This window comes from Lemur catta, chromosome 6 (genome assembly GCF_020740605.2).
Source record: "Lemur catta isolate mLemCat1 chromosome 6, mLemCat1.pri, whole genome shotgun sequence".
In the NCBI taxonomy this organism is placed as follows: Eukaryota; Metazoa; Chordata; class Mammalia; order Primates; family Lemuridae; genus Lemur; species Lemur catta.
Window position 1 is genome coordinate 43,186,141 of NC_059133.1, and position 288,358 is coordinate 43,474,498.

The window sequence follows — 288,358 nt, forward strand, 5'->3', positions numbered from 1 at the left end:
CAACTTTGAAAAATATTTTAGCAGTTTCTTACAAGGTTAAAAACACACTTGTCATACAACCTAGCCACTTTAATTTTTAGACTATGAAGGTATATGTCCATATAAAGATTTACCCATAAATATTTATAGTATCTTTGTTTATAGTAGCGAAAACCTAAAAACAATCTAAATGTTCACCAACAAGTGGATGTATAAAAGAATTGTTCTAAATTCATACACTGGAATACCACACTAATAAAAAGGAAATGAATTACTGATACATGTAACAACATAGATAAATCTCAAAAGCATTATGCTAAGTGAAAAAAGCAGACATAAAAGACTACACACTATATGATTTCATTTACATGAAATTTTGGAAAAGACAAAACTAGAGTGATAGAAAGCAAATCAGTAGTTTCCAAGGGCTGGGTGATGAGGGAGCGAATTGACTATTAAAGGGTATAAGGAAAATTTTGAGGGTAATAGAAAGGTTCTATACCTTGATTGTAGTAGTCGTTAAACAGGTATATGCATTTGTCAAAATTCATTGAGTTGTCCATTTAAAATTGGCAAGTTTAACCGTATGTAAGTTATTTCTTAAAAAAAGTAAGTTATATGGTTGAAAAGACTCAGTAAGTCATTAAAAATGGCTGTCAAAATTGGTTACTGATGAGACAAAGATAAAAGATCAGTAAATATAAAAATCTGGGGAAAACTTATGCTTATTTCCTTTTACAAGAACCTTTAAATTCTCAACACAATTTAGAGAAATCAGAACTGGAAATCATAGATACTGCAATATGGGTAGGAGATAGAAGAAAAATTATTGTGAACTCTATTTAATGTACTAATGAAAAAAAAAGGCCTTGGCCTTACATTATAAAATTTGGTGAGCAAGTATCTATTCAAGTGTTTTAAATTCATAAAATATTTAACATGTCCTATTTTTTATAATTCTCTACCTCCTCCCCTCTTTTGATTAACTGACCAGCTATTAGTCCACATTACAGCAGCTATGGGACTTCTCCTGAACCATTTTTCTCTCAGGCTGTATAGTCCTCTTCTCCCCTCTACCTGGGCCACGTGACTGCCACCCGTGGTGGTCCCAGCCTTGTTAAGGTTTCTACCACAGGCAGACAGGCAGAAAAGATAGAGAAACTGCAACCCAACCCTTAAGGATGCTGTAATGTGGCTTATTACATCTTCCTGGCTTTGTCAGGGATTGAAGTAGAAAACATAAAATAAAACAAACCCCCACCACAACCATTACTCCAATTAGTTCAAGTTACGAGTTGATCAGAAGGGTATAGGGAATTGCTAGAAGTACAGCCAGGCCTCAAGAGAACAGAGAAGTAGTCTATACAATCAGGCCACCTGAGAACTCATCAGACAGCTTCTCCCTCCACCTCTCATTCTCTCTGAGTCCATGTGGTATCTTGATTCTTCATGTTCTCATGTAATGCTGCTACATTCTCCAACTTTCCTTAAAACTGGCTTTTTCTGCTTATGGAACTACATGCACATGGTTGAAAATGCCACCAACTTTAAAGCCACATTAGCTTAGAGCTCAGCGCCCATCCCTATCTAACTAAATTTCTGTCTCTTAGATCCAGTTCTCCAAAGAGAATCTAATTGACCTGCCTTGGGTCAGCTGGGTCTGGAGAACAGGGTTCACTGTGTAAACGGGGCTGCTGGGCAGGTCGGGCTTCACGGCCATGTGTTCTGTGCAGTTGCACAGGGCCTGGGGTTCAGAAGGGATCTGCACACTCAGTTTAATAATCCATTATCACTGTCATGAAATTCTTAATTTTTGAACAACAGGCACTACATTTTCACTTTGCACAGGGCCCTGTAAATTTGCAGACTGGTAGTGCGCAGCAGCACAGCAGGAGGTGAGTGGAGGAGAGGGAGTGAAGCTTCATCTGTATTTATAGCTGCTCCCCATCACTCACCATTCCCTCACTCCTGCCCGTGGAAAAATTGTCTTCCATAAAACCGGTCTCTGGTGCCAAACAGGTTGGGAACCACTGCTGTAAATTACATAGCTGATTGATCCTGCTGCTGGGCCTAGATGTGGGGTAAAACTCAGTGGTGTAGGTAGATTCTAAGGAGACGTTGGCAGGTAGTGCATATTTGGTGTATTCATGGCCTTGGTTTTCATAACTAGGCTTCTCCCTTTTTGGTATTCACATCCCTGCTTAGTACCTCATTCATCTAATTGGCAAATTAAAAGCAAATTGTCTCCTAATAGGTGCTAAAGTCTGTGCTAGGCATTGGAAATATTTCGTGTACAAGACAGATATTGTTCCTTCCGTCATGGAACTTAGTGTCAAGCCAAACTCAGTCCTAGTTCCTTGCTCAGTTCCTTCTCAAGGAACCCCTGACCCTTCTTTCCTGAAGCTTCCTGTTTGCTCTAGTTATTACTCAGGCAAGTGTAATTAAAAATCATTCTGAGACCTTAGAGGCAGAGACTGATAGGAAAAGGAGGCCAGTAATAGGATTAGTGGATTTGCCAGGCTGAAGTCTCCTTTTTTGCCTCACTTTACGCCCACTGAGTCCCAATAGATGGATAGTCAGCAGTCTAATATGGCAAATCCAAAAGGCATAGTAAGCTTGCTTCCAGCTGGCTTTAATACCTAAGTTAGTTTTATCTGATAGGAAGTAGGAGTGCAAAACCAGGGAGTAGTAAAATTCAGGCGGGCAGCAACATTGTGGATTTAGGTCCTGGATTTATTTTTTAGGAAGACCCCTAGCCAGCAGCTGAACATAAAAGGAAACAAGGCCCAGCTTTCTAATGGAGAGTGCTGGAAGACCTAGGGAGGAGGTTGTGACATTAGTTAAGTATATAGTGCTCAGGAGTGAATGAAGATCTCATAGGGAAGCCACTGCAGAATACATTGTGAAGGCCTTAGGACAAGGCTGAGATCCCTGGAGTCCCCTCAAATTATGGTCAACACAACACTATGACTAGTAGCAGACCCAACCAGGTCTGATGCTGATGCTTCAGAAGTGGCTCAGGAAAAAAGTGTGAGTGAATCTGCAGATTGCAGACATCAAGATCCATAACTAATAAATGTTTAAATGCATAGATTTGTGAATATTGTTAGCTCTGGAATTATTATTCTTTGCTAAACTTTAATCACCTTGCAAGATCCTTATCTACTTTGTGGTATACCTCTCTTATTCTGACAACTTCACTGGAGCGTGCTTGATGATCGGTTTGCTTCAATAAAACTAGCTTACTATGGCAGAGACTGCTAACCTCTCTTTTAGTAAGAGAACCCCTGAGTTTTGGCTGGTAACATGGCTGCCCAACTTTATTTCTTGCTGCAAGGGATGCAGCAAGATGTGGCTAATAGAAGACTTGTGTTTTGCCAGCGGGGTGAGAGTGGAAATTATGTGTGCAACTTCAAATGTCATCTCCTTAAGGATAAAGGTGCTTGCTTGGGATTACCTCTTTCCTTCTTTTAATAGCTAGATAATGGCTACAACTGCAGTGGCATCCTTGACCCACATAATGGCAGAAGAAACAATCTGGGTCCCAGGGTGATCTCACCAAATAGAGCCTATCCACAAACCATTAAGTGAAAGAAAAACAACTGCCATTTGACCCACTGTGTTTTGGTCTCTGTTATAGCTGTGTAGCCTATACTCTCATTCACCCATTTGTTGAGTATCTACTTTGCACTAGGCACTGTGCTATAAGTACTTTGTACTTATCACCTCATTCTGTTCTCTCAATCACACTGTCAAGACAATACCAAAATCCCTATTTTATAGATTGATAAATTGATATTCAGAGAGGCTAAGTAACTAACTCAAGATTTCACAGCTAATAAATAGGGATGGGCAGGACATGGGCAGTATATATAACCTGAACTTTTGTACCCCCATAATAAGCTGAAATAAAAAAATAAAAAATAAATTTAAAAAAAGATTCAAATTCAGGGCTATTTGACTACATAGTCCTTGCTGTATCTCTCACATTTTGCTACTGAGCCGTATAGGAATTTTGTTTCACCTACTGGTGTGGCCTTGAAGAAAGTTGTACGTGGTAAAACATTCTCCTCTCCATATCCCCCTGTCCTAATGAAAAAAAGTAGAGAGTTTACATACATTATTATTAAAGGATAAAACAAGTAGGATGGGCCATTTCCAGGGTTAACTCCTTTGATTTTGTCTGTATTTTCTTCTTGTAGCACTTTTAATGATGTTATTACTCTATGTATCCAAGGAGTCATTTTCTGTAATAAGTTTCCTACTCTGATATATAACTGAGAGGAAGCTTTGAGGCTGTCAGAAGAATTAACCTTTCAACTATATAAGATTCTTACTGCTTGTAAATATTTTTAATTATAAGAAAATGTCATTAGAATATATAAATAGTCTCTACCCACATGCACAACATAATAGTGAATATATTGCTTTGTTTATCTGTGGAAGCCTCAGTAGCAGGAAGGGTACAAGTTAGAGAACTGAGCTCTAGTAAAGTCTTACCTTACTTTATAATCTAGAATCAGAAAGTTATGAGAGTCCATCAATATCTTGAAGAAGCATTTGTGAGGGTGTGGGATTTGGAGAGATGATGTGACCTAAGTTCTATACATAACAAATATTTGAGTCCGCTAATCAGCAGGCACTATAGACACAGGTTTCATGTACAAAATGTTCTGGTTTTGTTTTTTAAATTTGAGTTATTATAGCTTTTATTCCTTCGGTTTTCTATATTGTAGCCTATAGGAAATAGGGTATAGTCTGAAAAAAAAAAAAAAAAGAACTTTGAGAGAGAATAATGTCCTGAACTGAAACTAGCTCATTCTTCATTGTTACCATTATTCAAAATTACATTTTCGCTTGGATTATTCAGAGAAAATAGTGAAAAGGGACATAGGATTAGGAGAAAGAAATGAATAGAACTTGGGGTATGTTCAGGCAGGAGGTAAGCATTTGCTTTAGAATATAGCATGAAATAGGGTCTGAATCTGAAAATCTGGGTATGACTATTGTTGCTATAACAAATTATCATAAATCTGGTGCCTTCAAACAACACACATTTATTATGTTATAGTTCAGGAGGTCAGAAGTTTAAAATGGGTTCGCAGGACTACGTTCCTTCTGGAAACTCTAGAAGAACTTCTTTCCTTGATTTTTTTCAGCTTCTAGAATCTGTCGATATTCTTTGACTCATGATCCTGCATCACTCCTACCTGTTTCATTGTCACAATTACTTCTCTCATTCTGATCCTCCAGTCTCTCTCCTCTAAAGACCCTGTAGATTAAATTGTTTTTTACCCAGATAACTCAGGCTAATCTCCCTGTTCAAAAATCCTTAAATTAATCACATCTGCAAAGTTCCTTTTGCTATGTAAGGTAATATATTCACATGTTCTGGGTATTCACATGTAGACATCTTTGGGGGCCATAATCACATACATAATATTTTACAACATCTCAATCATAGTTTTTACTCCATCAAAAAGGTAAATAAACATTAGGTGTTTAGTAGGGTTCTAGGGAATCAGATTTCTCCAGAATTATTTCCCAGTTTGTTTTTTCCTTCATGCTTCTCCAGATACTAACTTTAGTGTAAAACAGAGAATTTATTAATACATTTTCCAACTCTATGAGTCTTCAGATTACTAGACTGTTATTCCTCTTGGATAATATGCATAAAAAGCCTGTTGAGCAAAGATGTATGTGCTTTTCTCCCTGTTTCCTATTAAGCTAACAGTTGTCACCCTTTTAGAGGAATTTACTTGAGGCCACAAAGTAATGCCAACACATTTTCTAACATCCAGGCTTTTCCTTCCAAGCCTCTGAATGTTGCAGCATCATTAAGCACAATATTTGAAGCCAAAAATTCAGTCAGTGCAGTAGCTCACACCTATAATCCCAGCACTTTGGGAGGCTGCGGTGGGAGGATCACTTGGGGCCAGCAGTTCTAGACCAGCCTGGACAACATAGCATGGACCCTGTCTCTACAAAAAATTTTTTAAAAAATTATAGGCTGGGCGTTGTGGCTCACGCCTGTAATCCCAGCACTATGGGAGGCTGAGGCGGGTGGATCGTTTGAGCTCAGGAGTTCGAGACCAGCCTGAGTAAGAGCGAGACCCCGTCTCTACTAAAAATAGAAAGAAATGATTTGCACAGCTAAAAATACATATAGAAAAAATTAGCCGGGCATGGTGGCTCATGCCTGTAGTCCCAGCTACTCAGGAGGCTGAGGCAGGAGGATTGCTCGAGCCCAGGAGTTTGAGGTTGCTGTGAGCAAGGCTGATGCCACGGCACTCACTCTAGCCCGGGCAACAGAGTGAGACTCTGTCTCAAAAAAAAAAAAAAAAAAATTAGCTGGGCATGGTGGTGAGTACCTGTAGTTCCAGCTACTCAAGAGGCTGAGGCAGGAGGATTGATTGAGCCCAAGAGTTTGAGGCTTCAGTGAGCTATTGATTATTATACTGATTATTGCAATTGCCAACTATGTGTGTCCAGTGGGATTTTGAGGTAGGGTACTAGTGAAAAAAAAGATTTATTTTGGATCTTAAAATGTGGGTGGGATTAGATTGTGTGTGGGAAAGTAGTGGACATCTTTTATTTTTATCTGTTCAGCATTTATTTGATCTTCTTTTGATAGTAGTGTTTTTATTTTCCCTTGAGGAACTTCTTTTCCCATATCTTCAGTCTATGTGGTTTGTGTGAAGGTGACCTACCCTCAGCTCTAGGGAATGGTAAATGACTAGATTTAGTACTATGGTGTACTCAGTGTACACCATAGTCTTGGTCACCATGCTAATTCCATGATGTATAGCAAAGAATTTAATGGTTCCATGTTGATTTAATGAGATTCAATCATGGAGTTTTTATAGGACCAATTGAAAATAAAATTGCTTTTTCCTCTATGGTTGTCATGCTGGCAGAGACGTCACCTTTGGAGCTTCTGGTGGCCATCTTGGTATCATAAGTGGAAAGTCTGCCTGAGACAAAAATCAACAAGAAAAAAACAGAGCCATGAGTTGGAAAGATGGAGAGATTAAGTTCTAATGACACAATGACAATTGTTAAGCTTCTTGATCTAGTTATGGCTAAAGCCCACTTTACTTTTCAATTATGTGAGATAATAAATTCCTTTTTTTTTTCTTAAGCTAGTTGGTCTTAGTTTTCTTCACAAGCTAGGAATATGTAGTAAGATAAGAATTTGAAAATTTTCCTGAGATAACTTGAAACTCACATCTAAATCTCTTATCTTTGTAATTGTAGGGAAGGAAGGACTTTTCCTTTACTCTCCTAGGTTCTGTTCCTGAAGCTTGTGAATTGGACTGACAAAAGATAGATTAACAGGAGAAAAAGTATACAGGTTTTATTTGATATTAATATTTTTATGTGGCACAGGGGACTTCATAGAAAAAAGAGAAAATTCCAAGGAGGTGGTTAGACCCAAGGTCTAAATATCATTCTAAGAAAGAGTGACAAATTATGGAGACACGAAAAAAAAAAAACAAAGGAAAAGGGGATTTGAGCTAGGGATATTAAATTGTAGGAAAGTTATCAGGAAATATATGGAGAAACTAATGGAAGATAAGGGCTATTTTAGTAAGGTTTATTTGTACAGACTTATCTTGGTGTAAACTCCTGCCTTTGGTGATAAGAATGTTCTCTTTCTGGTACAGGGAGGTCACCTTTCTCATGGGAAATTTATGCCCTGCTTTAAGGTGGAAAGGGGGAGGGCAGAGAGACTTTCCTGTATATGCTGTTTCTCAGTGGCCTTAAGCTCAAAATAATCAAAATGCCAAAGTGGCAGTTTTGGGGGCCGTATGTTCTGGTCCCCGTCACAGACTGTCTCCTCTTTTCTCAAAAGAAGCAGTAGAAAACATACAGTATTGCTCCCTAATGCTAGTTTCTTTTAGATGTTTATTTACGCACATCACAGAATGAAAGATTGCAGTGGAAATTGGGTGACTATGACTTTTTAACAGAGAAAAATAAAGTCATCTAGACTCTTCAAAATTCCTGTTCACTTCACAGTACATTAGTTTTTGTTAAATACACACAAAACATGCACACACATTAAAGAAGAAAATTAAAATATTCCACAGATAGTTTTAATAGTATGATCAAATCCAAGTCCATTTACTAGTCAATCCTCTTTCATGTACATAATTACTTCTAAGGACAAAAAAAAAACAAAAAACAAAAAACAAACTCTCGTTAGAAACATTTGTATGTTTACCATGTAATCCTCCTGCTGGATTTACTTTGGATTTATTTCTCAAAGATAGGCTCTAAGTCTTTAACTGAAGCTTAAAAAACAAATAGACTTTAGATATCCAGGCCTTTATTCTGAATTCTACGGAGATGCCTCCTGACTATATTTTTTAAAATTTTAACAAGAGCTATTTCATCTTCCAAATCCATTTTAAAAGCTATTTTCCATACTCTTTCTGACTGTTATCTGCTTGCAAAACGTGTGTTATTTGCAAACGAGTGACTTCCTGGGGCTGTCAGTAAATTTACTGTCTCCCTCCCCTAAATCCCAGGATAATCCCCTCTGAAGACCTGATAGATTTATAGAATTATTATAACATTCAGAGGGTTCTTAGGGCTTTGACCACAGAAAGTATTTTTTCAATATTATAATTTACTTGTGATCTTTTTACTGCTCTATCCTCTGAAATACTCAGGAAGGCAAAGTTACCATGGCCTGTTCTTAGGTACTTTTTGTTTTGTTCTGGCAACTTGAGAGGTGGATAATACTGCGTTCACAGTTTCCACTCTGTATCATTTATAATGAGAGACACAAAAAGATTAGTGGCTTTAGACATACATAGTTTGGCTGGTCCTTTGTCACTCTCACAGCAACATTTACCCATTTCCCAATATTTGGAGCTCCCATACCTGGGTGTATTAGTCAGGGAAGCCATCACACTAGGTTTGGTAGAGCTGGCTCTTAGCTCTGAGTTTGGCCCTGGATTCACTCTACTACCCTGCAGCCTCTCCGGTCTGGCATTACCAGGGAAGGTGGGATGTGTGAAGAGGCCCATGGAGCAGTGAGAAGAACTCTAGACAGCTCTCAGAGAGTTGCCCTCTGAAAGCAGGCCCATCGAGAGTCATCACTAATCATTAGCAAGTTAGCAAGGAATTGCTTTATTCCAGATTAACACCTCAGATGTGAGCACTACAGAAATAGAATTTTGATGTGGAAGAGGCAGGAAGTGTCATTCTGATGCCCTGGGCGCTGCCAAGTCTATGTGGAACACTACGAAAGCAGTGCTGGCCACCATCGGGAATATGGATTGCAAGGGAAGAGGAGAGGGGAGAGGGGCACAAAGAGGTAGAAGGGCATTGAAGTCGTGTCAGTTTATTGTTCTCATCATTTTGCTAAACAGTGGCTCTGTTTCTGAGCTAAATCCTTCAGAAAAGGATTAGAGAAAAATACTCTTGAGTTTCTTTCCCTCCCCACTTTGATATCTGTTTTGAAAATTTTTTCCTTGTGTTCACATCTGAGTTTGTCCAACTCCTATATGCACAGAAGCAGATTTATGCGAAGAGTTATTATAAAGTAGATCAGTGAATAAAAAGTAATCCAAAATGTTCACACTTTAGGTCAAAACATTTATATTGTTCTAATGAAGAAACCTGGTAATTTTCTCATTATTTAAATGAAACCTACGCCTATAGGACATTCCAAGAAACAGCCTTCCTTATAGCTATAGATAAGGATTTCTCTGACTGCTAGCTCTCTACTAGACCTCTATTAGTAGGACACAAAGTCATTATAATTGTCTGATTGGCTGGTATTATTTGGAAAAAATAATTATCCGAAAAAAGAGAACATGCAGACAAACTGATTTAATAATTTGCATATCGCTTTGCCCTTTGGTGTTATTAACATATAAATTAACTTATGACATATATTCTAAACAGTGCATAAACTCTGGAACAATTAGATAAAATAAAACTAGGCTCATAAAGTCTTTCTTCACACAGTAGGCTTTCCCGTAATACAAAAGGAGAAAGAACTCAAGATTCTGAAAATATGTAAGACTACCTCACTGTGCCATAGAATTTTGAGTTATTTCCAATAAAAGCCTTTCTTTAATGTTTGGGCAAAGATCCCTTGCCAAACAGGTCAGCAGATGACAGAAATTGCAAGCTTTGGGTGATCTGCCTACAGGTCTGGGCATGCGAAGTCTGTTCAGTTGCTTAATATCCCTGTTCCACTTGGAGCTTCAAAGACCAGGGTGTGGATTCTGAAAAAAAAGCCACTTGTGAATATAGTATTCAATCCACTAGAATAAAACTCAGGAATCATTGTAGTACTTTATGTCATCTAGTCTCAAATGCTTCTGAAACCCAGGAAGTGAATCATGCCTAAAAGGCTCAGGATAGGGTATTTAAGGATAATGTAGTATTTCTAAAAGTATTTATAAATGGTCATGAACATTAGATGATAATTGTTTCAGTAATCAGTGAAGATATTAATATTTTTCATAAGATCCTTTTTTTCAGATTAATGAACTCCTTCCCTGAATTTACATTTGAGGAGGGAGGTCCCAAAATATAGAAAATGTAATGAATATCTATGATAAATACTCATCACAAATATGAACAAATGTTAACATTTATTCCTTCAGATGTTTTTTCTTTTAAAAAATTTGTATGTTTTCTTTACCAGGCACTTTCTTTTCCCTTTCCCCAAAGATCAACATTATCTGGTATATGTATCCCAATTATATTTTTGTATTTATTATTTTTTTTATTTTATGCACTTTAACATAGTTTTGTGATATTCTCCATAAGTGTCTTGACCAAATTTTTAAAAAATTATAGTATATATTCTAATCATTATTGCTATTATTTAAGTATAGTGGTGTTTTTTGTCTATTGATCTTAGATTGGGTAATCTTCTGAATTCTCTTAATGTTACAAGTTATCTAAAGGTTCTTTAGATTTTTCTAGGGAGCTAATTATATAGTCTATTACAGTCTACAAATGAAAGTTTTGTTTCTTCCTTTCCAATCCTTACACATCTATTTTTCTTGTATTATTCCTTTGGTTAGGAACTTTAGTACAATGTTGAATAGTAAAATGATTGCAGGTGTCTTTGTCTATTTCCTACTTTAATGGAAATGCTTCTAAAGTTTCACCATTTAAATTAATATTTGCTGTCAGTTTTTAGTACATTCACTTAATTAGGTAGGAGAAGTGTATAGGTTGGGTACTATACACTTGTTTTGAGTTGATTTTTTTTTTCTGCTTTGTTGAGAACAGCATATGGCATTTCTGTGTCAACCTCTTAATATAGTAAGATTATTTAATTTTATAGATTTTTCGGATGTTAAATCATCCTAGCCTTCCTAGTATTAATCCATTTGGTCATGACTCACACACACACATATAAATTTAATTCAATATGACAATTTTGGGACTATTTCATTCATTCATTTAACAAGTACTCAATGACTAATTCATGTGTGCCAGGCATTTAGGCAATAGAAATACCATAGTGAACAAAACAAATTTTTAAAAAACTTTGCCTTCATAGATTATATTGAAGGAAGCAGTTAAAAAGCATGATTGATAAGTAAAATATATAGTATGTTAGTGATCACTGTTAAAGAAAAGAACAACAAAAGAAGGATAGAAAATCTGTGAGAATGGTTCAAGTTTTTTTTTCTTTTTTTGAGATAGGATCTCTCCCTGTCACCCTGGCTGGAGTGCAGTGGCACAATCATAGCTCACGGTAGCCTCAAGCTTCTATGTGCTCAAGTGATCCCCTTCCCAGTAGCTGGGACTACAGGAACATGCTACCATACCTGCCTAATTTTTCTTATTTTTTGTAGAGATCTGGTCTTTCTATGTTGCTCAGGCTTGTCTCAAACTCGTGGTCTGCCTTGGCCTCTCAAAGTGCTGGGATTACAGGTGTAAGCCGTGGCACCTGGCCAATGGTTCAAACTTAAATTGAGTGGCCAGGGAAGTCCTCACAAAAATACAAATTTGAAGAAAGGCCTGTAGGAAGTGAGGGAGTTAGCTATTCAGCTATCTAGGTAAAGAATATTCTGGGCAGAGGAAATAGAAGTTAACCAACCCTGAGGTTGGAACATTTCCTACATGTTTGAAGAGTAATTTGGTAATTTCTTTATAGAAAATTTCCCAGTTCATTGAAATTTTCAAATTTATTGGCATAAAATTACCTATAATGCTTAATTATTTATTTAAAAATTTATTGTATTTACAATCCCTAATAGTGCTGTTTTGCCACCTTTTGTTTTGGTCAGTCTACCTAGAAGTTCGTCTATTTTGTTATTATTCTTAATATTATTATTACCAAATATCCTCTGTAGATTGGAGTTGACAATTTACACACTGCTTCTTAGATACTCAAAAAAAGTCACTTGATATTTCTTTTCTATGCCAGGTGACATCCTTCCTCTTACCCTCACAGAGGACACTAATAAACCTCTGGAACTCTTCCATGTCAAACAGGAGCTGATGAGAATTTGGAATGTTAGCTGAGACACTCTCTCTGCCTAAACACACCATGCTGCCATTTTGACTCTATTGCGGCTGAGTGCTGTTGGTATGAAGACATTCTGCAAGGTAACCCTAGTGATTTGAGAAGGGCATGAGCTGTCCTCTCACTGCCCTTACTGTCAACCCCTTTGCTAACCACCTGTACAAGCTTGGGATTGTATAGGAGTTGTAAATAAAACTTTAAGAATCATCAGTACAAAGGAGAACAGTGATTGGCACCTAGTCAGCCAGGGAAAAGGCTGAGCTCTCCTGAAGCTTGCTTGTCCCTTAGATTGTTTGTGTCAATCTAAGGGATTGTGAGTTCCAGACACTTCAAGAGTAGAAATAGTAAGGACCAAGGACAATGTCAGAAACAAATGGGATGAGACACTTCAACTACAGTGCATTGATCATGTTTTTTATTTCCTATGTGTTATGATGTTTTGACATCTTGGGGCCTTATTTACTGGAAAGAGTCTGTCCCTCCCAAGGTTAGCTGATTCTTAGAGATAGCAAACACTTGCCTATGAGAGTGTACTCTTCAAATGCAAATGAACCAATCCAGAGCCTATACCCTCAACCACCTCCTCTGTGGGGCCAAGCCACTGTACCCTTTCTGTAGTGATCCCAGGGCCAGGTATCAGACAACTAGGGGCAGTCCCAATGTCCCAAAAATTATTCAAAGTACCCAGTCTTGAACCTGTCTACCCTGCTTACCCAGCCTCATCCTTTCCTTCTCATGCAAACAACCATAAAGGCTCTTGCCCATACATTCCTCTCACTCCTTCTGCTTCCTGACTGACCCTTGTGCTTCCCCACGTGGCCCTGCATGGTGCACCATGCCTCCTGTTTCTAGGGATCTATGAGTATAAACTTCTTCCTTCATAACAGCCATTTCCATATCTGGATGTCTTGCCATACCTGATTAAAACAGATCCCAGGATCATTTTAAAACACAAAAAATCACATACAGAATATAGATCTGTGTGTTCAATGCCATTAGAATTTGTAAAATTCCCTTGCAACCAGATACCATCCAAAGAAGAGGGAAAGTGGGGAGAGGGGTTAGAGTCCTTGAATGGAGATTTAAGCAATTTACACATCCTAATCTCAAAGATAATGAATTCATTGCTGTTCTTGGTGGAAAAATATTTTTGGTCAAGCTTTACCTTCCCAAGGACAGTGGCAACTGATTATGGATGATACTCCTCTAGCTGCTTAGCCCTGACATTTAGCACCATTGAATGGCTTCTGAATTTAGTTCTTTGAGTTTGGAATTTCTGCTTAAATGTCAGTGCTTTAAGCTGCTTGCAAAGATCAGAGAGGTAGCATCATATTTTGCTAATATTTATCATCTATTTAGCAGAAGAGTATAGGGCAGTATGGTGAGACTGCCTGAGTTTGAATCTAGGCTCTGTCACATAAGCTGTGTGACTTTGGACAAATTACTTAACCTTTCTTTATCCTATTTTCTTCACCTATAAAATGAAAATAATAATGGCACTACTTCCTAAGATGGTTGTGAGGAATAGTTCAGATAATCCATAGAAGTTATTAGCATACTGTCTGGTACTTGTTGAATGCTCAATAAATGTCAATCATGATAATAATTAGAATGATTATTAGCATGTCTTTGTGCCATGTACTGTGCTAAGTGATCCCTTGTTTCTTCTACTCTCCCAGCCTCCTGGGTGGTAGTATTATCACATAGGAATGGTGGTGTTGTGCTTGAGCCCATGCTCTTAATCACCATCCGCCTGTGACTGGAGGTTTAATAGAGGCTGAATCAAAAATATAGCTCAGGAATTCTGGCATCATTCTACCATACCAGGTATGAAAGAATGGAAAACAAGAGAACTTACCATACCCTGTGACATTGTTTATGTTGTCACTGATGTTACTGGTGTTTAGAACCCTCCATCCAAGTTGCAGTCTAAGACATGCCACAAATTTCCCTGAAAAAACTTCATGAAATTCATGCTTTTTAAATTTTCCACAAAAAAGCAGATATTATTGAAACATTTCATATTTCCTGAAAAAAGACATTCTTTGGCATTGAACTATCTAGCATGAGGATATTTTATGGAACATTAAACAATCGTTGATAGCTAACTATGCTGGTTTTGCTTAAGTGACAGCCAGCGTAAAGCAACCAAATTGTCACATCTAGCCAAGAACAATGACACTCATTAAGTTGTGGGGACATCAGTATCAAAGGGAAAGACTTTTTCAGCAAGCACTTAACCTGAACATTAATCTCTTTTTTTTTTAAAGGTTTGATTGAGAGATAGTGGGGACAGTAAGGAAGAAAGAGAGAGGAGGTGTAAAGGAAGTTCTGGTTATTTGGTATTCACAGAACATGGACTACTATCCAAACAGACTACACCAAGGGCTATCATTTCATGACTAGTAAATTAAAAGCAACACAGGTTAGAGCTATAAATTGATTTGATAGCAATTTTGTAATTAAAGTTTGAACTCTGAGCTATTGTGTTAATATAAGTAGCAATGTGTAAACCCCACTCCAATAGGGAGAGGGGAGCTCCAAAAGGATCACCAGGCAAAGATGAAGGAGGCACATAAACAAGAGGATTTAAATAAAGCAAGGGCAGGGACTTCCCTTTTGGTCCTCCTAGCTCAAGGTTTACCTATCCCTTAACAATGAAGGATTAGAATGAACACTGGAAGCATTTCATTATTATTTGTAGTCTGTCATGTTATGAGTGGTTGCTCGGATTGAAAGTGGAGTAACAATATGCAATATAGCATTTATCTTCTTTTTATTATCAGTATAAAGTCCTGAGTGAAAGACCTCCTTCAGGTATAGTTAATGGAACTGGGGGAATTCAGTTGATAATTGCAGTGTATGCTTGTTACCCTTGCAAACAAAAAGCAGACAGACAGAGAGAGAGAGAGAGAGAGAGAGAGAGAGAGAGAGAGAGAGAGAGAGAGAGAGAGAAGGAGAAAGAGAAAGAGAAGAAATAAGCTTTAATGCCCTAAGGCATCTATTGCACATAATGAATTAATTTCTCTCCTTTGCATCTAGAATGGTATTACTCATGTGCCATCCCCTTTGGAAGAAATGAGAACATAATACTCAAATCATTTTTTGGTAGAGTTTCATTTTTTTATGGAACCCCTGTTGAGAAAGGCTACTAGGAAAATCTTCAAAGCGGACCTTGTCTCATCTGGATGTGTCCTAGATTTTACTGATATATTGGGATGTGTTAAGCTATTGTTTCTTGATACTGACACTTTACCCAATGGCATCAAAATAGACTTTAAGGCACTGACATTGAAGCCTAAAAGGTACACGTTCAAATTCTGGTTCTGCCACCTCCACGCTGTCTGATGTAGGGAAAGTTACTTATCCTCCACCTGTGACATGTATAATATATATGACATAATAATTGTGCCTACCTTGCAGGGTTGTGGTGACGATTTTGTGAGATAATGCATGTAAAACAAACCTCAGCACACTATGAACTCTGAATAAATGTTATTATTAACCACTAGATATGACAATTTTGAGTACCCACTCCACAGCTTTCCTCTTGGGGAGATTGAGAACAACACAGAATCATTAGACCTTTCTCCTACTGAGCCATCTGGTATTGATTTTTCAGCTGCGTATCCTGGGGACTCACTAGGGCCATAAAATAGAGGAAGTAATAATTCTCCTCTGACCACTCAACTGCTAAAATAAAGGGACCTGGAATTTTACACCCTCTAGGATAACACAGAGAAAGCCTTATAATAGGGTACCTGTTGCTTGTTTCAAGACTGTTAGCTAAGCAGGAAGGAGTATTTGGTATGCCAGAGGGCTTTACATTATCCATTAGCATTGTGGTCTCTTTGAGTTCTTGTCATAATGCGTGGTGGTATTTTATGAAAGAATTAACCCCAAGGAGCTTTTGCAGTAATAAAATAATATGCCGTGGAAGGCTTGCTCATTTTCTACATGTATTTTATTGCTATGTAAGACACGGGGAGTGAGAAGATGGGAGAGAGGAGTGGCAGAGAGAAGATGTGCAAAGAGAAGAGGGAGAAGTATGTGCTGATCCTATTCTTTTTTACTTCAACTAAGTATGTATTTTCTTTTTCAGACTGCAAAAAAAAAAAAAAATTTAAAAGTAGGGCCAAGTCTTAATCTTTTGTTTTAAATTAAAGAACATGTACTGTTTTCTTCTGATTATAAAGTAATACATCTTCATTATAGAAAATATGAAAAGTATATTGAAGAAAACATTTTAAATTCCCTATAACATATTAACCAGATATAAATATTCATAATATTTTGGTACATTTCCTTCTATTATAATATGTTTTCAATGTATATATTTGGAGATCATATTGAACATATAATTTTTTTTGAATTATCATTACTAGGTACATTTCTCCACATAATTGAAAATTCTTTTAAAGATAAAATTTGAATAATTCATCATACTTCAGAAGAATATACTCCAAATGAATCACAAATCTAAATATTAAAAATTGACCTATATAATACTAGTGGAAAACATGGATGATTTTCTCTATAGCCTGGATGAAGGAAATGCTATCTAAATATGACTTAGAATTCAGATGCAATAAAAAAGTTGATACATTTTACTACATTAAACCTTTTGCACGGCCAGAAAAAAAAAAAAACATCACAAGCAAAGTCAAGGACAAACAACAAATTGAGAATAAATATTTGCAACATATATCATAAAGTACTAATTTCTCTAATATATAAAGAACTTTAAAGGTTAAAGAAAAAAGACCAAAAATCCTATAGAAAAAAGTGAATATAAGATATGAGCAGATTATATATGATGTCTATCCAGAAAGTATCCAGCCATGTAATATGAAAAATAGAGACATTTACTGACAAATCTACAAGCAATGTACACGTTCAACATTCTCAGGTGTTCTGCTTGTTGCAGGCCTTCCAGAACTTGGAACACTTTCAACAGCTTCTCAACCATCTTTGAAGTGTTTGGTGCCATACATTTACTAGTGCTGCACGCAGTACCTCGTTACCGAAAGCCTTCTGAATCATCCAAATAGTTTCCACGGAAGAATGTTTAACCTTGATGCAAAATTTGATGCACATATGTTGCTCTACTTGCTCAGTCATTTTGAGTGTGATGGGCATACGGTGTACACACGCACACAGACTCAAGGTGTCTAGCGCCCCACTGGCTAGTACAGTGAAGTCGTCATTGTTCACGCATGTGCATTACAGCCCACTCTCCTTGGCTGCCAGGTTACATCCATGTCGTGCAAACTGTTCTCATTATGTTAACAATGGCTGAATACCTTTTGGACAGACCTCTTATATATCCTAAACATAAAGAGATGTCATTTTATTTATAATAAGAGAAATACTAAGTGAAAGAAAACCAAGATACTGTATCTAATATGTTAGATTGGCTAAAATTAATGGTGTGTAAGCATTCCTTTTTCACCACATCTGCTCCGTTATCTATTGTTGTTTGACTTTTTAATAGTGGCCATTATGACAGGGGTATGGTGGTATCTCACTGTGACTTTAATTTGCAGTTCCCTGATGGTTTGTGATGTTGAGAATTTTTTCATATGCTTTTTGGCCATTTGTATGTCTTCTTTTGAAAAAATAATTTGTTCATGTTTTTTGCTCACCTTTTAATTGGGTTATTTGTTTTTTTCTTGCTGATTTTGTCTGAGTTCTTTATCAATTCTAAATGCTAGTCCTTTGTCAGATGTATAGTTTGCAAATACTTTCTCCCAGTCTATAGGTTGTCTATTTACTCTGTTGATTATTTCCTTTGCTGTGTAGAACGTTTTTAGTTTAAGTCCCATTTATTTATTTTTACTGTTGCTTTATTTGTTTGCGGGGTTTTAGTTATAAATTCTTTGCCTAGACCAATGTCCACAAGAGTCTTTTTTTAACATTTTCTTCTAGAATTTTTATGGTATCAGGTCTTACATTTAAGTCTTTAATCCATATTGAGTTAATTTTTGTATGGGGAAAGATAGGGATCCAGTTTCCTTCTTCTGGATGTGGCTATCGAATTTTCCCAGTACTATTTATTGAATGGGGTATCCTTTCCCCAGTGCATGTTAAATTCCACCTTCCATAAAGTCCTCCCATGGCCACAATTCAGCCAAATTCTTTGCTACGTTATAACCAGCTTTTACTCCAATTTTCAATACCTTGTTCCTCATTTCCATCTGAGACCTTGTCAGAATGGCCTTTACTGTCTATATTTCTATCAACATTTAGTCATGACCACGTAAGTAAATTCTAAGAAATTCCAGACTTTCCCTGGTCTTCTCTTCTTAGCCCTCATCAGAATCATCCGTAGTGCTCCACTTATGGCAATATAGGCTTTTTCTAGCTTGTTCCTTCAAACTCTTCCAGTCTCTATTATCACCCAGGTCCAAAGCTGTTTCCACATTTTTAGGTACCTGTTATAGCAACAACCCCACTTCTTAATACCAATTTTCTGTCTTCGTCTGTTTGTTTGTTTTTTTTTTTTTCTGTGATAGAATACCACTGACTGGGTAATTTATAATGAACAGATATTTATTTAGCTCATGGTTCTGGAGGCTGGGAAGCCCAATATCAAGGGCCTGGCATATGATGAGAGCCTTCAGGCGATGTCATCCCATGGAGGAAGAGTGGGAGGGTGAAAGGGCAAGCAAGCATGTGCAAAGGAGAAAAGTACAAGGAGCCGGGCTCACTTTATAACAGCCCACTCCCAAGGTAACTAACCCACTGCCATAATACTGACATTAATCCATTCATGTGGGTGGAGCCCTTATGACCTAAACACCTCTCATTCAGCCCCACCTCCTAACTCTGTTGCACTGGGGATTAAATTTCAATATGAGTTTTGGAGGGAACATTCAAACCATAGAAGATCCCAAGATTCCCACCCCCTGGTGTATAAACCCTGTAAAATCCTCTCCCTTTGAGAATTGTAGGAACCCATAAATATGATGGGATATTTTCCACCTTGTGAAGTTATGTTATACGAGCAAGGTGATAGGATACTTGTTCCCATCATTATATTACGTTGCATAAGACCTCATCAAAGCAAACTAGAAGGATTCTCCTGCTGGTCTTGAAGGAGCAAACTGCCATGTTGTGGAGAGGGCCATTTGGCTGGGAATAGCATGTGGCTTCTGGGTAAACTGAAAACACACACCCCCACTCCCTGGCAACCAGTCAGAAAGTAGATCTTTGTTGTGCCTACAACTGCATGGAACTGAATGCAGCCGAAAACCTAAATGTGCTAGGAAGAGGACCCCAAGCTCCAGATGAGAACCATAGCATGGAGGACATCTTGACTTAAACCTTGTGAGACCATGAGCAGAGAACCCAGATGCTCTGTGTTCAGATTTCTAACCTAAAGAACTGTGAAATAGTAAATGGATGTTTTAAACTACTAAATGTAAAATAATTTGTTATGCAGCATTAGAAAACTAGTACAAATACCCTCAGTATGAAGAAGAAAACACTGCTAGTATTAAATTCTTATTAGTAGGCTTATTTTTCATCATCATACAGGTATAGCAAATCTCAAACTTTTACATGTATTGTAGGTTTGACCAAATGAGTAAAGGATTGATGTTGGAAGCCAAAGCGTTAGCTGTGGAAGAAGGGAGATACAAGAATGGACTGGGGGAAGGCAAAGAACAACACTGTGGGATTAAACTGGAATAGGAGATTTTACGATAAACTTGTGGTTTCTAAAATATGTACATCAGAGCTAGGATTTCTGACATATACAAAGTATAAAACATCTAATATAATTCTGCTTGCTGAAAGGGCCTAGAAGCAATGCTATCCCAACAGCAATGAACATGTTAGTATTCAGCATCCAGATCTTGATTTCTAAATAGCCTTACCTTCCAAAAGGAGCCAGGGCTCCATGAAGAAATGGTTGATTCTGGGAGTTGGAACAGAGAAGGTATAAGATGAACCTGGAACATCTTGTGCTATAAATTAAGGAAATACTAAAAACAATTGATAGGGGCATTTCAAAAAGACACAGGAGTCATCTTAAGCATTAAAATAAACAAGGACACTAATAGATCATAACCTATTCAGAAAATAAGAATCTATGAGTTTAAACTGGTGGGGAAGACAGAGGGAGAAAGGGGAGGGGAGGGAGAGAAGAGAAAAATTGTATAAGGGAAAAGGGAAAGATCTTTCTTACAGGAGAAGGCAGAAAGAATGAAAGAATAAGTATAGAAAGTAATACAGTAAGTATAGTAAGTATAGAAAGTAAGTAAGTATAGAAAGAATGAAAGCATGGTGGAGTTAGAAAATCACAATTTACAACTATAATAATAAAAACTGATTCAGGCAAGCATCATTAACAGATCCCAAATTCAAGGGGAAAAGTTTTGATGATAAACAAGAAGTGTACAACATCTCAAAGTGTCTCCTTACAAATTACTTATTAATTCTATAGGGAAAAAAGTAAATACAGTAGAGAACCTGGGTAACTTTAATTAAATAATCAAAATTAATGTCGGCAATAATGAACAATTTCCCAAGAAGAATACACCAACACTAATGTGATAATTCAGCCAAAAGGGCACAATATGAATCTAATCAGGAGGAAGCATTGGATAAACACAAATTGAGAGTCATTCAATAAAATAATGTCCTGTATTCCTCAGAAATATCAATGTCATAAAATACAAAGAAAGACTAAAGAACTCTTCCAGATTAAAAAAGTCTAAAGAGACATGACAGCTAAATATATTATTTGATTCTAGACTGAATCCTAAACTAGGGGGAAAAATTGATATAAAGGACTATGATAACTACTGTAGATTAGATAAAAGTAATGTACCAATGTTAAATTTCCTGAATTTCATAAGTGTACTGTGGTTATGTAGGAGAATGTCCTTGGTCTTAGGAAAGACACACTGAAGTATTAAGGGGTAAAGAGGTATGATGAGTGCACCCTACTCTCAAATTGTTCTGGTGGGAAAAAGATATATTTTACACACACACACACACACACACACACACACACACACACACACACAGAATAATAAAGACAAAATGTTAAAATTTTTAGATCTGGGTAAAAAGTTTATGAGTGTTCTGGCACTATTGTTACTTTTCTAAAAATTAAAAATTACCTCAAAATGAAACATAAAATAAGAGTTTTCAAACTAAAAATTCTTTTCATATGCCATTTATATTGGTTGCAGAATATTCCACTTTATAGATGTAATATAATTTAGTAACTATTTTGTGATTTCCAGCTTATTTTTAATTTTTAACCATTATAAATAATACTGTGATGAATATCTTGTTCATGAGTCTTTGTATCTCTGATTATGTTATACATTCCTAGAAACTGAATTACTGGAACAAAGAGTTAAAAACTTTTTTAAAAAATTTTATTTTTTAGAGACAGGGTCTTGCTCTGTCACCCAGGCAATCATAGCTCACTGTAATCCCAAACTCCTGGGCTCAAGCAATCCCCCTGCTTCAGCTCCCCTAGTAGCAGGGTGCATACCACCATGCCCAGCTAATTTTTAAAAATGTTTTTGTAAAGATGGGGTCATGTTATGTGGCCCAAGCTGGTCTTGAATTTCTGAGCTCAAGCAATCCTCTTGCCTTGACCTCCCAAAGTGCTGGGATTACAAGTGTGAGCCACCACACCCGGCTAGGTTAAAACTTTTTAAAGTCAAAAGGCTACATATTATCAAAAAGTTTTAGGAATCTTATATACATTCATTCAGTTATTTATTTATTCATGGCAATTTATAGTGTCTTACATGCTCATCTCCCTTCCCAACACTGAAAATAACTTTTCTTAATATATTCTAAATGTATAGGCAATCTTATTACATTTTTGTTATACATTATATTAAGATTGGACATTTTTATATGCTTGCTAGCCATTTGTCTTTGTTCTAGGAATTTTCTACCCATATTTTCTGCCCAGTTTTAGGCATGTCATAAATTTTTTTATTGATGAGTATTATTTATTTATATAGAAGATATATTAATACTTTGCTGCATTTATTGCAAAAGAGGATGAGTAGCTCAGCTGTTTGGCTTTTAACTACACAGCACCAGCCTAACATGCAAGCTCAGGCTGAGCAGAGAAGAGGCTGGTGGTCTACAGGAGTCATAGCAAGCAGGGCCGACTGAGTGAAGGGTTAGATTATGGGAAAAAGGGAACATTTAAACTAACATGAGGATTAGGGGAAAACTTCCTTAGGAGGTATAGTTCACAGGCCTAATTAATTCTGTGGCCACAGGCAGTGGCAGCAGCCCCTGGCATATGGGGCTGAAAATGCACCATGACAGAGAGAAAAGATCGTGGTGAATTGTTCACTGGCTTTTATAGCTTCCACCTGGAAGTGACACACACCACCTCTGCTTGCATCTCATTCACCGAGAAAGCTTCCCTCCAAAGAAGGTGGGAAAATGTGGTACTATCATGTGCCTAAGTAGAAAAGAACCAGAATAGTTGTCAACAGCCCTATAACCTCCACAAACTATTTATGGAAAACCCACCTCCTAATATGCAAAACACGATTTCTGTTTCCTCACACCTTATTTCTGCCCTGTTACATTCAAGAAATTCAATTTCTGAATAGGTGTGGAAAGTTGTGCACAAATAGGGATGGGAGAATGGTGAATTGTAATCTGGACACTTCAAAAACCAGCGCCTATGGCTGTGTACCTTTGTTATGGAGACAGGCCGTGAGGGAGAGAAGTGTCTTCTCACCTTCATTCAGGCCAATAATTTCCTCTGTTTCAGAAAGGAACACATTTATAGACCACTGAAAATGTTTTCTCAACCTAGTTCCATCAATTTGCGGTTTATGTGTATACTAGACTTTGAAAAAAGTTCGATTGTCAATCTTTCATATTAGTATTAGTGTGATTTTCACTTTCTTTTGCATTGTTTCTAATTATTTTAATGGAGAATTGGTAAAAATTGCATCAGAAGCCACTTGAATATTTTATCATATTTTTTATTGCAGTGTTCTATAAAATCCCATGAGGGATTTGAATGTCATTTACATTCTTCATTTTTAGTCACTTCTCGTCTGGATAAACTGTTTACCTCCTTTGATTTTGATTGCTGAATATAATTTTCTAAATGAGTGAAAATTAATAAGTATAAAAATAAGAATCTCCAAGCTAAACATTTCAGAAAAGGCCTAGTTCTCTTCGTTTACTATGTTAGTTTTCTAGGGCTACCATAACAAAGTACCATAAATTGAATGGCTCAGCCAACAGAAATTTATTGTCTCACAGTTCTGGAAGCTGGAAGTACGAAATCCAGCTGTCAGCAAGGTTGATTCTTTCTGAGGCTGTAAGAGAGAGTCTGTTCCATGCTTCTTAACCTCGCTTCTGGCAATCCTTGGGTTGTAGAAGCATCATCCTAATCTCTGCATTTATCTTCACGTTGCATTCTCCCTGTGTGCATGTTTGTGTCCAGATTTCCCCTTTTTATAAGGATACTAGACATATTGGATTATTGGCCCAAACTCCTCCAGTATGAACTCATCTTAACTAATTACATTTGCAGCAACCCTTTTTCCAAATAAGGTCACATTCTGAGGTACTGAGTGTTAGGACTTCAACACATAAATTTAACCCATAACATTTACTATGTAGTAGATAGATCTCAAGAATAAAAATACCCACACCTCCACACACACCACATACACCCACCTTGTGGCCACCTTTCTAATGTGAAGGGAATTGGAAAGGACAAATAGGAGGCAGAGGTAAGAAAAAGAACTTTCACTGAACTCTTGTCATTTGTCAATTGCTATTTAGGCATTTGAAGCATATGATATAATTTAATCTGATATCGATTGTATCATGGAGGTAGACACAAATGATAAAAACTGAGGTGCATAGTGATTATGTTACTTTCCAAGGATCAATTAGGAACTGATTTCAGATGTAGATTAAGCCTGACTGCAAAGCCCGGGGACTTTCCTTGCCTTTCTGCATAGGCAAAATATTAATAATAATGATAATGATGATAATAATAACAACAATGCATAGAAATGTTTCATTGAAGCAATTGCCTCTTCTAGCATAAAGCAAAAAACAGCAAACAGATTAAAACAATCAGTGGTGTTTCTGACAGAGTGATACACTCAAAGCTTCAATTCTGCCGAAACATTCACAGTAGGATTTTCCTTGCTACAGTTGAACAGAGGCTAATTAATTTCTAAGAGATGAAGGGCAAAAAAGAAACAAAAGGACACAATTTATACATTTATCGATGTCAAAAATTAAAAACCTTTTTTTTATATTTGATTTGAAATCTTAAGCCTGGTGATCTGGACAATATTGTCCTGAGACTTTCATAACAGCAGTAGCTAACAGTTATTGCAACCTCCTGTGTGCCAAGAACTGTGCCAGAAGCTTGTCCTGTATTATTAAAAACTCATTCAAACTTCACAACAATCCTGTGGGTTAAGGGTAGAATTAGCTCCATTTTACAGATGATGAAACAGAGAAACACAGTCCAGCTTCAAAGCCTGGCTCTCAAACACTATGCCCAGCTGTTTCTCACTGAATAGAAAAGGTAAATCACCAGAGGAGAGTTCTGTGTGATCAAAATCATGTTTTGTAGCTAATTCTTTTCAAATGGAGAAATTATAGTGATTAGAGCAAGGAGGTTGGAGTCAGACAGACCTGAATTTGAATCCTGGATCCACCCCTTATTAACTCCATCACGTTAGGCAAGTTATTTAGTCATCTTGGGCCTCATTTATCACTTTCAAAATTGGGGTAATAATACTTTCCCACAGGGTTTTTATGAAAATTAAAAAGCAAAGCACAATCACTAGAGCATAGAAAATAGGTATTAAATTCATTATTATTATACAACAGATATAACATTCTTTTGAATTATATTCAGATACATTATAAATCTTGTTACCTGGCAACTTCTCACTCTATAAAAAAGATGGTTCAAGTGCTTCAGGAGAAGGATAGATACTTGTTAGAACAAGAAGATTACTGCTTGTCTTTTTGTTTGAGATTGAAGTAAGACAATAAGCTTAAAAGTCAAGCTTTTGTAAGAAAGAAATTATTTTTAAAATTTCCTTTTACTTCTAATAGCATACAAAGAATTAGGCCTGAATGTTTAAAATGTAAATTTCTTCCTTTGAGTAGGGAAGACACTCCTCTGAAGTCTCTCTTGGCTGGTTTTCTGTCTAGGTTGTAATGAGGACATAACATAGAGGAAGTAGGCGCTAGGGGAAGAAGCAAAGCCAAAGGAGATTAGAGAAGTCAGATAGCAGAGTCCCTGTACTAACCCTTTCTCCTCTGGATTGGGAGCACCAGGAAGAACCTCAAAAAAGCAGGTAGAAGGAAGCACTTTCAGAACACCCAGAGAGATAGAAAACATCCAAAAACATCAAAGCTAATGATCAGCTTACATGGCCTTTTACATCAGCTTACATAATGTGGGGAGGCTGCAGGCCTCTGGGAAAAGCCTAGTTTTAGGCTAACTGCTACATCCATACAGCATGGGAGCAAGAGCATGTGGGTGGTGGCTGCAGAAGGCTAAGTCAGTGAGCCTTAGCAGTGCTCTTGGTTTCCTGGAGCTCAGAAAAGTAAGCAGAGACACTGAAGAGGCCAGAGATCAGCTGAAGCCTAGAGTTAGAGCAAAGAACAGTGACTCCCACTCAAGAAACCAGTAGTAGAAAACACAGACACCAGTAATGGGTGTTTGTATATCTCCTTCCAATCTGTGACAGTTCTAGCCACACCTCGGTGCCCACTAGGCCACTGAGCAATCCAAATCAGCAACTGCAAAGCAGAGATTAGCAGGGATCTGACAACTGTTCTCTGTTTTTTCTCATAGTCTAAAGGTAAGCCTGTAGACCTTTCCTTCCTTTCTTTCTTTCTTCATTATTATCATTATTATTATTATTATTTAGAGACAGGGTTTTGTTTGCTTCCCAGGCTACTGTGTAATGGCATGATCATAGCTCATTGCAGCCTTGAACTCCTGGGTTCAGGTAATCCTCCTGCCTCAACCTCCCAAGCAGCTGGGACAACAGGGACACACCACCATGCCCAGCTAATTTTTAAAAATCTTTTAAAAATTTTACTGACATAGGGCCTTGCTCTGTTGTCCAGGCTGGAGTGCAGTGACCTCATCATAGCTCACTGCAACCTCAAACTCCTGAGGGCAAGTGATCCTCCCACCTCAGCATCCTGAGTAGCTGGGACTAAGGCATGGGCCACCACGCCCAGCCAATATTTTTTTTTTGTAGAGACGAGATCTTGCTATACTGCCCAGGCTGGCCTCAAACTCCCAAACTCAAGTGACCCTCCCACCTCAGTCTCCCAAAGTGCTAGGATTATAGGTGCATGAGCCACCATGCCTGGCCCTTCCCTTTCCTTTAGGAGCAGGGAAAGAGAGCAGAACTCTGAAAAACAAAATTTACCTGAGGCATCTAGGCAGAAATTGCAGAGATGAAACCATATATCAGGCTGGCATTATTGGACTGTAACAAAATATAGCGTAGTATATTTTCTGCTACCTGATGGGTTGGGTTTCCTGGGGTAGAACAGATATCATATAAGGGCCTGTGTGGGATAATTAGAAATCAGTGTATAGCAAGTATTTACACCAAAAGCTGGTTACAACTCTGACTAAAACCAGAATACAAAGTTGTCTTGAGGGCAGAACCATGAGACTATGAGAAAAAAAAAGAGGGTGGAGTTAAGACTGTCATACAGAAATGCAGAAAGAAAGAAACAGTATATGGCTTCTGTCATTCAAAATAGGCTTTTTAAAAATAACACAGATAACACAATATTTTATTATAGGAATGTTCTATGTTCCTATATAGCCTTAATAATTTTAATTCTTATTAGTTATACAAAATTCCATGAATTTCATGTTACTGTAATTTATTTGGTCATTCTCCTATTGTTGGACATTTATGTTCATTTCAATGCTTACTGTTATAAATAACACCACCATGGATGTTGTCATGCCTGAGTATTTTTCTAATTTTATTGAACAAAAATGTTTCTTATTTCCTTATGATAAATCATTAAGTTTTTGAACATTTGTACAATTATTTTTAAATGTATTGTCAAATTACCCTACAAAAGACTAAAAATGAGCTCTGTTGATAGTCACGCATAAGAAAATATTTCACAACATTCACATCAGCATTGGGTTAACATTCATAGTGATTTTTTTTAATTTTTATTCTTAATTGTTATGAGTACATAATAGTCATCTATATTTATAGGGTACATGTGATGTTTTGATATGGGCATAAAATGTGAAAATTGGCTTTTTGAATAGGTAAAAAGATAATAGATTTGAAGGTCAGACTTTTTTGAGAAAGAAAAAGATTTCCCAAAATTTAACACCTAACTTTATCTTATCAAGAGAGAGACTTGGTGAATCAGATCATAGAGTTTTACTCTGTGTCCAGGATGGAGAAGAGAAGGAGATAATGAAAAGCCAAAAGGCTACCCCTGATTTGAGGGATTTTGTGAATAATAAGAGAGAGAGGTAGAAACCAAGGAGGTGAGAGACCAGTCCTCATCCTGTCATCCTTCAACAGAGGCTTTGAGTAGAGGTTAGGGGCTGTCTTTAGAAGTATCCAGACAGGAATGAAAGACCAAGAGCACTGGGGCTAGTGCCATACATCCTTTGTACACAGGAAGACTGAGAGCCTTTGGGAAGAGCCTGCAAAGTTAGTTCTCCACGATGTACAGGGATGGCATGAGGCAGCAACAGAAGGCAGGTAAATAGATGAGTGTTGTGAGTTGGCGTCTCTGGAAGTAGATACTGAGACAAGAGTTTGGGGTGCAAGATATATATTAGGGATCAGTATCTGTGAAAAAAAGGAGGGAAGAAGCAGCATTGGGCAGAGGAAGAAGTTGAACTGTGATACAATCCAACAAAGCCTCACCTAACCTGAAGGAGAACACTGGAGTGAGACTGGCCCATCAGTATTGTTTTGAAATCTGCTGAAGTGGTCAGGCCTTTATACCCCTACCCCACTCAGTCACCAGAGGAGGATTTCCCTGCCGCTGTTCCAGTCACTGTAGATGTGAGGCCGTGAGGATTCAGAGTCCTGCACAGATTTGAGGACCCCCATCTTGCCATGTAAACCACACCTATACTACTCCCCATACCCAGACACTATCTTGGAGAGGAGCAAAAAAAAGCACTGAAGCATTTGGCATTTACCTGAGTTAACTGATCAGAGATTGAATTGCCTAAAGAGATTTTAAATGATTAGACCAGACTAAGTAAGGGTCAATACTCAGCCTAAAACTTGGTTTTTAATTTCCTGTTATCTAGCAGGTTAAGGGATTATCAGGGAGAGAACATCAGTTAAGAGGTATTCAAGGAAACCACATTTGCTTTGCACATTTGTGTGGAGTGTAAGGGACATTTTGCACTTGCTACATTACCAAAAAACACAAGCACTGAAAGTTAATTTAAAAAAGAATACCAGATTCAGAGGACAAAAATGAGATTGGAGGAAGGGTCAGGATTATGTTCTCCGAGAAGATGCATCATGCAATTGCTAGGTTTGGTTGGTGGACGGAGTGAGTTTTCATTCTGGCTTACTTCTTATGTGAAATTCTGAAATATTAGGACCTTACTCACTCTCAGTGGCCATAAAAATTACATGTTAAACAAAGCCCAAGATTTAGTAACCTACAAATCACTCTGACTTCCTGCTACTGTGAAAACCTACATGCAGCAAAAAAATGGTTAGAGTTGATCTAGCTTCCTACAAATATTACAAACACTAAAATCTTTGGCAGCTAGAGACAGAAGAAAATTAAATCCACATAAATCTCTTCATCATCAAGTAGAATCCAAAACCAACACAATTGAACCTCTGGGATCAAAAGATGGCGAGATGTGAGAGGCAGGCCATCTACTGACAGAAACCCCAGGCTCAGCTCAGAATCCAAGGACAGAGCTTTAGATGAGAGAGTTCTGGAACATCGGGGCTGTGCCAGTTCTTTGGGAGGGAAGTGACAGACGGCAAGGTCAAAGCCTGGGAGCACTGCGGTGCTAATTCAGTTAAAACTTACCCAGGCCCTTCTCTATGTGAAGAAGGATCATGTTTACCACACTACGAATGTCTAACTCTGGCAGAAGTTGTAGCTGCATTTCTGAAATAATTTTTCTGTGAACAATGGAATGGAACTTCAAGGATTTATTGTGCAATATTATTGTATGTGCTCATAGTTATGCAAACATCTTTCTAACCTCCTTAAATTATCTGTAAATGAGCCCCGTTTCCTTTTTCTGTCTCCCCTAGAGCTCCATCATGTTGCAGATGAGATTGGTTTTTATAGTAATAATAATAATATTATTACTAACAGTTATTGAACATTCATTACATGCCAGGCACTGTACTGATTTACAGTCATTTTGTTTTTTTAATCCCTCCAACCCTTCACAAAATAGGCATCATTATTATATTATCTTGAAGAATATGAGGCTCAGAGACATTAAGTAACTTTCCCAAAGTCACACATTTAAGATATAACTGAGAACTCAGAAAGGATTCCCAAATGAGGAAAAACTACCAAAGATGGTGAAATTGGCATAAATTTACCTATGGAATTCTGTGGCATTGTCTTAGCCTGGGTTACCCAGAAAGCAGAGCCTGAGGCAATACACTTCTGGTACTGCTACTTTATTAGGGAATGCAATTCCAGGTGTGAGAGACAAGGGAGGAGAAACAGAAAAGAGGGGCCAATATGAGACCACTTTGTCACATTTGCAACTGCTAACTGAGACCCACTGCTCAAATCCACAGTATCATCCACCAAGAAGTCACATAAACTGCATCTTTAAAAAGTCCATCTAGAGGGAGAAAACGGGAAGAACATATGTATTGGCTGTCCTTTATCAAAGGTTTGCCTCATGAAGCATTAACTGCCTGCACTTCAGAGTTTTGCATGTGTGGGTCACAGGCAGCATCTTGTGGCATCGTGCTTCTAAGCATTAACACCTCCCCGGGGTGGGAGGCACATGGTGCAGCTTGAGGGAAGGCACTGTCAGGACAGCCCTACATGAAGTCAGCAGGAGCCATCCAAGACCTGTTGCCTTCAGCGATAAGGAAACAAGAGATAGGTTAGGCTGAGAAGTTCTGGAGTGTTGCCTCAGAAGAGTCTGAGACATATGTGTCTTTTTCTGCAGGACAAAAAGAAGCAACTCAGTTTTAGAATGTTACAAGTGGCTGGCATGCCTGTTAAAGACTAAATTAAAGAAATCTAGTTTGTAATCCCACATAGGCACTGAAGTTAATTCTCATGTCCCAGTCCAGAAAGCAGAGTCTCCAGGCATCTTGGATGAACAGCAGTTGTAAAGCACAAAGTACAGGTGATGAATATGAAAATGTTCACTTAGTCACTAATTCTTCCAAGAAAGATAACCAGAAGGTTCGGTCTGTTCCTAAAGGTTCCCAGGAAGTATACCTTCTTTCCTAGAGCAGGAGGCATAATCAGCTGTGGTGTGATTTCATCTGGGTTAAGTCCACTGAACTGCATAGAATGACATAAAATGCCATTGCCTACCTCCCTAAATGTCTTGCTTCTATGCAATGGCTTCAGAAAACAAAACCCCCTTTGTTTTGGACTCAACAATATAGTATCAGCCACAAGCCCACCTGGAGTTTTTGGCAGTCAAAATTAGTTTCAGTTAAAATTAAAATTCAGGGCTTCAGTTAAAATTAGTGATAAAAGCCCTTGATGGGTAACTCTTCATAGACCTGGAAATAATCCCTATAGTCCTATGGAAAGTGGACCCTGATAAGGAAGGTACTTCTGATTGTTAGGTCATCTATACACCTGCTGCAAGGGCAGCTGGAAAAGTATCCGTCATTTTCAACCAATATAGTGAGTGGCAATCTCTGCCTCATAACAGAAAAATTACCCAAACATGGGAAGAGAATTCAAATTCTAGGTGGCCAAAAAGAATGTCAGATGTCCATTTTTGCCCCCACATCCTTTTGTGTTAATTGATTTCTTGCCTAGTATCAATATTATTCTTGTAGTTAGGCTCCTGATATCTACTGCTAGACTTCCCAGATAGTCAGCAAGGTCAAAAGAACAGTTGTGCTAGATATAACCTGGCAAGTCTATACAACACACCCTGCCTGCCCTTCCTTGGTTTTCTTTGTCCAATCGTTGCCGAAGCCCAAAATATCATGCTCTGCATGACAAATCTGCAAACAAACCTGCCACATGGAATATGAACATTGAAGCCATTACTAGAAACAGCCACATTTCACATCATAATTCAACTCCCCAGTAGAGTGTAATGCTGAATTTATTGTAATATGGGACACATGGGTTATAGTCCTTGCTCTCACATTAACCAGATGTGTGACCTTATGGAAGTGACTTAACCACTTTGTATTTGGTTTCCTAATTTATAAAAAAATAAAATTTTAAAAAACAAAAGAAAAAGCCATTGGACTCAATGTAGAGGAAAAAAAACAACGAACATTTGGAGTACTGATAATATACAAGGAGTTTTACTTTCAGTCTTTGCAGCAAACCTCTAAGACAGTATCCTCCTTTTGTTAATGAAGAAACTGAGACAGAGGGGTCATGTCTTCCCAAAAATCACAGTGTTAACAAGTTGCTGAGGTCAGGATTTGGGCCAGTTTTATCCAGCCTCAAAAACCCTTACTCTTTGTTTCTTTTTAGAAAACAAATTTGGAATTACACAAACAGTAAGAGTATTCCTTGTAAAAAATTAAAATGTTTCTGAGAAGGCTAATTTTTCCTTTGGAATACTGCCTCCCTCTGCCCTGACCAACCTTATGTGACAATAAATAACCACTTACCATTTTAGTGTATATCCTTCCAGAGTTTTTCTACATATCTATACCCCATACATGTAAACATAGAAAGCATATAATATTGTTTATAAATGTGTGTATATATTTTTCTACCAAGAATGATAGTATCATTCTCAAAATATCTCTATGCAGCCTGCTTTTTCATTCAATAACAGGCCTTGAAGATCTAGCTATGTTAGTACATAGAGAGTGATCTCATTCCTTTTAGTTGGTGCACAGTATTCACAGCATAGAGATGTAAGTTTATTTAGACATTCCCCTACTGATGGATATTCAGTTTGTTTGCTATTAGTGTATGTTCCTATTCCAACATTTCACTCTTTTCCTAGATTCCATAGTTGAGTTCTATAACTTATTTTAGCTCAAAAATTTTATGGCATGAAGGAAATGAAGTAGACATAAGTCTGAAGAAGTAATAATTCACTCCAAACTACTCATTTATTAGGCAGTGAAATAGCACCAAATTGTGAAATATGCATACCACCATTAAAAACACGGTACTAAAGAAACCAGACAAAAGGATCCAAACAGGTCCAGGCAGGCTAAATGTCTCTCTGGCAACTACAGACAAACCAGACTCTAGTTTGTGTTCACTTAAGTATGTGACTCAAGGCTTTGTGTGGATATCCTTGATTGGTTTAGTCAATAAATTGATTAAAAATTAATTAAAAATTAAATTGATTATAGCAATTTATTCTATAACAGTTATTAAGGTTTAACGTGGTACCAAGCAATATGCTCATACTACCCATATTATATTATTTAACCAGAATGATAATCCTTTAGAGCAGATACTAATATCTTTTTTTTTCCTAAAACAACTGAGGTTTAGAGAGGCTAAGTGATTTCGCCTCAGGTCACAAACTAGTGACATGACCAAGTTTCAAACCTGAGTTTTCTGACTCTAAAGTCTGTCTTCTTTTCGCTGTCTATCATTAATTAATTTTAACCTGAGTTAGTTCAGAGGACTTGATGATAAAGAACAGATTCTCACCTGATGTAAAACCTGTCAACACCCAGTTTCCTGCTCACTTCTCCAGTTCATCTCCTACTCCCTTCCTTGCCCTGAACTTGGCCCTAAATTACTTATAATTCCCCAGTGACACGTTGCTATGAGCTTTTGCACATGCTGTTTCCTTTTTCTGGAACATTCTTCTGTTCTTTGTCTGGGCACTTCCTACTCATCTTTTAGCTCAAGCATCATTTCCTCCAGGAAGCCTTTCCTGTACCATCTCCACCCTTACACCTGCCTAAGATTGGGTCAGGGATCACCCGTGTTTTCCAATAGTGCTTTGTGTTTACTTTTCCTAAAGCACTAGACAGAGCGAATTATAAATATTTGTTACTTGCCTGTTTCCCTGTACTACACAGTGAGCTCCTTCAGAATAGGGACCACAGCTTATTCGTAATCGCATCGAGCCCTAGCATAGTGTGTAACGCACAGTAGACATTTGATAAATATTTGATGAATGAATAAATCTTGGATTAATGGTAAAAATGAACCTGGAAGTGGACTCTTTATCTCCACACATGGTGATTGCTCAAGAGAGTCACCTTAGTCACCCCATTGTCAACCTGTTGCCCTCCTAACTGCTCACTTTCTGAGGTGGCAGGAATTTTTCTCTGCATGATAACATGGGGCGATTGTGGCAGATGAGGTCAGGAAATCTGACTTTACGAGAGTCTGGAAATTTCAAGGGACAAAGTCTGTAAATACAAAACCGTCCTTCTTTATGTGGAGATTTTTTTTATCTGTGAAAGATGGGGCATTCCTGAATCTACTCCACAGGAGGCAGCTAGAATAAAATGCTAAGAAAGAATAGGGAGCTGAATTGTATTGAGAAAAAAATAAATTGATTGTAGGATAAAAATAGTGAAGATCCCCTAGGAAATGTCAAGGAAAATGTATCATTCAGTAGTTTGAAAGAACAAAAATCAAAAGATCCAAACCAGAATGTGTGAAACATAAACAGATTTTGCAGATGATGAATTGCTCTACCATACACATTTTCTCTTTTCAGTTAACAGATCATTTGATGAAACAAATTTGTTTATTCCAAGTTTATCAAAAGTTTTTGTTTTGACAGTTCATGGAATATATCAACTTTCACCTAATGGCCTTTGAATCCTCAAGATATAGACATTTGGTATTCTAGACAATGTTTAAAAAGTGTTTATGGAACTACATCATACAACTTGGATTTACTAAATAGTAGGAAGAAAAAAATAGAAAACAACATCAGAAAGAAATTAATATATACACTTCAGAAAGGGCTAACATCTCTCTGATTATCTGATTACAGTACTATTAAAAATAATAGGTAGTAATTATAGTTACTATTTACTGGGTGTTAGACACTCACTATATGCTAGACACTGTGCTAGATTCTGAAAATGCAGTAGAAAGCAAAACAGATATACTTTGCTCATGGATAAGCAGACATTGAACAGATAATTAGGAGACATGTAGTGATTAAGGTTATTAAGTATAAAATGTCCAATTCCCTTAAGTATTGTTTGACAGTTGATATCTCTGACATGTCACTTTGACACTGCTTGTTTTATTTTTATTGTGAAGGTACATCCTCATTCTTTCAAATGCACGTTTTGGCTTGTGATTATCTTTCAAAGTACTTTTTAGAGTAATTTTTGTGAAACTGTGGATAAGTCAAAAAAGCGTGTTATTTTCAAATGTGAGTTCCAGACAACTCGAAATATCAACAAAGTGTTGGGGAAGGATGTGACTAATGAACGCACAGTACGTTGGTTTGAGAAGTTCTGTTCTGGTGATTTTAATCTAGAAAATAAGCCATGTGAGTGACCTGAGACCAAGGTGGATAATGATAAGCTAAAAGCTGTAGTGGAAGTGAATCCATCTCAACCTACATGTGAATGAACAGCAAGGTTTGACATTACTATTCCAACAATATTGGACCGTTTGAAACAAATGGGCAAGGTAAAGAAGTTGGATAGATGGGTATTGCATGAATTAAACAAGTGTCAAAAGAGAAATCGTCTTGAAGCTTGACTTTCTTTGTTGTCACGACATAAAATTGAACCATTTCTACACCGTATTGTAACGTGTGATGAAAAATGCGTTCTTTTTGATAATTGCAAGTGTTTGGCACAATGATTGGACAAAGATGAAGTGCTGAAACACAGTCCCAAATCAAATATTCACTGGTATTATCTAGCACTGGTATTATCCACTACAGCTTCAAGAAACCTGGTCAATCAATTACAGTGGACGTCTACTGCAACCAATTGGACGAAATGATGAAGATGCTTGTGATTAAGCAGCCAAGATTTGTCAATAGAGACAAGCCAACCCTCTTGCAAGACCACATGTTGCAAAAAACAACTCTGCTCAAACCATAGAAGCTGGACTTAGAAACTCTCTTTCATCCACCAGACCTTGCACTAACTGACTACCACTTCTTTCAGGCTTTAGAGCACTTCTTGCAAGGAAAAATATTCAATTCTCAACAAGCTTTGAAAAATGCCTTTTGTGATTTCATGGGTACTCACTCTCCAGGCTTCTTCGCAGCTGGCATAAACAAGCTACCATTAAGATGGCAAAACTGTGTCAATAGTTTAGGTGCATACTTTGATGAATTGCACTGCTTCTTGTTTGACATCTAATAAACTACACGTCTGATTTGAAATCGGATGTTTCATATTTAATGACCTAATACTTGTAAAGATTTTTAAGAAGAGAGGGTTTTAAAGAAAAAATAATCAGGAAGACTTATTTTACATACATAGGGAAGTCCTCTTCGAGGAAGTGATAGTTAAACTGGAATCTGAAGAATGATAAAGTAGCAGCCAAGTGAACAATGGTGGGAGAAGAATTATAGGCAGAGGACACAGAATATGTAAATATCCTGACATTGCAGAGAACTGGGCCTTTTCAAGGAACTGAAAAGAAGGCCTGTCTATCAGCGGTCCTCCTGTTGGGCCTCAGATCCATGCCTGCCCCTGCCCTTGGGGGGTTGGTATTACTGGGGCCTGACTCTTGCACGATGAATCAGGCCATCAAAAGAAGGTCCTGGTAGGAAATTTGGAAGGTGGGCAAAAGGAAGAAGCTAGACTATCGCCCAGTTTTCTTTCTGGCTTAGAAGAGCCTCTCCAGCAGTGATGATCTCTCTCCTGTGGCTTTAGAGTTTTTTGGCTTTGGGGGAAACATGGTGATAAATCCCCTCCTTTATTTTGGGCCTAGGATAATTGGCTGGGGACACATTTTTTTACAGTTTAATAACACCTCCATGTATCACAGGGGTGTGATCGTGGTTACAATTCATGTGGTCTCTTTCTTCTAGAAGATCATAAATTAATAAGAAACAGAGAGGCTAACAAACTGTAGCACTCACACATAAAATACCCATCCTTCTATTTTCCCGCTAAGGGAGGAAAAAAAAATTTTTTAAATACTGTGACCCGTTTTTGGAATAGCTTGTAAAACTATCCGAGTTTTGATCAGGGCAGCCAAGGTTTTTAACAGTGACTCACAGGATCAGAAATCCACATGGAAGCAGCTGCCTGAATTTTTTTTTGATGGCTAATGGTTGTGAGTGGAGAAGTCTACTTGATGTGTAGGAAAGTTGCACATGACCTAGAGTCAGCTGAGTGTTTGTTACTGATACATTTATAGTAATAGTTACATTAATTGGGCACTAATTCTATTCCAGCTTCTGTACTAGATACTTTACATTAAATATTAAATTTTCATGATAAAAATTACCTTCAAAATTGTTAATATTATTGTCTCCATTCTGTAGAAAAGAAACTGAGGTTTGAGATATTACAAAACTTACTTAAAGTCAAAGAGATTGTAAGTTGATACAAATTTCCTTCTGTCTGAATTTAAAATCCACAATACCGTACTGCAAAATAATATCTTCCTTTTGTCAGTAATCTCATAATAGCTCAGTTTTATAGTGGAATTAAGCATTGTAAAACTATGATTTGAATCATATTCAGCTCTAAATATCATCAGAATTTGAGCCAAAACTGCTAATATGTGGCTGGTAGCAAGGAGGTAGGAATAAGAAGGCCATTAGATTTGGGTCTCTGCATTTATTGGGGAAGCAAAATGGATCTTCAAATTTTTTTAATTGTTGTTGTTTTGTAAGTTATAATTTTAGATGTGTCGCACTGACCTCCAGTCAGTGCTGGGTGCCCATGATCCATCCTCTTTGAGGTCCATGAACAATGCAACAATGCATTCTTTATCATGGAAGGCACACGTGAGGGTATTTGGTGCTAACTCCAACTAACTGCAGTGGTTCTCTGGAGTGCTGTGCATGGAAATCTTCTGGGGTGAATCAGCAGAAAAGAGTGCCTTGGCATCTACCATGACACTGGGAGTACGATGGATGCATGAGGAGCGTTAGGCTCGCCATCCCTGCCTCAGCAACCCATTGCTGGTACCACAAAATCCCTTAATGCTTTGAGTTTCCTTCTTTTACTGGACTTCCCAGGCCAGTTCTTCAAATCCCCACAAAACAAGTCATTATTATATATTATCCTGAATGTATGGTTAGGGAAAAAATTCTTTTTTCCCCTCTCTTTTTGTTCTTGAAATATAAGCTAGGAAGAAGAAAAGAGGGGGTGTTGATCATATCTGCTGATGGACCACACACAGAATGTATGGCCTGACACCTCACACACTAGATCTGGAACAATATTTATTGACAGAATCTTACAGAGGCAGGAAGAGGAGCAGGTGTATAGTTCTTCCTTTGCCTGTTGCTTTCTGGGACAATACAAAGCGATCTAGCAGTTTGCAGTCCAAACTCTGTGGGCTAACAAGCTGCATGCTTAGGGAAGCATCAGCATCTCCTCTGGTGTGGTGACAGTCTGGGGTCCCAGGCTTGTTGGACGTCCCCTGGTCTGCCATTCCAGTATTCACACACAGGAGATTCTGACTGCTGTGAATAGGAGCTCAGGCTCAAGTCTTGCAGTTTCAGGTGCATGACATGTAGAACTTTGGCCTTCAATCTTGTTCCTCCACCTCGATATTCTCTCAGAATGTTTGCCAAATGGTACCACCCTGCAGGAAGCCAACTCACTCTGGGAGGACTGCCAGAGGTTAGTCTCAGATAAATTAACCTTTACTTCTCACTGCAGCATAAACCTGAAGGCCTCTGAAGATAGCTAGAATAGACAATATCTTGCCAAACAAAGTGTGTTTGGCTGGGTCTTTGCCAACACAACAACTATCTTGGCCTACAGTACTTACATGGTTAGCCTATTGATCAAATAAATCCATCAAAGCCCTTCATTTTGTAGCTCAGAGTCATTCTCTCCAACAATTCTCCTGTCTTAATTCTTGGTAGTTTCATTATACTATGCAAATATGATTCTTCCAAGAGCCTGATCTCTCAGTTCCTTTGAATTTCCTTTTTCCAAGGATTTTGTCTTCTACTCTACCTCAGCCACTCACTCCTATGCTCATCTTGTAATCTTGGTATTTATGACCAATAGTTGCCACTCCTTTGTTATCTTAATTTCACTCCCCTACCTCTTGTCTTTCCCCACTAATGTTCAACTTCAATAGTCCTTTGACCTCATCAGGACTTCTAGCCCATCTATCCTAGTATTTTTTTTTCCTGTCCCTCATCCCCCTGTCACTTCTTGCCTTTCCCAGCTTAAAATCTGTGACAATCTCTATCATTTCTGTTCATGTACTCTTAATTCTTTTGCCTGTCTCTCACTTTGTATTGACTTGGCAAAACACAACCGTGGTTAAATCTAACTCTCCACCTACTCTGCACCGTATCTGGCTGAAGGAAAGCATATCACCTTCTGATTAGTCCCACTTTAAATTCATGACCATAAACATCAAATGGCCTGAATGCTGCCTGGCAATCTCACCGTATTTCCCTGGCCCATTCCCCATTCTACTTTCCTAAACAACTGCTTTCCACCTTCTCTCTCCTAAAACCCTCAGGAAAACTTCTCCATCCTTGTCTTCAGACAATGACCTTCCTTCCTGCTTCCTTAAGAAGATTGAAGCACTCAGAAGAGCACTTCAGAGCCCCACTACACACGCACCCCATAGCAGCATCTGCCCCCATACATACTGCCTTTCTCCTCTTACTAGAGATGAACTATCCATGCACCTATCTAAGGCCGATGCCTCCACATGTGTATTGATCCCAATCCCTTTCACACATATGCAGACATCACACCAGTAAATTCCTTTTCCTTCTCCTATAGCATTATTTATAGCATTATTTTTTTCCTTACTGGACTATTCCCATAAGTCCCTAAATATTATATTATTTCTCCCATTAAAAACAAACAACTCTGGTCCCAGTCCTTCCTACATCTACTGTCTCATTTCTTTGGTACTTTTAGCAGCAAAATTCCTCAAAAGAGTTGGCTATGCTTGCTCTCTCCAATTCCTCTCCTCCCATTGTGTCTTAAATCATGCACTGCAGTCAGGCTGTTGCCCCCATGACCCCGCTGGAACTGCTCTTAGCAACTTCGCCAGTGACTTTTACATCATTCAATTCAGTGGTCAATTCTCAGGAGCATTTGACATGGTTGTTCTCACCCTTCTCTCTGATATACCTTCTTCATTTAACTCCTAGGACATGACACACTCTTGATTTTCTTCATACCTCAATAATTGCCTCTTACTTTCCTACTAACTCCATCTTTTCTGCCAGACTGCTTAATATAGGAGGCTCTGGTCAAACTTTGGAGCTTTTTTCTATCTACACTCCGCTACCTGGGTGATCTCATCTAGTCTATAAGCTTTGCGAGGTTGAGTCTGGATTGACCTATGCTCTAGGGCTAGTTTAGTCCTTAAGGAGTGGGTAATCTGGAGTCTTGACTGAATTCTCCAGGTGCCCAGTCTGCCTCTACACACAGGTTAATTGGAACTTGAGTATTTCCTGGCCCAGTACTAGCTCCAATAATTGTTCAGTTTATTCTCCAGTATTTAGGGTTGCCCGATAAAACACAGTTGAGACATACTGACACTAAAAAATTATATTAATACATGTTTATCTGAAATTCAAATTTAAATGGTTTTCTTTTGCGTCAGTAAATTGGTGTTACAGTAGTATCTATCTCATAAAGTTGTGAAGACTATATGAGATAAATAATCCATAAATAGAACTTAATGGAGTACCAGACACATGGTAGGTTCTTGATATATTTTTACCTTTACTATTATTTCTCTTGTCTAATTGTTCTTAGTTATAGAACACAAAATAATAGTAATGATAGTAAACTGCCCCTAAATATAGTAGAATTAGGGTTTTTAGAAATATACTTATCTCAGCTGGGCGCAGTTGCTCACGCCTGTAATCCTATCACTTTGGGAGACTGAGGGGGAGGATCACTTGAGGTCAGGAGTTTGAGACCAGCCTGAGCAAGAACGAGACCCCATCTCTACAAAAATATAGAAAAAACTTAGAAAAAACTTAGCCTAGTGTAGTGAAGCACACCTGTAGTCCTAGCTACCTGGGAGGCTGAGGCAGGAGGATCGCTTGAGGTTTGAGATTGCAGTGAGCTGTGATGACACCACTGCATTCTAGCCAGAGCAACAGAGTGAGACTCTGTCTCAAAAAAAAAAGAAAAAAAAAACTGCTTATCTCAAAAACACATTTTTCATACACTTTCTTTTAAAAATAGTAAGTTCTCAAAACACATGATCCTTGAACTGGCCTAATTTGTGATGTATCTGGGAGATTTCAGAGCTCTGAAGCTTACTTACAATTTACCCACGTGAAAAATATAGTTATCTATGAATGCTGGTGAGGATGTGAAGAAAGGGAACCTTCGTACACTATCAGTGGGAATGTAAATTAGTACAGCCACTATGGAGAGCAGTATGGAGGTTTTTCCAAAAACCAAAGATAGAACTACCATATGATCTAGCAATCCCACTCTGGGTATATATCCAAATGATATAAAATCAGTGTGTCGAAGGATAGCTGCGCTCCCATTTTCACTGCAGCATTATTCACAATAGCCAAAATATACCATCAACCTAAGTGTCTATCAACAGATGAATGGATAAAGAAAATGTGGTACATATACATAACAGAATATTATTCAGCTATAAAAAAGAATGAAATCCTGTCATTTTCAACAACATGGAAGGAACTGGAGGACATTATGTTAAGTTAAATAAGCTAGCCACAGAGGGACAAATTTAACATGTTCTCACTCATATGTGGGAACTAAATATTTAAAAAATTGAACTTATGCAGATAGATAGCAGATTGATAGTTATCAGAGGCAGGGAAGGGTAGCAAGGAGGGAAGATAAAGTCTGGATAGTTAATTGGTGCAAAAATACAGTTAGATAGAATGACTAAAATCTAGTTTTTCATAGCACAATAGAGTGACTATAGTTAACAATAATTTGTTATATATTTTAATACACTACAACTAAACAAGTGAAATTGGAATGTTCCTAACACGAAGAAATGATAAGTGCTTGAGGTAATGGATAGCCCAGTTACCCTGATTTGATCATTATGCAGTGTATACCTGTATCAAAACATCACATGTACCCCATAATTACATACACTATTATGTACACATAATAATTAAAAATAAAAATTTTAAAAATATAAAGTTATCACAAAATTAATCTGAAAGGGGAGATTTTTAGAAGCAGGACTTTCTGCATTTTGACAGCCACAGAACTGGCTACAGAGTTTATTTTTTGTTCCAAGTGTTTCATAAATCTTCTCTTGTTGTACAGACCTTTCTTCCTCGACAATTTTGCCTGCTGTTTCACTTCGTCCACTTTCCAACTCAAACTGCCAGTGCCAGCCTACTCATCTTATGAAAGCATTAATGCTAATGGGATTAATGTTTATTGTATATAGAGGATATTGAAATTTCTTCTTGTTTATTCGTGTTCTGGCTGCTGTGGCCCTTAAAAGAAGCAATTCAAAGAATCACATTTTCACTAACTCCCAATCTTTAGTCTAACAAAAAGATTTTCCCCCAAATTTGTGTATTTATTTATATGAAAAGTCTCATACAAGTATAAATATCAAATCATGTTATTGGACTTTTAATAAATTACTTTTCTAAAAAGAATAAATTACATGAAATTAGGGCTATCAAGGGAAATTACCAGTCCTCTAACTTAAGTTTGAAATGTGCTCTTTGAATTAATTTCTGATTTAACTTCCATTTATAAATTGGCCTTTTATACTTTCAACTACATTAAAAATGTTTATATGCTATGAATATAAGTATTTCCCAGTATCCTTGGATTTAGGATTCCAAAGATCATTCTTTTTTCCCATATCTTCTCTTACATTTATGAGTTTTTTCACCTGGATGCAGTGAATGTTGATCTCTCTTTGCCTATACCTTCCTGGTTCTTTAAATGTGCATTCCAGGACCCAACGCTATTGATTTCCCATATTGCTACAGCCAGAGTTCCAAACCTGTTAGGTGATAACTCTGAAGGCCAGTGTATTATTTCACCAGAACCCCACATTCTGTGACTGTTACTACCTCTCTGCCGGTAGCATTGTCTGAACCTGACAGTGTTTTCTCCTCACTGGTATCTCCAGCTAATCAAAAGCTGCACTCCAGATAGCAGCGATAAAAGCTGGATGGTTTATTGGCTTGTATATCTGCTTTGTAAGTGTTCTCTAGTGCCACGTATCTTGGCCAGTTATTTTCAAACATTTATTTGTTAAGGTAGTATAAGACTATCTTTAAATATAATCTGAAATGGTAGCCCCAAAAGTAAACTAGATGAAAGGTTGTTGCTCTGGTTGACGCAGGAGTGGGGACTGGAGCCCTAGCTGCTCCATGTTCCTCATCCCTTGCTCCTTTACCTGCAACAGCACTGCAGGGTCTTAGTGGAAGCCCCAGTGTGAAAGTCTCCAGAGAGCAGAGTCGCAGATGGTAGACTTCAGGTTAAATGATTCTGTTAACATTATTTCGTTTGGCCTGCACAGTGTCATCCTTTACTGTATATTTTCCCCAACAGTTTTATTTTCAAAATAATCACAATGAACTCTTCCAGCTGCTTAACTTGATATTTACCTCCATATTTCTAAATATTATGTGCTTACTGCCATTTTGGATTTGTTGGTATTAGACGTTCTCTACTAACTTTCTACCACAGAAGACGAAAGTTAAATTCTTTTCCTTTTTCTCCCCAACTCCTCCTTCTATCTTCACAGTATAATGATATTAAAAATTTTAAATTTAACCAATATTTAATGTTTTTCTTATTTTGGGAATGTAAATATTGTTCACACTGAGTCAAATAGTATATTAATTTTGGTATGACTTTTAATTTTTCTGAAAGTTAAAAAATGTCTTATAAATTCATTTGCTTAGTTTTTTTGTACCTTGATTTTTTTCCCACACATTCAAGCATCTGCTATATCTTTGAACATATAATTTTTTACATGCCCAGACATATCAGAAAATATCAGTTCCATTCAAATTTTTCCTTCTTCTGCTTGTCTGCACTACCTGCTCTTCAGCTCTGCTGTCTAGCTAATGTCATGGCCTCGTACTCTTCCACTTGGCATTCTTGTGTTGCTGGGTACCAAGTTTTCTTATTTCTTAGTTTATTTCCTCTTTTTGCTGGAGCATATGCTCTGATCAGCCACCTGCAAAATGATGTATGGAAGGTAAATACTGAATCTTTGCTGTCTGAAAATGCCTTATCATACCCTCATACCAGATTGAATATAGGATTCTAGCTTGGAAATAATTTTTTATTTTATTTTACTTTTTTAATTTCAGAATATTATGGGGGTACAAATGTTTTGGTTACAAGAATTGTTTTTGTGCAGTTTGAGTCAAAGTTACAAGTGTGGTCCTCATCCATATAGTGTGCATTGTACTCGTTAGGTGTGAATTTATCCATCCCTTCCTCCCCGCTCCCACCTGCTTGATTTCCAGTGAATTTTACTACCATATGTGCACGTGAGTGTAATTTTCAATCAGTAATTTTAAGACATTCTTCTGCTGTCTTCTAGCTTTATCTCTTTATAAGGATGAATATTGCTGTGTGTCCTTTTACATTTCTTGCACTGGGTGTTCAGTTGGCCCTTTTGATCTGAAAACTTGAGTTCCTTCAGTTCTTGGAAATGTTCTTGTAGTCTATACTGTATTTTTATAGTAAGACTTTTTTTTAAGAATTAATTGATTAAAAAAGAATCAATTGAATGCCATAGAGGAACACTGACTTAGGACATAGACAAATTGTCTATGGATAACAACAATGATGACTATGAATAGGTAGGATCAGCAAGCTAAAATATTAATAAATTTCCTGAAGAGGTCCAAACTTCAAATGTTTTCTAAAAGACTCCATCTGTGGAACTATATACTGCACTATTAGGGGCTAACCAACTCACTCCTGTTCTAGTTTTTCCATGTGGAGAACATCTGTTAGAATAATAATCTTGGCCTCTCTTCTCACTCCTTATTTGTCCCTTCTCTTAGAAGGAAATTTGATTATGTGATCAGTGAATCTTATGAGAAAGAACTGAGCATGCTCAGCTCTGCCCATTCTGGCATCTCTCTTTATTTGCCCTCAGTCTGTCCACAAGACGAATGCATTCCAGTTTTTTTTCTGCCATGTATGTAAGAGCTTGTCCCTGTGAGGAGGCCTACAGTTGTCCATCCTGCTTGTGACTAGGTGTGCACATTGTCTAATTAAGGGGAATATATTAGGAAGTCACTGTAACCACACGCATACCCTGACTGTGTTTCCCAACATCTGTTCAATAATAAAGGTAACATTTGGTCTCCCTCTAAGTGACTTTCATGTCTACCTCTCAATTGGCCCTGAAATCAGGAAAGAAAAGAAATGTTATTATCCCCTAAAATCCCAGCATCTATGTTACTGTGCACAGCATGCATTTATGTGCATGTGTGTGTTTGTGTGTGTAATGGTAGCAGATTATTACACAAAACAATGGGTGGTTTAAGGAGTTCAAGAGCAATTTTGCTACTGCTTGGTTTTCCCTTTCTTACTGACTTTGAAACCCAGTGCCCACATCACTTGTAAAACTACCACATATTGTTTCCAGCAACAATTGAGAATAGTGAACCTCACGTTTGCCAGTGTGTTCTCACAGCCTTGCTGACTGGGTCCTGTTGAAGGCAAAAGTGACCTTTTTCATTAGTAACATAGGGAACAGCTGAAGAGGTTCGCACTATAATGAATTCCCATAGGATTCAGTTTAATGAAGACATTTGCCTCAGTGCACTTGTGTGGCAGTCACATATTTCTAAAATTATAGCTGAGTCCCCACTACCAATCCAAACAGGATTCAGGTTTACCAGCCTTTTAAAATCTCATGTTTGTTAAAAGGGTTTATGACTCCCTTACCTTTTCAGTTTGACAACCTTTCCCCTATAATAAATATAATAAATAGATAGTCCCAGCTCTTGTAGATACACTACATAAACAGATCATAAAATAGAAAAATGCTGTCACATTTTTTCCAATATATAAAAATTCTTTTCATTATTCATTTAATATATAAATTAATTAATCGATTCACTCAACAGATATTGTGGGTTTATTTTGTGTCATTATAATGTGCAATTATAAGCATTATGCTATATACTTAGAAAACAAAAAAAAAAGGTCATTATGGAGAAGGTTGACATAGAAAATAATTATAGTAATATAGTATAATATACATTACATATAAAGATATGTGCGTGCTTTGGGAACTCAGAGGAGGGGGTGATTTTCTTTGGTCAGAGGACCCAGGGACGGTTTCCCAAAAAGGCAAATTTCTATATCCTCTTGAGCTTAGCAATCTCACAATTAAATTTCCATATTAATTGATTTTGATCAAGAGACAACAATATGAACAGATATGCTACTGATTTGTATAAGCCTTTGATCGTGTTAAGGTTGTTTATATTAAATATCCTGGAAAATGTAATAAATAAAAGGAGTTACCAAAAAACAGACAGGAACAGGACTAAGGCTGTGTGTTTTGTTCCATTTAGTATGATGTTTGGTCCCCACAAATGTGACTTGGAAAAGACACACAGAGAAAGGTGGAAATTACTTATTTTCTGGTAATAAAAAAAAAAATCTGGTCTGGAAACAATTTTTTTTAGGACTCCAAGTCTAATTTACATATTTTAGTAGCAAAATTAGTTGGTGGGTCATTCTGTTTGGAAATAATGATTCATTAATTAGTTCTCATAACATTTATTGAACACTATATACTACATGTGAAAGAATGTACTAGATTCATGAAGTCGTAGAAAAATAAAATTCCCACAGAGATGAAGCTGATAATATAAGTGAATAGATCAGGTTGGCTGTAATACAATGGAGAGTGATGCAGCCTATGATAGAGTGCAGAATGTATTCTATTTATTAAACAATTATAATATTTTTTATCATTTTTCTAATTTCTAGAGTTCCTAATTCATTTGCTTTTATTCTGTCTTGATTGATAATGTAAATGATTAGGTCAATCAGTTCTTGTTAGCATAAATTTGGCTACATCATTATAATTTTTTCCACATAGTATCTTTCTCATCACTATTTGCTAGATATCCTGTAGTTTATTCCTTTAGTTTTTTTATTTTTCAAATGAAAATAGCTTAATTTTATCTGATTTTATAAATAATATGGAAAAATACACCCCAAAATTAAAAGACTAAATGAATAAGAAAGTCAAGTTACTATTCATCCCAACATCCTGATATAATCACTATTAATCTTTTGGTGATATTTTTGTATATATATTTATGTACATACAAACAATAAAATATAATTTCTATAAATAACACTGTCAGTTTTTATCATGTATATATATTTAGCGTATTGGGATGAGAGGAGCTTACCTCTTCCCTCTTTATGCTTCCCTTTTCCAATCCTTGGCTAACAAATACTAACAGATTAGGACCACAATATCCAAGCTATGCTCTGAGGTCCCCAGAGTGCTGCAGCAAACTCACAGGAGTGCCATGGGATGTTTTAACATTTAAAGGGTAGCACAGCAATACGGAACATCTGTTTGGTACTACCCAAACTACTACCTCAAGGGCATTCAGTTTCAACATTCAGTTATGCAGAATGTAATATTATATTTATTTCTATGACATTCTTGATTCTTTTGACCTAACTACTTGTTTGGAACTAACCATTGTTTGGGCTTAACTAAGAAATGAAACTGTTAGTTTTTTAAATGGGGTGTCATAAAAAATTACTATGACACAAATGGCACCGAACCCTTTTATGAAATCTATGTACAACCTTTTATACATTATAATTATTTTTCCTAATCAATCACTTTCTGTAATGCTTTGCCACACATTTGCCACACTTACATCATGAAGACTATTTTTTTCTTGCTCCAAGTAACATGATTAGAGAATAATTACTGGCCTCAGTGGTAATAACGGAATTTCTATATAAGAGGAATGTAAGAGCAGTGATGTAGGAGAAATGTGGACCAAATTTCTACTAAATGTGGAAGCCCAAATCCTTTTGTGAGATTTTACATTCATTTTGGATGACTTTGAAGGTGCAGAGGGAGATTATGATAAAGCTTCCTGACGCTACCTTTCCTTTTCCAAACTAACCTGCAGGGGTGGGGAACCTGCAGCCTTCTGATTTCAAGATTCTTCTTTTTTAAGCACCAAAGGAGGCAAGAAAAGCTTCATATTTCTCTGCTGCACCCCTTTTAATAAAAAGATTTGTTCTGCTAACAAGGATAATTTGACTTCTTCCTTTCCAATTTGGATGCCCTTTATTTCTTTCGTTTGCCTAATTATTGTAACTAGAACTTCCAGTATTATGTTGAATAACAGTGGTGAAAGTGGGCATCCTTGTCTTGTTCCAAATCTTAAAAGAAAGGCTTTCGATTTTTCCTCATTCAGTATGATACTAGCTGTGGGCTTGTCATATATGGCTTTTATCATGTTGAGGTAAGTTCCTTCTATACCCAGTTTTTTGAGAGTTTTTATCATGAAAGAATGTTGAGTTTTATCAAGTGCTTTTTGAGCATCAATTGAAATGATCGTATAATTTTTGTCCTTTGTTCTGTTGATATGATGTATTACATTGATTGATTTGCATATGTTGAACCATTCTTGCATCCCTGGGATGAATCTCACATGATCATAATGAATAATCTTTTCAATGTGTTGTGGAATTTGGTTTGCTAGTATTTTGCTGAGGATTTTTGCATCTATGTTGATCAGAGATATTGGCCTATAGTCTTCTTTTTTTGTTGTTTCTTTTTCTGGTTTTGGTATCAGGGTGATACAGGCCTTATAGAATGAGTTTGGGAGTATCCCTTTCACCTCAATTTTCTGGAATAGTTTAAGTAGGATTGGTATTAGTTCTTTGAGTGCTTAGTAGAATTCAGCAGTGAAGCTATCGGTCCTTGGCTTTTCTTTGATGGCAGACTTATCATTGCTGCTTGTATCTCAGTACTTGTTACTGATTTACTCAGGTTTTGGATTTCTTCCTAGTTCAATCTTGGTAGGTTGTATGTGTCTAGAAATGTATCCTTTTTTTCTAGGTTTTCCAGTTTATTGGAATATAGTTGCTCATAGTAGTCTCTAACAATCCTTTGAATTTCTGCAGTATCAGTTGTAAGGTCTCCTTTTTCATCTCAGATTTTATTTATTTAGGTCTTCTCTCTTTTTTTCTTAGTGTGGATAAAGGTCTGCCTATTTTGTTTATTTCTTCAGAAAATCAACTTTTTGTTTTGTTGATCTTTTGTATTTTTTTTGTTTCAATTTTATTTATTTCTACTCTGATCTTTATTATTTCTTTTCTTCTACTAATTTTGGGTTTGGTTTGGTCTTGTTTTTCTAGTTCTTTGAGATCCACCATTAGGTTGTTTATTTGAAGCTTTTCTACTCTTTTGATAGAGGCACTTACTTCTATAAATGTTCCTCTTATTACTGCTTTTGCTGTATCCCATAGGTTTTTATATGTCGTGTTTCATTTTCATTTGTTTCAAGAAATTTTTAAATTTTCTTCTTAATCTCTTAATTGAACCACTGGTCATTCAGGAGCATATTGTTTAATTTCCATGTGTTTGTATATATTCCAATGTTACTCTTGTTATTGATTTCTAGTTTTATTCTATTGTGGTCAGAGAACATACTTGGTATGATTTCAATTTTTTTGAATTTTTTGAGACTTGTTTTGTGGCCTAACATATGGTCTATCCTTGAGAACAATCCATGAGCTGAGGAGAAGAATGTGAATTCTGCAGCTGTTGCATAAAACATTCTGTACATATCTGTTAGGTCCATTTGGTCTACAATGCAGATTAAGTCCAACGTTTAATTGTTGATTTTCTGTCTGGATGATCTGTCCAATGCTGAAAGTGGAGAGTTGAGGTCTCCAGTGATTATTGTATTGGGATCCACCTCTCTCTTTAGCTCTGATAATATTTGTTTATATATCTGGGTACTCCAATGTTGAGTGCATATATATTTAGAATTGTTATATCCTCTTGCTAAATTGACCACTTTATCATTATATAATGACCTTCTTTGTCTCTTGTTACAGTTTTTGTCTTGAAATCTATTTTATATGATAGAAGTATAGCTACTCCTGATCTTTTTTTGGTTACCATTTGCCAGGAATGTCTTTTTCCATCTTTTTATTTTCAGTCTATTTGTATCTTTATAAGTGAAGTGTATTTCTTGCAGACAACATGTAGTTGACTCTTGTTTTTTTATCCATTCAGCCACTCTAAGTCTTTTGATTGGAGGGTTTAGTCCATTCACATTCAATGTTATTATTGATAGGTAAGGACTTACTACTGCTATGTTGTTATTTGATTTCTGGTTGTTTTGTGCTCCTCTCTTCCTTTCTTCCTTCCTTCCTGTCTTTCTTTGTTAAAAGTGATTTTCTCTTCTAATGGGTTTTAATTTCTTATTTTTCATTTTTTGTGTATCTGTTACAGGTTTTTTGATTTGATGTCACCATGAGGCTTGCAAAAAACATTTTATAACCAATTATTTTAAACATATGACAACTCTGCTTACAAACAAACAAGCAAAGAGAAATCTAACGGAAATTCTAACCTTTAACTCCATCCCCCCCACCACTTTTTAACTTTATGTTGTTTCCATCCCTTTTATGCTATCTCTCAAAAAGTTGCTATTTTTGATAGGTTTGTCTTTTAGTCTTCCTACTCAAGATAAAAGTGGTTTATACACCACACTTACAGCAATATTCTGTATTTGTGTCCTTACTGTTACCAGTGAGTTATATACCTTCAGATGATTTCTTATTGTTCATTAACATCCTTTTCTTTCAGAGTGAGAACTCCTTTTAGCATTTTTTGTAGGACAGGTCTGGTGTTGAAGAAATCCCTCAGCTTTTGTTTGTCTGAAAAAGTCTTTGTTTTTTCTTCATGTTTGAAGGATATTTTTGCAAGATATAATATTCTAGGGTTAAGGGGTTTTTTTCCTCCAGTACTTTGAATATATTATGCCACTCTTTCCTGGCCTGTAATGTTTCCACTAAGAAGTCTACTGCCAGATATATTGGAGTTCCTTTATATGTTATTTTTTCTTTTTGCTTGCTTCCTTTTAGGACCTTTTCTCTATCTGTGACATTTGGGAGCTTGATTGTTAAATGCTATGAGATAGACTTGGTTGTGTTAAATCTGCTTGGTGTTCTAGGACATTCTTGTATCTGAATATTGATATCTTTCCCTAGATTTGGAAAGTTCTCTTGTCATTATTTCTTTGAATAAACTTTCTACCCCAATCTCTCTCTCTACCTCCTCTTTAAGGCCAATAACTCTTGGATTTATTCTTTTGAGGCTATTTTCTGGATCTTATAGGAATGCTTCATCATTACTTATTCTTTTTTGTTTTTTCTCCTCTGGCTGTGTATTTTCAAATAGCCTGTTTTCAAATTTCACTAATTCTTTCTTCTACTTAGCCAATGCTGCTGTTGAGAGACTCTGATGCATTTCTCATTTTGTCAATTAAATCCATAAGCTCTAGAATTTCTGCTTGATTTTTTATATTATTTCAATCTCTTTGTTAAATTTCTCTGATAGGCTTCTGAATTTCTTCTCTGTGTTGTCTTGAAGTTCATTGGGCTTCTTTAGGGCAGCTAGTTCGAATTCTTTGCCTGAAAGTTCACCTATTTCCATCACTCCAGGATAGGTCACTGGTACCTCATTTAGTTTGTTTGGTGGGGTCATGGCTTCCTGGATGTCCCTGATGCTTGTGGATGTTTATAGATGTCTGGGCATTGAAGAGTTAGGTATTTATTTTAATTTTCACAGTCTGGGCTTGTTTGAACCAGTCCTTCTTGAGAAGGCTTTCCAGATATTCAAATGGAACTGAGTGTTATAGTCTAAGTCTCTGGTCACTGCAGCTGTATCAGCACTTGGGGTGCCCCAAGCCCATTGATGCTGTGTCTTTTGCAGACTCCTGGTGGTACTGCCTTGGTGAGCTTGGGCAAGACATAAGTGAATTCCCTGGATTACCAGGTAAATTCTCTCACTCTCTTCCCTCACTTTCTGTCCTGGGCTGCTAGAGTTGAGGGAGGAATGATGTGGGAAGTCCCAGGGCACCCAGTGCCAGGTCACACCTAAGGCCATCCTGGTCTCACCCAAAGCCAGAGGGGACTGTTGCCTGGCTACCTTTGATGTTTATTCAAAGTCCAAAGGCTCCACAGTCAGCAGGTGGTGAATCCTGCCAGGACTTCGTCCTTCCCTTCAAGGCAGCATGTTTCCTTCTGGCCCAGGGTGGATCCAGAAATGCTGTCCAGATACTAAGGCCTGGATTCAGGGCCTCAGGAGTCTGCTTGGTACTTTATTTCACTGTGTCTGAGCTGGTACCCAAGTTGTAAAACAAAGTCCTCTGAGCTCTTCCCTTTCGTTTCCTCAAGTGACAGAAGACTCTCCCTGAGCCATGCTACCTGTAGTTGGGGGAGGGGTGACACAGGCACTGGCTTAGCCACAGCTGCCTGTGTCTCACTGGGTCACATGCACCCCAAGTCTACTGGGTCTGAGGAAGCACAACCACAAGAATTGCCCAAGTACTGTGGACCTTGTGGCCCAACTGTCTTATAAATTTAGTCCAGGCCCCAGGCTGCTCTTTTTCTGCCAGTGATGGTGCTAGTGGCAACTCAGGCTTTGGAGCAGAGGATTTCCCTCTGGCCGAGCTGGTCAAAATGCTCCCTCCTTGGGAACTGGCAGAATTCTGCCCTGTGCTGTGTTCCCATGTCAGGGCAGCCCTGAATTTCAATGCAAATCCCCACAATCATTTCACTCTCCCTCCCCTGGGCACACAGATTCTGCCTCCACTCCAGGTTGTTGCAGGGCACTGCCAGGGGATGGGGGAGGGACGGCATAGACAATTCAGGATTGCCTTTTCCGCCCTCTGTCTTCAGTGCCTCTTTCTTTGATACTGATATAATGTTCAAACCAGGTAGTATGATTGATCACCTAATTTTTCATTTTTCTTAAGGTGCTTGCTTGAGTAGATAGCTCTTGAATTAGGTGCAGCTGTTGAATTAGCTGCAGCGGGAAGATTGCTGCAGGTTTCTATTCAGCCATCTTGCTCCACCCCATTATGCTAATTAGAATATAGATATTTAGCTTTTTAAATACTCCCACAAATATTTCTGAGATGTGAAATCTTGTAGAGGCCTTGAGGCTCTCTCACCCTAAGCACTCGCTCCATGGACAGCCTGGGGTTCCAACTCCCTCTCTTAGTCACTCCTTTTCCATACCCCTACCATGCTTCCTCCTCTAGGGCTCCTGAACTGCCTTCCAGAGGGGATGTGTATACCACACTCAGTTTAGTAACAGCAGCTACCAATCAACTTACTCAGGTTGCTCCTCCTGGAAGAATGATATAATGGCTCCTAAATATTGGACTGAATTTTTACTTTGGAGCATTGTGGAATTATTCAACTGGCAAAACTAGCAGTAAAAGAAAAGTTAAATAACTTTCTCACCTATACCTAGACTCTAGCCTCTAGAGGAGGAGGGCTAGTGTGGCTTCCAGAAAAGAGGCAGAGGGAGAGAAAACTAGAACCCCGGGTTGTTTGTGGAGTGAAAAGCTAGGGTGAAAAATCTAGGCCCCTGAGAAAGTCTATGCCCCCCAAATTTGGGGGAGTATTACAAAGTTAATATACACATTCTAGGTAACGAGTAGGAACCCAGCTGGACTATGTGGGTTGTGAAAATGGCCTGGGACAGCTGTAGGTGGGAAAAGAAAAATAATAATAGTTGAACTTGAAAGAAGAGCTATTAAACATTAAGTGATAAGAACAGTAAACAAGCAAATAGCCAGTCTCTTTGTTTTCTTAATTTTAAAGTGGAAAGTGAAGTCAGGCAATGTATGTGCTAGCCTTCTCAGAGGCTCTTTTTATAAAAAATGAAAAAATGCCAAAACAGGATTTTTAATAGTGTGGCATATTTTGATGTTGATATTTAACAAATTAATTATTTTAATATCAGAAATGGGACAACATAATTGTGTTCTTTACAAGAAACTTCTTGGTTTCTGTTTTTAAAAAATTAATATCTATGATGTAGTTTTCTCAGCTTAAAGTATGAGTAGACCCTTCTTTCAGACACTATAGCCTTCAGATTAAATATATAACCTTAATAGGGAATGGAGGACTTTTTCGTGAGAAGCTTGGGCCAGAGAGGAACTCCTCCCATCCACCTGGTCTTGCAGGTAATGTGTTGAACAAGGTGAGCCTGCTCCTCCTCACTGTTATTCTTGCAGGAACTTGTTCTAACTGTGCTTCCCTCCTTAGGCAAATCAGCTGCCTGTGGGAGGCCTAGTATATGAGTGAATAAAACTATGGAACTTGCCTGCCCCTTCAAACCTGTTTTCAGGCTGGTTATGTGACAGGTAATGGAAAAGTAGTTGGAATCAAGGAAAAAAATATTTTTCTGTGGGCTGGAAATGAGGCCTAGGTACCTAACAAGCTGAGGGAAGGAGTCCTCTGGTCTATGGCTGGGCCTGTGCCGCAGAGACGGGTACACAGTCGTGTGCATGTGGTGTGTCTACAGGCTTGTATGGCAGCTGTTTCTCTGTCCCTGTTGTGCCTTCTGCTTCTTATCTCTGTTCCACAGGATGTCACAACAGCTGGCCTCTCTGCCTAGCCCAGCCCACTTTCTGGACCCCTTCCCATTCTCCCATCTTGTTTCTGCTAATGGGTTTGGTTATGTGATCAAGGAGCTCTGAAAAAAATCCTTTTCTTTATCTACCAACCCCCAAATTTCCTCAGAGGCAATCTCTCTTCCTCACTGTGAGGGCCTCTTTAGCGTCTTACGTCTCTGTCTTCGGTCTTATCAAACCTGCTGTCAGAAGATCTGATAAGCCTGTCTGCACTGAGGAGGCACAACTGCTCCTTTCCCATCCCAAAGCCTTTGCATCTTAAGAAGCGAAAACTCTAATTGTGCAATTTCAGGCATCAGTAGAAAGACTCTCTTTGGAGGAGATGGGTGTTTCTCTGTGTGTTTGGCATTTTAATTTAATAAATAAACCATTATTTTCTTAATCTATAAAATACAGATTTTAATAATACCTACACACAAAACAATTTTCAGGCTTAAAGTGAGATAGTGCATATACCTAGCCCAGTGCCACATACAGTTTTTGATAAATATCATCTGCTGCTCTGTGGCTGTTGGTATGGAGCTTCGCCTCTCCGCGGGGGCCGGGTGAGGCAGTGAGGAGAACACTGGATGCAATAACAATAAAACAATTTTCCAGACCTTCAGGAGCTCAGCCTGAAGAGAAATAACTTGTATTTTGATAGCTTAGTCCACTCCCTCACAAAATGTTGTCTCGTATATTAAATCACTCAACTCTCTCATTCTCCACCCCCCTCCCAATCTTTTCCGCATTTTCTTAGTCTCCAAGAGACTAGGAGAGCCCAAATACCTGCCAAAGGTCCACATCCAGATCGAAACAGCTGTTTTTAAAGTGGATGTGACTCAACTGTATGTATATCACAGCAAAATACACTCAAAACAAATCCTCTTCACCAAATTACTGAATTCAATAATTTGAGGAGAGGAGGACCAAAGAAACCAAAAGAAAATTCCTCAAATTTTTTTATTTGAAGCATGAGTTGAGTTTGGATTCAGAAAATATGATCACTGTAAATGTAATATAATAGAAAGTCATCAAAAATGCTTCTTAAAACTGAGCTTTTGTTCATACTGTCATGTTGGTGGAGCCATATGTCTGTATCTGTGTGTGTGTGTGTGTGTGTGTGTGTGTGTGTGTGTTTTAGTGGGGTGGAGGTTAGAGGGATGTTCAGCATGAGTAGTTAGACAGTAAAATAAGCCCTATATTGCAGTACATCCTCCATAAAAGAGAGCACTTCATTAATTCAAGAGCACACCTGTCATTTTAATTACGATTCTGTCAATGAATTTTAGTGCCTGTAAGAGGTGCTGAAGTGGAATTGCATTTCACCTTCCCTGGCACAACAACAAAGGACGACAAACTGCTGTCACTGACTCTACCTCTCTCTGCCTCCATATGGGACCTGGATACCAGAAGCCAGTATTCTAATTAAATTAAGTGGTCTATTCCTACTTATTTCATAGTTTTTGTTGCCACTGTGTATGAGATCTATTTTTCCATTTAATGGTTAACTGGTTATTGCTAATATATCACTACATTTCCATGGCTCATTTAGGCAACCCAAGATTTAATCTTCATTCTAAGATTACTCTATTGCTTTGTCCCCTTGAGGATAGAAAGGTGACCATGATGGTGACAATAAAGCCAGAGAAGAAGGTCGCTGGGGGGAAAGCAATTTTCTAGCAAGTGTGGGCCACAGACAACTGCATTCTTCGGTGTGACAGTGGAGAAACTCTGTGAGTTCAGCCCCACTGGGAGTGGGAAGCAGTGACAGGGGGGTCTTCACTACAGAGAGCCCTTCCACCTGTCCACCCTCCACCCCAAACATACACACAAATTGTGCAGTTGCCCATTGTTCCTGGCTGCGTGGCTTCAGGCTCCAGTTCTCCTGCCCTCCCACAAAGTCTGTGGACCGGCTAACATAATTTAATATGTTCCTTTTTTGTTTAAAACAATACTAGTCCATGACTTGGTCTCTATAAATTGCTATGTAGCAATTAAAAAGAAAGTAATATGTTATACACACTGACATGGGATGTCCAAAACATTATTATGCAATAAAAACAAAATGCAGAATCACAAAACAAAATGCCATATTTCTTCATGTACATATGTTTGTAAATGCATAGAGAACTTCTGAGAGAAGACAAATTTAATAACAGCAGCAGCCTCTGGCAGGGGAGTGGGATTAGAGGATGGGGTGGGGGAAATACGTGTGGACTTGTGCCTTTCACTCTGTATATTTCTGCCTGAGTTTTTACAAGGAGAATGCTTCAAGTATTGCTTATGTACTCAATATAACAAAGCAAACAGAAAAAAGAAAATCAGTGAGCTAGGGTGTAGCAAACAGAGAACTGGAGTCTCCAGCTCATTATCACACCACCTGCGTATGAATATAGCCTAGACAAGGCAAAGAAGAGCCCCACCGCTCTCAGTGGACTGGACAAGCAGATACGCAAACAGATGAATACCACATAGTGTTGTAAATGGAAAGATAGCAACACAAAGAGGTTTTACGAGGAGCCCTGCAAAGGGTCCTCCTAACCCACCCCAGGAAGAACAGGGGGCACCACAGAGACTTCCTTGAGGTGCTGACACAATAGTCCAAGTCTTAAAGAATAAGGTAAAAGAAGGGAAGGAAGGATTCAGGGTGTGTGTGAGGTGTTCCATGAAGTGTGAGCAGCGTTGTAATTCCTCTCTAGCTCACATCAACAAAGCTGTTATTACCCACTGCATGCACAAGGCAGCCATAAAGCAGGCCATGTCAGAAGGAGCTATGAAAAACGGGGGGCACATTAAGACATTCAAGCTGAGCCTAACAGCCACAGAGAGGCACAGGCAGGTCCCAGTGCCGACTTGACAGCAGCCTCCCTCACTGGGGACAATGCAGAAACCAAGAGGCTTCCTTGGAAAATTCACCTTCTGGGATACTGAAAATTAAGATATTTGATCACTTTTTGACATTCCTTATGTCACATAGGCTTTGCTCATTCTTTTTTCTTTGTTTTTGTCGGATTGGGTGATTTCAAAAGACCTGTCTTCAAGTTCTGAAATTACTTCTTCATGATCTAGTCTATTGTTGAAGCTTTGAAATATATTTTATGTTTCATTCAATGAATTCTTCAGAGCCAAGATTCCTGCTTGGTTATTTTCTTATGGTATCTATTTCTTTGGTAAATTTATCATTCATAGCCTGAATTATTTTTATGATTTCTTCCTATTTTTTATATATGTTCTCTTTTATCTTGCTCAGCTTCTTTAATATCATTATTTTGAATTCTTTTTCTGGAATTTTATAAATTTCTTTTTCTATTGCTGTAGAATTATTGAGTTCCTTTGAAGATGACATATTTTGTTACTTTTTTTTGTATTTCTATGTCTTTACATTGATATCTGTGCTTTGGGTGTAATAGTGGCTTCTTCCAATTTGTCAAATTTGCTTCCATAAGGAAGGACTTTTTCCTGAAGATGTATCTGTGGTGTTGGTTGGGCACGGCACTTTGGCTTTGATTCTGGGTGCGTGCACTAGTGGAGTCTCTGTATAATTTCTTCAGATGTAAACAGGATCAGTGGTGTCTGTGATTTCTTCAGTAGCTTAGGGTGCAGTTGTTAGTGGAGATTGTGGTGAAGTTTTACTGGGGATGAGGATGCCACTTGGGCCAGTCCTTGGGCCCCAGTGGCGGGCAGCAGTGGACTGAGTGTGCCTGTCCTTCAGCCCCAGGATGATGTACACTGGAATTGGTGTTAGTAGTAGTGGGTTTAGACAGGCCAATTCTTGGCTCTCCAGGTGGCTTGCTCAAGTGCCAGTAGTGGCAGCAGTGGGTCAGGTGGGTGTGTGGGTCCTCAGGCCCTTGGGCAAAGAGCACAGCATGGGAGATGGCAGTAGCAGTGATAGGACAACCTTCAGGCTCCCAGGTGGTCTGTGCTGGTGCTGACAGTGGCTGCAACAGGCTGGGCAGGACAGTCTCCAAGCCTACAGGTGGTGCATGCCAGTGGGTGCTGTGGTGGTAGCAGCATGTTGAGTAGGCTCATCCTCAGGCCCCTGGGAGGAGTGCTCAGGTGCCACTAGTAGGGGATGGGGCAGGGCAATCCCTAGGCCACTGATGGCATGCTCGGGCACTGGGGGAAAGCGGAGCCAGGCCAAGTGGGCCTGTCTTCAGGAACCCAGTGGTGCAAGCTGGTACTGGCTATGGTAGGCAGGGGTGGTGAGATCCCCACATCCCCAGCAGCCCTGCTGGCAGGAAGGTTGGGGTTGTTTCCAGTGGGAGCAGCTGTAGGCAGGGAGCTAGGGAGTGTGTGCTTTAGCCCCAGGTGATGGCTGTAGGTGGGGGAGCCTATCAGGGTGCTTATAAATGTGTGGCAGCCCCATTGCTGGGGGTGGCAGGGTCACTGCTAATGCCCGAGCAGCCAGCAGGGGCAGTAGTTGTGGGTGGTGGAGTCTGTCCTTAAGGTGCATGAAAATGCACAGTGGCCTTGCTGCTGGGCACAGTGGGGACATTGTCAACGGCTCAAATATTGGCCCTGGCAGCAGCCAGCAGTGGTGGTGGCTGCATGCAGAGGTTTTCAGCGGGACTCCAGAGATGTGAAGATGCAGGGGCTGTTGTGCCTCAGGACAGGAAGCGGTTTGGTGGGGACTGGGCTCTCAAAATGGTGCTGTGCTATAGCTGCTTAGGCTCAAGGGGTGTGTGGGACCCAGCGTGAGTTGACTCTTTAGAGATGTGCTGTCATGCAGTCTCCAAGCAGTTTCTTATGTTAGTCTCAGAGCCCACCAGGGTCGAGGGGCTCTCCTGTGGCTAGGATTGCAGGAGTCCATGGTGGGAATGTGGACTTCTAGGAGTCACTCACTTATCCTTTCCCCACCTCTCCAGGATCCCAGCTGATCCTGCCCAAGCAGGCTGCCTCACTTCCTTCGCTTCCTCGCCTTAAGTCTTTCTGTCACTTTGCTGTTGAATTCCAGTGTTCTTTCTTAGATGATCTATTCAAAATGTCAAGAGATTCATATTTTAACCAAGTTTCCAGGGAGAACAATCTCTTACCCCAAACAGGGACATCAATATGAGGAAAATTTAATCACATTATCCTTCCCCCAGCCACCCTGATCAGAATTAGTCACCTGGGCTGCACACCTGCCATCGTAGGTTATCCTCTTGTCCAGCCAGTTAGGCATCTGTGTCTGTCTCCCCTCTATGTATGAGCTCCGTGAGGCCAGTGCTCAGCCTGGACCCTCTGGCAGTGGAGCTCAAGGGAAGTCAGCTTAAATTCACTCATCCAACAAATCTTTACTGAACTCCAATTGTGATCAAGACATTGCTAGTTCTGGGGACACAAAGGGAACTTTAAACTATCCTGCTTTGAAAGAGCCTGTCCACTGTGTGCAAAATTGTTCTGCTTCCTGCTTTTGAAGAGTTTACATCCAGTGAGATAGAAGAGACGGTCTAGGCGTAAATAAACCCACTGCAAAGCCAGACACATGTAAATATCAATGCTTCCCACAGCACAGCCACAGCTCAGCTGCGTAAAACATGGACAGGTTCCAGGTCCCTGGTATTGGAAGGAGAACCGTCTTATATTTGAATAGAAAGGATTTGGATTTTTTTTTCCTCTTAGCTTCCTATTTTATTATGAAACATTTTGAACAGTAAGGAAAAGAATAAAGCGAGCATCCTTATTTACACCACCTGGATCCAGTGATTGTTAAACATTTTTGCATGTTTACTTCATTTCTGTTCTTAATAAGGAAATAGAGACTATTGATAGAGTAGATCCTTTGAAATCTCTTCCTAATTCTATTCCCCTGCCTCTTTCCCAGAGATCACCCCTCTTCTAAATTTGCTCTGTCTCCTTCCCACTTGTATTTTAAATACTTTTGCTTTATGTGCTCCACTAAATATATATAGTATTGGTGGTGTGTTTTTAGAATTTACATGAATGCATTCATACTGTGGATGTTTTTTGTTTTTGCAAAATGCTTTTTTTTTTAGTCAACATTTTAACTGCCTTATGGTATTGATTTGCTTAATAAATCTCCATTTATTCTGAGATTTAAGTATAAATATAACCTTCTGAGACTCCATCTGAGGGAGAACTCTTGCTCAGATCTGGCTAGAGCCCCACTTTGGTAGTTCAGTAGCACTTCTTTGGAGATTATTTATAACATTTAAATACCTTGTCAGGGACCATGATTATTAGGGACCATCATGCCCATGAACTGTCTGTTTATGTATCCAGGAGGGACACGGGGATTTATTTCTCTTTGACCTCGAGTGTCTAGCCTAGAGCCTGGCATATAGAAGGAAGTCCATAAATATTTAATGCATTAAGCTAAATTCCTTTTTAAAAAATATGTTTATGTGTGCTTATTTGAGTCTCTGTGCCTATATCTGGAAGTCAGGGTCTGAGGACTCCAGCAGCCATGCTGCTCACCCTTTATTTTAGATAGAGTTCTAATAAGCTCACCTGTTTTCCTGCTTACAGTAAGAACAACAAGAACAAAAAGGGAGGGAATGTAGTCTGCTTCTCGAAGAGACCATTTATAGCAGCAATAATGAAAACCTAGCAGAGACAAGGGAAAGAAAACCAGAAAAAGCGTAAGAATCTGGAGATATTTGCTGTAATTGATGTTTATAAGTACAGTGCTGACTCATCAAAAGGTGATTGGATTGTACTCCATATACCATGGTTACGAAGGCAGAAAAATATATAATGTATTTTAAAGTTAAAAAAAAGGTCACGGGGCATGTAAATTTGGTTTTTTGGACATCTCATCTCTGTCTAAAATTTAATAGACGAGGAATAGCTATATGCGTTTTTCACTGATTATTGTTTTTGCTCAACATTCATATAATCCCTGCTTTTAATTTTAAAGCAGATGAATTAGAACACTTTGTATTTCTTCCTTCCCAAAAGATCCCACCAAAAAAATAAAATAAAATAAATTACTTTCCTGGCCATCAACCAAGTTTTGGTCAGAAATAAAACACGACTTTCCTCGGGCACCTTCTCAATCCCCCTGAGAAGTGAAGAGAGCTGTCCTTTTTGCCCTGCCCTGACGTGCTGCAGCAGGTGCGTGGCAGAGGTGAGTCAGACACAGAGTGTCGGCCCCGCGGCCCTCTTCCCACACCACTGGCTCCCAGCCTGCCCACCTCCTGAGGAGTGACATTCTGGGCACAAGCAGCTTTTGTCAGCCTTCACTGTCACAGGAAATTGGCACTGGGGACTCACTGGGGGAACAGGCACAGAAGGCTAACACATGGCCTGCAGCACTTCATCAAAACAGCTTCGCAGAGGCCCTCGGTTGGAGCATCTGACTGGATTCCCAGGGCAGCCACCATGAAGTCCTTGGTGATGCCTAACTTTTCCAAGCTGAGCTCGGAAAAAAGCTGTCCTGGCCGCACAGTTCCTAACTGCTTTGGCTGGAGTCCCTACGCAGCACTCCCTGCCTCTGGCATCCGAGGCCTCCAACCTTTCAAGGATCAGGTACTGCAGCCTCTCTGGTGTCCCCCAGCTCAGCCACCCCTCTGAGTGGCTTTACTGTCCTTCCCTCAGCTCTCAGAGTGCCCCCTGGAGAAATTGGGGTGTTAGCAAGCTCCTTGGGCTCCTCCCTGTTTCTCAGCTCTTGGCCCAACTCTGAGGAATTCAACCTCATCCTTCCCAGCAAATCCACCCTCTCTCCTTTGCCAGAACTCTGCGCACGGCAGCTGAGGGAGCTGCCGGACTATTGCTCAGGGCTTGAGAACAGACTGTGTCAATGAAGGCCCTGATGAGAAGAGAGAACAGGAAAATCTAATGTGCCCCCAAGGGAGACGCCCTCTGAGTCCAAGCAGCTCTTTAGGATTAGAAACGTAATTGTGTCTTGTTCATTTACTTTTTTGGATGCTTCTGAGAACTAAGAACTGTGTGACTAGACACTTAGGTCCTAACTCTTGCCCATTAATAACTGCTTTTTAAAATAAATCATTGAGACTATTTAAGCACGTCACAATTCTCTATAGAGTTTTAGAAACCTGGGGCATTTAATTTTTCATATTACTTAACTCAGTGACTAAGGGAAAATATGTTCTTTTTTTTTTTTTTACTTGAGCTTGGCTGTTGCAAGGAAAATATGTTCATTAGAGGTCCATCATCTGTTTAACTGGAAAAGAGCTCATAGAAAAGGCAGAATGGCAGACATAAGACATAAGAAGAGAAAAGAAATGGGCAGAAATGGGATATGATGTTTCTGATACTAAAATTTGAATTGACAAAGAATTCCCCAATGTGTAGCAATTTTCTTATCTCTCTACACTTCTTTCCTGTCCAGTGCCGCCACTTGGAACCTTCTTCAAAATGCAGTCAGTTACTAGGCAGGTGTAGTATCAGTATTGTGTGGACGGTTCATGGTGAAGGCCTACTACATAAGCCAATCTTGAAATTACTAGATTACCATGACTGGCCACCAGCAGTCCTGTGTGTATGATGGTACCCCTAAGTTTCCTGAAAGAAATGGTGAAGGAGACAGTGGATTTGCTATGTGGGCTTTGGTGATGCTGGAATTAACATTTCAGATAAACAGAAGAGACCAAGGCTGCCCCAATATCTGGGGGATAGAGAGTTATCCAGAAGGGAAGAGACTTGGCTTGAGACACTCATAGACTCTCAATAAGAGCACTGCTTTTGAGTGTGACTCCCCAGGGTACTTGTAAAGATGAAAATCATGGGTGCCAGATGACACCATGCTCACTATCCGGAGGACACTTGATAGCAGTAGGAGAGAATGAAGCCAATGAGTAAAAACCAAGGTGAGAGGCTGACATGGGGGCAACCCCCCTGGTGATCTTATTGGAGGCCCTGAATCTACTCATGGCTGCCAGTTCTACTCCCAGACTTCTAAGTTATATAACCCTTTTTGGTTAAGCAGAACTGAGTTGGTTTTCTGTCACATACAACAAGGAAGAAGTGACAAACTCGGTATTATTTAGACATTATGTATTTCATCAGCACTTAGGTGAACAGAGATCCACAGAAAGGAGACCTCATAACTCAACAAGTCTAGAGAACAGTAATCTAGAATATAGGAAAACAGAATGAAAACATTTTGGGAGTGAAGACCATTGTTTCCATGATATAATTTCTGTTATGAATAATAATGATAGTTAATTACAACTCTTACAAGCGATACACTTTTCTGAATGCCTTTGTGTATTAATTCACTTAATCCTCCCAAAAAGCCAATGAGGTTGATGCTAATATTATTGTTCTAATTTGGAAGATGAGGAAAAGCAAAGCATAGAGAAGGAGCAAATTGCCTGATGCTACCCAGCTAGAAAATGGAAGACCTGGGGTGCAAACTCAAGGTAGGCTGGTTCCCCAGCCTTAATCACTACACATTCGGTCACTCTTTAAACAGAAAGGAATTTGTTATTTACAACTGGTGTGTTGTAAATCCTACATGGAAGAACTGTTACAAATACTGTGCTTCCTTCAGTGTATTGCTTTTGTCTCTTAATGACTGATTCCCTTGGAGAAGCTAACCACATAGGAAAATCAGAGGCCAATAAGCAAAATCCTAATGAATTAGATTTTATTTGTCTACACTTTAAGACAGAGAACTATGAACTATTTAATTCATTCACACATAAAATTTTAAGAACACAGGTTGTGAAACTTGTCAAAAAAGGAAACATAAACAGAACCTTGACTTAGTTTTACATTTTGGCCAATTGAGAAAAATATGAAAACTTAAAACTAGGTAACATGAGAGGAGAAAAGGACCAAGGGAGATTAAAAGTTATGAAGAGAGTGAGATAGCAAGCAGAGATGGGCAGACATGAAATAACTGAAAGAGAGAAATACACAACTGCAGTTGAGACACACTGACAAAAAAAGAAAGCTAGGCATGGTGACTCACACCTATAATTCCAGCTACTTGGGAGGCTGAGGTGGGAGGATCACTTGAGGCCAGGAGTTTGAGACCAGTCTGGGCAACATAGTGAGACCCTGCCTCTTAAAAAAAAAAGAGAGAGAGAGAGAGAAAGAAATTCAGAGCAGGGGTTGGAGGGAGGAGTGGGCCACACAAAAACAAAGTACTACCCACAGAAAAGTAAAATACTATTCTAGAGAAATAGATAGAGATGGATTGTCAGTCTCTGAGGACAAACACAATGTCTATTTTGCTGTTATTTTCCCCAGAGCAAGCACAGTGCCTGACACAGAGTAGACACTCAAGAAATAGCTATCGGCTGAATCAATGAAATAGATAAGAAACACATAAAGGACAACAGATAGGAAAGAAGTCTGTGTATTATTAATTGTATAGAGTATGGAATCAGGTGGACCTGGGTTGAGATCTTGGCTTTGTGTCTTCAGATCCATGTGATCTTGGGTAATGCACTCACCACTTTTATGATTTTTATATCTCAGTTTCTTCATATGTAAAAATAAGGGTATGTTCCAGATATTTAGCTATTTTTCTCTTATCTCCAAACCACTCTTCTTCTGTTCTCTGCTTTGTGATAATTGGGCAACTCTGCAGACCATAGTTCAGCTTTGCCAGTGGCTACCCAGCCCTGCCAATACAGGTCCTAGAGGGAGACGGAAAGGCTAAGAAGGAAGAGACTTGTTTTTCCCTATCTGCTTCCTGTTCCTGAAAGCCTCATTTCCAAAAAGCTTCTACACCACAGCAGCAACATTTCTTTTCTGTAGCAGCAACTGAACCAGATTTATAGTTTTTCCGACACTGCAGAGCCAGCTTCACCGTGCCTCCCTCAGAGACACCGGCCCCAGCCGAGGTCCGAGGTCCGGCACTGGAGCTCCCTTCCTCCACATTTCTAAGTTTTAATAACTCCAGCCTCTTCCTTTTGTTCCCCCAGCCATAGCAGTGGTAGATGCTTCCTACAGCTGCTGCCTCTTTGATACCTGAGAGTCCTCTTTTTACCCTTTTAGTGACCTAGTTATCAACTCCCTACCTAGTTACCAATTCTTTCTATTCAATGTTCTCTGTTCAAATAACTAGTGTGGTTTCTGTCTCCAGACTGGACCCTGATTGAAACAGGGTAATAGCACCTAGATGTGTAAAGTGCTTAGAATATTGTCTGGCTGTAGTAAGAATATAATAAATGTTAGCTATATAACATACAGAGGCACAGAAGAACATTTAGACACCAATACTGGAGGTGACACAGACGGGCTTTCATAGAGCAATACCTTGACTTTTTGACCTTTGAAGACTTTGACAAGTGTTCTCTGCCTTTCCAGCTGTAGGCACATATAAAATATCCAAGTCTGATATCACCTGTCACTGGATCTAAGACCATTGATTGTCACACACACATCATTAATTTTGTGTACCTCTAAGAAAACAAAAAATCACTACCAGTTAGACTATGGCATGTTATAGATTATGAGGCTCATCCTGATATTAGATATTAAAATGTGGAAAAAATATATCTTAGAGTTGATGAAATAAGGTATCTACACTGAATTATGGTGAATGCAAGGTAACCCTTGGATGGATCTATAGGGCTGCAGGCATTCTTTGTCCCTTGCTCTATGGTATCAGCATTGGTGATGCATGTGCATGCACACGTGCATGTACACACACACACACACACACACACACACACACACATGCATGTTAGGAAAGGGAAATAAGAAGAAAGGCATTTCCTGGCCCTGTGTGGACTCTTATTCAAGGGTCATTGAGAAAGCAATAATTGGAAATTGGCCCCAAAGAAATAAATCCTAGGTTTGGTTTAGTCTGCCTGTTTTAACCAAGTGCTTACCTCCCTCACCTAGCAAAGCCTTCCAGTTTTCTGAGCGAAATAACCTAGCACACAAACCGCAGGCAAATCAGAAGTTTGCTTTCCTCTCAAACTGAGAAGGAATGGGAACTCACAGTGGAAAATTTCCTTGCTTGTTATAGTGACTGGTGGTCTGACCTAAAATTACACTGTGTTCGAAGCACTCCGTGGGCTTTTGTGCACCATGTTTAAGCTTCAATCCAAGTATGTTTCTGGAATATGGTTACAGTCAGAAAAACAAGGAATATAAAAATAACACTTTATGAGTCAATATGTTTCCCGCCCAAAATAGGTTCTTACTATGGCTGGTCTTGAATAGCCTGATCACCTTGGGAAAACAGCCCAGAATTGACTCCACATCATGCAGATGCAAGACCACCTGGCTCTGTATCAAGTCATGGACCACAAAATTGGTGAATTGAGGGGCAGGGAGAAGCAGGGAGGAAGGAAGAGAGAGGAATGAATGTGAGCCTGATTAACAATTGATTTGGAGAAGAAAGGAAAGAAGACTAAATGAACACTCTTCAGAAGATTTTCAACGACCAGGGTTGATTTTCTTTAATTTTTAGACACTGGTCAAATGGGGGGAACTACAGTCTGTCTCTTTTCCCCCCTCTCCCTCCTCTAGCTTGATTTGAATGTGGGAAAGCACAGCTGTTCCTCTTCTAAAGCTCTGTGCACTCTGCTGGCAACACTTGTTTAAAAACCCTGCTATACTTCTGTGTCTTAACTTTCAAACTTTTCCCCAGGATATATGAAGGGGAAAAGTCAGTTCCAACATGTAAAAATGAAGAGAGAAAGGATGTCAGCTGCAAAAGGACTTGGTGGGACGCTGGAAATGCTTGCTTCATGGAGACAAGATTCTTTCTCAGAATCTCTAAACAAATTGCTAGAAAGAACACACATAGGAGGCATGGTGAGGAAATTAGACTAATCAGGTGTTGTATGTTGTATGTCCTGCTTATTGCACACTTACTATGTGACTAGTACTGTGCTAGGCACGGGAGGTGCAAAGACAAATAAGAGAGTTCTAGCTGCTAGGAACTCACCAGTCTAACCAACATGTAAACAATCAACCCAATACTTCCCAAATTTAAAACCAGTGTTGAATGGTCAGGGCCCATATGAAGCACAGAGGAAGGAGTGAAGAAAGAGGTGACTGCCCCAGGACCTTTGCACTTGCTATTCTCCCTGGCTAGAACTTCTGCCTTGAGATATTCTTGTGGCTCACTGTCTTAGCCATGCTCAGAAAAGGACCAGCATTAGGGGGACAAGGGTAAGATGGGGATAAATCTGTAGGATCTGTGGCATCTTTCAATCAAAAACTATACCAGATCTTTTACCATATTGCTCAAACTTTTTTGCTCACTGCTCCTTCCCATGTGTGTCAGCTTTCCTCTGAGTTAAATCTCTCATATGTGATGAATATTTCTGAAAAAAATGTATTCTGAGATAAGCACCTCACAGAAATTTAAATCATACCCCACTCTTTGGTGACTCAGTAACCAGTTACTCCCCCTGGATAGTACAGACATGTCCCCAAAAGCTCTAGTAAGCAAAGCAATGGTGGGGCTAACAGTAGAGGTCAAGGGCAATAGTGTGCTGGAGCTGGCTGGCATGGTCACAAGTAGCAATAGTTAAAGTCATAAGAATTTTTCTAGCTAGGTGACGTCATGTTGGTAAGCTTGAAATTAATCATGGCAGAAATATTCAAAACACAGAAATCAGCCAACATTACACATCAGAGCTTCTTTTTCTTCCATAAACCTTGTTATTAAGCATTAACTAGAACCCCATTGTCAAGGATGATCCTTCTGTATTGCAGGGAACAGCTTAACCAAATTATTCCTTTAGCAAAAACTAGACAAAGCATATGGAAGGGGACAGAGAACAGCACTGTCTCTGATCCTGAGCAAGGAAAGGGCACCTCATGTTTGCACCATGCTGAACAACTCCCTAAAACAGGAGTCTTCAAACCTTCTGTAAAGGGCCAGATAGTTAATATTTTTGGCTTTGCAGGCCATCTGGTCACTGTTGCTACTATTCAATGCTGCCTTTGTAGCACAAAAACAACCATCATCAATACGTAAATAATGAGCATGGCTGTGTTCCAACAGAATGTTATTTATGGACACTGAAATTTGAATTTTATGTCACTTGCATATTTTATGTCACTTGCATACAAAATATTATTCTTCTTTGATCTTTCGACCATTTATAAATGTAAAAACCATAGGCTATACAAAATCAGGCATTGGACTGTATTTGATCCATAGGCTGCAGTTTACCTATGGCTGCCTTGAAGTATAGTATATTGAGTAATGTCAAAAAAGGGAAGGTGATTCCCATGTTTCAATTAATAGCAATAACAACTCTCATTATTGAGTAGTGTATCCAACAAGTGCTGTACTAAGAGCTTTATATACATTAGCTCATCAAATCCTTAAAAATGATCATAAGATAAACCCTAATATCGAGGCTTAGGAGAAGAAAAATAATGTGGTCAAGGTAACTCAGAATGTGGCAGAGCTAGTTGGGGTTTGGACTCATTTTTGTCTACTTTGAAAGTCAGAACTCTTACCTTATGCTCCCTACTCTGAAATCCTGGATGTTTATAGGAAATAATCTTGTGCATTTAATATCAACTTACATGTTTATTGTCCTTCAGTCATTGCTTGCAGCCAGCCCCTCTTTCCCTACTTCCTCTGCGGGGTGAGGCAGTCAGGATCTCCTGATTGACAGGCCCTACAAGCCATCCAGCAAACTTACCCCAGAAGAACAAGGAGATGGGCAAAGTCACCTTTGCAACTTTATCATTTTAAAATAACTCCATAAAATATGGAAGTAGGTTGAGTAGTATTTGCAATTTATTTCCAAAAATCAGGCTAAAAAGAGACACCTGTGTCACATGAGGATTCGTACAGTCTCGAGACTGGACTTTGTCCTTGACTGACGCAAGGGTGAGTCTGAGCTAATAAACTGCTTCTCCATCTCCACAGCTGGCAGGACAAAGCTAAGAGCTCTACTTCTCAACATTTTTTTAATAAGGGACAGAATTTTAATCCTTGGGAGGACAAATGATTCTTGGCAGGAAAAAAAATATTCGGATTTTATGTGTGTTTGTGTGTCTGTATTTGTAGAAGTTAACATCAAGGATATTCAGAAATGAAAAAACATAAATTATATGATTAAATTATTCCTAGGAGGTCAAGTGCCATAATTTCTGTAACTATTTTACAACTACTTTAGTAAAAAAAAATTGAGGAAGCAAATACAAAATGTTAATATTATTAGATATAAGTGAGATGATTCATCAGTAACAAAAATTTTTAAATGCCTAAAACATAGTATGATTGAAAAAAATAGATTTTTTAAAAGAGCATGAATAATTTGTTTAGCTTGAATTCTAAGATAAGTCAGAGGGATGGTGACCTGGGTGGAATTCAGTGGTGTCCTGACAATGATTTTCCAGTTCAGGTGAGCCCCGACCACCAATGATCCTTCACTTAGCCATTCATTTTACTGAGCTTTGAAATAAGTTTGATCTATCCTTGCCAGTTAAACTCAGAAATGCAAGCACATATTTAAAGGAAAGTTTAGTTCAACCTTGAAGACCAGGAAAACATTTCACTGGCATATGAAGAAAGCTGATTTACTCCCTTCAAGTGGGAAGCCAGCTCTTTACATAACAAGGTGCCATGTCTGCTTAACCTCAAAAAAGCTACTGGGACTGGAGTTCAGGCTTCAGAAGGAGAACCAGATGTCAGAATGGGAATGATCAAGAAGAGTGACGTTATCTAGTACTGATGAGGGTTTGGGGAAGCTGGCACAGGCATGCTCTTTGGGTGGGAATGTAAATTGGTACAACCTTCCTGGAAGAAAATGTGGAAACATGTAGAAAAGCCTTTTTTAAAAGTCTGTGACTTAGAAATCCCACCCCTAGGAATTTACCCTAAGCAAATAGTTGGATAAATGTACTAAGATGAGCCAATAGGGTACTAAATACTGTAGGTTTTACAGCACTGATAAATTTGAAAGGACTTGAGTAATTAGCAATAGGAATTCAGTTAAATAATTCTGGCATATTGACACAATGAAAACCATAAGGCCATTAACTAGTATGATATAGATCTATTTTTATAAATATGGAAAGATATACGTTTACATTTTGCTAAGTGGGGAAAAAAAACTGTGTGTCCTCTGATTCTGCTTGTAGGGGTGGGGGAGGAGTGCACGTCGGTGTCCCTTACCATAGGCTCCTCAGAGGTTGAAATATTCAGACCATTTCCATTTTTTGAGGCTTTTAGCAGATAGATAGATACGGATATAAATATAGATGAGAAATGGCAAAACAGGGTTGTAGTCTATTATAACTGTTTATGTTTAACAAATTAATGCTTTTATCATCAAAAAACATTCTATATAACAAATAGGATTTATGGGGAAATTTTTATTTGCAGTGTACTATAGACTGTGTTGTCCTATAATGGACCACAAATTTAAAATGGTATGATAAAGTTCTTCCTCTTGCAACCCTATCAGAGTATCTCTGGGCCTGGCTGTATACTCCTTTAGATATAACATTGGAAATCAAAATATCAAAAATCAAAATTTGCGTCCCTTTGGGAATGTGTGTCTAGAGTCCTATGGCCTTCCTGACACTTTGGTAATAGGCTTAATCTCTGTCCCAAGCTGGAATAGTTTAGTACAATGGCATACTCCATTCCATCCAGCCCCCACACTTCCCTCATTCTGCCTTTACCAGACTATACTCTGGCTCTCTGGTGTTTTACAGTTCCTAAAATATATCTGGATGCTCCCTAAGCTATTGTAACCCAGTGACTTTTACATTGGAGAGTCCAGTGTCTATCAACGCCCACGTGAGAAGTGTGGTTGCCTGTTGCAGTACAGTAAGCACCTAACACCACGTCATGGTTATGTTGATTCTTTGTGGCAGCTTGTTGTCTGGAGAGCCAAAGATCTGGAAGCAGTGACTTGGGAGGTATGAAATGACAACAGTGTCAATAAGGGGGAATCACAGTGCTAGGGGTGGATGAACCAAGGAGCATGATGCCTGCCTGGGTTCAGGAAACTCCAGATACAAAGGCCACAGCTATACTAATGCAGCATCAAGCTCCAGACTAAAAGCAGAAGTCATGTCAACATTTCTATGTGACTGGGAGACCAGGGCCTGCCCCAGATGCCACATTTAAATTATTGAGCAGGCTACGCTTCAGCATCCATAGCAAGGCAGAGACAGATCATACACAGGGATTTCCTGGAGCAGAACCAGCTGTGCCAACCACAGTGATGCTCCTTGTTTTGACAAATTCCCTTTTCAGCTGGACAGGAGCAGACACTGGGAACTCAGAGCTCTCAAGCAGCTGCCACAGGAAAAACAGAACAAGGGTGACCATTACAGAAGAAGAAACAAATTTATGATACTCCACAGCACCTGTGCAAGCTATGCAGCCTAAAGGTAGCAACAGGGAGTGGACATAACAGACAGAAAAGTCTGGTAAGTGGTGTCACAAACAGAGTATTTGCTCTGGAAAACATGTTTTGTTTGTTTGCTTTTGAACCTTCTGTTTAGTGACATCATTGGTCTATACAAGGCCCCTCCCTTACTTTACTTATAAATTAATTTAAATTAATTTCCATTTATCCCCATAACCACCCTCATTCTCCTTGCACCATAGACAATCATTTTAATGTGTTTAGTGTGGATCTTTTTATTTGCCTATGTTTTTGAAAAACATGTAATGTTTTATGTGCATGCATTTTTAACTTACATAATGGTTATGTTAAACATCTCCTTCTGTTTTCTACTTATTCCACTAAGCATTAGTGTGGCTATATGTTGCTAGGTTCCATATCATTGTATGTATAACTGATCCATTTTTCCTAATTGCTACTTAATACCGGATCATGTGCTCCCACAACATTCTACTCATCTGCTTTCCCAGTGATGGAAGACACCCACAAGTAATATTGCAATTATAATAACATCCTTGTATAGGTCCGTCCTCTTATGCACCTGTGTGAGAATATCCCTGGGATATATACCCAGGAGCTACATTGTTGTAGCACTGGTTGTATGCATACTTAATTTGACTAAATTCTGCAAGATTGCTTACCAGAATCTCTGTACCAGTCTATACTCCCATTAGCGGTATGCAAAGATTCCTGTTTCCACATCCCTGGGGTAGAAACCATTTACAAGAGGCAGGTCACAATATGGAGCCCTTCCCTTTTAGACTATGGACCTTCTGCATCTAGCTCCAAGGCTGGCTGCCTGAGTTCACAGCACCTGAGGAAGTCCTGGGAGTTGGTACAGAGAATGCTCATTGCTAGGGCTCCCTAGAAGAAAGATGAATGAATGTGCCCCACTGCTAGTCAGTTATTCAACAAATATTTATTGAGTGTCTATTAAGTGCAAAGCTCTATGTTAATGGAGAAAATTTCACACGATCTGTGCCTTCTTTGTATTTAGAAATGAGTGAGGAAGAATGATATTAATTCAAATTCTTACAAATAACCACAAGCATGCAATGTTGTGAGCAAGAATTTCAGGAGGCCATGGGAAAACTTACCTAAGCAAGAATGAAAGCACCATGGGGCCAGGGAGTTTTGTCTGCTTTGTTCAATACTGTACTCTAGCTTCTAGAATAGTACCTGACACATATTAGGCCCTCTTTAAATATTTGCTGAATAAATGACTAAAAGAATAGAACATCAGCATTTAGGGAACAGCTACACAAGACATGGTGTTTGAACCAAGCCCTGGAAGATGAGCAAGGATTAGTCAGGTCAAGGTGGTGGTGGTGGTGGTGGTCCCAGAAGCTCCTTCAGATAAGGAGTTAGGGATGGGCACATAATGACAACAACAGTTAAACCCATCTGTGGAAATACTTTCAAATGCCATCTCAAGCACATGTGCCCCAGAATGCCAACCCCTCTTCTCAACGAAGCTGTTGGGCACCAAATTTAGATCGGTAAAGCAAGGTCATAGACATTACTGCAGCCACAGGGTAAAAGGCAATGTTTCTATATAATGAATTGGTCATTTTTCTGGCAACATAGTAAAAAGAGAATAAGTTTGGAATTACAAAGACCTGAATTTGAATCCTCCTGCTCTCTTAGCAACTAAGCAAATACATGCAAGTTACTTAACCTTTTTAGTTTTCTCATGAGTAAAACATAGGGATGATGATCCTAATTTTATAGGGGTTTTGAAAAAATTAAATAAGATATAGATAAGGTGTATTATATAATAATAAAATATATTTACAATGACAATAGCTGTTACTGAACACTTATTTGCTAAGCACTTTACTTGAATTCTCTCTTTTATCCCTAGTACTTACCTCATAGGGTTGATGTGGGCACATAAGCACTTAGAGCAGTGCCTGGCACAAAAGGTACTCAAAAAGCGTTAGCTATTATCATATGAGCATCCCTATTTTACAGATATGGAAATTGGGGCTTAGAGGGGTTAAATAACTTGCCCAAATACACATCAAACACAACTTCACCCTCCATGTTCTATGCCCAGGGTAGTTCCTGGCACACAGCAGCCCTCAAAATACGACAGCCTCTGCTCTCCTCACACTCATACCTCCTCCCACCCACACCCCATCTCTTCCACTTTCCTCCACTGGGAGTAGTTAGCAATGAAGAGCTCCATAAAGGCCTTCAAGCGTGGACAGAACTGTTAGTGAGAGAAGAAGGCATCTAAGTGTTCCTCTGTACACACCACACACACACACACACACACACACACACACACCTTACAGATATTTCTGTCAAATGTGGAGGGCAGCCATAAATATCATTACTGGTCTTAAACTGACACAACAGACTGCATCCAGGTTATTCCAAACCTTTATGACAACTAGCAGTGGGTTTCAGAAGCCTCATTTAAAAGGGATGTAATTTACATGAAAAGATACTGAGTCCCTTCCTTACTTTTCTTTGAAGTAATGGGAAAACTCCATTATAGTGCCTGACAATACTACCTATTTAATCCAAAATTGGGCAGTATCTAGGTTGCCGAATTATGGGTAGTCACTGGAATGTTATTTTAAACAAAATAAACCCAAGGAATAAAGAAGCTTAAGTATTCTGGGGAGATGATAAATCATTTGAAATAGACATATAGGAGCTTGAAACATTTTTTTTCCTCTCTCTCTGTGCAATTTTTTTCCCAAGGAAGATTTCACTCAGATGGAGTAATCTGTTTCCTGAGAGAGTCCAGGAATTCTCCTGGGGTCTCTTGAGGATCTGGCTGAAGGTACAGTGATTAAGTAACTCAGCCCAGATGAAGAGCCAAAAGTTTTCTATCCACTTTTCCCAGGCTCTGTTCCCCGTCTCCTCCCTTCCCCTAGATCTTCAAATTTCTAATACTAGCACATGGATTTTCAGGGAGTATACTAACCAGAGATGGAAAGGATTTATATTACAAGATAGTTTAAAGATCTTGGGCTTTCAGCCAGGCACAGAAAAGACTTCTGAAAAGTGTGGAAACATGCAGACCCAGGCAAGAAAGAGAAATCCTCAGACACAGTGTGGAGTGATTCCTGACTAGATTTATGGAGACTTCACCCATGCTCTCAGAAAAGGGTTGGAATCTCTAACAAAGACTAATGCTAAAAGGAAATTGCTGAGGACACACACACACACACACACACACAGGGAACAGGAGAAAAGAAAATGGAGGGGGAAAAATGGAGATGGTTGAGATTGGATGTAGTTCATATTAATGAGATATATACTAGGCAAGACTTGAAGGAATTGCATGACAAGTTATAGAAATAAATCTAAAATAAAATAAATCTGAAAGAAAATACACTCTATTTTTCAGTGTGGGTATAAAAACTCAGCTGGGGACAATTATTTAGAACAATTTATAAAATGAATCCTTTCTATCTCTGATTAAGACACTCTCTTTTCTCCTAAATTGGAGCTCCAGAAACAATGAAGGGTGTGTATGAGCGTGTGTGTGTGTGTGTGTGTGTGTGTGTACATGTGTGTTTGTGTTGAATTACTATCTAGATAAATGTGTACTACGTGTCATATTGATTTTCTGGTAATTCAACACTAATTCCTGGCAAAACATCCTGGGAAATTCCAGACTTATGAATGCCTCTTTGGAAGGTTGCAATCAAGATGTGCAGAAATCCAACGGTATTTCAAACAATTCCTGGATTCCTTTTTAAATCGGGAAACAGAGCTTCTGCATTGCTTTTTCTAATCTTTGAGCAAGTACCTTTCATTAAATTGCTAGTATTTTAGGAATTTGACCTAATCCTCAAAATACTTCAAGCAGGAAATGTGACAAGTGTTACCACTACGATTCTCCAGAGGTTAAAGAGAATGCACTCAATAGATCAGTGGTGAAAATGAACATAAATACTGAATCTCATGACTCGTGGTTTAGTGAGAGTCCATTACACGTGATCATTTTCTTGCCTCTAGAAATCAGAAATAAACTGTGCTTCACTTAACTTTAAAGGCTGGTTTTTTTTAACAATAATAAAAGGATGTTGTACTATCAGATTTTTTTCACACAGCACCAAATTATTTAGTCAATTCAGTGAAGAAAAAAGAGACAATCTAATTCAGCTGGCATTAAATAAGCAAAAATACGCTAAATTTGGATCAGTTAGCTGTAATGCACGAAGGAAGGTACTTTTTCACCTGAGTACTCTCCCCCATTTCCTTAATTCCATGCATTTTATTTTTGATCATTGTAAGCTACAGCTAATGGATATGAGTAATACCAATACTACTGCTAAGAAGTAACAATAGTAAACATGAGCATGTGCCCATCCAGGCTCTTTGCCTATAGCAATGGGTATTATTATAATTCTCATTTTACAGATGAGGAAATGGAGTGTGTTAAGGAACTTGCCCAATGTCACAACACTGCTGGTATAAGTGGAAGAGGAGGGTTCCAAGTTCAAATCTTTATGGTAGGCTCAAAGGTGACTACTTGCTAACCCTTCGCTCTAATTAAAGAGTTTATTGTAGTATGAAGCCTCTCATGCTTATCTGCATTTCAATAAGTACTTCATCAGCGTGCAAATTCCATGAGGGTAAGGGCTTGGTCTATTTTGTTCATAATTGCATCCCAGTGCTTAGAAGGTAGTAGATGCTCCATCACCAGGGCGGGCTTCACACAGGACCCCCACTCAAAGGTTACACACTTAGATTTAATGCTCTGCAGTCGCTGTCTTGAGATTCTTAATAATGCTACCTTTGAAGTTGTGTTTAGTAGATGAAGTCTGATGGAGCAGTGGAGCACAGCTTGGCACTCGGAGCCTCCGCTCACGTGGGTTCCCCCCTCCCCTGCCACTTCACTCCCCACCCCTCGTGACCTGGATGGCAACCAGGTCACGTGGACAGGGGGCGGGACGCTGACTCTGGCCAGAGTCTGGGCGTGGAAGAGGGAAGGGTTGCGGCTGGGTGCGGGAGTCGGGTGGCGTCTTGGGGAGGGGCGTGGCAGCGGCTGGCCAACCCTGGGTCGGCAGCGCCACAGCGCCTCCAGTGGGCAGCTCCCCAGGTGCAAGCCTCTCACCCCTGCCCCATCCAGCTGCGGGGTGCATCTTGGTGCGGAAGTTGCGGTGCCTTGGAGGATTTTCTCGTCCCTGGCCTGGGCAGGACGCGTGAGGTATGGTAAAAGTTTTCTATTTTAGTACCCAAACAGCACTTTTCCCCCTGCTTTTTGTATGGAGGCCACATATTTTCATTTTGCAAAGGGCTCCACCAATTATGTAGCTGGTCCTGTCAATAATTATGTATTAGATTATTAATTTGTATTCTTGGAGATCAAAACTTTCAGGTCTCAAAGGACCAAGGCACTGAGATGCAGAAACAGTAGAATGTTGGACTGGGAAGTTTGCCTTCAAATAAATAATATTCCTAAGGGAAGATGGAGAAGAAAGTATTCTATCCTCAAGGACTTCTTGCCCATTAGCACTGGAACGGGCCTCTTAAGGCACACCGAGGACAAATCTCCCACAGGAGAACCGCCATTTGCATGGACAGAGTTGGCCCATAGACATTTATTGTTTAGCCAATAAAGTTTTCAAAAGAATCAGTTGGTTGCTTTTGGTATAAATGTGCTGCTTTCTAGTTGGGCCCACTTCCTAGAACCCCCTATTGTCTCCGTTTGGCTGCTTCTCAGGTTGCTTCCGCTTGGCAGTGGGAAGCCTGGCGCCTGGAACGTTTGTGTTCTACTCCTGTTAGATCTGTCAGCTCCCTTTTAGGGCTATGGTCCTATGAATATGGTAATAAAGAGAGGTCACAAATACCATGATGTCTGTGAGAGGAGTAACTATTATAACTGTCATGGGGTGTGATATTTTTACATTCCTTTCTCCCCTAACAGACTGTGAACTTTTTTTTCTTTTAAGACACATATATTAGTCATGGTAGTCTAACTGCTGAAACAACAAGTCTCAACTCTCAGTGGCTTAACCCAATAAAGGGTTGGGATTTTTTTTGCTGTTGTTTGTTTTTGTTTAGTTTTGGTTTGGTTTTTGCACACATGTCATAGTCCAATGGGAGTGTCAGTCTGGGGTGATTTATTCCACACAATCATTCAGGGATTCAGGCTCTTCTATCCTGAGAATTCCTCATCCCTGAGGGCCTTGGAGTCTTGCACTGGTTCATCAGCAATTGGCTGGCAGATGAGGAAAAAGAGAGCCCATGCAGGACTGTGAGAGAGGTGTTTATATGTCAGGACTGGAAATTACACACACCATCTCTACCCACATTCTACTGGCCCAGACTCCATCGTAGGACCCAACATAATTACAGGGGAGGTTACCAGCCCTCATCAACTTTACTTTCTAGTGAAGTCCTTACTACAATACAGATCGACACAGGATTTATATAGGCAATGTCAGCTGATGGTCTGCTTTTGAGCTTAACCATCTACATTTGAACTTTGTTCTGTCATAAGTTGAATCCTGCCCTGCAACTTTACTGGCTGTGTGACCCTGGGCAACTTAACCTTCTCTTAGCCTGTTTCTATCTAGCTGTGTGCCTAAAAAGAAGAGGAAACAGCGTTTGGTACTACGCTAATATTGTCTCTGTTACATTAAAGATCATCTGCTGTTTTCTTTGTATATGGGATGGCTGCCACCTAGGAAGTACTCAATAGATATTTGCCAAATGAATAAAATAAATGAGGTGAATTAAATAGGATGTGCTGTATTCCTGTAGTAAAAGGAAAGTTCTGATCGGGGTAGATTTAAAATAAGAGGAGTGTTAAATGGAGAAAATGAGAACAAGAAGTGACTAGAATTGTTGATTTGTCCTTTTTCCAGTGACTAAGTGGATGTATCTTCTCTAACTCAATTACTTTTCCCCTTTTAGTAAATTGCTTCTTTCCCTATTAGATTCCTTTCTGCTTATATTTGTCCGTTCTCCAAAGGATGTACTAAAGGTTTTCCAAATTCCGATCCTGCTTTTTTGGTGGTGTTATTAATTGCCTTAAAAACACGTCTACCCTGAAAGTCATTATGGCTTAGCAGAGCATAACAGACTTCAGTTTGGCTTTGCAATGAAACAAATGCCACACAGACATACACTTCAATGACACGTCTTCCATAAAATAAGCAGTCCTCTAAACAGAGAGAATACAAATGCAATACCCATTAGTATAGTAGCAGATATTCATCTCCATCCCCAAACCTCAGTGTGCCAGAATTATTCCCTTTGCATTTCCTCATTTCCTTTAAATCAACTTTATGTTTTCTTTCAGCTCCTGTTCCACCCGGCTGGTGGGAAGTTTCTTTTTAGTCCTCACTGATGCCTGCACCTGCTCCCAGGATAAGACCAGAAAGTAAGAGAATTCTTAGGACCCAGAACCAGGAAAAGGGTCTCTAATCTCTAGTTTGTCCTAGTTCCCCCTGAGTTTCATATCATCCCAACCTAAATCCAGAGGCTCTCAGCTTTCCTGCCATGCCTGTGGGTAGGGAGTCTTTGCCTGCACTCAGTACTTAAGAGGTCCAGCCTACCAAAGATACTACATGGCCACCCCATATGAGGTCTTGCCTTACACGGAGGTGTTTAGGGAGCTAAGTTTGGGAGTTATTTGGTGGTGAAGAATATAATTAATGACTACTAGTAAAGTTTGGTGCCACTGCCTTGGTTCGTGTTCCAACACCATCAGTTTTACACAGATTGCTTTGACGATGTCAGTGTGAATGTCAACATGCTATCCACAGGTGAACCCCAGCTAAATTAATCTTGCCGAGGGATACTTTAGGAAGACAAATTTGATAGCAACTAAGAATCTAAGTTCACACCATGGTGAGAAGGAGTCTGAGTAAAAGCTATATAATGTTAAAGCAGGGAAGCCCAATGCTGATTAGAATGGGGTGAGCTCAAGCTCAATATACAACAAGCCTAAAGAACCTTTAACCCAACACCCAAACTGGGATTCCTCCAGTTCAGTACTCCCACTTGCTTTTCTACTTGCTTTTATGCTCTATTTCGTTCGTCTGCTGTAACTATTATATTTATGTATTTACATTACATTATTGTTACCTAATCTAATTATAGTTGTCAGCTCTAAACATGAAAGTAGCATGAACAGACTAGAAATTCAGACCTTACTTTAACCCACAAAATAAATGTGGCCAATTCATAAAGAATTAAACTTGGATTTCTCAACAACATTGTGTTTTAATCTTAACCACATGTTGTATAAAAGTCTCACTAAGAAAGATTTCACACACCATCACTCGATAATAATAACAATAATAATACCTTATCTATGTAGCAAAGCAACTATACACCAGCCAGTTGGTCATCATCACAGCTCAGTGTAATAGAGGTAGAGTAGATTATTGTTAATCCCATTTTGCAGAAGGGAACACTGAGAAATTATGTGATTTTCCCATGGCTACATATTTACGAAGAGGCAAAAATGGAATCATAACCCAGGCCATTGTCTAAAACCTTTAATCCTTTCTATTTTCTGCTTATGCATCTTGACTCTATTAAATTACATTGGTTTATTTTCCCACTTGCTCAAGGATAACATCTTAAATGAACATCTGGATACAATATTCTTTCCATAAACTCCTCAGAATTTGTTTATTTAAATGAAAAATTTTTGTCAACAGTTAACCCTTTGGACCACCTCTCAGCAAAGAAAAGGCAGGGTAGTAACAGGTTTGGAAGAGACATTTTTAGTAGCTAGGGAATAGGAGTTATTTTATGTCGTTCTACAAAATGAGTCATTTGCAAGATTCAGGATAAACCACTGGAACAACCTTAATCTGTCTTCAAGCACCAGCCAGTTCCAGAATCCAGAAAGGAGATGGAGTCAGCCACTGAGGCTGTATATTTATTTCATAACCCTGATCAGGCATCCACAGATTGGAGAAGATCCAAGAAGTCTAGGATTCCAACGTATCTGCAGGGCCAGGCAAAGACCTGGTCTGAGCACAGGAGGGAGGCCAAGGGCTTATCAGTCCTCTGAAGGAGCGGAGGGCAGGGGGCCAATGTAGGAATCTACAAGTAGGTCTAAAAACAGGCTGTGTTCATAGAGGATGGGACAACTGGATACCAGGATGAGTGGCACAACAGGAAAATGGCTCAAGCCGAGATCTTTGTCTTGAGCTCTTTATATTCTATTAGGAAACATATGACATGGCTAGCAGGTGTAGTAGCCAGGACTGCACCTTAGGCAGTCTGGCTCCAGGGTTCCCAGGCATTTAGAGCCCAAGGCATAATTGACAAGGGCCTTAAGTGAGGTCCCAACTGAGTGGTACATGGGGCCTGAGGGAGGGAGGGAGAGAGGCAGACGTCATTTTTCTGGGAGAGAATAAGGAAAGCTTTAGGGAATAAGTAAGGCTTCACAGAGAGGTACGTTTGAACTAGACTTGGAGATTGGGTAAATTTTTAATATATGGAGAATAAAACATGAATGACAGAAAAAAAAAACACATCCAAAATGGTTAAGGCAAAATGGAAATATTTTGGCTTATATGGCTGAAAAAATCTAGGAGGGTAGGTGTGACTTGAGGTGACCTTGATCAGGGCTCTCTGACTGCATCTTCCGGACCTGGTTTCAAATTCTCTCTTAGCCCTGCTTTTGGCCATGTTGGCTCCTCCTTCCGGCCACTCCTTTCCTCCTGGCAGCAAGATGGCTGCAGCAGGCCAGGGGCTGGGCAGAGGGTCCTCAGAACATTTTCAAGCATTGCACCAGACTTCCTCCTAGGCAAAGGAGCTGACACTGAATCTTGAGAGAAGGAGTTTTTGTGTAGAAGTCATAAAGCAATTGCATGTATGTTTCTGTACCTCAATATTAAAATATCTATATTCTGTAGTCTGAATTTACCTCCATACTTGCCCCAATCTCAAACTACTATGGCCTGTATGGGTATATGGGTTAGTGGGAACTGAACTTTTTAACCAGGCAACAAGCTACACATGGTACATCAACTCCAAATGATTTCAGAAACCCCTCTGCCAAGAGAAAACACATTTAGAGCCATTCAATGGGAAACCAGGGATCCGTCAGTGAACTCCGGAGCGGCTGTATTAACAAGGCAAATAAAGTAATCTGGACTTGTGCTAAATCTGCAGGTGAAACAATAGAGCCAGTTGCTTGAGAATTTAGATTTGATGAGGCAAAAAAATAAAATAAAACAAAACCTCTGCAAGGTAGGATTCTGTAGTTTCTACTTGCTTATTTTTTTTTGAGACAGAGTCTCGCTCTGTTGCCCGGGCTAGAGTGAGTGCCGTGGTGTCAGCCTAGCTCACAGCAACCTCAAACTCCTGGGCTTAAGCGATCCTACTGCCTCAGCCTCCCGAGTAGCTGGGACTACAGACATGCGCCATCATGCCCGGCTAATTTTTTCTATATATATAGCTTTTGTTGGCCAGATAATTTCTTTCTATTTTTAGTAGAGACGGGGTCTCGCTCTTGCTCAGGCTGGTCTCGAACTCCTGACCTCGAGTGATCCACCCGCCTCAGCCTCCCAGAGTGCTAGGATTACAGACGTGAGCCACCACGCCCGGCCTACTTGCTTATTTTTAATACACTGCTTACTTAATAAAACCAAATTAGTCAACCTTAAGGTTTTTCTTGGCCCTAATTGTTTTTCTTCAGTTGTGTAGTAGCTTTTGTTTCATCTACAGAGAGGAGCAACCAATCTACCAAAATTTATTTATTCCACAAATAGGGAGTCACATAAATGCATGAGGACTCTGCCAAGTGCTGAAGACACAGTCCCTGACCTCTGGTGGGAATAAACAAAGGAGGAAAGACTAACTGGTCACTGTGGAACCACAGTTAAGAGCAACTTCAGAAGCTTAATTTAGAATTTCAGAGCATGCCTTTCTCCTTACTGTAATAAGAGCCTGTCATCTGGCACTATATGACTAATTTTTTTAAATGGCGACCAAACGAATCCAGGACCCATTCCTGAACAAACTGGTATTCCCTTTAGTGTATCAGTTAGAACTGGAATTTATTTGTAATCCTGGCTATTTCAGGATCTCGGCTACCATTTTGTTCTTGAAGAGTTTCAGGGAGGGTGATGGCTGAGAATCTGGCTCTGGACTCAAGAGGCCCGGATTTGAGTCCCAGCTCCACTACGGTTGTATAAACATAGCAAGTGCCTTACCACTCTGAGCCTCAGTTTATCCAAATATGAAATATTTGGATACTATAAATAGTATCCAATTTATAGGGTATTTTGGGAGGGTTATTAAATAATATGGAGGATATTGGGATATGTCACCTCAAAATCTGCCACTTTGGCAAAAGATTATTTTAAGTATAAGGCAATTAAGAAATAGTAGACAAAGAAAAAAGCTCTCTACACTCCCCCTATTTGTCTAAAAGTGGGGAATAAATTTCCCTTCATGATGGTGTGCCCCGCTTCCCCTCTCTCATACCTGGAAGGGCAGAATGACTCAATAGCCAGATAACTCTGGACTCCTGCCAGTTCAGAGACAGAGGAATCTGCATGACAAAACTTACTATTAATAAAACCCTTCTCTTCCATTAATTTCCCCCACACATTTACCTTCCCCAAATGTACTGCTCATCGAAGTGCAAACTCCTTAGCCACCTCCTTGTCACATCTCCACAATTTATCTTTTTTTGTTAAAATGATATATAAGCCTCCAAGCCTGACTGCCTCTTGGGGAATTTCGCCTCATTTCTGTGAGGACTTCCCATATGCATATGAAATAATGCTTTTTCTCCTGTTAATTTGTATTTTGTCAGTTTATTTTGCAGGGCCTCAGTCACTAAACACAATGGTAGAGGAAAAAGCTTCTCCCCAACCCCAGTCGCAATAAGTATCACATATGCAAAAAGTTTTGCTTATATCTTTGCATAGTACATGTTCAATAAATGTTGATGATTTCTTCATGCTCAAGAAATACAAAATATTGGAAGGTACAAACATTATCCTACATTTATTTCGGGCTAATGCTACTTTTTCCTAAAGATGGCCTCTAAATTATCTTCATCTGCCTGTGAAGAAAATTATTATTATCTTTTTCATAATATTATTCACACTTAACATGTATTGGGAAATTAGTGTATGCCAAGCCACTAGTGTGTGGTAGGCACTATTATAATCCCTGTTTTACAGATGAAGAAACCAAAACTCAGAAATGTAAAATAACTTCCCCAAGGTTACACAGCTTGTGTTGTTACCATGATGTTATACTACCTCCCTGGTGATGGAGTTGAAGACTAGGTGTAGAAGAAAAGATAAGAAAAGAAGTAAAGGAAAATAATTCATAGACATAGTCTCTTAATAAACAATATCTTGCATTTAGCAGGTATTTAAATATTTGCTGAATGAATGATTGATATAAAATAAAATTGAACAGCCAAGGAGGCCAGTTCTTCCCCTGCCCACACCTCTTTAGTCATTTCAATATTATCAGAAAAGGCCAACCTTTCATCTCACCCAGAACTTTGCAAATATTGATTTCCCATCCATTTAACTTTAAGGCATTTGCAATCAGGGAATCACACGAAATTGTTCTGTGTCACGTTATGTTTTACGTTTTTCTCTTCCTCCTCCCCCTGTGTAACCTAAATGCTAGACCAGCTGGCTGAGTAGATTAAAATCTTTTTCTGCTCCACAGTTAATGCAGTTCTGTGGCTTTGTTCTACAAGCAAGGCCGGATGGAGTGTTTGCGCAGTGAAATCTCTTGAAACAAAATGTGATTGCTCTTGCAACCATTTTGCCCCAAAGCACATTCATAAGTAACTAAATTCCACTTTGTTCCTTTCAAATTCTTGTCTCCATCAGCCAAGCACAGAGCTCTGGAAGATTAGATTATTTTAAAACTATTTGAATGTCATTTGCTGACACTATATGCTGATTTTCCTAGGTCAAAGGGTTCAGGTTCATTCAGATTAAGGACTTCCATTAACAGCTAAGTAAAGTCTTTTCTGTCTTTGACCCTGTAATTAAGGCAAATGAGGCTGTGACCCTCAACTGCAATCTGAGGAACCTATATAAATGTCACTAAAAGGCCCCAAAGGAACTTTCAGTTCTCTGGAGAGTTATTTCAAACAAGAAACTACTTTACTTATGGTCTACAGGCTTCAGTCAGATCCCCCTTAGACCATAGTTTGGTAAAATGAATTTTGTTAGAAATTATTGCAGTTTTAGATAGCTGAGATAGGTCATCCCAAAAGGCAAGGTGGTCACTCCTGCATGTCCTTGGAGTGGGGAAAGGATGATCCCATGGGCAGTGTCACTATTAGAACTGGGCAACTAAGTCCCTTGCTCTGGGCCTCACTCTGGCTCTGCTGTGGCCAAATCCCTCTCCACAGGGTGAGAAGTCCATAAAACCATGGAGATCTGTTCACCCTGAGGTCAACTCCTCACCCTCAGACCATCTTCAGCAAATGGCCTGTAGCAAGTGCCAGGTCCCACTTGGTCCTCCTTGGATGTGCCTTCCCAAGAGCAGCCATTGCCATATGTGCATCCTGAGAGCTGACAGATGGCCAAGGGTGGCTGTTGGGCAGGCAGGGACTGGGACATACCTTGGACTTGGTGGCTGGGGGCCTTCATGCATGCCCACATAGCCCTTGTTGTGAAGGTTCAAGCCATCGATGGAAAGAGAAGGGGAGTAAGACACAAGTCTGAGCCGTCCATTTGTCCTTTTGCCCTGGGCTTTGCAAATGCCAGGAACAGTCCTGCAAGGAGAAAGGGGAATAAGTTAGTTCAATTACCTCAGATTTGAAGACTAATTAATTTGATTTTGTTAGTGTACCAGGACATGCTATCTCTCTGTTGGTCAGGCTCATGCAAACCCACCTCTCAAGTAAGTGATGCACAAACCAAAGCCAGGTCATTTGCAGTGAGAACAAAAGCTGCCAGGCCGACCCATATGTTCATGTCAGTTGATCAAATGCTTTCTCCCTATAGGAAACTCTGTATGGAAAGCCAGATTACAATGTGAAGTTTTCTTGGCAAATACGGATTCACAGCAAGGGGAGTGAGAGCAAGCTCCGTGCATCAGGTTGGTATGTGGAGATAGCCATCTCCAGGTGTATAGATACTTCTGCCGAGAGTTACCCAATGCTTATAAAGGCCAGCTTACTATCATCTTCTCCTAAGAACAATGATAAACACTCACTGACAATTATTTGATCTTTGGATCCTCTGTAGACAATTCCAATTTGGCTTATGGATCACAAATTCTATCTTCAAATGATGAGTCAAACATTTCTTCTTTCATTTAGATAAGATTTGAATGCACTTCTGCTTTATTTTTTCTGCTTGAAAATCATGCCTTTTAAGATGAAAAGTTGCAGAAAGAAAATCCTAATTCATGCTCTATAGGACTAAATATTAATATTAATATCAGTAAGAAAGCAGGAAGAAACCTAGGAGTCTCCATTGGCCATGAGAAGCCTAACAACTCTGAAAATCTTTTGCATGTTATTCCCATCCTTAGTAGGAGCATAAAACAGGAAAACTGAAACAGGGAAATGTTCGGTTTTTATTAAAATTACGTACCAGCATTTTTCTATTAATGTTCTTCACTTATGATCTGGAGTAACTCACATTGAATATGGTAGATGATGTTTTTTTCTATATCCAGGGTTTGATAGTGAAAATGAAACAGGGGTGGTCTTCTTCAAGCTTCTCATCCCTTCCCTGCCAATTCTTCTATCCTTTGTTACCTTTTCTATTTCTCTAGCCACAAGGAAACAGAAGATAGATTCTGGAGTGGTTCTCCTCCTCATAGGAGTTAAAAATAAAGTTTGGCAAATAACATTTATCAAGCGATATCTTCTTATACATCCCCATCTCAAAGTTTAAAATGTGTTCTGGTGTGTATAGTCAAGGCCTTGATAGAATCAGGGATGGTTAAATAAAAGTCCAGAGAAGACCAATGTGTGTGTGTGTGTGTGTGTGTGTGTGTGTGTGTGTGTGTGTACATGCTTTGACTGCCTTTGTGCTTGGTACTTCCGTGTGTACCTGTGTGTTTGCATATGCTTTGATTCCCTTTGTGCTCAGTTCTTCTGAGGATCTGTGATAGAGGCTGGACTGCAACTGCGGACAGGTGCTTGACTTTACTCAAATAGTGACAAGAAAATGAGGAGAAGGAGGACACAGCCAAAAGGCAGCCTCATGGCTGCAAGTTTTGTGGGTCAAATAGTATGTTTCTGAATGAAATAAATTTTTTAGTTTGTACAAATGTGTATGGCATATTTATGAAGAAAACAGAAAACCCCAACGATGATGCTAAAGCTACCACCTGACTTGGTGTCCACATCCACACTATGGTAAGATTCAATAGCACACAGCGTCTGAAGATCTCAGAAAACTCTAGATAATCCCATGCTCAAGCTTGCATCTTGCCTGTATGTATGTTCTCTCTTCTTTCCGTCTCTAAATCCTACTTATGAATCTTGGGCTATGGTGAGGCCCTCACATTTTGCTGCTCAATGAGGCTGAGCAGAAGCCAGAGGAAATCGATGTAGATGAATATGATTCCAGAGGAGGTGCGGGTAGTGGAGATGCCCATTGACCACGGTGCCTGACAAATTCTGGTCATTAGCCTAAAGAAATAAGTAGTTGTGCCTGATGGAAAAAGTCCCAAAAGATGCAGGAAACAGAGCCCAGAAAACAACAATAATAACAGACACTTATAAAAAATATAATCATAATTCTAGGCTACACTATGAATCATATTGATACAGTCAGAATAACAAAAACACAAAATTCAAATTGTTACAAAATTTTGATATAAACATATTGGAGAATGGGGTGGGAGGTAGGAAAGCTAAAGTCCTCCTCTACTTTAATGTCTAAAATTGATGAATGATAGCAGCATGTGGATATTATTTATAAAAATAGATCCAGTACAAGAATAAAGAGCTACAACAATAGAAAATAATTGTCTCTGGAGAGTGGAAGGGTGTGCATGAGAGAACTGTAGTTTCAGTGATAAGCTTACTAGTCCTATTCAACTTTGGAAACCATGTACATGTATTGCTCTGATAAAACAACATTTTTTTATTGAACTTTGTCTAGCTCCATAAATCAATACATTGGGAAGTCAGTATTATTAATTTCTTATTTCCTGTCTAAAGGCAAGGAACCCTAGTATCTTCCACCTTGCACACCTTGCAACTTGGAGCCCTTTATCCCATGTAATCCAAAAACGTTGTATCTGGGGCAGTGAATTCCTCTGGGTTATGGAGAGTATGAAGGTTTATTCTCAACATTTCTGGGTTTTCTGCACACACAGGCTTCACACACAGGAGGTATTGTGGATGGTATTGTTTAAGGAGGAATTTGTGTAATAACATTGAAATAATTTGCAGTAAGAGACAAACATTTGCAATAAGAAGCTTAGTTTTTAAGGGAATATACTCCTTAAATTACCACCGATGACCATAACTTTGTGTTCTAAATGAAGATGAAAATACAAAGTAGTGAAAATGTTAAACAACTCTTGGTTTTTAAAGATAGAGAATAGCCCCTTGAGAGTTTATACAATTCCTCTCTCAAATTCATTTGTGCTTCTTTATTGTTTATCTGCACATACTTGGCTTCACGTAAGTAATGAAAGATTTTTATTTCTCTGTGTGCTTATCCCTTAGTTACACACCAGATGCCTTACCTGAAACTTGAAGAACAAGAAGAGGTTGCTCCAAACTAAAGTACCAAAGCTCAGAGCCAGAGCCTTCTCTGAAAACAATGGCTTCTACATCTAGTTGAAATAGAGAACTGCATAACACAGCAGGAGAGCCAGCAGCTGAGTGTGCCCCACCCGCTGGGCCCAGGGCAATCAAATTCCTCACCATCCTTGGGGACAGAAATGCGGGCAGCACTAACTTCAGCCAGGTAAACCATGCTGATTTTAAAACCAACAAGCTCTGTGTGGGGCTGGAAACTCAAACCTGGGGCCAGCCACACCAGGCACTTGAGGCTTTAAGAGCCCTCCTGCCCTGCATGGCGTACCCAGGCGCCTCTTTAACTGGTCCTACAGCACCTCTGGCTCAGCTTTAGGTGCCTTCTCTTTCATTCCACACTCCCAGGCTTCTCCTGGGACAAATGGGAGAAGATAAAATTTGGTGGCCACTAAGAGTCAATAGAGTCAAATGGAACACTGCCCATGGAACTGTCAGAAAGATCCAAGAACTATTACAGACCTGGAGTGGCAGTGAGTGTGACGACAACACTCATAGGATGGAATAGAAATCAGAGGGTCTGCGTTCAGTTATCAGCTCTACCATTTCCCAGCCTATAACATCAGTCTAACCACAGACTAGCAAATATCTGTTACATAGTGAAAGCTCCATAATTGTTTGTTAATGAATGTTGAAAGCATTTAAGCTTTTTGGGCCTCAGTAGCTATATATTTTTAAATAAGGAGGTTGGAATATATGATTGGTAATAATGCTAGTCACTAATATTTATTGAACAATTAATATGTGCTGGGCACTGTTGTGAATTAATTAAATCTATTAATTGTCATAAAACTCATATTATATATATGTATTTTGCACTCCTCACAAAACCCATATTATCTCTTTTTAACATATAAGGAAATCAAAGCACAAAGAGGTTAAGTAACTGGCCCAAAGTCACACATCTGGTAAGAGGCAGAACCAGGGTTCAAAACCCCAAAGTCCATGTGTTTTCTCACCATGTTTTTGTCAACTTCTAGCTTATACTATAATAATTATTCACATTTGTTTACTGTCGCTATCAACAAGAAGATGCTTAATCTCTTACTCTAATTCTATATATACTCCCGGTATTACTTGTTCTAAGATTGGTCCTCTATGTATCCACCAATATTTGAGCCTCCAAACATCACTGAAAAGCTTGTATTTACAATTCAAATAAGAGAAACCAGAAATTTTATACCTCCTTGCAGATGGTATAAAGTGGAGAGGGTTAGCAAACATGTTGGCTGAAAAAAATCACCGCTCTAAACATGTAACAAGCAACAGAAAGGAACAGATGTAACAAGATACAAGGAACAGGAATAAATCCAGTGGTACACTTACGAACAAGCTCTCTGAAAACAAAAGCCCTGCTGTGTAGCATTTCCCTGAGAAACGTCATGGTCCAAGATGGATGTAGAGGAGGCCACAGTTGTGTGGGAGAAAAAACACAGGACTTGGATTCAGATGACTTGTGAGGGTTGAATGGGATGACATGGGAAATGCTTGGCAAACTCTAAAGTCTTGCTCCTCCACAGTGGGCCCGTGGGCCAGGATCCTCATCATCCAGGAGTTTGTTCGAAAGGCAAATTCTCAGGTCCCAGCACGGATCTACTGACATAGAGTCTGCATTTCAACAAGATCCGTAGGTGAGTTGTATGCGCATTAACGTGTGAGAGGCCCTGTTCTAAGAAACTCAGCAAATGTAATTTTGGACCCTGTTTCCTTTCATATTCTGCCAAGGAAATGTAACATGGCCAAATTTAAAGAACTCGGCCCCTCTCGGCGGTTTCCATAATCCTCCTTCCCTGGGTCCTAATGAGCTCCCCAGGTGTGGGGGAACAGATGCCAGCCATGTGACTGAGTGAGTTATTCCTGGAGAGCAGTTCCCTTTGCTCGGGGAAGGACGGCTTGAGAAAGGCCTTGCCTTATAAAATCCCTTGTCATTCTTGAGGGAGGAGAACCAATAAAATGCAAATCTACATGTACAAAACTGTTTCGGCCTTGGGAGAGGTTGTTAAATTTGAGACTGAAAGTAAGTGAATTTTAATCATTCCTGGGAACAACAGCTAAAGGAGGCAACTCGGAGTGGGAGGGTTCCTTATCATAAATTTGTCTTTTATTAGATCCCTATTATGTATGAAGGACACATAATAGGTGCTTCACAAATACCTGTTAAACTGAGTTGAACACCAGCAGCTTCCTAACTACCAATAGGTCTTTAACGTAATTAAGAGCCTATTAAGGCACCAGGAGGTGGATAGATAGAATGTAAGAACTCCTTCACTTTTGGCTAGCCTAACTTCATTTTATGTGCATAGACACACAAACACACACACACACACACACACACACACACTATTGTTCCCTTTTTTTCACCATAATTATCATTTTCTCCACTTCCCATTCCCCTGATCAAAAATTAATCACGCGAACACATATATTTTTGTAACCTGTCGAAGTGTCATAACAGAAATGGAATGATTCCATTTGTAAATCACTATTTACAAAAAAAAAATTCTTTGCATTTCCAAAGTGTCCTAAATAGATGTCCTAAATTTGGTTTAAGAAACAGTCTGTTCCAGAAAGTCTATGACTGAGACATGAGTGCAAAACTAAAACTTATTAATGAATTATTAGCACACAGACCTAAATAATTGTGCATTGTTCTGAAATTTCAAAGGTCAGAGATCTGTACTGAGAAGACGTGGGTCAGGGGAGAGAAAAATCTTCCAGTTGGAGATGGTGCAACTGGAAAATATTCCAGTTGGGTTTGTGTGTTCCTCAGGAGTACTGGTATTTTAAGTTTTTTGTTTGTTTGTTTGGTTGGTTGGTTGGTTTGGCTCTTGCTACGAAAGAGAAAAGAAGCAAGCATGTTAGAAGGGTATAGCACTCTCTTTTTGAGAATTAGCTGCTGAGCACCAGCTGTCTGGGTGTAAGATATAGACTTGCCTGGATCACCAATATCCGCAAAGCCCAGAAACCTGGGAGCTCAGGTAGAGCTATGTGTGTCCCAGGATACATCTGCTTTTCCAAAAGGTCTAATAGGAGTAGCTTTTACTCTCCCTCAGAGGTATGATTATGTAAAGAACTATTTGATAACATTGGAAAATTTGTCAGAAGGTGCCCATACATTCACATGTACTTGTTCATATTTTGTTCTAAAATCTATATTCGCCTAGGATTCAAGCATATCTGGCCATGGGGTGAGTTTCCAGGGTCTTTTTACATGAAAGATCAAAGGGATCATCCTAGGGGAGGCAAAAAAGGTCCATGACTTGGCTCCAGGACAAAAACAGCTTCTGGGAAGGAGATATTTATAATATGGTAGAGTCCAACTTTCAGACCATCCCCCGATCCAAGCAGCATGAATTCAATCAAGGCTGAATCCTAGGAAGAGGAGGCTGCCCACAGAGAGCTGCCTTAACACACAGGCCCCGTGGAGGATGTGGCACTGACACCTCACGTGCAGGTGGTGGCAGGTGGAGCCCTCAGCACAGGCTTGGCAGAGGCCGCCAAGTCGTGGACACTGATGGCCAGTAACAGGAGGACGCTGGGCAGCTATCTGTGACATTTTTGGTAAGTGTCAATGAGTGAGCCACCAAGTGTGGCAGTGGTGGTGACCAAAGATAACTTCCTAAGGAGCCACAGAAGAGAGAAAGAGAAGAAGGCAACTGTCACATCACAATCAGTGACAGACTCTCAGGGACGCTCAGAATTACTTTAGGTAGGATTTGAGAGCTGTGGGCTGAGAGGGGAGGATGAGTCCTACAGAGCAGGTCACAACAGAGACAAATTTTGCAACTTGAACTTTACAATTCTGTGATTGTATTAATGAATTTTTGCTTTCCTCTCCCCACCCTAAGTCTGGTGTAATGTGGGAGAAAAAGGATAGAATAGAAAAGCCTACATTTGTGGGAGCATGAGCTATAAATCTGGCATTCAGCTGTCCATACTTACAGAAGACCCAAACAGGACACTTTATAACAAGAACCAACATTCCGTTGGCAGCATTTAGTACTCAAACCTCAATTAGGACTCGAAGTTGCAGCCGTCCTAACTACTGCCGAAACCTCTGCAGGGGCCAGGGAGCCACACAGCTGCCCCGGGCACAGGATCACCATTCTCCAACTGCGTCTTCCTTTGACCTTTTCCTCACAGAATTTTCACTCTTGCTGGCATCTTCATTAACGGATAGCAAGTGCATCATCCAAGATCTGCAGTTCAGATTTTCTTCCCTGACATTCTCTTTCTGGATCACCACTAATGTTTTCTTTAAAATAATCAGTTAGTGCTATTAGAACAAATCCTTGAAAGCCAAGACTAGATCTATTTGTGAAGCTCAAGAAGGTGAGACTATATCATTCCACAGCAGACGGAATAGCGCTGAGGAAATCACTTGAGATGTGCAGTGAAAAGTCTTGGGTTTAAGACCTTACAATTGTCACCTCCTAGCTGCACAGCCTCACACAAGCCACTTACCCTAAGTCTTTGTGAAATGTAGGCAATAATTTCTGCCTCTCAGAAATATGAAGCTCAAATGAGATAAAGAGACTGTACTGAAGGTGCTTATAATTTTCTTCCCTCCCCTACTCCCTACTTAGAGGACCTATCCACCACCACAGCCTGAACGGGGCAGCCCGACAGACTGCATGACCCTTTCACCCAGCAACAGCTGATTAAACCCCAGATGGGTAGCTGAGCTAGGCTAAACTAGTCAGATTCTCTTTCCCGTGAATTTAAAATTTGAAAGACTGAGTCATTTAGCCCTGGCGAACCAAGCTGGATCCAAGATGGAGTTTTGAGGTAGCCATAATGCATGCAAGAAAAGTTTGTCTGAAGAAAGAAGAATGAAGCAGCCTTGCAAAGAGAAGCAGGCAAGATGCCATGTGGTCCCCTAAAGCTGTGGTCTCCAACCCCCAGGCTGAGGACCGGTCCCTGTCTGTGGCCTGTGTAGGAACCAGGCTGCACAGCAGGAGGCGAGCAGCAGGCAAGTGAGTGAAGCTTCATCTGTATTTACGGCCACTCCCCATTGTTCGCATCACCACATAAGCTAGTGTCAGATCTGCAGCGGCATTAGATTCTCATAGGAGTGCGAACCCTACTGTAAACTGCACATGTGCGGGATCTAGGTTGCCTGCTTCTTATGAGAATCTGATGTCTGATGATCTGAGGTGGAGCTGAGGTGGTGATGCTAGACCTGGGGAGTGGCCACAAATACAGATTATCATTAGCAGAGAGGTTTGACTGCACAATAAATATAATGCGCTTGTATCATCCCAAAACCATCCCCACCCCTGTTCTGTGGAAAAATTGTCTTCCGTGAAACCTGTCCCTGGTGCCAAAATGGTTGGGGACCACTGCCCTAAGGAGAAAGAGAGATGGGATTCAGCTATGGTGACTATCTGTTTCCCATAACGTTTGGTTATACCTCCCACATTTGGTGTGTAACTCTTCTATATTCTTATATAATAAGGCTACTGTTCATTAATTACTTTGAGTTTTTGTTCCTTGCAAAAAAAAAAATCAAAAGAGAGAAATAATTGTAAAATTGTAAAATGGAAAGCACCATACAAATAGGACATTAGTTTTGTCTTTGATTTTCACTTAGGATTTAGAAGCTATTAGGGAAAGGAGGACGAGGTAAACAGCCTGGCCTTCCGGGCAAGTGCAGCTCCATGTGCCACCGCCCAAACCCTGAATAATAACCAACACCCTCATAAACAAGGTATCAGGATCTGGAATTGCTCAATTGGGCATCCTGTGTGGAAAGTGTTTAAAGAGTCTCGATAAGGGCTAATAGTCATCAGAATTATTTTGGCTATGTGGTAAAATCCAAATTCAATCTAGCTAAAGCAAAATAGAAATGCATTAGTCCACCTAATTGCCCATGGGGACATATCTGGCTTAGAAACCTGTCCTTCTCACATCTCAGCTCTGCTTTACTTCACGTTGGCTTCATTCTCTGGCAGGTAGTTCACCATGGTGGTAAGCGGGTCCCCAGAAGCCCCAGGCTTATTCCTACCAGCTTAATAATTCCCACAGAGAGCCCCTCTTGGCTTATAGTTTCAGTCAGACTCCCAGGGCTGGTTCTGATTGGCCTAACTTGGGTCATATGCTTACCCCTAAACCAATCACCGTTGCCAACGGCATGGCTCAGCCATGCGTTCTGCAGAGTGAGGGGAAGCTATCAGCCTCACTTGATTCATAGAGATTGAGAGCTAGAGTGTGATAGTTCACTGAAAGAAAAATCAGGATGCCGCTACCAAGAAAGGGGGAAGGAATGTTGAGAGGACTTTTCTCCTAGCCCTTCCCACCACGAGCACCTGAGACTTAAAAATGAGAAACTTTCTTTTGAAAGGAAAACCTTTTACTACACTTGATCTTAGCCAAAAGGCCAAGAAGCGATAGGAAAACCTTTTATATTTGAAAATGGGCAGGGTGACCAAAAGACTTGTGGCCCTTGCTCAATACACAAATGTTTTCTCTACGGCAGCACAAAGAGAGAGCAGTACCTGTTGATGAATCAGTCACTGTCCTGAGGCTCAGCCTCCCCACCCACAGGCTCACTGCCAGCTCACTGAGTCATCCCGGGCCCCACCCAACTGTTTTGCTTTTCCCACAGTTTCCTTGACTCTCCTGGGACAGATGGCTGCTGGCTCTTGGAGCTGAGGAAAGGAACTGGTGTCTTTCCGAAACAAGAATACTTCTCCTGTAAGAAGGTCAGCTCGCAGCGGAGCTGGCTAAGGTGGGCGGGGGTGGGAATTACTCACTTTGCAATTCCTGGTGAACTTAAAATCAAATTCTTTCTCACAAAAAAACTGATTCATATGTAACTTATACCTTTATCCTTTTCTCAGTTTAACAAAAACCCCAAAACCCTTATCATCCTTTTTGACCTAGACAGCCCAGATGTCTCTTTCTGCTTAAAGCCTCCCCTTTCCTGCCTTCCATCCTCTTTCTCACTTACCTGAGAGGCAGCATTTATCACCTCTTCCCTGTACTCTCACAGCACAGTCATTGCCACGGTTACAGGCTGTTGTGTGATGGCTGACGGCATGGCGGTCTGGCTAGTCCTCGATGTCTCAGAAAGGCCAGGAAGGACGCCACGCTTCTTTTGTACCCAGCACCATATACAGTGGCTCATAGAAAGTTCTCCACAAATGTTTGTTAAGTAAGTAAAAATGAACAAACTGTTACAGAGCTCAGGGGCTGAATATGTGAAGGACCATTTACATTGGATTGTGGGGGGTTTTTTTGTTTGTTTGGTTGGTTGGACTTTTTAAATACCTCCAGGAAGTGACTAAGAGCCTTTTTCTTTTTAACATAATCTTGAGTAGCTTCTCTGTAGGTAATTCCAGATAATTCTAGAGGCCTCAAGGCCACGTGGGGGCCTCCAGATTCCTGAATGTGGCCCCTCAACCGAATCCAAACTTCATAAAACAAATCCAGGGATTTGTTCTGTAAAATTTCGATTCAGTCAAAAGGCTACATTCAAGGATCTAGAAGGCCACATGTGGCCCCAAGGCCGCAGCTTCCCCATCCTGGAAAGAATGTCCACACTTAAAAGGAAAGGTTTTTTAGTAATGGAATAGGATGTCTGGCCTGAGAGCTTACAACTCACATCAGGGGAAATACTGCAGCAGCCTAATTACGGACATAATGCATTCAATGTTTGGAGATAATATGAAACATTCATTACATGCCTTACAACTAATCTGCAATTAATTTAAATACTTATGCAGTTGTGCTGAACAGAATTAAATGCAGCAGTATAAATATAAATAATGAATAATAAACTGTAGCTATCAGCATTCTGGAATCCTCTAACAGAAAGACAATAGGCCATTTGATTTTCTAGTTTCTATGGGAAGTCATTTAGAGGTGTTTTAAATGTGCTTGGGAAAGAGGATAATAACCTATTATTCCAAATAATAATAATACAATAATTATCCTATTATTCCAAATAGTAGCAATAAAAAAATATCACAGTGAGAGAGGAATTCAAGTCTGTTTCAGTGTGCCATCTTGCCACACTCCATATTGCATGGTACTTTCCATGTTATAATTTTACAAGGAAAATGTTTCTATTTACCCACCTTTCACTTAATAAATGTTAATTGAACCTAAATTAATAAAATCAAACTAAATTTAAATGCATCAATAAAACATTATTCTGCACTTGGCAAAAACAAAAAAATAAATAAATATTAATTGATCATCTATTATATGCCAGGCAACGTGTTTTCCAGGTAAAGAAGATGGTAGATAGAATTGTAATTAACTTACCCTAGGCATAATGGACTGAAACTCATTAAATGAAGAGAATTTCTGATTACTCATTCAAAATAATGTCTTCCTAGAGACCATTCTTAATGATTCCTGTATTCATACAGCATCTTCCACTTTACAAAGAGGTTTCACATAAATATCTTGTTTAGTGTTCACAAAAACCCTTAGTGATGGTCAGGACTATTATGAAGCCAATATTTCTATTGGGAAAATGAAACCCATAGGTGTTAAGTCAATTATTTGAGACCACAACACTGACAAGTTATTGAGCCAGGACTAGACTAAGTCTCCTGGCCCTGAGTTTAGTTCTCTTCCCAGTTATTTTCGCATTTAAACAGTAGGTCAGACTGGTGCAGCTAAAAATGGCTTGAGAACTCAGCTCTGGCGAAGATGTATGATCAGAATGTTTTTAAAATATGATCTCATTTTATATTTCTGTGGAGCCATAAAGAAATTGAAGGATTGAGACTGCGATCTTTGGCACCCATCCCTTCTCCAATTATGTGTCTTAAGAACTGACAACCACTTTCCCATTCACAGAATCCAACCAAAAAGAGATGGAGTTGCATGCTTAACACCATGGGTAAATTGGAAGTCTCTGAAGCTGCGCTTCTATGAGCTTTAAACAACCGCTGATCAAAAATGATTCTAAATCCTTAGATGCTTCTTCAGAGCTCAACTGGCTCTTTAGAATCACACACAAAAATCAATGACACATGCCCTTGAAGAAATGGAAGCCAAAACACCTTTAGCTTTGCCAAGTAAAGATTTCACCGAAGTGTTTTTCAGCGTGAGGTTGATATTCGGCATTCTTGAGTGAGCTGTTAAGCTCTGGCACGATATAAGATGTAACTTAATGGCTGGGGACAGGAGATTCCACTCATCTGTGTCCCTCTGCCCTCCCCTTATTTTGTGTTATGACTAAATGGCCCCTAATAAATCCTATCAGCTTAAGAAGCCTGAAGAAATATCACTATCAGAGCCATTAGTGTGTTAGTGCCTTCTCCGTGGGTCGATAGCACAGTCGTCTCACGAACTCCAAAGAGTCAAGAAGAATGGAAACGGTTCTCAAAGGGTAAGGGAAGCAGTGCAGCAGAAAGGGATGAAATTTAGCACCAGAAAACCTGGCTCACCTCTTGTCCTTGCTTAACCTTTCCATGCCTCAGTTTCCTTATCTGTGTAATGGGGAAATATGAATAATTTCCCTCACTCCTAACATCACAGGGTTGCTGTGAGAATCAAATGAGAGGTCTGTGAAAGTGCTTAAACTGCCAACAGAATTCTTTTTTTGCTTTTCTTTTGACTCACAATGTATTGTTAGGAATCTGTCAGTAAAGTTGAAATCCAAAAATTGTATAGGAAAAATAAACTAAAATAAAAATAGTAAAAGAGGTAGGTTATGAGCACTATAGCATACTTTTGTTTAAAAAAATGCTGAAAGATTGAACACATGCCAATTGTTTGCTGTAAGTGAATTTTTACAGTTCAGTTGTTTAAAAAAAAAAATCTTTTTTTTTACAAAACAGGGTCATGCTGTGTCACCCAGGCTGGAGTGCAGTGACTTGATCATAGCTCACTGTAATCTCGAACTCCTGGGCTCAAGTGATCCTCCTGCCTCAGCCTCCCAAAGTGCTGGGATTACAGGTGTGAGCTACTGTGCCCGGCTCTCGAAATCTTGTTTGAATAACTTTATTAGAACTATGTCAAACCTAGTAGCTTTTCAGATAAAACAAAGAACTCATGAAAAAATTATTGTAATTCTATTTGTGTATGTTGTATGATGATTTTATAATACTCTACAATATTTGAGGGATAATTAAATTGGTGTAGAGAATCTGACCTTAAATAATTGGCAAAGTAGGGAACTAAGATATTTCAAATGACCTGAAGTTAAAAAATGATACATGGATGAGCTTGAACTTATGTAATCACAAATGGCATTGGGCGGGAGCATGTAACGTTTCAGCCCAGCTCCTGTGGACATTTTTTATGACTTTTAAAAAAATAAGCTTTTTAATGTAGAGCAGTTTTAGATTTACAGAAAAATTGCAAACATAGTAGTACACAGAGTTCCCATAAACCTCATACCCAGTTTCCCCTATTATTAACATCTTATATTAGTATGGTATATTTATCACAATTAATGAACTAATACTGATACATAATTATTAACTAAAGTCGATACTCCATACTTTAGTTAATACTTTATTCAGATTTCCTTGGTTTTTACCTAAACGTCCTTTTTGGTTCCAGGGTCCCATCCAGGATACCACATTACATTTAGTCAACATGTCTCTTTAAGCTCCTCTTGGTCGTGACAGTTTCTGAGACTTTGTTTTTGATGACTTTGATAGTTGAGAGGAGTACTGGTCAGGTATTTTGTAGCACGTCTTGCAGATGGGATTTGTCTGATATTTTTCTCGTGATTAGACTGAGGTTATGAGTTTTGGGAGGAGATATTTACAGACGTTTAAATTTACTTGAGTTTGGGGATGTTCCAGTGGAAAGTCATAAAATTCTCTGGCATAAGGAGAAGACTTTTGGCCTGAAACAGCATGGTCAACAGTTGACATCTCACAACTGGGAAAGTGCTGCAAATACAAAGAGAGTCTTCCAGCAAAGTCTATTCTCCCAATAGGCTTAACTAATCCCAGCATGCCACAGATGCCATAGGTCTGTTCACTATCTTAACTCTTTTCTTTCTGAAGGCTCTCAACACTGTCTCCTGTAGATTTTTCTGTGGGAAAAATACTTCCATTTTCTTAATGGAATTTAATGGGAAAACAGTACTCATTTTATAGAAATCTCCTCATAGGCAATATTACTGAACTATTAATATATTAGAGATCTGAAACTACCGTATTACCATGAATATAGATGCATCAAAAAGAACATGGGATGTATGTGCTGAAAAGAAGTCTTGTATCTCTGCTGCTGACAAATATTTCTTTATTTGGAGAAAAGTCAAATCAGGAGACTCTCTTCCACACCAACAGCCTGTGATCCTATTTAAAACTGGGGTAAAACTACAGTATCTAGACCTAAATCATGCTGGGACAGGCTAATCCGACAACTCAGGAAAACCAATTTGAATTTAAATCTAAGAAACTGGAGGAATACTGAAATACTCCTCCTACGAATTAACTACTTTATTCCATTTTCTACAAAGATTATGCCATTAGTAAAAGGGAAAATGATTTTCAAATATAGAAAAAATATAAACCGTACATGATGCACATGCATATGCTCTATCTGCAGTTTGATTTTTCATATTTGATGAAAATGCTTCAATGTAAATGTATTTAGTTACTCAATCCCTTTATAATCCCACTTCAATCTTTATAATGATTCTGTTCTATCCAAATATAACAATAATGACTCATATTTATTTAGAACCTGTCTGTGCTTTACATAGTTTATCTCATTTAATCCTGTCTGTTGTAGATACTCACTGTCCTATTATATAAATTGAGGCTTAGGGAAGTTAAATAACCTGCCTGAGGATACACAGATAAAGTCAGGATTTGAACTCAGCACTAAGTCTGGCACTGTCTGAGTCTCAGCTCCTAATTACTGGGTTAAACTCCCTTCATGTTAATATGTTTATTTTAAGATCCCTTCTGTAAGAGCAAGGGCAATATTTTTTCTTTTATTAATTGTTGGAATCTGATAATTAATTTTCATCCACATGCATATATTTAGTAGTATCTGAAAATAAGGAAGAGGAAGATATGATATTACTGCTGATTACCACTGTGAAGGTAAAAAAATCAAATAGTCTCATCCTAATTGACCCAGGGAACAACAGTAAGATAAGGGAAGGCCAGCCATTCATCAGCCCTGTTACATGGGACTAGAGTGAGTGTGGCTTGGCTCTCCATGTTCTAAAATGTAGTGTATCAATAGAAAATTTGAGGTATAGCCAGACCAACAAATCAGGAGATGATTGGTATCAAAAAGATAGTTTGCTACTCACAGTTCCCAAACAGAGGGGCATGACACACCCCAGGGGACCGCATGGAACAACACCAGGGTCAATCAGAAGGCAGGAGAGAAAGAACTGTGGACGAGAGCCTTTATTATGGTGTCGGAGGGAAGGAACCAGCAAGGCCATGTAAGCAGGCCTGGGATTGGCTAGTTTGAATCATTTCAGTGGGCTCTGAGTCATAGGAGTTTCCGTCTTCCCAAGGCGGTATATCCTAACCACAGAGAGTTTAATGTCCATCAAGCATTGCAAACCAGAATTGAAACTATTTCTTTCTTTTTTTTTTAAATCCATTTCATTGGCAAGATACATTCTATACTCTAGTGTATTGTGTATGTAATAGACAAGCACGCACACACACACACACACACACACAACTCCCCTACACACCACATCACACATTCTTGACAGTCTATGTTTAATAGGTCCAAGTTGATATGACCTTTTTGTTTTTTCTCAAAAGCTTTTAAACACATTAATACAAAATAGAGCTAGACTTGCTTATTTTGACCTCATAGCTTCCTAGTACCAGAAGCAGTATCTTCAAATCCAACAGTGCTGTTTACTCTAGGAAATGTTTTCTTCATAGTCACGGGCAAAATCAAATACCACATTATTTCAGGTTTCAAGAAACACTTTATTCTCCTCATTAATGTCTCAAAACTGTTGAAAGCCAAAGCCTGAAAAAGTCCTTCAGCAATAAATGTGAATATTTTATGAAGAAGTAGTTGCAAGAGGATATCAGTTTCCATTAACTGTATTTTTGAGTATTTTTCTGTGGTAAAGTCCCCAAACTTGAATAAATTAGGCACAATGTCGATAGAAGTAAAAGAAGTAATCTGTGAAGAATATCCCAGCAAAATAAGGATCCATTGAACAGTCGGCTACACCCTGTCAGAACAAGAGAAAAAAGAAAGATTAACATAAAAATTAACTGCAGTTAAAATGATTGATCGATTGGTCCATTTCTTTCTTGCTGAAAAGAAAAAGAAAAAAGCAAGCTTACCGGTGCAGCTACACGGAAATGGTATGCACTGTCAGAGAACCGGGCTACAGGGAGGCTCCAAACGTGCTGAAATCCCTAAATAATGAATGAAACAGAGATCCATTTCATAACCACATTTTACACTCAGTTGGAAAGAGTACAGGCTGAGAAAGCATTTCCTCAATGACTGCAGGAGAGGTATCTGGGATAACAGCTTTTAAAAGGTGTCACTAGAACAGTCTGCAGCTTCTTAGGGACACAAGGAAGATGCTGAGGCCAGCGCTGTGACCAGGGCCAGTCAGCAAGCGGAAATGCAGGCATTTAGCTCGTGCATCCCTCTCTGGGTAGGGAACAGAAGCCACAGTTCCAAACACAATTCTACTGGAATAATGCTGAGGAGCCAGAAAGCATTACCTGTGTCATCTCCTGGGAGACTTCTTTGTAGCTCTGGATCCCTTTGGGTTGCCCCTTATGATAGAAACATATATTTCCAAGGATGAATTTGCACTGGAAGACTATTAATGGCTCTGTTGTGCTTCAAGAGACAAAGGAAAGAAAGGGCAAGTGGAAAAGCAGTTAGCAACTTCTGCTAGGCCACACCTTGGCAAGAACAAGAACTGATGGGAATGGAACTTGGAAATCCATTCAAAGTTCACAATAGGCATTTTATTACATAAAGCTCACTGACGCCAGTAGGCTAGCTCACATCTCATTATTACAAAAAGAAACCCAATCTCAGATGACTAATGAAATAGCATATGATGGTTTCTAAAACCTAATCTCATGACTTAAATCATCTCTCATTAGAACTTCTTATCTCCATAGATTTTAAATAATTTTTGGATATATACCTTCTCTTTTGACCGGCAGCTGAATTTTCATTTATAGATATGGTTTGAAACAACAAAGCAAATAAATACAGGTAGGAGTTTAGGAGCGAGTTCCATGAGATATCACCAGCTATCAGAGTAGAAGGCCTGCAAGAAAGGATACTGCTGCTTCTCTGGAGGTTGACTCAATAATTATTATCAAGAGGATGAGGTCCATCTGCCTTTGGAAACAATCCTTTTCCACAAGTGGGGACAACCTACAATCTCAGTTGAGTGTATGTGTTATTTTTAAATCACCCATATGAGAAAAATGAATTGTAAACTAAAAGGTCTGATTTAGTGGCTCATCCCCCTGAAGGTGATCTTTTGTCACTACAGGGGATATAGCATATAATCTTATTTCCTTCCATTGAAAGCTAGGAATGGATAAGAAAATATTTTTCCAGGTTACTCATGGAGTGCTAGAGAATAGTATGTTTGGCTCGTAAGAGTGGTACATTTAGAGGCCAAAGTGGTGACTCATGCCTGTTATCCCAGCACTCCGGGAAGCTGAGGCAGGAGGTTTGCTTAAGCTCAGGAGTTCAAGACCAGCCTGAGCAAGAGTGAGACATGTCTCTACGAAATTTAGAAAAATTAGCCGGGCGTGGTGGTGCATGCCTGTAGTCCCAGCTACTCGAGAGGCTGAGGCAGGAGGATCTCTTGAGCCCAGGAGTTTGAGGTTGCAGTGAGCTATCATGGTGCCAGGGCAACAGGGCGAGACTCTGTCTCAGAAAAAAAAGAAAAGAATAGTACATTTAGCTTTTGCTCTGCCTTGAAATATGTAAGTTCTGAGTCATAAAATATTAGCTGCTTGAAACAAACTTTTCCAAGGCAAGCAGTTGGGTTGAGTGTCATTAGCTCCTCATAGACACAAAGTTGATGGGAAAAGGAGTAGGAAGCCTGAGAGAAATGGTGGAAGAGACAGGGGAGTGTGGTGAGTGGCAGGAGGAAGGAGAGAGCTGGACAAGCAGGAGGAGAGAGGAGGGGACAGAAAAGAAGGGAAAGAGAGGAAGAAAAGGAAGCAGAGAATAGAGGAAAGTGGAGAGGGGAGAGAAGAAGAGACTAAAATCAGGAGACACAAAATAAAGCCATCTATATTTATGGTGAGTAGCTCATTGCATGATTTTTGCGTGAAGTGAGTGGAAAGTCTTAAAGTACCATAATCATTTAAAATGTCTGATAAGAATATGTTAAGTTAGAGTTTTGTGGTTTTGGAGGAAAGGTGGTCATCATAAAAGCTACCATTTATTGAGTGCCCACTGTGTGTTAGGAAAGGGCGATGTCCTGCATATCTCACCTCACTGGGGAGGCCAGATGGTGATGCTTCAAAGCATGGGCTGGATTTGAAGCCCAGTTCCACCACCTACAAGCTGTGAATTTCAAGATGCATTTTTTGACATGTACTGAAACTCTAAATCCGAGTGTTCCTGTCTGAAGCACATAAACTAGAAAAACAATACCCACCTGAGAGGGTTGTTGTGGTTATGATGAGGATTATATGACCCAGTATTAAAGTCTGTGCTCAGCAAATGGTTGTCATTAATTTCACCAGTATGAACAATAATCCCCAGAGTAGCTCTACATGCTATGGTATAATGTAATACTCATTTTACAAACGAAGAAATGGTAACTCAGAGAAAATAAATGGCTTCTCCAACATCACAGCATGAGTATGTGACAGAACATTTGAACACCGATCTGCCCAATGCAAACCTGGCTCCTTTCATTTTCTCTGTCTTGAGTAAAAGGCGTGGTGTCTGCATTAGCATTGCTACCAGGACTTGCCAAAATGTGCGGCCTCCCCATCTGGGGGCCATGTTATTACTCTTGTTCCCACCCCAGTGCAAAGGGAGACAGCCAGGGGAAGGCTGCAGCTTGTGAGCATCAGACCAAAGTCACTCCCACTCCGCAGGCTTGAGTGTACAGTTTAGGGCCTTTCCATTCCCTGGAGTAAGCCCAGCCCTCATTTTAAGAATCCCTCCCGCAACTGGCCCACCTCTCAATCTGTCATTAGTTATCATGAACTGATAGCTTTCCACCTCCTAACTTACTGGTCAAGTAGTGAAGTCAATTCAGACTTGCTCCTTAATTATAATAAAAATGAAAATTTTTTATAGCTATGAACTTACTTTATTTCCAGAGAGAATTTGACATTGGTAGGTGTGTGCTTATTAACAGGAATATTATAATTGTAATTTCCAGACCTAATTATGGAAAAAAATAAAACCATAAATCAAAAATGCAGGAAAGGCTTCAAAAGGCTTTTTGCCATTCATCATATACTATGTAAACTGTGAAATATGGTATAAAAAATAATAAATACAGAAAACCGAGTTTAACCTGCTATATATAATTTTATGGTTTTTGAAATATACCTGTCAAATTTCAGAGTGATCTCTTTCAGGTCCTAATATAAAATATATCACAAAGATTTATAGTTTTTTAGAACACACAGAAAAAAATAATGGAAAGTCAAATCCCAAATGCACATAGGAAATGACTTCAGTTTCCTTTAAGGAGATACAGATTTCAGAAGCCAAAGAGGCAAAGGCCACAAACCAATAATCTCCCTGGAAAGGAGGATTGGAAATAATAAATACCAGTTTTTCTACCATAAATCACTCCTTTTTAAGCAACATGAGCAAGAAATATGTACTTTTAGAATCTGAATCTGCTAAAATTTGCATAGTTCTAATTACCACTTAGTAATGGAGAACATTGCAAGACAGAAGTGCTTACACATGGATCCCCCCAACCCCCGCCCTCTAGGAGATACTTGGATAAGAGAGGAAGTTTCTTTGATTCATATTGTAATGAAAAAATTCCAGCAACAAGGCGTGTTGTATCTAACAAAAGTTCTCTTTATGACCTCACCATCCCTTGAATTGTATGGAAAAACAACTTAAAATCAGATAAATCAGAAAAATGGGAGCTGGTCATTTTAGATTTTCTTTATATAATACTAAACTCAGTTGTTAAAAATGTGAAAGCAAAAGTAAAAGAAATCAAAAGGTCCAGCATTTTGCAGCGTATAGGTATAGCAAAACAAAACATCACATTGTACACCTTGAATATATACAATTTTCGCTTGTCAATTATATCTCCATAAAACTGAAAAAAAATATGCGTGCTATGTGCATACCAACTTGAGAACAGTGTTCTTTCAGCGAATGGACGTATCAAAAAATGGAAAGATCTGTGTTGGGATCAGGGGCACTTTGTCAGACGGGGGAAGCAGAGATAAATGAATTCATTTCCTCCCAATATCTGCATGCTTCACAGCAACCCAGCTGGGCTGATAGTATCCCCATCTTATAGATGAGAGCTGGATATGCAGGGAGAATAAACATCTTGTCAAAGTTCTAGGATTCGAACCTGAATTATCCTGCTCTTCTTCATTGTATCTCCTTACCATATTGTCTGTCTCTGTCACTCACTTATTAGATGGGTGATTTTAAGCAAATTTTTTCAAGCTCACTGAAACTTAACTAGAAAATGGGGATGAATAATACCAACCTCATAGGGATGTTGTGCAAATTCAATGAGATAATAAATACAGAGGTCATGAACAAATCATAAAGCACCATACAGGTGACTTTTATAACTCAGGACCATCAACTTAAAGCCTAAGTTATACAAGGTTAAAAAAGGAATAAGGCTCAAAGGCCGTAGGATTTGTGACACCGGTTCAAAATACAGGCCTTGCCTTTAACCTAGCAGGCACCCAATAAATACTTATCAAATTAAGAAAAATAACTCCCATCCTTAATGCCTACAACTTGCATATTGCGCTTGCTGAAGCAACTTGCACTCTGCTTCTAGATGTATCATTACCTTGATACAGGAGATAGGGCATACACTAGAGACGGATGTTGCTGATAACTTTTGCAATACCTGATTTTTTTCCTCCTAACTGAAAAAGCTAAGATAAGCTATATTTTTTCACCAATTAAAATAATGATATCCTCTTGTTATTAAAATATACAAACGTCAGCTCATTTATAACTTAGAGCTATCAGTAACAATGTCTTTCTTGTCTATGAAATTAACTAGCAGCTCTGTGCCTCTGGTATGTGCCCTCAGAGAGTCAGCACAGAGCTGCTCCCAGGCTTTTTGCTTTGGACTTATCCATTAAATCAGTAGACTGGAATCATTGGGGCCAGGGTTTATTGACATTTGCTAATACCAACCGTTTTATGATTCCCTCGTCCACCATGTAACAAATGTGTTTTCACTTAAGGAGCAATGTAAGCACACATTGATTTTACCACGTAGCTTTAGCTTTCATTGCAGGCACAAAAACCCAGTGCCTGGGTAAATTGCAGAAACAACTGGGGCACAATGGGGAGGCTTACCCACCCGCACCGGAGGCTTCTGCTGCAATACCGATGATCTATTATTTGCTGGATTTCCATAATCTGAATAGAACTGATGGTTGTATCAATCCCTGAATTTAGAAGAAATAGAGAAAAGAAAGTAAATCTTCTGTAGTGGAAAAATAGTATTGTATTCTAGCACAGTCCCCAAATTATGGAATGTGAAGTAAGAGTTTCCTGGATAAATGGATTCCATTTGCATTCAAATGAAAAAAGGAGGAGGAGAAGGATGGGAAGAAGGTTTGAGACTTTTTTTTTTTTTGGTTATAGTAAATTTTAAGAAAACTAATAAAAATCCAGGCTTCAATACATAGCCCCCATAACATCCAAAAGAATTTCTGGACCGTGGAAGTCCTACTAAATTGAAATTTATTGAAAATGGAGGGTGCAACATGAAATGCAATCTGTTTCAGAAAACAAAAAACAAACTAAAAATATAGTCAGAATAGAAGAGGAGGGCAGGAAGTTTAAACAAATATTACAATCTATGGAGATCAACCACAACTTGTCCAGTAGTGAGTGGCTGTTTGTAATGAATGCTTCATTAATGGTTAGGCTGGCATGGATCACAAAATGTAAACCCATGGACATACGTGGTGGTGGGCCCAGCCTCTGTCCCTGTTCCTCACTTCAGTAATGCTTTTACAACTTGTTACTCTGCCTGGCCCCACAAAGCCAAAGAATAGGGTCACTTAAATGTCAACTTACAGTCACTCCCCCAGTCAGGACTGGTGAGAGCATCTCTTGCCAGGAATGATTTGCGTTTGTCTTCTGAAAAGGAAAAATAGTCTGTTAGTCTTGAAGGCTTGTTCAGGATAAGGAGAAACCCTGTGTGTGCCCTAGATTGTCTCTGTGAGTTGAATGTTTCCCCCCCACTTCCCTCTCCCACCTTCCTACCCATCCAGCCCGTATCCCATTTCTTAGAGATCTAGTTTATTCTCACCCTTCTCCAAAATGCCACCTGCTACAGGCTGAATTGAGTCCCCTCTCCACCACCAAATTCCGATGTTAAAATCCTAACCCCCAGCACCTCAGAGTGTGGCTGTGTTTGGAGACAGGGTCTCTAAAGAGGTAATTAAGTTACAATGAGGCTGTTGGGTGGGCCCTAATCCAATCTGACTGGTGTCCTTATAAGAGCAAGAGATGAGGACACAGGGGAGCTACCAGGGGGACAGGTGCACAAAGGACAGACTATGAGAGGGCACAGGAAGAAGGTGGCCATCTACAGGCCAAGGAGAGAGGCCTCAGAAGAAACCAGGCCTGCTGACCCCTGATCTTGGACTTCCAGCCTCCAAAACTGTGAGAAAAATGTCCGTTGTTTAAGCCACCAGTCAGTGGTGTTCTGTTATGGCAGCCCAAGCAGACTAAGGTACCATCTGCAATTATGACCTGCAGCTCACAGCTTCCCCCTCTCCAATGCCACAGCGCTTATTACTGAGCCATATATGTGGTCACCAACCAGCAATATATCTGTCACTATACTGAAAGGCATATTATCGCTGTATTGTTACTTAACTTTCCATGTATGTTTGCTCTTTCTTGACAACTCCTGAATAGGGAACCTCAGTTAACATTCTTTGAATCCTCCTGTAACTCCTGGCATAATGGCTTGCGCATACTATGGAAACCATTTTTTCTTGGATTAAGGACAAGCTAATGGCAGTTTTATTTCTTACCTAGCTTGTGAATTAGTAATATTATTAATTGAAATCATTAGGTTTGGGTTATCTGGGTTCTTTTCTATGCACTTAAATGTTGCTCTCTCAGGATTATACATGCTAATGTAGAAAAAATGGAAAAATCTCATGAGGGAATCCCTGTTTGAATACCTCCAGGGACAGAGGACTCACTAACTGCGAGTGCAGCCCATTCCTCTGCTGGGCAGTGCTGAACAGTAGTTTTCCCTTTTACTGAGCCAGCATCTACCTTCCTGGCAATCTCCTTTTGATCCTGATACTACCTCTTGAGTGACTATAACAGGCCCTAAAGGCAACTGCTCTGCCCGACCCACAGCTGGTTCATATGCAGTTGCTGGGCAGCAGGGACGCACTCAAGAGTCACATTTCTTTTTCTGAGTGAAAACAAAGGTCATTAAAAATAACATTTGGAAAGTAGGAAGGAGAAAGAAACAATAATATGGATGTCTGGAATCTGATTTTTGAACTATTCCTGGAGATCCCAGGGGAAAGCAAGGAGACACAACAGTTTCGTTAAATCATCCCTTTAGAGTTGAGTCCAGGTACCACGAGGGCCTGGCGTCAAGTGTATATTGGTCCCCACTGGTTTTTCAACCCTGTCTACTTCCATGGCCTCTCTGCTGCTTAGTAGACCCTGTTAAAATAGAGAATAGGTTCAAGGGCAGTGGGCAGAGTAGGTAGAAATGAAGAAAAATAAGAGCAAGACTTTCTCTACAGTTAAATAATGAAATATTAACCTTCTTCACACAAATGGAGTTTGGGGTCTTTGAGGATAAGCAAAACTTATCAAATTGAGCATGTCTTCTTGACTGCTTAATAACTTGAATATGAAATGTTAGAAGAAATTCTATAGGACTTACATATTTTTGCACTGAAGGACAATAATGATAGTTACACCTACTATCCATTGATGCCAACTATTTATTGAATATTGTTCTGAGTGCCTTACAATAGTCCAAGAGGGAGGGAGACTATTTCCACTTGGCAGATAAGCTAACTGAGGTGGTAAGGGTCACCCTGTGTGTAAGGAATAGAAAAGGGATTCCAATTTAAACCATCTCATTCCAGAATCCATAATTTTGCTAGCTTGGAAATTTGTGAACTGATATCCATGCAGGAAAAAAGAGAGCTTAAAGCCTAAGGTAAGGACTGAGCTGCAGCCCATGGAAGAGAACAATTGGGTCACGGGTGTGGGGCCAGAGCGGGCTTGGGGGAAGGGAGCCAGAGGTGTGGCAAGGTACCCTCATAGGTGAAAAGGCATTTTAAAAGCAATTTGGAAAAAGTAACCATTCAGGTGATTCCTGTTAAGGCTATGGAAAAAAAATATGTATCTTTTAAAAGCAGATAGTGAAAGCAATCATTTAGTGAGTTGCTAAACAAACCTAACATAAGAATTGTGTGAACTTTTGGCAGTCACGTTTTTTTAAATTTGCAGATTTAGAACTATGTTCAAGTTTCTGTATCAAATTTCAGGACAGAAAGCAAAAGCAACAGAGCACGGTGTGTGGGGACAGTCAGTCCTAAGCGTCTCTGTCCTAGTCAGTACTCCTCGCGCGAAGCCAAAGGACTTGGTCACTTGTCCGCTCACCTGACTGTAAGCTCCTTGAAGACTGTGTCCTGTTCACTGTTGTGTCCCCAGATAGGACAATGCTGGGCTCACTGGGGGTGCTTATAAACATTTGTGGAAAAATGGAAGGAAGAGAGCCACAAGGAAAGAGGAAGGAAAAGAAGAGGGAAGGCCAATTGTTTAACCTCTAGAAAAATGTTTTCTACTACATACCCAAAGGGACATGCCCAGGGGGTGGATGCAGAGGGCTGCTGAGAATGAACATGGGACGCTGGGCTCCTGCACCCTGGTGGCAGGTGGGGTGAGACAGAACCTGAAGGCAGGTTTCCTGAGCGTCCTGCCCAACACGATGCTTTCCATCAAGGAGAAATAGATCTTGATACATGAGGACTTTCTAGAAAATCGAATATTTATTTCCCTTTACATATAAATATATATGCTGCCGAAAGGCCTCCAGATTTCTTGGATTCTAGCTATTCCAATAATAATTTTCAAACACATGTCTCCTACTATTAGTTTTGCTTAAGATTGCTTCCACAGAAGGCTGTAAATTTACAAGGCAAATGAGGCATAAAGAGAAGTAGAAACCAGGACTTCTCTATCCTGTCTGTTTTCTTCCACCTTTTGTTCTACTTGCCTGCTAACTTTTTAGGAAAAGAGCTCATTATAAATCCTGGCAACAGAACTACAGATTTGTCCCACTTCCACAGAACTATGTTTTCAGGTTCTGCAGACACAGAATCCTCGGAATAGGATTGGGTATCTGAGGGGATAAGGTATTTTTTTAACAGAATAAAAAAGTGAGGTTGAGAAGAGATCATCTTGCAGAGCAGGATTATAAAAGTGATTTTTCAAAAGCAGGAAATAAATTTTAAATCTCCTACAAAACATCTCCAATTTGTCACTTCTTTGAAGCAGGACTATTTGACTCTGAAAAGGCTGGTTATTGGAAAGCCATAAATGCTCCATAGTCACACAGGGGTAGCTCTCATTTTACAAATGCCTTCCAATAATATTCACTATAAGCTTAATATAGTACATTCCCAGTGGTTTTCATGTAAAGTTGGAGATATATTTCACAACTGGTGGATGAGACCTCCCAACAAACCAAATTAGAAGCTTCTGGAGAGTAGATATTTAAGACGCTGTCCAACCAAAGCATAGTCCTGTCATAGTGGAAGGTGTATATTGCAGTACTTATAAAACTATGTTGATGGATGAGTCCAATACAGCATCTTAGATATCTTTCTCTTGCCCTGAATAAACCAGACTTGTGCCACGAAAAAGCTAACAAGCTCCACCATCAATAACTGAGTCCTTTAACACAGGGGAACATTTTCTTTTGGCAGTTTTCTCAGAGTTCTGGTCTCCAAAACAAAACGAGCATGCATTTCAGATGCCTTTTTGTTTTGTGACATTTTAAAAATCCTCACCAACTCCCTCATAATCTGTAGACTTCCATAGACTGTTTTCCCCCCACAGGCTCTTTATTTTTTAATATCTAACTCTTACATCTATTTAAATCTCTACGAGATCCATGGATTAAAAGCCCATCCATCATGTTCAGTTGGTTCCTCAGAGTGGAAGCTCAATTTTCCAAAATACTCATTTTCCACTTCTGATTAGTCTTACTCAAACATTTTATTAATTGGAGGAAGAGGGGAGATAACCTTTCAGAAAGACACTTTACACAGACACAATCTACTTAGTCCCAAAAGAAGAATAATGACTTGAGCTCAGCATGTCATAAAAATGCTGATTTCCCTTCACTTATTTTATTGTAGTCTTACTCCTCAGGGAGGAGGCTCATAAATGTGTTTTTGGGTTTAGTAAACTGCTAGATATTACTCTGCATCCCACTGAGAGGTTTTCTAAGTTTCTTTTTTAACTGTTGAATTTCTTATTTATTTTTACTTCTTAATTTTTAATTGGTCTTTAATGCCTCAGAAACATCTGGTTGAAAAGACTGGCTGCCTGGCTTTCTCAAACTCTTTTGTATTTAGGAGCCCCGGAGTTACACAGTGCCCTGAACAGAGGGGAGGCACGGACCTGTGGCAGAGAGAAGAGCCCTTCCTCAGCCCCCCAGAAATATCCCATCTCGGGAACATCTCAATGGCTGTAGGCAGACTCATGAGGGGAAGGCAGAAGGGGCTTTCTAGAACCATAGAGTGGGTATTTTCTGCATCTTCTAGATTTGCTCTCAGGTACATGTACATCCGTGTCCAAATAAACGGAGGCAGGATGGTGGTGGGAAGGAACCCAGGGCAGGGAAACAGGGGACCCAGATTTCAACTCCAACTTTGCTAGTAACTCAACTGGGGAATCTTAAGCGAGATCCTGTGCCTGTATTTCATCAGCTGTAAAATGGATAATTTGGTATAAATCAGAGGTTTTCCTGACCTAGGGCCTTTGGAACCCCCGGTGATTGCACAGAGGGGTCTCTGGTGTTGTCTGCAGACTTGAAAAGTAACATTTCTCCCATAGATTTATGCTGTTTTTCAAATGTTGCTGTTTCAGTAATAAAAACAATTCAGTTAAAAGCTTAACTGAATTTAGGTTTACATTCTCCTTTTCTCGCTTTATGTATTTGCTCAATGAAATCATGGTAAAAGTATGTTAATAATGGATTCTCAGTCAGGGTGCCCTGGTGTAGCTGCTCTCTTAGATTCTACAGCTCTAAATCCCCCAAAGTTTTCAGGTTTTCTAAAGGTAAAAGTGAATCAAGCACTTAAATTCTTTCCATTTTTCTTCAGTTAAAAGAAGGAAGAGGAAACAAGTTTCCTAGTTGTATCCGGGAGCCTGGGAAGGCAGAACCTAAATTTCATTTTTAGACAGAAAAGCTGCTAGCTCTGTTTAGGTGGACGCAGCCTGGCCAGACCTTCTTTCTTTCTTTAGGAGTTTCCATAGATATAGAAACATGAGATGAGCAGACACTCACTGTCACAGAGAACAGAGCAACAAACCTTCATCTGGTTTGACAAGGGCTGTTCTTCCCAACACAGTCACTTAATGAGGGGATAAGTTCTGAGAAATGTGTCACTAGGTGATTTCATCATTGTGCAAACACCGTAGAGTGCCCTGACACAAACCTGGAGAGGGTAGAGCCTACTACACACCTAGGCTATATGGCACGGCCTATTGCTGCAGGCCACACACCTGTACAGCACGTTACTGTACCGAATAGTGTAAGCAGTTGTAACATAATGGTAAGTATTTATGCATCTAAACATGTTTAAACATAGAAAAGGTACAGTAAAAATATAGTATAAAAAATAAAAAATGGCATACCTATAGAGAACACTTACCATGAATGGAGCTTGTAGGCCTGAAAGTTGCTCTGGGTGAGTCGGCAAGTGAGTGGTAAGTCCTTGTGAAAACCTTGAACACTACTGTGCACTACTGTATTCTTTATAAACACTGTTCATTTAGACTACCCTAAATTTATAAAATATTTTTTCTTCAATAACGAGTTAGCCTTCGCTTACTGTAACTTTTTTACTTTATACACTTGTAAATTTTTAAAACCTTTTTGAGTCTTGTGATAACACTCAGCTTAAAACACAAACACACTGTATAGCTGTACAGAAATATTTTCTTCCTTTCTATATTTATTCTATAAGCTTTTTTCTATTTTTAAAATTTTTTATTTTTTAATTTTTTTTTTGTAGAAACTAAGACACAAACACACATATTAGCTTAGGGCCTACACAGGGTCAGGATCATCAAGACGTCACTAGGCGATACAAATTTTTCAGCTTGATTATAATCTTAGGAGACCACCATCGTATGTGTGGTCCATTATTGACTGAAATGTTGTGTGACACATGACTATTCCCTGATTTGAAGAGCTGATTGCTACAGGAGTGAATTCCCTCAAGGCTCAAGAAACCCTTGAAAATGAAGAGTGGACCAGCCCACAGCCTCTTCCTGTTCTGGATCTTTTGTTATCAGTACGTCTCTCATAGGTGAGATGCTTCCTTCTGAGGACTGCCCTGATAAGAGGATATCATGTGTCCCCAGCGTAGACTCCCAAGGTAAGAAAAGGGTTTACTGGCCACAAGATTGCATGTGCTTTCATAAGGGATGAGGCTTTGGGGATTTTTGTGATAGTCCTGGATTTTTCCATATTTAAAAATATTGAGATTATGATGACTGAAACTAATTCCTTTCTCCAAAATGAACTTTTATCCTCACTTTGTAGTGATACATCTGTTCTGTTCCCAAGTTCAATAAAAAATTTTCATGAGAAAAATAGTACAAGCACTGCCTCCTATAGGTGTGGGGAAGGAACTCTCTGTGTCTCGGCTTCCTCACTGGAAAAAGATGGGGATAATAACTGCCTATGTTTTGTGTCAGTCATTAGGTTTGCTTACAAATATTCTGGTTCATCTTCTCCAGGAACATGTTAGGTCTGCATTTCTCCATCCATTTTTAAGTTAGACATGAGTGATGTGACTGACCTGTTTTGGCCAATAAAGTATAAGCAGAGGTGACATGTGTTATACCTAGGCAGAAGCATTAAGCGCCAGTACACAATTTGCCTTGCTCTCTTACTACTGCTACAGAGATTGTGGAAATATATAATGAGATGGAGTCTCTATCAGCCGGGCCCTAAATGACATGATGACCAAGAGATGTCTTTTGATCCACATTTAATATATAGAGTGAATCAAAAATAAATTTTTGCCCCATGAAGCCACTATTATTTGGGAGTTGTTAGGACAGCATCCTAATCAATAAGCCATACTAATATGTATTCTTATTAACATCATCATTAGTATTATTTTAGACCATTAATATGTATATATACAAGGACAAGTCTAAAACAACAATAAATTGGTATACATTTGAAAGAATCATATATAATCTTACAGAGATAATTACACTTGTAGCCCTTGATCAAGTTTCTATAATTTTTTACCATGAAAATTCTGTTACCTGAAAAACAGCTGTGTGTGTGTGTGTGTGTGTGTGTGTCAGTCTGTCTGTCTCTACGAGTAAGAGGAAGGTATTCTGAAAGTGAAATGCCAACTTTTGTGTTTTTTCACTGACTTAAAGCTTACCCTGAACTCTAAATCAGAGTTTCCAAGGCTCTTACGTTTTGCCCTAGTTGGCCTGGGCAGAAAGCCCAGATACCACATCATTTTTTAAGTACTAAATGAGCCAAAAAATCAATCCACGTGCATGTAATTACTTCACTTGTGCTACTGTTACTACCTTTGTTAGCAATGGACAAATGAGGCCCTTCCACTTGGTGAAAATTTTAAGTAGTTATATCCCCCAAATTTCCTTCCCTGAGCACGGAACTAGTATTATAGATGCTTGCCATTTTGTGTATTTGTGTTTTAAAGGAGTTTGCCACCCCAAATAGAAGAGTGGAACCATTAACAGACTATCCAAGCAAACACTGACAAGGAAAAAGCCCTCAGGTTCAACAATGTAGTTGCTTCTCTTTGAAGATCATTTACCTGCCCATCGCCTCTGATGGAACTCCTCCTCCAACTGTTTTTGCACAGGACTCGAAAGGACTCTTTTCATTCCCCAGATGGGGCAGCAATAAGTTTCCTCACATGGCAGGATCTCACAGAAAGTAACTTCAGGTGCTTGTGAGGAGGTCTGTGTGGCTGCCAGGGATGTATTAGATGCTGCGAGGCATGGAGCAGAGAGGAAGGAAGCAACGAGGTGAACCTGAAAGGCTGGTTTCTTCCGTTGACAGTTCACGTGAAACGCAGCCTGGGTTGGAGCAGCAGTGAGGAATGCAAAGACCTTACCTGAGGAGGAGGCTGTGGGCGGCAGAGCAGGCTCCTGAGAGCTTGTGGGACTGCTGGAGGAGAACGAAATGATTAACGAGGGGCCTGCAAGAATCCTTCTCCCCAAAGGAATGTGACTTCTGAACTCTCACCTTGGAGGGAGACTTGAGGCATGTCGGTCTTGATCTTTTAAGCTAAGTATGTAAAGGGAGACTATCGTCAAGGCACTGTCAATAAAAAACAAACACACGTTATGTGGCAGATTTGTTTCCAGATATATCTCACGCATCCAGCTGGCCGGAGATGCACTCCCAACAGGCCACACAGATGGGAGCAGAGGGGGAGGGGCGGCCAGAGCTGACAGAAACACCATGGAAACCAGCGCAGCACGCTTTCTGCCCTGGTGAGAAAAAGCCCCGGGCTTCCTGGAGCCCAGAGGCTCCTGGGCTAGTCCTCACTGATGGATTTTTCCACCGAGCAGCCCCCTGGCCCTGGCAAGCTGTCTCCGGCGTCTGTCACTGGTGGAAGATTACAGGAGGAAGTGTGTCAATGGCTGGAGGCAGCCCTCTGCGCCTCACAGGAAAGAGGCAGAGCAAGGCTCCCATCCACGGTCGCAGTCGCGCAGGTTCAGTCAGCTGTGGATGCCAAACCCTTTGGCTGCTTCTCTGACATCTTCCTTCTGGCCGCCTGTCTTTTCAGAGCACAATACGCCAAATTGGGCAGGGGAAGGAAAAGAAATGCAATAAAGCATTCATTTCCACACTGTGTGACTTCAAAACAATGAGGATGTCTTTCCCCACGATTACCCAAATGGAAGCTTTCCTTAAAGGTTCTGAGCTTTGGGAAGCTATTCCCATCCATGCTCATGCCTCCAAGCACTCAGCCCTCTCCTCTTTCGGGGGTGTCTTTAGAACTCTCTCATGAGCCACACAAGAAAGTCCGCTGCAAACTTCACAGTTCCATTTTGTGCTGGGGTTGACACAGGGTTACCTGACTTCACTTCCTGACAGCTCGACTTCACACCTGGTTCTCCAAACTCCACTCCTCATTATATTGTTCCCCATCAAATGTGGTGGCTTTAGCATCATTAAGTATACACAAGGAAATGTGCCACATGCTGGAATTCCACTCATAAACAGTGAGCTCCCAAAGCGTTCCCAGCAGCGGCTGGTTACTGCCCGGCTGGCACAGCCCAGCCTAGGAGAAGTGATGCTAAGCCCCCAAGATGCCATCAGATGGAATTTACAGTGTTGCCTTGGTGACCATTTGCTGTGGTCCAGTCTCCCCTTCTTTGTTCTCTCACATCTCCCACTCTCCCTCTCCTCATGACTAACCCTTAAATACTCTTTCTGATTTGTCTCTGGCATCTGCCTCAATGCATAGCCCAGAGACTTGCAGAACCATAGGATGAAATGGGTATCTGCTCCCTTCTTTGGGAGCAAACTCTGGTGTTGACCCTTCTCAGGTATACCATAAGCCAAAACAAGATGATAAGCCCAACACCTCACATTTATGTTCTCAGTGGTCAACAATTTTGAAAATCATAAGATCTGATAAGCATGTTTAAAAAGCAATCTCTTTACCTTACAATTAGACGTCCCATAACCTTTCTGCTGTGCTGGGAATCTATGTCTCTAGAGAATGTTCTAGAGCAGCAGTCCTCAACTTTTTTGGCACCAGGGACCAGTTTCATGGAAGACAGTTTTTCCATGGACCAAGGATGGGAGGTGGGTGGGGCGTGGTGTGGAGCTCAGGTGGTAATGCGTGGCCCATTTCCTAACAGGCCATGGACTGGTACCAGGCCACAGCCTGGGGGTTGGAGACCGCAGCTCTAGAGAATGGTATGTCTGCTGAAGGTAGAGGTTCAGACAGTCCTGAGTTCGAATCCCAGCAGAAGAAGATAAGCACATTTAGGAGACTGAGAACAGTGCAAAGGCTTCTCATGGGAATTCTGCGTAGTGATGTCTCCCTACAGTGGTCAGTTGCAAGTCAAAAGCGAAAACGCTAAGGGGAGAGAAGGGCACAGAGAGACCCCACTGTCTTCTGTAGCTAGGAAGCTGCTTAGAGCAAGGAACAAGCAGCGCCTTGGGACCATCGCTTGCTTTGCCTCTGAGAATGACTGTCTCCCCTAAGACAAGGCCCAGAAGCCAGTCTAACAAAGCATTTTTTTGAGGGATAGATAAACATAGCTCTCATGATGTGGACAGTTAGACAAGAAAGGTGTGTGCAAAGGTCTAGAGAAGACAGGCAAGAGAACGCAGGCAAGATGAGCAGAGCCCAAGGGCTGGGGGCATTCCAGCAGGAGCGAGAGCCTGAGGACCAGAGGCCTGAGGAAGGGCCCTGCGTTCTAGGGAGGGATGACTCCCACCTCTGCACAGAGGAAGGATGGTACCAAAAGTTACCCAATTTGCACAGCAAATACTGTTATCCTTACTTTATTTGTTTGGTTTAACTGCTTAGTAGATTTGGCTACAATTTCATCATATTGTACCTCTTGGTGTCCTTTGGTATAAAGTCTTCACTGAAGAACCCAGAAGAATCCTAATAAATATGAGTTGCCAAGGGAGAGTGGATTGTCCCTGATTTCCTACTCACTTCTTTCCCCCAAGTAGATAGAAAGGAAAACAAGGAATTTGAGAACGTTATTTGCAAAGCTAAGAAAGATGCGTATACACACGTGCACACACATAGAAGGCACAGTTTGCTGCTAAAACACAGCAGTAGGTTGAGGAAAAAAATCATCCTTCATCTCACATTTAAGTGCAGAAAGCCTGTGCTCTTTTCTTCAAAATGTAAGTTTAAAAAGGGTTCCCTCACCTCTAAGCTATCAAAGGCCAGTGCCTGATCTAAAGGGCTTCTTGTCTTCAAAGTAAATAGAAGGTCAGTCCCCAGTTCACATGTGAGGAAAGAAAGATGGAAAGAAAAAAAAGAGCTTGACATAACACAACATTAAAGTTTTTCTTACCAAAATGCCATCACAGCAATTAGAGTTATAACCAAGGTCTGGAAAACCCAGTTAGGACACGACTCTCTTTTTCCTGAAAAATAAACCTATAAAAAGGTTCCGTAATGAGCAATGATAAATTAGTGATCTTTAACTGTGAGAAGGAAGCCTGAAGAATTGCTCCCAGCGGGAATCTTTGCTGCTCCCTTGGGATGGATGGTTCCAGAGCTTGCTTCAATTTACATCTCCCTCCTCCTCTCTCTGGAAACAATATTCTTCCTAAGCTTACCTCACATCCCTCCCCTTCCCTGCTACTCCGGGCTACAGACCCTCTCTTTTCCCCGACACCCTGCAGGGCAATGGTCTGTGCCATTCATCTGGCACTTATTCCTGCAGTTTTATGAGAGAAAAAAAACCTCTGAGACAAGATGCTGTCAGAACCCAGATGTCCATCTCTTTTAGTAGGATACTTTCGAAAATCAAAAGGTCTTCAAGACATGAAGGAATAAATTCTCATGGAAGAATTTCAGGGATCATGACAAACCAGGGAAAAGATTCTTATGCCATGAAACTCCACTAAGCACTCCTTAAATTATAACATTGGTATCCATTTCTTCTACCTATTAATAAAGACAGCACTGGGCCTGTGTCTTATTTATTCTTATATTCATTTAGTGAATATTTATTAAGCACTATTATGTACAACACTATAAAAGATATGAAAATGAGTAAATTACATTGTCTAGGATGTGAGTGAGACAAACTTTAAGGACTGATACATATTGGCATAAAAACTTGCTTGTGGGGAATGGGTCATGAGCTCCAGGACAGATAGCTGTGGAATTGGTGAGGCATCTGGCTGAACAAATAAGAGAGGTTGGCCGGGCACGCTGGCTCACGCCTGTAATCCTAGCCCTCTGGGAGGCTGAGGCGGGTGGATCGCTCAAGGTCAGGAGTTCGAGACCAGCCTGAGCGAGACCTGGTCTCTACTAAAAATAGAAATAATAATTATCTGGACAACTAAAAATATATATAGAAAAAAAAAATTAGCCAGGCATGGTGGCGCATGCCTGTAGTCCCAGCTACTCGGGAGGCTGAGGCAGTAGGATCGCTTAAGCCCAGGAGTTTGAGGTTGCTGTGAGCTAGGCTGACACCAGGGCACTCACTCTAGCCCGGGCAACAAAGTGAGACTCTGTCTCAAAAGAAAGAGGTTTTCTGGCCACCTAAATAAGGTGCTCCTTAAATGTGAACTTCCTACTAATGCAATAGGGAGTATTCTGTTTGCTTCCTTCTGGGGATACAGGGTAGAATCAGGCTTTTGGTCGGAAGGGTATTAGAGTGTGATGGTAATTAAGAAATAGCTTTAAACTGCTCTTTGATTTAATTTCTTGGGCTGATTATCTGACTAAAGGAAATGCTCTTCAATGCAGTATTGGGGGGGAGCTAGGATTACCTACACCTTTCCTGACAAGTATGCAAACCCTTAGGGCTATTGTAGCTGAGTCATCCATAAGTACAGCTGGAAGCCACTCTGATTACCAAGACGTCAATGGTTTATACTGTGCCTATGTCTCACTAGAACTGTTCTGAAGATGTCCTAATACTGTGCTATACAGAGAATGAACTCACTGAAATTTATTGAATCAATTGGAATTAAATAGTATTAGTCTCAGGATAAGCACTTCCCCCTTCAACCTACCCACCACAGCTGTTGGATTATTTTAAATCTCCATGCTTTTGCTCCAAATTCTTTGACCTAATACAGGGAAATGGCCTACGACCTGGAGTCAGACTTGAAGTTGAGTCCTAAAGTTATCCAAATGTCATTGATCCTCATTTTCCATATCAATAAAATAGGAATATTAAATAATGACAGCTTAATTTTCAGAGTTATTGGGCAGCGCCATCCAACAGTGTAATGGTTCTCAAATTCAGGTGTGCATAAACTTACTACGGAGCTTGTTAAAAGCCTCAATGTCCTGGAAAATTCTGATTCAATAGATTTTAGTTGAGGTAGGGTGGGGGTTAGGAATCTGTAAGATAATGAAAAGTATTTACCCATGTTTGTTCCTTCCCTCTCCCTCTCCTCCTCCTCCAAATACTCAGTGAATTCTCACTTGAACCCTGAGGACCTTCCCACCTCACTCTGATCCCTACATATAGGAGGAATCACCCACCTGCTTCTTGGAGAAGGAGAGGAAGGAAGAGGAACCCTAGGTATTGGATAAGAGCTAGAGCAGGAGATCTCAGCCTTCTTCTAGAATGAGCACCGTCCTGGCCAGCAGTGGGAGCTGTGTGGAAGTCGAGGCAGGGTCCAGCCAGGCTTACCACCTGGCAATGCCCATCAACTGCCCACAGCAAGCACTTTGCTCATGAACACTCCCACCCAAGCCCAGAGTACCAGTCCCCCCCCACACACACACACAAGCATTGCAGTGACCCAGGGACCCACGGAGGCCCCAAGGAACAGAGGACACCTAAGAGGCTGGTGGTGGCATGGAAGGGAAAATCAACCTCCCAGAGAGAGCTGAGCTCTCCCACCAAGACAGCACAGAGGGAGCAAACATTTCCAGTATTTGTACTCTATCAAGCTCCCTGGACAAGTCTGACATATGGAAAGTATGAGAATCACTGAAATAGTGAGTTTGAAAACAATAACAGTGAACACTTATCCAGGACTTCTTACGTGCCATGCACCCTTCTGAGTGCTTTACGTATACTAATTTCTTTAATCCTCACAATAATCCTCAACCGCCCTACGAGGCAAGTGCTTTTCTCATCCCCATGTCAGAGACGGGAAAAAGGAGGTACAAGAAGGCTGAGTTCCTCACCCAAGATCACACAGCTAATAAATCACAAAGTAAGGATTTGAACAACAACAAAAAATTTGGCTCCAGAATCTAGGCTCTTAACCACAATGCTATGCTGCCTCCTTTTCTGTGTCTATAAAGATAAAAAAAAAAGAAAGAAACTAAACAACTTAGAGATCATTGTTATGATTCAAAAGGTCGTAGCTTATCAAATGAACTCCATGGTCTGATAGTCCAGGAAATCAGAACCTAACCTGTATTTCCAGCCTTATCTTCCACTATCTTCCCTAACCAACTCCCACCTAATCCTTCAAGGAAGCCAGTTCCAACTCCCGGAGCTTTGTTTATGCCATTCCGTCTGAACCTCTCCGGCAGTTCCTTTGCTGTCCGGCCAAAGCCTACTCCCCCTTTAAGTTTCAGCTCTCATAAAACTCCTGCGTGCTCTGAGCCTCTGCAGCATTTATCACATCCAGGTACAACTGTTCTTTGTATTTTCTTCTAATCTTCCCTGGCTGTGCTGTAATTCCCTAGAAGAGACCACATCTGACTCATCTTTGTCTGCCTCCCACAGGCCTTCTACAGTGACGGCAAGAGGTCTCTGAGTTCAATGGATGCTCTTTAAGTCCTGTGTAAGTCCCCACCCTGTGTCCACATGCCCAACACACTGAACCACTTAATGTTTTTAATTTAAATTATGAGGCTTCAGGGAATATTTGCAGACTGGGTTCTCCACTCATGCATTTGTTTGACAAATATTTCTTGAGTGCCTACTATGTGCTAGCCCCCAGCAACACAGGACTGAAGAAGGCAGACACAGGGCCCGGTCTCATGGACTGTACATTCTGTTAATAGTTAATATTCTGAGATAATTCTCCCTAACTGACACTTCTCTGTGATGAAGAAGCTGTCCTTCAAGTTCATAAATGATTAACCTTCACTTTTTACTCTAAATGTTACTCTACTTAATAAAAGCTCTCTTTATTCATCAATAAAACCATCATACTTTAACCTTTGCGAGTAAGTGAATACCTATTATTCCATTTGCATATTCAGTACTCAATATCAAAGGGAAACGAGGGATTTGAGGATTAATTGAAGTCCCTTTGGGATTTTCTGAAGCCAAAGATAAGCAACTATGTGGGGTCAACGAATTTCATCTGATGAGGACAATATAAACAAAACTGGCAGATAATTATGAAATGGACAATGTTCTGTACTCATTTTCCTAAACTTCCGCTCTTTAAAAAGCCAGTTAACATCTATCAAAAGGTAAATATCTAAATACCTGCAGTGCATAAGGATGCAAACTCAAGAATCTATCAACAAATAAATGAGAAAAAAAATTCTTTATCAATTTCTCTGAAAACTTTTTTAATAGAAAATATCATATCTTTTCATCATAAGTTTGTCTATTTACCTTGTTGGGTTTTTTGTGAATGGCTCTTCTTGGAGAAGATGCACCAAAAGCTCTGCTAAATTTGCTTTAAAACAAAAAGAAAATTGGTTACTACTCAAATACCTCTCCAGGAGTGACATGACAAAAGCCCAGGCTGTCACTAACACAGCAGTATGACTTGCTTTTGTAGTACAGTGATAATTTGAAAAAGGAAAAGCCAAGGCAATTGAGAATTCCTTTTGTGGAAAAGAATTTTTGTAAGCATAAATGAATGCACTAAACATTACATTTCTCTTTTTCTCAAAACTAGACCCCAGGAAATGAGCATTTACCTCCTTAAGCAATAAAAAAAATAATGAAGTTTTTTTTCCCTGAAGCCCAAACATGGTTTTCTAAATTTAGAAATGGCCACCTCTCCTCATTAAAGGGGAAGCTACTCTTTTGCTAAAGTTTAGCACTCCCTATAACAACTGCTATTAAACAGATGCCTCAAGTTTTGTTTTATTTTTAAAGCAGCAACAGAAAAAATATGAAAGTTATCCCCTAAGGCAATCATGTTCCAAAATATTCTAAAAGAAAAATAGGGACTTCATTATCAGAAAGTAATAATGGTCGCTGTTTCATCAAAAAGACCATTTAGATCAATCTCCTTTCAGAAAGAGCCCACTCTCTCCTTTTCCCAGATTTCTATGATCTTAGATGTACCTGATTGAGCTTGCTTCACTGGCTGAGGACTTCCAGCTACTGAGCCGCTTTAGCCTGGCCAGATTTCTGTTCCATATTTCTAACTCTTCTATTCTTTCTTCAAGGTTGTTAGTTAGTTTGCAGAGCTGCTTCACTGCACCTACATTTTCCATAAAGATCTGGTCCTAAAAAGGAAAATCATATGGAGTGCATAAATTTACAGTTTGAGACCACCAGGGAGCTGTCCATAGCCCATTCAAGACAGTTGGAATACACCATTGCAAATGGTTATATACACACACATCCTCAAGTTCATTCAAGATAAATCTGCAGAGGTTTGAAACTTAAAGAGGTCTTGCTAAACTGCTGGCTGTGTAGTAAAACTGCTTCTGTTCAATTTACAGTAAAATGGAAATATGCCCTTGTAACTCAAAAATGGAGCTGAAGGACACTGTTGAGTTTGGAACCCAAAGATTTATCTTCAATTGCCATTATGCTATAGTTAAAACTCATAAAAAGAAAGAATAGGTTTCTGAATGTTGATTTGTGCGTTCATCACCAGATCTCCGTAAGAAATGACTCCAGCTTTCCCTGGCAAAAGGTGCATCAAATTGCTCAGGTGAAGGAGGAAGGAAAACCTGGTTTTTTCTCTGAATCCTGCTACATACTATTAATAAATGTGAGATCTCAGGCAAAACATAATAACCTCGCTGGGCTTCGGTTTCTTCATTATAAATGAAAGGATAATTCTTGAGATGTCAGTTTCTGCTCAAACATTCCATGAGCTGTCCTGTACAGTTTATATTTCAGCCTAACTTCCAAGCAAAATTAAAAAACAAAAAACAAAAAGTACTTAATTCTTCCTGTTCAGAGAAAGTGACTGACATCTCAGAAAGAGAAAGACAGGGGAGACCAACCAAAGCTAGGAGTCCAGGCCGTCCCCTTCCCCACCCACACGTCAGTCGTCATAGGAACACGTGCATTTACCTCTCAGCCATAACAAAAACCCTGGAAAGCTCTGGCCAACTCACACCCCAACCCTAAGACTTATCCCCTCCTTTCCCTCTCTCTGTTTACGAGTTCAAAAGTCCCACAGCACTTTCAGAATCTCACAGAGGTAGGTCCACTAATGTAAAGTGATGAGTTCAAGGTCAATAGAGGCTGTTTTGTGGTTAAGGGTCAAACTCAGGGCTTTGAGATTCTCATCACCCAAGCCAAAGCTCTGAGTGTTTCAAACACTGTAAAGCAATCACTTAGAACAGTATAGATTTAAGGCTTAGTTTATGCAGTTTAAAGACAGGTGTGTCTCATGAAACAGTGGCGGACTCTCTCAAATAGATCTAATGAAGTCCCCTGACACCCTGCATTCCCCCATGTCTGAGACTTTATTCTAATAGTTAGCTCTGATAAAAATGGCTTTCCTCAAGCCACTCCAAACCCCATTGTACCCAGGATCTCCCCAGAGACCACTGGTCAGAGGGCACCCCTCTCTTCTACCATGTCCTCAAAGCATGTTCAATTTGATAACTTGGCCATTGTCTTGTATCAGGTATTATGTGTCTCCCAACCTAGATCCTGAGTTTGTGGAGGGCAGCAATTATGTTGATTCATTTGTGTATCTCACCAGCATTTAACACATACTTTTGCCCATAAGACATGCTCAGGAAGAAGGGACAAAAGTGAATTGAAAGGTGCAATGAGTTAGCAGTTTAGCAAAACAGAAAGCCTTCCTCTTTGGGAAGCAAAATGACCAAAAGCCTGATCTTAGAGACCTATGCTTGCTTGAAGAAAACTTACCAAAAAAAAAAAAAAAAAAAGGACATCCCCATATTGGCTTCTCAAAAGTCATCAGAAAACCCGATATTTTTCCTGAAGTCTTACCAGATATCTTTCAAAATCTATCCAAAGAAAACAAATTGATAAAGCCACTTGGAGTGGAATTTAGCAATATCTACCAAAATTATATATGTTTTTATTTTTGAGCTAGTAATCCCACTTCTGGAAATCTAGTCCATAGATCTCCTGGTACAAGGTAAGAAATAAAAAGACTGACATCAACCCAAATGTCCATCAATAGGGGAATTGATAATAAATGATGGTGCATTCACAGAGCAGCATACCATGCAACTGTAAAAAGGAATGAAGACTATCTCTATATACCATTACAGAACAAAGTCTAGGATATAATGTAAGCAGACAAGAGCAGGTACAGAAGAGTGTGTATAGTATGCTACCTTTTGTCTAAGAAAAAGGGAGAATACAAAAATATTTTCATATTTTCTTACATTAAAAAAAATGAAGGATAAACCAAAACTAATTTAAAATTTTTATACATACTGGGAAGAGAAAAACAACGTGGACAAAATGGGTAGAAGCCAGGCCCTCTGAATGTACCGTGTTTTATAAATTTGCCTTTAGAATAATGTATTTTGAATAATTATAAAATATAAATCAAAATTTAAAAAGTATTCTTTAAAAATGAAAAGCAAAACAAAACAAATGAACCTAACTGGCAATGGAGTTTCTGGTTTAACCTTACAGAGAAGATTTATCTTAAAGGACTTCAAAGAACAGTAATTTGATCCTAAAGACAAAAACAAAGAAACAAAAATAACCAGCAAAGAAATCCTAAACTTTTCAATGATCATATTGTTAGCAATAATAGTGATGGATTGCACACGCACACATACCACACACACACATAATTGGATAAAGCAAATACAAAATTAAGTTAATAGTGTTATAAACCAAGATTTTTAGCATTTAAGAAAAGAAATAAAATCAAAACAGTAAGTAAAACCCTAGCAAAGCTAAATTTAAATTAGAAAGACTGCTATGGAATCCTGATATATTCTATTTTAAAAAAGAAAAAAAACATTTTCTAGCTATGTCCACTAAAAGGGACTACAAATGATGAGCAACCCTCAATGTTGTCTCTAAATATTGATATCATTCCCACTGAAAGGAACCAGGACCCTTCCAGGTTTGGAGTAGGAAATGTACAAAATGAACCTGGCATATCTTATAAGGAGAAAACAAGAAAGCTATCACAGAGTACTGTGGTTTTGTCAAAATGACTCCAGGAGCTCACTGAAAAAATACCCATTGGCCAAAGATAGGACATCAAAGGACTAATTACCATAGCAGATCAAAGAATCGAATGTGTTTTAAAAGCATCCAAAATTCTATTCAATTTTAAAAAATATTTTATTGGCCACTTTTAGAGGATATTAGGTATTCAACTCATTTTTCTGAAAACTTGTAAATAAAGAAAAAAAAATCAAGTTTTATCCTGCCTGTCCTATATATCATTTACATATTTGATAAGGGAAAGTTCTCATTTTAGAAGAATTCCGGAGAATCAATAAAGAAGAAATGACAGAGTGTCACTATTTTCTAACCCCTACGGAAACATGATCCAGGCAATAATCCTCAATGACTCCTAAAACCATATGCGTATATCTGTTTCTTTGTTATATACACACATGAAAACAATTGGGGAAATTTCAACACCAACTCCATTTGATGATATTAAGGAATTACTGTAAGTTTTTAGGTGTGATAATGGTATAATGGTTCAGTTTTTAAGTGGCAGTCCTTCTCTTTAAAAAAAAAAAAGTACTGAAGTACCTACAATGAAATGGTATGATGTTGGAGGTTGCTTTAAATAATCCAGTTGTTTGGGGAAGGGTAGTTGGCGAGGGGTTCATATAAAATAAGACTGAACAAGAATTGATAACTGTGAAATCTGAGTGAGACATACATGGAGCTTTGTTACTCTTCTCTCTCATTTTGTGTATGTTTAAATTTTTCATTAAAAATGGTTTTTAAAAATCACAAAACAAAAACAAAAACTCCCTGCAAAAGTCCTAAATTTTCTAATCCCAGTACAGGTTTTCCTTTACTTCTAAATTTGTTTTAATAAAAATAAACAGAAATCATGAAGATAATAATAGCCTTCTCTAAATCATAATAAATGCTACCTGATTATTTACTACGTTTGCTCTGGAGAGAGCCTTATACTATGATTATAGCTGTGTTGTTTACGGCAGAGCACACGGCCGGTCGATCTCCACCCAGCGTCCAAAACAGATTCCCAGTGGTCCTCTCTGACCCCCTCCCACATCCTGTCCCCGGCAGGCAGTCTAACATGCAATGCTGTCGGCTCCATATCCTGACTCTCCCAAATCTACCCATTGCTCTCCATCCTCACTGGCACTACTTATACTCTTTTTTTTTTTTCTTGGCAACTGGCATTTTCTTTTGTAAAAATGTTCGATTGATATATTAATTTATGATTTAGCCCAAACCAAAGCAGACCATGGAGAATGATGATAAAGTCCCCGCTACATCGCAGTAAGTTCTTTCTGCAATGTCGTCCCCGACAGGACCTTCAGTACTGCCTCATGCCATACGAGCAATGGCTGCAATTGTCTGGTTACTTGTCAATAATGATAAAAAGCCAGCTCTAACGTCCCCAACTCAAATTTGCTAGCACCATATATCTTCCAGGTCCAACAGGCAAGGAGATAATTCATATGTTTTCTTATTCAAGAGGAAATAAAGGTGGAGAGGAAATTTACTACTACCTTTCTGATTATAATTATGGCTGGCCTTGACTTTATAGATCCAATGGAAAATGACCAAAAAGTAAATTTCCAGGACATGTTTTAGGGGATGACTCTTAACTAAGATACTTAAGAGTTCTGACTTCTGTCTTCTGCCATCACATTGAAGCCAGTATCAATACGTTCAAAAATATAGTCTAGCATTTTCTGAAAATGTCCTTTTCTATGCAAGTGATAAGGTCTGTATGAGTAGTTTTTAGCTAGATATCCAGACTCCATGTAGAGGTTTGGGTTCATTAGGGCCGAGATGGGTATAGGCCAGGGCATTTTGAAAAGTGTCCCCATTTGATACCCACCCTTGGTTAAGGACACTTTTGTAATTGAACCTAGTTAATTACTCAACTCTGTCAGCTATTAACAGTTTAAATGGGGCCCATACCTCAGCTGAAACACAATGTAAAAATGATTAAACCAGCTTGCCACCAAAAACTGCTAATGAGACCGTGGAGGAAAAAGTGGCAACCGCTTCAAATCACCCAAGGATCTTTCACCCACTGTTTGAAAGAGTTGCTTTAGGGCCAGGATTCACATGGACAGAATGAGCATATTTTCTAAATGGATGCTTGAGGCAGTTTGGCAAGTTTATGTGCACATGAAAACAACAGGGAGGCGTTTGTGAAATCACAGCTATTATCTAGCTTAGAGTGGGCCCATCATCTAAAACTCATCTCTCACACAGTCCCCTTCACGCTGTATGCTCTCACCATCTCTATCCATTCACTTAACCTAGCACACTTCCTCTAGTTGCTGCACCTAGCACGTGCAGCTGCTTCTACCTGCCTCACCTGTCCCACCTTCCTTACACCTGGTGTCAGATTTACCTATATTATAAACTCCTGGAGAGTTTATAATAGCTCACATCTCATCCGCACTTGGTTCTCCCGTAGAGTAGTAACTCAGTACATATCTGATGATTAAATGAATGAATATTCTTACGGTGTTGGCTCATGCCATGAGGCATTGAGAGGTCATAGTGCTGCCTCCAATGAAATGAAGAGAGAGGGGCCAACTGCCAGTTTATTCTTTTATCCGAGACTTCTCTCAGAAAGGTAAAAAAACTAAGATCCAAATTCCTTTTCCATGTTAGAAAATGCCCATAGAAATGTGGGTGAATTAAACAAACGTTAGTGTTTATCACCTTCAGTGCCATGGACTAGTGGTTCGATTATACCCAACAAACTGGCTTCCATCCGGGTTAGGTCCTCTCCTTTTTGGGAGATGATTGGCTTAGGAAACAGATGAAAGCCCTTAAGTTCCCCCTGCACCTGCACCCCCACCCAAGAAAGCCCATGAACTCTACAGAACACAGCTTGGAAGCTCCTTGGTCCCTCGCAGGCCTGAAAATAATGAGTCTGCAACATGGAGGCGCTGCCGGGCAGAAGAGCTGATTTCTCCTCTCTTTGGGAATGACAACTTGTCTTCTTTTCAACAACACTGAATCGCGGTAACTAAGCCCGATGGCAAAGAAAGCTTCGAGAAGATGAAATAGGCCCTTATTTCTTTCCCAGTAAGAGAGCATCACAGACTTGAAAATCTCTCCTTGTGGTAAACGATGCATCTGATGTTGCATGGACTGATGTTTTATAATAAAATCATGGGAATGAAACAGCCTGTGATGAAGCATTGTAAAACTCATTGCCAAAGGGAGAAAAACTGTCTTTGGCCAATGGGTGTGTCTGACAATTGTTTGGGCCTTGAATAAACTCAGCTTTAGATCTTTGTCCAAGAGTTTATTTTGTGGAGAGCTCACCAGGCCCCGAGATGGGTTTAAAAGAATAGAATCCCAAAACCAGAAAAGCAGGCTGCTGAGATGGCGTGGAAGCTCAGGCTTCCAGCTGGATTTTCCACGGGTCCCTGGAGGAGAGGCTTCCTTTGCATGCACATTTCTCTTGCAGGGAGAATAACTGTTGGGCTCATTTCCCTGGGTGGCACGTTTTGATGTTCTGCCTTCTATGGGAAGTGCATAAAATTCATAAAAGTGCTTAAAATTGTGTGTATTATTGTTGCCCTTGTTTGTTTGCCTTAGAATTCTCGTTTAATTTTTGTTATTTTTGTTTAAGTGCAATCTTCTGTGGAGAGGGCTTGAATCCTTTGAGACAAGTTTTCAGTTGAACTAGCCCATGTCACAGTTGTAATTATTTAATTTCTTGTCTTCTCAGGTGACCAGTGAGCTCCTTTTGAAGGCAGCAACTTTGTCCTACGACTCCTCAGAACCTACTCAGTATGCAACACACATAGCTCAATATTCAATTAATGAAAAGAATCAATAATTCTTTATTAAGCACCTGTGCTATGCTAGACACTCTCCTAAGTGCAGGGATAAAATAATTATATAAAGCAAACAGGGTCCCTGCCCTCACAGAGCATATTTTCTAGTGGGGGAGATTGACCACCAACAGGTAAACCACAAGTAAATAATACAGTTTTAAGTTGTAATTAGCAGTAGGAAGAAAGCCAACAAGGCATTGAAATGGAAAATAATTGTCACTATCTTAAGCCATTGCCATAGAGTTGGTATATTAGTTTTATTTTTGAGAGTATTGAGAAAGAATAAAACAAGAGAGTCAAGTGAAAAGTTATATTCTCATCCTGAAAAAGATCCAAAACAATTCATAGAAGGAGAAACCTAAAGCTAACATGAGAAAGAGATGTGCAACTTTACTGCTAATCAGAGAAAGGCAAATTGAAACAATATGATGCCACTTTACTCAATCACAATTGCAAAATTTAGAAAGTCTGATAATGTCAGGTGTTGATGAGGCTATAGAGAAACAGCAAGTCTCATGAGCCGCTGTTATGAATTAGAACTGACCAACAATTAGGCAGTATTTTGTAAAATTAAGTCTGTGTGCATCCCACACCCCACTCCTGCTGTGCATCCAGAGAGAACCTCCTGTCTCACCTGTCTCCTCCCATGTCCCCACTGGCCCTTTTCGCTCACTTGTTGACCTTGTGCTTGCGCCATGGTCTCCTCCTACTTTCACTCAATCCTCTCAGCACTCACACTCCTCTTCTTCCTCTGCAGGCCTGAACTGGGTGTGTGCCTCCAGGTGTTGCTTTGGTCCTTTTTCCTTCTCATTTTATATGAACTCAAAAGCCCATAGTGCCAGGCAGGTGACAGGAAGCAGTGATGTGAGGGCCCATGAAGCCCCAGCTGGGGGAGCCACCCCCAGCACCCTACACCCCGACTTTCTGATATTTCAGGGGAGCCAGAAATCTGATATCTGTATGAAGATCTCCTAATTTTTAAACATAGGCAATAAATTTGAAAGTATTTAAAATACCATGAGGGGGAAAAAAAGTGTCTGCCGGCCAGGCTAGACCACAGGCTTCCAATCTGTAACCTACATCCACAATCTTTCCCTTAATTAATATCTTTGTTCATGATGGCAGCTTCTTCTCTATCCCCACTGCTCTCCCAAGTTCCACACTCCCAAGTCACCTTCCAGACATTTTCATCTGAATGTTCAGTTGACATCAAGTCAAAATTGAACTTATCTTTTCCCCAGAAAATCACTTCTTCAGACTTTCTTATGATAATACAACCACTTCTCTTCCTTTCTTTGAGAGTCTACAACTCAGGCATTAACATAAACAAGTTCTTATCAGCGGCATCCACAATGTACCAGATACTGTAGTCTCCGACCTCACAGTCCAGTGAAGAAGACAGATAATGCAGAGAGAACACAATGTGATAAATCCTCTAGAAGAAGTACTGTACATTCAGAAGCCTAAGGCAGTATTGAAACTGGATCAACCAAGGCATCCTGGAATTCATTAATTTATTCTACCAATATTTGTTGAATTCCTACAGTACCCTAGGCCCTGGGGTAAAAGCCCACAATAAAGTGTTGGAGAAATAGTTTTGAAAAATACAGATTTCTGTGCTCACACAACTAATTGGAGAGATTGGCAAAGAAGTAGTCAAATAAACAAGATAATTTCAGTTAAGGACAAACATTCTCCAGACTGCTAGGAACAAGCCTGCAGGTTGTTCACAGCACAGAGGCCCGCCCCGCTGAGGGGGCAGAAGGGTCTGCATGGGCCAGAGGGCCACCTTTTTCTAATTAGTGCAAAGACCCTGTGCACCCTCGCAATGGCCCTGAATCTTACAAACAAAATGAAACCAAGTGATGCAGAGACAACTTTAGATGGGCTGGTCAGGGAAGGCCTCGGCAAGGAGATGCAAAGGATGAGATCATCTAAAGAGAGAGTCTTTAGGGCAGGGAACACTACACAGAACAGCCCCAGGGAGAAACACACTTGGCAGGTGTTTGAGGAACAAAGAAAAGGGCTGGCATGGGAGGGGCTCCCAAACCAGCAGTGCCTGTGAGTCTGGGTAGGGGGAGCCATGGGAGCCCCTGGAGAGGGAGGGAAGGTAGCTGTCCAGGGAAACATGGGGCTTTGAGAGGGCAGGCAGGAGTCTTCCGTGTGGAGCCATGAGAGGGGCAAAGGCTTCCAAGCTGAGGACACAAACACACTGTGCTCAGGAAGAGCCCAGCTTACTCGAGAAAGGGTGGGAAGGTCATTGTTCAGTCAGGCTGCACTAAAGGTGTCATGACGTTGAGGGGTTGATGTGGATGTTGGAAAGAGAAGATTTGATCCAGATTGTGGGGCCTTATAACGGTTGGTAGCCAGTGAAGAGCCAAAGTGGGAAAGGGAGATCCTATGACCAGAGATTTGTTTTGTTTTGGTTTTTAAGGAAGATAATTCTATTGGTGCCTAGCGGGCCAGTTAGGAGGTCATTATAATAGGGAGAAAAATGGAACAAATAAAGAGAAGAAGGAAGGGAACTGATACATAAGAGACATTGCCAAAGGAAGAAAAAGAGGACTGGTGTCAAATTGGATATTGTGGATGAGAAAAAGGAAGGTTTGAGAGGCATCTGTCCTCCCTTGGCCACACCTTCAGCCCCCAATGTCCTCCTTCGCTTGTTTCTCAAATCCTCCCCTTCCTTTCCCCTGTGGGGCCCCGCCTCACTCCCTCTTCTGGACTGATGGGAGCCACAGCTTCTCGAAGCGTAACCTGGGGCTTTACTCGTGCAACTGTCCTATCACCCCCCTCTTAGACTACAGGCTACTTGAAGACAGGAACAAAGGGTAACTTGCCACTGCATGATTCAAACAGACATTTCCTGGCACATTATGATTGAAAAAAATAGAATCAATGAGTCAAAAGTAGCTACATACTAAGTCATAGTAGGGTGTTTACAGTATGCAATCTTAAAAAGAAAAAAACAGGAACTGTCTAAGAAATAATTATTCACAAGGCACACCTTATCTTTACATAGGCTCAGTTGTGAATTGCTTTAAGGCAGTTCTTACATGATTTCACTTATACGAGGTATTTAGAGTAGTCAAAATCATAGACAGAGAGAGTAGAAGGGTGGCTGCAGGGGTGGGGGAAAGGTGGGTAATGGGAAGTTATTGTTTAATGGGTACAGTTTCAGTTTTACAAGAGGAAAAGATTTCTGGAGATGGTTGGTGGTGGTGGCTGTACATTGTGAATGGATCCAACACCATTGAGCTGTACACTTAAAATGGTTAAGGTTGTAAATTTTATGTTTTGTATATTTTACCATGATAAAAAATTGAGGAACAAATATATAAATAAACTTCTCATGATATACCTCTCAAGTGAAGTGCTAGCCTAGGTTGGGAAGAATGACTGAAGAATTTTTTCTGTTGAAGATGTGTTCCTGGGAAGCAGGGTATAATAAATCAAACTTTGCCATGCGGCTCTGCAGCCCAGGGCTGAGCAAGCCTCCCAGACCCTGTTATCTAAGTGTTATGGGACAAAAGCTTGTAGGTAGAGGATGGTGAAGGGGCCTGACATGAAAAGGCACACTCTGCTACTCCAAGTGTGGCTTGTGACCAGCAGAGTTGGCAAGATTGGCGTCACCTGGAGGCGAGTTAGAACTGCAGAATCTCTGGTCTCACCTCATTCTTGCCAAATCAGACTCTGCATTTTAATAAGATCCCCAGTGATATGTGTGTGCTTGGAAGTTTGGGAAGACAAATTCTAAAATAGTCTCCACTCAAACATCTCTCCCTGTGCCTACAAAAGCCCTATGTCAACTGGTCTTTCCTCCTAGCATCAAATATAATAATGCAATGTAAAGCAAATCAGCAGCAGAGTGGTTTTGCAACCCTTGCAAAAGATGCTGGATTTCACAGAATCGATGTACGTGGTAGCAGGGAACCATTCACATCACACACACAGCATTGACAAGCGAGGAACTGGCAGATTTAGACCCGTTGCCAAGTGAGGAAAAGCTAATCTACAGGCATGATGACACTCCTTCAAAAGAGAATGATTTGAATATCAAAGAATTAAGACAGGCCCTTAGGAAAAAATTATGAGGCCTGTGAATATCTTTGCAAGAAATGACCCACTTTATGATTATACTGTAAAAGTCAAACATAAGGTTTTATCAAAAAACTATTCTCAAAAAAATTCAACACTTCAATCTTTGATCATTCTAGGAAGGAGCACATTGTATGATTATAATTTAAGTTGTATCACACAAAATAAGATACATTTTCATAGGTTTTAGTTTCATTTTTAAAGATGAAGTCTAATCAAAACTTCTTGTCAGTATTTATCCTGATGTTTGGCCCTTGTGTAAGTGCATTCCTGCTAAGTGTACTTTCCCAGTCAATGCCAATTTTCCTCCAGCAAGACCTGCTGAACTTGAATTCTTTCTAGTGCATATTCCTTTTTCCTTTTCACTTACAGGACTTCTTTTTGGTGCCTATGACTAGTGTGAGATAATTGATACCAACTCACTCCACAGCTCAGGGGTTAGATGTTTCAGCCCATTGTGCTCGCACAGAAGGGGTCTGTCCGTGGGGTGACAGGTATAGCAGTAGACGTCTCCTCAATGATTACCTTATCAACCATGAGGAAGTTCTCCAACTTCTCTCCGTTTTCACAGGTGACATCACCAACCTCTCTCACGGCTCTGGGCAGGATCTCTTGCACCTCCTGGGCAATCATTCCTGCGTAAAAAACACTCCAACAGGTTTAATCAAAGACCTTCCAGGAGAAAATCCTCATAGGCACACATCAGAATGGATCACTGACAGCCACATTTGAAAACAGATACTCAACCCTTTTAAGCTTTTGCTTTGATCTACAATGCATTTGCAAGAAGGATTTTGAGCCAAAAACAACTATAGGATTAAAAGTGGGAGTATCATTTTCTCTGGTTTTTTGAGACTCCGGGCCAAATATTGGAATGGGTGAGTAAATATCTCAAAATCCCTGTACAAAGAAGTAAGTGTGGGGCATTAGCTTGATTTCCTTTCTTTTCCTGTAAGAGTCCTTTGCTCTTAAATATTCTTTCTTTAGGATTCCTGGATTGCGGTATAAGCATCATCTTGCTTCCCCCTCCTCTTACTAGACCTGCTTTCCTTGCTACCTTCTCTCTCCATCACAGGATGCCCAATACTGCTCCTCATATAGGTTGAGCTGTCATCTGCCCCTGAACACCTATCCCACGAGCAAAAGGACTCCGGTGAAAAGAAACCATATATCCAAAATCCTCCACCCGCAGCTTGGGGTGCAGGAGTGGGGGTGTTGAGTAAAGATGACACAGAAATTCTTTAACCTTTTCTGTTCTAGTGGCTACGAGTTTCACAGAGAACCAGTTAGACCAACATGGTGTTGTCAGATATCACAGCACACCACCTCAACATAAAGAGGGAATTAAAATTTTAATAGTTGACAATACAAAATTAAAAAGGCAACGTGTGTCTGTACCTGTTTGATGGGCAGTGTTTATTCCCATCGCAGATGCAAATTCAGGTTTGTAGTCATATTCAACAATTCTCATTTGGGCTATTCTTCTCAGCTGTTCATTTGTGTCAACCTAATTTAATTAAAGAAGAGCAGATTTCACCCGCTTAGATATTTGCTATTCAAATCAACGCTCAGAGTGACCCAGAGACATCACTGAATTGCTTCTGGACATTTTGCTGGGGATAATTTCTTCAAGTGGATCACAAACCGGGGTTACCCAACGGCTGGTCCTTCAGGACCCCACTCTCCCTTCTCTGTGAAGCTCCCTCCCCCAGCCCACCCTGGTCAGCAGGGCATCCTCCCGAGACCACTCCCCTCAGGTTGTTAAAGGCCTTCCCAACTGTCACTGAAGTTTTCAGACAAATTTCACTGGGTCCCAGCAAAACGATAACAAGACAATAAAGTGAATTTTCCCTAAAGCTAAATGTGTTTGATCCACATAAGAGGATTAAAGGAGTTCCCTTTAATTTGACGGTTTTTTTAAAAAATAAATTGATGATAATAACAGAATTAATTCTTTTTAATTTTATCTGACAAGTAAAAAGTTGGCAGCCCTTTGTGGGTTCCCCCCAATTTTCTTTTAGAATATAATTGGATTATGAAACCAGTGGGGTCTTGGCAATTAAAAATATATTGCCTGGGCATTCATCCTGTGTTAGAGGAACCAAAAATGCTTGTTGTTGTTGTTTTAAGAAAATGGCTGTCGTGGCTCTCAACTCCTCCCTGACCCACTCCAGGAGGGGCAGGAGAGCTCCCCACCAGCATTTAGGGCTCTCCGTCCTTCACTAGGTTGACTGGCTGTGAAGAAGGTGGCTTGATGCTTCATTGGCTGGATGGACTATCTCTCCTTCAGGTACTAATTCGAGAGGATAACTTTGAGCTTACTGTTAACAAAAGCTTAGTTCAATTCATTCATTTTTTTTTATTTGACTAACATGTACCAATCACCTTCAACATATCATGCACTACTAAGTGGTGGGACTTAAAAAATGATTGCCTTTTAAAAGACTGTGGTCTAGACAGGAAGACAAACACAACACAAATGATTATATTACAATGTAAGCAATGCCGGGCCATAACGGAATTATGAACAAAGAACCACGGCAGCTCCGAGGACGCACATAAAATATTCTCAGCAGAGCACAAGGGAGGACGTCCCAGAGACGGGGAAGCCCAGCTGAGACCTGGGCTGGTGCCACTTCCTCAAACATGCTCTGCTCCTGTCACTTTGGGGCTTTTGCACACGCTGTTTTCCCTGACTCAGAAACTCTTCCCACTCCCCTGCCTTTGCCTCCACCAATTTAAACATCCCTTCCCCACAGAAGCATTTCTTGACCACCAAGGCTGGGAAGGGTCCCTCTGCTTTAGGTGCTCGTAGCACCTGTTCATCACACTTAGCAGATGGTGTCAGTTTCATTCCCTGTCTTCGCCTAGAGGATACACACTCCATGAAGGCGAGGACAGATTTGAGGCTACAGTTTTCTGTTCATCACTGTATCACCGGCTTCTAGTGCAATTCCTTGCGTGTGATGGGTATTCGACTAATGGTTATTAAATACATTGATAACTTTAAGATAGGCATTAGGGAGAGACGTAGTGTAGAGAGGGAGGTGGAAAGGATGAGACTAAGACAGGAATGCTAGGCAGAGAGACCACCAGGAACCAAGCCCAGAGGCACCAGATCCCCTGACAACATCTGCCCCGCCAAGGCAGAGTTTGGGGTCGCTGGACTGTAAAGGTCAAAGCCAGAGCAGGGAGGACCTTGCAGGCCATGCTAGAAAGGAACAGTTACAATCTCTTGTTGCCCTGGGCATACGTGCATCACAGTGAGCTCCTTCACTCATTCAACACATGTTTATTGGGTAGCCACTCTATGCCAGATGCTGTCTCCTAGGCATGGGAGATACAATGAGTATTTCTTATTTGGAACTTAAATTTTGGTAAAAGTTCTGTTCTTGAGGTTAAGGTTTGTGTCATCCTCCTCTCGGGACCTGCACAGTGCCTAGCAAAGTGTCTGACATATCATAGGCAACCAAAATCTTCAACAGAAAAAGAAAAAAAACAAGGAAGAATGAAGGTAGTGAAATGGCAGGACAATGCTGACACTAACAGAATTGAAGAAAGCGGGTTGTCAGGAGCCAGCCTGGGCTGGCCTCGCACTGCCAGTTCCTCACCCCCAGGTCCCCGCCAGTGCCGCACCCACTTCCCATTGTCCCCTTAGTTCCTGCCCAGCCTTCATGAGCTCCCACTGGAGAACGCAGTAGCGGCAGCGTCGGTTCCTGTGCTGCAGACAGAAAGCAGAGGAGGATGTGCCCTCGCCCTGGCTGTCCAGGCTACAAAGAGGGAAAACAGACCCTGGTTTCTAAGTTGGATCCTTAAGTGCATTTTCCCAAAGACATATCGCTAAGCATAGCAATTAGTTTCTCTAGTACTATTACCATTGTCCTTTAGACGGATTTTTGGCCAAAGAAAGTTTTGAGGGTTAACTTGGAGACCTAAACACTTTATATAACAATGTTCCTCAAAGAAAATCCCCTTCTGAGTTCTAATGTTGGCTCTGAGACTTTCCAAAGCCAAATGTCAACGGTCTGTTTGCACGTTCCCTCTGTGTACACTTGGCCTAGGGAACACCCTTGAGGCGAGGGCTGTGTCTTATTTCAGTCCTCCTCAGCAACCCCGCACGGGCCAGCACTTAACTGCCACACCTCGCTCATCAACGTCTGTTGAGTAAGAAGCTAGAAACTGAATTTGAGTGTCTGACTTGACCTTGCCCGCTGGCAGTTTTGGAAAGTTTTGACCGTGAATGCAAACGGCCATCACCTTCATGCTGCCTCATGCCCAAGGTTTCTATATCACTAACTCAAGAATTGCACCAAAGAGAACACCTTCCAGTCCGTGGGACTCAGCTGGTTCAGAGAAAGCAATCTCGCTATCCGTCCGTCACCTGGTTGTGGCCCACAGCCCCGCCTCAGTCAGGCGTCAGGAGCAGCGCCAGTGACAGCTGCTCACCCTGAGCTGAGGAACTTCTGCATTTGGTTCACAGCCCTGAGGGAGACTTTGCATGTGTGACTTTCTCAAGCTCGTCACATGTCCACTTTTGTCTCCAACTAGCACACGGCTGGCTGGCGCAGTTAAGAGAAAAACAAAACCACCTTTGAGCATTTCGTCTTAACTGATTTCCTTTTCTGGCTTTTATTTTTAAGTCTCTTGCTGCCTTTTTCAGCCTTCACAGAATTTGACTAATGCATGCAACTCTCAACTTCCTCTTGTTTTTTTTTTGCATTGACATTGACACTCTTCATGTGCCTTGGGTTTTCAGCATGCCGTTTCCACCCTAATTTTGCTCAGTGTCCACCATCAGAGCTGCACTTCCTTCTCCAGTCTACGGTTGCATCAGCAGATGCAATGCTGCTGTTTGGGCAAGTCGAGCTCCTCCTCACTTGGGCCGACCTCATCCGCGCAGTGCCTCAGTTGCACAGGTTTCAACCGTATCTGCGTCATCTTCTCTGTGCCTTGGATCTGTGTCCCTGTGAGCACCAAAGATCTCCTCCACCAGGACTCATCAGACACTCATGTGCTTAACAGCCACAAAGCAACCTGTCTTGCCTTGAGTGAGGAGACAGGGCAAGGCAGCAACCTATATTCACTTTCCTTGATTATAGGAGCAGGCAACATATTTGGCCACTACGTTTTGCAACAGCTTGTCCATAAGCCAGCTTCGGGTAGCATGCATCCTTAAAGAATGAGAAATTGCCTCCAGTTCTATGCATGCAATCAAATCAACCAAAGGTCAGATTCCCAGAGTATTTGGAAGACTGCCTCTCTTTTTAAAAGTTGGAAAAACTGAGTCAGGTCGGGTGAAGATGAAGTTCATACATCCATCAGTACCATCATCAACACTGCCATCATCTCTCTCATCTCTGTAATAAACGGCAAGTGAGACAGACAAGATTTCTAGGAATATATATTTCATAAATATAGATAGACCAGCTGGGCTCATGTCTGTGACCCCAGCACTCTGGGAGGCCAAAGTGGGAGGGTCACTTAAGACCAGGAGTTCAAGACCAGCTTGGGCAACATAGTGAGATCCCAGTACCACAAAAAATTAAGTAAATAAAAATCAGCTGGGTGCAGTGGTTCAAACCTGTAGTCCCAGCTACTCAGGAGACTGAGACAAGAGGATCACCTGAGCCCAGCTATTCGAGGCTGCAGTGAGATATGATCGTGCCACCACACTCCAGCCCAGGCAACAGAGCAAGCCCCTGTCTCAAAAAAAAAAATGTGAATAGACCTATTAAGAACAAATATATTAATATGAAATAATTTAATAAATTAATTGCATACAGTTTTCATTATGTACAAGTAAAAAAGAATATCTATTTGCTGAGCCTTCTGCAGATAAAAGATGCTTCACATATATAAGCTTTGAAAAATCCCTTAACATGGGTAAAATGAACATAAGCATCCCCTATTCTCAGACAAGAAAACAGAGGCATACAACGTCTCTGGGCCACAGTTCTTGGGCTGGTGGTTGCCAGAGTCAGGACTAAACTTCTAGCTTCTACCCATAGACTGGGGTTCTCTTTATTCCGTTACGCTGCTGTGAGCAAGAAGAAGATACAGAAATTTCACATTTAGGGCTTAGATTGGGGTGACATTTCATTTATATTGAGAAGGCTTCCTAGAATAAATCTGAGAAGTTCTAAAGAAGCTTGTTATTTTAATGCAATATATTCTCTTCAAACCAAAGAGCAATATCTGAAGACTTTTGATAAATGAAGTTCTGTGTTAAGTGTGGTGGTAGCAGGAGGGATTGCGGAGGGTTTTCCCTCCTGTTCTATTCCATTTACTTTTCAATAAGACGTGGTAGGGAACTGTATAGCCAATTGCAGGGATAAATTTGAGTTGATGTGATCTGAAATGCAGACTGTTTCTCTCTCTCTGAAGTTCAAAGGCTTGATATCTAGGACCAATATCTGGAAATGTGTGTGAGAACAGTCTAGCTCTGAGTTCCCATTTGGCTAGTAGGTCACAGCTCTTCTAACAGGAACCGCAGCTTCGCAATCAGCATAAAAGTCTACAATTACAACCATCCTTTGGAATCCTCTCGGCAAAGGAGGACATTCCTTGGCTGGTTTAGAAAAACCAGTGCAGATTTGCACTGGGAAAGGAATGCAGTCTGGAAGAAGAGCCAATGATTAACAGATGAGATCTCCTATTAGCTAAAAAGGAATAAGGAAAGGAGGGGAAAAGAGGTTTAAAAAACACAATTCTGCTACAACCTCAAACAGTGCTTAGAAGTAGTATGAGTGAGATGGGGAGGAAGTGGCAGCAGCAATGAAGGGAAAACAGAATTAAATGGTGGAAGAGTTGGAACCAAGAGTGGCCTGGCTAATGAATTCGACTTCGACTTTTAATCCTAAACGCTTTGGTCTACACAGCAGTTGTAACTTTCCAAGATGATTCCGTACTTACTATCTCAGCTGGTTAAAAAATAAAAAAGACTCACGGGTGTTGGGCCAAGAGGCATCACTTCCATCTTATAGAAGACACTGAGTTAGGCGAGATAGAGCATTTTATCTGGGGTCACATTGTTGGAGAGAGCCCAGAGCGGAGGAGCAGTCAGTCTCCTGTTATCTAGGCCTGATTTCTGATTCCCACCAGCTGACTGTCTCTCCACAGAGGGACAGGGCCTTCCCCTGGGACCTGGGGGCGATGAAACTGACCAAATACCGGCCAAGGAGTAGGAGATTCTCAACTGCTCCTCAGAGAGAGAGGAAGCAGAGGAAGACAGGGGCTGGCAGGGCTGGTGCCAGGGACTCTGGGAGGAAGAGGCTGGAGATGTCCAGGAGAAATACGATCAGGAACTGAACTGAGACAGTGCTCAGAAGATGAGCAGGGAGGTGGAAAGGAAAAGGCGAGCTCTGGCAGTTGACAAAGCATGGAGGGAAGGGCAATGGCCTGTGGAAAACAACTCTGAGGCTTGCTGCTTGGGAAGCCAATGACACGCTGTCACTGCACACTGCTCCTGTCAGGTAAACCCACTCCCTCGGGCAGGAACTGCTTTACAACTTCAGCAGAGATGCCCAACAGCTCAGTCATCGTTTTGAAGCAGTGTGTTTGTCTCGCATCAGCGGGTGACAGGTAAAGATGCCTGGTGCAAGGTGTGTCAGAGGCCAAGAGTGCCCAGCACACCTGACTGAGGTGTCGGGGGGGGGGGGGGGGCCAGGCCTGCCCCCGGGCTCACCTCCTGGATATTGTGCTTTGCCCGGCTGTCAGAGGGATGCATGACTGTCCCCATCACTTTCATGTTGCCACAGACAACCAGGGCTTCGTCCGGTGCATCTGTGTTTATTCCTACTCGACCATGACAGACAACAGATTCTGGAACTTGTCCTCGCTGCCATAATGCATCACTGTCATTTTCAAATTGCCCAGGGTTAGACGCCTGGAAAAACACAGAAATATATAACAATTAAAGTTACAGTATCAGGAAGGGATGATCATGTTAGTCTTCAGAGCAAAGGAAACCAGAATGTTATCTAAGTCTTTCACATGAGAATCCTACATTGGATGGGACATTCTGACACATCCAAATTACTCTGGAGGTCAGGAAAGCCAGGAAGGCTCCCCCAGCCACTCAGCCCCCACTGGCCGGAACTCTGTATGCCGTGATTTGAAACACCCAATCTCTATTGCATCTATCTGGAATTGAGACTATGTCAATTATACTAGGTGGATAATGAAGATGAAAGAAACTAAAAATGATTTTCATGGATAATAACAAAAAGGATTTAAAATCAGAATTTACATCAGAAAATATTACAAGTTTATTAAAGCTCAGATAAATAAAAAATACCTTGCATTTAGCTAGCCCATTTATAGTTTCAAAACACTTTTATATTTATTTTATACATAATTGACAAGCAAGTAGTAATATAAATATATTTAACACACCTCGACTATTCCCTAACTGCAGATGGTACTGAAGGAAGAGCAATAACAGCTGCATTTGTTATGTGCTAATTCATCCTGAAATTTTATGAGATATGTACTATTGTCCTCATTTTATTGATACACTCCCAAAGGATAAATAAATTACCAAGGGCCAAAAAGCTAGTAAGTTCTGGAGCTAGAATTATACTTCCTCTGATTATTAAATAATAATTCTAACTTTGCCTATTTCATAGTATTCCCTAGAAGTAGACCTAGCAGTTTAAAAAAAAAAAAATCCAACTGAAACTACTGGACTAGACAAAGTTCTGGAGATTTTACTCTTAAATAAAATCCTTTGCCAAAGAATTTTCCACTATATTACCTTCTCTCCTACTTGCTTCCTTGTAGCCACTGAATATATTTTCAAATATCTTTAAGTAGAGATCTCTAAATCCTTCAAAATCCTCACAACAAAATTAATTTGTTTTTAAAATTATGACATTTTTCTAAATATGATTTTTGTGTATTTAATGCAGGTTGTCACAACTTTAGACAAACAGTTGGGAACCTGACCATCTAAAAAGTCAAGACTAATATAACAACTTCACTTTTTGCCTTTCAGGTGGTAAATGAGCCAATGCAGGCACAGCAACCAGAATACACACAGATTATCTCTGAAGACTCCTCAGGAAACAGTAACAAGAGTTTCCTCAAGGACGGAGATTGGCAGTGTAGGAAATGGGTGGGAGAGAAATTCACTTCCCACTATATATATATACTCTCTTGGTATTGAAGGCTTTGCCATATGTATGTGTTACCAATTTAAAAAATAATTTAAAAAAACCCACAAAGTTTAGTTCTTAGTTCGGGTTCAGTTAAAGAACTTTTAGGTATCTTCAACTTCCAGTTTCACTCCCACCTGTCTGAACCCTGAGCTGCTTGGAAGACTCAACCACTGACACTTGACTGACAAAAGAGTGAAAGAATAGTACCAGGGTGGGAGGGTGGAGTGGAAAAGAATATAAAGTAACAACTTTCAACATTATTTTGTGTGAATTCATTTGAACAAAGAGCTTTACTGCAAGGTCCCGAGAGCCCCCTTGGTTGTGAATGGCAAATTGGCTTTGACTCGAATCCTTTTATAGCAAGCAATCAACTAAATCCAAAGGTATGCCATATAAAATGGCAATGTATTTTGCTCTGTTCTGAACATAATGAGCCACTTCAAGAAAATAAAAATAAGACAGTGATGGATTTTTTTCTTAATGAGCTTTGGGATAATTATTATCATGGTGGTAACTTGATACTGGAAAAGCAGATGTAAGTAGATTTAATTTTTTGGAACAATTGCAATATCCTCAATTGGTTTTCATCAGATGAAAACTCAAATCCCTAAAAGATGTTCTAATCATTTTGGAAAGGGCCACAGACCTACAACGTTCTCAGTATATAGCCCTAGGGAGATGCCCTCATCAGTCACAGGAAATGTTGTAAAATCTGTGAACTCATTTCGCTTTCTCTGGAATCCAAAATCTTCATATGTCAAAGCAGACTAGAATATACTACCTCTTCCTGGAATTATGAGTTTGTATTCACATGTGGCCCAATAATGGTTGATGGATATCAACCACCAAAATTAATTAACATTTCTAAAATAATTGTATTATTTGTCTCATAGCCTCATATATATAGGGAAGACTCGAGACTTCCAGTCTATGTTATAACACAAACTGGCTGTGTGACCTTGGGGCAGTCACTTAATCTTTCTGTCCTCCTCTGAAGAATAAAGATAATCACGTCTTTGTTACGCATCTCACAGGGTTACTGTGGGATTAATTAAAATCATGTGTGTGTCAACACTTTGCAAAAATGAGGATGAATAGTCTCAAATTCAGTCTCAACACACTCTGCTGGGCCCCAGCAGCCACTGTTTAATTTATGCTTAATCTGCTCTCTTCAGCAACACACCTGCACAGTTGCAGTTTCGAGGCAAAAAATACAATGTAAATGGCGCCCCCTGCAGGCACTTGGAATAGGAAACAACATCACTGGTAATTTGAGGCCTATTTTAAGTTTGGAATGCAAAGTTGGAATTTCTTCGTTTTGCTATTTGGGATTCAAAAGCAGCCATCAAAGAGCTAATAGGGGAGCTTGACCTGAGGAAGCTCTTAAGAAATCAAGCTCTTAAGAGACAGCTCTTAAGAAACCAATTTTTGCACCTTTTAAAAGGCTACAGAAAATGGAAGTAGAAATGCTCTCTCCTGGTGCAACGCCAAGCCTGGTCTGCAGGCCAGCGGCATCAGCATCTCCCGGAAGCTTGCCAGAAATCCAAAGTCTCAGGCATCCCTGACCTGCTGAATCAAAAACTCTGGGGATGGGACCCAGGTGTTTGTGTTTTTATAAGCTCTCCACGAAATTCTTGTTCATAATACAGTCTGAGGACTACTTTTGATGTAGTCCTGGTCATGAGTTACCCCTTCCATCGTTGACAGAAAGCTCTGACGAGTCCCAGCTACAGAGTGAAACAAACGTTACTCCACAAACTGATTCCTTTGGGTAAATAAAAATTCATCTGATCTCCAGAAGAAGGGTGTGTGTGTGTGTGTGTGTGTGTGTGTGTGTGTGTGTGTGTGTGTGCACATGCATGCTGGGAGAGAAGGAAGGTAGGTTTGTGGCAAGAAGTGGGCAAGAGCCAGTGAAAACGGAGACGGTGCCTGGGCTGGCTCTGCTCTCCCCGCATCCCTCGCCATCCTTGCAACCGCACCATTACGTAGTCTTCCCCGCCCTAGGTGCTGGGTTCCCACCTCCCGGCAGTGCGCTTTGCAGAGCAGTAAAGGAGCATTTCTTGGGGACATGCCCATTTCTATTCTTCTGGAAAAGAGACTTGAATAATTTACTAGTTTTCAAAATGAGGACACCCTAGAGTGTCTTTGAAAGGCAGACAAAAGTAATCATCCCTCCTGCTTTCAACATAGCACTGCAAGCCAGGTTTAATTAAATGTTTTAGGAGGAAAGTGGAGCTAAAGTAAAGCCCAATCATTAACAAGGGGAATCTGAAGGAACTCCACTGGGGAATGCTCCCAGAAACAAAGACCCAGGAAATAAATCCGTTCTTTGGGGTAAACCTTAATTTCCTTAAACTGGTCAATTTATACTACAGGATCATAATAAACTTCTAAAGCTGTTTTGATTGACAACCCAGATGAACAAATACTGGGCCCTGCCCACCATTCTCTCCCCAAGGAGAATTCTGACAAGCTTGGTGTCCTGGGCCCTCCTGGAGGCCTGAAACTCATCTAGGTCTAGCCCTTGTACAGTCACCCTTATCAAATAGTAAAATGTTAATTTCCGACATTTGGAGGAATGGTTCTTAGACCACAAAATAACTCTGGATTTGCTTAAATGCAGTTTGCAATTCTCCATTTAATGTCTTCGGGACTCATGTCTTATTGTCAAATTTTTTCCTCCAGTCTTCATTCTGAAGCTAACTAAGAACTAGACCATGGCCTAAGAGGCCACATCTGGCTCTTTTTGTAGCACATAGGCTGGTCTGCCCTCTGCCCAGCCCATGTGTAAGTACCTACATAGGCTTCTCTAGAATCTTGGGGGCAGGAAATGTATTCTGTGGACATTTCAAAAACTCACTGATTCAAACAATAACACTATTTCTTAAATTCAATTTTTCTTCTTGGCTGGTTTAAACATTAAACAATTAAATAGACTGAAAATTCTGCATTCATTTTAACTTCTGTGTTTGGGGTTAGAATAAAATAATATCAATAAGACATTTGCAGTTCAGGGGGATGAAGGGCTTATGTTAATATCATTACTCTTCTTCTCATTGCTGTTAGAGTAACCTTGGGGTTACCTAGCACACTTGTAGAATAGGATATTCTCTTTAATCAAAAATTATGGCTAAGAGAAAGCTATCGAATCTGGAATCCAATCATTTTTTTAAAATAAAAATGTAGTGAACAACATGACACCCAAACCATGCTGAGTAAAATTCAATCTTTTTGGTATTCATACTGAATATGAATTGCAGAAACTTTCAGCTTCCCAGAGTCATCAGTATGAGCTAATTATCATTGTGCTCTGGATTGAAGGAGGTGACGATTAACAGAGAGTTAACAGAAAGCTAGGGAGGGGCGCTCCCTCCCTCTTGCACCGCTATTGTGTGGACTTGCACAGCAGCCCTGTTTGGCTTTACAGGAGCTGCCAGCAGCAAATGGAGAAACCTTGTCACTAGGTAAATTATTCAAAGTCTGCAGGTGACTAGCAGACTGTCTGACTCAAGCATAAATTACACAGCTCAGTATAGCACCGTCATGATATCTACTCTGCTAACTCTGAAAAGAATGGCATTAGATGTCTTTATTCCTTCCTAAGAAAAATCAAAAACAATAAGCAACCTAGGTTTCCAGACTTGACTTTAAATCAGATTGGTTATGCAGCTAAGATTACATCAGGTAAGATGTCAAAGATGACCCTGACCCCTGCTGAGGGTTGGACGGGCACCTCTGTGACTGGCATATGACCAAAGGAGAGGGTCGGCCTGCCTCTGCCCCAGGGGCGCTTCATTTGCCGTAGGCTATGCCAGGCCCTACAAAAGTGCAGCCTGGGACACGCATGCCCAGCCTTCACCCTGGGATTGCTGAACACGTAAGCGTTTTACCTCATTGCTATCATGACTTCACCCCATTAAAACTTTGAGACATAGTCACAGGATTTCCACTAATAGGTGGCTTATTATTTTTAATGGACTACAAGAATTTACAGAGGGTCCTTTGTTTCAGAACAGCTCAAGGCTGACAAGGAGAGACTCCACTTCCCCAAATGGGCAGATCTTCTCCCCAGAGCCTAAGAGTAACAGCCACATACGTGGACACGCCCGCAGTAAACGATGTTCCCTGCTGGAGTCTGCATGTCCTCCCTGTATCGCTTCACAGACCCATGACAAACAGCCCTCCCCAGGGCTGCCAGGCCTGGGGTTACCTGTTACCTCACGCCCCTGGCATTCTCAGCGGCGGCCAGCCTGACCTCACACAGCTGCGGCTGCAGCTGCCAACAGCTTTATGTTTCTGTGGCTGCCAAGACTTCCCTCCACAGCTGCGAGCCATCATTCATTCAGCAAACGCGCTGAGCCATTGCTGTGTGGGAGGCAGCGGCCCAGAAACCTGGGTCCCACCCAACACTCCGGGGCACGGAACGCGTTCCCACCACTTTCCCACCCTGTGGGCTCTGGGGTCAGAGAGAACCGGGTTATTTTCCAGGCTCTATCATTTACAAACCTTGTGATCATGGATGAGTTACTTAGCCTCTGAAGCTTCGGTTCCTCTGGGTGTAAAGAATATAATGTAAACATACAACAATGTAAAATGATGTCATATATAAATTATTTAGCTCAGTGCCTAGAACACAGAGTATCTCTCAACCTTGGCACCACTAACATTTGGGGAGGTGTAATTCTTTGTCATGGGGGTTGTCCTGCACGTTATAAGGTGTTGAGCAACACCCTGGTCTCTAGCCACTAGATGTCAGTTGTGACAACCAAAAATGTTTCCAGACATTGCCAGATGACTCCTGGGAGACAAAATTGCCCCTGTGTGAGAACCACTGCATAAAAACTAAAATAATAGTTTCTGCTATTGCTGTTATCATCATCATCATCATCATCATCATCCAAATAGCATACTTCAAGCATACCATTGAAAATTCAAATTCTACCTATGAGGGAGAAAAGCATGTGGGATCCAGAAAAGTGAGAGAACTGGGCTTACCCTTACAATGATCCTTTCAGAGATGTGGGCAGACAACAGATAGAACTGGTCTTGGTTAGCAGCATACAGTCCAACCACCAACATGAAGTATCTAATTCAGAGATAGCAGACCAATGCCAACACATCAGGGAATGGAGAAATCATTTGAGCAATCAAATACCACCCAGCAGTTAATCAATAGTGAATTTAGCCTTTTCCCTTCTGCTCTAATTTGTCCCCCCAGTGAAACAAGAGAGCAGTTGGGTCACTTGCTGTTGTCCTGTGTTGGCCCTTTGCACAGTTGGAGGTATCTGTGAGCTGTTTTGCAGGCCCCAGAGCAACAGGAAAGCAGCCCCCTCCCTGGGGAGACAGCGCAGTGGAGGCCTGGGCCCAGCACAGACCGCACGCGATGTTGTGGAGGGCCTCGCAAACAGGAAGCCACCGTAGAGGTCCCTTTGTTCAGAGCCACCCAAGCTACATGACCTAGGCCTTAATGGAGGCTGACCCAGCAGGGTTTGCACCCCCACACTGGATCCTGCCCACCCCAACCTGCTCTCAGCCATGTATTCTGAGCCTTCAAAATCCTCAGGTCTTGACTCTAGCCTGAACCTCCCCTCCAATTACTCCCAAGCCAATTTTCATCACTGTTATTTCAATTGCTTCTTCATATGTGCCGCTGGTGAGATAATTTTAAGATGAGACCGTTGCTTGAAAGTCAAAATAAAAACTATTCCTATCAGAGAAGCTTCTGCCCTAAGAACTACGTGAAAAAACTTCGCCAACTTTCCTCTGTAACACTGTAGATTGTCCAACTCCTAGAGAACAGGAGTTCTCCTCTGTATCTAAAGGAAATCAGTAATAATTGTTATCATTATTAATATTAGCTACCATTGAGAACTCAAAACGTGTCATGTACTGGACTAAGCAGTGTACCTACGTTATTTTATTGAGATCCCCAAAACAACCCTATTAGAGTAGGCTATGTTATTGTTTCTGTTTTACAGGATAGGAAAATGCATCTCAGAGAGGTTAAGTTACGTGCCTAAGGTCACCCAGCTAGTAAACACCAGTATCAAATATTTAAACTCAATTTTGTCCAACTCCAAAACCTATGTCCTAAAACCAGTGGTTCCCAAACTCGGGCATGCATCAGAATCAGCTGGAAGGCTTGTTAAAATACAGATTGCTGAGCCCCATCTCCAGAGTTTTTGATCCAGTAGGTCTTTGATGAGGCCCAAGAACTGGCATTTCTAACAAGCATCCAGATGTTGCTATTTCTGCTAGTTCTGGGACCACACTTCGAGAACCACAGGTCTAAATCAGAAAGGTGAGGTTTTGGGGGTTTGTTTGTTTGTTTAACGAAAAAGGTTGTAGCAGAGCTTCAGGACTCAAAACATTTTTCTTATTTGAAATTTTATTTTATTTCAGTCTGTAAGTATTGCTGTTTGTTTAAATTGCTCGAATAAATCTATTTCATCCAAAAAGGAAATGTAAAGTGCCTCTAGCAGTGCAAGCACAGTTGGCATGGCCTATCCAAAGGTTTTCCCCTAGGGCCTACAGAAAATCCAAAGGTAGTCAACCACAAATTGGATGTTTTTATTTTCTAAGCCATTAGAGATTTTCAAAATCACTTAGATTCTTAAAAACCCATCAAATGTCAATCTTGGGAGGGAAGACCACTGGGCAGATTTCTGATAACTGAGTTTTCACTGAACATAATTTATTACACGTGGCTACTGTCATCAAGAAGACCTGGGAGTAGGGAGGACTCTTCACAACTAATGTAAGCATGACCTGTGCAGGAATAGCAGGGGGTCCCCAGAGCAGTCTTGTGCTAAACACTTCTGCTACTTCTTCCCTCACCATGGTACTCAGGCTCGAGCGCCAAGGGCACAGTGCCCAAACTCACTGAGGGTTTCTGCACCAGGAGGCTAGTAGAGGAGGTATTGTGAGGTGCTAGTTTTGAGGCATAATCTAAATACTAAAAATGATGATGAGATCTTAAGTACTTGAGCCTATTTATATTGCCTTCAATTCACTAAAGTTATTTTACATGTTTTGCCTGCTTTCTTTCTTATAGGGATAGTTATAAGTATTAAATGAGATAAAACGTTAACAGCCTAGTGTCTGGATACCCAGTAAATATTATTCCTTTCCTCCTTCCCATTCCCAATTAAATGACATTAGTCCTTGAACTTTAAATGTACTTTATAAATAAAAAGAAACTACTTTTTCTATCAGTATCCTTGTCAACATGATCCTGAATTACTCTCAAGAGTAATTCTGAAAACCACACAGTTTTCAGAAATGCAGTCAATCCTCAATTCTCAGATGGCAATGAGACATAAACAGGTGGTCACTCTAGAGCTGCAGTCCCCAACCCCTGGGCCACGGCCCAGTACCAGTCTGTGACCTGTTAAAAAACAGGCCTTACATCACCTTACACCTGAACTCTTAATTCTGCACCATCACCCCTGCCCCGACACCCACGACACCCCATCCCACCCCAGTCCATAAAAAAATTGTCTTCTAGAAAACCAGTCCCTGGTGCCAAAAATATTGGAGACCACTGGGAGAACAATGGAGGGTATCAAGGCAGGCAGAGTTAGGACTGGCCAGGGGAGTGGGCATCGCAGGGCATGGGGATGGGAGAAGAAAGACGTCGACAGGTAAAGGAGATATGTCTATGAACTGGGAGAGTGGAGAAGAGTGGAAAGTGGCTTAGGGAGGCCCCGTGTGCCAGCTGGTAGGGCCAGGAGGATCAGAGAGGCCCCAGGAGGGCACATCCTGGTCAAACAAGGTCCCCGGCCACGCTACGTGTACACAGGAAAACCAGTACCTCTGGTCAGGATTTGGTTTTCCCTTCTTTCTCATATTATTTGCTGTGGTTTCGCTGAAGTGTAATCGTCCCAGTGTTACTTTGGTGACCTGGTCGGCCAATAGGTCGATTCTAAAACAAACAGCAGAAACACCAAGAGACTATAAGAGAACACGGAGTCTCTGGTCACATCTAATCCAATCTCAGCCTCTCAGGTATGTCTAGGCCCCAGTTTGCATCACACTGCGGAAGACAGTTTATTCTAGACACAGATTATTAATCACCTATCCACAGCATGGTCAGGAATAGGTGCCAGGCAAGGCCATGGAACAACGCAAATGGTATGAATAAGAAATGCTCTGTTAACCGAGGCGTGAGCCTGGGTTTCTGACCCACGAGGGCCCTATGCTCCTTACATGTGGGTTCTTTTTCCTCCACCGAGGGGAGAAAAGACATTCCATGCATGCCGCTGCCGCTGCTGTTGTGACGGCACTCACCTCCTGACTGAAGCATTTCTCTGGGTTCCTTGCGAACTTTGCGTCTCCGTCACATATTTGCCTTCTAGCCTGGCAGTGAGTGGCAGCTTCCCCCAAAGGAGGGCCACACACAGCCTGCCCAGGCAAGGAGAACCGGATGCACCAGGCAAGGTTAGTGCTGTGTTTGTACAAGGGGCTTCTGCTCTGCCCAGGCTGTGGGCCCACCTTCTTCTCAGCCCACATGGGGTTGACTCAGGGTCAGAATTCTGAGATGTCTCTCCTGTACCCTAGCCAAATCAGTCAAAAAGGAAATTTCACTTGGAGTCATTCTACAGAGAGGACTCTGGCTGTGGACTGCCATATTGCTCTGGATATTACCAGTTGTATGTGCTCTCTACCTTGGAACCCACTCAGCCATCTATCAATGTAGCTTAAAAAATAAGGGAAAAAAAATGAATTATAAGCACAGCATGGATCTAGGACCTTGAAATTAATTCAATCGACATCATGCTGATTTAAATGAAAAAATTAAAAGGAAGATCTAGCCATAATCTATCTCAAGGCACCAAAATCATTAGTAAGGTTGTTAGCAAAATTGTTAGAAATAAATGATTATAAAAATAATGATGATTTTTAAAATGGATCTTTTTATAAATAATTTTTTGCATTGATTTCAATGCATTTTACCAACTTTATTTTTGTTGATAAACATATGTTCATAATATTAACATATTATTACTAATCCTTTTTATAATTTTTTGTAGAGATGAGGTCTCACTATGTTGCCCAAGCTGGTCTCAAACTCCTGGCCTTAAGCAATCCTCCCACCTCAGCCTCTCAAAGTGATGGGACTACAGGCATGAGCCACCACACCCAGCCCACTAATTTATAATAGATTCTACAGTGTATTTCATTTTAAATAGGCAAAATAAATTAGGTGATAGGTCTTCTTCCCAAAACATTTACGAAGGAATTCAGAAAAGAAATTCTTACTTAACAGGATTGAAAATTCTTTTGCTCCTATCTGCTTGGGACTGTTCAATAGCAATTATTTGATTGGTGGCTTCTACCTGTGTGGAACAACAAGAGTAAATTAATTACTTAATAAATTAATTATTTATAAAAATCGTAATTAGTAAAGAATGTTCAAATACTTAAAAAGTTTTCTAAGGCTAGTTTTCCACACTAGGCACTGAACAGGAGAGGCAAGTTACTGAAAAGACAAGTAAGACAATGGTCCCTACCTTAAAGCAGTGTACTGTTGGTGAGAAAATAGATAAATACATGTGAAATTAAATGATGAAAACACAAGACAACAGAATATTTTGAGTAAGCAGTGAATACAGAGTGGGCTAATAGATGATTAAAACATCAGGAGCAAAGCAGTTCAAAGGACACATGCATGCAGTCATTCATTTATTGAGCACCTACTATGTATCAGGCACTGCTCTCGGCATTAGAGATAAGAAGTGAACAAAATTAACAAAACTTCCTGCCTGTGAGGAGCTTACATTCTAATATGAAGAAATACATATGCTATACAATACAAATAAATAGAATATAAAAAGTGGTATTTATTCAGCACTTGCTACATACTCTTCTCGTTCTGTGAACAGTGGCAAGGTCTTGTGAGACCAGCCCTACAATAGACAGCTTGTGGGTGTTCACAGTGTAACCATCTTTCTGGAAAGCAATTGGGCAGCCCATATCGAGAATTTTAATAATGTTCACCTCTGTAATGTGTAAATTCCCTTTTGGGAATTTATCCTCATGCAAAGATGAGTGTTCACTGTAGCTTTATTAACAATAAAAAGTTAGAAATAAACAAAACTTCTAATAATAAAGGAATTAATATGATACATTCCTACAATGGAAAACTATATCATCTTCATAAATATTTTTATGGAGTTCTTAATAATATGTAATGTTATTTTCACAATATAATATTAGCAATATGAGATTAATTTTAATAACAGAAAAATTAGGCTATCACATGGTGAATCCCAAAGATGAATGAATTTTATCTCTTCTTCATACATTTCTATTATGTTCCAAAATTTTCACAATGCACCCATGTTACTTCCATAATCAAAAAAAATAATTGTTTGTTGTTTGTATTTATTTTTGTTTTGTTTTGGTTTGGTTTAAGAGCTCAGTTTGGAGCAAGAGCAACTGATGTGTGCAGCAGCCAAGCCATATTCTAGGAGACTCAGTGCCTAACCCCAGGTTAGGCACCAGAATAAAATATGCAGATAATGAATGCCCCTCCCCTAGGGAACCGGAGATGAGGTAACACTTTAATAAATACTTTCCGACTGCTCAGAAGTCACACAAGCTGCATTCTAAATCCAGGTCCATCATTTACTATCTTGGATGAATTGTGTAACATTACTGGGCCTCAATCTTCCCTCTGTTAAACTAAATTAGTGGTTCCTTGGCTTTATTTTAAGCTGGAGACTATTTTGAGAATCTGATAAAAACTATCCATCTATTCCATGTGAAAATACACCAGTATCAATAAAAATAAAATAATTAATAAGTTTTGTAAAAGAAGTGCAAGATTCATACACTGAAGACTACAAAACCATAGTTTGAAGTCATGTTGTGCCATTTTTCTTAGCCCAGGCTTAAGAAATTGGCATCTTCCATTTCCTGTGCCTTGGAACACTCACTCTTTGAACCCATCCACCATAGTCTGAGGAAGCACAAGCTATCCTGTAGAGAAGTCCACATGGAAGAAAGCTGAGACCTCCCAGTTAGTGCCACATTTAAGCTCCAGCTGACGGCCAGCCCAAACTTGACAGGCATGTGAGTGAGCCATCTTGGAAATGGTCCAGTTGAGCTGTCCCAGCTGTTGACTTCTGAACAGAGATGCATTTTTGTAGTCAAGCCCTGACCATGTTGCAGATTTGTGACCCAAATAAAGGACTGTTATTACTTTAAGTCACTAAGTTTTGGGATGGTTTGTTATGAAGCAATAGACAACTAGAACACTTAATAATGTTGACTAAACTAAATAAAAGACATACCTTAATTCCAAAAGCTTTCAAGTAAAACATTTCTATTGGCTTTACGCCCATTTGGGTTTTAACAAATTTTGGACTTCCCCAAACTTGGATGTGGATGGTTATCTGAAAATGGTTCTTCTTTTGACAAATAAAAGCATCATCTGCTAGTGAAAAGTTAAATCCTTTGTCTGTTACAACTCTGTAGCCCACATTAGGTCTGTGAAAAGAGAAACCAAGAAAGTAGTTTTACAAATATTTTCTACACATTTCCTTTCATTAACAATATTAATTGTATAAACATTTCAAGAAAATGTATTGTGAAAAGTGCTTGTTCTATATTTAATCAGTTGATTTCTTCAATTTTTAATAAGGTAATGAAAATAATATTTCAAAGCACAGCTGGCTATCTCCTCCCAGCTTTTTCTCTTCTCACGAGGAAGAGGATAACTCTTGCCAAATGGAAGCATTGTTTCCACAAACTGCCTTTCCCCTGGTGCTTTCTAGACTTTTAATTTGACTCCACAATACAATAGGAAGATGTAGGCTAACAGTTGAAAAGTCACATTACACAGACTTGTGAAATATCTGGGATAGAATTAATCTATTTTCTTATTTAAAAAAAAGTCTCTAAATTTCATCAGCAACACCATACTCAAATAATCATTCAGATGACTGAATATTCAGCCTATTGGTGGTCACGTGAAAAAGCAGAGTGGTCAGAATGACTAGGAACAGCTTTTAAACCCACTTAGCCAGAGACAGTCATACTACCAATTGGAAACTGTTTTTCACTAGAGTATGGTAGTTTATTTTTTATTCTGCCAATTAGGTAATAGAACTGAAAACCTACTATAGTGGTTACTTCTGCAGAAAAGAATGGGATAGTTGTGGGGTGGCTAATCAGACTTTTTGCTTTATTTGTTTTATCATTGCTATTTTCAATAGTAAAGCTTTGTGTGTAAAGGTTGAACATCCCTAATCCAATAGTCTGAAATCTGAAATGCTCCAAATGCTCCAAGACCTTTTTTAGTGCCAACATGACACTAAAAGGAAATGCTTATTGGACCGTTTCAGATTTCGGATTGTTGGATTAAGGATGCTTAACTAGGAAGTATAATGTAAATATTTCCAAAATCTGAAAAAATCTGAAATCAGAAACACTTCTCGTCCCAAACATTGCAGATAAGCAAAATTCGACCTGTAATCTGTTTAATGAAATACCTTTAAAATGTTAATACAGTTGGAGGCAAGATGGTGGATGAGAAACACCTCCAGCCAGAGTGTCTTTGCACGAAGGAAAAATTTTAGATGAAAGTGAGAGACATAAACAGGCAGACAAACATAGATAGGATGAGAGTCAGAAGGAAGAGTGCCTGAACCTACAGGAGACTCCACAGGAAGAGGCTGTGGAGCAGAACTGGAAGGAGAAAGGCATCGACAGAGTCTAAACCCTGAGAGGCTTGGAGACCAGCAACAGGGGTAGGTGGAGTGGTTAAATTTCCCCTCCCTTGCATCTCACACTGTTGGTGGGCTCCCAAGCTGCTGGAGAGACCTGCAGACACCAGCCCAGAGACGGCTGCCACAGCTGAACTGTGAGCCTCTTGTGGACAGGGCACCAGGCTCCCAGCTCCCTCAGGGCACCTCCCACCCTCAGACCCAAGCCAATTGGCAGGCACCATATTGCTTCGTTCTCCCCTTCCTCTCCCCAACCCATGGCTGCCAAGAGAGACACAACCCCATTAAAAAGTGGGCAAAGGAGATGAAGAGAAACTTTTCAAAAGAAGAAAGACTAATGGCCAACAAACATATGGAAAAATGCTCAACATCTCTAATCATCAGGGAAATGCAAATCAAAACCACAATGAGATATCACTTAACTCCAGTGAGAATGGCTTTCAGCAAAAAGTCCCAAAACAATAAATGTTGTTATGGATGCAGAGAGACAGGAACACTCATATACTGCTGGTGGGACTGCAAACTAGTGCAACCTCTGTGGAAAGTAGTATGGAGATACCTCAAAGAGCTACAAGTAAAACTACCATTTGATCCAGCAATCCCATTACTGGGCATCTACCCAAAAGAAAAAAAGACATTCTATAAAAAAGACATCTTCACTCAAAGGTTTATAGCAGCACAATTCACAATTGCAAAGGTGTGGAAACAACCCAAGTGCCCATCAATACATGAGTTGATTAATAAAATGTGGTATATGTACACCATGGAGTTCTACTCAGCCACAAAAACCAGTGGTGATCTAGCACCTCTTGTTATCCTGGATAGAGCTAGAGCCTATCTAAGTGAAGTATCCCAAGAATGGAAAAACAAGCACCACATGTATTCACCATCAAATTGGTATTAACTGATCAACACATATGTGCACATATAGTAATAACATTCATCTGATTTTGGGCAGGTGGGAGGGGGAATGAGGGGATGAATATATTCACACCTAATGGGTACGGTGCACACCGTCTGGGGCATGGACATGCTTGAAGCTCTGACTTGGGTGGGGCAAAGGCAATATATGTATCCTAAACATTTGTACCCCTGTACTTTAATATGCTGAAATAAAAAATAAATAAACAAAAATAATATGTTAATACAAATAAAACATATTAAATCCATAACATTATCAAATAGAGAACATAAAAGTTGAAAACCTCTTTGGTGAATTTACCCCTTATATACTGAAGATATGAAGCATGGTTTTTAATTCATTGAGGTTCCTAAATGTGGGCTGTTTTTTTTTTCAAGAAAGAAGTCCTTTCCCAGGACTACAAGCAGAGGAGGGCAGTACTCAACTACTCTACTACTGTACAGATCTTTGCAACCTGGGATCTGAGTTTGGATGGCTGCCCTCATAATGAACAACATAGAGTTTCCATACTTTTCTAATTCCAGAAACAGAAAATATCAATGGGTCTCTTGGGAAAAGAGCATTCATGTTTTTTGCAAGTTGAACACCTCTCCAATAGATCAAGTTACTGGGTCATTGATTACCCTCAAGTAGCCAATCAGTCAAAGACTCCACAATCACAGTGCCTGCCGGCAGCAAAAAAAGAATCCACTGAATGAAGAATTTGATAAAGATCACATGTCTTACGCCATCTGGGAACTTTATATTGACCCAGATTTCTAGAATTAATCTGCTAATTTGCTCATCTAAAGACTAGGTGGATAGAATTATATAGATTTTACCACAAGGGTAATAAGAACTGTCTTGGTTGAAAGAAAAGAAAAATTTTTTAATGATATTCCATGCTAAACTGTCAAAAACTCTGAAGGAAGAGGGTTAGGCTTACAGCCCAGATACGAGCATTAGCCCGAAATCTAAGGATGTGAGCAGAAGCTTAATCAACCAGCAAGAATTATACTGTTGAAGATTATTCTGAACCTGAAACACCAATCTCTGATTATAGAAATCTATTACCTAAGAATGGCAATTCTGCTTTTGATATCAAAAGTTAAGTGTGAAGTCAACTATACTTACTTTTTAAAAGCTCTTTGATAATACAGGTTTAAAATATCATTCAAAAAAAGATTTTATGTATTTTTAATGCCCTAACTTTATTGTTCCTAGGTAATTTAGTGCAATAATATTTTTGGAACAAATTAGACGTAACTATTGAAGAAAAGAACAGTGATATTTCTGTCTCAGTGATATAAGTAATAAAATCAGGAGGGGCCAAATTTTCATCTGGATCAATATTGCCTTCCTTTTTTGCTTAGGAAAAATGAATTATGGCTAAACATCCAAAATAAATCTGCTTCTATACTTTTGAGTTGATACCTTCTGTGTTCCTTTTTTCTAGATCTAGATCTACCTCTGGAGCAGACATAGGCTGTTCAAATAAACCTAAATATCTCTTTAAATAAGAAGAAAGATGACAGTTACCATGAATACTTGAAGAACGTGATGCATAGAGGCTGGGAGGCATTAAAGGTTTTAATTAAAACATTGTGGCTGTGTGTGACTGTTTCATACCTCGGTGCTCATATTTAAGATAGAACATGGAATGCTCCTCAAAAGAAAATCAAATGAAGGCTAAGACAAAGCCAAGACCTATGGACCCTTCATTTCTTTTTCTAATTGCATACAGTGGAAAAAACATAAATTCATGACATTTCAGCGATACAATTAGCAATTATCTTCCTTTTGCCTCCTATTAAATATACCAACTCCCAAAGTCTGATTAACTCCATAGATTTTTAAGGAAACTATTTCTTCCTTCTAGTCCATCCGACATAAAATTCCTAGTGATAAGTTTTACTATATTTGAATTTTGAAAATACCAAGAAAGCCTTCAAGTTTATAGCCCAACATTTCTCATTTCATATTATATTTATAACTTGAAGATCCTATTCTTTAACCATTAACATTTTTTAGTGTTTCAAGAAGGATTTATAACTAATGAAAATTCTAGAAGATTTAGGTAGGTAAATTATAGCCCAAGGAATAAAGAGAAGGTTTAAAGGATGTTTAAGGGTAATAATGCATGAGTCTACATTTCTTTTGTGAAACTATAATCTCATAAAAATAGGGTGAAAGTTTTCCAGTTTTAGGATATATCGTATGCTTTGATTTCGGTGTCTTAATACAAAGAAACCACCTACTATGATAGCTGCAGGATATTTTGTCAAAGAACTTGGCAATGCTGATTTGCAGCATGATGTTGAGGGTGGTCATGGGCTAACCATTTAATGTGGTCCAAAGAAAAGTATTCTATGATATTGTAAATTAGCTGCAAGATTAAATGTTAGTGATTTGGGGAATCTCCAGGTTCCAGCTTTTAGTTTAAACTGGGCATGTGATCCCGGAAAGACTTCTTCTCCATTCATCACTGAGTGGGGAAATTATAATGAGATAGAATCACAAGTCTGGGTTCCTGAAGGGCAGAAACCCATGTCTCAGCTCTTCATTTGTTAGGATGCAAAACACGAGCAGCAAGACAGACATTTTCTCATTCATCTGTCCCTTTGGCCAGGGGTGGCATCAAAGCCCCAGCGCTTGGTTTAGTATCACCTTTCTCCCCTCACCCTCCAGCCCACCCTAAGGCACTGCTAAGGCCACTTACAGTTTTTCATAATGACTGTTTAACAAGCTATGCCAAGGATCACTCTGGTACGGCTGCCACTTCAGAATGGGAGAGCACTGGTCCATGGGCATCCCGTTCTGTCCCTCACTGTCATGGTTCTGTACTTCACTGCTGTGGCTCCTACTGGTCACTGCAAAGAAATAGGTGGATTAGAGACTTCCTACCCGACTGTTCTTCCTAGACTCACGGACAGCAGCATGCAGCTGAGTGGGCCATACGTGGGGCAGAGTGACCACATGGGAAGTGCCAAGTGCTAGGGAAAGGAAGTGTGCAGCTGGCCTCAGTTCCTCATCTGGAAAAGGAGCAGCTTGGGGTCAGTGATCTCAAAGGGGAGGTGGTAGACACTTGTTGAAAACTTCATCCCAATATCTGTCTACCCTACTTCCTGCATAGCTTTTCCTCGTGTCCAGTCTATGTGGTTCCAGTGAAGTCCAGTCCCAGTGCCAGGAGGGCAGGGACTTGGCTGATCAAAGCATGTCATTCAGTACCTGCATCAGTACTTGCATCAGACGTGAATGTGTGGCTCAATCCAATCCAAGCAGAGTGGATCTCCGCACTTCAGGAAATGCGGGTTCAAAGATGCTCACTCTTTCCTATGAAGTTCGAACCTGTGACATACTTCCCCAAGAGCTGCTGGCACCATTTTGGGGCGTGAGGGAAAAGCCCACCTGGGATGAAACCCGCACAGCAAGCAGAAGGCAGAGTTAAGAGTGAAGGGCACCCAGGGCTGATGATGTGATCTGAGTTCTGGGATCCAACCCTAAACTTTTGGGTTACAAGAGCCAATAATAGATCCCTTGGTTTTGTTTTTTTGTTTGTTTTATTTTGCTTGTTTGTTCAAGGCAGTTTGAGGTGTTTGGGTTTTTGTTTGTTTTTGTTAATTGCAACCAATATATTCTAATTTTTACAGGTCTTTTGTGGTACCAAGATTCTGTGGTCCAACTAGCTTTTTGAACTTAGAGGAGTTATTTATTCACTTTGAGTATTACTTCTCTCAACTGCAAAGTAGAAATTAAAAACATGTGTCCTGCTATCATGCAACATTACAACAAGCAGAGAGAATGAGATAATAGAAGTGAAAGCACTTTCAGAAACTAAAACCAAGATAAAGTAATAGAGAAGACCCTGTTAGTGTGCAATATCAACTCTATGAAATTGCCACTTTTGTATGTCAAAAATGATCAAATAAGAGCAATTTTGCATCTGCAACCTACTATTTTTGCATAATCTTTGCAAGTTGTATGTCTTAATTTGAGTATGCTTCCCTAACCATACAATCCAACCTTGGATAATTGTTATGTAAAGTGCTATTGGTATGTTTGCCTTTTCCCTCTTCTCCTAACTCCCCTACCATCACTCATGCCTGGCATCACCAAGGAAAGGGAAACAGTGGGTATTCAAGAGCCCAGGGGCAGGCTGTCAGCAATAACATAGAAATAGAATATCAGCTCCTATTGAATGTGTCCACTTAACCTGCAGTTTGGAAAATGCAGGAGAAAGGGGATGGATTGTTTTTTCTCATTTAACTTTTCCTTTCTTTATTCTTCCATTGAAGACTTCCTAAAATAAATAGATAGAGCTGCTTCAAGTTGCTTTTGATCCCGAATGTCACAAAAATATCTATTTTTCTTGGGGTATCACTATTAAATGTCACCTAAACAAAATATGCATTCTTTTTGGTTTTTATAAAACATCCATTTTGAAAAGATTTCTCAAAATCCAGAAAAACTTTTTTCCCACTAAGAACGCTGGAGGTGAGCAATGTGAGGCGCTCCTCATGCCCTTCCTCCTCCAAAAGTTACCTGGTCTAAAATCTTTTCCAAAAAAGAAACCCTTTTATGGTTATCCTGCTTACACCAAATTCAGAGAAAGAGAGAAACTAATTCTTCCTTCTTTCCTTCCTCTCTCCTACAATAGAGAGAGGGTCGAGGAGGGGTTAAGAGCTTAGCGTTCAGGATGAAGATAGACCTGGGTTTGAACCACAGCTCCACACTGCGTGGCTGAATGATCTCAGGAAAATGATTTAAGCTCTCTGAGCTTCAGTTTCCTTGTCTGCAAAATGGGAGTAACCCTGTAACAGCTGTTAGGGTTGCTGAAGGGGTTCGACGAGGGGTTCGATGTCTGTAAAGTGTACAGCACACGGTCGACCCCCGGTAAGAGTTTAAACAATGGTGCCTTTGGGTATTACTACTGGCACTGTCATTATCACCTGTGCTTGTTTCAGCTCAGGAGACTCACTTATCTCTAAGAAGCCTTAGGAAATACTTCTGTTCTAGGCCTCCATGGCACTCTATCTGATGTGAAATAACTAACCATGCACCTGACAAAATACCAGCTAACTCAGGCCCTCTGTTACTCAAGTGTGGCAGCAAGGTCTAGGCGGCCAGGTAAGCAACCAAAAGCCAGCTCTGCTCCTCCAGACACTGATGGGGAGGGTGGATGGGAGGCAGGGGGCATCGTCAAGGATAACAGCATCGCCTGCCCTTTCCTGTCACAGCAGCAAGGATATCAGAGCAGCCATTCCAACAGGGGTGGCATGGTTGTGGCTTCCCTGGGAGATAGCTATCAGCTGGTAAAACCCCAGGGACCGGTGACTGAGATCCCACGCCCACACTGAAATTCCAGGCGTGAGCCTGAGCCTAATGCTGGGACTTATTCATATTTCTAATAATATTTGCTACGCTGGGTGCTGTCTGCACCACAGGGACTGTCCCAGACACTTCACAGGGTATTTCGTCAATTCCTTAAATCATCTCCAAGGTAAGGATCCTTTAGTTCAACAAACTGTCTTTACTGAAGTATACGATGCACAAAGAAGAGTACATAGATCATGAGTACACAACTGCATACTTCTGTATAAAATGAATTCTGTGTAACTACGACTAGATCAAGAAATAGGATGCTTCTAACCCTCCAGGGGACACCCCCGTATCCTGTTCTAATAATTACTCTCTCCTGTCCAAGACTGACCACTATCCTGAAATCTAGCACTGTAGACAAGTTTATAAAAATGGAATAATACTACGATACACTATGTACACTTATGTGCTGGCTTCTTTTGCCCAACATTATGTTTATGCGATTCAACCATTACTGTTGCAAACGGCAGTCCTCTGTTCATTTTCATTGCCTTATTGCACTTTATTTTATAAATATACCACAGTTTGTCATGCTGTTGATGGCCACTGGGGCTATTTTCATTTTGTGGTTATTATAAATAATGCTGCTGTGGGCATTCTTAAGCATGTCTTTTGGTGGGCATGTGTACACCTTTCTGCCAGGTATGTTCCTGGGTGGAATCACTGGTTGTATTATGAGACGTGCTGTAGCGGATACTGGCAAACATATTTCTAAAGTGGTGATGAGGTGAGGATTCTTTTTTTTTTTTTTTTTTTGAGACAGAGTCTCACTCTGTTGCTTGGGCTAGAGTGCCATGGGGTCAGCCTAGCTCACAGCAACCTCAAACTCCTGGGCTTCAGGAATCCTCCTGCCTCAGCCTCCCAAGTAGCTGGGACTACAGGCATGCACCACCATGACCAGCTAATTTTTTTTTCTATATATATTTTTAGTTGTCCATATAATTTCTTTCTATTTTTAGTAGAGACGGGGTCTCCCTCTTGCTCAGGCTGGTCTCAAACTCCTGAGCTCAAACAATCCACCCACCTCGGCCTCCCAGAGTGCTAGGATTACAGGCGTGAGCCACTGCGCCCAGCCAAAAGTGAGGATTCTTGATCTCACTTAGCAAATGTGGAAACTGAAGTTCAGACATCTGAAATAACTCTCCCAGCATCACAGCTGTTAAGTGAATGAGATGGGATTCAAAGCTTCCTCTCCCCTTCCTGCTAAACTGCAGATCTCTTGAGAAAATGTAACAGAAGAAAGAATGTGAAGAAGGCAGCAAAAGGCCCAAGTCCCAACCCTTTGGAGAAAACTGTCAGCTGGAATTTGAATGCCTGCCAAGATATTTTCATACACCTTACTTTAAAAAAATCCTGGAGATGGATAAAGTAAAAATGATGATTCTCATTTGATAATCAAAAGAAGTTGGGTTCTGAGAGTCCCCAATTCCTGGAGGCAAGAGACAGGTGATTTTTCCGACTCCACAGTGTGAATTCAGCAAGTATACCTCTCATTGTGGGCCAAAAGCCATGACTCTGGGGCTGGAAAATGCTTTCATATGTGAGGTTTAAAATTTAAGAGGATTGAAGCCTCCCAGGAAGATAATGAACCCTCTTATATTTGAGGTTCAGACCAGGTGGGGCCAGGACCCAGCTAGCAGGAGCCCCTCCACCAGCAGCTTCCTTGCTAAGCACAATTCTCCATATGCTCACACCAACCCAGTAATCTACGTTGTCAGCCCTATAAACGGGGCTCTTGGAACCCTTGGCCAAAGTGTACTACTTGGGAGAAGGTCACCAGGAAAGACTTGTCGACTGATTTAGATTAGAACATTTCCAATCAATCCTACTCTTGCCTATAAGACTGGCACAAGTTCCTCCTTCATCTACCACTATGCTGTTTCCCCAGGACCTTTGTAAAAACCCTTGGCTTCTGCAACATCAAATAGGAGTTATCCACTGGAAAGCTTTTGCTAAAAATATAAACTGCAATGAAAACGTGGCATTTGGGTTAACTAAGTCTTTGCGTTTTGTTTGTTCATTTGTGTTTGGCCCTGGGAACCTGCTCATTTTCACTGTGGAACTGTTGTCTGGAACCAATTATCTGTAGTCAGCTTTTCAGTGACCTGCAAATGGGACTTAAACAAGGGCTACAGGATTTCCTATGTGCTGAGACATTTCAGTTACTCTTCCACGGCTGTTCTCTGAAGATGGTGAAAACTGCGTGCGGTCTCTGGGCCAGGCAGCAGAGAAACATCACAGGATGGCGCTTCACTCTGGAATGGCCAGGACGATCTCAGCAACAACCTAATGTGGTGAGGACACTCTTGGAAGGTTTGAGTGACTCGCCCTGTATTCCTTAGCGAGCTGGTGAATCTGTGGGAGAATGAACAGATGGTTCCGTCGTCTGGCTAGGAATTTACTCAGCCTTTTATGTTGGAGAATCATGAAGCAGCTAGCTTCAGGCTAGCTGCAGGGATCCCTGAAGAAATTAGGATAACCTTGCATAGGAAGGTGGATAGAGAGAGCTCTACGTTTTCCAAAAAGGGGGGCTTTCGTTAGCATCGTGTTTCTGGGGTTGGAAAAAGAAAAGTCGAGCAACTGCCAGCCACAGCGGATCCATGCAAAGGGAGAAAGGAAGCAGTCAGAGGTTTCGTTTATAGAAGGGCCGGATGCCCAGTGCAGTTCTGACACAGCACTGCCAGGAGATGCTGAGGGGTGGGGCCTGGCTGAGAGGGTGAACTCGTCGCCCACAGCCCATGCTGGAGCTGACGCCAGATGTCCCTCAGAGCATCAGCTCTAACCGTGGGGCTGCTAAAGGCAGGGGAGCAACCCCCGCTGGTGAGGTTGCGCTTTCCCCCACTCCAGTGAGGCCACACCACATGTGTCTCTTTCAGGGAGGTGTAAACCTCTAGAGTTTGGGGACACTAGTGAGAAGGGGTTCCCTGAGAGGGAAATCTTGGACTTCTTGCCAAGCTGACATATCCGGATAGAAGAGATGGGACCTAGTACCCTGAATTTGAGACATTGTTAACACTGCCCACATTTCGGTATGTACAATAGCTAATAGAATTGGCTTGGAGTATTATCCTTTTTCCTAGTAAGTGCCATAGCATTTACTCTGAAAATTCTGACATTTAAGGCTTCAGGTTCCAAAAGACCAATGAGTTTGCGACTTCATCAGGTCACGTCGGATGTTATATAAGGCAAAAAACCAGGTAGGCTGATCACCTGGGCATCGGGTGATTCTGATGAAGGACTTCTAAAATGACCATACAAAACTGCAGAGATCTACTGGGCACTCGCCAATCTGAAGTGAGTATGAGGAACCCTCAACTTTCCACCTTCCTGCTGTACTGGAGAAATCCTCCAGGGTCTTGCTTCTCAGAGTGCCTGCCGTGAACCAGCAGCATTGCCGCCACCTGGGAGCTGGCTAGAAATGCAGATCTCAGGCCCCAGAGATTGCATCGGAATCTGCATTTACCAGGATGGTCCTCGCATAGCTCTGTGCACATTCAAGTGAGAAGGCTTGCATGAACTATGCAGTGGGCACGGCGACAGGTCTTGAGGTCACTGCCACAGCACACAGCGGCCACAGGCCTGGAGCCTTGGGTCCTCTGAGACACAGGGTGCCTGAAATTAAAAGATTGGCGTTTCACCTGCACCAGAGAGTGAGAACAGCATCTCTTCCTGGAGGCACCGGAGTGACCTCACCTGCAGGAAAGATATGTCAAGGGGGAAGAAACAAACTCTCAGATCCTATCATTGCCCATCCATGAGAGAGAAAATTTTCTAGGGCTGCTCAAAGGCCAATAAGGAGCCTTGAAAGGCTTGGATGGCATTGGCCTTGTCACCGGCCCCGTCTGCTCACTTGGTCTGGCGTGGTGGGCCCACATGCGGCAGTCCTCGGGGTCCTCCAGCGCCTGTGAATACTTTCTCTTCTTGGTTGGAGGCAATGAGGCTCTAAAATCAAGAAACCAAAGTGAATGTTAGAATAATTCTTTGCTGCCCATGTTACATTAAATCAAATTTAATTTCCCAGGACTCTCTTCTCTGCTTTCCTAAATCTCATTCCAATTAGTTAAGGTTCCTTAAGCCCTACTTGTCTGAAACTTAAGGTTTTGGGTTTTTTTTATCCCAAGGGATCTGAGATTCACCTACCTGAAAAATAAACTGACATTTCAAAGGCAGAAAGGCGGAAGACTCATTGAGACAGAGAAGATCCAGACATAAAATAGAGGTATACCTTTTACACCTGAAAAGTTTTTTCACACGGAGTTTTACCACAATTTTTGATGGCCTTTACTCTTTTACCACCCTAAATATCCAGAAAGGGGAATAAAAGGGAGAAAAGGAGGAGAGGAGGGAAGAGAAAAGAAAAGAACATAAGTTACTGATTAATTGACGTGTTTTTCTGAGAACTCACAGTTCCCTTGAATAGTCTAGCTGAGGCTGCATAAGCCCACAGTGCTTCCTCCGTCACCCAGAAGCTTCCTATATATTAATATTTCTGACACTTTAGCTTTTCTTTGAATGAGGACCTCGGGTTTAGTGAATTTTTAATTCAAGGATTATCCGAGCCGAGAACACCGGGGCCTTGCCGTGTCCTATGCACGTCTCAACACTGCCATCTCCTGGACAGCGTGGTCACTGGCAGAGGCCGCGCGGAGGCTTTCCGCCGGGGTCTTCCCCTTTACCCAGGGCTGTGGCACAGAGGCTGCCGATGGTAGGAGCCACTGATCCCCGGCGGGCAGGACACGCATTGGTCCAGGGGGGTGGCGGGATGACCGGTGTTTGGGTAGCAGTTGTGCGAGCCGCCGTGGGCTTGGCCGGGGTCGCCCTCTCCAGCGGTGCCGTGCAGGGGGCGCGCGGACGGCATCCCGGGCGCGGCGGCGGAGCGCAGAGAGGGAGCCCGCGTCTTCCCAGCGCCGGGCCCCGGGGTCCGGGAGCGCGCACCTGGGGGAGACAGCGACACGGGCCTCTCTGTCGCACCGCCCAGAGTCCAGGAGGAGGAGTAACCGTGCAAGAACGGTGCGGAAGGCGGGTGACACTCACCTTTGACCTGAGGAGTACAGTATGAGTCTGATGCAGAATAGGGTAGGGTGTCTGGGAGCTGGCGTTGCCTGGGGATTAGAGACATGCGTTGCTCTTTTGTTTCACTCTATTCCATTAGATTTTTGTCACAACGGGAGGCAGCCCTCAGTGTACAGCACCTAGTGATGCCTCCAGGTGCTGGGGACATGGGGGCAAAGCCCATCAGACCACGCCCTGTGTCATGTCATGGTTAAGTGAGTGGGCTTTGAGTCCTCCACTTCCTAGCTATGGACAAGTACTTAACCTCTCGAGGCCTCCATTTTCCTCATCTGCAAAATGGGGATAATTACTATAACTGTCTCACAGCATTGTTGTGAGAACTAAATGAAACAATGTACCCAAAGCCCATAACATAATACCCCAAACACAGTGAGTGCTCAGTACAATATAATTAATACTATTGCTTCCAAAAAAAGAGAGAAATATTTAATGTGATGGATATCCCAATTACGTTGATTTGATCTTTACCAAATTATATGAATGTATTCAATGATCAATGTACCCTGAAAATATGTACATCTATTATGTATCAATAAAAGATTTTTTAAAATTATTGTTGCTTAATATTCTCAATGCACTTGTACCAGGAAGATGGTTGTATACACTCTTTGGGCCAAGGCAATGTAAATTGATACCGCTAAAGCAATGATTTTCCATCTGTGCTCCAGGGGATCCCAAAGTTCTTGAAAGGAGCTCAGGATTTTTATGAAAGAACACTTTTAAATGGCTGGGGAGAAAATAACTCTTTTCTGTTTTATATATTGAAATGCAAGTAAAATTTCATTTTTGAAAAAATGTATACTACCACTAAAAAAGTGTGACAACTTCTGTCCCAAAAGATCTACAAGTTCCTTATAGCTCAGAATCTCTGTGATTCTACATCCATACGTAAGCACCACCACCCCCTACTTGAATCTCTTTCCGGGAGAGTATGCTATCTTGTTTTTTTGGTTGCTTAAAATTCCAACATAATACAATGAAGAGAAAAGCTTGCTTTTATCATTTACTAGAAAAGTTATATTTTCTCCTCAAATTGGTTCTTTATAATTTATTCACTTCCTATTAACAAGGGAAGCAAGAACCCATATTTACCTTCCTCCAGAAACACACCCAAAGGAATGTAAAGGAATATGGAGGCATAAACACAAAAGGATATCGAGTACATAAGCTGATCACAGCAGACTATATTGAAATAACATGGCAGCAGACAGAACAGAATGGATGGGAGCTGAATTAGTAGAATAGAAAAAGGAAAAACAAAACTCCCTGGAGATGGTGAAGGGGACATAGCGAGCCAACAAGAAGCTTTCCAATCAAACAAAACTCCATAAAAGCCCAGGAAGTTGGAGTCATCATGATGTTCTGAATTCAGGAATAAGAGTAGAGCTGAAAACAAAAGGATTGGTTGAAGGTTTAGTTAAGAAAAATTAGACCCCTAGATCAGCTTCCCCACCCTGTAAGGCTACCTCCATCACCCGACACAGTTGGAAGGTTCACTCTGGAGAAACGGACCCAGGGAAACTGCGATACAGTTAAACAGGCACAGCTAAGGCCTTGAGTCAGCTGCTGGGCTGAAAATAGAAGCATTAATTAAAAATCTAAACACTAAACTGTGCAACTCTTCCTCAACTCTGCTTTGCAGATTTCCCACAAGTAAGAAATGGGAATATTGTTCCCAAGAAAAACTGAATGTACTCAGGGGGGGAAATGATAATTTGAAGTTGCCAGGAAAATAGCCTGTCTCTGCCCGATCACTCTACTAAGAAATTCATCCTTTAAGAATAATGATTTGCACACAAAACTTCTTAAACAGCAGCAAACAATGAAGGATCAGACATTTTCAGCAAGCCTTTAATGTTAAAGACAGAGAACCAACAACCAGATAAATAAGGAATGCAAAAGAATCACAAAGAGCTTTTACTTCTGATATGACTGGTAAACTCCTACTAGACCTGACCCTCCCACAGACAAGCACTCTAAACTCAAGAAAAATACAAAGCAAGAAACAAACAAAAAAAAATTAACCAAAGAGGACACTGGAAAGTTGATAAAAGCAAGAAGATTCTGGAGCGGTACTAAAACTTGAAACTCACTCATATACTTGAGTTACTTGTTTACAGCATTTAGCCTGAAGGCTGGTTGACGTCAAAACCACAGAGCAGCTAAAACTCCAATGGAAACCCACAGTCTTTCTGGCCTGAATAACTGGAAAACAGAGTTGAGGGCAAACACAGCTGCTGAAAAGTAAAAGGGGACTCTTGGAAGAGAAAGATACAGAGAGGGGGAACCCCAGATTCTGTGTGTAACTCTGCCCAAGTCTCTTGCTGACTCCTGAGCAGTGACGTACGGGACTAACAGCACACAGCCAAAGAAAAAAGCACTGACAGAGGAATGGGCTACTTCCCAGGACACAGAGTTTGCAGCTTGAGTCTAAGCAACGGCATCACCTGCTAAAGAAAAGTATATTTAATCTTACGAGGAAAATGAAAGAATCCAGATATGCACAATGTCCAGGTACTCAACAAACAAAGAACCAGGAAAAGGTGGCCTGGCCCGGAGGGAAAGAACAATCAATGAACACCAACCCAGAAGGCATCCAGATAGCAGACAAGGATCTTAAAGCAGCCACTATAACTAAGCTAAATGTAGTAGAAGAACATGTGCTTGCAAAAACAATTTTAAAATACAAAATTTCAGCAAAGAAATAGAAACTATAAAAAAAATAGAAATTTTAGAATTGGAAAAATTCTAAAAATAAAAATAAAAATTCACTGGGTGGGCTTAACAGCAGAACTTGAAAGCAGATCAAGAGACATCATCCAAATCTAAAGAATGGAGAGGATAAAAAACCAACTTTTCAAAACAGAGAGAAAAAGAGATTTATGAACCCGTGGAGAGGATGACATAAAAAAATACATACATAACAGTCAAAAACTTCACAAATTTGGTAAAAAATATAAATGCATAGGTTCAAGAAGCTCAGCAAATCCCCAGCAAGACAAACACAGAGAAAACCAGACCTAGTTCATCAGAGTCAAATCGCTGTAAACCAAAAATAAAGAGAAATTCTCGAAAGTAGCTGAAGAAAAACAGCACCTTATTATAGGGTCACAGTGAGTCAAATAATCAGTGAATTCTCATCAAAAGCCTCAGAGGCCAGAAGACAGTGCAAAAGTATCTTTAAAGTGCTAGAGAGAAACAGAACTGGCAAGCCAGAATTTGATATCCAGTGAAAAGATTCTTTAAGAATGAGAACAATATAAACATATTTTGAGATAAAAGAAAACTAAGTGAATTTATCAATAAACATACACAATAAGAAATGTTAAAGACAGTTGCTCAAGCTAAAGGGAAATAATACCAGATGGAAACTTGAAACTGTAGGATGGAATGAAGAGAATCAAAAATGGTATATATTTGAATGCAAATTATTTTTTTTCTTAATTTCTTTAAAATACATACGACTATTTAAAGCAAAAATTATACATTATATGGAGTTTATAATGCACATAGGTGTAACACTTATGACAACCATAGCATAGAGGATGGGCATGGGAGATAAATGGAACTATTAAATACATAGTTGAAGGTTTCTACATTTTACATAAAATGGTGCAATATTAACTCATTAACTCTAAGTAAATTGTAAAAAAGTTAAATAATGCAAAAAAGTATAGCTAAAGTCAATAGATAAAATGGAATTCTAAAAATTATTTAAATAATAAAAATAAGCCAGGAAAAGAGTTACAGAGGAATAAAAAACAGAAGGGACCAAAAAAAGACAAATAATAAAAGAGCAGACCTAAATACAGTAGCCCCTCCTTCTGAGGTTTCAGTTACCCACAATCAACTTCAGATATGAAAACTCAGATAAGCTGAAAGTTAGTGGAGAGAAAAATGTGTATAAGAAGGGAGAAGTGGTTTCATGAATAATAGCTAAAATAGACTTTAAAGAGTACTTGGTGGTAAAGAGGCTCATTTCATAATAATAAAAGAGTCATTTTTATTAGGAAGGCATAGCAATCAGGATTGTTTATATACCCAATAACAGAGCTTCAAAATACATAAAGCAAAAATTGGTGGAACTGAAAGAAGATATAGACAATTGGACAATCACACAGTTGAAGATTTTAACAATCTTTCATCAACTGATAGAACAAATTGAAGAACCATAAAGTCAGCAAAGACATAGATCTGAGAAAAGTCTTTAAGAGTAAAAGAAACTGATGTGCCTTCATATTGAGAGAAATTTTCAGTTCTTTTCAGAGAATTTGAGGAAGCAATTAATGATAGCTGCATCAAAGCCAAGCAAAATGTGAAAACAAAGCAGTGATTCAAGAAAAAGAAAAAGAAAGAAAACATCATCATAGTAAATTATATACGAACACATAGTGATAATAATGTAAGCCCTGGATATTGACCTAACTAAAAACTTTTATACAACTTTATGATATTGGGAGGCTGGGGGTAGAAGTGAATGCAGGATGTGGTATAAGAAAATTAAATCCTCTCAGATGATACTAAGTTCTTCAGATATATAAAGCAAGAAAGCAATATAAAAACATCACTGAGATACAGGACTGTAGAAATATCTACCAGGAGTATATTTATCTACAACAGGAGTTGGAAAGTGACTGCCTCTGGGAAAGCCAAAGTCAAGTGCAAGGGAAGAAGCAGGGCAGGGGACTGCTAGTAATGCTCCGCTATATGCCATATATACAGTATCATTCAACTTCTTAAATTCTGCACATGTATCATCTACACATTTTTAGTTACAAATTAAATTTTGTAATTGACTCTGAGATCTCACAATTGCACATTCAAGGCTTTAGGCAGTTATTTAGTTACCGTTACAGTAGAGGTGCCACTGAATTAAATAATATTAATAAAAACTGACAATCACAAGCAAATCATCAATTTACTGGAGAAATACGGCATGGCATTTTGTAAACAGGAATGCATGCTCCATCAAGCAGTCCCCTTTGGAGAACCAAGAGTCCCTGTGTGGAGTGACAGCAACATGTGTTGGTGGTTTTAAAATGAAGCTTTTAAAATTTTAAATGCTTTCCTTACAATTTACTCCCCCTTCCAAAATTCACCACAGCTACTCCTTTATTTCATTGTATTATATACCCTTCCATGCTCAATGCATTTACATATATTTAGAGGAATTTTGCGGTTCAGAGAATTTGAAGAAAGAATTAATGATAACCACCCTCGAAACCAAGCAAATTGTTAAAATAAGAGCAATGATTAACTTCAAGGAAAACACTGTTTGAGATTGTTTCTGCACTTCTAAACTCCTCCCTACTCACAATCACTGTGTCAGGAATCCCAGCAATGCACATTTAACCGTTTTTGGCCTTGTGCTCTGAACTTGTCTATATGTCAAAGGGATTTCCATAAAGTAGACAGACACCAGAGAGCAGCAGACACCCTGGGTCCCAACTTGAGTGGCCAACTCTGTCTCTAATTATAATAGCAGATAGTTGTGAAAATAAGAGATTCTTAGCAGCAGGTAAAAAACAGAATAATTTGCTTTCTAAACCCCTTCCTCTCAGACAGACAACTTGTTTTTTGGAGGATGAATAGAGAAACACCGTCCCCTAGGGGTTGGACACTACACAAACCAAAAAAGGAGGTCTACAAAATAGACTCTATCCTCCAGCTGGGTGAGGTTTTATATACATCCGTGACATCCGCATGCTGTCCCCAGAGCAGTCTTTCTCTGACTACATCAGTTTGAACCCAGTAGTCAAACCAGTCAATGAACAGAAACCACAGTTAACAAGCTCTTATCACAGAACGACATGTGCTACCTCACTGCCTTCCACAACATCACAGTGAGGAGCTTATCAGCCCCACTCTGCTGATGGCAGAACCAAGACATGCAGCTGGTAATTGACTCCTAACTCGTCTTGCCATCCAACCCCAATAAGCCAGGTCCCAAGTAAAACCCAGAATATTAGATGCTTAATATAGATGTTTGAGCTCAACCATTGGAAAGAAATAAAATGAAACCTGTAGATTCTCTCACAGATCTAATGTGTCCCTTAGGCCCCCTCCTGTAAAGTCACCTACTCAAACACCAGTCCCTCCAGCAGCTTCCCTCTTACCCCACATGCAGGACCTCGAGGCCAGCCTACACTCATTGTAATACCTACCCCCACTGGGCATGCTTACTCAAACCAAACTCTATTAATCATGTGGTTTGGCACTTCGGGGGTAGTGAGGAAGGAGGCATGCTTATGTGACCTAAAACAGGGCTTCTAGACTGTCGTGTGCATAATGAAACCCACAGAATCCTGTTAAAAATGGACATTCTGATTCAGCCTTTTGGGACGGGGACTGAGATGCTAACATTTCTAGCTCCCAGGTGATCCCAAAGCTATGGCTCCCTGTCCCCAGTCTTGAGTAAAGGAAGCAAGCAGGTGAACCTCTGGGCATTTCTCAAGGAAACAAAGCCTATCTTAAAGATTCACTAGTCTCTTTTCCAGAGCCTTCCCTCCTCTACACACACACACACACACACACACACACACACACACACACACACACACACATACATACACACACACTTCTTATCCTTTTTTTCTGCAGCCTCCAAGGTTTTATGCTGTCCCCTAAATCTCTAACTTCTTCTCTCCAAGCAGCATTCCATACCTGGACATTTCCCAGTATGTCCCACACCACAGCTCACCTGTGTACCTAGTAGGTAGCCGGCTGGCTAACCTAGGGAAAACACAGAGGACCTCAGCCTGCTCCTCCTAGGTGACAGCCGTCCTAGACTCTACCACACAAGGAAATAAAGGATAAAGGGAAATTTTCAGAAACCTTCACATGCTGAAAGGACTGTCCCCAGCTCTGCACACCAGTTACATTCACACAAAAAGATGAGAAAGTCCTGAGCAGCATATCCCAACACTCATACGTGAGTGCGTGCCTCCCAGAAGTGACCCGTTGCCAGATAAGTTTGAGCAACACTGCCTACCATTTCTCTTCTCCAGTTGTACCTTAGTACATCAAAGGCTCTGAGAAGTCTTGCTGAAAAGACGCTCATTTAATGTTATTTAAGCCAGTGAGTCACAAGTTTATTTACTGATCGTGGAACTTTTATTTTTTTTCCCCACAGCATCTCATGGACAAGTTTCCCGGAGAGCATTTAAAGAAATCTTTTTTTACAAGGCAAAAAATTCCCTCTTTTAATATGTTTGAGATCTGAAAATCTACCTATGAGATTCAAACTAGCTCTCAGCAATGCTCCAGCCTGGTGGTCTCTTAGATCATTTAGACAAAGAGCTGTCACTGACATTTTTCAAAAGCACAATTGGTAGGCAACATAGTAGAGGTTTATTGGTTCACAGTAAACTCAGGTCTGAATCCCAGCTCTACTACCGCAGGCAAGAAAACCTGCGTCCTAGGGCTGTTGTGAGAAATGCTCCTAACCTGCACAAAGAGCCTGGTATTTAGAAATACTCAAAGCTTGGAGTCTTTGAACAGGTTGTACCGATATAATGATCATTGAACCAGCCCAGCGTCCCTGCGGTCATGGACTAGACCTGTTTCTGCTTGTTCTTGCTCAGATTTTTATGGCCACTCCACTTAATTGCACGCAGCTGAGCATTTTTTTATCAAATAATGGCAGATTATCTGATCACAGGACTTTTCTTTAATGAACATGAACTCTGATTATCTTTGCAAACTATGGCTCAGATCTATTCTGAGTCACACCTTTGGTAGACAATTTTAGATGCATTTAATATATTTCGCTGAGCTTCACATTACACCAAAACATCCCCTAAAGTATCAATTAATCTAAAAGTTTCATTCAGAAGAAAGGGCATGGATTCCAGAGCCAGGACAACTTTAATCTCTGCTTTGCCACTTACTGACCTACAGAGAGCTACTTAACCTCTCTGCACCTCAGCCTTCTCATCTGTAAAATATGGATAATATACCTGTTTGGCACAGTTGTTATGAGAATGAATCTGTAACATCAAATATAGGCTAGACAAAACCTATATTTCTTAGCTATAAGCACAAGCCATGTAGGAAAAATTTAATAAATTGGACATCATCAAAATTAAAACTTTGGTTCTGAGAAAGATACTGTTAGAAGAATAAAAACGTAAGTTACAAACTGGGAGAAAATATTCACAAATCATGTATCTAACAAAGTTCTTATATTCAGTATATTAAATTCTTTTTCTAAACTCAAAAATAAGAAAATGACTCCAATTTATTAAAATAAGCAAAAGATTTGCATAGGCATTCCATCAGAGAAAACGTATGAATGGCAAATAAGCACATGAAATGATGTTCAACATCATTAGTCATTAGAAAAATGCACATTAAAACATGAGACACCACTATGATAAAATTATTTAAAAACTCACAATATTAAAAACTGGTGATGAAGAGAAGCAACTGGATATCTCATACATTGCTAGTGGTAATATAAAATGGTACAGCCACTCCAGAAAATTTGGTGATTTTTACAGCTAAGCTTAGACTTACAACATGACCCAGCAGTCTTTATCCTAAGTGTTTACTGTAGAAAACTTAAAACTTTGGATCACACAAAAACATGTACATGAATATTTATAGAAGCATTATTCATAATTTCCAAAAAAGTGGAAATAATTCAAATGTCCTTGAATGGGTGAATGGATAAGCAAACTATGTTATAACCATTCAAGAGCATCTTTCTCAGAAATAAAAAAGAATGAACTATTAATCAAAGACATTACGCTAAGTGAAAGAAGGAAGACTCAAAAGGTTATATACTGTATGGTTTAATTTATGTGACATTCTGGAAAAGGCAAAACTATAGGGACAAAGAACAGATCAGTGGTTACTAGGGGTTGGGAGTGGGTGGTGGGTTTGACCACAAATGGGCAGCATAAGGGAAATTTTTCAGGTGAGGAAAGTGTTGTGTGTCACAATTATAGTAGTGCTTATATGGTTGTATGAATTTGTCAAAACCCACCGGACTTTATACAAAAACATTGAACTTTATGTAAATTAAAAATAGAAAAAGAAAACTGGACTGGCTATAATAAATCAGAAAATAAGAGCAGAAATCAATGAGATAGAAAACAAACAAATATACAAATTTAACCAAAAGCTGATTCTTTTAAAGGTTAAGGAAACATAAAGCTCTTCCCAGATTGATCAAGAAAAAAAGACACAAATTACTAATATCAAGAACAACAAAAGGATCATCACTATAAATCCTACAGACATGAAAAGTGTAATAAGGAAATATGAAAAACTTTATGCCAGTGAATTTGACAACTGAGGTGAACTGGACAAATTCACTGAAAGACGCAAACTACCTAAGCCGGTAACCACCAATAGATAACCTGAGTAGCTCCATATTTATTAAAGGAACTAAATTTGAGGATGAAGGTGAGGAGCAGGTGGAACTTCCCACAAAGAAAACTCCAGGACTAGGTGGCTTAGCTGAGAAATTTGTCAAAAATTCATAGAAGAAATAATATCAATTCTACCCAAGTTCTTTTGGAAAACTAAAGAGGAGGGAACACTTCCTAGGTCACTTAATTATTTCATAATTTTTAAAACATCAAATGGAGAGCAGCGCTCTCATTACTTACAAGGCCCCCAAATCAAAGTCACTGCCCAAGAACTCCTCCAACAGGGTTGTATCCAGGGCCGGGTTCTCCAGAGTGCCGTTGGCCCCCTGAGCTGCAAAGGCAAAATGAAAATCTTGAGAACCATGAAGATTTCAGAACAGCCAATGGCAAAAAACACTGACAAGTCTTTAAGGGCAAGGACTGTGTCTTTCTTATTGTATCCACAAGGATCTACGCCATGAAAGAAGCTAAAAGTAAAAATTTATTGCACAGATGGATGGATAGTTGATTTGTTGATCAGACAAATTATTTCCAGTTAAGTTCAACATGAAGTTTAATACCTTGTTTTCCATTTTTGTTAGACTTCCCAAAATGTAGCACAATAATTCTGTCCTTTTTCTTGGTTTACAAAATGAAAATAAATTCATCGGTTTCTTTCTGATTATCATAAATATGTTAGAATTTTTATAGTATAAAATATAGGGACATATATGTATAAAGAAAAGAAAAATATCTTTGTTTCCAGATAACATGACTCTATAACTAGCAAACTCAAGAGAAACAACCAACAATTAGAAATAATCAGAAAATTAAATAATGTAGTTGGTTAAAATTAAATATGAAAACTACTTGCTGTTTATAATAACCATTCAATCATTCAGACAAATATAATGGGGAAAAAAGATTCCATTCAAAATAACAAAAAGCATAAAATATCTAAATATGTATTTAGGGACAATTTTTTTAACAAAAAAAGGACCTTAAGAAGAGATTTAAAAAAATGGAGAGACCTACATTGTTCTTAGGCTACAAGACTAAATATTGCAAAAATCTTATTAGACATTATTTAGGATATTTGCCAAACCCACACATTCATTTTCTAAAATTTCCCCAAACAGGAGCCAGCCTGGGCATCATAGTTTCACTCCATCTCTAAAAAATGAAAATTACAAAACAATTAGCCTAGCATGGGTTGAGCACCTGTAGTCCTACTCAGGAAGCTGAAGAAAGAGAATCACTTGAGCCCGGAAGTTCAAGGCTGCAGTGAGCTATGATGGTACCATTGCATTCCAGCCTAAGTGACAGAGCATCTAAAAGAAATTTTTAAGTTTTTTTTTAAAAAGTGAAAAACAAACTGTGAAGTATTTTTAATATATATTAAAAAGAGTCAAGATCCTTAATATACAAAATGCTCTTTAAAATCAATAAGTACCAGCAATACCACAATAGAAAAATTATAAAAGACATTAAATGGCACTTTATAAAATAAGAAATCTTAAACTTTACTAACAAATGGAATTTAAAGAGAAAAAATTTGCCTATCAAACTGGTATACATTCAAAGAATTAATAAAACCCACTGTTAATGATGATGGAAATAAGAGGACCCTTTTATGCACTACAGATAGGAGTATAAATAAAATAATCTTTCTCGGTTTGTATGGAAGATTTAGATAAGCCATAATATTACTAGAAGAAAACAGGGACATATGTCTGTATATTTTGAAAGGATAAGAGGGCTGTCAAACCATGATGGGAACATCGAAAAATATATAAATTTGAATACAAAAAAATTGAATTTTTTTCTGACCACATAAAAAGCAAGGTTGAGAGCAAATGCCACCCAAGGTTTCAAAACCTCTTAATGATTGCCTATATCCTGCTCACTAGAAAAGATTCATGAGAATATATATCTTAGTTGTCTTATTCATTACTGTAACATCATAGTTGACAGTCAAAAAATACTTGTTGAATGAATGAATGAATGAATATCTTCACTAGCAAGGACTGAGCTGATGATCCCTGAGTAAAGAGGCAACGTGAATGGGCATGTGCTCTCTATTCTGTATAGCCTCCACTACCCATCCTTTCTGCCACTCCTGAGTGGGAGGACACACTAGCACCCAACAACAAAGGGGCCTGGAATCTGAGTTTCCTTCAGAGCCCTCTGCCTAAGTGTTTGTCTTACCACAGCTATTTGAGTGGCACAAAAATCTCCCACCCAACATACAATTACCAAATTGTATGGATAATCTCTCATACAGTTATCCCATTGTAGCTTCTGAATACCACTAGCTGGTAGTCAATAGCCAATATCTGGAAGCCAACATCCAACAGTTAAACCAAGGCAAGCAGTTTATTTGTGCTAAATCCAGAGGAGAGCCAGTTCTGCTGAAGTCAACTGCTCTCCGAGCTGCCATGGATAAGCAAATGCACTCAAACCCATCATTTAGAAGGGTGTCAAGGACACTGCATGGTGGGGGTACTATTTTGGGCAACTTCCAAGCTCGACTTGGTGTGTCACACTTTGTTGTGTAAAATGCTTTGCTTTTCTAGAGGACTATCATATTCACCATCTACAGAATCTGAAACAATTGGTGTTTTTTTTGGGGGGGGGCGTCCAGCAGTGGAAAGCCAAAATGTTTTTCTTTCATCTTGTTTAAAATCTGAAATAGATGATAGATAATTTAATGAGGTCATAAATTTTGTGCACAGTTTTCCAGGTACAACTTAATATGCAATACTTCAACTCTCTGTTGCGCATACCAATATCCCTTGTGTTTTATGCAGGCGTCATAAAAAGAATTTGGAGGCTTTTCTTCTCTACGTTCTAGATTTGTGAAAACAGTGGAGGAGACACATCATCAACTCTGGTGACATGAGCTAAGAGGGAAATGGGTGGAATGTATTCCAGGTGCCTCCTGGATTCATAGGTGAAAGAGATTCCTAGAAATTGAGATGGTCAGAAATGACCTCCTAGTGGGGTTTAGTCTTGAGCTAGTCTTTGAAGAAAGGTGGAACAAGACACATTCATTCTTTCATTGCTTCAACCGCTGTTTGCTAAGTACCTACCACGTGCCAAGCACTGCACAAGGTCCTGGGGACACAGCTGTGAAAAAAAAGACACAAGAAGCCCTAAGGGGCTTGTATTCTCAGGGAGGGAAAGGGGGCACCCGCAGGCTTGGGTAGCACACACACGACATAGGAGAAACAATAAATCAACAGGACATTTTCAGAGAGTGATGAAAATAAAACAGGTATAAGAGACTACGGAGGGAGTTCCTTTCATTGCAGAGGCTTCTCTCAGGAAGGAGCCAGCCTCGCGGAGATCAAGGGCTGAGCGGGCCAGGCCCGCATTAGGGACTGGACGGAACTGGGAGCGTTTGCAAAGTGGATCATCCAGTGGGGTAGTGCAGGAGCATGGGAGTAGGCCAGGTGGGCAGAGCCAGGGCAAGCCCTTGGACGGTGACATGATATGCTTTACATTTTTAAAGGTCATTCTAGTTACTTTGTGGGAAAGGATTATAAGGGGACAAGAACACAAGAAGGGAGATTAATTTGAACACTCCTGCAGTTGTCCAGGGACACTCAGAGTCCGAATTTCTCCCTCCGGGCCAAGCAAAAGATTAAGCACTTTACCTGCATGATCTTGTTCCATCTTCGTAACAGCCCCAGGAGGTGGACATCAATGTTACTTCCAGTTTACAGGTAAGGCCAAGAGATTACGCGGGTTAACTAGCTCGCCCAGAGTCACACAGCTTGGAAGTGACACACAGGGAAGCCAACCCGGCCCTGTCCTGAACCCTGAACATGATGCTCTCACCACCCCACATCACTCCACCCCCTGCCCCATGTGCACGCGCACACACACGCACACACACACACACACCCCAGCCCCAAATGCCAGCCAACTGCACAGAGGACTGACTCGATGCTGCTGCTTCACTGGGCTTTGGGCAAGCCAATTGCTAAGGGAAGCAGATGGAGGGAGGAATCTGTTTAGTTTCCCAGTGAAGCCCCTGCTGGTGTCCCATCTGCTTTATTCAGCACCCTGCACACACACACACACACACACACACACACAAACACACACACTCGAGTTCCCAGGGAGAAACAGGAGGTGGGCCACAGGTCCCAGGACCTGCCTGACTTGGCTTGTCCCAACACCTTAATGAATAAGGAGAGGTGATCCTTGCAGTAGTTGGCTTTCTCTAGGACTCCAGAATCACATCTGTGTTTTCCAAATCCAAAGGAAAATTACTCAACAAGATAAATCCATGGTGTCAGATGAAATTGTTTTCAGGAGGTTTTACACACAGAGAGCAACTCCCAAATGGCTCTTAAAATAAATCTCAGGCTTTTAAAAATAATCACTTTGTTATAAATGTCTTAAACACTTGTTTATAACACCCAAGCCTGCGAAGAGCACATCCTTGGCCATCCCATCCCGTGTTGGGGAGGCTCAGTTTCAAACCTTGATTCCACTCTTTTCTGTTGCGGCTGGGAAGGGGTGCTACAGTCCTGCTCACAAAAGAAGGCACTGCTCAGGCCTGCTGGGAGTGTCAGAGAAGCTTCTGCTTTATTGCCCTTGTAAAGCAAGACCCTTTGTTACCCTAGTTCTCTGCCTCCCCTTCCTGGCACAGCAACACTACAGGACGGTAACCTGTCCTGCTGCCCTTGGCCTTAGGCAGACAAGAAAGAAAGCACTTGGTTATGACGTTCCATCCATCAGGAGGTACCACAGACAGATCCCAGTTGCATCCATAGGGCCTGATAAAAAACATACATATGCCTTTGGGGCTTCTCCCAGGGTGTGAGCAGGGCAGGCACAGCAAAGACCTTCCTGTCATAACTTTCTGCCCACTCCACCCACCCACCCACCCACCGCCACCCGCCAGTCCTACATGAAGACCTGCTCTTGTTTCCATCCGATAGCTCCCCTTCCTGCAGCACGTTCCTCAGCCCTGGTCCCCCTGCTCCTCTCTTTATCCTCTCTTTAATCCTTTGTGCCACACAACAACGCCCAGAGACAATTGACAAAATGACAAAATTTGTTACAACAACTCTAGTTTTTTAAAGGATTCTAAAAAGTAATGGTGAGGATATCCCAAATGGTTACCCTTTGGATTTAAACATAAAGATAGGTTCCCTCTGATATGCCACTGTTCATGAGAAATTGGAGCAGAAATGTTAGTAGATATTTCAAAGAAGAAAAAGGAAGAGAAATAAAACATTCTCTTTCTCTCATTTTCTAAGAATACTTTTGTCTTGAAGATCCATTGAAAGTAGAACCAGATCTAAAATCCAATATTGGTGTTTTGAGCCACAACCAGTTTGGAGTTAGAGGAGTAAGGGTGACATTTTCCCAGAGACATTACCAATCATTAATCCACTAATTATTATTCATTTGTTCTTATACATTTACTTGGTGTCCACTCTGTGTCTAGGAATAAAATCAGGGACAAGCTCACAGTCCAGTGAGAGGGATAAGAAAATCGGCTATAGCAGGGCAAGGTGTTAAGTGATGATGAACTATGCTTGGATACTGTGTGAGATGGGGGCAAGCCCAGGATTTCTACAGGTGACACTTGAGAGGGCTTTTTCAGTTCACTAGGTGACAGAAGATGATAAACATTCTGGGAATAGAAAAAGACATGTGCAAATGAATTCAAACAACCAGCAGCAGGACTCCTGTGGCTATGTGCCAAAAGCCTGGCCACGCAGGAAGCAGGGGAAGAACTTGCCAGAGACTGAGAGCAACACCCTTCAGGGACCCCATTGAATGTGCTTTTATTTCAACCCCTGTAGCAATTACGTGTCTGTCTCTCTCTGCTCAACTCTAAGCCCTTCTAGGGCAGAAATTGTCTTTTATTAACACAGATCCTAAGCATCTAGAACAGGACCTAGAATATGATAACTATTCCTAATTATTGAATTTGTTAGATGAGTAAATAAAGCTTTGAATGAATAAATGTAATTATGAGTGGTGGAAAGTGTATCATGGTAAGAAATTTATCTTGAAAATTATGAAGTCATTGAAAAATTTTAAGCAGAGGAGTGACATGGTCAGGTTTATAATTTTGAAAGGTCATTCAGCCTGCAGTTGGGAGATTTACACCATGGAAATTGGCAAACACTACCAATCAAGGCTGCTGTGTTTTTCTCTCAGAGAGTTGGTTATTAAACATTTACCAGCACATCATTGTATGTGATTAGTATTTGGGAGGATAAACCACTTGATTTTGTGACAGACTAGAAGAAACCTGGGTGATTCCCTGTCCCTGTCTTGATTGGTCATGCTGGTGCCTTGAGATAAGAAATATGAGAGAGTTGAGTGAGGAGGGAAGGAGCATGAGGAGTTTATCTGGTTGGGGCCATGAACTCTTTCATATTCTTGGAAATAGAAGTGAGCAGCAGGGCACTGCTCCCAGTAAAATCTCCACGTGACGGAATCCTGGGAATCTCCCAGTCTCCTTGTACAGGTAGCCTTACATTGATCCAGAAAGAATCTAATCAGTTCTTTCAAGCAGAGGTAACATGACCCATTGTTGGAAATAGTGGCAGAATTAGACGACTGTCTCTGGACTTTAACATGATATAAACCACCTGGAATTTATGTGCCTGATAATTGACAGATAAAGTAAAAATTAACCTTTATTCAACTTGAGTAAGTAAATAGTTCAAGCACATTGTGTAACAGGATGGCAACTCCCACACTGGTTTTCTATAAGGGTCACAAATGCAAAATTCTAGAAAAGATTGTGAAAAACATGGCTGCTGGACTCTGAGAACGGCAAAAGACATCAAGGAGCCTACAAGTGCCTACCAAGAACTAGCTGTGCAGATGGACTTCATTTCCTTTGCTGTTCAACTGGCCGATTGGCAGATTAGAAGACTCTCAATGGAAATGTGTATCTTGATTTCAGTGAGACACTAAACAAAATTGCTCATTCATTTAACATTCAATAAATATGTGATGAAGCACTGTGTGCCAGGCCCTGGGGAGACAACAGAGAGCAGCACTCAGTCTCGCCTCCAAGGCAGGGCAGGTGAGCACAGACAGGTAACCAGGCAGCAACAACACAGCGTGATAAGTCAGACCCCAGGAGACATTCAGGAAGGGCTCCTAACCCCAGTAGCGAGTGGGGGAGAGAGGTCAAAGGAGGCCATATTTGTAGCTAAGATGGAGGAAGGTAGAGGGAATTATATAAGAATTAGGTGAATGTGTACCTGTACTGTCCCCAGAATGCTAACCTGGAGAAAATCCTAAAATTTGGTATAAAATGACTCTGCTTTCATCCTTTTCAATAACATTATTTGCAATTTGGATAAATACAGAAAAGGCAAACTGGCCAAGTGTGCAGACAGCCTGAAAGAGGTGGGCAAGGCACAGTATGGTACGGAAGTCAGAATCTAATCTTGACTGACTTGACTGACGGCTGACTCCAACAAGATAAATTCAGTAGGGTAAGCATACGGCTTTGCATTGACTATTCTAATTATGTAAATATAGTATAAGGAAACTTGGTCTATGAATGAGTAGATGATAAATAAATAAGTCTTTTTGTTGTGCTATCATGAGGAAGTATTGTAAAGACAAAGAAAGTAAGGTAGGGTTATAATAATATTACTGAATACAGAACTAGGATGGTGAGGTCCTAGTTCCTCCGTGCACAGGTCAGATCTTGATGATGTGGGAGCCAGGCCTAAAAAGAAGGGTAGGGTATCCAGAGGAGATCCAACAGGGAGCGAAAGAATCATAAGTCAAGCCATCTGAGAGACAGCCAATAGAGAAGAAGAAGAATACTTGGTAAGTTTAGTGAACACTTATTATGAACCGATACTGTGCTAAGAATTTTACATTGACATTCTCATTTAATTCTTACAACAATTTTATTCTCTCAGATAGGTACTATCATTATCCCCATTTTTCAGAGAAGCAAAGAATCTTAGCTTCAGTATTGCCCAAGTTGCAATGACACAGTTGTTATTTCAGGGGCTCAGGGGTTTTCTGCTATTAAAACATAGTGTATGCTATGTGCCAGTCCCTAGGCACTGAGGCTACAGGAATGAATGAGACATCATTCCTTCCTTCCAGTCGTCCATTGGAGACAGAAAAGGCATGGATCACATGCTTTGAAAGGTGAAGTTCAGAGTACTATGGAAACGTACAGGGAACCCCTGAGGGAATGATACCAAAGCCAGGACCTTGAGTGAATAGCAGTTAACCCAGTAAACAAGGGTGGGAAGGATGTTCCAGAAGGAGGGAGCCCTGTGTGACCTGGAGATAAGAAAGAAGAGCATGAAATTTGGGAAACCACAGGTCAAGCAGACCTGGGTTAAATTCCCATTTTACTTAACTTTTCTGGGTCTATTTCCTCATCAGGAAAAAGGAGTTGGGTTTTACCACCTTAGAGGGTTGCTTGCAGACTAAACATGATAACATGTACAATTCTACTACTGGTGCTTGGCACACAATAAATGTTCATCCCTTTCTCATTCCTTCCTGCCCCTGGCCCCCACTCCCCATACGATAGGACTCAGGGCAGATCAATTCCATCAAAGCAGGGGGTTTAGGAAAAGGCCAAAAAGATGGAAACTTGCTGGCTCTGTCCTGGAGAGGAGGTGGGGTTGGGTAGCCAGTGGCCAGCTTGTGAGAGATCACCACATGGTGGCTAGGGGTAGTGAGGGGGAAGATAGGAAGGAGGAGATTTCCCCAAAGACTGACCATGTTTACTTGTTTTTCTGACATCCAGCCCTAGAATATGGAAGCTAACAAACCAACACATGTCTTTACCTGCTTTTTCCTGTGGAAAGGCAGAGTGGTGCACAGACGGAAAGAGCATCAGACTTGGAATGAGAAGACAAAGATCTTGCCACCATCTCTGATAATTATCACTGTGATTGTAGACACAGCTGTCAACTTTTTAAGGCTCCATTTTTTTTATGTGTGAATGACCAATGAGTTGATGGAAATAAATGAGTCTGTAAAATGTTAAGCTCTATAAACACGCACAATACCAATGGAAGAGTGAGAAGGAAACTTTCAAGTTGGGTTATTAATAAAAATGAACTGGCAAAATGAATACATGTAAAAATTGGTGTCTCTTTATGGATTTTTGTCTTTTCCAACATTTTCATAAAACTCCAGCAAAGGGGGAGACAAATCCTGAGCATTGTTTCACAGACCTGACCTCCCCACCACCAGTAAAGGTTATTCCAGATTCTCACACAGAAACCTGTCTCTCCCAGGGGAGGGCAGCAGACTTTTGTCTTTGTCTTATGCCTGTGCAGATAAAAAGAGCTAATGGTAGTCCTTCAAATGCTTTTTGAGGCACAACACGTGAGATACACGAATAAGATTTTAAAGTGTCCCTCTTCTGACCAACTGGAATTAGCCTACTCATATTAACAGCTAGATCTTACTCTTTTATATTCACAGAGGAAAAAAAAAATCATTCCAAAGGACATTTACTCTCTGTAGAAGAGCCTTGACTAGTTGTTACCTCCTGGAATTATAATATTTTCTAGTCCTTTTTGTCTCTTCCTGAATGTAGAACATTTTGTGTTATTTATCAATAGATTTGTTTTGAAGCAACAAGCATCCATAACACAAGGGAAGACAAAAGAGAATCACTGTCTCCACTCTTTGCATGTAGAGAACCCATCACATGCAGAGAATGCACATGGGAACAAGGACAGTAAAATTCCAAACAAGGTACTCTAATCTGATTTTGCACTCTTTTAATACAGATGAATACAGAAATAGCTGTCAAAATTATAAAACTGCTTCCCATACATGCTTTTATGAGCTTTGAAAAATATGGGTTGTACTGTATAGAATGTTAAATGGTAATATATTCGTTTAATTCTTTTGGGATTTACAAATCTTTACTTACTGATTATCCATGAACAAAAACTAATTAATTAGTTAATTAATTAAAGGAATTGATCCCTTTTAAGGAGATAGAGAATTTGGTTTTGTTATAAGCCTAAAAGCCAGCTTCCCCAAACTGTGCCAATGCATGGTCAAATGACCTATTTGAGGTCAGTGGCTAACAAGGTCAACAGATAACATTTTTCTGTATGAATTTTACGTTACCTGAGCCTTTCCTTCAAGACAATTGACAGACTTAAGAACTGGTTCTTTTACAGTGAGTGTTACAGAGCATAGGTAAAACCAAAAAAAAAAAAAAAAAGTTCTCTCCTTAAAATGAATTTTCAGTCTCTCAACTTCAGAACTTCTTATAGATTTACTGTAAAATTAGCACAAAATTCTTTAGACTATCTAAGAACAGGACAATAATAACAATGTATTCCTTTCAGCTTTGATTCTCCCCCCAACAAGGAATGCCAACTAAACTGTGAAAATACGGTATTAAGTTTCACAGTTCTGTGTTTGCTGAAAAATGTTGATTTCAAAACCAGCATGGAAAAGCTGAATCTTCTGCAATAAAAGGAAATACTCAGTACTTTGTCCTTTGTTGCTTGGCAACTAAGGGCTATAAATGGATTTTATGATTATAAAGGTTCTGGAATTAATGTGAACATGTAAAAGTTGTAATAACTCCCTAGAGACAGGACTGCTTCTTTGAAAAAGAAATGTATAGATCTATGTATGTAGCTTGTACTTGTTTTTGTTTCAAAATAAATAAAGCAAGCAATTTGGTTCTTTCGCACTTGCAAATATTATAATAAAAACCGCCACTATTTACTTCATCATTTCAGCATTTTATCATTAATATTCACAACCCTAAGAAGTAGGTATTATTTTCCCCATTTGACAGGTGGAGAAAAATGAAATTTTAAAAAGTTAAGTAATTAACACAAGGTCACACAACTAAGAAGCAAAGAAACCAGGACTCAAAGTCAGGTCTGCCTGAATCAAGGCTTATACTATTAGCCAGCACACTATAGAGATTACTAGGAGGCATATTTCTCAGCTCTTAATATTTGAGGCTATTGATGGCTTTAACCCTATAAGAGTGACACTAATTCCAACTATCAAGTCATATAGTGTTCTCCTTAGAACACATTACTTCCTATTGTTATCCCTGATACTTGTTTCTTACATTGCTAATACCAGGGTATCAACATTGGTGTGCCATCTTGTTGGACTTTTGTCCTGAGCCTGGTTACCCAAAATGACAAGATTAAGGGTTAATATTTTTTCCTGCAGATCATATTGGGCAGAAAAAAATTCTTTTTAATTAAAAAAAAATTTTTAAAGAGCTAATATTTTCTACTACACTTCTAAGCAAACCTAGCTGCCTAAATTCTCTCTGTAGATTTTTGTTATGCACAGAGCAGTACTACAGACTAGTGTTGGTGTTCTTATATCTTTGTCTTCTTAAATATTAATGGCTTTATCTTTTATATTTCTGTAGCTCTCTGCTCCATGAACAGAACCTTTTTACCACTAACACCTCACCTTATTGTTGCTGGAGTTGGGCTTTGCCAAAAAGTGCCAGATGGCAATAAAGTACCAAATGCTTTCAGTCCAGAGTAATTTTACATGCACATTGTCAAAAAAAAAAAAAAAAAGCCCTTGTTGTCTTAACAAAAGCCATAAGTTCTACAGCCATCTCCATAGATGTTCCCTTATAACCTATCTACAAGACAGTGTGTACAGTGGGTAGGAACACAGAACTTCACAGTCATTCTGTCCAAATCTACGCTCTGATGCATAATAGCTGTGTTCCCCTGGGCAAGGTACACAACTTCTCTGAATCTCTGTTTTCTCACCTATAAAATGGTGACAACATTATCTACCTGTTCACTGTGTTGTGTAAATTAAGAATTAATACAGCTAAAGGTCTTAGTACAATGTCTAAGTACAATGTCTACGATTTGTTAAATGGTAGTGGTTTTCTTAGTAATCACAGGCTGCTTTAGGGGGCTCCTTAATAAGAATAAATATTTTTCTCAATTATAGAATACTAATAATACTATTTCACTGGGCAATGACTATATGTCAGGCACTATGTGAAGTACTACTTCATCATACTTAATTTTCACTCCTCTCCTATGGGGTAGGCATTACCTTCATTTGACAGAAAGGTCTAATGATTTGCTAAGGCAACATTTTAAGTGTGTGACAGAAGTGGGATTTGAACCCAGAGAAATTTGGGTACAATTCTACACTCTACCTACTATGTCACTCATCACTACATATGCAGGCAGAAATTGGAGCTCAAGGTTAATGTGCACGATTTACAATGGTGTCCAATTTCCAAAGCTGATGTGAGTGGCCTGTTAAATGCAACCTCAGATGGGAAAGATGCTGTAGGCAGACAATCCCCAATACCATTCCCACAACTCCAAGGTCCATGACCTTGACTATGTCTCCTAGTGCTTGACCCCTCTAATCCTACTCAAGACAACAGCCTCCATTCCTCGACTTGACTCCCGACATTTCCAAGTATTGACCCTGACTCTCAGCTCAGCTGGTGACCCAGTTAGAGTTACAGCCTGAACCTCTCCCCTGTAGACTTTGGTTTCCAATCTTCTCTATCCCCAGTTAGTATCGCTGTTGTGTTTTCACTGAACACCACATCATGTCCATTACCTCCCTGCCAGTGAAGACTTCCTTTTAAGGAGAAATAGAGTTACCATACAGAGAAAAATCACTACTATGAGTACCAGATCCAAGAGAAATCTACATAGAATACATCGATGGGGAGCTGCAACTTCCTCCCCAAAGTTGATTCTGATATTAAAATATCTGCAGGGAAAAGGAGCATAAACAGAGCTACTGTGTATAATACAATAAAGAACCCCCTGCTTTCCACAAAGAAGTATTGGTGAAGAATCTCATTTATTTGATACATACTTAATGAACATTTTTTGAGTAACAACTACACATAAGATTCTAAGCCTTCAAAAGATGAGTGAGACAAAGTCAAGTCCTTACCTCGAAGTACTCACTGTCTTCTGGGCAGACAGACATGTAAACACATAAATTAAACTATACCGTGCAGGGTGCTAATCCGAAGGTGTAGACAAAGTGCTGGAGAAGCATGGGGAATTTTGCTCCTAACTTTGCCCAGAGAAGTTTGCTAGATGAAACTAGCATGATAGGCAGAAGGCACAGTCACAGACCTCTGCTCTGAAAAGGCAGAGTGTATTCAAGAAACCATGAAAAGCTCAGTGTAGCTGGTGTATAGATAATAATAATAATAACAATATTGTTAATGATGACAACAAACACATGGTAATCCAGGTACTACTTTTGAGCCTCACATATATTGAATCATTTAACTTGCACAATAACTTTATTGGTATTAGCATTATCCTAATTTTCTAAATACAGAGCTGTGGCTATATCTATAAAGAGATTAAATAGCTCACCCGAGATCGCACAGCTAGCAAGGGGCAGTGTGGAAATTCGAATTCTGCCTGGAGCATGCTCTTATATACCAGCTGCCTCTCACACATGTGAATACGGGGGAGTCCCTGGCGATGAAGCACCCTGGAATGTTACCTCGGGACCCTTATTCCAAGCTCAGGCAATGGAGATACAACAGAATGGTATAAGCAGTGGCATTTATATGAGCCACTAGCAATGTGGAAGGTGGTCAGCCCAGGGAGAGAAGATAGGAGGCTCTTGCAAGAGATGAACATCCACACAAAGGAGAGGTTGCAGCTGAAAGACATTTCTGAGGTTGAAGCAACAGAATTTGGTAAATGATTAGCTATAGAGTATATATCAAGGGTGACATGCCGGTTTCTAATTTAGGAGGTTTGTTGGGGAGTGAAGGGAATTCAGGAGGCAGCAAAGATTAGAGTCAGGAAGAGGAAGGATAGCGAGCTCCAGTTTGAACGTACCAATCTGGGGAAGCTGAGGGATACCCAGTCACATACACATGGACATTAAGCAGCTGTAAATGTATGTGTAGGTCTGGAACTTGGTGATAGGGTTTGGGATATGCTAATGCAGGAGAATCCAGGGGTCAGCTTCTGCCGCATGAATAGAAAGAGTTTCAGAAATAGGTCTCTGGGGCAGACCAGGAAGAAGGTGAATGACCAAGAGAGCCTGAAAGGAAATAGAGAGGCTGGATGAGACCAGAAGTGAAGATACCAGGGAAGCGAATAGGAGAGCGTCTCCATGAGTAAACAGTGGGTGACAGTGACAGAGCCCAGAGAGGACTCCACGAGGACAAAGGCTGAAGATTTTTAACATGTCTCACAATTAGAAGAAACTTCACAGGAGTAAATGGGGGCAGATGCCAAATTAAAGTGGGTTGAAGAGAGAATGGCAATTGAGGAATGAAGGCAGTGGGTATTTTTCAGAGTTTGGTGAGGAGAGGGAAAGAACAGTGAGTGTTTGCAGGTAGTGCTCAAGTCGGGGGAAGAGCTATTAACTCCCTTGCTGACCCACTATCACCTTGATTTCTCTATTGTTCCCTAAATAATTCTATTACCCTCTCCTTTCCCTTGTATTGACTTTTACATCGATCTCCAAAGTATCCTTTAATGTAAACTATTCCCAGAATCTTTTTAGAAGCAGCCTAGACAAAAATAACCAATAAATGTTGATCCGTTGCCAGGTGCTTCCTCCCATCAAACTGGGCACCAGCTCAACCCCTGGAAGCATCTCTTCAAGTGCCTCTGGTGGGGGATTTTCAGCAACAGCCCCTGGGGATAGAAGGAAGGCCAGAGCCAAGGAAATGATCACCTGTCCTGGTCAGGTGAGCTTCTCAAGGAGAAGTCACCTGGTTTTCTATCCCCACCAGTAAAACTGGGAACAAACTTTCAAGAATTCACTCCCTTTTTGGTTATAATATTGCTTCGGAATACATGTTTACCAATATTTTTCCAGCTCAGACAATAATTTTTTCACTACTGCTTTTAATTGTACTGTTAAATCATCCTTTCCCATCGTTTAACAACATTTTGAGTAGAGTATATAAGTTTCTAGACTCTTTAATTGAAACGTGCCCTAGTCCAGAGTCTCCTACCTGACTGAGAGCTCGCCCTTCCTCTCACCAACTGCTCTAGGCTCTGGCTGCTCCAGGAGGGGGCAGCTGAGAGAAGCAGCCAATGGCCTGGGACCACAGCCGTGATTCCTAACCTCTCCTGCGTCATGGACCTCACGGAAGACTATGCAGCCTTTCCCTGTAAGTGTGAGCATACCGGGACACGTATTTCCACCCAATTCAGAGGGTTAAAGTGCCCCCGGAATCTTATCTCAGTTAAGGACTCTGGGCAAAAAGTAACTTTTTCTAAGTAAAAATAAATAAATAAATGCAAATTAATATTAGGGAGAAGTGACGGTGAAAGTCTACGGATTGATATTTTATATAGATACTTCCTATCAGGTAATTTGCCAATCCGTACCAAAGACCTAAGATTTTTAAAAATTCCTATCTGCCAATACTTCAATTTTAGGGAGATTCATCCAAAATAAACAAGAATTTGGGAGGAAAATTCTATCACAATACACGTATAACAGGTAAAAATCTAGAACCGATTTGAATGTCCAACAATAAGAAATGGTTAAATTACGGGGCATCTCAAATAGAGACTGTTTTTCTCTCTCACATGTTCCTGGGGCCTGAAAATGGGAGCAGTGTCCTCCTTCCTCAGCGTTACTGTTTTAAAACTGATTTTCTTCCTCTCTTCTTCACAAGCGTCAGTTCATTTGAAGCATATGCCAAATGACCAGCCACCTCCGGGTAGTGGCATTTGCCAACCTTATGGTCACTTCACTATCCTGTTTTCCTTGAACACCTCAGCATCTGGTTTCTCTATTCCTCTCACCAACACTCGTACCATGGATAACACTCCAGCCTCTCAGGGTCTTAAACCCCTCAACTCTGACTGTATTTTCTCCACCTCACCGCAGCCCCCTTCTCTCATGACCCTTTCCTAGACATCAGCGACACCAGGAACAGCAACACCCTCTAAAATCTCCCTAAAAGATCTTCTTTTTCACTTTCTGTAGTGAGATGAAAAGTGGTCCCCAAAAGGTATGTCCATCCAGAACTGCTAAACGTGGCCTTATTTGGAAAAATGTAATAAAGTTAAAGATCTTACAATGTGATTATCCGGGATTAGGGTGGGCCCTCAATCCAATGACAAGTGTCTTTAGAAGAGAAGAGAAGGCGAGAAGAGCCCCACAGAGAACAAGGTGATGTGAAGATGAGGCAGAGATCAGAGCGACACATCCACTAGTCAAGGCACACAAAGGATTGCCAGCCACCGCAGAAGCCAGGAGACAGGCAGGGAACAGATGCACCCCTAGAGCCTTCAGAGTTAGCACAGCCCCGCCAACATCTTGATTTCAGACTTCTGGCCTCCAGGCCTATGAGAGAATAAATTTCTGTTGTCTTAAGTCACCAAGTTTGTGGTAAGTTGTTATGGCAGCCCTAGGAAGCTAATATACTTGCTAAGATAATTTTCATAGTTTATTTTCCCTCTTCCAGTTCTCAAACAATCCCCACTGCCACCTCCCTCTTAGGGCACCTCAAATTTCAAAGGTAAAGCAGAAGTAATCTATCTCAGGTTCCCACCCTGACATGTTTACCAAACCACCTCCATCTGTTCCAGATACTCCACCTTTTTTCTCATTACGACAGCGTACATGTGTGTTCCTGCTACCTAAGGACACGCCCTCTCCGGGTGCCCGGGGTCCCATCCTTGCCCACCTTCTTGGGGTCCCCCTCCCACAATTATCCCCCTGTCTCTTCTGCATCATGCGTTTATTCCTCTATACTGAATCATTTCTATCAGCAAACCATGCTTTTGCATCTCCTGCGCTAAATTCAAAACCAAACAAATTACAGAATAAAAACTCTCTCGCCTCTGCACCCCTCAAGCCATTTCTCTGTTCCTGGAACAGCAAAGCTTCTCAAAAGCATCATCAATTCTAGTGCCTCACCTTCCATTCTCTCTTCAACCCCGTCAACCAGGCTTTCTCCTGCACTACAGGGAAACCACTTGTCAAGGTCACACACAACCTTCTTTTCCCCAAATTCTATGGTCAATTAGCTGGTATTTCAGACACATTTGGAAAATTTGGCCATATGTCTTCTTGAAACACTTTTCTTTGCTAGTGTAACACCACATTCTCCTAGTTTTCCTCCTGCCTCACTTAATATTCCTTTGCTAGTTGTTCTCACTTGGATCCCTAAATGTTATTGGGGTCCTTTCCTTTCTCTGTACTACCTTTTGGTAGTCTCGTCTAGTCTCAGGGACTTTAAACACCATTTATATGCTGGTGACTCTTAAATTGACATAAGCAGCCCAACCCCTTCCTTGGTTTCAGATTTGATAACCAATTGCCTCCTTATCATTTCCATTCGGTCGTCTAAAAGATATCGCAAATGTAAAATGTCCCTACTGAACTCACAATTACACACACACACACACACACACACACACACACACACATTTCCTTGCCATCTTCCACATGTGAATGCAGGATACCACGATCCATGAATTGTTGACGCCAACACCTAGGCATCATCCTTAACTGATTCTTCTTTATTCCTCATCCACACATCCCATCGGTCGGCACGTTCTCTTGCCTTCCAGCTTAAAACCCACCACTGACTTCCCATCACGCTGAGAATAAAACTCCAGACTCTAATGTCATCTCCTACCACCCTCCCCATCGTAACTCACCACATTCCAGCCACCTCAAGCTCGCTGTTCCTTGCCCACCCCACAACCACTCCAAGTGCAGTGACTTTGCCCTGGTGCTCTCTTTGCCTGGAATGTTCTCCTTCCAGACTGATGCATGACCTGCTCCTGGTCATTCTTCAGGTCTCAGCTTGAATGTCACCTTCTCAGAAACCCTTCCTGATTGCCTTAGCTCAAGTAACTCACTCTCCCTCCCTACATTGGACTATCTCTGCACCATCATCTGGTTTTATTTTCTTCATAATAACTTTTTGAAATCATCTTTTTTATCTACCTCCTTATTGTCTTCTGCTTTCAGCTAGGAAAGGAGCTGCTATAGGGCAAGGCCTCTGCTTGTTCATCAGTGAATGCTGTGTTCATCACTAAGTCCTGTTATTAATCTGGTTCAAACAAGGTGAAATCGACAATGTTTCCAAGTTAACTAACTTAAAACTGGGCAAATGTTAAAGGTTATAGATTTTTAAAGATAAAATCACAACTCTCATACAAATATAATATGAATGCATGTCAAAAATTTTATTTAACTATTTAATGAAGGGACCAGGAAGATGTTACTATTTCAAAGGAGAATTCAAACAGCAGATATAGATAGATAGAAATGCAAAACTGGCTTTTACTGAAACTATTGATCCCCTAAGATGGAATTCATTTGCATGTCTATAGATAAAATTATTTGCATTGATATCAGTTATCTACAATTTATAGAATTTTAAAATAGCTCTAACACAATGAAAGGTGCAAACCCTGCAGAATCCAATAGTCCAGCATGGTGCCATGTGGGCACAGTTTTCTATGGAAGACATCCAGTTATGCTTTTAATCTACATCAGAGTCTTTTACAATTTTTCTTGACACCTGGATCTTAAGCAGAAGCATTTTGCTGAATTAAACCCATTCTCCTTTACTTAAGATAAACTTCTTCCTGATTGTAACATTATACATTCCAATTATGAAGCACTTAGATAATAAAGTATTAAAAAATCCTCATAATCCTACCACTCAGAGGTAGCTACTATCAATACTTAATGCATATTCATTCAGGTTTTCTCTATGTATTATGTGTGCACGCATGTAAATATATTAACTATTTTCAAATCAGTTTTATTAATAATAAATATTCTAGAAAGTTATCTATATATATACAATTATGCTATAAACTCCAAGTTGTAATCCACTTTTCCCCTTAATATTATCAACATTTTTCCTTGTCATCATCATTTTTAATAGCTACAAAATATTCTGTTACATAGAAGAACCATAATTAACTGATCCACCACTATTAGAAATTTGGGTTGCAACCAATTTTTAGTTATTATAAATAAAATAACGTGCCTCTCTTCTGACAACTTTTCTCTTGCAGTCATACCAGTTTCAGGGAAAAAGCCAAACATTTCACGTGGTATCTGAGTTTCCAGAGGATGTTGAGATCCCGAGAGCGCCTGACCCGCCTCTTCTGTGTTTGGTAACAGACCTACCTACTCCATCAGTGGCAGACAGGGGATTTGAAACAGAATAGGAATTACCAGCCACCCTTATTTTCCTGAGATGCACCATAAAGATTTAGCCATATTTGAAAATTTAAAATAAAAACTAAGGCCATCAGGAGCTTTGACAGTCAATGCCATTTAATTCAAGATGATATTGTCAATCTTGATACTTTTTAATACAAAAATGTTTGTAAGGAAAAATACATTATTTAGGGCCTAGTATCTTAGCATACAGAGTGTGAGGAAATGGAGAAAAATAGCTTTGGGGTGATTTAAAATTTGCCAAAACTGTTTTTGATTGTTTTACAGGAGATTGTTTTTTATTAGAAACAGTAACATATTAACAGGAGCATGACATGCACCACTGGTCTTCCTCATTAGAATGTCATATTGAGTTTTGCTGTCCTCAATCCTAGGAAGGTTTGAAAAGGTCCAGAGAAAGGAAATCATTAACATCTAAAGGAAAGGCTTCAAAGCCCTACAAGCTACCATTTAAAGGAGGTGGTTGCTGGACTTGGCACAGAGTAGGTGCCAAATATTTGCTGAATACTAGAGGGAATGAAAAATCGACAACTAGATGTGTGATTTTCATGGGGAGGAAAATCACTTAAGCTCATGGCTTCATTTGTTATTTGTAAAGTCTACCACCTTTTCCAACTATTTATTCAAAGATAATGTAAGGAAAACACTAAGCATTTTATTCTCTTTTCATGGAGAACAGACTTCTCCCCCATCAAAAAGGCTTCAAATGGAGCCATAGAGTTCAGTTTGGATTAAGAAAATATAATAATAATCAACATCATCATCATCAGATATTGCAACAAGCTACCGAGGGGACTTGTGGAAACTATTTCCATAGAGACCTCTGAAAAATCATACAAAAAAGAAGAGAAGAGGGATCCCATAGGTATAATATTGTAGCTCTTTCCACAAAACAGAAGGTAGATCAGATTAGATTTTCAGTTCTCTAGCACTGAAAAGAAATGAAGTGAACTTTTTGCATGTATAAAATAAAGTGGTCTTTTCTCTAAAACAGACGCAACTATAGCTTGCAGCTTGCTACCTACTGCTCAAATGAAAATTACACATGGTGTAAAATCAGACAGTAACAACCAAGCAGCGTTGGCGTGTCTATTACGTGCCAAGCATGATCCAGGTAGACAAGACCATCTTGGCCACTGCCAGAGACACACTTAATGGGATAGATGAGAGGCCTGAGATAACGTGATCATTCTCTCCATCTTAGGTTCCTCCTCACCACTGCTGGCAAAATCCAAGCCACAGAAGCCACCCCATTGTGTTGGTTCTTCCCAATAGTGATGTAGAATCTCACTATTTCTTTGGTCTGACCTGTCACTCTTTGGTGTTCGGCACTGTTTAATATTCAATTCATTCCACTCAACCTTTAAACATCTATTATTTGTCAGGAACTTATAAAGCACAAGAAATACCAAAAGCACTTTCTCAACATGTGCTGACTGCCCTCTGGATTCTGCAAATAAGCAGGTCTGCCCTCAGTTCTTCTCATACTTTCTCCTGGGAAATGTCTTGCAATGCGTGAAAGCCATGGCCACATTTCCCCTGACGTGGAATCTGAGCATGGCTGACTGACAAGGAACTAAAGCCACACTGACGTGGAGTCCCCAGTGATACACCTGAAAGGCACCACAAGAGGACAAGTCTTTACCAACATTTTCAACAAACCTGCCATGAGACTATCAAGCCAATTCAGTTAAATCAACCCATACCTCGTATGAGTCCAGAGCTGTACTGCCATTTTAGGTTTTTAGAAGGAAGAAAACCTGTGTAACCATGGCCTGTAGCATACCTCTCCATTGGGAAAATGATATTCAAGTTCAAAAACAAGTCATAGTTCAGTTACACATTTTTAAAGCATTGTGAAAAACAAAAATATGGGCATGGGGTGGTGTTCTTTGCTGTTTTAAGCTGTGTCATTTTTAATTATATTAAGAAAAGAAAATGTTTTAAGTAAATTCTCACATTTTTCTTGTGCTATATTCAATAATTTTAGAGATAAGACACATCTGTAATTTTTTAAAATGTAGGGAATTAGAAGGAATAAAATCTAGCACAGGACAGGGACAAGAAATAGTAACACAAATATGCTGACTCTTTGATTCTTTTAACAACCAAGCTGTAAGATGGAAATCCTGTATTTTGTTAAATCACTATCCATACTGTTGATTTTTGCTACCAATGTAGCAAATAAACCTCCACTTCCAATTTCAGGAGAGTTATCTACATAAAAGGCGAAACAATGACAGTGAGCATTTCTCCAAAGCAGCAATCGCGTGTTGGAAACTGGCCTCTTACCTTCAAAGAACTGCTGCAGAGCCTCATTTTCGCCTACCACATCCATGGTGCTGTGGTCCTAGTGCTGTTTCCTCATAACACAAGGGTTATCGGGCCTCAGGAAGTAAGTGCTGTCCTCTCAACTCAAAGCCTATGAATGTTCTTGAAAAATCTTCATTTTCTTTTTATTGGAGCAAAGCATATCTTCCGCCATCAAATGGTGCCCAGAAAGATGGTTAAGTTCTCAAATGTGATTATAACACCAGAAGGATATACAACTGTGCAGGGGAAAAAAATCATGAAGGGGGAAATGGTAGCAAATCCATCTATCTTCATGTAGGGAACTGTTTCTACTCTGCCTTTCGTCTTTGTTTTAAGGACCTTTGTCCTTAGTGACACATGTAATTACATAAATGGGCAATAAATACATAGTCTTATCTCTTACTTGTCCTTTTACACCAATATATTTATATCTCCACCTTTATGAACCAGATCCATTTAGCCATCACCAAGCAAAGCTACAGTTATTTTTTTTTAACCTAGAAAAAGGGGGCAAATCAATATAATCACTTTTATTGATACCTAGAAGAGCAGGTAATTTAAAAAGGCTTGTGAAAATGAAAAGTCAGGATTTATTAAATATTTCCAAACTTACAGCAAAAACTTACATTCCTCAACACATACCTAGTCTACTTCCTCCAAAGCTTATTTTATTTCAAAGTATAAACCATCAAGTATGAGAAATCCCTCTGACAAGCAACAAACTGCATTAACAATTTAATAACCTTTACAACTGAGTTTACAGTTCACTACTAGATGGTCTTACTCCTAAATATAAAGCCATACCCAAATAAATGTTTTGTTTTCACTGCTTAGCTATAGTTTATTTAATAGCAGCCTAAGAAAAATACAATTAAGAAATTAAACTATCCTTTCAGCCTCTTCCTTTTCTTTTTCCCAACTTTTTATTTTGAAAAAAGTTATGAAGCTACAGAAAAATTGAAAGAATTGTAGCATGAAATAGGCATATACTCTCCATCTAGACTTACCAATTATTATTATCTTGACATTGTTTCTTTTCCTCTCTGAATATAAACACATCGTTTGTTTGGTTGAGCCATTTGAAAATAAGTTGCTGACATCTTGACATGTTAACCCCTAAATAACCCGTGCATGTCTCCTAACAATAAGGCCATTCTCCCACACAATATCACGATTACATCAAAGAAATGTAATATTAATTTCATACTATCATCTCATATATAATTTCTACCATTCCCCAAAATACCTTTTATGACTTTTTTTTTCTGATTAAGGATCCAGTGAATGTTCGTGCACTGCCTTTGGTTATGTCTTTTTAAAATATAAAACAGTTCCTCATCATTTTGGTTGGTTTGTTTGCTTTTCATGATTTTGACCTTTTTTTGTACAGTCCAGGCCCACTGTCTTGTAGGATGTCTAACTTTCTGAATTTGTCTATTGTTTCATTATTAGAATTAATACAGGTGATGTGGCATACTTCCAAACAAGTATTTTCAAAATTTCACACATGCATAGTGTCCCTTGAAAATGAACAAACTAATGTTAGCTTAGATAAATAAAAGGAGGTTTAGGAGCCTCTTTGGAAAGTCACGTTGAGCCCCAGATCCATAAGGGCAAGTCATCAAGTTGCTTAAACAAATGAATTTTCAATTTGTTTCAAATCAACTGTGTGAAGCCAACTTTTGGGTGCAGAAAATAAAAAAGATGAGTGAATAATAGTCCCTGGTCTCCATAAGCTCAAATCTAGGGCATGAGAAAAACACAAGTAACTATAACTCAAGGCAGACTGATACGAGCTGGGGAAAATGTCTCAAGAGAACAGAGAAAGGAAAGAGTAATTTAACCTGGGAGGATCTGGAAAGGTGCCACAAAGAACAGGAGTTTCAAGAGACAAACAATGGGTATGTCTTTCTAAACATGAGCACTGGCTTGGCGGCGAGAGAGCACAGCTATAGAGACTGTGCCTGGTACAGTGAGGGAGGATATTGGAAAACAGGCTGAAGAAGGATGGTGGTAGATTTTTTAATCTTAATTTTTATGGATGCATAATAGTTGTGCATATGTATGGGGTACACATCATATTTTGATACAAGCATACAGTGTGTACTGATCAAATCTGGGTAATTGGGATAGCCCTTCCCTCAAACATTAATCATTGCTTTGTATTGGGAACATTCCAAATCTACTCCTTTAGTTATTTTGAAATATACAATAAATTATTATTAACTATAGTCGTCTTATTGTGCTCCTGAGCACAGGCTCTTATTCCTTCTCTGTAACTGTGTTTTTGTGCCATTAACCAACTCCTCTTTATCCCCCCTCCCACTACCCTTCCCAGCCTCTGGTAAGGACCATTCTACTAACTACCTAATGGTGGTAGATTTTGAATGTCATTTGATTCCGTGCGTATTTATTTTAAGTGTATCTATTGATGGTTTCTATTTGGGTGGGCATGGGGCATGATATAATTACATCTAAAACTCAGAAAGATAGCTGTGTTCAAATGTGTTGTCTAGGGCAGCAACCAAAGATATTAGTAGAAGAATTAACAGAAGAATTAAGAAGCCACTGCAAGAATCCAGGGAGGCAGTAATAAAGCCTGAAGTAAGACAACGCAGAACTAACAACTGGCTACTACGGGATATGGGAGCAAGGACGAAGCCAAGGTGATCTTTTGAGGGATTTGTATGCCTAAAACACGTAGCCTCAGGCTAAGCCTACACTCCAAGGGCAGCTCCCAGCCAAGTTTTCTGGAGGCCCTTGTAAGTCATCATCCTATAAACCACGGCCAAATGATAAATGATGACTCTGGATCCTACCCAACAGTTCACCCAGAGACTTCATGTTCTCAGCAGCAGCAGGAGTGACAGGAAACATCACAGAGAAAGAAATGAGATTTCATTTAATGGCCCAAGACGCTAAGGTTAGAATTAGGGTCCCAAGCTCAAACACTTCAAGGTCAGCATGTAGGTGAGTAAAATGGGTCACAATAAGCAAAAGCCAACCACGCAGGCATATTGAGAACTGACAATTGCCCCTTGGCCATGGTATTAAGGAGACAAGCGGGGGTGGGGGGCAGAGAGCAAGCCAGGGAGCATATGTTTTGCCAAAGGCTGCGGCCACCCGGGAGGCAGAGGCCTCAGCTTCACCCAAGTGTTCTCATTCAAGAACTCAGGCTCAGGCTGGGCACGGTGGCTCACACCTATAATCCTAGCACTCTGGGAGGTCGAGGCGGGCGGATCATTTGAGGTCAGGAGTTTGAGACCAGCCTGAGCAAGAGCAAGACCCCGTCTCTACTAAAAATAGAAAGAAATTATACGGACAGCTAAAAATATATATAGAAAAAATTAGCTGGGCATGGTGGCGCATGCCTGTAGTTCTAGGTACTTGGGAGGCTGAGGCAGAAGGATTGCTTGAGCCCAGGAGTTTGAGGTTGCTGTGAGCTAGGCTGATGCCGTGGCACTCTAGTCCGGGCAACAGAGTGAGACTTTGTTTCGAAAACAAAAAACAAACAACAAAAAAAAACCTTGTCCTAAACTCTTCCTCATTTTTAGAATTAGTAATCTTGGCAATTAAATTCTGTCTAGAAATACTGTCCTGAACATAAGTTTTTTTATTTATTTTTTACATTGATATATATTACATATACATATTTTCAGGGTACATGTGATAATTTGATACATTCATATGGTCAAATCAGGGTAATTAGGATATTCATCACCTTATTTATCTTTTTTTTACACTAGGAATTCAAATTATTCTCTTCTAGCTATTTTGAAATGTACAATTGATTAATGTTAAGTAGTCACCCTACTGATCTATGGAACACCAGGTCTTATTTTTGCTATCTAAGTGAGTACCTGTACCCATTAATCAGCCTCTCCTGAAAATAATCAGCACACTATTTCTTCCTTCTCTGTTGCCTTGTTATTCCTAAAGTTCTTCCTTAGTCTTTGCAGGCTTTTTCTTCTCTGTCACAGTAACTTGGGGCTCAGCACTGTACTTCTGTCTCCAAAGTATCCCTAAAGCTCTCATCTGATCCCATGGCTAACTGCTTCCAAATTTATCTCCTGGCCTGACCTTACTGAATTTAGAATCGTATATCTAATACCTACTTAACACCACCACGTTGATGCTTAATGGGCATCTCACACTTGATGTGCCAAACAGTGAATGTTTGTCTCCGTAGCACACATATCCAAATTAGCCCCCACCATAAATTTCCTCATCTTAATAAATCGCAACAATAGCGCAAGCCAAAAGCCTAGGATTCAGACCTAATTTCTTCCCTTTCCTCTCTCAAATGCAATTCACCAATAGTCTTGCCATCTTTGTTTTGTTTTGCAATGCAGGTTCATATAATTGAGCTAATCATAATGCTTGCTCTAGAATACACCACTAATGTTCCATGTGTGATTTTTTTCATTAGTGTATTTACTTTTTAAAAAAAATTTTAAAAATTTAGAGACAGGGTCTCACTACGTTGTCCAGGCTAGAGTGCAATGGCTATTCATGGGTGTGATCATAGAGCACTACAGCCTAGTTTTTTCTTTGTGGAAAAACTTTTTAACTTCTTTTAATAGTAAAAAATAGTACTGCTCAAGCTTCTGGTTTCTTTTTTTTTTTTTGAGACAGAGTCTCACTCTGTTGCCTGGCCTAGAGTGCCGTGGCATCAGCCTAGCTCACAGCAACCTCAAACTCTTGGGCTCAAGCAATTCTCCTGCCTCAGCCTCCCAAGCAGCTGGGACTACAGGCATGCGCCACCATGCCCAGCTAATTTTTTTCTATATTTTTAGATGTGCAGTTAATTTCTTTCTATTTTTTAGTAGAGAGGGGGTTTCGCTCTTGCTCAGGCTGGTCTCAAACTCCTGACCTCAAGCGATCCTCCCACCTCCGCCTCCCAGAGTGCTAGGATTACAGGTGTAAGCCACTGCGCCCGGCCCTGGTTTCTTCTTAATCAAAACTTTTTCTAGGATTTTTTCCATTTTGCCTAAATTTTCAAGTTTATTGGCATGTTGTTTATAATATTTTTATCTGTTTAATATCTGCAGCATCTGCAGTGACATACACGTTTTCATTCCTAATATTGGTTACCTGTGTATTTTTTCCTCCATGATAAACTTGCCAGAAATTTTTGTCTATTTTGCTAATCTTTTCAAAGAGTCAACTAATAGCTTTGTAGTCTATTAGATTCTTGTCTTCTATTTATTCCTGCTCTTATCTCCTCCAACTTTACCTTTATTGCATGCTATTCTTATGTATCTTTTTTAACTGGACACTTAGCTCATTTTAAAAATATAAGGACTTAAAAGTTATAAAATTTACCTTGAAGCATAACTTCCTTTGCATCCTATAAGTTTTAATATTCATTATTCAGCCTTTAGAATGTTTAAATTTATTTTCAATTTTTTTACTGTCTTCTTAGTGAATCCAATTTTTAGCATTATGTAGTGCCCATCTCAATCCCTAATTTTTTGTTTGTTTGTTTTGTTTTTATTCAGCATATATTCTATAGCACATTTGGGATTTTTTTTAATTTATTCAGGGTATTATGGAGGTACAAACATTTTGGTTACATGAAATGCATTTGCCCTGCCCAAGCCAGGGCTATAAGTGTGTCCCTCCCCCATACAGTCCATTCCGCTTCCATTAGTTGTGGGTTTACCCCCGACCCCTCACCCTGACTGGCACCCAGTGAGTATTACTACCATGTGAATCCCTTAGTGTTGGTCAGTTAGTACCAATTTGATGGCTAGTACATGTGGTGCACGTTTTTCCATCCTTGTGATACCTCACTTTGAAGGATGGGCTCAATCTCTATCCAGGATAATCTAAGAGGTTCTAGATCAGCGCTGTTTTTTGTAGTTGAATAGCATTGCATGGTATACACATATCACATTTTATTAATCCACTCATGTATTGATAAGCACCTGGGCTGTTTCCACATCTTTGCAATTGTGAACTGTGCTGCTATAAACATTCAAGTGCAGATGTCTTTATTACAGAATGTCTTTTTTTCCTTTGGATAGATGGCTAGTACTGGGATTGCTGGATCAAATGGTATTTCTATTTTTAGCTCTTGGAGGTTATCTCCAAATTACTTTCCACAGGGTTTGTACTAATTTGCAGTCCCACCAGCAGTGTAAGAGTGTTCCAATCTCTCCACATCCACACCAGCATTTGTTATTTTGGGACTTTTTGATAAGGGCCATTCTCACTGAAGTTAGGTGGTATCTCATTGTAGTTTTGATTTGCATTTCCCTTATGATTAGAGATGTTGAGCACTTTTTTATGTTTGCTGGCCATTAGTCTGTCTTCCTTTGAAAAGTTTCTGTTCATATCCTTTGCCCACTTATTGATGGGGTTGTTTGATTTTTTTCTTCTTGATTTTCTTAAGTTCTATATAGATTTTTGTTATCAGCCCTTTATCAATAATCCCTAATGCTTTTTGTCTTAATCCACACTAGTTTCCTTCTGGTATTTTCCTGATATCTTTTTTCCTTCTTTTATTTTCAATCTTTCCATGACTTTATGCTTTACGTATAAATACATTTTTAATCCAATTTGACTATATTTTCACAAAATAAACTGAAGAGTCTATCTCGTCATCTTACACCATTTCACCTTTTTTATTTCCGAGTCACACTATTGTTCTATTTGGTCATTCTTTTTGTATGTCTCACTTTTAATAAATATCTCTATTTTCCCTCTAATAATACGAACTCTAATATATCCTCATGCTCTCTGGTCTCTGCCCACTGCCATTGTATTGGTAGTGTAAAGAATTTTAGTTCTGGATTATTATGGATATACACTCTGTTCTTTATTGTCTTTAGTCCTAATTTTAACTCTAAGTCATCAACAAACTTTCCCTAAGTCTATGGACATCTTTCTTTCAAATCTCAGTTATCTCCTGGATTTGTTTCCCTTTTTTAATACTTTCTCTAAAAGTATTTTTAATTTGTTTCTTTGTGTGGAAAATCTTCTAAAGTCTTGAGAATATTTTTATCAAGCCCTCACATTAGGATAACTTTACCAGGACATTAAATTCCAGATTCAAACTTTTTTTCATGTTCAGTTTCAGATTCTTGAGCTGGGCATAGTACTGATGTTTTTACCATACCATATTCGAATGTCCTTTTGTCTGTGGGCTCCCATCCAGCTTCAGGGCTGAGAATTCTACAGGTAAGGTTGACCAAACCTCTGGACAGGACTGAAAAAAAGTCATCCTCAGAAAACCAGCTCTCTCATATACTGCTGCTGTCAATATAAATTGATTCAACTTTTCTACAGGTCAATCTAGCAATGCAGATCAAACACTGTAAAATACATGTACATGGCTCAACAATTTTACTTCTAGGAAATAACCCACAATGTTCAAAGAAGTACACATAAGGATACTCATCACAGCATTACAGTATGAAAAAATATTGAAATAACCCAATCTCCAAACACAGTTAAATTATGTTAAAATTCCATAATCAACATACAGTGATAAGGATGTGTAGGGTTATTAGCAGGGGAAAAACTATTTTTAAAAAAAGCAAGAAAGTCTTTTTGTTTCAGAAATACGCATATATAGGTAGAAAATATCTTAAAGCTGAAAGGCTATTCTCCAAAAATATTAATAGTAGCTTTCTCTAGATGAAGATATTAAAATGGTTTCTCATTTCCTCTTTTTGTTTTTCTATACACATTTCTACCATGAACCTCTTTGCTTTCACAAATAATTTTAATAAATAGTTTCTCCCCAGTATAACTCAATGGAAATCAAACAGGGAGGAGGGGGGAGAGGGGCTGGGCAAAAACCTACCTAATGGGTACAGTGAACACTATCTGGGTGATCAGCATACTTACAACCCTGACTCAAGCATTACAAAAGCGATCCACGTAACCAAAAACATCTGTACCCCCGTAATACTTTGAAATTTAAAATTTAAAAATAGTTTCTCCCCATGAGTCAGTTTTACAATTTGGAACTTACAGATCAAGTGGTTCTATTATCAGTGTACACCGTTCTTTCAACCATATCCTTTCAAATCTCCTTGACACATATCAATCTTACTTATCTTTATATCCCTCCAGTGCCACTGCAGTGCTCAATACATTGCATCACGATGTTCAAGAATACATCCCTGGGACAAACTGTGACTGCCTTCTATCTGTTATATTTAACAAATCACCATAATAAAGGGATCCTTTAAATTACAAGTAACACAATGATTAAAACATTAACTTTCAAACTTTTTAGCAGCAGTCTTTCTTCAAATAAAATCTTTTTTGAAGCCCAATATATAAAACAGACAAAATGGAACAATTCTAGCAGTGGAGAGCACGGAAGTTGAGTCCTGTCCACCCAGCTCCTCTTCCTTGTCTCCAAGGAAGTTGCTGTGCAGTTTGAAAATTACTATTTAATACATTCTGCTGACCCTAAATGCCACGTCAGAGCTAGAAAACACACACACACATTCAATCTAACATTTATTTATTTTGTTTCCTTTTGCAACTATAAATTACAATCACTAGTACACCTGTAATTCTTAATAGTGTGTTCAACTATAGAATAAGCAAACACAGTGTTAAGTCAGTTTAAAAGAAATCATAGTACTTCTCAGAGTAATTTGCAAAAGGGATAAAGTCTTGTGCCCACTCCTTAGAAATAAATATCCAGTAACCATAAAAATACTCAGCTATTTTTCAGTTATTCAGGGAGGTTCATGCATGGTCCCACGCAGAGCATCAGAGTTCCTCTTTGAAATAGCCCAGCTTTGCCAATGACATCTCTTTCCTCAACTGCATAACTTCCCAAAACATCTGATCAACTATACAAACAGAAAAGAGAAAGACATTTAAATCATAAAATACCATCTTTATTACTTTTAAAATTTTGCTGAAATTTTAAGATTAACTGATGCCAATTAGGCATTTCCTCATGATGTACCTAATGCCCATTCTTTTGATATTTTATACAAACTCTTCCATGTACTTGTGAGCATCCTAGTTTTATCAGTGAATAAGCAAGATTTACCAGTTTTGTCAAAATTATTTGTTAGATACATCAAAAACTATCATTTTAGCCCAAAAAAGGTAGACATTTCAGTGTCCTGAGTAAATGGCAATGCTGTTGCTTGTATAAGAGAGTATACTCAGTGTTCAGTATTCAAGAGTTATTACCTGACTTACGAATCTTCTTGCTCTAGTTTGCTTTATACTTGGCCATTTTACTCTTCACTAACACTAGCATAGAATGAACAAGAAACCAAGAAAACAAGAGACAATCCAGAAAACTCAATATTCTTTGTAATAACATGGAAAGGTTTTTATGTATGGCTCAAATTAGAAATAAAAATAAACGTAGTGGATCTGTAAATTTCAATTATCTATACTTTTGTAAGCTCCCACTCTAAGTGAAAAAACCTGGCTCTATACTTCAGATAATAAAAGGTCTTCATTTGATTTATGATCAGATTGAATTCATTTAGATCAGTAGTTCTCAACCAGGAGATATTTGCCCCCCAGGAATTTGGAAATGTCTGGAAACATTTTCACTGTCACATCTGGGGGTGGCTACTGACCTCTACTAGGTAATGGCCAGGATGCTGTTAAACATCCCACAGTGTGTAAGACAGCCCCTACCACAAAGAAAATATCTGGCTCAAAATATCAATAGTTTCAAGGTTAAAAATCCTGCTTTAGATTTAGCTGTTCTAAATCCTTTCTGGCACAAGGCATATATAATAAACATAGTTTAAAATTAATACTACTTGTTTACTACAAACCTAGACAGTATATAATGTGTACTAAATACCGTGAAGTGGAAGAGTGATAGAAACCAGAGAAGATGCCACTTCTATTGCCATCACCCTCACCACTGCTTTACGACACTTTCTTCCTAGTTCCATAAAGTAAGTTATTTTTCAGGCTTCCCTACAAACTTTTTATTTTAACAAGGAGAAAAACATGCTTGATAATTTAACATAAATCATCAGTTCTTCAGTTTAAAACATATTATCCACTAACAGGTGTTCAAAAAGATTTCAATTTTATTAAAGTCACAAAAAGTATTATACAGTTTAAAGACTACTTTTATGTGATCCAGGCTTTTAAAACTTAACATAAATTTGAGACAGGTTTCATCCCTATTCTTTTAGGCATTAAAATCCAATTATATAGGATTCTAAATAAATATGACTGTTTCTAACATACCAGAGCTTGAGAAAGGCTAAACTAAGTTTTTATCAGTATGACTACTTTTCCGATAGAATTAAGATTCACTGGTTTACTGATTGAAAGATGGTAGGCTTCTAATAGATTTTAAGCACAAGAATATTTTTGGTGACTAAAAAAATATAACCAGGAAAATTTCCCACAGCTTCAAATACGAAACTGGCACAGACTTGTCCCTAGCCCACCTGCTATTTCTGTTTTAAAACAATCACGTGCACTCAAGAAATGCTGCTTTGGAGCTGTCGGGCCATATTAGGTTTTATGCCTGATATTTAAGACATTTCAACTGTAAAACCACACAAAACTGTATTAAAAATATTAACACACTTGCATGAGGCTGGCTCTCCAGGACATGTCATCTGCACATTCCTGCTGATTTAGAATACAGTGATATTTATTCCATTCCGAATTATCCTCATGACTGTTTTATTAATTCACACGTGAAAGTAGAAAATACACCAAAAACTTATTGTTAGCTCCTTCATGGTTTCCATCAATTAAAATAAATCTGACCACTTCTAGAGTTTGCTCATTTTCATCTCTTAAGGAGTAAATTCAATGAGCTTTGTATTCTCTTCACATTTACTGTCTGGTTTATCATATACCCCTTATGAGTTAAAATTGGTCCTGCTTAAAATTCAACATTAAGGGTAAAATGAGGCAAATAAAAGGGTTAAATACAACATTTTTTAAAAGAAACATTTGTTCTCAAATTCTCTACACATTTTATTATAACTATAAAAGGAAGTCTACACAAATGTACCAATGTTTATTTGACCATTACTACATGTCCTATACTTTTTGCTGAACTTTTATGTAAATATTTACAATAAATTAAGAACACTCACCATCCTGTTGTTTCACAAGTCCCTGCTGAATATATCGAATGTATGTAAAAAAGTTACATACAGAAGTGATCTAGACCAAAAGGAAAAACAAAAGTCATGAATAGTTAAATGTTTCAAATCAAAGCAAGCTTTATTAAAACTCATGATTAAATCACTTACCCTGTATCTGCAAAAAGGAGAAATATAATAATAGTTGCTTGAGTCCCCTAATTTAATTCTGTGTTTACAGGATTTACTCTGGCCAGTGAGAGCACATTTTCTGTGAAATAATGATAAATTTTAGTTTTTTTTAAATTAAAAGCATTTGCCCCTACCTTCTGTACAAGTTGTCTATTAATTCACTTAAGATAAAATGTTTCAGAACCCACTTGGGTTCGCTTTACATAGACCTAAAAGGTATGAAAACTGCTATCACTGATTTAATTCTCCATTTTTAGGGTTGAAGGATCAGGATAAAACCACTTGGGTGTTTGTAGAATTTAAGAATATAAATCCTTTCCCTAAAATTCTGAGGCCATACTGTCCTACAGGTGTTGCACAGGGGAGTGAGGTGCATGTGTGGCTCATAAAGCAAATATATGACTAGGTAACCTCCACAAACAGTCACCGAAATACCAATATTCTATAATTTTGCTGTGAATGTACTATGTATAACAGGAAGCAGGAAGAACCACACAACTTCTACAAGAGGCTTTTACACACACCTATTCAGTTAATCTCAACCAGTCTTTTCCTGTTCTGGCTTCTAAATAACCCTAACAGGAGTCAATTATTGCTTTCTATGATCTTTCTCTCTGGCTTTCCAGTCCCCATATTGATCTGGCTGTTAACCACTTAATAAGCAGCTTCTTCATAAGCTTTCCAAGTCTTTTTTTTTTTTTTCTTTTAGAGATAGGTCTCACTCTGTCACCCAGGCTGGTATGATCCTAGCTCACTGCAACCTCAAAGTCCTGGGGTCAAGCAATCCTCCTGCCTCTGGGATTATAGGTGCACACCACTACGCCTAGCTAATGTTTAAATTTTTTGTAGAGACAGAGTCTCACTGTGTTGCCCAGGCTGGTTTCTAACTCCTGGCCTCATGTGATCCTCCCACCTCAGCCTCCCAAAGTGCTGGGATTATAGGCATGAGCCGCTGCACCCGGCCCCTAAGTCACTTTTTAAACAGAAGCCAAGGCACAACTGTGCCTTGGTTTTAGGCAAAACCTTCACCTTTCCCAGAGGTTTTAGGTACCGTTGAGTTCAGGCTTTTCTCCTCATAGGACTGACTGGATGGAAAAAGGCCTGCCCTCCTATGAAATGTGGGAGTCTTACCTCTGAAGATTTATTCCCAAATTCCCAAATATCTCTCACATGTGAAAGTCAGAACTGATTATTTATCAAAGTGAGACTTCTTTATAATAATAATATGAAAAGGAAAGACTAGCCAGGTCTTCTGGGTACCCTGTTCTCATGCTTCATAAGACTTGGTCTAACTCAGTATCTCCCCAAACTATTTCTGATGACAACCCTCAGAAAGAAATACCTTACACAGAAATTCAGTATACATGGCTATACATATATGGATAATAAACAAAAATTCTGCTTATGACCCACTAAACTGATTTCATGATCCACTGTGGGTCATCATATGGAACTAAAAAAAACATGTTTTGAATTTCTTGTCTACTTGGATTCCTATCATGTATGCACATTTTTTGTAATTAAAAGGGTTCTCCTTTGATGTTAAATTTGAAATGCTATATCCAACACTGAGGATTTGTCTTTGGGCTGCACACACTCTCAATAGCAATATGAAGAGATTTTAAACTAGAAAAACTAAGTAACTGCAACACATAAAATTTCAAAAACTCAGAATCCTCCATAAGTCACGGATGTGGAAACCTACTTTGGTCCTCCACATTCAACTGCAGAAGCTTTCACAAATCGAATAGGTTGTAATCCCACTGGTTCAATGCTTAGAGTATTGTTTTCCACAGCCTCCAGAACAGCTGAAGCCAACTTTAAAAAAATAAAAAGTATTAGATGCCATGCTAGCAGAAAAATATCAAAATTATATTCTACTGTAAACTAATTTATAAATTATTCTTCCCCCAAGTTCCATTAGCATGGCCTTGTCCAATGAAGAAGGAAGAAATCATGTAATCTTGGTCTGATTTCTTTTATAATTCAAACACTATTATGAAAGGCAATTCAGTTAGAGTGAAATAACTTTTCTCATTATCTGGATGAGGATTAAAGGTATTAATTCCAATGTCTGTTCACTCCTTACCCACAAGTAACATCTATTGTTAATGGCACTTCAAAATGAATATCCTAATCTACCAAATTTATGCAATATTTTTTAATATTGGCCATTTATAACAGCAATATATACTAATTATAACTATATATTTTCTAAACTTTTATTCAGGTGCACAAAAGTGAGTCTACACAAGAATTAACGGAATTATCAAATATTATATGCCTAGATGTGGAATGCAGCAACTGATACATAACAGATGAAACAGGCACACTTCTGCAGTCTGGCAAGATTACTATTACTGAATGACCTACCTGAAACCAGGTACAAAGCCACAACGAATACCACATATTCATATCAAAAGCATTATAATGTTCATCTTAACTTCTCCTTATAAGCAATGGTATAATTAAATACTTGAAAGACTTAACATAAGATTCTTAATAGTAAAATTTCTTAAACATTAATTAACAGAACATTTGTAGACAAACCTTTCACATGTAAGAACAAATTTAAATTATGACTTTAAATTTTTTTTTTTTTTTTTAGACACAGGTCTCCCTCTGTCACCCAGGCTGGAGTACAGTGTTGCAATGACTTTATATAGTGCCCTAAAATTTTTCAAAGTTTTTGTGTCTACTAATCCACTTCATTTTATCCTCTTAACAACCCTGTGGCATAGACAAGAAGGTGTTACTTTTCCTCTTTTAAAGATAAAGAAACTAAATATGATTTTTTATCATGTATAGATAAACCCAACAAACGTCTTTAACAGAATTAATACAGAACTTCCCTCATACTGAACCCTGGACTAGGAATCAAGAAATAAACCCTATCCCCTGTACATGTTTAATACTTCACTCCAATGCAATACACATTTTTGTGCAAATGACTCTCTGCTCAAATAAAGAAAGATGTTCAGTAACTGAATACCAAGAAATTAATATGATCCTAATATGGAATGGAGAAATGGTAAAATATGACATTTTATAATAACTTATTTAGGCAAGACATACTGAAAAATATGTAATGATTTAGTAAAAAGCACATAAACAACTATAATGCATTCCTATTAAAATGAAAAAAAAATTACCTCACTTTTTGAGAATGTTAAACATGGAAAGATATCTTCCTGATAGATTTTGTCTAAGAAAGGACATGTTCTGTCCATTGTGGGCTCATCCTTCCAAGATCTGAATTCATTATACAGAGATAAATCAGCCTAGCAAACAAACCAAAAGAAAACACAAAGAAACTTGTTTAAAAGTACAAACATAAAACCACTTTATAAAACCAAAACCTAATTGAAACATTACTGAAAAAAAAATGTTCTCCATTTAAAAACAATAAATTGAACTGTTCTTGACTAGTTATAATACCGAGTAGCAATTTTTCTTTTAAAAGAAATGACTCCCAAATGGTTAATTGGCCCTTTTCAATGTATCTACTATCTTGTCTAATGTTGCTACCCGTTATCCTCATCTGCAACCCCTGGCCCCCTCAAAATGTTGGAGCTCCTCTTAAGACACAGGTGCAAACTGTTCCGAATATAAAAAAATGACAACAAGTCTTTTCGGAAAATAATCAGAAAGTAATTTGGAGCCAAGTTAATTAAATAAAGTGTTTGAATAAACTGAGACTAAATTGTAAAACTTAATTTGGGATTTAAAAAAATGACAGTAGTTGTTCTGCTATTACCTGAAGGCAGTCCCAAAAGACCTGACAAAAAAATGTCTATTGTATAAGCAACAAGATTAAAAGAAGCATACATATAGCCTCCTAGATAGACTATTGTAAAATATAGCATTTATTTAGATATTCTGGCATATTTTGGGCATCAAGTAACTATCATATGAGGTATCAAAAATAATCTACCACTGGCACCCACCTTCTCATTCACTCCTCCAATTGTCCCTCCCTTTCCCTCCACCCTGATAAAGTTTCCCTAAGTATTCCTCCCTACGGATCCTCAGATTCCTTCAGCCTAGCTCAGTGCCATCTGCTGGAATACAAAGATGAACCTCCATCAGCCACCCAAACACAGTGCAGTCTCCCTTGTCCTCCTATAGCTCCAAGCTACTCTTGTCCACTGAATGACCCACTGACTACAGCTACGGCCTGCCCCTGGGATAGCTTAATCAGATGCGCAGGTAGTCTACGTGAAAATAACAAAAGGCTGAGTATATCCAAGCTTCCCTATATACTTTCATTTAAAGTGTATAATGGCAATCTCAGTGTGAGGTTTTTTTCCCTTCCCAATTCATAAATTCCTTAAATCAAAGCTAAAGGCAAAAGGATAAATAGTATTAGCAGATAAGCAATACTTAAATTTTCAAATTCATTTTCTTGGTAAAGTTTACTGAGAAAATGGACATAAATCCCAAAGTAGGTAAGTGGTATTATAGGGAAAGATTCAGTTTAAAGGCAGTAATTTAATCCATCTATTAAGAGCTGACTCTGCCAGGAACTATGTATGGTAAGCACTTTATAAACATTTAATCTTCACAACTGTGTGAGATAGATATTATGATTCCCTTTTGTAACTTGCTCAAGTTTATAAAGCAAGAAAGCAAGAACGTTTAAATTTAAATCTAAGTAGCTTGATCCCAAAGCCTTGATTGCACATGTGTGTCTGTATGCAAGCTTGTAATGTTTTAAAAATGTACAGAAAATATAATGCTGCTAATGTCATCACTGAGTGCCCCATCACACTTTCTACAAAAACATGAACATGTTTCATTTTCTTTCAGATTGTTACATCCTTTTCTAAGACTTACACAGGTCAAATTTGTGTGTTTCCTTTGTCTAATAAGACTTTTTGACAAGTTTTTCATGAAACATCAGACTATAAGATATACCTGGAAAGCAAAAGTTTATAATTTTGAAGTTAATAAGCTCCCTATTCATACTTCAAGGGATTTCAAAAACTAAAAATGAACCTTTAAAATGTTCCATGAGAAAAATATTAAAACTTTTTTAGTGTAAGCAATAGGAAAAAAATACATATTTATATACGAGAAACAACAGCAAAAATACAAGTTCTACAAGCAATTTAAAATGCTATTTAAATTCAAAGAAATTAGAATTGAAGTTATGACTAAAAGTTTCCTAAATATTTAACAGAAACCAATATGAATTTTAGATTTTGTTACATTCAGATTTGACTAAGTACTGAAACTTCTCTCTCACTAGCATATTTTTATTGATAACTAATCAAAATGCAATTCAATTAAAATAGGTAACACTGGTTATTCAATTTAATAAACTCCTGTCTTCCATGCAAAATTTAACAAGTTCACACAGCTTCTTCAAGATTAATGATAAACTTGAAGTCAACAATGTAAAATATAGCTTTTAAGAAAAAACAGGAGGCCCAGCGCAGTGGCTCACACCTATAAACCTAGCACTCTGGGAGGCCAAGGTGGGAGGACTGCTTGAGATCAGGAGTTTGAGACCAGCGTGAGCAAGAGTGAGACCCCCCATCTCTACAAAAAATAAGAAAAATTAGCCATACATGGTGATCCATGCCTGTAGTCCCAGCTACTCGGGAGGCTGAGGCAGGATGATCATCTGAACCCAGGAGTTTGAGGTTGCAGCGAGCTGTGATGATGCCACTGCACTCTAGCCAGGGTGACAGAGTGAGACTCTGTCTCCAAAAAAAAAAAAGAAAAAGAAAAAACAGGAGAGTAGTGCTCCACAAATTATTAATCAATCCCCTTGGAAATGTATTAATTGTTTAAATAAAAAAATAAAAAAAACATTTTATAATTACACAATTTTTACTCTAAAGAGCTCAAAATATTTATACATTATCTCAGTTATCTTTTAAAATGATAACCCTACCATTATTTCTATGTTTTGTTGCTTAATTATCTGAATTAACTCTAGGACTCCTTTACTGATATAAAATTCTGCTTCTGCCAGAAATTAAATAAAAGCAATGCACCAATATTCAAGAAAATCACCTTATCTTCATGCATTTCTTATACTCATATTTTGTAAGAGCACTCTAGCAATAAATTTTGATTATGCAGATCATTAAAGCCACTCACTCTCCTTTATACAACTACTGACAGTTTCTCCCTTAATGAAATATCGAGATTAAGAAACTTACCAAGTTTCCAGCAGGTACTCCAAGGTCAGCCAGGTAGAGAATGGAACTGAAGAATCCCTGAAAGCAGCCAGCTCTAGACAAAGCCTCCCCCATCTTAACATCACATATTTTGTACTAAAAATTTTGCTGGCAAAAATGATAACTGACACCTCAGTGATGAGAATTAACAAGTATCAACAGAGTCAGAGGGGACAGTCCTTGACGAGTTACCTCTTTGCTGTCTTTTACAATTGGCTGTATCACATTGAGGTCCTGATGACTGCCACTCATAGCGCTGCTTGTACTTTTATTTCTTGTATGCCCCTTTTTAAAAGGTGTCTTTCCACCTGGCAGAGGCTCTTGCATAGGTGATGTTGGAGAACTGGATAATACAAGTGTCTTCAATGCAGCTACTTCAGCTTGAAGTACATCAATCTAGAAAATAAATCAACATAGTCATATACACTATGTTTTATTACAGATATGATAGAAATAGCCAAATGTTAGCAATTTTTTCAAAACACTTTCAAAGATGGAGAAAAATTTTAACTTGTATTTCCTGTTGAGTAATAAAGAGAAAGTGAAAATCAAGTTTTTTAGTGTTTCCATAGAGTTTAGATTCTGCTACTATTCACAATGTCAAATGAAATTCTTAAAATTATCAAAATATCTAATATTTATGTGAATTTTTTAAATCTTCAAAATATAAGTTTATGATTAGTTGAAATAGCTCACTCTTAAAATAGTAAAATCTAGGCACATTTAGGTGGCTTCTCTCAGTGAATTAATAAAATAAACATTAACTTTAAAATGTGATTATATAATCCTTTTGATAACACATGATTTACAGGCTTTAAAATATTTGGTTCTAATATAAAACAATTATTTTCTTCTTTATATTTTTCTGTAGTTTCCAAATCTAAAATAAATACTATGGTTACATCAGAACAAAATCCAACAGATGTGAAGGTGTTTTTAAAACAGCAACCATTAACTTCTTTAAACTTTATACTAGTAAAAGCAGCAAAAACTTACTTTTCCTTGTGCTTCTTTTAGCTGTTTTTCTGCCGTTGCTTGCTTGACATTTGCTTCTCTCACCATTTTATGAGCTTCCTGAAAAAGTGAACAACTCAAATTATGGAAACAAAGTATTTAGCATTTAGTTTCCAAAATCTTTCACCAAGTGTCAATGATTAAATCAAAGCTATACTACCAAAAGTTAGACTGAAAATAAGTATTTGATGTCAACTACAGAAATAGCAGTTAACAACAGATAGACAAACTAAAGAAATTAGGAATAGGTATCTTCTTTTAGTACCTATTATCACTGAGGCAGCCAAGTTGAGTTCATTCATTCTGATCAATGCTTGTGTAAGGACTGTAATTGTGATGAAGGAAAACAGACAATGACCCACATGTCAAAACCAACTTCCTCTGCAGTTAGGTTTTTGTAATTTGGTCACTATGTATTCATATTATTAGACATAGTGGGACAAGTAAAAATATTAACACGTCAGTAACGTTGCAGTTTACAGGAATGACAGGCATATAATAAAAACATTCACAAAACATTAAGTGACAATTTTGTGCAGAGCAATCTAAAAAGGAAACCAATTTACCTTTAATAGGGTCTCAATTTTTTACTACCACAAACATGAGATTCTAGGTATTTAATTCCCTTCTACTCACCAAATATTTATTCATGACATCTCTTTGTGAGGTACTGTACTTGGTGCTGATTATACAGTAAGAAAAAGATAAGGTCTCTGGCTCTTAAGGAGCTTACATTCTGATTTCATTCCAATAATCAAATAAAGTTATTAGGGTAAGAATTGTGGATTTCATTCTAAGTAAAATATGAAGCCTTACCTTATGTTTTAAGGAAGAAAGTGACATGACCTTACTTGTATTTTGAAAAAATTATGCTGTATAATCTTAATCCCTATAAAAGATTAAGAATGGACTAGAGGATTCTTGAGATAATCCCGAGATGTAAGAACTTATATTTTAGAACTTCAATTTACAGTTTATCGTAAGGAAGAAAGGAAGGAAATGAGCTTCAAAAATATTAAACAAATAATTTGACAACGGCACCCTCACTAGGTCTGTCAACTGGTGGTAGAGTGAAAGAGTAGAAGTTCACTAGATCAGAATTTGACAGTTTGTTTCCCATTTGTTCATTTGCTCTTATAGTATTATAATGAATTGCAGTTTGTGTGTGCCCATGAATGTGAATTTACAGATTACAATAGTTTAAATAAGAGAATCTTTACTATCAATAACTTATAATAAAATGAAATTAACCATTAAAATATTCCATATGCCATTATGCCAGTTATCTTGGCAAAGTTCTTAAGAGCTGTCAAATCTAATAATGAGTTAAATTAATAGTATCTAATAATGAGTCCTTTTAAAAATAACAAATGTTTCAGATTTGCTGAATTTTTTCCAGGATAAGTGGCGGTCAACAAAAGACTATTTGGCAGGTATTTTTTAAATAATAAACATATCTAATCTGATCTTTCAAGGTAACTAACATTTTAACTATAAATGCAAAAGTAACTCATACTATGGAAAAGATACTTGTTTAAATGTTTGGAAATGGGCTCTGCTTTCATTACTAATGGATTATGCAACTTGGACCAAACTTCCAATGGAGAACCATTAGAAAAGCTGGACAAGTATTTTTTTAATGTGTTTAAAGGAATGAGAGCTACCAAAATAGTGAAGAACTAAGGGCCAGATCCAGGAGAAGTAAACCCAGAAAAGTGAGATGGGATTGTAGGTGACTCTTCCACTAGAGATATAAGGGATACACTGAAAATGTATAACATGCACATACTATAACTGGAGTCCCAAAGGGAAAGAAGAGAGCTAGACTGAGGCAGAAGCAATATCTAAAAAGATAACACACAGGATTTTGACAAATTGACAGAAGACATCATAAGGCAGATTCAAAAAAAGTTTAAAAATGTTTCCATCACTCTCTTCTTCTGAAGCTGAAAATGATACAAGTATCTTCCATACCAGGAGTCAGCAAACTTTTTCTGTAAAGAGCCAAATAGTACGTATTTTTGGATTTGAGGGCCATATATAGTCTCTGCTGCAACTACTCAACTCTGCTGTTGCAGTGTGAAAGCAGCTATACACAATACATAAACAAATGAATGTGGCTGTTTCTGTAAAAATTTATAAACACTGAAATATGCATTTCATATAATTTTCTTTGTGTTCTTTTAACATATCCATCACCTCATAGTCACTTTTTTTGTGTGTGTGGTGGTGGTCTATTTCCTTAGCAAATTTCCAGTATACAATACAGTCAATGTGCTGTACATTAGATCTTCAGAATTTATTCATCCTGTATAACTGAAACTTCGTACCACTGACCAACATCTCCCATTTCTCCCACCTCCGAACCCCTAGAAACCATCAATCTACTCTGTGCTTCTATGAATTCAACTATTTCAGATTCCATATGTAAGTAAGATCATGCAGCATTTGTCTTTCCATATCTGGCTTATTTCACTTAACATAATATCCTCCAGGTTCATTCATGTTGTCACAAATGGCAGGATTTCCTCAAGGCTGAAAAATATCCATACATACACACACACACACACACACACACACACACACACAAACACACTTACACTTTATCCATTCATCCATCTATGGACATTTAAGTTGTTTCCATATTTTGGCTATTGTGAGTAATGCTGAAATGAACATGGAAGTACAGCTATCTCATCAAGATATTGATTTTATTTCCTTTGGATGCATACCCACAAGTACAACTGCTGGATCATGTGGTAGTTCTATTTTTAACTTTTTGAAGAAGAACCTCCATACTGTCTTCCATAATAGCTGTACCAATTTACATTCCCACTAACAGGGTACAAGGGTTTCTTTTCTCCACATCCTTGCCAATACTTGTTATCTTTTGTAGTTTGATAATAGCCATTCTAATAGGTGTGAGGTGGTTATTTCATTGGTGTTGTGATTTGCATTTACCTGATGATTAGTGATGCTCAGCACCTTTTCATATACCTGCTGGCCATTTCTGTGCCTTCTTACAAGAAATGTCTATTCAGGTCCCCCTTTTTATTAGGTTCCTTCTATACCTATGTCATCTATACCTTTGTTGAGAATTTTTATCATGAATGGACGTGAAATTCTGTAAAAATTTTTTTTGCATCTATTGAGATGATCATGTGCTTTATATCATTCTATTATTATTATGTATGACACTGATTTGCCTGTACGTTCAACCATTCTTGCATCCCAGGAATAAATCCCATTTGGTCATGGTGTGTAATCCTTTTAATGTGTTACTGAATTTGGTTTACTAGTATTTTATCGATGATTTTTGCATCTATGTTCATCAGGGATAGTCAGCTGTAGTTTTTTGTGATGTCTTTGCTGGCTTTGGTACTGACCTCATAAAATGAGATTAGAAGTGTTCCCTCTTCTATTTTTGGAAGACTTTAAGAAGAATTGTTATTAATTCTTCTTTGAATGTTTGATAATATTCACCTGTGAAGCCATCTAGTCTTGGGCTTTTCTTTGTTGGGAGGTTTTTGATTACTGACTCAATCTCCTTATTTGTCATTGGTCTATTAGGCTTTCTGTTTCTTCTTGATTCATTTTGCTAGGCTGTATGTTTCTAGGAATTTATCCATTTCTTCTAGATTATCTAATTTATTGGCATATAATTATTCATAAAAGTCCCTTATAATCCTTTTTATTTCTGAAGCACCCATTGTAATTTCTCCTCTTTCCTTTGATTTTGTCTTCTTTTTTTCTCAATTAGTCTAGCTAAGAGTTTGTTGGTTTTGTTTACTTTTTCAAAAACCAGTTCTTAGTTTTGCTGATATTTTCTATTATTTTCCTATTCTCTATATCTACTCTAATCTTTATTAGTTCCTTCCTTCTACTAACTTTGGACTTAGTATGTTCTTATTTTTCAAGTTCCTTGAGATATAAAAAGCTATTTGAGATTTTTTTTTAATGTAGACATTTATTGCTATAAAATTCCCTTTTAGTACTGCTTTTGCTACATCACATAAGTTTTGGTACATTGTGTTTTCATTTTTATTTGTCTCAAGATATTTTTCTAATTCCCTTTTGATTTCCTCTTTGACCTAAAGGTTGTTCAAGAGTGCCCTGTTATTTAGTTTCCACATATTTGTGAATTTTCCTGTTTTCTTACCCTTACTGATTTCCAGTTTGATTCCTATGTGGGTAGAAAAGTTTAAGTGATTCTGATCTCCTTAAATTTAAGACCTGTTTTATGACCTAACATGAACTATCCTGCAGAGTGGTTCATGTGCACTTCAGAAGAATGTGTATTCTTTTGCTTTTGTGTGGAAAGTTCTATATATGTCTGCTAGGTCAATTTGGTCTATAGCGTTATTCAACTCTGCTGTTTCTGTACTGATTTCTATCCATTAGAAATCTACCCCTTAGAGTGAGTGGGGTAATAAAGTTCCCTACTGTTATTGTTTTGCTAATTCTCCTTTCAGATCTGTCAATGTTTGCTTTATATATTCAGGTGTTCTGATGTTGGGTGCATATATACAGTCATGCACCATATAGTATTTCAGTCAACAATGGACTGAATATACAATGCTAATCCCATGAAATTATTAGGCAATATTTTTACTGTACCTTTTCTATGTTTAGATACATAAATATTTACTACTGTGTTACAATTGCCTACAGCATTCAGTACACTAACATGATGTACAGGTGTGTAGCTTAGTAGCAATAGGCAATCGCACATAGCCTGATGTACAATAGACCATACCCTCTAGGTTTGTGTAAGTACACTCTATGATGTTCACGAGGGCAAAATCACAGAACAAAATTGCCTAACAATGTATTTCTGAGAACATATCCCTGTCATTAATGCAAGACTATATTTATGATTGTTTTGTCTTCCTGTTGAAGCGACCACTTTGTCATTATATAATGATACTCTTTGCCTGTTGTGAGAGTTTTGACTTAAGGTCTATCTTGTCTAAGTATAGCCACCCCCGCCTCTTTTGGTTACCAATTACATGGAAATATTTCTCCACCCCTTCATTTTCAGCCTATATGTAAAACTTATCTAAAGTGATTCTCTTGTAGATAGCATGTTTTTTTTTTTTCAATCCATTCAGCCATGCTATGTCTTTTGACAGAGAAGTTTTGTTCATTTACATCTAAAGTAATTACTGAAAGGTAAGAACTTAAGCTCATCATTTTGTTAATTTTTTGTTTTATAGTTTTCTTATTCTTCTCTTCTCTTGTCTTGTCTTTCATTGTGGTGTGATGATCTTTCGTGGTGATGTAACTTTAATTCCTTTGCTTTTGTGTTACCTACTGTACCTGTTCTTTTGCAGTGACCATGGAGTTCACATTGAACATTTTCCAGTTAGAGCAGTCTGTTTTAAACTGATAACAACTTCAATCACATGCAGATACTCTAAACTTTGCTTCCCCCACACACACATTTTATGTAATATCAAATTTTACTTCTATGGTTCTATGTTGTGTTTTCATTAACAAATTTCTGTGGTTATAGTTATTCTGAACTATATTTGTCTTATAATTTATATAGTAATGCTAAAAATTTCATATAATTTTCATGTCACAAAACATCCTTCTTTTGATATTTTCTCCAACCATTTAAAAATGTAAAAACCATTATTAGCTTACAGGCTGCACAAAAGTAAACATAAGCTGGTTTCACCCTGCAGGATGTAGTTTGCAGACCTCTGATCTGTACATTTATGTGTATATACTTACAAACTTGGGAAACAGAATTTTTTCCTACCTGGTTAGTAATGATTCAAACAAAGAAGTTTTTTTTTTCCTCTCTTTTTCAAAAATAATGTTTAAGTACAACATCTTCAGATTAATTTGCCAAAAACAATGTGTTAGTATTAGGGAAGATGGAAATTTGCTAAATAATTTTTCTGGAAAAACCTTCACATAACTGGCAATGGAACCAGAAATTGAGTATAATGATTTAATACAGGGATAGATGTACTTCTTACATATGGATTAATATATCTGTGAGTTAGCAGCAGCATTGTAACTAATTTTAAAAATGGAACTTAGACCAGACCTTCATCTGGATCATAAATTGTTAAAACAAGATTTTCAAAACAAAGTAACATTCAATCACACTCCTCTTGCTAAGTATATACAAGTGTGTATAACTGATATTTTAAGGAGAATAAAATATTTTTGTACTATAAAAATTTTTCAGCATTTTTATTATCTCACCTCTTAAAACTTTTGTGTTTCATAATGTACATACATTAGTATGTATGTTAGAAAACGCATATAATTTATAATTATGTATATGCACATAGAACAGTGCCTAGCACATAGGGAACTCTCAATAAATATTAGGTATCATCATTATAATGGAGGTTTTTCTTCTACTGGACAGGTACAGAACCTAAAGTTTGGCATCTATTGATTAAAGTAAGAAATGATGGTGGCTTGGACGATGATTTGCTTTATGTTCTAGAGGTACCATCATAGATCTTACTGATAATTTGAGTATGGGATGAAGAAATGAGATGCCTCCATGCTGACTCCTTTTCTGTGGCTTGTTACAAACAGATGTGCCATTTATTATTTTCAGAGTATACAAAGCAAGACTTAGGATCACGAACTTGAGTACCAGCATTGTTCATTAGCTTTTTTATGCCTCATTTTTCATGCCAGACAAAATAATTACCTGCCCTCAATGCTTCATCATATTGTTGACAGAAAACTAGGCACATCATAGATATTTACTAAAATTGGCTGCTAAAACTTAAAAATCATCTTAAGATGTTTTTTCTCCATGTTAAATGTAGACTACTTTGTAAAGCATTCTTTCAACTTACTTAATTTTACATTATCTCAAAATTGAAGTATTAGGATAAAAATATATAACTTTAGAGATCTTTGTATTTGATACTTTTGAAATTCAACTTTGTTATATACAAAGTGTAACTACATTCAAGATTATTCATCATATATAATAATAAACTTCAAATTTGAATTTATACATTAGGTTTACCAAAAGTGTGCAAACTGAATTTATTAGGAACAATTTTAAATTCTCAAAAAATTATGCATTACATAAAACACAAAATGTAAGAAAAAACATCTTTCCATACAACAGTGGTAAACAGATCATGAAGGCACAATTAACACCCAGAAAAACTTTTAGCACTTTTTCCACAATTCATAAATAATTGGTTTGAATACAAATTTCTTCATTACTGGAATCATCTTTAATCTATGAATCAACATACTTTCTTTCCCAAAAAGCATTCAGTGTCAGGGCTATTAGCCGTTGTTGGGTTCAGGATAGGTTAGAGATCAAAAAACTATATTTTTTTAGATATGTTTTTCCACTAATTGCACAAACTACATTTCTGGCCCTTCACATCCTGCTACAGAGAGGGAAAAGTTTCTTTCTGTTTGTTCTACTTCAGCTAACAGAACATACATACATGTGCAGATGGCTGAAACTAAGCAGGGCTAAAATTAAATGTAAGCAGGCAGGAAATCAAAATTAACATAAGTAGCTTAATATATTTTTTTCTTATCTAATATCCATAAATCATTACAAAATTTTCTTCTAGCCAGACAATACTGGAAGAAGTAGCTCATGTAGCTGTATATTCTTTTACATATAAAAATGTAACAAGTCACACAGCTCCCTATTCTAGATCATTAACTTTCCACTCTTCCCATCCTTAAATTTATTTTCCTCTCATCTCTGATGGCTAGCTAACTAAAGAAATAAATAAAGTTTTAAAATGTTCATGAAAGAAAATGATCCAGAAAAGAAGGTAAAGAGTATGGAGCAGAGAGGACACAGGGAAGCCCCCTATATGTGTAAAGATACTCATTGCAATGTTACTTGTAATGATAAAAATAGTGGAACGTGCACTGATAAATTATGATTATCATTAGTGACTTTGTAGTAACCTGAAGTGTTATTTGGAAAAAATATATAAAATTGTTAGAATTACAATTATGTAAGAAAATATGCATACCTCTAAAACTGGAATAGATGTTGCATAAATAAAAATTACAAAAAATGATGAAATTTTCTCCTAAAAATTTTTATTATTAGAAGAGTTTTAAGAACAAATCTTTGGGGAAAAAAGAATATATTGCTAAGTGATAGTGGCATTAGCCATTCCAGTAATACATCAATACTTTTGTTAAAGACCTTCTAAAGACTCAAGATCTTAATCCAAAGAAGATACTTTAAGGCAATGGTCCTTAATGATGGAAGTACTATCCTCTCCCCACTCCTCAGAAATATTTTTAAGTTATCAAAATGATTACAGAGTATTATTAGCATTTTTCTGGGCAAAGTCTCACATGTCGGTTAATTTTATGTGTCAATGTGACTGAATCACAGGGTGCCCAAATATCTGACCAAACACTATATTGGGTGTTTCTGGATGAGATTAACATTTAAATCAGTAGACTGAGTAAAGCAGACTGTCCTCTATAATATGGGTGGGCCTCGTCCAGTTAGTTGAAGGCCTGAATAGAACAAAAAGGCTGACCCTCCCCTGAGTAACAGAATTCTTTTTGTCTTAGACTCAAACTGAAATATCGCTCTTTTTGATTCCCAGGCCTTCAAAGTCAGACTGGAACTACACGATCAGTTCTCCAGCTTGTTGACTCACCCTGTAGCTCCCAGGAGTTGCCAGCCTACATAATGACGTGAGCCAATTCCCTACAGTAATGAGTGTCCCTCACCTCGCTCACTCTCTATATATGTATGTATATGTGTACATACATACCCTATTGGTTCTGTTTCTTTGGAGAACCCTAATTACACCAAAGACACTAAATGTCCTACAACATCAATGGCATCCCTATTGAGAAACAGTGCTCTAGCTGGGTAGAAATTTTGGTCCTGGTGGCAGGCTGGAAATAAAGAGGTACACCTTCCAACAAGCAGGTGTGCCTTCTAACATTTTGCAAATCACCCCATATCAGATGACTACCTCAAGGGTTTGCCCTCCCAGTTATAGAGTCACATACAGTTACTCTAAAGCAGCCGGTAAATATCTGATAAAATTAAAATCAAAAGTAAAATTTACCTCCTTTCTTTCCACACACACATTTTTAAATAATCTGATACTGGTAGCCCACAGTGGTTTTTTTTTTTTTCATTTCACATCATTTTAAGTTGAAGACTACACTGCTTAAAGATTTGGTTTTATCTTTTGTTTAGAGGACTTAAAAATATGCATGAAGCTAAGCATATCTTTTTCAAGATTCCCTCAAAAAACAATTCTTTCAATATATAAAAATCAAGATGTTGCTGTTGGCCAAGATGTAAACAGACCAACCTCAAATAGACTAGCTGTGAGTTCTTCCAATTCCTGTCCAAGTTGATCTCGCACTTTTGAAAGCCTCTCACATTCTTCATCTTTTAACTTCAGTTCCTATGAGAAATTGATAATTTTATTTTGGATTTCCATTGTTTGAAGTCAAAAACAGCAAACCATATCATCTTTACTAATAAAATCACAAAATATTAACACCATGTCTTCCTATAATGTTCACACTGAAAATATATATCTAGCATTTGCTATGTGGAAGACAAACAAGTCTAAAACTACAAATAAACCCAATAACATTAAATTTTTATATTTCTTTCATAAAATATCTAAAGATTAAATATGAATATATATTACATATGAAAATGGACAATAAAATGACTTCATTCTTTTTTCCTTTAAATTTTCTCTGAACCTATTTATTTCCATCAAGCAAGGAATTTCTTCAATTGTGCTTTTTAATTTCAAAAAAAAGTTCAGTGGTTTTTTTCATGTTTACTTTAAAAGCTATTACTTATAGATAACTTCATGTACTATAATGCAATAAATCTAAAATTTCCATTAGACTATACCCATTTAAGACTACAACCAGAGGTAAATGATGCATATTTGTATTTAAAATCAAGAACCATGCTAGTGACAAGAATCACATCCTACATTTATACATGAGTCCTCTACAGGTCACAAACAGATATTTAAATATTCCTTCATTAAGATGTCAAAATATGCAACTTTATATGTTGAAGTAGCCTTAATCTTTCAAACACAGAGATAAAAAAAAAAACAAGCTCCCTATATATTAGTCACAATTACATAAATAAAATAATAAGTTAGTTGTGCTGTAACTGTGGTAGCAACATAGTTTTTTAATTTCCCCAAAGACAATTCCTGAAAACTCAAATATACCAACTAGGGTATCTGAAGACCCCAGTGACCACATCTTCAACAAAACTAGGAAAAAGAGAATCCCTACAAATCTCAGAATATAAGAGAATGTGGCTAAACTTCCCCTAATGTATGATCAGTAACTTTGCAGAAGGGAGCAGCAGGAAGTGAAAGGGGGACTACAGAGGTACCCTACAATGCATCAAAACCCCCAAGTCACTAACAAACACTCCACAAGCAGAGGATGCTATCCTTGGATAAAACTAGAGAACAAATCTGAGAATAAATGTAGAAAAAGGGAAAGGATTTCATAGGCCCCCATTTGCAGATGAGTGCAAAAATCTGTATAGCCAGCCCTGTGGGCAGAAAACAATGCTATGAGGTTCTAAACTCTCAAGCATGTCAGAAGTATTCAGCAAAGAATCCTCTCCAGTAGAACAGGGTCTCACCCTAAGGGAAAAACTCTTAGAGTATGAAGCCAAACTGCAAGACAGAAACAACGAAGATAGGGAGAGAGAAGATTATATATAAAAGGAGGAAGAGGGTGGCAAGGTCCCAAAAGAAACAGATCACAGAAAGTACTATAAAGAGAAAATACATATCTTATGGTGGAATGTTAAGGCTGTAAAGCTCTAAGAAACACTTCACTAGAAGAAAAAAACCTTCTGGAACAAAGCTTACCTCTAAGAGACAAAAGTGGCTACACAGATACACCAATAACACCACAGAAGAAACGCCTTCAAAAATAAACCAAGAAAGCTATCCATCCTGGCTTATCCTACTCCTTCACAAGAATTCATCCTAATAGCCCAGGAAAATCCAACTCATTTAAGCATAGGCAACAAAAACAAATATATAAAGTTGCCACAATAAAAAAGTTAAACACAAAGTCACCCACAAGGTAAAGAAAATCATACTGGTATTAAAATTCAACAGCAACATTTTATGCTAGAAACAATGAAGTAACATTTTTAAGGCATTCAAGGAAAAATAAATGTGAGCTGAGTATTTTATACCCAGCCAAAGTGTCCATCAAGTGTATGGCTACAGAAAGTTATAAATCTGTAAGAGCTTAGAAAATACCTCTCCCATGAGCCTGCCTAAGTGATGGAGTAGAGAATAAGTTTCAGACAACTAAGAAAAACTAAAGATGCTTTAAAGTTAAGAACTGAGGTGAGAAGAAAATAAATCTAACTGCAGTAGAACTACAACTAAAAGATGGGGATATCAAGAGAGTAAGAAGACAAGCCACAGACTTGGAGCAAATATATGCAAATGACATATCTGATAAATGACTTATATAAAATATATAAAGAACTCTTAAAACTCAATAGTAAGAAAAGAATAACCTGACTAAAAAATGGGCAAATGACCAAAACAGACACTTCACCAGAGAAGATATACATATGACAAGCATGTGAAAAGATGTTCAACATCATATCTCATTAGGGAACTACAAATTAAAACACCAGTGAGATATCACTACATGCCTATTAAAATGGCCAAGATCCATAACATTGGTAACACCAAATGGTAGCGAGGACGTAGAGCAACAGGAACTCTCATTCATTGCTGGTGGAATGTACAATGGTGCAGTCGCTTTGGAAAACAGTTTGGTGGTTTCTTAAAAAGCTAAACATACTCTTACCACACAATCCAGCAATCATATTCCCTGGAATTTACCTAAATGAACTGAAAACTCATGTCCACACAAAAACCTACACACAGAAATTTATAGCAATTTTACTCATAATTTCCAAAATTTAGAAGCAATGAAGATGTCCTTCAGTAGGTGAATGGGTAAACTGTGGTATATCCAGGCAATGGAATATCATTCAGTACTAAAAGAAAATGAGCTATCAAGCCAGGAAGAGATACAAAGAAATTTTAAATGCATATTACTAGTGAAAGAAACCAATCTGAAAAGGCTACATATTATATGATTCCAATTGCACGACATTGTGGAAAAGGCAAGATTATGGAGACGATAAAAAGATTAGTGGTTGCCAGGGTTTGTGGAGAGAAAGGGACAAACAGGCAGAGCACACAGGATTTTTAGGGCAAACTATCCTGTATGATGCTATAATGGTAGCTTCATGTCATTACACAGTTGTCAAAACCCATAGAATGTCCAACATTAAGAGTGAACCCTAATGCAAACTATGGACTTTGGGAGATTTATCGACGTAAGAAATGTACCACTCTGGTGGCAGAGACTGATAGTGGGGGAGGTTGCACCTGTGTGGAGACAGGAGATACATGGGAACTCTGTATGTATTTTCTCTTAATTTTGCTGTGAACCCAAAACTGCTCTAAAAAATAGTGTCTATCTTTTAATAAATGGAAATAAAACTGACAAATAGCATATAAGTGACATATCTCAAGGAATATAAAAATAACACATGAAAATAAAAACAAAAAAATTAAGAGAAAGATGAAACTAAGTTCACTAATTTCTTAAGTATTAGCAGGGGGAAACAGTTACAACTTGAGGCTCTCAAATAAATTAGTATAAACCTAAACACATTTAAGACCATAAAGATTAGGATTAAGATAACTCGTAACTAAAATTAAATGATACAGAAAAAGGAAATAGTTACTAATAATTTTAGTATTGTTTATGGTAGGGAACAAAGGCAGTATCTAAAGAAGGGATAAGATATATAAATATCTTTGATTAAAAGTACCAAGTGAAATAAAATTCAAGCCTTCCATAACAACAAAAGTAAAAACAAAAAGGTCCAGGAGGAATTACACATGCTAGTGCCTTAGCAGGAAGGCTCTTCTGCTCAACAACATTGGTCTCCACAGCACACCTCAAAGTTGTCCGGTAAGTCAGCTCCAGCCCCCTTCAGCCATGGTCTAAGCTTATTACTGCTTACACAAGGACCCAGAGGGAGACTCACTCATATCTCACAACCCAGGAGTGATCTATCCATCTGAGCTCCATGATGGGCCTACCAGCATCCACCCCAAAGCAGATCCTGAGGGGGTCAGGCTCAGCTTGCTGCAAATAGGGAACTGTCCTGACTGTGCAAGAAACTGAGAAGTGCACACATCTGGGCCACCAGGGTGGGATCACCAACCTCTGCTCCACAGTAGATTCTGAGGGGGCCCAGTCTTGTCTCCAGTCTCTCTTGCTGCAGTTGGAGAACTGTCTGACCTGTGCAGCAAACTGCTGGAAAACATACCTGTCCAGGCCAATGGAATAGGATCCAAACTCAGGTCCTTGGCCTGCTTTCCCACACAGCCAGAGTAAACCCTTCTTTGGTCTTTCTCAGGTATACCCTGGCTGAGGTGCCATGCCAACTTTGAAGCGCTCATGAGACTCACAGCAAAGCTGGTCTTAAGGTGCCCTCTAGTGGTGAAATGGTTGCAGTAGTCACAGGATCTGACAACAGTCAGTCTACTTAGATTTCTGGACAGGTCCACTTGAATAAGGATGGGCACAAAAAAAGCAAGACTGCAAAGACTAGAAAAAATACTTAATTCTTTAACACATAGATAACAATGTAGGTCCACAAGCATAAAGAACAATCAGGGAATTATGACCTTACCAAACAGACAAAATAAGGTACCAGTGATGGACTCTGAAGAGATGGAGATGTGTGAACTATCAGACAAGGAATTCAAACTAGCTTTGTTAAAGAAGCTCAGTGGACTTCACAAAAACACAATTGAAAAATTTATCAGATCAATTTAACAGAGACATTCAAATAATTTTTTTTAAACTCTGGAGTTGAATAATATAAAGAATGAAGTGAAAAAATGCAACAGAAAGCATCAACAGTAGAACTGATCAAGCAGAAGAAAGAATCAGTGAGCTTAAAGACAGACTATCTGAAAATACACAAAGAAGAAAATAGATTGAGAAATGAAAGCTTGCAAGATCTGTGGAATATTATCAAAGAGCAAATATTTAGGTTATTGGAATTCAAGAGGGAATAGAAAAAATCAAAGGAGTAGAAGGCTTATCCAAAGAAATAACAGAAAAGTTTCTAAACCTGGAGATATAAACATCCAGGTAGACAAAAGTCAAAGGTCACTGATCAGATTCAACTAAGACTACCATAAGACATATTATAATACAGTCAAACTTTCAAGGGTCAAAGAGAGGATGCCGAAAGAGAAAAGAAACAAATAACATATAAGGTAATTCCAATATGACTGGCAGCAGACTTGCAGCACAAACCTTGCAGGCCAGGAAAACGTGGATGGATATATTTGGAGTGCTGAAGGAAAAAAACTGTAGCCAAAAATACTGCACACCTATCAAAGCCATCCTTCAGAAATGAAGGAAAGATAAAGATTTTCCCAAACAAAGCTGAGGGACTTCATCACCATCACATCTTACAAGAGATGTGAAAGGGAGTTCTTCAATCTGAAAGAAAAGGACACCAATATGTAATAAGAAAACATCTGAAAGTATAAAACTCACTGGCAAAAGAAAGTACACAAATTCAGAATAATATGGTAATCATGGTGTATGAACCACTTCTATCTTTAGTATGAAGACTAAAAGAGACAAAACCATTAAAAATAATAACTATAATAAATTGTTAAGAGATAGGCAATATAAAAAGATGTAAACTGTGACGTCAAAAATTTCAAAATGTGGAAAGAGAACGGAGTTAAAGTGTATACACTTTTTTGTTTCATTTCTTTTCTTTGTGATCAAAGTTAAGTTGTTATCAGTTTAAAATAAGTTGTTTAACTATAAGATGTCTTTTGTAAGCCTTGTGATAACCATAAAGCAAAAACCAATAGTAGATACACCAAAGATAAAAAGCAAGCTGTCAAAACATACTATTAGAGTAAATCACTTAACCACAAAGAAGACAATAAGAAAGGAAGAAAGGATCTACAAAACAACTAGAAAAGTAACAAAATGGCAATAGTAAGTTCTTACCTGTTAACAATTATCTGGAATGTAAATGGATTAAAATCTCCAATTAAAAGACATAGGGTGGCCGGGCGCAGTGGCTCACGCCTGTAATCCTAGCACTTTGGGAGGCCGAGGCAGGTGGATCGCTCGAGGTCAGGAGTTCGTGACCAGCCTGAGCAAGAGCGAGACCCCGTCTCTACTAAAAATAGAAAGAAATTATCTGGACAACTAAAAATATATATAGAAAAAATTAGCCAGGCATGGTGGCGCATGCCTGTAGTCCCAGCTACTCGGGAGGCTGAGGCAGTAGGATCGCTTAAGCCCAGGAGTTTGAGGTTGCTGTGAGCTAGGCTGACACCATGGCACTCACTCTAGCCGGGCAACAGAGTGAGACTCTGTCTCAAAAAAAAAAAAAAAAGACACGGGGTGACTAAATGAAAAAACAAGACCTAACTATATGCTGCCTACAAGAAACTCACTTCCCTGTAAGGACAGGCATAGACTGAAAGTAAACGGATGTAAAAAGAGATTCCATGCAAATATAAGCGAAAAAAAAGCAGGAGTAGCTATACTTGTGTCAGATAAAATAGATTTAAAGCCAAAAACTGTAAAAAGACACAAGGCTATTATATAATGATAAAGGGGTCAATACAGCAAGAGTATATAACAATTGTAAATATATATGCACCCAACACTGGAACACCTAAAATATATAACGCAAATATTAATGAACCTAAAGGCAGAGAGAGATTGCAATACAATAATAGTAAAGGACTTCAACACCTCACTTTTAGCAACAGACACATCCAGGAAGAAAATCAACAAAGAAAATATCAGAGTTTAACTGCACTGTAGACCAAATGTACCTAACAGACATTTACAGACTGTTCCATCCAACAGTTGCAAAATACACATTCTTTTCAATAGTATATGAAACATTCTCCAGGCTAAACCGTATGTTAGGCCACAAAACAAGTCTCAACAAATTTTTAAAAACTGAAATCACATCAAATATTTTTCCTAACCACAATGGCATAAAACTAGAAATTAGTAACAGGAAAAACTTTGTAAACTATACAAATACATGCAAATTATACAACATGCTCCTTAACAACCAATGTGTCAATGAAGAAATTAAAAAGGAAATTTAAAAATTTGAGACAAATGAAAATGGAAACACAACATACCAAAACCCATAGGGTATAGCAAAAGCAATTCTAAGAGGAAAGTGTATAGTAATAAACATCTACATCAAAAAAGTAGAAAGATCTGAAATAAAAAAAACATTCCAATTCAAATAAGTGGAAAAATAAGAACAACCTAAACTCAAAATTAGTAAAAGAAAAAAACAGTAAATAGAGGAGAAATACATGAAATAGAGACTAAGAAAACAATACCAAAGATAGACAAAACGAAGAGCTGGTTCTTTGAAAGGATAAATGAAATCAACAAACCTTTAGTTAGACTAAGAAAAAAAGACATGACTAAAATAAATAAAATCAGAGATGAAAAAGGAGACACTACAACTAATACCACAAAAATACAAAGGATCATAAGAGACTATTACGAACAACTATATGCCAACCAATTGGAAAACCTAAAATTGGTATCTTCCTGGACATGTATAACCCGACAAAAACAAATCAAGAAGAAACAGAAAATATGATAATGAGTAACAATATTGAATCAGTAATAAAAAGTCTTCCATCAAAGAAAAATTCAGGACCTGATGACTTCACTGCTGAATTCTACCAAACATTTACAGAAAAACTAATATCACTTTTTCTCTATTCCAAAAAATTGAAGGGAACAGAATTCTTCTGGACTCAATTTTTGAGGCCAGCATTATTACCCTAATACCAAAACCAGACAAGGACACAACAAAAACAAAACTACAGGCCAATATCCCCAGCGACCATAGCTGGAAAAATCCTCAACAAAAATACAAGCAAACTAAACTTAGCACATTGAAAAGATCATTCATTGCAATCAAATGGAATTCATCACAGGGATGCAAGGATGGTTCAACATATGCAAATCAATAAATGTCTTACATCACATTAACAGAATCAAAGACAAAAATCATATGATCGTTTCAACAGATGCAGGAAAAAGCATTTGATAAAACTCAACACCCCTTCAAGACAAAAACTCTTAACCAATTAAGTATAGATGGAACATACCTCAACACAATAAAGGCCATATAGGACAAACCCACAGCTAACATAATACTGATAATACTGAACAAGGAAAGTTGAATATTTCTCCTCTAAGATCTGGAAAGAGACAAGGATGTCACTTTCACCACTTCTATTCAACATAGTTCTAGAAGTCCTAGCAAGAGCAATTAGTCAAGAGAAAGAAATAAAGTGCATCCAAATTAGAAAATAGAAAGTTAAATTGTCTTTGATTGCAGATGACATGTTCTTATATATAGAAAACCCTAAATATTCCACCCAAAAACTACTAGAATAAACAAATTCAGTAAAGTTGCAGAATAACAAAATCATACAAAAATCAGTGCTTCTATACACTAACAGATAACTATCTGGAAAAAAAAATCAAGAAAACAATCCCATTTACAATAGCTTCAAAAAAACTAAAAATGTAGGAAAAAATTTAACCAAAGAGGTGAAAAGTCTTTACAATGAAAACTATAAAACATTAATGAAAGTAACTCAAAACGACACAAATACATGGGAAGATATCATGTGTTCATGGATTGGAAGAACTAATATTGTTAACATTTCTATACAGCCAAAAACAATATACAGATACAGTGCAATGCCTATCAAAATACCAATGATATTCTTTAGAGAAATAGAAAAAACAATCTTAAAATTTATATGGAAGCACAAAAGACTCCAAATAGCCAAAGCAATCTTGAGCAAAAAGAACAAAACTGGAGACATCATACTACCTGACTTTAAAATACACTACACACAGCTGTAATAACCAAAACATCATGATACTGGCATAAAAACAGACACACAAACCAATGGAAGAGAATAGAGGACCCAGAAATAAATCCATGCATTTACAGCCAAATGACTGTCAACAAAGGTGCCAAGAGCACACATTGGGGAAAGGACAGTCTCTTTAATAAATGGTGCTGAAATAACTGAATATCCACATGCAGAATGAAATTAGACCCCTCTATCTCTCACCATATACAAAAATCAACTCAAAATGGATTAAAGACTTAAATGCAATACCCCAAACTATGAAACTACTAGAAGAAAACACAGGAAATGCTTCATAGCATTGGTCTGGGGAAGGATTTTAGAAATAAGAACTCAAAAGCACAGGCAACAAAAGCAAAAATAGACAAATGGGATTACATCAAACTAAAAAGCTTCTGCACAGCAAATGAAACAATCAACAGAGCAAAGAAACCATTTACAGAATGGGAGAAAATATTTGCAAACTATGCATCTGACAAAGGATTAATAACCAGAATATTTAAGAAAATTAACAACTCAATAGCAAAAAAATAAATAAAATAAAATAAACTGATTTTTAAAATGGGCAAAAGACCTGAATAAACATTTCTCAAAAGAAGACATAAAATGGCCAACAGGTATATGAAAAAATGCACAGTATCCCCAATCATCAGGGGAAACACAAATCAAAACCACAATAAGATATCTAATCAACCCAGTTAGAATGGCTGTTATCAAAAAGCAAAAAACAGCAACAACAAACGTTGGGAGGATATGGAGAAAAGGAAACTCTTATACACTGTTAATGGAATATAAATTAGTACAGCCATTACAGACAATAGTATGGAGGTTTCTCAAAAAATTAAATATAGAATGATACTTCAATAACCCCACCACTGGGTATATATCCAAAGGAAATAAAATGAGTACATCAAAGAGATATCTGCCCTCCCAAGTTTACTGTAGCACCATTCACAATAGCCAAGATATGGAACACACCTAAGTGTCCATCAAGTAATGAATGAATTTTTCAAAGTGTGGTGTGTGTGTATATATATACAATAGAATACTATTCAGCCATAAGCAAGAATAAAATCCTGTCATTTGCAGCAGCACAGATAAGCCTAGAGGACATTATGTTTAGTGAAATAAGCCAAGTATAGGAGAAATACCACACAGTCTCACTCATACATGGAATCTACAAAAGATCACAAAGTAGAAAGTAGAATAGTAGTTATCACAGGCTGGCAATGGTAGGAAGGAAGGTGAGGGGAGGGGAGGGAGGAGGAAAGGATGGGGAGAGGTTGGTCAATAAGTACAAAGTTACAGTTAGATAAGAGAATTAAAGTGTTCTATTGCACAATAAGATAAATACAGTTAATAATAATGTATTATACATTGCAAAACAGCTAGAAGAAAAATTTTAAATGTCCTCACCACAAAGAAGGGGTAAATGTTTGAGATGATGGACATGCTAATTACCCTGATTTGATCATTACACAATGTATACATATATCAAAACACCACATCATACCCCATAAATATGTACAATTATTATATGTCAATTAAAAATAAAATAAAACTCTATGGAGCCAGACACAGTGGGTCACACCCATAATCCTAGCATTTTGGGAGGCCACAGCAGGAGGATAACTTGGGCTCAGGAGTTCAAGACCAGCCTGGGCAACGTAGTGAGACCTCATCTCTACAAAAAATTAAAAAACTAGCCAGGCATGGCGGCGTATACCTGTAGACCCAGCTACTTAAGAGGCTGGGGCAGGAGGACTGCTTGAACCCAGAAATTTGAGGCTACCATGAGCTATGATAGGGCCACTGTATTTCAGCCTGGGCAGCAAAGTGAGAACCTGTCTCTAAAAAATAAAATGAAACTTTTTAAAAAATGATAACTTGAACAGTATGACTATGTTTAAAAAAAAAAAAACTAAAGAGAGAGAAAACAGTAATCACTGCAAATTTTTAGGCAAGAGATACGGATTCAGAGTGGTAGTATTGGAGAAAAGAGATTTGAGAGATAAAGTCAGCTTTCCATAGCTGCAAGTTCTGCGTCTGTGGGTTCCACATCTGCAGATTCAACCAACCACAGACTGTAATATTTGGGAAAAAACAATAAAAAGGAATATGAATTTTAAAAAGCAGTATAACAACTACTTACATAGCATTTACATTATATTGGGTACTATAATCTAGAGATGATTTGAAATACATAGGAGGATGTACATAGCACATTTACAAATAACTACACCATATTATATAAGCGACTTGAGCATCCGTGAATTTTATTATTTCGTATCCATGGGGGAAGGGGGGCAGGAAGAGGGGCTGAATGGCAGGGAGGACCTGAAACCAATCCCCTGCAGATACTGAGGGACAACTGTACTTAGAACATAGAATATCAGGACTCTATGATCAAGTGTATTTCATCAAATTTAAGACTTCATCTTTTTTTATTATTTTTATAGATATAGGGGGTACAAGTGCAATTTTGTTAGATGGATATATTGTGTAGCAGTGAAGGCTGGGCTTTTTGTGTAACCATCACCCGAATAGTGTATGGAGTACTCACAAGGTAATTTCTCATCCCACACTCTCCTCCCACTCTCCCACTTCCCCAATGTCTATGATTCCATTCTCTATAGGAGACTTCACCATCGTTGTAAGATGAACATTTTACATATCAAGAAAGAAAAAATTCTGTTAATGAAACTATGATATGATGCTTTTTTTTTTCACTTAGAATTTTCATTTTAAACCTTCAGGGAGAACTCTTTTAAACTGATGGAGACATATATTTTTATCATTTGTTACTATGCTTTTTTGTTCCTTTCTTTTTGTTTTGATGTCATATCTTATTGAGATCCTTTTGAAGATACTTAACCCAGTCATTAAGGTCAAATATAGCATACCCAACTGACATTATTCAATTAAATTAATAACATGGACAGCTATTAACAGGTTCACATCCAAGTAGGCAATGACAACTGTCACAATTATTGCCTAGCTGACTGCAATTTTAAAACTCATGATTTTACAGATATTCGTGGAAAAAATGTACAACTCAGAATCAATGAAACATTACCACGTATACATGTCTTTTCTCCCCAACTAGTAAACTCCATAAGGGTGGGGTTGTACCTAATTTATTTTTGCCCCTTTCACAGCCTAGTACAATGCTGTGAGTGCTTTGGTTATTCAATAAATATTTGTTAATAAAAGAGCATAGTAAATATTTGTAAACATTATTGGCTATAGTTAGAGCCAATGCTGAACATGGATTTGGTACAGATATTTCTGAGTGACTTTCTCTGGCTGCAAGCTATCCTACTGGGTTTTATTTTCTAAGTTATTTCATTCTCTTTTAAGGAAAAATAAAAGTTGAAAATATTACACCAGTAAATTTCACCCTTTAGGGAATGTGAGAATCAAAAGGGCAGTTTGTTGAAAATGCATATCCCCAAACCTCAACACAATAATTTTGTTTCAGTAGATCTGACGTAGAGTGCAAGGATCTATTAATGTATCTTAATAAGAATATACTAAAACTCACCTTGCACCTGAGAATTCCACTAAAAGCTATTCTTCAGCAACAACTTGTGGAAGGCCAAAAAGCTAAAGCACTACATTATAATCTCTGGCATCCCTTCACCTGAAAATTAGTGACCACATGTGCCCCCCGCCCCTGATACACAATATGGATTTGTTGCTGGTGGGTGCTTGTTAAGTCAGGGACTATAGTTTCTAGCCCACCACACATCCAGGTATCAGCATAAAACAGGTTCACACCAATAGAATGTGAGCAGAAGTGTTGCGTATCAATTCTAAGCCAAGAATTTTTAGAAGCAGCTGTGCTTTTTTCTAAGCTTTCTTTTCTTTTGTCTGATTGGCTAGATACAGATAATAATAAAACCCTAAGAGATTACAAGGGCCCAAAACAGAAGAAACACAGATGTACGAATTATCTCACAGAGAACTGCCTATCAACTGTGAACATCTGCTTTAGAATGTAACTGAATAAAAATGAACTTCTATTAGATTAGGTCACTAAAATTTTGGGGTTGCTTGTAAGCTGCTAGCCTCAACTTAACTAATGTATGTGAATGTACATTCATATACCAGTATAACTTCATACACCTGTATATATTCATTTAATCAACAAAATGTATTTGGAATCCATTATACGCTCAAGATATAATCATAAGCAAAAACATGTGCAATCGTTATCCTCATGAAGCTCAAAATTATTGAAGCATGTGTGTGTAAGTGTAGGTTCATGCGGGTTATTTGAATGGGGTAGCGTAGACAATCAAATAATACAGATAAAAAAATAGAACTTTCACTTCCAATCAAGATAGAGTAACAAGAATCAGATTTACCACCCATCTGACAAAACTAAAAACCTGAAAAAAACTATATGAAACAACAATTTAAAGACACAGACAATAGGCAACAAAAGAGTGATCCTCCAGAAACAGGAAACAAATAAGGTGAGCCCTAGATTTGTCCCATCTTATTATCTGATGAAATGAAAGATTTATGAGATATAAGTTATTAAACTGTTTTCCACATGTTAAAGAAGCTAGAGGTAAGACTAAGTATGTTAAACAGAGCAAGCACAACATAAAAAAGATCCAAATCAAACTTTCAGAGATAAAAATTGTAATACCTAGATTAAAAAATACACTGTATGATATTAACATATCAGATATTGCAGGAGAAAATAATGGTGACATTGAAGACACAGTAGAAACTATCCACAATGAAACAGAGAGGAAAAAATATTAAAAAATAAATAATATAATGGTTATGAGCTGTGGGACAACTTAAAGCAGTCTAATGCACATGTCATAGGAGCCCAGGAGAGGAGATATAGAAAAGGAATGTAAAACTTTTTGAAGAAATAACGGCAAAATTTCCCAAATTTTATGACAACTAACAACTTACAGATTCAAGAAGCTCAACAAATCGCAAGCACAAGAAACCTGAAAAAAACTACACCAAGGCAAACCATAATCAAATTGCTTATAAAACCAATGACAAAAGACTTTCATAAGCAGCCGGGGAGAAAAGGTCCACATACAAAGGTAAGGATGACAGCAGACTTCTTGCGAGAAACAATGCATTCTGGAAGACACTGAAGCAACATCTTTACATTATTAAGAGAAAAAACTATCAACATAAAATTCTTTACCTACTGAAAATACCTTCCAAACAACAAAAGTGAAAATAAACCTTTTTAGATATATAAAAGGGAAAAGAATTTTTAACCAGCACACACACACAATAAAAATGTTAAAGGATATCCTCCAAGAGGGAGGAAAATAATACCAGCTGGAAATCTGGATCCACATAAAAGGAATGAATACCACCAGAAATATTAGCTACATGGATATCTATGTGAACAAATATAGTCCAGGTGCGATGGCTCATGCCTATAATTCCAGCACTTTGGGAGTGCAAAGTGGGAGGACAGCTTGAGACCAGGAGTTCAAGATGAGCCTGGACAACATAGTCAGATATTGTCTCTACAAAAAGTAAAAATAAAAAAATGAGCTGAGCATGATGGCACATGCCTGTAGTGCCAGCTACTTGGGCAGCTGAGGGAGGAAGATCACTTAAGCCCAGGAGTTCAAGAGTGCAGTGAGCTGTGATCACACCACTGGGCTCCAGTCTGGGTGACACAGCGAGACCCTGTCTCTTAAAAAAATTAAAAATTTTAAGGAAAAGAAATATAAAGATTCTTTCTAAATCCCTTTAAAAGCTGGTCAACTGTTTAATGCAAAAATAATGTTTTATGGAGTTTAAAACATATGAAAAGTAAAATATATTACAACCATTACACAATGGCAGGGAAAAACAGAAGTACACTCTTGCAAGGTTCTTGCAGTGCACGTAAAGTATTAATAGTATAGTATCACTGGAAGGCAGACAATGAGAAGTTAAAGATGTATAGTATAAACCCTAAAGCAATTACTAAATTATATAACACAGCAAAGATATACAGCTAATAAGCCAAAGGAAATAAGATGAAATCATAAAAAATTGAATTAATCCAAAAGAAGCCATAAAAGGAGGGACAGAAACAGATGGGACAAACTGAAAACAAATAGTAAGATGGTAGATTTAAACCAAACCATATTAATATCACTTTAAATGTAAATGGTCTAAACATACCCATTAAAAAGCAGAGATTATTAGAAAAGATTAAAAACCAAGATCTAATTATACACTGCCTAAAAGAATTTCACATAGGAAGACACGAATAGGTTAAAAGTAAAAGAATGGAATATGGCACCTATCTGTCCTCTCTTAAAAGAATAAGCAGACTAAAGAGAAAGGCTGTTCACTTAGTTTTGATTCACAAGTTGTCACAATTCAGGAAACATTTTCATATTCAAGAGTCCTTTTCAAGCCTTAAGATTTAAGTAAATATTAATACTATCTTCTACTCTTCATAATAAATTCACCATATGTATGTGTTCACACATCATTTTCATTTCAATTATCTCAACAGTCCCCCTAAACACAGCAAATTAAAGATTTCAAGAGAAATTCCCAACTGAACTAGGAGACAGGCAATCTGTTCTAATCAATAAATAACCTCATCTGTTTTCAAAGATGAATATACTTAATAGTTTACCTCAATATAATGTTATTTCACTAAAATACTGTGCGTTAAGACAACAGAGTCTGAGCCAAATGGCAGAATCAAAATGCAATCACATCTCACCACATCCCTTACCTTTGGGAAAAGATTAAAAAGACTATGGATTTTTCTTCCTGATAAAACGTATTTTAACAAAAAATGTTAATATATGTGCATGGCTGTTTAACCATTAGCCATTCACTGAAGCATTTATAAAGAGATATATATCAGGCATTGTACTATATTATGCTAGGCAGCAGGGATTAAAAAAAATGAATATACTATGTTCCTGTGAGACAAGTATGGTAGGGAGAGAGTGGGAATATACGTTTGTGAAATGTCATAGTATGCTAGCAATTACACCCATAGAATGTTTGCCCTATCTTCTCAATTTTCTAAATATGAATTGGTATTTCACCTAGATTGTCTGTAGTGCTATCCCATTTCCCCTCTGCTATTGATAACTGTCTTCTGTGGTTTTTTTTCTTTGTCTGTCTTGACAGAGGTTTGTCAATTTTATTACTCTTTCTAAATAGCCAGCATTTTGTTTCATTCATTTTCTCTTTTTTATCAATTTCACTGACTGCCTCTCTTACCTGTATTATTTCCTTCCTTCTACTTGTTCTGGTTTTATTTTGCTTTTCTTTTTTAGGTTCTTAAGATAGGAGCTTAGATTGTTCACTTGAGACTTTTCCTGTTTTCTGTCCAGTCTACAGTCCTCTGCTCTACCAGATGAGCTATCGAAAGGGGCGCTCCTGTTTTCTAATGTATGCATGTTGTCCTATAAATTTACCTCCGAAATTTAATTATAGTCTCAAAAAAAGAATAAGATATGGCCACAAATTTGGAAATAAATAGCAGAAATTTTAAAGAAGACCAAATAGGAAATAGAACAATTTACCAAGAAAATTATCTGAGGCAAGATACAGAAAATACTCAAACTCAGCTGAATAACAAAGGTGATGTTACTAAAACAATTCCTCAAAACGACTCGGACTGAATGACTTCAAGTTAATGTCCATCAAAGTCAACTACATATAAGGAAGGGAAACCCACATGAGGAATATAACTTGCTAAATTTGCATTACAGATAATGCAAGCAGGCAATGTCGGGGACACAGAAGAGTTACAGAAGAGTTTCAGAATCTCATTTTTCCAGTTAGTACTCTTAAATGAACTTCCTAACTACCCAGCCAATTTCACAGATTGCTAAATGCTGCCCAACAGGAACTGAGGCTGGGCATATGTGTAGGATAAGTGTAGAGTTGTAACAACTTCATTTATGAGTTGCCAGACCCCGTGGAGAAATACTAATTTCTAAAATAATATATGGAAGAATAAAATATCTCTTTTTCTTACCCTCTGAGCTTTTGCGAGTTCTTCTTTTAATCGTTCATAGCCCTTTTCTCTAACTTCCAAAACAGATGGGCTTCGTAAACGGGACAGACTATCGGTACTCAACCCAAAAATATCATCACTGCCAACACAAGCCTCTGTTACAGTAGCACCCTGTAAAAACTCCCTCTCTGCATTACAGTTGTCCTTTCTTGTAGTTAATTTAGTTAACCCAGCTGTGACTCCAGAGGTAGAACAAGTTGCTGGGTCTGTAACATGAATGCTGCAAAGGAGAAAAACATTTTTCAGAAAACATCATCATATGCTCAAATAGAACTGGCATAAACACACAGCCCTGGAACTGCACCATTCAATTTGGTAGACTCTGCATTTAATTAACAGTATGTCCTCAGTCATACCAGCCACATTTCAAGTGCTCAATAGCCACATGTGGCTAATGGCTATCCTTCACATTAGATAGCACAGAAACAGAACATTTTCATCACAGAAAGTTCTACTGTATAATGCTATTCAAGAATAGGGGTTGACAAATTGCAGTCTTCAGGCTAAACCAAGCCTGCCACCTGTTTTTATAAGGCCCATGAGACAAGAATGGCGTTTGCATTTTCAAATGGTTGAAAAGAGATGAAATAATATTTTTTGGCATGTGGAAATTATATGATATTCAAAATTCTGTGTTCATATATAAAGTTTATTGGAACACAGCCACACTCATTCATTTACATACTGCTTATGGCTGCTTTCATACTCTAAAGGCTGAGTTGAAAAATTGCAATAGAGACTCCATGGCCTGCAAAGCCTAAAATATTTACTATCTGGTCCTTCACATAAAAAGTTTGCCAACCCCTGCTCTAGAACATTAACATGTATTTCCCTACATGGGCAAGTATATGTTATTCAAATTTTCTAAAATAGTAATAAAACTTAAAATAAGGTAACCAAGCAAACAAACTGTCCATTGTTTAGAAACAATAATCCAAAATAAATGTTTTGATGATCCCTTACCTGATACCGGATATTTCCGTACAATTTAAATGTCTGGGGGATGAATACACAGGTTGTGTAGGAAGTTCAGAAACATCTAACGCATTAGCCTGGATAGGGGTAGAGCATAAAGCTGAAGGATGTGGCCGGTAGATTACACTTGGTGAGGTAGTCTGCTCCTGAGTCCCAGATTCATACACACCAAGAAGGTCTGGAGAAGTAGGTGAAGCAAGGTTTACTTCATGGAAGCCTTCCAAGGGGTCATTAGCCATAGCAAAAGCCTCATCATAAGATAACCTATGTTAAAACAAAAAGTAATTATTTTTAGATAGTGATATTTAAAACTAAATTAAGATGTATAAATAATATGTGTTTAAGTCCTTTATAAAGTATAAGCTTACAATAAAAGAGACAGTAAAAAAAGGAAAAAAAACCCATAATCATTTAACATTTATTAAGTGACCTCAGAGTATAACTACTACAAAAGGCAAACAATCTGATTTGGAAGAGACTTGAAAGTGACACCTAACGCTGTTAAAGTGAGTATAATTTAATAAGTATGAGGAATAAATAAAAATTTGTTTAATATTTTTTATTTTAAAATTATTATTTAAATGTTCATAATTAAACTCATTTCTCTCATTGAGTATACTATTTAAATATGAAAATAACTTGTTACAAATATAATTTAAAAGTACAATCTTAGACTCAATAACAATTGTTACGCTATGAAACTCTTAAAACAATTTTTTTAATTTGACAGATAACACTACATATATTTATCATGTACAACATGTCTCAAGGTACATACACATTGTAAAAGGGTAACTCTAGCTAATTAACAAATGCATTATCTCACAGTTATTTTTGTTGTGATGAGAGCACTCAACATCCACCCTGTGTTTTTTTAAGAATATATCAACATTAACTATAGTCGCCCTGCTATACAATAGATCTCTTGAATTTATATTTAACTTTGCTATCATATGAGACCTTGGTTAGAATAAGTAAAAAAGGCAGTAAAAACATATACACACACACACTCAGAATGAAACAGACCTTAGTTCAACTCCCTTTTCTGTTCTGCCTCATACTAGCTATCTGACTTTGGATGACTCAGTGTTTTTAATCTTCTTTTTTATTTTGAAGTCATTTTAAATCTACATTAGAATTGCAGAGCTCCTGTATACTTTTCACACAGATTATGAAATTGTTAACATTTTTGAGCCCCTTGAAAATAAGTTTCAGGCATTATATCCATTACCCCTTAATTTCTCAGTGTATACATATATTACGGCTATCCAGAAAGTATCCAGCCACTGTTAATACATTTTTCATAGTATATGGCTAGATACTATCTATCTATCTATCTATCTATCCCCTAAGTACAAGGACATTTGCCTATCTAACCACAAAACCATCTAATCTCAAAATCTGGAAGTTAACACTGATCAAAATTACCATCTAATTAACAGGCCCCATTCAGATCTGATTGTCCCAATAATGTCATTTAGAGATCTAGGACCAATCCTGGATAATGTCTTTCATTTCTGTAAGCCTTAAATTTCTCCTGTGATGGGATGAAAATGGGGATAACAGTATTCCCTCCCTTGTCCTTGTTGCTGTGAAGATTAAAGGAGACAATCCATGTAAAGTACTTTGTAGAGTACTATGCACCCAGCACAGACTATGGCCTCAATAAACATTTATTATCATTGTCATCCATTAACAATAACATGCATGCTTCCGTTTCTCCATAAGCAAAAGATATTTCATATAACTACTCAATTACATCACAAAGTTTACTAAAAACTAAGTGGTATACCACTTAAGTTTTCCACTTGAAGAATCTAAAGCTAAAAGAAATCTTATAAATCCTTTATTGATTTCCCACTGTCTACAGAATGAAATTCAAACTTACTAGACTAAAAAATAAGGTCTTCTATGATCTGAACCCAATCTCTCTTCCTAATTTTTTCCTATCCACAATAGTACTTTGATAATTGTGAAAGATACCTTTCCAGAACTTCCAAATTGCCAAACATGAGCACCAATATAGCATATAATTTCTTCCATAAAATGCAGACATATTCATTCATTTGTTAAACTAACTGAAAAATTTAACCCTCTCATATCCCTAATAAAAAGTGTTAAAAGTAAGACAAGTAGAGAACAAAAAGGTTGCAGTAAAGTTGGGAAACTCCATATTTACATAGTCTTTCAAAATTATAGACTACTGCATGTCAAAGACCTTCCAGAATATATATAAACAAAACTGTAGCAAGTAAATCTACAAATGACAAATTTCAAATCCAATAAACTGTTTTTTTAAACTGTTTTTACAAGTAAATAATAATTTCAGTCATCAAAATGAAAGTAATCCTTGTTTTATTCTACACAAAATACTCGCTATGCCAAATGAAAAGAAATTTAGTGTTTTACTGAACACTCCATAATTATTTTTTATCCAAATAACTTTCACCTTTTTCATAATCCACATAAACACCAAGAAAACAGCTACATTCAAAGTACATAGTTCATTTTCACTTGAATATAGTGCACTAATCAATTCACTTTAGCACAGAAAACCTTTGCAATAGGTTTTCATCAAACTTTGACATTTTTATCAGTAAGTATTTATGATAATTACTTTCTTCTATATACTTCTAATGCACTTCTCTACACCTTGATGGTTCACTGAATCATAAGATGTAAAAGCATTTGCATCTCTGGAGATACAAAATGATACAAATCCTCTGAAGGAAAATTTAGCACTATCTAGCAAAATGACATAGTCATTAAACCTATGCCCCAGCATGCCACTCTTAGGGCTTTATCCCAAAGATAAACTGTCAAAATGAAAAAGAAAAGATACATGCATAAGACAAGCAGCATTATTTGTAAAAGCAAAAGACTGATTTAATGAACTAGGGCACACTCTCATAATGAAGCCCTACACAGCTGTAAAAAGAAATGAATAATATCTACATACTGCTACGAAGTGACCTTGAGGATAAACTGGTAAGTTAAAAAACAGGGTAAATAACTGTGTATAATAAGCTATCTTTTATCTAAGAAAGGAAAATAAATATACAAATTTATATGTATGTATGTATTTATATGTATATATACTTATTTTCAGAAACGGAAGGCTAAACTAAAAACTAATAAAAATGGTTATTTGTAGGAGGAGAGAAAGAGAGAACAGGTAGAGTGAAAGCTAGACTTTTCTGAATGTATATTGCTTTACAGATTTTAATTTGAGCTTGGAACCACATAAGTGACAAAACAAAATTAAATTTTAAAAAAGAATCCCTAAAAATATAGTAAATAAATCCGTGTATTGAGATAGTAGCTTAATGACCAATAGAAAAGAACTATTTCAAATGATTTTAAAATACAGTAATATAAATATATATCCCTAATGGAAAGTATTCTAAAAACAAAAGGAAGTGAAAAAAATCACAAACTATTTTCAGTGATAATAATAGTAGCAATGTTGATATAAAACTATTAAATATAATGAGATGAAGCAAGCTATGCTAATGTCATTTGGAACCAAGATTTTCAGCATTTAAGAAAAAAGATACAAATATAAAATCAAAGAAGTTAAAATCCTGGAGTCTGCAATCAGAAATACCAAAAAACTTCCCAGTAAAAAAAAATTCCTAACTTCATGCAATGCAGAAGTGTAGCAACACTGACCAATTTAGAAGCAATGAGTACCCATGTGCTCAGAGTAATACCATTTCCTACAAAAAAAGAACACGGGCTCCTTGGAAAAATGACTGATGCAAGGCCTGGGGCAGAAACATACAAAAGGACCCTGGAACATCCTGTTATACCAGGAAGCAAGTAAGCTATCAAAGACTACTGGAGTCATATCAAAAGGACTCCCACTAACCAAAGATGGGACAATCTGAACATCAAAAAGGATAATATCTGCGAAGAACTGAAACCCAAATATTTTTAAATCCATGAATTCACAATGACACCAAAAATAAAACAAACAAACTCTCACTGGTCCCCTTTGATCAGTGCTATGGAACCAATTCATTATTTTCAAAACTGGTAAATAAATGGAAAGAATGAAGTATTAATCCTGACCGTTAGGAAGATAAGTAGTTCATGAAGAGCGGGAGGGTGGGTATGGGATAAAAACTTACCTGTTGAGTACAATGAACACTATTCTGGTGATGGGCACACCATAAGCCCTGACTTAAGCATTATACAAGATATCTATGTAACAAAAACACTTGTACCCCCTTAATTAATATTTTGAAAAAACAAAAAATATTAAAAAAAATAGTTCATAAGAAAAAGTTCTTTTTTAAAAGAACTCCACTTAGTAGAAATAACTTTGCAATCCTAATGAAATAATAGGTCTAGAGGCAATAATTATCAATAGCTATTAAACCCATAAGGTAAAAAACCTGTCTGAGGAACTTTTTAATGGATCAGACAGTATCTGAACTAACTGATCATACCTCATCAAAAAAAGGGAGACAATCAGACATTATGTGTATTATGTGGTAAATAAGAAATGAACACCACCACCATTCATGAAGCATTCTTGCCCCCCTAAGGAGAAAAAACGAATCCAGACCCATCAAGCCTCTTGATTCATCAGTTTATAGTAAATACAGAGGAGAAAGGAACATGTTAAATACCACCACAGGGACAAAAACAGCAAAATCTAGAGTTTGGGAAACTCTAGTAGACAAACCACCTGGTTTTTTCAATAAATAAACTGAAAAAAAAAGAGGTAGAGGTAATTTATAGATTTAAAAAGACACTTAAGAGACAAAACTGAACACAGTGTGTGGGCCTTGTTTGAATTCTTATTTGAATGAAACAACTGTAAAAACAGATGATGTTATCAGGAATCACATTTAATTTTAGGGGTAATACAGTTACGTAAAAAAAATCCTTATCTTTTAAATATACACACTGAAGTATTTATGGATGAAATAAGAAGATTATTTAGATTTGCTTCAAAATAATTCAGGGGAGGGACTGGGAAGCTGAGCCATCCATATACCAAACCCCAATCACACAGGAAGGTAAGATAGCTTCTCCCATAATAACAGCTAATATTTATTGAACATTTACTAAATATTAGGTACTTTCCCATATATTTATGGTTGAGAAAACTGCAGCTTAGAGCAGCCAGAATTAAAACCTATGCCTGTCCGACTCCAGAGTCCAAGCTCTTAACCACCAGGACATACAACTGCCACTATAACTGCTTTGCCATTCCACTGTTAGACCATTCTACTAAAAATGTTTGTTTTGATTAAAATCCATCATCCCTGCAACATCGACCCTATTTTTCCCATATATAACAACATTTTGGACATTCTTTCAACAAGTATTTACCGAGGACCTACTACGCACCGAAAGCTGGTCAAAGTAGATGAAAAATCTATTCTGCGCTCAAACAGGCTCAATACAGTAGGAGAGTAAGACAACTAGAGACAATGATACACTGTGACAAATGCCACAGAAGATACATAGGGTACTCAGAGACCACATAGGAAGGACAAGTAAAGCAGAGGCAAAGGACTCTCAGAATAAAAGCCAAAGAACAGACCCAAACAAGGAATAGAAAATAATGAGAAAGACAAAGCCCTTGGAAGGGCCTTCCAGGCATGTCTAAGGTGATAAAGCAAAGTGTTTATGGAAATACAAATATTTTCAGGATGTCGGCAGACTAGGGTTTGGGGACCACAGCTTTATAACACTTATAACTCAGCACCTCTGAGCAGTGCCTCTAACCTACAATGTTTCCATTCTGGAAGAAACAATTAAATATTGTCTTAAGTCACTTCTGAAAAGGAGATTATTTTGAGATTAAATTTAGTCCCTTTTTCAAGTATGTAAAATTTCCATAAAATGTAATTTAGCTGGTAATGAGCTGCCAATCTCAGTGGTCTGAAAAATCTTTTGCTTTTTAAAATACATGGAAGCTTAAAGATTTATTTCATCTCTAAGGTCTTTATATGAGTAAAATAAACTGCTATTTTTAAGCAATCATACTCTTTGCATTTAAGCAGTGAGTGACTGAAAAAGAACTAATTTCAATTGGAGATTATCCCAACTCATAAACTAAACTTGTCAAGGATCACTACCAGTATGCAAAAAAGATGACCACATTAAATTCTTATGGGTGAATTACCAACACAACTTGGTTGGCCTTATTAGTGAGCTCCAAGTAATAAAGCTGATTTCCAATCATAAGAAAAAGTTGATCAAAACAATTTGCTTCTGATCCCACATATGCATTTCATGTTATTTTTTTCTTTCTGGACATCAGTATCATCACAGTAAAAACAACAGCCAATCTTCATTGAAAGTTAACTATATGTCAGACAGTGGTGCTAAGAATTTCATATATATTAACTTATTTGATGAATGCCTAGAAAAATCCTAATAACTTCTTACAAAAATTATTTTTTCTAATTAAAATGAATATTCTTATTGAAAACAAAATGCATCCCCAGAACAACTCAAGAAAGTAGGATAAATTACTGGTAAAATATTTTCAATGAAACATCTGAAGCACATGAATAAAACAGAAACACATAATTTAAATGAAAACTAGGAACTCAATTTAATTTGGTAGTCCAAAAGAAAAAATAAAATCCATTTTCCCACAAAAAGTACATTCCCCTTATTTGACTTACCTTGACAAATGGGAAACAGGATTTACTTCTAGAAAAAAAAGTTAAAGATGTGATTTTTACCTTTTTCCGTATGAACTGAATATATGTGAAAATTAAATAGTTTGAATTCTGTATTTACTAAAATTCCTCAAAGCCCTACACTCTGGAAAGTAAATCATTTCCAACACAGCAGGTAGTATGGCATCACAATAGAGCAGAAACAGCAGTAGCTGAAGAAGAAAGCCAAGGTTCTAATTTTGACCACGCTCTAAGTTACACCTATGGACAACATGAGCAGGTCATTTAACTTCTCTGAGACCAAGTATCTTCATCTATTTCACGCTGGAATTGTATCCAATAATTCTGGATGATAAAATAGCGAGTGCACCTGTCTACTGGAAGGAAGGCCAATGGGATGACTCAACCAGTAAGTATTCGCTACTTCAACAAAAAGCTTGTAGTCTGGAATCAGGCTCAAATCTTAGCTTGACCAGTTACTAATAATGTGATCCTGAAGATTTAATTCTCAATTTCTCTGAAAAATGTAGATAATTACCATACCTATCACATAAGGTTGTCATGGAAATTAAGTCAGAAATATACAAAAAGGGCTTAGCACCATATCTGACACTTAGCAATTAAAATTAGTTATTATAATGATCTCTAAGGCATTTTCTGACTAAGATTCAGCAAATATTATCATACTGTATCAGCACAAACACCATCAATAAGAACAAAAAACAATGATTGTTTTGTTTGGTTTAAATATGTATTAAAAATTAAAAGTTTTTTGTTCTGAATGTTTTTCCTCAACAAAGCAGACATCTATATATTATACTATAATTTTTTACTCTTATTATCACAATAATAAAAATTAAATATTCCAAGGCAGGTCAAAAGAAAAGGTTTAAGGATTATGTAAGTATTATTTTCCTCCTTCAATTTATTCAGAGACTGCTGGGAGATGGGGGGCAGGGAGGGAGGTCCAGATGCTTTTGTAATTCCCAAATGACTTCTTAATTTAGCATGCATTATGGAAAAAACTGTTCCTGACATTAAAAATTTGATTGCTATTTCAATAACAGATAATGAATTGAAGTGTTATAAATTCCATCAATTAGTTCACTTCTTTAAAAACCTTCAACATTACTACATATATTTATTAAATACATTTATTTATACATATATATGATAAATTACATTTATTCCTCTTGGAATGGAAGAATGATTACTCCTCAGGGCAAAATCCTGGTGCTAAGTTCTAAGAATACAGGTACAAATGGAGTAGGGATGGCACACAGCCTATTAGGAGCCAGTACATGACTACCCTAAGGCCTGTGGGGAAGGAAGGAGGAAGCAGAGAATGTTTTAAGGAGAAGTCAGTCAGATTTTAAACGCTGAATACAATTCCAATAGATGGTCAAGGTGACAGGACAGTCAGAGAACAAGAGTCTGGCACTAAGGAAACAAAATAAAGTGACAGAAAATCTGACTGGCTAGGCAGACATGTAACACACCATTAAAAGACTCCTTTATGGCACGTGCCTGTAGTCCCAGCTACTCGGGAGGCTGAAACGGTAGGATCATTCAAGCCCAGGAGTTCCACACTGCACTGAGCTATGATTGCACCACTGCACTCCAGCCCAGGTGACAAAACAAGATCCTATCTCTCAAAAGAAAAAAAAATCACATAAAATAAAAATTAAAAAATAAATTAAAAAGTAGGGGGAGCCAGGTGCAGTGGCATGCACTTGTAGTCCCAGGAGGCTGTGGTGGAAGGTTCGCTTGAGTCCAGGAGTGCAAGGCTGCAGTGAGCTGTGATCATGCCACTGTACCCAGCCTGGACCACAGTGTAAGACCCTATCTCTCTCTTTTTTTGTTTTTTAGAGACAGGTCTTACTATATTGTCCAGGCTGGCCTTGAACTCCTGGCCTCAAATGATCCTCCCATCTCAGCCTCTCAAAGTGCTGGGATTACGGGCATGAGCCACCATGCCCGGTTCCCTTTTTTTTTTTTTTTAACCCTCCTTTAACATAGAAAATGTTGCTTGGATTTTATCCTGAAGAGATGGTGAGGTCTACATTTTAGAAAGCGTATTTTAATGTAGTCATTAAAAAATTTGCAATAACATCTCTAAATATGCCAGGTTGTACATTCAAATATTGAGGAAATGTACTACAGTCATTAGAAAAACAAGAACTTTACTAGAGAGACTACAAGCAATTGGTTAAAGGATTACTGCATCAGGCTACAAAAGAGATTGCGACCTGATCTAACGCCAAGGTCATGCACTGGAAATGGAGGGGATGGAGGCATATACATAGCGTTTCTATATATATAGAAAACACTCAGAACAATAGCTTCATTTATATTTATACATACACACACAATTATTCTAGTTAATCCTCACAGTATCCCTTTGAAATGATTTTTTGTTTTTTTTGAGACAATGTCTCACTTTGTCACCCTGGGTAGAGTTCAGAGGTGTCATCATAGCTCACTACAACCTCAAACTCCTGGGCTCAAGCAATCCTCCTGCTTCAACCTTCCAAGTAGCTGGGACTACAGGCACATACCTGACACCCAACACCCAGCTAATTTTTCTATTTTTAGCAGAGACAGCGGTCTCACTCTTGCTCAGGCTGGTCTTGAACTCCTGAATTCAAGCAATCCTCCCACCTCGGCCTCCCAGAGTACTAGGATTACAGGTGCAAGCCACCATACCCACCCTGAAATGATTCTTATCCCTATTTTACAGATACAGAAACTAAGGCTCGGAGAGATTAAATAATACAGTCAAGATCAAAGACCAATAAATAACAGACCTAGGAATCAAACCCTGGTGTGTCTGACTCTGATACCTAACTTCACTACCCCTGAAACATGCTTAGAAGGTAAAACTGATTGGGGAGAAGGTGGGAATAAAGGTTAGATCAAGACAAAAGATCTCTAAGAAGTGAACAATCCAAACAGAAGGATGCTCTTTAATCTCTGAACCCTCGTCTTATTTTCAGAAAGAGAAAACTGAAGTTTCTCTAAAGCACCACTATTGAAATGAGCATTTGCTATTGCTTTGTGTCCTTTCTATTCTTTTTCCCTACATTATTTTTGCTATCATCATGTCCTGCCTTATTTTGCTGCTATGCTGTGATTTAAAATACTTATTCAATTGCTTTTCAACCTTTTGGCTAAGATCAAGTGTAAAATACTTATTCAGCTCCTTAGAGGACTTGAGGGGGGAAAAGCATATAAATCAAAATAAACAGAAGCTTGATTTTACTGTAAAAGCCCTATTCCCATGTATTAAAAAAATGTAAATATTTGATACCAAGGACTTAATTTTTTAAAATTTGTAATAGTAATGTAGTTAACTGTCCTTATTTTTTAGAAATACATAAATATTTACAGATGAAATTATAAAATTTTTTAAAATTTATAATAGTAATGCAGCCAGCTGCCCTTATTTTTTTATAAATACATACTTAAATACTTATAGATGAAATTATAAAATGCCTGCAATTTGCTTCAAAAGGTAACACAGGAGAGGGAAAGTGGACGGGTCAGGACTGACCATTGCTTATCGTTATTGGGCTAGGTGATGGAAACTTTCACATTCATTATACAATTGTGTCTACTTATTTGAAATTCTGCATAATTAGAATGTTCTCAAAAAAAGGTCCAAGATTTATTCTAATACTATATAAGGAGAAAAAAACAAAACAAAAGTCTATACATAAACCATTTTTTCATTAACTTTTATTCTAATTTTAAGGTTGGCTTTCCAAACTAACATTTTGGTTATAACCAAAAACATCACATTTACCTTTTGAGAAGCATTCTATGTTTATAAGTGGGAATGTAATTAATAACCCAAGGGAAAAAACTAGCCAAATGGTCAATCAAGCAACACAATCTCCCCATTTTTATTAAAACAGACCACAGATGAATTTCCACTAACTACACAGTACTTGAATATATACAACCTGACATATTTAGAGATGTTAGTTATTGCAGATTCTTACATTGACAGTATTCAGAAAATTCTCTGAACTTATGGGTTACCGGTATTACAGTGTATTTAATTACAAATTCTTAGAACAGCAATATAAAAAAAATAGTTTTCCAAATTTCTTTTCCTTAATAGTGGAAGCCACCTTATCTCGTATACACTCTTAAGAATATATGTCAACTAAACATTCAACAGGCACTGAAATATACATTGATTGGATAGACAACAAGAGTCTTTAGAAAAGGCATTAAAAGCAAAGCAGTAAAGAGTGGAAACAGTTACTTCAGGTTACTTTTGTTGGAAAATACAGAAATAAAACAGTAAGTACCTGGAGAGAATATCACAACTGGAGAAATTACATTTTTTAAGTCTGAGGAAACCTGAGCATTTTATCAGACTAGTTTCAGACAAACTTCCTTCCAGTTCAGACTCTGTCACTGACTAAACTGTGTAAACTTGTCCAAGTCACAATCTCTCTGAGCCTCAGTTTCCACACCTATAATGATAGTGATATTATCTTCCCTGCCTACATTTAAAGAAATCAAATGGCTTATCAATATAAAAATGTTTTACAGAATGTAAAGCACAATACAAATGTATGATTTTATAAAAATTTAAGAAAGAAAGAAAGAATAAGTGATGGGGGAAAATAGCAAGAGTATACTGAGGGATTTGTCCTATAAATCAGAAAGGATACTTATTTATTTAAGATAAAAGGGGAAGAAAGAGGAAAATGAGTATTTCTGAGGTATATAGTTCAAATATGATTCTCTTCCCAACAGGGAATTAATTAATGCACATTTACTAATTGTTTTTCAAACTTGTTTTGTTCTTTTACACTTTATTCTGATCTGTCAACCAGAGCCCCAAAATAAATATTCAATACTATTACTTTTATCTGGAATTCACTTACTTAATTGGTTCTAAGCTATCATTCATATGCTCCTTTACCCTTCTAGGGCACTCTCACATTCTTGAACAGAGTTTCTTTATACTAAATTGTCAATTCATATACTTAACTGTGTATGTAGTCACACCCACCAGTGGAATTTCATGAACTTCCACTATGTTTATTTACAATCCTGTTGTCAAACTAAAGCAGCAAATCTCTCATGAACTTGAACTATCTCAGTAATTTTCATTCTTTTTCCTCTACATAATCTTAGCTTATAATTATTTAATTTTGTGTTGCCTACATTCTAAGATAAATCAAGATTACTTCTGCTACCTTTGTCTAATCATGACTATTTACAATTTAAGCTTATAAAAATACCTTATTGAGTTGTAAGTTGAAAAAGAAAGACGGGAAAACAGAGATAGTAAGTTAATGCTACCTGTTTTAAGCATCCCCCTCTTCCTTCCTGAGTCCTCTCAATTCTCACTCAGAACACTCATTTCAAGTTCTACTGCTAGATCAATTTCAAACATTCTAACATTTTTCAACTGACCAGCCATCACCAAACCCAGCATGGCATCTTCCAGGCCCAATGCTAAAGCTATATAATGGGGTAAGCCCTGCCCTCAAAGCACTTGTGGACTAGAGGAAGACACCACCTTGTCAATAAATATATTTCTAGTGCCCTAGAGGCAGTTACAATACAATGCAAATATCAAAATGAAGAAGTACCAAAACAGAGGCATATACTTGATGCTACAGAAGCATAAAAGGGGGAAAAAAAAGTACTACCTGGTACAACTAAGGACAGTTAGTACAGAAAAGGAGAAACTAACTAGAAAGGAGTTTTTTCAAAAGCTCAGATATTTTATTTTTAGGATATCAAGCGTATAGTAACCAATTTACCACCCCTTACTACCTTTTGTTAAAATACATGTTAACCAGAATTATAATGCACAAAATTTTAGTTTGAAAAAGTATACTACCTCAGAATATCCTTAAAGCTTTCCCTCATTACTTCAATGCACAAATATTTCTACCTACTACTCATCCTTCCTTCCCACTACTCAACAATTCTAGCAATTTGTTTTATTTAGCACTCATTAAAATATATACATAGGCTCATGCTTATAATCCTAGCACTTTGGGAGGCCAAGTTAGGAGGATTACTTGAGACCAGCAGTTCAAGACCAGCCTGGGCAAAGTAGTGAGACCCCATCTCTACAAAAAATGTTTTAAAATTAGGCAGTTATGATGGTGTGCACCTGTAGCCCTAGTTACTTGGGAGGGTGAGGCAGGAGGGTCACTTGAGCCCCAGAGTCTGAGGCTGCAGTGAGCTTTGATCTCACCAAGGCACTCCAGCCTGGGCAACAGAGTGAGACCCTGTCTCAAAAAATATATATATATGTACACACACACATATATACATACATATATATACATATATATATATATATATATATACACACACACATAAAGTGCCTTTTGGAGAACTTATAAAAGATATGGGAATGGTTATATGGTCCTACCTTCCAGACTCCTTATGAGTACTTTCCTTTAACCCCCACTGTGACTTGCACAGTAGATGCTCAATGAATATTTTTAAAAATCTCTGGCAACACAATGAGAATTACATATTACACTAATACTAAGCATCTAATAAAAGCTAAATTAAAAACAATTCTTTGGCATTACAACCTACACATGAAGAAGTGGAGGATAGTGACTAAGAGCAAACAATTCCTGAGCATTACCCTTGCATGAGAAGAAGGGGTAGAGTAGTGGTTAAGAGCACAAACATGGAAGACAAACTGCCTGACTTCTAATCTAGACCCATCACTTAATCAACTATGTGACCCTGGACAAACTACATAACCTCTCAGGGCCTCAATTTTCTCAACAATAAAATAGAGATAAAATATCACCTATCTCCTATCTCACTGTGAGAGTAAATGAGTTAGAACAGTGCTTAGACCAGGACTTGCACATGATAAGCACTGGACTCAAGAGCGGTAGTAGCAGTGCTAGTGTCACCATTACCAGAAAACTTGGAAATTTTTTAACCAGAAATACAAATGATAACACCTTTCATCTGTGTGTTTCCTTATAGTTACAAAGCTCTTTTACAGAAGGTGTAGACCAGGAACATAAAGAACAAGAGCATTACGAATTCCACTTTGGGCAGTCATGTACAGTTTTTAATCCTGGCTCTGCCGTTAGCCAGCTATATGACCACTGGCAATTAAGTAACTACAGGCAAATTATTTCAACTTTCAATTTTATGAGCCTTAATTTCCTGATTGTAAAATTTGATAAACCACCTATATTACAGGAATGTCCTGAGGACTGAAGAGTCAAGGTACCTAAACCAACAAAGCACACTGTCAAGTTAACGTCTGTTCCTTCTCCCCGCCCTCACATCTCACATGGAGTATCTCATTAAATCCTCATCCCACCATTATGAAGTTCATATTAGGTTGAAACATACAAAAAACATCAGAATACTCGCAATTTTTTATGTTTCAACCTAATACTATTTCTATTTACAAATGGAGAAAATAACTCAGAGATTAAATGATTTATTCAAGGCTATATGCATAGTAAACGATGGAGGTGAAAGTTAAATACTTTTTCATTCAGCCAGCTCACTAATTTGTTTAGTGAGTCCTGCTCAGGAGGGGAAAAAAACGTATACTAACCACTATACATGCAAAACTACTGTAACCTACAAGTTTTTGTTTTGCTATTTTTAAAAATGAGGAGATAGCCAGATTTCTAAGACCCTTTTGATTTTAAAACTTATTTGTAGAGCATCTATGTGTGTGTTGGGGGAGGATTAGGGGAAATCAGAGGTAAAGAATATTAAAGGAAGCATAACTATACTAATTCAGAAAGCAAAACTGGATCTAATTAGAAATTCCACTAATTAGAAACTCCACAAGGCAGCTAAACATCAAATATTCATCCTGGTAAAAGGTTTGAGGTATTCAACAACACAGATAACTTGTTTGCCAAACACTCAAGGAACAGTTATATTAAACATTGGTACACAAAGATATGCATTAATATACATTACTATAACAAAAAAATTAAGGACTTTTCTTCTAATAGTAAGAGACTACTTTAGTAAAATCGTACAACTGCTAAATTTATTGCTATAAATTCCACAAAGGCTTTAGGATTAGATCACATAAACCATATTTGGAATACAATGTCTGTCCAAACATGAAAAGTCCTATCAAAATGCACAGTACTAGTAAATAAATAACACATGGTAACAGAACAAGGCCCCATAAAACTGGTGAAATATTTAACAGTATCAAATATTTACTATGATTGGTCTACAGTCCTATTCTGCTTCTTTTCTCCTTGATTTGTCATTCACCATTTTTTCAAAAAACTGTGTGAGCAACAAAATGAGGATAATAAATAGAAACCGGCTCTTTCAACAGATTTACAATGGAACAGTTTTGTTTTAATCCTCTTATTGGCCTCTGCTCCAATCATGCAATGATCCCACAGCAAGAGATTACAACGCTTTCCCCGCCCTCGCCACCCCGATCCCCAACGCTGAAAGAAAGGAGTTGGAAGAAAACAGAAGAGTGTATAACAGGTAGCCTCCGAACTGGCAACATTTCCAGGAAACTACACCGTCTCGGGAATCAGTATTAACTCAGCGCTCTTATTTTTCAAGACCTTACCCTTTAGCCATTACAGATAAATGTTTTTTTAATCCCATAACAACTGGCAACTCTTCACGTGCTGCGGATTCCACCTAGCATCATCACTTCTTGAGCCATTAAGCTCGCTGGGCGGTCGGGGCGAGTTGTCAGCGCTGGGCGGGCGGTGTCATTACAATTACGTTTGTGCGGCTCGTCTCAACTCCCCCAAACAAAAGTCCGGCTGAACTGAGCTGCCTCCTAAAGCGCGACTCCGGGCGCTCGCTCTTTCCCACCGGGTTTCGCCGAAATCTCCCGAGGGTGACCTCTACGCCTGGGCACCGGGCCTCGCACGTCGCTCACTAACCCACAGCCACAGCTCCATTCCACACCACCGCCTCGGGGCGTCCCGTGCTGCGACGGGCTTCCGACTTGTTCGGGAACTCTCTTTTCGCCCCCTCCGCAATCCTGGGCCCCAGCTCCGGGCAGCGCTCGCCCGCCGCCAGGTAACCGGGCTCCGGCTCACCCCGTCGGGTGCTCGGGGCCGCGCAGTTAATGAGTAACGCGCCCGTGCCCGGGAAGGGGGACCGGGGAGGAGCAGCCGCCCGACGCCCACCAGCGGCCCGGGGGGAGCCCGACTGAGCCGCGGCGTCGAGCCGTCCACATCCCGCCGCCGGGGGTCCCGGAGCCCTCGTGCCCAGCCTGGGGGGCGCGCTCGCCGGGCCCAGGCAGCCCCCGCCGGGTCCCCGCGCGCCGCACCCTCGGCCGCCCCGGCACCTGCACCTGCCGCGGCCGCCCCTCCCGGCAGGCTCGCGGGAGGCGGGCGCGCGGGCGCTGAGGGGGGCGGTGCTCCACGCCCCGGGCCTCTCCCTCCCGCCGCCGCACTCACCTGACGAACCCACCGTGGCCGCTGCCCGCTCTCAGAGGCGCTCGCAGAGCCGCACAGAGCGCGCCCCGAAGCAGCGAGAGGTAGAGGACGACTGCGGGCCGAGGCCGCTACACTCCGGCGCGGCGGGCGCACTGCGCTGGGAGCCGCCACGGGAACGCGGGACTGCGCCTGCGCTGGGAGCGGGGCCGGGGGCCGGGAGCCGGGAGCGGCCGGTCCCCGCGGAGGGAAGGCGGGCCCGGGGGCGGGGCCGGGCAAGGGCAGGGCGGGGCCGGGCAAGGGCAGGGCGGGGCCGGCGTGGGGCCGGAGGGGCCGACGCGCTTCCGCGCCCCCTGGCGCCAGACTGGGCTCGTCGCAGGTGCGGTGGCGCGGGTCCCGTGTTCCTACGCGGGCGGTTCCCCTGGGAACAAGCGCGAGCCGGCGCCGAGAGATGTTTCGCGGGCTGGAGAGGCGGCCTGGGATTAACTTTGAGTACGTCGGGCTCGCTAGGAGTGGGAAGAGGCACATTTTCAGTGAGTTGAGGACTGCTGGAACCGATCTGAGACTCAGTGTCCATGTATACCTTACAAACGTGTGTGTGAGGGTGTGTGGGTGGCGGGGGATGGGAAGGGGAGGTCTCATCGAACTTAGATCCCAGCAGCTGCCAGAGCATTCGAGAATGTTGTTTCTGTATCTACCGTCTCTCATCTTTTGTGTCAACTGTTTTATCAAACTTCCACCCCACTTTAGGTCCCCCAGGTAGGAAAAGTGAAAATACAGAAAGAACCAAGCTCCTAAAATTCTGACCAAAAAAAGAGGCAGTCACCATATGTGTTTCTGGGTTTAGTAAAAGAGACATTCAATTTATGTGATACACGTATTGAATAGGACCATCATTCTGTGTATCGATCACATCTATTAGAGGCAGTAAATATGCTATTGGAATCAAAAATCTTGGGTTTGAATCTGCCACCTATTAGCTGTGTGACCTTGGTCAAGTGACTCTCTAATAGACCCAATTTCTCATCAATAAATGGGTATAAGATTTGTTCATTGAGCTCTGAGTAGTTGAGAGTTTAAATGGCTTAAGACTTGTAAACAGTGCACTGCATGACAGAGCCAGCCTAATGAATATTAGCTATTATTAATAACATTACTATTATCATCTGCCTATAATTTCACCAGAAACCTAGGAAGTCGTTTTTTATTCATTTATGCCCCATCTTCAATATGTCACCAAGTCCTACCTATTCCTATTCCCAAATGATTCTTAAATCTATCTCATCTCATATTCATTGCCACGAGATATGACCTTTCTCATTATGGACTCCTAACTGTTCTCCCTAACACCATGTAGTTGGTCATTGATTCATAAAACATTTATTGCACTAAATGTCTATGCCTACTGCTAGACATGGGGACAATAAAACCATTACAACGTCCTTGCCATCCAAGGATTCAAACATAGGGAGACAAGTATGTCAATAATAACTAAGTGAAATGAATAAATTCAACACACAGCAAACCACTTGGTTTCTCCAGTCTTGCCATACTCTCATACATCCCTGTCTTTCTATATGCTATTCCTTTTTCTTGTTATGTCATGATCCCTTACCTTTTCCTTACCTAGCTAATTTTTAATTATCCTTCATTATTCATTCCAAGCGTCAATTCCATTGTAAACCCTTCCCTGTTGTTTACCACCTAGCCCTAAGCCGCTCACCCCAGTATGGGATAGGTGCCCCTACCTTTGCTCCCACAGCACTTTATTTCTTTCTAAAACTTATCACAAAGAATTTTAATTGTAGTTTTATTTCTCCATTTTCCTAATTAGAGCTTCTTGAGAGCAGGCACAAGGCCTGACATGAAGTAGGACTGGCTCAATAAATGCAGAATGAGTGGATGACAGACTTGCAGAGTGCACTGTCTTGGTATACGAATGTTTAGAGGACACGTCCTATGATACATTCTGCATAAGACGTAAGACTTCATACATCTACAGGAAATAATAAGCAATAAGCCATATGCCTGAATCCTGCGTTGGTCCATTTACAAATCACCTACCATCTACAAGGCTCTTTGGAATATACTTAGAGGTGTTTTCTCTTGAGTACTTAATCTGCTAGCATAGTTTGAGAATGATAGGTAGTTACATATAACAACACTTCAGTGTCCTTGCAGCAAGATGGATTACAGAATGTCAGGTACTCAGAATCTCAGCCTACAAATATACAAAGTGCTGTGAGCATCCTAAGTTAGATTGCTTACCCATATATCAAAGGGACAGACACTTCAAAACTTCAAAGTTATGATAAAATGTATAGTGTCAAGTTTGCCCTTTTTTCCGCTTTGTTAAAAAATAAATTGTACAATTATATCAAATACAACACATAAAATAACATTGATTTTTAAAAAAATCTTGTCTTTCCCATTTATACTTGGGTCCAGAAAACAAAGGAAATGCATGCAAAGATACAGAAATTTTAAGTTGAACAAATCATTCTAAGGTTGTTACCCTTAGTTATAACTTTTATTGCCTGTTTGCCCATTTTGTTTTCAAAGGAAATGCATATTTGCCTGGTACTTTCCAGTTTCAAACTGACTTCACATTAATTATCTCATGAATCCTTTACAAAAAACAATTTGACATGGGTGAAAAGGTGTTTATTCTTCATCTTTATAGATGGAAGGCTTAGACCACCAAATTAGGGCCCTGATCTTTAGAATGAAGATTAATATCTTACAAGCAAATGAACTCCAAACTCTTTAAAAGGCATATTGGACTTTCATGTACAGGACTGTGGCAGACAAGAGACTGTGGCTAATTCTCCCACCAAAACCAATTCAGAGTGCTCGATAAAATATATGAAACATTTATCAGACATATAACAATGAGCTGGCAAGAATATAAAAACTATCAGGGGCAAAAACTGAGTAAAAGTGGGAACCCAGACAGTAAATAATAACAATCCAAAATTGAAAGAGAATAAATAAAGTTACAAGGAAACTTTTTAGTTCTAGTTACCAGGGAAAATGTACCAAAAATAGCCTATCATTTTCTTGTCCAACAAAATAATCATTTCTGGGCCAGTGCTTGCATTCCTATAAAATTTTGCTTTTGCATCTCCTGTACAAAAGCAGAGCTATCTCTGAAGTGTCTTTCATTAGATCAATTATGGAAAGCTCTGCGTTTCAAGCCCCTTTTCTGATGTTGGAATAATCAACTGGAAGAAATTGGATGGCTGATAGAAAGGGTTAACAGAGAACTTAGACTCTAAAAAGTATGATTCCCTTCAAGCAAATCATTTTAACAAGCTACATATAGATAAGAAAATGTTTTGGGAATTGATTTTAGATCCAGTTTATCATACATACATGCAAATTGCAATAAATTAAACAAAATATGTCTTTATTGCTTCTCTGTGCCAGGTACATAAAAAAATAGTCTTCAGTTAAGAAGGAAGAGAAGGAGAAATGAAACACAATGAGAGGACTTCCTGGCTTCCCCTTAAGTGTTTCAGTTCCAGGTTCCAGTCTATTCCTGAGGCTTCCTTTATCCCTTACCATAGGCTCTGTGAGAAATACTTGTATCCTGAAATAAATTCCACCATTTTGCTTAATATAGCTTTGAATGGATTTCTGTTACTAGCCACCAGAAAATTATTCTAAACAACATGTTTTCATGGAGGGATTGATTTCTGCAGCAGTTAAAAAACTCAAAGAAACAGTAGCTTAAACGAAATAAAATGTATTCCTCTCACATAAGTGCAGGTGGTCTGGGGTTGGTACAGTGGCTCTCTAATCAGCAAGAACACAGGCTCCTTCTGTGATGTGGCTTCACCATCCTGAAATGCAGCTTCTACCTTATGATCCATGATGACAGTTCAAGCTCCAGCCATCATATCCTTTTTTCAGCCAGTGAAATGTAGGTAGAGGCAGAAGAGGACACAACCCTCTATTCAAGGATGCTTGCAAAAATTGTATACATCACTACACTACACTTATACCCTGTCAGTCAAGTGTAGTCTCTTTTGGGTAGCCATGTGCCAGCTAAAAATCAGTGGTTCTAACACTACTGAAGAAGGGGAGAACAGATATTCGAGATAAATAATAGTCTTTAGCTCATGATAAGAAGTGAGACTTAGGATGAGAGAAATAGTGATGGGATAGAACATAAAAATAGAGCAAATACAATGTTGGGGGAAAAAAGTGTGTTCAGAGATGGCAAGCAATGCAGATTAGTTGGCACATGGAACAAGTGCAGGTGAATAGATAAGCATGGAAAGATATGCAGGAGCCAGAATGTGGAAAGATCATAAATGTCAGACTGAAGAATGTGGAATTTGATAGAAGAGAGTTACTGAAAGATTTTTGAACTGGAAAGTGAAATGATGCAAACAATGTTTTGGGAAGATTAATGTGGCAGTGTCTAGATTGTACTTGAAGAGGGTAACTACAGGCAAGGAAATTAAATAGGAAGCTACTATGAGATAGTGCCTATATTGCAGTCAAACCAGGAAAGAGGAAACATTTCAAAAGATGTACTTGTCTAATGCAACAAGTGATTAGACGTTTAACACCTCCCTGTCCCCTCACATACACACACACACACACACACACACACACACACACACAGTGCATACTCAGCATTCATTATACCTTTCTGAGATTTTACTTGGGGAAGCATCTTTTCATCATATTCAGTCCATATGATTCAAGTGGAACTGAATTCCTCCAACTCCAGGGATAAGTATGTGACCCAAGCTTGACCAATCATAGAATCCTCCTGATCTATGTCATTGGTTCATTGATTAGCAAATGATTCAAGCAGGGCCAGTAAGAATCAATTCTGGGACTTTGGGGACATTGTCAAGAAATGTGAATCTCTCTTTCTGTGAGATCAAATGTAGGCCTCAAGCTTCTGGCAACAACCTTGCCCCACAATGGAGAATATGCCTGAGAATGGAACTAACATGGAGAAGGCAGATCTGAGAGACAAGAAAACCAAGTGTGGGTCCTGATGACATCATTTGACTTCCTCAAGCAAGCTGTAACTGAAGCCAGAGACCCTAGACTTTTTGATTATATGAACGAGTAATTTCCTCTTTGCTGAAGCCAATTTATGTTGGGTTTTCTGCTACTTGCAACTGAATATACAGAAATAAAGATGAGAAAGGAGTCAGTGATAATTCCAAGTTTTAAAGACAGTATCATCTACCTATGCCATAGTACATATACAAACCCATCTTGACTCTGATAAATTTTATCTGTTTAAAAAATCAAATCTACATTCAAAGAGAAGATATTTGATTAGGAGTATTCACAATAATGTCATGAAAGCTCTGAAAATGCAAAGTCATAAATTACTGGAGCTGGCAGAGACCTTTAAGTCATCTCACCTCACCACCTATTTTCACAAATGAGAAAACTGAGACCCAGGAAGATTTATCCAAAGTTACAGAGCTAATATGTGCCAAAGCTGGGTCTTGAACCCAGGTCCTTGGAATACTAGTCTGTATATTTCCATTGTATTATCCTGACACATCAAAACAGGACACCTAAAAAAGTTCTCAAATATGTTTGAAATACATATAATACAAATACAGACTACTTCCCATGAAGCAACTGTTCTAAAGGGACCATATTCATTTTGAAAGCCTGAGAGTGCCAGCAACACTCACCAGATTCTTGTGAGGATAGATGGTCTTTCTGCACAGTATAGCTGTGGTGCATGTTATTGTATATTAAGTGAAACCAACCATGCTGTGTTAACCACTAATAACTGGATCTGGATAGATACCTGAGCCAAAAGCAACCCTGTGTGGTTAGACTGAGTATGAGAAAGGTCAACTTCCTGAAATGACATAAAGCTCTCCACAATAAAGATCCTTCATTCTGTCAAATGAAATCAACCCAGTCAGTTCCCCCTCTTTGAAAATGTAAATGCTAAGTGTGCACAGAGAGGGTGGTCATTCAAGTTCAGCTGGTAACCCAAATAAACTATCCTTCATGAGACCTACTATTCATCTTCATTATAGAAAAACTGGGACCCACATATTGTATAACATCTATCTCTATATCTTTGCAATAATTCCTTTATGCATTAATTCTTTTATTTATTGGGTGTCCTTTATATGCCAGATACTTTTCAGATGCTGGGAATATGACAGAATAAGACAATGTTTCTCCCTTTTTGGTTCTTACAGTCTAATGGAGGAGACAGTCAATAGAGGAGTAAATATATAATATAATGTTTAGTAATGCTATGTGCTATGAAGAAAAATAGAGCAGAACTCATTACTTCATGAGAACTTTGTTACACAGCTAAATGTGGCTATAAGGTAGGTTGAAAAATGTAGTCTCTGAGTCTAGATCAACAGCCATCTGCCCAGGAAGAAGGGAAAACTAGAAGTCTGCCACAAAAAATTGCTGCATGTAGAAACAGGAAAGAAGATACATTTCAATATATCTAACACATTCAGAAATTAACAAACAATCCACCTTTTGGTTAAATTGTTCTGAAGAGAATATTTGCCTGGTTAGTCACATAAACATATAGATAACTTGCATTTCTTCAGTTACTTTGGGAGAGTCTGAGACGTTTTGTCTTTCAGAATTCAGCCTATTTTGATGTTGGCATTCATCAATATTTATTGTGTATCATTAGTGTGCTGAATAATACTCAATTGAACAGATCTTGAGATATTTTTGAGATTAGAAAAAAATGTTTCTCCATCCTCCAAGAAAAGTACTCCCACCTCAGTACCTCCTTTGTTGCTGTATATTTTATCTCAGCCAGTCATTTTTTAATTGACAGATAAAATTGTATTTATTTCTGTTTAACATCAGGCAGTCTAACTTATAAAAACAATATCTACTCTGTTATATATACTAAGAGTTCTCACATGAATACTCATGCCCTTGTATATCAGTCAATTAATATTTTTGAATGGCTACGTACAAGATTCAATTGGTAAACCAGTAGCATCAGAATCACCTGAAAAGCTTCTTTAACCCAGGTCTTATGAATCAGAACCTTTGAGGATTGGGCTCACCTGGAATTTTTTAAGAAACAATGGAAGCAATTCTTATTACACTAATCTTTAAGAATCAACAGTAAAGAATTCAGGAAAGTAAAGCAGAAAAATCCCCAAACTACAATATAGTTGGGATAACATAACGTATGCATAAAACAGTGATTTTTTTATATGTCCTCCAAAGAGTAAATATAGCATCCTCTATTCCTCCCCCTCTCAGAAATTACCCAGTAGCAAGGATAATGACACTAATGCAAAATCCATTTTCACTAAAAACAGAAGACACCTGAAACCCTTAACTACAATATTTGTGAAATACAGTGAAAGGCAGTAATATTTTGGTAAAAGATATAAATGGCTACGGACCACAGAAAACATCAACAAAGCACACTTCACGAAAGTAAATGACTTACCTTAGAGACAAAACCAACAATCTTTCGTTTCAAACAAGGGAATCAAGTGTGTGGATTAGCAGCAGTGCCTTCCTGCAACCTGGTTAATTATAAAAGAGAAGGAGGTAAGGCACAGTTGAAAGAGGAATCATTCAGACCTGCCGTATACTCAGGAAGCATTGTGTTGGTGAGGCAAAATGGAAAAAACAGACTGCAACGTGAGCAGCCCTGCAACAGCCAATTTCTCTGAGTTAGAAGTAGAAGATAAAGGAACTCATCTACACAACCTTTGAGTGGTGAAGAGAAGCCCTATTAGGCTGAATCATGGCCCAGGCCTCTCAGCAGAAACCTTCTGCAATTAGCACATCTTGGAGAACATCTCCTTTGAAGATGAGTAATCAGTCAAAAAGTAATCAGTCATCTGGGTACAGTGGCATGTGCCTATAGTCACAGCTACTTGGGAGGCTGAGGCAAAGAGGATCTTTTGAGCCCAGGAGTTCGAGCCCAGCCCAGACAACATAGTGAAACTCCCATCTCAAAAAACAAACAAAAAATAACCAATCAAAAACCAGCATACAAAGATACCATACGAAAAAAGAAAGTACGGAATAGGAGAAAATGGCAAGTTAAAATTTTCATCCAAAAAAAAAAAGTTACCATTAAGCAAAGGAAATTTTGACGAAACATAATTTATGACTATAAATTTTAAAAGTGTACAATTGTTGCTTTAACACAGGAGCACAGAGTAGATACTAAAGCTCATGGAATATATGGCACATTTGGAAAAAGATAATTACAGTGTCAAAAACTGAGAGATTCATTTCTAGCATTAAAAATAACTTTTCAAATCAACAAGAAAAAGAAAAGACCCCAACAGAAAAATTGGCAAAGGAACAGATAATTGATGGAAGAGAAAATCCAGAATGTTAACAAGCATATGAAGAAATGTTCAAGCTCATTATTAAGCTGGATAATGTCAAGTGTTGGTGAGGCTGTAGGACTACAGGAGCCCTCATGAACTGCCAGGAGGAATACAAACTTTGTAAATTAAGTTGCTGCATATCCTATGACCCAGCAAGTCTACTCCTGGGTATATTTAATATATCCCAGAGAAATTTTCATAAAGGGTCATTTCAGGGTTATTTGTGGTGGAGGGGGTAGTTGGAAGCACTCTGGGCGTCTATCAGCAGGAGAGCAAATAGGTGAAAAAAAAAAAGTGGTAGATGCACACCACAGAGTATTGTGTTAGTATCCTCCTGAGAAACAGAACCAATAGGAGACGGATATATAGACAGATATAGGAGAGAGAAAGAGAGAGATTTATTTTAAGGAATTGGCTCACATGATTTTAGAGCCTGAGAAGTCCCAAGATCTGCAGATGGCAAGCTGAAGACTCAGGAGAACCAATGGTGTAGTTATAGAGTCTGAAGGGCTGAGAACCAGGATTGCTGATGGTGCAAGTTCCAGTCTGAAAGCTGGCAGGCTTGTTACCCAAGAAGAGCCAATATTTCAGTACGAGTCCAAAGGTAGGAAAAGTTCATGTAGTCAGGCAGGAAGAATTGTCTCTTACTCAGCCTTTTTGTTCTATTCAGGTCTTTAGTCGATTGGATGAAGCCTACCCACATTCAAGAGGGCAACCTGCCTGCTTTACTCAGTCTACTGATTCAAATGTTAATATCATCCAGAAACACCCTTCCAGAGATATCCAGAATGATGTTTGCTGAAACTTCTGGGCAACCCATGGCCTAATCAAGTTGACACATAAAATTAACCATCACAAATATGCTGCAATTAGAAACAACTAATGAGAGGGCCAAAAAGTAACATGGATAGATCTTAAAAATGTAGTTCTAAGTTAAAAAAAAATGTAGATATATGATCAAGACAACACATGTACATTTAAAAGTGCATAAAAGACAGGCACAGTGTAGTCCCAGGCCTATAGTCCCAGCTACTCAGGAGGCTGAGGTAGGAGGATCGTTTAAGCCCAGGAGTTTGAGGCCAGCCTGAGCAAAATAGAAAGACCCCGTCCCCCCACCCTCACAACATCTCTAAAGAAAATTCTTTTTTAAATTTTAAATAGTGCATACATAAAAACAATATACATTTTACAAAAATAAAAATACATGCAAATAAAAATACACATATTTAACACATTTGCATGTTTGTTTATCCAGGAGAAGATAGGAATAGGAATAAAAAGGAAAATAAATAAAACTGGCCTGGCATGAATCAATTATGATAATCTGGCATCAACTGATAAGTATTAACTAAACTTTCTTAAGTTTTTAATTTGCAATTTAAAAAAAAGGCATGGTCAGAGTTTCCTATGTAGCAGAGCAGCTCCGTTGATGTAGTCTATTGAAAGTCAGCCATGAACACAAGAGTTTGTAAAAAAAAAAAAAAAAAAAAAAAGGAAAGCAAACCCAAAAAAAGCAGCAAAACCAAAAGGAACTTAAACATGAATTGAAAAAAGGGAAAGGAAAAAAAATTAAACTATCTCAAAAATGAAGACAAACTTAGAATAAATAACACAACTTGGAATAAACACTTGTTAAGAAAAAAAAATTTTAAAGGATCACAGAATATTAGATTGAAAAATGCAAGGTAAATGAAATGGAAATGAAAAAAGTGTTTTAAAAGGATTAGAGAGAATGCAAATGGAAGAGAGATAAAAGAAATCCAATATATGCATAATCTAGCAAAAGAATCTAGAAATTAGAACAGGGGGAAAAAAGTAGATAAATAGTTTGAGATACTTTCCAGAAATAAAAGATCTATATCTATAGATTGCAAGAACATACCATATCCCAAAGGAAAGAGTGGAACAGAATAGTCAAACCAAGACCTAGCCTAGTATGGCTACTGGATTCCAAAGCTAATGAAAGAATCTCTTGGATATTTATAGTAAAATGATCAAGACAGGTAGAAGGGGGGAAATTCAAAATGTGACTCAAAAGTTATTATACCCAAGGATTTTATGCCAGAGAAACTTGTTTAAATAAAAATGTAAGGGGCAAACATTTTTGAATATGCAAGCATATGGTTTCCATATTGCCCCTTTTATAGAGTATCACTAGAGAGTGAATTTCAGCAACCAAAGAGATGAATTTAGAAATATGGAGGAGGGAAGGGAAACTGGCAGTGACCATTAAATCCACTTATCTGTAGAACTAATCTAAAACAAATGTGAGAACTATGGTCATAGAACAGAGAGTTATAAATCCTGACAATATAACAATGAAATAACCAACAAAAGTTGAAAGAGAAAGGAAATAATGTAACACTAAAGAAATATTATAATTAGGGGATGAAATGATGAGGAACAGGAAAGATACTACTAAGTGCTTTGAGTATAATATCTTAAAGCATAGTTTCAAAGTTATTAAGATGAGCATTGGAACAAAAATGCAAACCTTCCAAGTTCAAAAAACATGCATACACAAAAAATATACAGGCCATAAAGTGAAAAAAAAATTAAATGAGCAATACAAAATGAAAGCCTAACCCCCCCAAAAAAGATAGGTAGACTAAAATATAACTTTCTTTTCAATACACATAAAAGATTAAACTTACTATTTAACTGAAATTTTCTCAGCTGGGATAGCAAAGCAAATCCCAACCATATGCTATCTACATAAGATACAGTAAAAACAAAGTGATTTAGAAAGGTGGGAAATAAAAGGATAGGTGAAGGTATACCAAGCAAATGAAAGCCAAGATCAAGATTTTATCTCCAAATTCAAGGAAAAAGCGTTAAATGAGACAAAGATGGGCACTTTGTAACAGTAAATCACGAGATACAAAATTAATGTTTCATCTTATGAATATTAATGTACCAAACAACATAGCATTAAATTTATAAAGCAAAACTACAGCAAATTCCAAGAGAAATCAACAGAAGACATGACTAGTTAATTTATCTTTCTCTCCTAGAACAGATCAAGTGGTCAAAAATTAAGTAAGAATAGAGAAAGCCTAAATAACACAATTAACAAGGTTAATTGTTACCTTGTAACAATTACATTGTATACATGCATTTATATATTTATAAACGTAAATAAATATATGAGCAAGAATAAGAATACAGTTTAATAAATGTACCCATGGACTATTCACAAAATTGACTAGGCATCAAAAGGTACTTCGGACGGGCCTACAGATAGGCAAGGGGAATGCTCCTTTATTCTCTGCCCCCTTTAACTACAGCTGGCTTCTCTTCTGTTTCCTTTACATATTGAACTTCTAGCTTTGAAAAAAAAAGTTTAAAAACTATTATGACACATATAGACACTTACCCAAGGAGGTAAAAATGTTTATTTTATTTTTAATTTAAGATGTACATCACATGTCCCAAATATATGGAATGGAATGCTCAGCAGTATCCAGTAGCTGATCTAAATGATCCTAATTAGCTAGAACACAGAAACATTGTAGGGGCCATCTCTGCCAGTAAGGAATTTGAGAAGTTTGGTAGAAACATGGATGTTTACTCTAGGTGGGGTACCTGCAATGAAAGGGGAGAAATGCTTCGATACAAATTGATCTGCTGCTCCTTGCATCATTCATCAGGTGTGTTTGTGATTTGAGCTTTGTAAGAAAGGTTATTTTCCTGATGTAAGACTAGAAGTTATCATGGTTGTCAACATTCTTCATGCCTGTGCTCTTAACCGTCACCAATTTGGACAAAGACAAAGCAGTGTATGCAGTTTGGGTTTATTTTAATGCAGCCAGAAGGCTAGGTTATGGGAACTTGTTAAAGAGATGTTTTGAGGTCAAGAACTTGGAGAATTAAAGAGCTCTCAGAGGCCCAACTTATTCAACATGCAGGGGCCCAAGAGATTGTGCTTTCTTGCTGTTCTGAGGAAACAGCTGAATATACCGAACTTGAAACCACAGGGGAAAGCAAGAGCTCTTGTTTCAAGAGGTAAAAATCTCAGCCTTAAACCAGGCAGTTGCCCTGAACTTAATGGAATTGAAGATTTTGAGGAGTTGCTATACTATTTTGGTAGAAATAAAGTCCAAATTTCAGAAGACATATTTTGATGAACATGAACCATGCTTTAAGTTTCTGCAGCTGCTTTTGGTGTGCAAACCTTAAGATGTGTTTGAGTTACCAAGTATCTCTTCTATCTGTGCAGCTTGGTTGCAAGAGGAATTTAATTTCACAGACTAAGGGAACTGTGCTATCAAAAAAGACAAAATTTAATTAGAATTTGAGAAGTGGCATATGAATCACAAAATTATCCTAAATTTCAGTCTGCTTGGCTCTCCTTCATGAAACTGCTGAAATCCAGGATATCATCAGTAACAAAAATCTGGAGTAGAAATTCAGCTATACGTTGCTTAAATACAGACCAGACATCTTAAGAATTATTTAGTCACAAAGATAACTATATTGTCATTGACATAATCAAAATTAATCAACAAGTTTCTGTTTTAGGTAAATATCTTTCAGGACCAAAAATACTCTGACATCATCCTTATGTGAAATAATTCTTGCCAGGTAAGCAGACACTTTTGGCTGCAAGAAATGGGCGACTGTCCCCAATTCAATGCTAGCAATGCCAACTCAGGGCCCAGATGATTCAAATAATTGTAGAATCTGACCTTGAGGCAAAAATCTGAAAACAGTGTTAGAAATATCTGAACATTGCTTAGCCTGTTTTTTTATAAGGAGTAAATGAAGAATAGAAACTCTTAATTGGTCTGTCCCTAGGGGTCCTGAAATTTCCAGCATATCATAATTACAAGCCTTCAAGTAAAACCTTGCCAAGAGATATGAGTCATCCCTAGTTTTGGTAGGCTATCATGTGCATTTTTATTAACAGATGACTAAGTTTTGAAGGACTCTTTTTATATTATTCTAAAAATCTGTAATTTTGAACATCATTAGGAGAGAATTCAGGCCACATGCATACAGATTTCTGATTATCCCTAAAACATGGACATTACTATTCTAAAGAATTAGAGAGAACTTCTGGTGTGAACATAACTGAGTACATTAGTATTTTCTTTTTCTACCTTTGGAAACCACTGAAGAGCTAAAAGGATAAAAACAAAACCCCACCCCCCCAAAATTCACAAACCTTTTTTTTCTTATGCAGATTAGAATATAAATATGCCATCCAGATTCCAAAACATGTATAAGAATTGACAAAAACAGCTGAGGTTGAACAGAAATTGTGTGGGAGAAAGTAGAGAGGAAAAACAGAGACCAATCTCAGCAGCAAGAAGTTTCAGCTAGACAATAGTAGCAAAAGTGTAACTCCTGAAGGTAAGACATACACCCTGAGTCACAGAAACATTATCCTTTCTTTGCCAAAGGAGGTGTGGGAACTGGGGCAAGCCATGCTGGCAACAAAAGCCCCCCGTATTCAGTTTGCTTCAAAAAGACAGTGCAAGTGAGGTTGCACAAACAGGTAAGCCATATTCTTAGGAAGCAGTCTGTTCGTGTGGCAGCAGAGAAGTGAGGCTATACTTAGTGAAAAACAGTTCCTTCTTACCCTTACACCCACCTATACTGGAAACTCTTGCAAATAGCTAGTCCAGGAAAATCCACTTGACTCAAAGATGAGAAATAAGAAAGGAAGTAGTATTCCACCAAAATAAAGAAACTATAACAAAATTTTAGCAAAAGGAGCAAAACCTAGTAGATGAAGAACACTTTACAAGTAAAATGAAGCTATGCCAGCTACATTTTTTGAAAATATCTTTTCCAGGATTAGAAAAAAAATGAAATAATCACCCCCATAAAAAGAAAGCCATACAGCAGAAATGCAGGAATTCAAGGAAGATATAGTGAAATAACAGGAAGTGCTGAAATGCAAGATGGAAGAATTCAGAAAAGAAGTAGTAAAAAAATAAAAATAAATCATAGAAATAAAGATAAAATGAGAAGAAGAAAAGAAACTTAAGAAATATAAAGGAAAAAAATGAGAAAAACAAGTAAAATGAAACAAAAATTAGAGTTGAAAGGGATTACAAACAAAATAATATATATAGAAAACAGGCAAAGGAAGTTTTCTGTAAACTTGTAATTTGGTGCCCACTAGGAAAAGATTCAAAGTAATGGAACAAGCAAATACTTAATGATATAATTCCTATTAGCCCTTCTTAAGAAAAATTCTAAAAGATAAATTTAGGCAACAAAAGACAATTGGTGAAACTACAACAAAAGGACTGCTTATTATTATTCTCATTAACTAGTGAAATGCTTCCTTTGTGCCCTCTGGAATTCATCCATCATCAGCCAAATCTTCTGTACCCTCAACCTCTTCTCTGAACATTTCATTCACCCGTCATTGCTGTAGAAAACTAGCTCTCTCCTGAAGACAGCACTTCCCCTGCAGCCATCTTACGTAGCAGTTGTTTTCGTTCCCCTGTAGTCCTCATGTATCTGGGCCTGCGTTTGGGGAAGGGCACCTCTTTGCTCCTCATTGCTACTTTCAGACTTTTCTCACTCCCTTTCCTAAAATTCTCTAGTGTTAAATCTCATGTTATCTGATTATTTCATCCAAAAATGTTCATTTTTACTGTCATCCAAACTATACCTGGGTTGGTCTCACTCATTTCTCAATGATATTAACTCCAGTCTGATAATCTCTCACTTTAGTCCTAATTCCTGGTGATTTTAATAACTATTGTAGGTGATCCTTCTACCACATAGTCTCTCAGTTTTTTGAACTTCTCTGCTCAGGTGACCTTGTTCTCCACCATACCTCAGTCACGCACCCTTGTGTTCATGCTCCAGTTTGGTTCATTGTAGATAACTTCATAATCTTAGTTTCATCATTCTATTTGCTGACATCTCACTTCCTTTCTTTGCAATTTAGTCCCTTTAGTACCCCAGCAATCCTTTGAGCCAAATCAAGGGGAAAAATGACATATATACAAAGTTATTTATTACAGCAGGATTCTTGATAAAAGAATATTGTAAAATACCAAATGTACATCCTTAAAGGCCTGGTTAAAAATTGACTTGAGGAAGAGAAAAGTTACTTGAACCAGGAAACAGAGAAGTACAGGGAGAGGGGTGCCCAACAGGAGCTGTCACCTTCAGACAGGGGATGCAGCCAGCCTCGGGTGACTTAGCACGGGAGGAACTATGCAAATAAATACGCAACCTCTCTCTTACCACCCTCTCCTGTTTTCTGCCAGAAATTGAATAATAATTATTAGATTGCTTCTTTTAGGCCACTTTGAGAAGATGTAGGTATTGAACAGCTACTACTATTAGCCTACAGGTATCACAATACTAGTACCATCTGAGGATCCATGTCAAGCCCTGGCTAAGGAAGCAGCTCACAACCAGGGGGTCTCTGGATCCTTGAAGGTTCTCAGATGTGATTATGGAGCTCATTGAACTATTTTCAACATATCAAAATATATCACATAGAAATTGTACATCTATCCTTGACAAGACTGCACAGCAAACTAAAATGTCGCATTTTCTAGGTTTAATTTTGTGCAGTATAAACTCATGCTGATCAGAAATGTGGTTTTATACAACTTTGATTAATAAACGAGCAGCATTTTAAAGAAAAATGGCCCCAAGTGCAGATTCCAAGAATAGGGAAGTTCCAGGCCCTTCTCAATTTTAAAGAGTCATTGAATCTAGGCAGTACCATTTATAATTTTATGAAATTTTTTACCACTAAAAACCACAAAATATATTCCATCATTAGGATATCATAACTAAAAGATACGTGTCGCAATTTGTTCACCTGTAATTATTGTCTAATTCTCCAGGTTTAATGTGTTAAATAATAAAGTAGTATAACATGTTTGTATTAAGAATATTAAATAATATCTTGTAAAATAGAAATATTGTTCTGGTTCTGAATTTAGTGGTCAGATTAGTTTTTCTTTAAGATTCTAGAAGCATTCTTTGGGTTCACTCAACATTACTAGTCAAGCACCTTTAAGGGCTAGGTTACATTAATAATTTTGTCTTTTCTCTTTAGTCTGATCAATTTTTTAAATAGTTTCATGCAAAATTTGCTTTTTCTTTTACAGCAAATCTAACTGTTGTTAAGCTTCTCTGAGAACAAAATCAAAGGCACTATAATAAAGAATATTTTTGTGTTCTATAATACAAGTACTGTCTCAAGCAATTAGTTGCCTTTTCAAATAAAGTGAAGGGGTTTACTAAAGTCAGGGAAATTTGCAGATTTCAGAAATGTCATAGTTAGCCATTTTCAGGTAATGGGGAAGGATACGAACGTAATCTTCAAAGGCTTAGCAATGTGTTGCAGACAGAGGAGGAAGAGCTGCCTAGAAAACAGAAAAAGCAGATGCAGTTCCTGTTGCTCCCCATAAGGGATCATTAAGTTCAAAACTGTCAAGGTGTCAAAACATTAACAAGACAAAAACATAAGATAAAAGTGTTTTCCTCCAAAACAAGCCTGAAAACTGAGGTGTGTTTTGATGTAGAGGACATGTAAAATCTCCCATGTGGTGGTGTTTTCTTATCAATGAACACTTCAAACCCCTTGTCAGGGAATGCACAGTGTCACCTGTCTCCCCAAGGTCTCACCCCTTAGCCATTGCCTGACTAATTTCACCTAGATGACAGGGCTCACAAAACCCTGGCTGGGCAAAGTCAGAACTCACAGAATTCCATTTCTTTATTTATTCAAGACAATTATTCAATGACAAAATAACTCAAATGAAAAGGCTTTGGGCATATGCAAAAATGAAAAATAATCTCCTCTCAGGGTTGGGAGCCTCCTGGGAGAGTATTGTATCTTCTCGGTGTCACAGACAGACATTTGAAAAGCCAGGTCCCTGTCAGGAGCATAAACTCAGAACTGCCAGACTCAGGGCAAAACGCAGTAGGGCACAATTAATGCAGTCACACGGGTTAGATCAGTAGAGCTCTAGGCCGATGTGGTTTTAAATAAGACCTTTCTTTTCAAATTATTCTTAGCACTTTTTGTGCCCCCAATTGTGCTATAAGAAATTGGAGGGACAACCTGAATGTCCATCAGTAAAGGAAATGGCAAAATAAATTACAGCATATGCATTCTCTTGAATCTTATCCTGGGCATTTGTTCAAAAGAATGAGTTTTATCTCAAAATACTGACATGGAAAAATGGCTATCTTTAAAAAAAGGCAAATAGAACAATGTGTATTATATTCCATTTTTGCAAAATTTCCATTTTGTAAAAGTGTATTGTATGCAATCTTTGTGCACTTTCTCAGATTTCCTCTACCTCCTCTTTTTTCTAAAAGTTACCCCACACCCCTATTGCACCCCTACCACAACCACTGCCTTTGCTGAGCTCCCTGAGCTGGCTGGAGTTTGAGTTGGATCCCTAGGCCTGTACGGCTCTCACTCCCAATATGCTGAACCCTGGCAGCATTGAGTTGTCACTCCAGTTCTAGATTTGGATGCAATGCCACACTATGGAGCAGGAATTGGTTTCCTGTATGGCTGCCAAGGGCTGGAAATATGGGGGGTTACCTGCCCGTGGGGTGAAATTGGCCAAGGGGAAATGAGAGGCAAGAGGGATCCAAGGAGAAAAATTCCCTCCCCTTTCTCCCTGCAGTGGACAACTCTGAAGCGTGGTTTCTTCTTGCTTTTCCAGAGAAGTCCTGCATGCCGAGTGAACACACCTGCCAAGCATCTGCTGTGACTGCCAGACCCATGATGACACAGCGGCCGGTGCAGTTACGCGGCACATCACATTGCTTTGCATATTTCTTGCCTCACTTCCATTTTTTTGTCACCCTCACCATCCTCATTTGTGTTTCCCAAACAAAGTGGAAGCAAATTAATCTTTGACTCTGGTTCTCCTGTCTAGAGTACCCAGACTAAGATCACAACCAAACTAGACATTAAGGCTATATAAAACGTTAGTGAATGTATATACACAGGCATACACCTAAGCTTTTGTAAATGCAAAGATGTGAGAAGGATATACATCAGACCTTAACAGTGGTCTGCCTTTGCTACTTACATTCTTTTATTCAATGTGCTTCACTTTTGTATATTTAACTAAACAATAACTTAATATGATAAATCCTGCCATAGTAATAAGACTAGTATGTTACCCTACTTTTCTCTTTTACAGGCTTTGGTATATCTTTAAATCATCATATTTCTCAGGCAAAATCAGTGTATATACTATTTCCAAATTTTTGTATGTGGGTATGACAGTTGATCATTCACCACATTCACACATAGCCACCCCTGCACACTTCTTCCTTGCTGGCAGACCCCAGCTTTGTTTGTAATCACCCTTTCAGTTCTTCCCCTTGCTTTCTCAGAATTGTGAGGGACAAGTCAAAATGAGGTACAGAGAAACAGAACCGTAGTATCATCAAGTCAGTGTATTAAGTAACCCCGGGGACTCCTACCCCCAAATTCTTGATTTGTGAGATAATTAATGTACTCACACTTTAAATTGGATATTAATTGCCTTTAAAAGCATCCTGTGTGTGTATATATATATACACACACATATACACTTTATACATATAACAATGTATAATATATATACAAACATGCAAACATACATACATTCTGGTGTCATATATCTTACCAGGGACTAAGCAGCGATATTTGTCTGTCTTATCGTATTCTCAACTCCTAACCTGGCACCTGCGCACAGTGGGAGCTCAACAAGCATTTCTTGAATTGAACCAATTAGGTTCGTTTATCTCAATCTGCCATTTACATATTACACATCTGGTGGGAGGTTAAGTAATAACAGGGAAGGGAACATACACAAAATAAAATCTGAATCACCTCTCATTCAAAAAGCTTAAGGCTGTCAGTAAAGTCAACAAACAAAATTTGTCACCAAACTGCATTCTTTAAATCGTTCTCATATTGCAATGCCCAAAGGATAGCAACAAATTGCAGTGAGAATGAAAGCTCAGATTCCAGTTACCATATTATTTCTAGGTATAATCAATGAAACACAACTTAAAAAGAATTCTGTTCCTGATTGGGTAATCCTAGGGCTTGAAGAATATCAGTAAGATATCAAGACTTGTCAGCAGAATTTGACAAGCTGCCAAAACAGAATTAAGGTTGGTGGTGGGAATAGCAGTTACAAGTGAGAGCTACCATTCTGTGACCTAGATGAAGGCCAGTGTCCTAAACTTGGTCTAAGTCTCCCCTTAAGTAGCTCCAGAACTGCAATAACAAAACCTGGCCAACTTTGAATTACAGACATGAATGGAGAAAGGAGTTGACACAGGCAAATGATATTCATTTATGCAATGTTTATTATCCCAGGTCTATGTGCCAGAAAATGTTCTAAATGCTGGGAATTCAGCAGTGAAGAAAAGGGGCAAAAATCCTCATCCACATGGAGTTTATTCTCTAGGATTGGTAGGAAGTGGGTTGGAAGGAACAACAACCAAAAATACCAAAAATTTGTTTTTGCTCTTAGTTTCCTAGCAAGGCCAGCTCTGGGAAAAAACACTTGTCAAAGCAATGAAGTTCTGTTGCCCATGGCTCTCTTTCTAGTCTCCTCTGGTTCCTTTTGCGTCATGTTTAGCAGCCTCCTTGCTCCCACCCCTCCCCAGACAACTAACTCTGGTCTGTGTCTGGTCAACTGGATCTTAAGCTCTTGCAACAGGGTCTGCTAATCTGTTTTTTTTTTTTTTCCTAAAACTCCGTCCAGATGGTTCAGAGGATCAGCCAGCCTGCTTCAGTCATCCTTCTCCTCCTTGTAACCACTCATCAGAATTCACCCAGTTCATGTCTTTTTCCCCAGGCCTTATTCACTACATTCCAAGGCAGTACTATTAGCTCAAGCTGATGTGGTATTTTCTTTTAATAACTTCATAATACTAACAGTCTCTGATAGTTGCAGAGTGCTTTTGTATTTACTGAGACATTGCACATATACTAACCGTATTACTCACACTACGACCCCCTGAGATAGGCAGGACAGGTTTTGTTTTCCTCTTTTTACTACTGAAGAGACTGACCTCTGAGGAGTAAAGTCCTTTGTCCAGGCTTCTCCAGTGGAGGAAGAGCAGAGTCAGCAGGAACATCCTCCTGACTCCTTAATGGTGTCATTTCCCCTGTACTTTTGTGCCATTCTCTTGCGTTAGAGTTGTAATTATCATGATAGAATTGAATTATAATAACTTTAGTGGTGGAAATGCCAAGCTCCAGAGTGAGCTGGTAGAAAAGAACTCCTGGGGCAGGTGTGTCTTTGGTATCTTAAACCAACTAGATAGGTTTTCTTTTCCCCCTTCAGGTAGAGCCAATGTGGTCAGAATCACTATCAAGTCATAGATATATTACTGACTAGACCAAGTAACACAGCCTGTGGGCCAGTGTTGACTGGCAACTGGGGTACTTTCCGTCCCTTCCAGTGCTGCTGCCACTCCCGCTATCTGCATGTGGACTGACTGGAGCCAGCTGCCCCCGCCCTGCCCCCCACAGACGTGCCTCCACTCAGGAGTCAGCCTCCAGATCACCCCACTTGTTCCTGCCTTTCTCCCCATTAAAGTGACCATGTGACTTGTCTGAACCAAAGCAATTCTGAGAGAAAAAGGAGGCGCTATTAATACCAGGACAATAGTGTAAACCAGGACAGTCATGAGTGAACCAGGATCCTACTTACTTCCACCAAATAAGGGGTGAAAACTTTGTTAACAAAAGAATTGATAGAATTATAGTTTGTTTTTCCTTCTTGGTGTGCTCTTGATAAAGGTGTCAGCACATACAAATGTATCTTACTTCACGCAAAAGAAGTCCTGAAAAGTTGCACGTTACATAAATGAAATTTCAAATATATGGGAAAGGTAGCTAGTTAAGAAAACTTGTGAATTCTTTGGAAATGTAAAAAAAAAAATTCTTTTCACAAAATGCCTTCCTGTCTCTCATGTAAGGCTGTAAATTTAATTTTCTGTAATAGTCTCTTAATATATAAAAATATATATTGAATAGTGGGGTATTTAATTTCCACAGAAAGCTTGTGGAACAGTATAACGTGGAACACAACCATATGGGACTCTGCACATGGGAATCAAGGCATCATACTTGAGCAGATATTACTGCCCACCCTACCAATAAAATCTTTATTCATATAGTTTGTTTTGTTTCTTAATATTGTAAAATAACATATGCTCATTGTGAAAAGAATTTTGAAAAGTAATAGAAAAGTAGAAAGCAGGAAAAAAAAATCACCCATAATCCTCACATCACCAATAACCATTATTAGCATTCTGATATCTTTTTTCAAGTATTTGTATTTACACAACTATTTTTTACTTAGTTGTGATCACACTATATATAAAATGCATTCTACTTTTCACTTAAATTGTATTACACATATCTTGCCATGCCATTATAAATTATTTTTAAGCACAATTTAAAATAACTGCACAATAATCTATTATGTGGGATTTTATTTACTTAACTATTCCCAGTTCATAGGGCACTTAGGTTGTTTCCAACTTCTTCTTCTTCTTATAAATAATGCCACAATGAACACTTTATACTAAAAGCTTTTTCTGTAGTTCACGTTGTTTCTCGAAGCTAGTTTCCAGAAACTGAAATTATTTTAAAATATATGAACATATTTAAGGTTCTTGTTGCATATTAAAAATTTCCTTCCAACAGGTTTTTATCCAGTTTACATACTCATCAACAATGAATATAACCCTCATCAGCACTGAATATTTTTATAGGTGAAACATAATGTTTGTTTTTTGTTTTGCATTTCTTTGATTTCTAGAGAGGCTTAGCAGTTTTCTGTATATTAGCTAACTGATTGCATTTTCTATTGCACGAATTGTTTGTTCTTATCATTCGTCTACCAGAATTGTTACTAAAAGTACAAATTATAAATATTTATAACATACCTTACCATACATATGTTCAGATTTGATTAAAATTAAAAGATCCATTAAGAATTATTACATAAACTGTGAGAACAATATACATTTTTATAGAGAGAACTTAAAACATAAGTATATAAGCAACAAAATAATGATATTTAGTGGGATCTTGATATTATTTTCCATCCTTATCAAAAATTGGCAAAACCCTGAGCCTTGAAGGCAGCTCAGGCAATGTTCTCAGTCCTGGTCAGCGTGTATTATATTCTACATTCATAGTCTAAGTTTCCTGATTACCTTCCTCTGTGTTTTAATGTTTAGTCATTTCATGCCTCCTAATGTAGAAGCTGAAATAAATATTATTACCATCTTTACGGATAAGAAAACAGGGGTTCAGAGAGACGTGTGACTTGCTCCAAGTCACACAGCTTGTAAGGAGTCAAACTCTTTCTGATTCAAAACACTCATGTCCATTCCACAAACATGCCTTTACCTGAAGTCAGATGTTTAAAGGCATTTAAGAAAAGGAAGAAGGAAGGGACCTAAAAATTTTATTAAAATACTTAACCATTAAGTATTAGAGATACCTTAGCCAGACTGCACTGAGCACCGAGTAACATAAAAGCATTGATTTCATATGCTCTAGATTTTACTTTTCAATTTTTATAAGAATTCCTACTTATCCACAGTAGGAATTCTTTTACGTACTATTTTACCTGAGAGGCAGTATAGCACAGTGGGTAAGAGTACAGGCTCTGAAATCCATCTGCCAAAATTTTAAGCCCAGTTTTGCCATTTGCTATCTGTGTAAACTAGGATATTACTCAAAGGCTGTGTGCTCTCAGTTTCCTCATTTGTAAAAAGAAGAGGATAATAATAATAATCATACTTACCACATAGAGTTATAGGGAAGAGTAAATGAGTTAATACATGCAAAACACATGAAGTGGTGCCTGGCAGGTGGAAAGCATCTGAGTAATGTTAATTGTTGTTACTGTCGTTGTATGTATTAATTCATTTACCCTCATGACAACCCTATGACCCTATGACAACCCTACTGTGATCCCCCTTTTACTCATGAAGTTATACTAATTATAAAAACATAACATAAGACGCTATTCAAACCTAAAAAATAAAGAATCTCTGGGTGTAGGTGTGAACTAGATTTGAAAAACAATATATCAACAAAATATAAAAAGTTAAGGGAAATAAGTTACATTTTGCATCAAAACCAAAAGTAAACAACATTAGACACTAACATAAAGCTTTTTTGTCAACATTGTGCAAGAAATATTGTAGAGATTTTTAAATGGTTTTATTTGTATCATGAAGAAGACTTGGAAAACAACTGCCTCTAACCTAGAGGAGTAATAGGGATGCTGACGGATGTTGCATTCATCCTCCTTTGTATTATTTAAATACCACTTATCCTATTCTCGATGGGCTTAAATGCTTGGTTTCAGATGCCTGTGACTCATATTTGTAAATAATTAATACATGTATTAAAAACATATTTTGTGCATCAACCTATACTTTCATTTTGAATGAAACGTGTACATACATCAAACGATTTTCTTAAAAAAATGTATCAATCTTTATCGGGAACAACCATGCATCAAAATCCTAGGGGAAGTCACTATAACTAAAATATTTTGATGACTACTGTCCTTAAGAAATAAGACACTGGGAGGAATACTTATGCCCACCTTCTTCCTCCTCTTTCCCAGATAAAGGGGAAGACATTAACTGAGGATGTCTCCTGCTGTGGCGGAGGAACCCCAGGGCTTGGCTCAGAGAGGCATGTAAGTGGAGAGGGCTGAAGATTGTGGCAAACGTGAAGACCTAGAAGAATCTAGAATTTGCCAGTGAATGGCAATTCGAATGTGAGAAGCTTAGAGAAAGAGGAGGTGATGGTCAGTGAGGAAAGAGGAAGAATACAGATATGGTAAACAATGAAAGGAGTGGATATAGACAGAGAACCAAAATGGCATGAAAGTCACAGCAGATAGGTTAGATTCACCTATTTCAAAAAGAAATCAAGCTACCGAAGAGATCCCGGGGCTGTAGTGGAAATAAATAAAATGGCTTTTTCTAAGGACACTCAACTATCGAGTAAGTCTGAGCAAAAAGGTATATAAAGTATGGGAAAAACAAAAAGCTTCTTAGATAGCCTATAGTAGATTATAATAAGTACACATTCCACCAGACAGCAAGCAATCTACTTATCTACGTAAGTAAACCTGACCTGCGATTGCTCTGGCTTTTAATCTACTGGAGTGATTCAATCACTAGGGCATCCATAGTGGCAAATCTGCAGAAGCGATGTTACCATCGAACAGCCTTGCTACATTGCTGGATGTGTCCTGCATATTTCTTGTGCCCTTTACCTTCCTAGATTCACTTCAGCCACCCTAAAGATCATTGAGTTTCAAGTTAGTATTGAATCTCCCTGAAAAGTGAAACAAATATTGTATAGAGAGAAGGGAAGGTTCAGGAGGGTGGAAATAGACAATGGGCAGACTGTAATATTGCCCCAGCTGACAATGATTCATTGGTATGTCTGTCTCCCCATCTTGACAGTGAATCCTTGAAGGCAGGGAGTAAGTCTTATTCACCTGTATATCCCCAGCTTCTAGGACTGGCACATAGCTATTATCTTTTTGTTGAATGAAGAAACCAAATGCTAAAATATATTTTTTTCCTTTTTTTTTACCTTATGAAACTTTTTACCTAACAAAACTTTCTGACTTAAGAGCCTTTCTTAAAGGATATAATGTAAAGTAGAATGCATTGTTTTGTGCTCAAAATCCCTCAGCCCCTGAGATAGTCAATGGAAATTTATGTAATCTGATTATGATGTCACCAAAACTTCACAACTGGACACAGACTGGAGGATGGGCCTACCAATTAAAAGAGATAGAGGGACATATAAGTGATAAATTTATATGAATTAACTTAAAAGTTACTAAAAATTAATGTCTTGGAATTAACCCTAAAGACATGTATCCTAATTTAGGGTCCATGGATCCTTAGCAAGTTTAAGGATGAACTTCAGGAGGCATATCTAGGCAAGAACGTGTCTAGGCACAGAAAGACAGTCATCAAATGTTAACAGCTAACGACGAATGGTAGAATTTGGGATGTTTTTGTCCTTCCTGTTTACAGTTTCTAATTTGTTTGAATCTTTACAGTGAACATGTCATTTTAACAAAACAATAACAGTATTTTTAAGATTTGGAGGGGTTATTATAGAGAAATGTAAGGAAGGCAAAACCAATTGTTAAGTAATAGAATCTTGAAAATTATTGACCTTAAGGTTGGCACTAAGGCGACCACTACTGCTCTCCAAATAGATAACAGAGCAGAATGAATCGTAAGCAAGGCTGACCCAGTGTGGGCAGTACTACGTCCTAGTTTAAACATGTTCAAAGGGAAGTGACAACTGGTCTTGGAAGCTCCTGGCTCCAGCTAGCTCATTGTGAGCTTGTTTTTCTGTGAGGACAGAGCTCTGTAAGAGAATAAAACCATGTGTAAGAAATGGAGATAATTGCACATTGTCACTCATGGTTGCACCAGTCAGCCTGGTATGTGGCACAACCAGTTCCCGGAAGAGCTCAAGCTGCTCATCGTCTGAATTAGATTAGAATCTTCTTTCCTCCTAAAGGGACAAAGACCCATTTAGGGTCTTACATTTGAAATGTGAAATGTTCATTTTTAAGATTCAAACCGCTCTCAGAAAGACAATGTGCCAATGCACACTTGTCATGAGTAAGTGCTGTGCCTTTCAATATTTCTTAATTGAAGCTCTCTGGTGCGCTGTCACAGGAATACGCCTCAAAAGCTATGCATTTTCAAAATGTTCCTTTGTTTGGTGCCCCAGAAGTTTTCACTCCCTGGAGTGATGCACTTTAGTAATACTCACGATGGATGAGAGACACATTTTTCTTGTGTCAAGTGGAAGAAGGATAATTATTAAAGAAAAAGGCAGATTCATTTTAGGAGAGAATAAGGAAATTATGGATCTTGAAAATGATTCACTTAAAATTATCCATAGCTATATGCATCCTAGAAACTCTTCTGTATGCCCGAGGGTATGTGTACCCCAGTTTGAAGACCATTGCTTTAGTCTACCCCCACATATTCATAGGTATGAAAACTAAAGCCCAGTGCAGTGGCCCAGCCAAGACTAGAACCTAAGTCTGCCAACTTACAGACCAATAGGTTTTAACTCTACCATACTGCCTTTTATTGTGACCTTGGATAAATCTTTTCACTTCTTTGAGGCTTACTTTTCTCATCTGCAAAATGAGAGAGGTGGACTAAATGATCTCCATGCTGATACCTTACATTTATTCCTCCAGATCTACCCTCCAACCTTCTCCACCCTGCTCTGGGCCACTAGAGGTGGATTTGTTTCAATTACATCAATGGACTCCCTTGTCCTCTGGGTGCGGACTGGATGCAGTCAATGTAAGGGCCTGGCAAGAGCTTGGAAGGCAGAAAGGGCTCATTCATCTGGCGGCCTCGCTTGGTTACTGTGGGTTGCTTGTGTCCTGCACCTGAAGGCCACAGATCCTGTCTGGTATTCTTTTCATTCAGCTACCTTCTCTGGGTTCTAGTAACTTCTCCCTCCTTTCTTCCATTCGGGCATAGGGTTGGTATCATTTTTCCAGATACTTCCATCCCAGGGGATCCACACTGAATCCTCCCATCCACATCCTGCCCCATCATTTCCCTGTTTAAATTGCAGCAATTCAACATTCTCAATTTCCTTAATCCCTTAATATTTTTTTGAAAATAAAAGTTAATGATGTCACTCTAAATATATTTTTAAAATTTAGGCACACTTAAACATCAAAGCAAGTAAAATAAACAAAAAATTATTTTAAGTGAAAAAGAACTACTTATGTTTTTAGCTTTTTATTTTGAAAAATTTTAGTCATAGAGAAAAGTTGCAAAAATAGTACAAAGTTCTATATACCCTTCATTCATCTTCCTTCAATGTGACCATCTTATGTAAACCACAGTACAATGATCAAAACCAGGAAGTTAGTATTGGTACAACACTATTAACTATCTGCAGACCTTGTCCAAATTTTACCAGTTGTCCCACTAATGGCCTAACTGGTCTAAGATCCAGTTGTCGTGTCTCCTTATCTTCTTAGTCTTCTCCAATCTGCGACAGTTCCTCAGTCTTTTTTGGTCTTTTGTTGCCTTAGCACCTTTAAAGAGTACTGGTCCATTATTTTTTAGAATATCTCTCAATTTATGTTCATTTGATGTTTCCTTGTGATTAGATTGAGGTTGCTCTTTGTGGGCAAAAATGTCACAGAAGTGACGTTGTGCCCTTCTCGGTGCAACATATTCAGGGCCCGTGATGTCAATCTGACATATTACTGCTGAAGTTAGTTAACTTTGGTCACTTTATGTGATAATTGACTAGGTTTCATCTCTATGAAGTTACTATTTTTTCCTTCAATAACTTAAAGTATCTTTGGGGAGATACTTTGACCCTATGCAGATATCCTGTTCTCAGTGTAATGTTCCCTTACTACTATTGGTGTTTATTAATGATTCCTCTCTTTTCCAAATGCTGATTTTCTATTTCCATCATTCCTTCTATATTTATTATAGAAGAACTGGCCCTTCT

The 288,358-nt window shown here is 38.8% G+C and overlaps 3 protein-coding genes and 3 long non-coding RNA genes across 12 annotated transcripts; 3 read left to right on the forward strand and 3 right to left on the reverse strand.

Moving 5' to 3' along the window:
- The first annotated feature begins 12,478 nt into the window (after positions 1 to 12,478).
- Positions 12,479 to 76,610, forward strand: LOC123640656. Its single transcript, XR_006736012.1, has 5 exons — positions 12,479 to 12,576; positions 51,767 to 51,829; positions 53,964 to 54,032; positions 71,581 to 71,756; positions 76,121 to 76,610. It is a non-coding gene; the product is annotated as an uncharacterized LOC123640656 (long non-coding RNA).
- Positions 76,611 to 76,721: 111 nt separating this feature from the next.
- Positions 76,722 to 117,003, forward strand: LOC123639523. The gene is made up of 7 exons (XR_006735752.1): positions 76,722 to 76,910; positions 79,011 to 79,091; positions 85,672 to 85,765; positions 88,362 to 88,605; positions 89,972 to 90,082; positions 114,051 to 114,238; positions 115,556 to 117,003. It is a non-coding gene; the product is annotated as an uncharacterized LOC123639523 (long non-coding RNA).
- MYRFL (myelin regulatory factor like) lies at positions 101,327 to 167,148 on the reverse strand. Of its 5 annotated transcripts, XM_045553378.1 has the most exons (22): positions 167,092 to 167,148; positions 166,802 to 166,893; positions 160,292 to 160,442; positions 155,238 to 155,433; positions 153,202 to 153,278; positions 151,754 to 151,864; positions 148,936 to 149,026; positions 142,467 to 142,667; positions 136,181 to 136,289; positions 135,308 to 135,417; positions 123,810 to 123,973; positions 123,126 to 123,189; positions 118,920 to 119,005; positions 116,107 to 116,181; positions 115,976 to 116,028; positions 115,673 to 115,849; positions 107,649 to 107,711; positions 106,924 to 107,011; positions 104,694 to 104,768; positions 102,110 to 102,230; positions 101,717 to 101,791; positions 101,327 to 101,601 (listed from the first exon to the last, which is right to left on the reverse strand). In XM_045553378.1, the coding sequence occupies exons 2-22, from the start codon at positions 166,824 to 166,826 to the stop codon at positions 101,515 to 101,517; spliced, it is 2,199 nt and encodes a 732-aa protein (XP_045409334.1). In that variant the 5' UTR covers positions 166,827 to 166,893; positions 167,092 to 167,148; the 3' UTR covers positions 101,327 to 101,514. The 5 variants fall into 5 exon arrangements, with proteins under 5 accessions (XP_045409334.1, XP_045409333.1, XP_045409332.1 ...); XM_045553377.1 differs by lacking the exon at positions 167,092 to 167,148 and having other exon boundaries at positions 166,802 to 167,059; XM_045553376.1 differs by lacking the exons at positions 166,802 to 166,893; positions 167,092 to 167,148 and adding an exon at positions 166,415 to 166,581 and having other exon boundaries at positions 115,976 to 116,025.
- Positions 167,149 to 167,172: 24 nt separating this feature from the next.
- LOC123640529 (myelin regulatory factor-like protein) lies at positions 167,173 to 181,058 on the reverse strand. Its single transcript, XM_045555150.1, has 6 exons — positions 181,040 to 181,058; positions 180,473 to 180,628; positions 177,642 to 177,732; positions 167,986 to 168,053; positions 167,628 to 167,886; positions 167,173 to 167,248 (listed from the first exon to the last, which is right to left on the reverse strand). The coding sequence occupies exons 1-6, from the start codon at positions 181,056 to 181,058 to the stop codon at positions 167,233 to 167,235; spliced, it is 609 nt and encodes a 202-aa protein (XP_045411106.1). The 3' UTR covers positions 167,173 to 167,232.
- Positions 181,059 to 207,355: 26,297 nt separating this feature from the next.
- On the reverse strand, positions 207,356 to 260,592 carry LOC123639524 (RAB3A interacting protein). 3 transcript variants are annotated; one of them, XM_045553382.1, is made up of 11 exons: positions 260,489 to 260,592; positions 244,393 to 244,668; positions 243,391 to 243,649; positions 226,668 to 226,763; positions 217,330 to 217,407; positions 216,526 to 216,729; positions 213,295 to 213,423; positions 211,848 to 211,960; positions 210,122 to 210,221; positions 209,963 to 210,032; positions 207,356 to 207,709 (listed from the first exon to the last, which is right to left on the reverse strand). In XM_045553382.1, exons 2-11 carry the CDS (start codon positions 244,641 to 244,643, stop codon positions 207,627 to 207,629), a joined length of 1,383 nt encoding a protein of 460 aa, XP_045409338.1. In that variant the 5' UTR covers positions 244,644 to 244,668; positions 260,489 to 260,592; the 3' UTR covers positions 207,356 to 207,626. The 3 variants fall into 3 exon arrangements, with proteins under 3 accessions (XP_045409338.1, XP_045409336.1, XP_045409339.1); XM_045553380.1 differs by lacking the exon at positions 260,489 to 260,592 and adding an exon at positions 259,642 to 260,258; XM_045553383.1 differs by lacking the exons at positions 226,668 to 226,763; positions 243,391 to 243,649; positions 260,489 to 260,592 and having other exon boundaries at positions 244,393 to 244,467.
- Positions 260,593 to 260,799: 207 nt separating this feature from the next.
- Positions 260,800 to 278,616, forward strand: LOC123639525. The gene is made up of 3 exons (XR_006735753.1): positions 260,800 to 260,956; positions 274,001 to 274,170; positions 278,487 to 278,616. It is a non-coding gene; the product is annotated as an uncharacterized LOC123639525 (long non-coding RNA).
- Positions 278,617 to 288,358: the final 9,742 nt, after the last annotated feature.

What these genes read in the sequence shown, in the direction of transcription:
- MYRFL (XM_045553375.1), bottom strand. Translation starts at nt 166,445, where the DNA reads ATGTGCACAGAGCTATGCGAGGACCATCCTG. An exon ending in AGAATTTTCAATCCTGTTAA is followed by an intron (nt 151,865 to 153,201) that starts GTAAGAATTTCT and finishes TGTTTGTTTTAG; the next exon opens with AATCGACCTATTGGCCGACC. An exon ending in GCCCACAGCCTCCTCCTCAG is followed by an intron (nt 115,850 to 115,975) that starts GTAAGGTCTTTG and finishes CATGCCTCGCAG; the next exon opens with CATCTAATACATCCCTGGCA.
- LOC123640529 (XM_045555150.1), bottom strand. An exon ending in TGTGCAGTGCTTGGCACGTG is followed by an intron (nt 177,733 to 180,472) that starts GTAGGTACTTAG and finishes TTGCCTTTGCAG; the next exon opens with CTCAGGGGGCCAACGGCACT. An exon ending in CTGTACTCCTCAGGTCAAAG is followed by an intron (nt 167,887 to 167,985) that starts GTGAGTGTCACC and finishes TGTCTCCCCCAG; the next exon opens with GTGCGCGCTCCCGGACCCCG.
- LOC123639524 (XM_045553380.1), bottom strand. Translation starts at nt 259,679, where the DNA reads ATGGGATTAAAAAAACATTTATCTGTAATGGCTAAAGG. An exon ending in AACTCGCAAAAGCTCAGAGG is followed by an intron (nt 226,764 to 243,390) that starts GTAAGAAAAAGA and finishes AATTTCTCATAG; the next exon opens with GAACTGAAGTTAAAAGATGA. An exon ending in ACTTGTGAAACAACAGGATG is followed by an intron (nt 207,710 to 209,962) that starts GTGAGTGTTCTT and finishes CTGTTTGTATAG; the next exon opens with TTGATCAGATGTTTTGGGAA.